The following is a 255,091-nucleotide window of genomic DNA, read 5'->3' as shown; positions in this document are numbered from 1 at the left end:
TGGTGTCAAATTTTGTTTGATAATTGCTCCTTTGAAGTGCCTTGGGACCTTTTACTATGTTAAAGGCGTTATACCAAATATCACTGTGTAAAGAAGTTCATGCTAATCTATATTAAATTTACATTTCATGAATTTAAATTCATAGAATCATACAAATTACAGTACAGAAGGCCATTCGGCCCATTGCACTTGTGCGAGTGCTAGCTGTTCAGGTGAAGTGGTCTAATCCCATTTCCCTGATCTTGTCCTTTTAGAATCTTTTCCAAATACTTAATCTAGTTTCCTTTTTACATGATGTTTCAGTCTGCCTCAATAGTCACTTGTGGTAAAGCATTCTATGTCTTAACATTCTGTTGGGGAAAAAAAGCTGATTTGTTACCCATTTGTTCAAGTGATAATCCTCAGTCTATGCGTCCTGGCTAATGATTTGTCAACCAGTGGAAACAATGTTGCAGTGTCCTTTCAAAATCTTTCATCAGATTTCAGTGGCCCTAGTCAAAAAGAAGAAGGAGGCATATGACATGCATAGGCAGCTGGGATCAAGTGGATCCCTTGGAGTATCGAGATTGCTGGAGTAGAGTTAAGAGAGAAATCAGGAGGGCAAAAAGGGGACATGAGATTGCTTTGGCAGATAAGGCAAAGGAGAATCCAAAGAGCTTCTGCAAATACATAAAGGGCAAAAGAGTAACTAGGGAGAGAGTAGGGCCTCTTAAGGATCAACAAGGTCATCTATGTGCGGAACTACAAGAGATGGGTGAGATCCTAAATGAATATTTCACATCGGTATTTACGGTTGAGAAAGGCATGGATGTTAGGGAACTTGGGGAAATAAATAGTGATGTCTTGAGGAGTGTACATATTACAGAGAGGGAGGCGCTGGAAGTCTTAATGCGCATCAAGGTAGATAAATCTCCGGGACCTGATGAAATGTATCCCAGGACATTATGGGAGGTTAGGGAGGAAATTGCGGGTTCCCTAGCAGAGATATTTGAATCATCGACAGCTACGGGTGAGGTGCCTGAAGATTGGAGGGTAGCAAATGTTGTGCCTTTGTTTAAGAAGGGCGGCAGGGAAAAGCCTGGGAACTACAGACCGGTGAGCCTGACATCTGTAGTGGGTAAGTTGTTAGAGGGTATTCTGAGAGACAGGATCTACAGGCATTTGGAGAGGCAGGGACTGATTAGGAACAGTCAGCATGGTTTTGTGAGAGGAAAATCATGTCTCACGAATTTGATTGAGTTTTTTGAAGGGGTAACCAAGAAGATAGATGAGGGCTGTGCAGTAGACGTGGTCTACATGGACTTTAGCAAAGCCTTTGACAAGGTACCGCATGGTAGGTTGTTACATAAGGTTAAATCTCATGGGATCCAAGGTGAGGTAGCCAATTGGATACAAAATTGGATTGACGACAGAAGACAGAGGGTGGTTGTCGAGGGTTGTTTTTCAAACTGGAGGCCTGTGACCAGCGGTGTGCCTCAGGGATCGGTGCTGGGTCCGCTGTTATTTGTTATTTATATTAATGATTTGGATGAGAATTTAGGAGGCATGGTTAGTAAGTTTGCAGATGACACCAAGATTGGTGGCATTGTGGACAGTGAAGAAGGTTATCTAGGATTGCAACGGGATCTTGATAAATTGGGCCAGTGGGCCAATGAATGGCAGATGGAGTTTAATTTAGATAAATGTGAGGTGATGCATTTTGGTAGATCGAATCGGGCCAGGACCTACTCCGTTAATGGTAGGGCGTTGGGGAGAGTTATAGAACAAAGAGATCTAGGAGTACAGGTTCATAGCTCCTTGAAAGTGGAGTCACAGGTGGATAGGGTGGTGAAGAAGGCATTCAGCATGCTTGGTTTCATTGGTCAGAACATTGACTACAGGAGTTGGGATGTCTTGTTGAAGTTGTACAAGACATTAGTAAGGCCACACTTGGAATACTGTGTACAGTTCTGGTCACCCTATTATAGAAAGGATATTATTAAACTAGAAAGAGTGCAGAAAAGATTTACTAGGATGCTACCGGGACTTGATGGTTTGACTTATAGGGAGAGGTTGGATAGACTGAGACTTTTTTCCCTGGAGAGTAGGAGGTTTAGGGGTGATCTTATAGAAGTCTATAAAATAATGATGTGGAGATGCCGGTGATGGACTGGGGTTAACAATTGTAAACAATTTTACAACACCAAGTTATAGTCCAACGATTTTATTTTTAATCCCACAAGCTTTCGGGGGCTTTCCCCTTCCTCAGGCGGTGTGGAAGTGACAATTTCGAATCCTTTGTTATGTGATCTTAAAATGCGAAGGATTCGAAATTGTCACTTCCACACCGCCTGAGGAAGGGGAAAGCCCCCGAAAGCTTGTGGGATTAAAAATAAAATCGTTGGACTATAACTTGGTGTTGTAAAATTGTTTACAATTATAAAATAATGAGGGGCATAGGTAAGGTAGATAGTCAAAATCTTTTCCCAAAGGTAGGGGAGTCTATAACGAGGGGGCATAGATTTAAGGTGAGAGGGGAGAGATACAAAAGGGTCCAGAGGGGCAATTTTTTCACTCAAAGGGTGGTGAGTGTCTGGAACGAGCTGCCAGAGGCAGTAGTAGAGGCGGGTACAATTTTGTCTTTTAAAAAGCATTTGGACAGTTACATGGGTAAGATGGGTATAGAGGGATATGGGCCAAGTGCAGGCAATTGGGACTAGCTTAGTGGTATAAACTGGGCGACATGGACATGTTGGGCCGAAGGGCCTGTTTCCATGTTGTAAACTTCTATGATTCTATCATTTTGAATATCTCTAAGATTGCCAAAGAAGCATTTTTGAGCCCCTTACAGCTAACCATTCATTCCTGGTATGACTCTTCTGAGCCTTCACTATACCCTTTCCATGGCTTTAATATCCTTCTGATGATGGTGAGTCCAGAACTGCATGCAGTTCCTAATGCATACCCTCTAATTGGGGTCTAACAGGAATTGACTGTTGAAAAAAGACCAAGGTCCATCTAGTTCGCCTTCTGCCATCTTGGTAGCTGTATGATACAACAATAATGGAGTTGTTGACTAATCACGGTAATCAATCTCTATCAATTAGTCTACAACAGACCCAGACATAAGGTGCAGAAAACCCCAGTGGTGGTGAGCTCTGGGAACCATAGATCCGAAGTCACCTGTTCCTCCCAAGCATATTACACTTACATGTCATGTCTCAAATTACTCATATACTGTATCCCAAAATTTATTTTCTGAACAAAATCTATCTAATTTGCATTTAAATGAATCAATACCATCAGCAAAAACTTACCCCATCACCTAGCCATCTCTTATTCATGAAAATATATCCCTTTTAACACCATGTGCCTAAATTTTCACAATAATGGGATAAAATTGGCCTTCGCCAGTCACGGAAAACAAGCTCAGTGAATCAGCAGCCTGTTTTAAACCGCACCCGATTTTCTTTTCCATTGAAATCAAGTCTCTCATATGGCAACTTATCTTACGCCTTCTGAATATACATTACTGTATTAAGATACACTTTGACTAATTTAATTAAATTTTTTAAGGAACCAATCATGACCTGCCTTTTATAAATCCAAACTGACTGTCTCGGATTAGCCCAAGGCTTTTTAAGTATTTGCTAATTTCATATTAGACAAGAGTTTGGATATTCTGTCCCACACTTGCCTGAAAATTGGCATGATTGGTGAGCATAGGTGGAAACAAACTCAGAATGGCACTCCACTGAGTCTCCACTCACTACTGGCTTTTTTGTACTTCCCAACCAGAACTCAGCACTAGGCTGCCACCATGAGAGGGCACAATAAATCCCAGGATCCCATATGCTTTTTTAACAGCCTTTTCAACGTGCCTGCCACCTTCAAAGATTTGTGTATGTTCACCCCCAGGTCTCTCTGTTCCAGCACCCCCTTTAAAATTGTACCATTTAAATTGCCTCTCCTCATTCATCCTACCAAAATGCATCACTTCACACTTCTCTGCATTAAATTTCATCTGCCATGTTGTCTTCCTGTTGTTCATGTCTGCTCATGTGAAGGCAGGACTGATGAGATCATAATCCCTAAATGCTACAGCCAAGGTCTGAGACTCCTCTGGACCCTCCTATTCAGAGATATCAGCCTCCCCCCATGGCCCCTTCCTCCTAGCACTTGAGTTATGTTTCACCCAGTATCTTAATCTCTCTAACACTAGCCTCATGCCCTCAGGTGCTAGTAGCTTGACTGACAAGGGAAGTGAGGGAACAAATGACAGTGTGGGCAAAGGTGTTCTGACAGCATAGCAGCTGGAGTGAAATGGTTCCTCTTCCTCCATTTCATAACCCACTTCTGGAGGCATCTCATCCACATGTACGACAGAATTAATATGAGGCTTCTCTCTGGTTAGCTCTTCTTCATACTTAATGGTGCATTTATATCATTGTAGTGTCTGTTCTTATTATGGCCATTAAAGACTCAGGAAGCAAATGTAATTAATCCATGTAAACCTGGTTGTGCCATTCCCCAATAATCTCTCCATCTACACTTTTGGCCACTGGATGCCCATTATGCTTAGTTTTCTTCCTCATGGGGGTCAACTCCCATATATTGGCCACTGCCTCTCCATCACCCCACCCCCCCTTCCCCCCCAACATGGTCTTTCTCTTTTCGCATTATGGGCCATCTCCCCTGCAGAGTATATGACAGAACTGAATCACTCAGCTTATCAGAGTATTGGGAATGGTGCCCAGTAACTGCATGCACATACCAAAACTAATAACTGTGATACTCAGAGGGTTGACAGATGCAGTTTAAGTGAGATACACATGCCATGTCTGTGATCATGCATTATCCAGCTGGGATACCAGCTATGCGCAGTAGCATAGGAGTGTGGACACCACCATTGAAGCGTTCAATTCCACTGTGAGAGGTATCATTGCTCCAAGATGGCAATATACCATAAGAAAGACAGAAAGACTTGCATTTATATAGCGCCTTTCATCACCTCAAAACGTCCCTAAGTCAATGAAGTACTTTTTTGAAGTGTAGTCACTGTTGTAATGTAGGAAACTATGCTGGTTATATGACATTTACTGGGGTGGGTGAGACACTTACCTTGTTCATACTGGTCAAATCATTAAGTTTTTCTTGCATTGTGTTGCTGATGTTGTGATTATAGAGCTGGCACTAATAGCTTCAGCCACCTCTCCTCACTGTGGCCTGAGATGGTCTCTTTCCCGACATGCCAAACAGTCCTGCCTTTGCTGCCCTCATAGCTTCCAGTAATAATTTATTTACTTTGCTTTCATATTTAACTATACAAGACGTTAGGAAGTACTAAACTAAAACATATATATAATATAAGAGGCCAGGGGAAAACTAAACTTCAGGTAAACAAGACAGTAACTCTAAATAAAATGGACGGACAGCTAAGACCCATTGCCTGCAATTCCTGTGCCATGTAGGATCTCCAGAATGCTTCATGTGCCCTGGATAACCAGGTGTGCAAGAGGTGCCTCTGGCTGTTTGAACTCGAGCTCAGGGTTTCTGAACCTGAGAAGCAGCAGCAGTCATTGCAGGGCATATGGGAGGCTGAGAATTTCCTGGATTGCACGTTCCAGGAGATGGTCACCCCACAGCCACAGAGAGCTCAGGACAGTAAGTGGGTGGCCATCCGGCAGGGTAGGAAGAAGAGGCAGGCAGTGCAAGAATCCCCAGGAGTGTGGTACTCACCAACCTGTGAGCATGACGACACCTTGAAGGATCGCAATCTAGAACAAATCCATGGCACATTGGGGCAAATAACTGCAGAGGGGGACACAGTTATGTGTAGAAGTGCAGTGCTCATGGGTGATTCGATAGGGGGATAGACAGGCATTTCTGCAACCATCAACATGAGTCTCGCAAGGCAGACTAGGATGGGTTTGGAGTGCATGTGCATTAATGCACGGAGGGTGGCAAATAAGGTTGGTGAGCTGCAGGTGCAAGTTGCCACATGGGATCATGATATAGTGGCAATAATGGAGACCTGGCTCAAACAAGGGGAGGAATGGGAACTTAATATTCCTGGCTACAGTGTATTCAAGAAAAATAGGGAAGGAAAAAAAAGGAGGGGGGCGGGGTTAACAGTATTGATCAAAGATACCGTTACAGCTCTGGAAAGGGATGATATGCTTGAGGGTTCAAAGACAAAATCTATTTGTGCAGAATTAAGGAACAGAAGAGGAGCTGTTTCACTGCTGGGTGTATAATATAGGCCACCAAATAGTGGGAAGGAGACAGAGGAGCAAATTTGCAAGCAAATTTTAGAAATATGCAAGAACAATAGGGCAGTAATAATGCGGGACTTCAATTATCCTAATAAAGACTGGGACAGTAACAGTGTAAAGGGCAAAGAGGGGGAGGAATTCCTGAAATGTGTACAAGAGAACTTTCTTCATCAGTGTGTTTCTAGCCAATCCAGGAAGGAAACAGTGTTGGATCTAGGTCTGGGGAATGAAGTGGGGCAAATGGAGAATGTTTCATTGACAAGCATTTGGGAAATGGTGATCACAATATCATGAGGTTTAGAATAGTTATGGAAAAGGACAAGGAACAATCAAAGGTGAAAATACTCAACTGGAGGAGGGGTAATTTCAGTGAGTTAAAAAAGAATCTAGCCCAGGTGGATTGAAAGCAAGGATTGGCAGGTAAAACAGTAAATGAGCAATGGGAGGCCTTCAAATAAGAGATAGTTCATGTACAGAGTAGACACATTCCCACGAGGGGGAAAGGAAGGACATCCAAAGCCAGAACTCCCTGGATGACTAAAGGTATAGAGATTAAAATGAAACAGAAAAATGAAACATGATAAATGTCAGGTTCATAATTCAGTAGAGAACCAAGCTGAATACAAAAAGTGCAGAGGAGAACTGAAAAAGGAAATAAGAGGGGCAAAGAGAGTGTATGAGAATAGATTAGCAGGTAACATAATAGGCAACAGTAAAGTCTTTTATAGACATATAAATAGTAAAAGGATAGTCAAAGGAAGGGTGGGGCCGATTAGGGACCAAAAACGAGATCTCCTTGTGGAGGCAGAGGGCATGACTGAGGTACTGAATCAATATTTTGCATCTGCCGTCACTAAACAAGAGGATGCTGCCAATGTCACAGTAAAGGAAAAGGTAGTAGAGAAATTGGATAGGATAAAAATAGATAAAGAGGAGGTACTTAAAAGTTTGGCGGCGTTCAAAGTCACCTGGTCTGGATGGGATGCTTCCTAGGTTGTTGAAGGAAGTAAGAGTAGAAATTGCGGAGGCTCTGACCACAATCTTCCAATCCTCCTTAGATATGGGGATGGTGCTGGAGGACTGGAGGATTGCAAATGTTACAGCCCTGTTCAAAAAAGGGGAGAGGGATAAACCCACAAACTACAGGCCAGTCAGCCTAACGTCAGTGGTGGGGAAACTTTTAGAGACAATAATCTGGGACAAAATTAATTGGCACTTGGAAAAATATGGGTTAATAAATGACAGCCAGCATGGATTTGTTAAAGGCAAATTGTATTTGGCTAACATGATTGAGTTCTTTGATGAAGTAACGGAGAGGGTTGATGAGGGTAGTGTGGTTTATCTTGTGTATATGGACTTTCTAAAAGCGTTTGATAAAATAATGCACAATAGACTTGTTAGCAAAATTGAAGCCCATAGGATTAAAGGGACAGTGGAAGCATGGATACGAAATTAGCTAAGGGACATGAAGCAGAGAGTAGTGGTGAACGGTTGTTTTTCAGATTGGAGGGAAGTATACAGTGGTCGATATTAGGACCATTGCTCTTTTTGATATATATTAATGACCTGGACTTGGATATAGAAGGTATAATTTAAAAGTTTGCAGATGACATGAAACTTGGAAAAGTAGTCAACAGTGAGGAGGATAGTAACAGATTTCAGGAGGACATAAACAGAGTGGTGAAATTGGCAGACGAAATTTAATGCAGAGAAGTGTGAAGTGATGCATTTTGGAAGGAAGAATGAGGAGAGGCAATATAAATTAAATGGTACAATTTTAAAGGGGGTGCAGGAACAGAGAGACTTGGGGGTTTGCGTACAGAAATCTTTGAAGGTGGCAGAACAAGTTGTAAGGCTGTTAAAAAAGCATAATGTGGAGATGCCGGTGATGGACTGGGGTTGACAATTGTAAACAATTTTACAACACCAAGTTATAGTCCAGCAATTTTATTTTAAATTCACAAGCTTTCGGAGATTTTCTCCTTCCTCAGGCAAATGTTTCAAGATCTCCTTGAAGCCTACGCATTTATACATATTGAACAATAATACATGGTGTTTACAGACTGCCCCTGCAACTGCCCGTTGCCAAGGCAATCACCGTGTTCAGACAGAGAGGTGTTACCTGCAGAACCTCCGAATACACATTCAACAAAAAAACAAACAGGGAAAAAAAACAGAGAAAAAAAAACACAGAGAGAGGCAGAAACATCCGGAAGGCAGAGAGAGCCAGCAAATGACCCATTATATTAAAAACAGATAACATTTGTTCGCTGGTGGGGTAACGTGTAGCGTGACATGAACCCAAGATCCCGGTTGAGGCCGTCCTCATGGGTGCGGAACTTGGCTATCAATTTCTGCTCGACGATTTTGCGTTGTCGTGTGTCTCGAAGGCCGCCTTGGAGTACGCTTACCCGAAGGTCGGTGGATGAATGTCCATGACTGCTGAAGTGTTCCCCGACTGGGAGGGAACCCTCCTGTTTGGCGATTGTTGCGCGGTGTCCGTTCATCCGTTGTCGCAGCGTCTGCATGGTCTCGCCAATGTACCATGCTCTGGGGCATCCTTTCCTGCAACGTATGAGGTAGACAACGTTGGCTGAGTCACAGGAGTATGAACCATGCACCTGGTGGGTGGTGTCATCTCGTGTGATGGTGGTATCTGTGTCGATGATCTGGCATGTCTTGCAGAGGTTACCGTGGCAGGGTTGTGTGGCGTCGTGGACGCTGTTCTCTTGAAAGCTAGGTAGTTTGCTGCGAACGATGGTCTGTTTGAGGTTGGGTGGCTGTTTAAAGGCGAGTAGTGGAGGTGTGGGGATGGCCATAGCGAGGTGTTTGTCCTCATTGATGACATGTTGAAGGCTGCGGAGAACATGGCGTAGTTTCTCCGCTCCGGGGAAGTACTGGACGACAAAGGGTACTCTGTTGGTTGCGTCCCGTGTTAGTCTCCTGAGGAGGTCTATGCGATTTTTTGCTGTGGCCCGTCGGAACTGTCGATCGATGAGTCGAGCGTCATATCCCGTTCTTACTAGGGCGTCTTTCAGCGTCTGTAGGTGTCCATCGCGTTCCTCCTCGTCTGAGCAGACCCTGTGTATTCGCAGGGCCTGTCCATAGGGGATGGCCTCTTTGACGTGGTTAGGGTGGAAGCTGGAAAAGTGGAGCATCGTGAGGTTGTCCGTGGGCTTGCGGTAGAGTGAGGTGCTGAGGTGCCCGTCTTTGATGGAGATTCGTGTGTCCAAGAAAGAAACTGATTCTGAGGAGTAGTCCATGGTGAGCTTGATGGTGGGATGGAACTTGTTGATGTTATCGTGTAGTCTCTTTAGTGATTCCTTGCCGTGGGTCCATAGAAAGAAAATGTCGTCGATGTATCTGGTGTATAGTGTTGGTTGGAGGTCTTGTGCAGTGAAGAAGTCCTGCTCGAACTTGTGCATGAAAATGTTGGCGTATTGGGGTGCGAATTTGGTCCCCATGGCTGTTCCGTGTGTTTGGGTAAAGAACTGGTTATCGAAGGTGAAGACATTGTGATCCAGGATGAAGCGGATGAGTTGTAGGATGGCTTCCGGAGATTGGCTGTTGTTGGTGTTGAGTATTGATGCTGTCGCAGCGATGCCGTCATCGTGGGGGATACTGGTGTATAGTGCCGGGATCTTGGGTTCATGTCACGCTACACGTTACCCCACCAGCGAACAAATGTTATCTGTTTTTAATATAATGGGTCATTTGCTGGCTCTCTCTGCCTTCCGGATGTTTCTGCCTCTCTCTGTGTTTTTTTTTCTCTGTTTTTTTTCCCTGTTTGTTTTTTTGTTGAATGTGTATTCGGAGGTTCTGCAGGTAACACCTCTCTGTCTGAACACGGTGATTGCCTTGGCAACGGGCAGTTGCAGGGGCAGTCTGTAAACACCATGTATTATTGTTCAATATGTATAAATGCGTAGGCTTCAAGGAGATCTTGAAACATTTGCCTGAGGAAGGAGAAAATCTCCGAAAGCTTGTGAATTTAAAATAAAATTGCTGGACTATAACTTGGTGTTGTAAAATTGTTTACAAAAAAGCATATGGGATCCTTCGCTTTATAAATAGAGGCATAGAGTGCAAAAGTAAGGAAGTTATGCTAAACCTTTGTAAATAACAGGTTAGGCCTCAGCTGGAGTATTGTGTCCAATTCTGGGCATCACACTTTAGGAAGGATGTCACAGCCTTGGAGAGGGTGCAGAGGAGATTTACTAGAATGGTACCAGGGATGAGGGACTTCAGTTACGTTGAGAGAGTAGAGAAGCCGGGGTTGTTCTCAGAGCAGAGAAGGTTGTGGGCAGAATTAATAAGGTATTCAAAATCATGAAGGGTTTTGGTAGAGTAAATATGGAGAAACTCTTTCCACTGGCAGAAAGGTCGGTAACCGGAGGACACAAATTTAAGGTAATTGGCAAAAGAACCAGGGGTGAGATGATGAGAAATTTTTTTATGCAGCGAGTCTGGAATGCATTGCCTAAAAGGGTGGTGGAAACAGATTCAATAATAACTTTCAAACAGGAATTGGATAAATACTTGAAGGGGAAAAATTTGCAGGGCTATGGGAAAAAGGACTATTTGAATAGCTCTTTCAAAGAGCCAGCACAGCACGATGGGCCGAATGGTCTCTTTCTGTGCTGTATCAGGCTATGATTCTATTGTTGGTAAACTTTCAGCCAGGAATATACAAGCTATTCCACTATCCTCTTAGAAAGTCAGTCTATCACTTTGTCTGTTTAGCAGATTGGATGTTTAACATTATCTAATATGCTTGGAATGTATGAGCCAATCGCCATCCATAGTCATTGTCTTCCTTCTTCGGTTGTCTTAGTTTAACTAACTTTGCATATACAGTATCTCTCTGTATTCTTGCCTATCTGTGTGTTCTCAGAGAATTGAACTGCTAGGAAGGAAGGAGGAAATTGCATTTATATGGCACCTTTCACGACCTCAGGAGGTCCTAAAGCGCTTTACAGCCAATTAAGTCCTTTTGAAGTGTAGTCACTGTTGTAATGTAGGAAACACAGCAGTCAATTTGTGCACAGCAAGGTCCCACAAACAGCAATGCTATAATGATTAGTTAATTTGTTTTTGGTGATGTTGGTTAGCAGGGACATCGGGGAGAACACCCCTGCTCTTCTTTGAAATAGCGCTGTGGGATCTTTTACGTCCACCTGAGAAAGCAAGCCTTGGTTTATCATCTCCTCTGAAAGACAACACCTCCAACAATGCAGCACTCCCTCAGTACTGCACTGGGAGTGTCAGCCTGGATTATTTTCTCAAGTCTCTGGAGTGGGGTCTGAACCCACAATCTTCTGACTCAGTGAGAGTGCTACCAATTGAGCAATGGCTATCTGTTAGATAATAATATGAGACACATTACATGTCTACTTATGTCTAATTAAATATTTAACCTTTCAACAGAAGCACTGGAGAAAATGCAAAAAAGATTTAAAAGGATGGTACCAGAACATAGAGGGTACAATTATCAGGAAAGACTGATCAGGCTGGGGCTCATTTTTCTAGAAAAGAAAAGTGAGAGGTGACCTGATAGGAGTCTTTAAGATTATGAAAGGGTTTGATAGGGTAGATGTAGAGAAGATGTTTCCACTTGTGGGGGAGTCCAAAGCTTGGGGCCATAAATATATGATAGTCACTTATAAATCCAATAAGTAACTCCTTTACTCAGAGAGTGGTGAGAATGTGGAACTTGCTACCACATGAGGCGAATAGCATAGATGCCTTTAAGAGGAAGCTAGATAAGCACATGAGGGAGAAAGGAATAGAAGGACATGCTGATGGGGTGAGATTAAGTAAGATGGGAAGGAGGCTCGTGTGGAGCATAAACACAGGTATAGATCTGTTGGGCCAAATGGCCTGTTTCTGTGCTGTAAAATTCTATGCAACTTCCGAGTTCAATACTTTTTGTCCAAAGGCCTTTCTTGATTGCAAAAAAGTGGAAAAGGTTGTGAGCCTATGTTCTCAATATAGGGAAACCCACCAGCATTAGTGTCACGGGTCCACTAAAGGCGACCATAGCCAGGAATTAATAATGCTTCCTTTAAAAGTGATTCACAAAACAGCTAGTAGGCCAGACTGGTATAGATGATAAGTTGATCTGAAAACCATAAGCTTTTTGTAATCTAAATTTACAATCCAGAAATAAAATGAAAAAAAGTGTAAATACTGACTGGAATGAAGTGAAAAACTAAGCAGTCCTGATTTGAAAACTTCAGACTTTAGCTGCATCCTTCATTTTCTTGTCTGTTTCTCCCAACCCCACTTTTCACTTAATTCCCCTCCATTTTGGAGCATTTTATGTGTGTGTCTGTCCCATGTCTTTTGACTGCCTCACTGACATGATCTTTGTATATCATTCATCAGTTTTTCCACTCTTGCCAGTTTTCCGAACCAGCTGTTCACAGGCTATTAAACCCATTGCTTGCCTCTCAGTGACAGGAGTCAGCATGTCTGACTTTGATCTGTTTTTACTCACAGCCATTTTGTTCAGTTCCATTTAGGAGCTTGCTTATCTTCCTGTTCTGATGAAGATTTTATATCCAAAGCGTTAACCTGTCTTTTGCCTTTTGGCATACTGACAGATCTTATTTCCAGCATTTTCTAAATTTACAATTCATGTTTTATTTTCCATTTTAGTATTTTCTGTTGTGATGATTTGATTTAGTTCCTGTTTTTTAAAATAATTCTTCGGGATGTAGGCATCGCTGGCAAGGCTGGCATTTAGTGCCCATCTCTAGTTGTCCTAGAGAAGGTGGTGGTGGGCCTTCTTCTTGAATTGCTGTGAGATGAAGTGGTGTTAGGTTGGGAGTTCCAGGATTTTGACCCAGCGATTATAAAGGAACGGCGGTATATGTCCAAGTTGTTTGATGATGGTGTGTGACTTGGAGGGGAATTTGGGGGTGGCGGTGTTCCCATGCTCCTGCTGCCCTTGTTCTTCTAGGTGATGGAGGTCACGGGTTTGGGAGGTGCTGTCGAAGAAGCCTTTGTGAGTTGCTGCAGTGCATCCTGTAGGTAGTGCACACTGCAGTCACGGTGCGCTGGTGGTGGAGGGAGTGGATGTTTTTAAAGCTGATTTTACCTATTTCTCCCTTTTATCCTTTTCTTCTCGTACTTCATATTTTGTGGTAATTTTTTGTTGTTTCCCTGATAGTTTGCTTGTTCAGTATTAGTGGAACTTTTAGTTCAGTCTTTCATATCTATCCGGTTTTATTTCTCAATTTGCCATTTAGATTATATACATCGAGTTACATCAAGTCTACAGCAAAGAAACAGGCCATTCGGCCTAACTGGTCTATACCGGCTTTAATGCTCCACACGAGCCTCCTCTCTCCCTACTTCATCTAAGCCTATCAGCATATCCTTCTATTCCTTTCTCCCTCATGTGCTTATCCAGCTTCTCCTTAAATACATCTATGCTATTTGTCTCAACTACTCCTTGTGATAGCGCGTCCCACATTCTTACCACTTTCTGGGTAAAGAAGTTTCTCCTGAATTCCCTATTGGATTTATTAGTGACTATCTTATAAGATACCCTCTAGTTTTGGACTCCCCCACAAGTGGAAACAATTTCACTACTTCTACCCTATCAAATCCTTTCATTATCTTAAAGACCTCTAACAGGTCACCCCTCAGTCTTCTCTTTTCTAGAGAAAAGAGCCCCAGCCTGTTTAGTCTTTCCTGATAAGTATATCCTCTCAGTTCTGATATCATCCTTGTGAATCTTTTTTTCACCTTCTCCAATGCCTCTATATCCTTTCTATATTATGGAGACCAGAACTGGGCCCAGTAATCCAAGTGTGGTCTAACCAAGGTTCGATACAAGTTTAACATAACTTCTCTGCTTTTCAATTCCAGAAATGAACCCCTGTGCTTGGTTTGCCTTTTTTATGGCTTTATTAACTTGCATTGCTACTTTTAGTGATTGGTGTATCTGTACCCTGAGATCCCTTTGCTCCTCCACCCCATTTAGATTCTTATTATCCGAGCAATATGTGGCCTACTTATTCTTTCCACCAAAATGCACCACTTCATACTTACCTATATTGAAATTAATTTGCCAATTACATGCCCATTCTGCAAGTTTATTAATATCTTGCATTTTGACGCATTCTTCCTTTGTATTAATTACACTCCCCAATTTGGTGTCGTCCGCAAATTTTGAAATTGTACTTCCGATTTCCAAATCCAAATCGTTAATGTAAATTGTGAACAACAGTGGCTCTGATACCGATACCTGAGGAACATCACTTCCCACTTTTTGCTAGTCTGAGTAGCTACCCTTAACCCCTATTCTCTGTTTTCTGTTTTGTAGCCAGCTTGTTATCCATTCTGCTACCTGTCCCCTGACTCCACATGCTCTGACCTTAGTCATGAGTCTACTATGCGATATCTTATCAAAGGCCTTTTGAAAATCCAAATACATTACATTTACTGCATTACACTGTCTACTCTTTCTGTTGTTTCTTCAAAGAATTCAATAAGGTTGGTCAAGCATGACTTTCCCTTCTCAAATCCGTGCTGACTGTTCTTTATTATATTTTCATTTTCTAGACCTTTTTCTATTACATCTTTGAGTAAAGATTCCATTATCTTTTCTACCATCAACATTAAGCTAACTGGTCCGTAGTTCCCTGGTCTTGTTCTATCTCCCTTTTTAAATATAGGACTAACATTAGCTGTCTGCCAGTCCTCTGGCATTATTTCATTTTCTAATTCATTTTCATATATATGTAATATTGCCTCTGCTATCTCTTCCCTCACTTATTTTAATATGCACGGATGCAATCCATCTCCGGACCAGGGGTTTTATCCTCTCTAAGTTTGATTAATTTTCTCAATTATCTCCCCCCTTCTATCTTATATGTCTTTATATCTTTTAATGTCATGCCCATCTTGTTAGTCTCCCTTGGAAATACTGAGGCAAAGTAACTATTCACTATTTCTGCCATTTCGCTGTTATTACCTGTGAGTTTATCTTGTGTATCCCTTAATGGCCCTATCCCCACATTAATTTTTCTTTTGTTATTTATCTGTCTGTAGAATACTTTACTATTTCTTCTTATATTCCTTGATAATTTAATTTCCTAGTTCCTCTTTGCCTTTCAAATTGTTTTTATGACTTCTTTCCTAACCTCTCCTTTATTGTCTATGTACTTAGCTTATGCCTTTTTCTTTAGTTTCAATTTTACCTGTATCTCTTTATTCATCCATGGTGTTTCATTATTGGCTAGTTCTTGCTTTTCAGAGGAATATATTTCTCCTGAACTCTATTGATTACCGTTTTAAATATTTCCCACATCTGTTCTATCTCTTTGTCAACATTTTTTCCAGTTTACCTTCCCTAGTTCCACTCTCATCCCCTCAAAATTAACTTTTTTCTAATTTATTACTTTGGTCTTTGTCTTAGTTTTGTCTTACTCAATCCTTATTTTAAACGTTATTATGTTATGATCACTATTGCCTAGATGTTCCCCTACGCTTACTTCTCTTATCTGCTCCGGCTCATTTTCCATTACAAGATCCAGCAGTGATTCCTCTCTTGTTGGGCTTCTCACAAACTGGGTAAGACATTGTCCTGTACACACCGTAAAAACTCTATTCCCCTTTCCCTTTTCCCTACCTCTTCTTGCCAGTTTATTTGGGGATAGTTGAAATATCCTTCGCTTATTACTCGATGTTTATTACTCATTTCATAGATTTGTCCACATATTTCATCCTCCACTTCCCTTCCACTATTAGGTGGTCTGTAGAATTTACCTATTAACATGATCGCTCCCTTCTTATCCTTTGTCTCAATCCATATGGATTCTGTTTCTATCTTAATATTACTTATGTCCCTTTTTTCTTCTGCCATTATGTTGTCTCTAATTAGTACAGCTACTCCACCCTCCCCGCTTCTTCTTTCCCTATCCTTTCCAAATATGTTTTATCCTGCAATATTTAACTGTCAGTCCCTGTTCTTTATGTAGCCATGTTTCAGTTATCCCTACCACATCTGACTCCTTGCTATGAATTATTGCCTCCAGTTCCCCCGTTTTGTTTCGGATGCTGTGCACATTGCTGTACAGGCAATTTCATTTGTTTTTAATAATTGTTCCCCTCACTTTATTTTTAACAGCCATTTTGTACATATGTTCTATAACTGTATTTGTTCCCTGACCTTTAATGTTACCCTTATTCCTTACCTTGGTCTGACCTTTACTCTCATCTCCTATTTCTTGGATCTTCAGATTTATGTTATTTTCATCCGATGCCTGCCTGATTTTTTTTTTATCCTTTGCTACTGATGACCTCCGTGCCTCTGTGATTTTCCTGTGTATCATTTCCTTCCCCCCACCCCTCTGCACCAACTCACTGGGAGCTGGCTCGCCCTCGCGGGAGGCGGGGTTTACCCACAATCCTCGCCGAGCTGAAAGCGCTCTATCTCCGCTGCAGACGGCAGGTGTGCGCAGGCGCCGATGGTTGGTTGGTTGGTTGGTTTGCGCAGGCGCCGTTGGTTGGATTGCGCAGTGTGTGTGAGATGGCGGTTGACTGGCTGGGTTTCGGGTATGCGGCGCTGGTGGCGTCAGGCGGGGTCCTCGGCTATGTCAAAGCGGGTAAGAGTCTAAGGTGCTAGTGACCAGCTCCGCGGGAATGCCGTTAAATCCGCAATTTAAACTAACCGTGTTCTGTACTTGACGCTGTTCACCTCTGCCCGGTGGGTGGCCGTGCCCTCGGTGCTGCACTGAGCCCAATGGAGCAAGAAGGTTCCCCCCGCCCCCGCCCCCGGCCTGGGGCGACTAATCCAAACACAGCGTGGGCCAGCACTGGGAGCGCTTCAGGACAGCCTCCGAGTCTGTGCTCCAAGAAGGGCAAAAGTGAACAGGGTTCCAGCTCCTGATCACTCAGCAATCACCCCTGTCGGAGGTGCATGTTTGTAGATGTTGGGGCTCAGTTGTAAATTTGAAAATCAATTCATTAACCAACACTGAGTTGTGAGAAATGGCCATTTAGGGCGATGCGGTGGAAGGGAGCTGGTGCCTGAGGTGCAGGGCGATGTGGTGGAAGGGAGCTGGTGCCTGAGGTGCCGGGCGATGCGGTGGAAGGGCGCTGGTGCCTGAGGTGCCGGGCGATGCGGTGGAAGGGCGCTGGTGCCTGAGGTGCCGGGCGATGCGGTGGAAGGGAGCTGGTGCCTGAGGTGCCGGGCGATGCGGTGGAAGGGCGCTGGTGCCTGAGGTGCCGGGTGATGCGGTGGAAGGGCGCTGGTGCCTGAGGTGCCGGGCGATGCGGTGGAAGGGTGTGAATACCACTACCAGTTCTCACATGGGGAGAGGACATAGAAGAGTGAGCCAATCTTTAAGGATTGCTTTTAGGAAATTGTGTCGCACAGCATAAAGCAATTGTTCATTTTTTTGTTCATTTGTAAAAGCTATGAAAAATAACAAACTTACATTATTTAACATCCTTCATTTTCTCTGCTCCAAAGAACTAAAGGTGTGATGGCCCTCTATTGTTGGGGACAACCCAATTATATTTCCAATCTAAACTGATCTGACAAATCTCTTTGTTCTATTCCTCTCAATAATGGTGGGAAAACCCTTTATTTTAAATGAAGCATTTTCTTCCAGTGGGCTTATTGAATGTTATTTCACCCCAGCAGCACCTGCACCATTTCTTCTACATTGTTCTTATGACGTGAATAGAAGATGCCACATTTTAAGCTCTATGTCCCAGCTTCACATGTCAAAGAAGCTAAAACAGTGTCTGTGCCTAAAAATAACTTTACATTCAAAACCTTTTCAGGAGAAGTGGCTTAAAAAATGTTTCACATAACTCGTGACTCTGGGTTGTGTATTAACTTTTGACAAAATTATGGAGTTACATGGTTATTGGGTTATTAATTTGCTGTGCAATATAACCTATTGCCATTTTTTTTGTGTACTAGGATGGCTACTGCAAAATTAGGTTCAAGACTTGTAACTGAACATTTTAAAGGTTGAATTTGTTCTTATTGTACTGGGTTTTGTAGTTAACATTTGAAAGCAGCTTTACAGACTACTAACCTGAACCTTTACAGAGGGTGTGTAACAGTCACTGTCCCTTTCTGTTATCTGATGAGTACAGAACAATCATTGTATATCAGAGTACAAAAATTTGCAACATAGCAGTTTGCCAATGGCTTTGTAAAAGGCTGTTTGACTGAAGATAACAGAGCGGAGCCAGATGTACTATAGCAAAATACAGTCTGTTTCTCCAACAACTGAAGTAAAATAAATCAATAGTGTCAGTAATCCGTTAAATTTATTTTAGATTGCGTATTTCAAGGACCGCAGTGTAAATTCATGATGAGTTGGGTTTCCACATCATAAGAGAGGTCAACGTGGCTTGGTTTCACAATGAAAGGAGCCAGCTGACTGCAGGATTTGTTTTCTCAATTATGAAAGTTTTAATTTGAGGACTCTCCTGATGGCTTAGTGGGTTTATCTAGTCAGGAGCTGAGCCATACAAACAAGGAAGGCCCCAGCTCAGTCTCTGGTTTGAGCTGAGTTAACTGATTTCAGTCAGGGCAGCAGTAGGGGCACTTGCCATCCCTGGCTTAGGGAGGGGATATCGATCAAAGTTCCCACTCATGTGGATTGTGTCCTCATCAAACATTGGGTGAAGACAGAATTGGATTTGCATGTGATGCACCTCAACCTGCAGGCAGATTGCTTGCCAGCATTCACAGTCTACGCTCGTACATCAATACTACTTAGGTGGAGTATTGGGGTACCCATGGAATCATACCCGAATAAGAAGGTTCAACATAACTTCCTTGCTTTTGTGCTCTATGCCTCTATTTATAAAGCCCAGGATTCCCGTATCCTTTTATAACCGCTTTCTCAACCTGCCCTGCCACCTTCAAAGATTTCTACACATCCAGGTCTCCCTGTTCCTGCACCCGCTTTAGAATTGTACCATTTAGTTTATATTTCCTTTCCTCATTCTTCCTGCCAAAATGTTTCACTTCGCACTTCTGTGCATTAAATTTCATCTGCCATGTGTCCGCCCAATCCACCAGCCTGTCTATGTCCTCTTGAAGTCTCCTCAGTCCTCCTCACTGTTCACTACACTTCCTAGTTTTGTGTCATCTGCAAATTTTGAAATTGTGCCCGGTACACCCAAGTCCAAGTCATTAACATATATCAAAAAAAGTACTAAAGTTACAAGTATTGATTTTGTGGTATCATGAATGATGAGCACAGTATTCTAAAGATGTGTAACTTCACTTTTTATAGTGTTCTCCAAACTAAGAAATACTGAGAAATTACAGCAAAGTCTCTGCCTCATTTAGGGAGATAAGTTTCAATGTGTGCAGTCCCAAGCACATGGCCTCTTGTTTTACCCAGCTGTCTTTGCATGCTCATGAATGAGAAGGGAACCTTGTGTTTGAAATTCCAGTATTAGAGTCATTGTCTTTCTCTGTGGGAGCATATTTTCAACATGTGTATGGAAAATGTGTTTATGGGCTTTGGTGATTCCTGTGTGGCATGGTTCAACGAGGCTGTGGGATTAAATATAAACGGCAAAGAAACTGATGGGCAGAGAGGTTTTTTTTTATTCGTTCTTGGGATTTGGGCGTCGCTGGCGAGGCCGGCATTTATTGCCCATCCCTAATTGCCCTTGAGAAGGTGGTGGTGAGCCGCCTTCTTGAACCGCTGCAGTCTGTGTGGTGAAGGTTCTCCCACAGTGCTGTTAGGAAGGGAGTTCCAGGATTTTGACCCAGCGACGGTGAAGGAACAGCGATATATTTCCAAGTCGGCATGGTGTGTGACTTGGAGGGGGACGTGCAGGTGGTGGTGTTCCCATGTGCCTTTGTCCTTTTAGGTGGTAGAGGTCGCGGGTTTGGGAGGTGCTGTCGAAGAAGCCTTAGTGAGTTGCTGCAGTGCATCCCGTGGATGGTACACACTGCAGCCACAGTGCGCCGGTGGTGAAGGGAGTGAATGTTTAGGGTGGTGGATGGGGTACCAATCAAGCGGGCTGCTTTGTCCTGGATGGTGTCGAGCTTCTTGAGTGTTGTTGGAGCTGCACTCATCCAGGCAAGTGGAGAGTATTCCATCACACTCCTGACTTGTGCCTTGTAGATGGTGGAAAGGCTTTGGGGAGTCAGGAGGTGAGTCACTCGCTGCAGAATACCCAGCCTCTGACCTGCTCTTGTAGCCACAGTATTTATGTAGCTGGTCCAGTTAAGTTTCTGGTCAATGGTGACCCCCAGGATGTTGATGGTGGGGGATTCAGCGATGGTAATGCCGTTCAATGTCAAGGGGAGGTGGTTAGACTCTCTCTTGTTGGAGATGGTCATTGCCTGGCACTTGTCTGGCGCGAATGTTGCTTGCCACTTATCAGTTACTGACTGACCCTATCTTGAAGATTAAAGAAAGATCTTGCACTTATATAGTGCATTATCATGTTCTCAGGACATCCCAAAGTGCTTCACAACCAGTGGATTATCTTTAAACGTGCATCTGCTATTGTTCTATAGGCTGCACAAAGCCACAATGTTTTGCAGAGAATTGCATTGTTATCTTGATTGCTCAGTAATTAATAAAATGTTTCTTTTGCAACCAGGTAGTGTCCCTTCTTTAGCAGCTGGCCTGTTATTTGGGAGTGCAGCAGGGTTTGGTGCCTACCAGATCACTCAAAACCCCAAAAACATATGGTTGTCTCTGAGTGAGTATTCTGACCACATTTCTTGTGAATTTGTTCATGTATTGTATATTGGACTTTCATATACCTGCAAGAAAAAGTAAGGAAGGTGCTTTCTGCTGTTTGTAGGGACTGTTATCTTCAGAGTGTGCACCTGTAATTAAAAGCATGTTTGAAAGGTCCGCTTGCTGCTATGGCTACCATTCTTTGAACAGTTATATGTATTTCGGTTCTCCTGGAAATGGTGGTGTAAACCAAGGGTGTAAAATGTGGCCCTCGAACCCCCAAAAGCCAGGCACCTCAATATTGTGCTTACGTCCCTTTGTTGGTTTGTCCTGTTTCAATGTGGTGGACCTGGTAGTTAGGGAAGGGCTGTTTTTGGTTCTGTTTTCTCATTGGTGAATAAATCCTCAATCAGAACAAGACCTGATGTGGAGATGCCGGTGATGGACTGGGGTTGACAATTGTAAACAATTTTACAACACCAAGTTATAGTCCAGCAATTTTATTTTAAATTCACAAGCTTTCGGAGGCTTCCTCCTTCCTCACCTGAGGAAGGAGGAAGCCTCCGAAAGCTTGTGAATTTAAAATAAAATTGCTGGACTATAACTTGGTGTTGTAAAATTGTTTACAAAGAACAAGACCTGTTACTATCAGGAACTTGAGATATATGCAAATTAATGGGAAAGTGGATATAAACTTCATATATGGTCCTCAATAAGACAGGCCAATTGTGATTTCAAATTTGAGAAATAAAAATTACTTGCAGAATTTTCATTTTACCAATTTTCCTTTTTTAAACGCCACAATATAGCTGCTGTAACTTATATTGTATCATTGACTACTGATGACACTTTTAATTTCTATTCAATTTTAAATTGGTGCAGAATGAGTGGAAAAACCATTCTCAAGTTGGTAGCACAAGTGAAGGTTGGGAAAACTTTAAATATCCGTGTGTGTTTATGCCCATATCCTCAATGATGAGCTGCAGCCAATCTTTGACTCGTACAGGACTGAAGAGGCTTTAAGTGAATGATCCCCTAGAACTAAGCTACTTCCTCGTGTATTTGGGCTGCTACCAATGTAATATTTGCTCTTTTTTGATTCCCAGCTGTTTTATTGGTGTACCTGTTGCCACTATCCACAATTTATTTAAATTGTCTTCCAATGAATGGGTAACACAAGAGCAGAGATTGAGACATATCTGGTCAATTTTATACTTCTCACTCAGTTATTTTGTGTCTTTTTATTTAAAAGTTGCTTCAGGAGCACTGACTGGAATAATGGGAATGAGATTCTACAATTCAAGAAAGTTCATGCCTGCTGGTTTAGTCGCGGGAGCAAGGTAATGATCTAGATCACCCTGTGTACCCAACAGGGGAGAGTTGTGTTACTGAGGAGATTAAAAAATTGATTAAGATTCACTGTAATTGCATTTAAATATGGGCTGAAAAATCTTTGATGAAAGTACGAATTGCAAAAGCCTGCCCCTTTTTGATAGATGAACTACAAACAGCTACCTTCTCACCATATCCCTGAATCTCTTCCATCTCCATCTGATTGTCTCTTCAGCCCATTTACACCATCTGTTTCAATGCCCTTCCCTAGTAACTTATTCCATAACTCTTTCACCCTCTGGGTGAAAAAGTTCCCCTGACTTCCCTTATTATACAGTGTCAGCTGTGGCTCAGTGGTAACATTCTCGCCTCTGAGTCAGAAGGCTGTGGGTTCAGGTAGCACAAGTTCAAGGTTCAAGTCCAGGGACTTGAGCACATAATCTAGGCTGACACTCCAATTCAGTACTGAAGGAGTACTGCACTTTTGGAGGTGCTGTCTTTTGGGTGAGAGGTTAAACTGAGGCCCTGCCTGCCCTCTCTGGAGGTAAAAGATCCCATGGCACTATTTCTAAGAAGAGCAGGGGAGTTCTTCCAATGTCCTGGCCAACATTTATCCCTCAACCAACAACACTAAAAACAGATTATCTGGTCATTTATCATATTGCTGCTTGTGGGACCTTGCTATGCACAAATTGGTTGCTGTGTTTCCTACATTACAACAGTGACTACACTTCAAAAGTACTTCCTTGGCTGTAAAGTGCTTTGGGATAGTCTGAGGTCGTGTAAAGTGCTATATAAATGCAAGTTTTTCTTTACTCCTAACTCATTTTTAGTTTGTGTCCCCTGGGCTATGAACTCTTCATCACTGTGAATAGTTTGCCTGGATCAGCATTGTCAGTTCCTTTCATAATCTTGAAAAAGTCAGTTAGACCACCTCAAAGTCTCTTTTCCAGGAGAACATGACCAACTTTCTCAACCTTTTCTCAGAACTGAAATTCCCCAAATTCATTCTGCTGAGCCTTTGTGGAATGCTATGTCACAGGCTAGGGTGTGGAACTCCTTTTCACTGGGTAGGGCATAGAGCTAAGGGGCCACGTTCAAGCAGAGATAAAAATGCAAATGAATCCCAACTACTGACTAAGTGAATTTTGTGCTCTGAAATATGAATAAAGTATTGATGCAGATTATAAGACACTTGACTATAGTTTCTTGAGGCTTACATTCAGAAAGCTTTGTTTATTATAAGTACAATTCCTACTGTTTTGACCCTGTATTCCTTTACAAAGTCATCCTAGGTGAGAGGCTTCAATGATTGAGTGATTTGTTGGGCTACTCCATGGCTGGCCTGTGCAGTTGAATCACTTTTCCTGATTCCTGAAACAAAAAGGCCTCTTTTAGTACATAAAGGTTGTCATGCAGTTTTCCTTCCAGCTGGCTATATTTTTAATGTGCGTTGCAATGTTGCCAAGAATACTTCTAACTTGTATAATGTTTTTTTCTGATAAACGAGATGTAGTGGGATACATTAGATGCCTAGACAAATCCTTTGGTTTCCATTCAGTTAAAAAGATGAGGCTGTCCAATTTTTGCTGGATGCCATTTTGGAAGCATGCTTCATGTAGTTATGACTGCTGCAAACTTGCAGGTGCTTTCTGTGCCTGGCTTGTGAGGTTGATCCTGTGCTGGTGTTTCATTTTTTTAAAACTGCCGGTAGACTCCATTCTATTTTCTAACATTTAGTGGACCTGTTAGAATCTCAGTAGGTACTGTGGGGGTGATTTCCAGCTTCACCACCTGGACACTAACCTAGTGGAGCGATCGGCCACCTGTTTGGCCGATTTTCATCCCGTTGAAATGAATGAAATAAAAATCATGAGGGCTGTACAATGGGTGAGCAAGCTGCTCCACCTGGTCGGTGAAGCTGAAAATTGCCCCTGATGTATTTACATTCCATTACAGCCTGTAATTGGGGAAAAAATTAACTGGGATCACTAAGTATACAAAACTCCATAATCCAATGTGTTCTGGACCCAATTATTGCATATACCATCAATTAATAACCTACACTGAAACCACATGATATTGACTAAGACGTTTCCAGGTAGTCTTGGTCACAGCTTATTTTTGCCAAATTGTAACAGTTGCGGTTGAAAGAAGCCCCCTATTTATTCAATAACAAACTATTTTACAGTGTTTTTAGGATGTATGTTGAGTTTCATGCTTCAACAAGTTGTGTATGTTTTCCTTTATTTAATAATAATTCTTGTGTGTTCCTCCCACAGCATTCTAATGCTTGGAAGACTTGGTCTAAAAATGTTCACAAAACCCCATGAATCATGAACCTGTATCTTTTTAACAAAGGAGTTTTGTATAAATGTGTCCTGAATCACTGATTATTTTTGACATTTATCATGTGAACCTACAAACTTTAAAATTTACTGAACTGACTCTGTGCCTGTAAGAAATGCAGAACTTGCTCCAATAAACCACCTGATTCAAAGATGTTTTGGTTGTTTACAAGCTTGGTTTGTTATTGTGAAATTTTCTACTGAACCTGTGAAAAACATCCCCTCTACAACGGTACTAAAAATCTCTAGCACCTGGAAACAGCACCATGTTTTGTGCAAGGTTTTTTGAAAAACAGATCTCTGTTGAATTGTGAAAGGAGATATGACACTTAGAAATGTTTATGAATTGTTCACAAATTGGGCTATGGATTGAATAGGTGAAGTGTTCAGTACTATAAGAGGAAAAGCCCTCCCCTCTCCCCCCAATAAGTACAATTGATGGTACATGTGTGTATAACTATCAAATCTTACTCCAAGCTGTGGAAATTACTCAATAAATTCTTGAGGGGATGTTGTCTGTTTGACAACCATAATAACTATCCTGGAGCTTCAGCCAGACCCAGGATGGGCTTATTGTAAAAGCTTTTTTTTCAAGTATATGCACACTTGTAGGTTTGACTGTCTTATTTGTATTTTGATGATACAGTATCATAGCTTCTTAGTGATGTATTTTCCTTCCAGTTGTCCTAAGCAGGTGATCAGCAGAGGGCCTCTCAGCTCCAATAATGGAACTGTAAGGTGGGTACATCATTTATATACATCATATTTTTCCCTTCAGTTTTGTTTTTGACAATCACATCGATTTCAGATGGGTTATAGTACCAGCGGTTTGGGAGTGAGCAGTGGCGATTTTGGGTTTCCGAGTGAGCACTTTTAGTGAACAGCAGCGAGGACAGTTGATGATCTACACTGTGCATGCGTGGCAAGATCGCCATCCCTGGCAGCAATCACAGCAAAGAAACAAAGCTCTTTTGGCTATGATGGTTTATGTTGGGCTTCTGGTCACGGTACATGCAACATTAAAAACCCAGGTTCACTTCCACAAAATGGCCAGCCCATTTGGTACAGAAGAGCTCTGGATATAGATGACCTGTCTGTAAGGGCATTGGTGGGTTATGCATATATAATTGCTATTTCTGTGGCTTGCAAATTGTTGTAAATAGAAAACAATTGTATTATTAAAGCAGTCTCAGATGGCAGAAGGTGGTCAAGCCATTCAGTCCAAAGATGTGTCCTGGAGACCTTTTTCAATATGTACTCAGTTGTATTTGTATGGGCAAACACAGTTTTGAAACCTGCCAATGGCTGAGCACCTAATATAGTTATGAGACATACAATTAGAAGCTATTGGAGATCAGGATAAATCAGAGACTGTTGTAGCAAACTGCCATGTAACACTGATCAGGGAATATGTTTCACAGTTCAGTTTTATATTCAGGATTTGCATAAGAGACGCACCTTTGTTGGTTTTCCATATCCCAAGAAGGTTAGTTAAGTTTATAATTATTGTAAACCTGTTGCTAGTATTTAACACTGTTCATTTATCTGCTTACTGGTCATTACATCTGTTTTTTTATATTCGTTCATGGGATGTGGGTGTCGCTGACGAGGCCGGCATTTATTGCCCATCCCTAATTGCCCCTGAGAAGGTGGTGGTGAGCCGCCTTCTTGAACCGCTGCAGTCCGTGTGGTGACGGTTCTCCCACTGTGCTGTTAGGAAAGGAGTTCCAGGATTTTGACCCAGTAACGATGAAGGAACGGCGATATATTTCCAAGTCAGGATGGTGTGTGACTTGGAGGGGAACGTGCAGGTGGTGTTTTTCCCATGTGCCTGCTGCTCTTGTCCTTCTAGGTGGTAGAGGTCGTGGGTTTGGGAGGTGCTATCAAAGAAGCCTTGGCGAGTTGCTGCAGTGCATCCTGTGGATGGTACACACTGCAGCCACTGTGCGCCGGTGGTGAAGGGAGTGAATGTTTCGGGTGGTGGATGGGGTGCCAATCAAGCGGGCTGCTTTATCTTGGATGGTGTCGAGCTTCTTGAGTGTTGTTGGAGCTGCACTCATCCAAGCAAATGGAGAGTATTCCATCACACTCCTGACTTGTGCCTTGTAGATGGTGGAAAGGCTTTGGGGAGTCAGGAGGTGAGTCACTCGCCACAGAATACCCAGCCTCTGACCTGCTCTCGTAGCCACAGTATTTATATGGCTGGTCCAGTTAAGTTTCTGGTCAATGGTGACGCCCAGGATGTTGATGGTGGGGGATTCGGTGATGGTAATGCCGTTGAATGTCAAGGGGAGGTGGTTAGACTCTCTCTTGTTGGAGATGGTCATTGCCTGGCACTTATCTGGCACGAATGTTACTTGCCACTTATGAGCCCAAGCCTGGATGTTGTCCCGGTCTTGCTGCACGTGGGCTCGGACTGCTTCATTATTTGAGGGGTTGCGAATGGAACTGAACACTGTGCAATCATCGGCGAACATCCCCATTTCTGACCTTATGATGGAGGGAAGGTCATTGATGAAGCAGCTGAAGATGGTTGGGCCTCGGACACTGCCCTGAGGAACTCCTGCAGCAATGTCCTGGGGCTGAGATTGGCCTCCAACAACCACTACCATCTTCCTTTGTGCTAGGTATGACTCCAGCCACTGGAGAGTTTTCCCCCTGATTCCCATTGACTTCAATTTTACTAGGGCTCCTTGGTGCCACACTCGGTCAAATGCTGCCTTGATGTCAAGGGCAGTCACTCTCACCTCACCTCTGGAATTCAGCTCTTTTGTCCATGTTTGGACCAAGGCTGTAATGAGGTCTGGAGCCGAGTGGTCCTGGCGGAACCCAAACTGAGCATCGGTGAGCAGGTTATTGGTGAGTAAGTGCCGTTTGATAGCACTGTCGACGACACTTTCCATCACTTTGATGATTGAGAGTAGACTGATGGGGCGGTAATTGGCCGGATTGGATTTGTCCTGCTTTTTGTGGACAGGACATACCTGGGCAATTTTCCACATTGTCGGGTAGATGCCAGTGTTGTAGCTGTACTGGAACAGCTTGGCTAGAGGCCCAGCTAGTTCTGGAGCACAAGTCTTCAGCACCACAGCTGGGATGTTGTCGGGGCCCATAGCCTTTGCTGTATCCAGTGCACTCAGCCGTTTCTTGATATCACGTGGAGTGAATCGAATTGGCTGAAGACTGGCTTCTGTGTTGGTGGGGATATCGGGAGGATGCCGAGATGGATCATCCACTCGGCACTTCTGGCTGAAGATGGTTGCAAACGCTTCAGCCTTGTCTTTTGCACTCACGTGCTGGACTCTGCCATCATTGAGGATGGGGATGTTTGCAGAGCCTCCTCCTCCCGTTAGTTGTTTAATTGTCCACCACCATTCACGACTGGATGTGGCAGGACTGCAGAGCTTTGATCTGATCCGTTGGTTATGGAATCGCTTTGCTCTGGCTATAGCATGTTGCTTCCGCTGTTTAGCATGCATGTAGTCCTGAGTTGTAGCTTCACCAGGTTGGCACCTCATTTTTCGGTATGCCTGATGCTGCTCCTGGCATGCTCTTCTACACTCCTCATTGAACCAGGGTTGATCGCCTGGCTTGTTGGTAATGGTAGAGTGAGGAATATGCCGGGCCATGAGGTTACAGATTGTGCTGGAATACAATTCTGCTGCTGCTGATGGCCCACAGCGCCTCATGGATGCCCAGTTTTGAGCTGCTCGATCTGTTCTGAATCTATCCCATTTAGCACGGTGGTAGTGCCACACAACACGTTGGATGGTGTCCTCAGTGCGAAGACGGGACTTCGTCTCCACGAGGACTGCGCGGTGGTCACTCCGACCAATACTGTCATGGACAGATGCATTTGCGACAGGTAGATTGGTGAGGACGAGGTCAAGTAAGTTTTTCCCTCGTGTTCGTTCGCTCACCACCTGTCGCAGGCCCAGTCTGGCAGCTATGTCCTTCAGGACTCGGCCAGCTCAGGCAGTAGTGGTGCTACCGAGCCACTCTTGGTGATGGACATTGAAGTCCCCCACCCAGAGTACATTTTGTGCCCTTGCTACTCTCAGTGCTTCATCAGCTGAGGGAGGACAGTAGGTGGTAATCAGCAGGAGGTTTCCTTGCCCATGTTTGACCTGATGCCATGAGATTTCATGGGGTCCAGAGTCAATGTTGAGGACTCCCAGGGCCACTCCCTCCTGACTATCTCACTACCGCCACCTCTGGTGGGTCTGTCCTGCCGGTGGGACAGGACATACCCAGGGATGGTGATGGAAGAGTCTGGGACGTTGGCTGAAAGGTATGATTCTGTGCGTATGGCTATGTCACGCTGTTGCTTGACTAGTCTGTGGGACAGCTCTCCCAATTTTGGCACAAGTCCCCAGATGTTAGTGAGGAGGACTTTGCAGGGTCGACTGGGCTTGGTTTGCCGTCGTCGTGTCCGGTGCCTAGTGGTCCGTCCAGTTTTATTCTTATGACTTTTCATGGCGAGATTTTACAACTGAGTGGCTTGCTCGGCCATTTCAGAGGGCAATTAAGAATCGGCCAGACCGGGTAAGGACGGCAGATTTCCTTCCCTGAAGGACATCAGTAAACCAGATGGGTTTTTACGACAATCCGGTAGTTTCATGGCCACCATTATTGATACTAGTATTTTAATTCCAGATTTTTATTTAATTAATTGAATTTAATTAATTAATTGAATTTAAATTCACCAGCTGCTGTGGTGGGATTTGAACTCATGACTCTGGATTACTAGTCCAGTAACATAACCACTGTGCTACCATACCCGGTTTAGTGGTTTATAGCCTGAGCCACGGGCTTAGGGTTTATTCTTCCACCTTTGATGATGTTGAAGAAACGACATGGTGCCATATGCTCTAGTCTGCAAGCTGAAATATAAGAATCTTGTGCTCGCTACATTTGCCTAGATAATGGGCAAGTAAAGGCATACCAGGTTGTGAGCACAGAGACTTGTTTACGGGAGTGGTATATAAAGCTGAACTGGAGGAAAATACCTAGTGTAAAAACCCCAAAATGTAACACATGGAAATACTACAAATCTATTCTGCAGTTCAGCAGACATGGGCATCAGATCCATATTGGAAATATCAGATCCACAACTGATCAGTTATTTTTTTCATATGAATTGTAGCCTGAAGCTCACTATAGATCCCTTAGGACTCTGAGTTGATTAATTGGCCCTTCATGATTGTTATAGATGTATCCCAGAGGGGTAGCAACTGGCAGGGCTCCCATTGCAATCCAGTTAGATCCAGAGTGTTATATATAAATCACAGTCTGAGATCACATTGCTATATATGAATCATGTGCAGCTTATGTAACAACTCCCTTCCTGGAGTGCTAAGATGGCAGGAGTTTGGTAACTCCAATGAGTATCCTAGATATCCTGAGGAAAGTTTGCTCTCCTTTTTGTGGACTGAGCAAATTCCTGATCCTTACCTGCCAGTTGAATTTTTGCCCTTCAAGATCCTAAATACGACAACCATTTATTACAGTTCTAGTGCTCCTATTCCTAGTTTATCAACCCCACTTGTCTCCAACAGATTTAATGACTCAGTAATCCTTCCCAATCAGCTGGTGGGTTTTCAACACCTCTACAATTCTGGAAATTGCTCTCCCTTGTGGCTATCTATTTGATTTTATTATAATAATGTAGAAGCAATTCTGCTGATTCCTGTGCTAGATCTATATTAAAGATTTTTTTAAAACACCATGTTTAATATTGTGCATTATTACTGCTTATTTTGTTGCATGGTTCTAAAATTAACAGCTTAAAAATACTCCAAGTGACCTTCAATTAAAGGAAGAGAGGAGTTTTTTTTAGTAGATAAGATGTTGAGGAGGAAAGGAATAGAGCTTTCTTTTTAAGGAAAATACAAGAATGATTTCACATTTAGTACCACTGAAAAACTGGCTGTAGGTAAAGGAAATAGGTGGTCCTGAGGCATTGCATCATTTGACTATGGGTGACTCATCCCTCATATTTTCCTGAGGTAGGTCAACTGAGGCAATGCATAACAGCCTCAAAACTCAGTTCAGCATGTTTCTACAGGACTCTCATACCAAAAGAATGACACCAGCTAACATGAGATGGTCTACTTCCTAACTGCTTGAGAGAATCTGTGCATAGCTAGACCCCCACAAGCATATCCTTTTTCCATAGATGATGAGCAGCAGTTAAAACTCAAAATCAGTTCAAAGTGCCTCAACATCAATAGTGTGCAGCACATGAAACCTTCCTGATATGGAGGTGCTGGTAGAGATCAGGCCAAGGCATAGGAAGTAAACAATTTCATCATGCTGCCAAAAATATCATGTGGGGATACTGGGTATTGAATTTATTTCCCACTTTCTCCCCTTCAAACCATACATGACTGCTATATGGGGATCAGCAAATATTGGACATTGAGTATAGGGAGAAGAATTGGCTGAAACAAGAATCAAACAAAAAACAAACATTGCATATTCTTTTATAGTGTCTATGTAATCATTTTCGGGGGGGGAGGGAGAACTACAGGGAACAGTATCACTAAGATCTTTAGAATGCAAAATGTTCTTTCCCTTGTTTCTTGTGGTTTGGCTAATCCTTTCCCCTCCCCTTCCCTCCCTATTTTGTCAACAGCAGCAGTTTTATGTGTAGTGTACACCTGCCAGTGACTGTTCTACAAAATTTGAAAACCTATCAAAATAGTTAAAGAAAGACTGCCTGGTTAATATTTTGAAATCCAAGCCATCTTATCCAGTTACTGGTACACATCATAGATGGCATCATGTTTGCTGTGAAATTCTATCACCTACAGATTACAGTTTAACCACTGCATGTTGATAACCTTGTACACATTATTGTTTGGAATTTTTAAATAAACAATATTACTGATGATTCAAACTCCACAAACATTTGTGAAGCAAAAACTGGAGACAATTTGAAATGAGATGCTGGCTACCACTTGTTTCCCCTCCCCCCATACCTACCAGCAATGTGAATGATTAAATCAATCTGAACATTTCTCCCAGAATGGTGTAACATTAAAATGTCACATTAATACTGAAGTTCAGTCCCAGAGTTGCTCCTCATACAATAGGCACTCATGCTCATCACTGTACCGCCACAACTGGCACACTATTACTACAGAACACCACATACATGCAGAAGAGTTTCATTTACAAGTTAATTTTAAACTGCATTTACTAGTTTCCTTTCTGCATTAATAGTAAAAAAACAAAATTGGACTCCAGTAAAATCAACAGACTTTACTAAAAACAAGTTGTATGTTAACATCTATGAAAATTAATGCACTCCAAACAAATTAAAGAAACATGGGATTTTCTATGCAAAGAAACATGTTAAATACAGAATAGAATTTTACAAAGCTGATCCTGTAGCCATTAACATGTGTTTTCAAAATAATTGAGTTATGGGATGTTTTATAAACATTTTGCTAATGAGGATCAGTAGCTCTTCCTCTAGTGCCCATAATTACTGTCAAATCTAGGCAAGAAATACTGATCCCTAATGTAAAATAATGAAACAAGAAATAAAATGTTACGTTCCATTCAATACCAGCTACTAAGCCAAGAAAAGTTGTAATTGTATCTACAAGACACACGCAAATAAATAAAACTAACTCACTATTATAAAAAATGATTTAAATATTAAAATTTATATTAAATTCTATCAGAAACATTGCATAGATAAAGTCTAGAGCTCCAGTTGCTGTCCATATAATTAAAGTGTAAACAGACTATTACATCTTGAACCTTGACAAGACCCACTTGATTCCAAATTAGAAAACAATCTGATTAGCAATCAAACAGAAATAAGGTCACCTTAAATAAAATATTTTCATACTGGATATGGACTATCTTTGAGGTTTCAGATAGTTTTGGTGCTGCTCCTGGTTCAGAATGATGGTACAGGATGTTGACAGTAGCAGCTATCTATGGCCACCGTATTTAGTTGCCCAATCAGTCCTTCCGTGCACTGACTGAATGGGTGGTGGACGGGCTAAGAGTCCTGCAGAATTTTTTGTAGCTGAATTATAGTTGGGGCCAGGGAGCTGGGATCGGGTTGGTTTGGTTTTCCATGCATCATAGTCTTTAAAAAAAGTTATAATAGTGAATTCTCAGCTTTTCAAGACAGATCATCAGTTTGTACTTTTACATCCATTTAGCAAGTCATGCATTTCATTTCTAGAAATTTATAAAGAACAATCAAAATTAAATAATTGAAATTAATATCAATGCAGCATTTGGCTATCACAAACAACAGTAACAACTTGAATTTATATAGCATCTTTAACACACAAAAATATACCAGAGCACTTCAAAAAAATGGACGCTGAGCCAACAAAGGAGATATTATGAGGGATAACTAAAAGCTTGGTCAAAGAGATGGATTTTAAGGAGGAGAGGGAGGTGGAGCGGCAGAGGGGTTTAGGGAGGGAATTCCAGATTGTGGGGGCTGAATATAGAACATCATGGGGAACCTGTAACAGCCTAGGTAAACAGGACCTACTGAGTAGATAAAGGAGCTGCACAGTTCATCGGGTCTGGGTGGCACCAAGAAAAAGCAATACTCCCAGACTGGGCTATTGGAAATCTACATAATTGGTGGGAGAAGAAAGCTGGAACATTTTGGGGTGCAGGAAGATCCAGTAAATTCAGGATACAATTTCTACTAGGGTCAGGTTGCTGAAAGATATACAAGCCCAACTGAACTAATCAAAATGAACTAGATGAAACAGGTACTAAAGTAGGAAAACACTTTGGAGGATGGAAAAAGAAAGGTGTGGTTCAGAACAAGAGTCCTGCATACAGCAAGGTAGGGGAGACCACTAATACCTCCTTTAAGAGTGAATCATAGGGACAATGTGTCCAGTGCATTTGATGGTGCAGTATTCATTTGTATGTGGAGGGTGAATGAATGAAGAAGGCTATATAAACATACTCTACTTTTATCTGCTTGTTGTCATTATTTGATTTGCCTTCTGTCTTACTAAAAAGTTAATAGTATCAGAGATAAAAGATTTTACTGGAGAGGAAAATGTAAAAACAAGAACATTGAAACTACAGCACTGAAACAAGCCATTCAGCTCAACTGGTCTATGCCAGCATTTATGCTCCACACAAGCCTCCTCCTTCCCTACTTCATCTAACTCTATCAGGATACCCTTCTATTCCTTTCTCTCTCATGTGCTTATCTAGCTTCCCCTTAATTGCATCTATGCTATTTGCCTCAACTACTCCTCGTGGTAATCCACTCTTTGGGTAAAGAAGTTTCTCCCGAATTCCCTATTGAATTTATTAGTGACTATTTTATATTTATGACCTCTAGTTTTCAACTACCGCACAAGTGGAATCATTTTCTCGATGTCTACCCTATCAAAGCCTATCATTATCTTAAAGACCTCTATCAAGTCACCCCTGGGCCTTCTCTTTTTAGAGAAAAGAGCCCCAGCTTGTTCAGGCTTTACTGATAAGTATATCCTCTCAGTTCTGGTATCATCCTTGTGAATCTTTCTTGCACCCTCTCCAATGCCTCTATATCCTTTCAATAATATGGAGACCAGAACTGTGCACAATACTTCAAATGTGGTTTAACCAAGTTTCTACACAAGTTTAGCATAATTTCTTTGCTTTTCAATTCTATCCCTTTAGAAATGAACCCTAGTGCTTGATTTGCCTTTTTTATGGCCTTATTAACCTGCATCGCTACTTTTAGTGATTTGTGTACCAGAAATATATTGTGAAGTGTTTAAAAAAGATAGATTGTAGGACTGTAGGACAGTTTTGTGATCCTTCACCTAAAACAGCTGAATAAAAGTTAAAACCAGTGAATCACAACATATAAGAGGGCAACAAATGTGTATGGAAAGAAATTACATGAAGTCAGAGCACTGCTTAATATCAAATGTCCAGTTCATTATTCTGCATGTTTTCACTATGATGTATTCTATAATTGTGATTTTGTTAAAAGACAAGCTTATAAAATAAATTGAAGAACTTTCTAATTTCATGCAAAATCTGGAAAACAAGATGGTTAAATTCAACAATTTAAACTTTCTAACAGGGAGGAGCCCCATTATCAGAATTTTGGCTCATTTCTTTTCAACACGACAAATCAGCCATAATCTAATAATTGAATGGCAGAACAGGCTAGAGGGGCTGAATGGCCTACTCTTGCTCCTATGTTCTTAACAAGGAAATTGTTTTAATTATAGATTTTAGATGGACATTGTTCAGATATAAAGGAAAAAAACTTTCAATTTATTGTGTACAGGACATTCCAGCGAATGAATTATTTTAAAACTGCAGTCACCGTTGTTACGCAGGCAAATGCAGCAAGATCCCACAAACAGCAAATGAGATTAATGACCAGTTGATCATTTTTTTCATGGTGTTGGTTGAGGGATGAATGTTGACCAGGATATCGGAAGAATTTCCCTACTCTTCTGAAAGATGACTCCTCTAACACTGCAGCGCTCCCTTAGTACTGCACTGAAGCATCATCCCAGATTATGTGTTCAGGCCCTGGAGTGAACCCAAAACCAGATAATGTTTTGTTTTGTTCTTTTTCATCTCCAAACATTTAGTTGAGATTGAGTGCAGCTGATTTTTTAAAAAAAACTTGAAATTATTTAAACAATTACTTTGAGATTAAAGGGCATACTGGAGGCTGAAAGTTTCTTGGATCACATGTTCCAGGTGGTGGTCACCCCGCAGCCACAGAGAGCTCAGGAGGACAGTAAATGGGTGGCCATCTGGCATGGTAGGAAGCATAGGCAGACAGTGTAATAATCCTCTGGGAGTGTGGCACTCACTAACCGATTTTCTGTTCTGTGAGGGTGACGACACCTCAGGGGAGTGCAGTCTAGAGCAAATCCACGGAACTTTGGGGCAAATGATTGCACGGGGTGGGGGGTGGGGGGGTGGGGGAGGGGCACAGGAAAGTGTAGAAATGCAGTTGTCATAGGGGATTCGATATTCATGGGGACAGATAGGCGTTTCTGCAACCGCCAACATGAGTCTTGCATGGTGTGTTGCCTCCCTGGTGCCAGGGTAAAGAATGTCAAGGAACTGGTGTAGAACATTCTGTGGGGGGGGGGGGGGGGGGGTGGGACAGCCAGAAGTCGTGGTCCATGTAGGAACCAATGAAGGAAAAGGGTGATAATTCTGGGTCTTTGTTCCCTTGCTACCGATTTACCACTAGTGGAAGCAATCTTTCACTATTTACCCTCTCAAAACTGTCCATAATTTTGAATATATATTGTGTCCTCCTTAACTTTCTTCATTTCAGTGAAAAAAACCTTAACTTTTCTAGCCTAAAATAAAATCGTTTCTAATTAATGCACAGGGGTGGGGTGGAAGATAGGAAAAGATTAGATACTTACTGCCTGATGGTACTCCAATAGGTGCAAATTGAAGTCTTTGTCCTGCTGACCCAACTTCCTTCTTAAGAAAGGATGGAATATAACCTCCAGACGGGTTACAGTCTGAACCAAACACTCCCAGGTTTCCTGTAACAACAGCACATTGCTTCATGTTGAATTATTAAAGAGCAGTAGTCCAAAATGGTTAAGACAATGGAAACTTTCCAGAGAGATTTCTTTGAGTGATGTTAAATTTTGTCGCCAATCTCAATAGTGACAGTATAGCGAATCCAACAGCATAGCAGCAATATATGCAAAAACTTTCCCTTTTAATTGCCCAAAACTGCAGCTCTTTCTTAAACTATTATGTTAATAGTAGAAGGGTTACGGCCATGGAATAGGCTGTTGAAAGTAGATTTCCTGTCAAACCTTATTCGAAAAAAGGTTCTAAAATTCATGCGGTAACTTGCTTTGAAATCATTTGGAAAAACAAGCTCCAAAATACTGTTATCACCTGAGGAAAGACATGCTTCAAGTTGTTGCACTGAGAGAACCATACTAGGAGATTCTCCACACTGCACATGCTAATACTGCAGTATCTTACAACTTACAGGCACAGATGTATTGTTAACTCTCTTCAGCTGACAAGTGGCCGGTGACATTTGTGCCATATAACTGCCAGAAAATCACCATCTCAAGTATGAGAAACTTTAGGCATCTCCCCTTGACATTCGGCAGCACCACCATAGCCGAGTCCTCCACCATCAACATCTTGGGGGTCACAATTGAACAAAAGCCAAACTAGATCAGTCATATCAACATAAGGTTACGAGAGCAGGTCAAAAACTGGGCATTTTGCGACAAGTGGCTCACCCCCTGACCCCCTCAATGCTTCTCCATCATCTACAAGGCTCAAGTCAGGAGTGTGATGGAATACTCACCACTCTCCTTGATGGGTGCAACTGCAATAACATTCAAGAAGTTTGACACCATCCAGGACAGAGCAGTTAGCTTGAATGGTGCACCTCCTACTGGACTTTATGCACCTCCTCAATCATCAGCGCACTGTGGCTGCAGTATGTACAATCTACAGGATACACTGCAGCAACTGACCAAGGTTACTTCAACAGCACCTCGTTCGCCTGCAACCTCTACCATTAAGACAGACACAAGTGCAATGTCGTGTGAACATCATCACTGACTGAACATATATGCCTAGCAATTAGTCTAAGCTCATTTTCAGTGCTACCAGTGTGCACCCAAACTAAGAAGCCCGAGGATCAATGGAAATTGTTCCTCGGGCCTCATCAATGTACTCGGCACCTCTTGGGTGTGTCTGCACAGGCATCTCATCCGAGCAAAGACATTAATGCCTGCCTCGCCCTCAGGTACATTCTGGGAGGGGGCATTGGAGCATGCTTTGCCGGGGTGGGTGGGGGGGGGTTGTGGGGAGGCGATCACGACTCTTGTGCAGTCGGTGGAGCACACTCATGCTCCACAGGATGGTTTTTAAAAAAAAATAACTTTAAAAAAAAAACTTATCTGCAGATGGTGGCCGCGGAGGCCGCTGAAGAATCCTGAGCAGGGCAGGCCCAATGCCTTTCCCGCTCATTGCTGACTAATCTTCCTAAAGGGGTCCGACGCCTTAAAAAAGGCCCCAATGCCTGAGCAGATTGGGCGCATGCTGCCTCACTATTAATTTGTGCCAGTTTTACTTCCAAAAAATCTAAGGCAGACTCGAAATTTGTAACATGCACTCCAGAATACTGCACTAATGGACTCTAGTTAAATCTATTTTAAGCAGAACCTTTGAACAAATGGATAATTTTAGCACCAGAATGTAACAAAAAAGTCTGTCAAAGCTAATTAGAATCACAGAAAAATTACAGCACGGAAAGTGGCCATTCGGCCCATCGAATAGGTGCCAGCTCCATGCAAGAGCAATCTAGCTAGTCCCACTCCCCTGCCCTAATCCTGTAGCCCTGCAAATTTTTTCCTTTCAAGTACTTATCCAGTTCCGTTTTGAAAGCCACGATTGAATCTGCCTCCACCATTCCCCCTGGCAGTGCATTCCAGATCCTAACCACTCGCTGCGTAAAAAAGTTTTTCCTCATGTTACCTTTGGTTCTTTTGCCAATCACCTTAAATCTATGTCCTTTGGTTCTTGACCCTTCCACTAATGGGAACAGTTTCTGTCTATCTATTCTGTCTAGACCCTTCATGATTTTAAATACCTCTATCAAATCTCCTCTCAACCTTCTCTGTTCCAAGGAGAACAACCCCAGCTTCTCCAGACTATCCATGTAACTAAAGTCCCTCATCCCTGGAATCATTCCAGTAAATCTTTTCTGCACCCTCTCTAAGACCTTCACATCCTTCCTAAAGTGCGGTGGCTCAGAACTGGACACAACACTCCAGCTGTGGTCGAACCAGTGTTTTATAAAGGTTCATCATGACTTCCTTACTTTGGTACTCTATGCCTTGGAGCATGTTTAAGTGGGAGAGCAATTGGGAAACAGTGGTCACAACATCATTAGGTTTAGAGCAGTTATGGAAAGGGACAAGGAACAATCAAATGTGAAGATAGTTAATTGGAAGAGGACTAATTTCAGGGAGCTGAAAAGGGATCTGGCCCAGGTGGATTGGAAACAAAAACTGGCAAGTAAAACAGTAAACGAGCAACGGGAGGCCTTCAAAAAGGAGATAGTTCGGGTACAGACTAAACACATTCCTATGAGGGGGAAAGGAAGGGCATCCAAAGCTACAGCTCCCTGGATGAGCAAAGATGTAGAGATTAAAATGAAACAAAAAAATGAAGCTTATGATAAATGTCAGATTCATAATAGAGTAGAGAATCAAGCAGAATACAGAAAGTGCAGAGAACTGAAAAAGGAAATAAGGGCAAAGAGTGTTTCAGAATAGATTAGTGGGTAACAAAAAAGGGAACCCATAAGTCTTTTATAAACATATAAATGGTAAATGGGTAGTCAAATGAAGGATGGGGTGATTAGGGACAAAAAAATCTTCTTGTTTCTGAGGGAACGACGGGTGGAAATAACGGAGGCTGTGGTCTCCTTGGATATGAGAGTGGTGCCAGGGGACTGGAGGGTTGCAAATGTTATACCCCTGTTCAAAAAGGGGAGAGGGATAAACCCGGTAACTACAGGTCAGTCAACCAAATGTCGATGGTGGAGAAATTTTTAGAGACAGTAGTCAGGGACAAAATTAATTGTCACTTGGAAAGACATGGGTTAATAAATGACAGTCTGCACAGATTTGTTAAAGGCAAATCGTGTCTGACAAATTTGATTGAGTTCTTTGATGAAGTAATGGAGTGGATTGGTGAGGGTAGTGCAGTTGATGTGTATCTGGACTTTCAAAAGGCATTTGATAAAGTACCACATAATAGACTTGTTAGCAAAATTGAAGCCCATGGGATTAAAGAGACAGTGGCAGCTTGGATACAAAATTGGCTAAGGGACAGAAAGCAGAGAGTAGTGGTGAATGGTTGTTTGTCAGACTGGAGGGAGGTGTTGTCCCCCAGGGGTCGGTATTAGAACCATTGCTCGTTTTGATACAAACATACGAACTAAGCGCAGGAGTAGGCCATTCGGTCCTGCGAGCCTGTTCTGCCATTTGATAAGATCATGGCTGATCTGATTGTGACCTCAACCTTACTTTCCTGTCTATCTACTATAACCTTTGACGCCCTTGTTAATCAGGAATCTATCGAACTCCACCTTAAAAATATTCAATGACCCTGCCTCCACCGCTCTCTGGGGAATGGAGTTCCACAGACTCACGACCCTCAGAGAAAAAATTTCTCCTCATCTCTGTCTTAAATGGGAGACCCCTTATTTTTAAACTGTGGCCCCTAGTTCCAGTCTCTCCCACAAGGGGAAACATTCTCTCAGCATCTACCCCTTCAAAACTCCTCAGGATCTTATACGTTTCAATAAGATCGCCTTTCATTCTTCTAAACTCCAATGTATACAGGCCAAACTTGTCCAACCTTTCCTCATAAGATAACCCCCTCATCCCAGGAATCAGTTGAGTGAACCTTCTCTGAACCGCCTCTAAAGCAATTATGACCTTTCTTAAATAAGACCAAAACTGCACACAGTATTCTAGATGTGGTCTCACCAATGCCCTAAACAACTGTAGCAAAACATCTCTACTTTTGTATTCCATTCCCCTTGCAATAAATGACAACATTCCATTTGCCTTCCTAATCACTTGATGTAACTGCATACTAACTTGTTGTGATTCATGTACTAGGACACCCAGATCCCTCTGTACCTCAAAGTTCTGCAATCTCTATTTGAATAATATTTTTGATGTATTTTAATGACCTGGACTTGAGTATAAAGGGCATAATTTCAAAGTTTGCAGATGACTCGAAACTCAAAGGTAATAAACAGTGAGGAGGATAGTAACAGACTTCAGGAGGACATAGACAGACAGACTGGGGAAATGGGTGGACCTATCGATGAAATTTAATGCAGAGAAATGTGAAGCGATGCATTTTGGAAGAAAGAATGAGGAGAGGCAATATAAACCAAATGGTACAATTTTAAAGGGGGTGCAGGAACAGAGAGATCTGGGGGTTTACGTACTGAAATCTTTGAAGGTGGCAGGACAAGTTGATAAGGCTGTTAAAAAAGCATACGGGAACCTTGGCTTTATAAATAGAGGCATAGAGTACAAAAGCAAGGAAATTATGCTAAATTATAAATCACTGGTGACCCCAGCTGGAATTGTGTTCAATTCTGGGCACCACTTTAGGAAGGATGTCAAGGCTTTGGAGAGGGTGCAGAAGAGATTTACTAGAATGGTACCAGGGATGAGGAACTTCAGTTATGAGGAGAAACTAGGAAAGCTGGAACTGTTCTCCTTAGAGCAGAGAAGGTTAAGGGGAAATTTAATAAAGATGTTCAAAAGTATGAGGGTTTTTGATCAAGTAAATAGGGAGAAACTGTTTCCACTGGCAGGTAACCAGAGAACACAGATTTAAGGTAACTGGAAAAAGAATCAGAGGTGGGATGAGGAGACTTTTTTTTAATGTAGCGAGTAGTTATAATCTGGAATGCGCTGCCTGAACGGGTGGTGGAAGCAGATTCAATTGTACTTTCAAAACGGAACTCGGTAAATACTTGAAGGGAAAAAATTGCAGGACTATGGGGAAAGAGCAAGGGAGTGGGACTAATTGGATAGCTCTTTCAAAGAGCCGAAACAGGCACAATTGGCCTCCTTCTGTGCTGTATGATTCTATGATTGCCAATATTGATACCAATAAGACAACCAAGGTGCTGCCCTCCTACTTACCTGCATTAACTCTGCCCATAGAAATCCCTCCACCAATAATTCCCAGTGCTTTGCTAGGGTCTTTGTTGCTTCCTACAACTGATGTGTTCATGGGATGCACTCCTGAAAAAAGACAATTGTGAATGAGTTTTGAAATCAATTTTTTTTTTTGGAATTCTGTGAAACATATAATAGTATTCCTGCTTCAAAGTGAGAAGCTTTAAGGATATTTTTTCCACTTTTGGTGGAAACAATTACAAGCAGATAGTGCATATTAGAATATTGGCTGTGGAGAACAGCATGCCCATTGTGCAGCTCGTCCAATTTTCCATCCTTTAATTTGAATGGGGGGGTTCGATAAGGACATATTTTTGATGTCATTATAAAAGAGTGTTTCAGAAGCTCCTAAAAACATTCAGTAGACAAAGGTTTTATTGTGAATACAAATATGATAGAAAACTGCAAAACTTTAACAGCATCTCATTTATAAACACAATACAGTAGTTCAATATATGTTGGAAACATAGTACCAGCAATAATTTATGAAACACAGTTAAACTTTTTACTCCCACCCTCTCCAAGAAAAAGGCACTGAAGCAAAATATAATAGTGCTGGAGTAAATATTGAGGGATAAATGAGCAGTTCATCTGTTTTGGTGGTCTTGGTTGAGGGATGAATGTTGGCCAGGGCACTGGGAGAACTCCTGTTATAGAATATTTTACATCCATTTGAACAGGCAAACAAAGCTTTAAGATGGTATCTAGTGCACTAACTCCCCCGCAAAGTCCATCTCAGCTCTTTGTTACATTAAGGGGGAAAAATTCGATAGGGGCCATTTTCAGGCGGGGGTTGCATGATGTGCTATTACCCCGTGCCCAATGACCCCTGCGCAGGCAGGACGTGAGTTTCGGCTGACCCGAGGACTCACCTGCAATCAGCGTTCCATTCCGGGCCTTGCACGTGGAATCAATGCAATTCACACTTTCGCTCAATCTCTTAAAGGGAGGATATTTCTTAGAAATCTCTTAAAGGTAGCTGGTACCAGTTATTTGCTGAAAATAACAGTCTACTGTCTGCATGGAGTCTGAACAGAGATCAGACATCGCACACATAAAACACAGATGCAGGTCCCATCCCTATGTTTACACACTGATGAGTTATGTTAAAACATTGAATAAAGGTTGCGCACTACTAAATCCCATATCCTCCAATCTGCACGCCAGACCTCACCAATCTGCTGATCTGAGTTGGTACCAGGCCTGCGAGAGTGCGTGTACCAAGGTTCTCTGCTAATGCACTAGAGACCTTGGTGCAAGAGGTGGACAGAAGGAGGGACATCCTACATCCGCAGTGGGGGGGGGGGGGGCAGGGGGGCGCAGAAACAAGAGGCCCTCCAGACATATATCCAAAAGGCAGTGGGAGGCAGTGGGGGATGAAGTCAGTGCCAGGCGCACAGCATCATGAACACGGATGCAGTGCAGGAAGAAGTTCAATGCTTTGACATGAGTGGTCAAGGTGAGTGAGGTCAACTGTCAAGTGGTGTCTCCTACCAACTGCACCACGCATTACAACCCCTATCACCCACATACCAACAAACTCACTCTTTCTATCAGTACTCAACTCTTCCAACCAAATGCTTCCTCTCCCTTTCACATTACCACTGTTTCAAGCCGCCCACCCACAACACACACTGGCAGCTATTCAACTATGACAGGCACATCACCCAGACACATGTCCGGCTTTCTTGCGGGAGAAGGTGGCGCGTATCAAGAGGCAGCAAGTGGCAGTGGCATTTAACCCCTCAAGCATGTTCCACCATTCAATGAGATCATGGTGGACCTGTGACCTAACTCCATATACCCGCCGTAGCCCCATGTCCTTTAATACCCTTGGTTCACAGAAATCTATCAATCTCAGATTTAACATTCACAAGTGAGCTAGCATCAACTGCCATCTGCAGAAGAGTGTTCCAAACGTCTTCCACCCTTTCCGTGTAGAAGCATTTCCTAACTTCACTCCTGCACGTCCTGGCTCTAAATGTTAGGCCAAGTCCCCGTGTCCTAGTATTCAAGTCTAGCAAACCTCCAAAAACAGTTACAAATGTCTCAGCAGCCGGAAGCAATAATCCAGCCACTAACCTGTATCCTGCACGATCCCTTTACATAGCGCTGGTGGGGGTGGGGGGTCCTCCAGGCACTCTAAGACACGTTCAGATGGTCGGGATTAAGACTGTGCGTTGAGTTGAGCGTCAGGCACATTTTGGGACATATCACTTTAAATCAGCGTTGCACTGATTGAAGCCATTTTCTCCCTACTTTTCATGATTCCAGCATTCGTTATCCGCGCCTGCGCTAACTCCTATACCAAGACGGCGTCTGGCGCACGTCACACTGGAAATGTGCGCGCGCATCCAAGACGCCATCATGGATGTCAGAGAGGCCATGTAGTGCCCAAACAACGGGGCGCGATACGGCCCAATTTAGTGTCCTAATTCTCTTAATGAAGCCTATTCTCCTTGTACATTAATTCTTCCATCAAGGCTTATTCGGCTAGTACCTTAAGTATTCCATTGAAACCCATACCTCTCATACTTTAACTCTCCCATTATGGTGTCTAATTGTATTTTGAATAAGCCTAGTGTATTTGTCTCCATTACATTGTTTGATATTATTCCAAACATTTCTTATTCTCTAAGCAAAGATGTTCCTGAGATCTGTTCTCACTTAGCATTTCTACTTAGCACTTATTTCCATTTTTGTCCTCTGGTCCTTTTTCAATGAACTTTACGGTAATAATCTGGGTTTAATTTATCTACCATTTAATATTACATACAATTCGATAGGTTCCCCACTTAACCACCTCCTTTCTAGCCTGTAAAAGTTAATCCATTCTAACCTTCCCTCATAGTTCACCTCCTTTACACTTGGGATCAGTTTCACTGCCCTTCTTTCTTCCCTTTTTAAACACAAATGTGACTTGATGACCAAAATTGAACACAATATTTGAAGTTAAAATAAAAAGATTTAAAAAAAGAAAAAATGCAAAATGCTGGAAATCTGTAATAAAAACAGAAAGTGCTTCAAATGCACAGCAGGTCAGTCAGCATCTATATAGAGAAAAGTCAGGTTGTGATGTTTCCAGTGTGTACCCTTCATCAGAACTAAAGACTGAAAGATGAACAGGAATTTTAGCAGTTTGAAATTTTGAGTGAGAGAAAGGGGAGGCAGGAGAGAGAATGAACAGATATACCAATCACTGAGAGGGAGGGCAAGGATCCCTGCAAGTATACTTCTTTCTGTTTGGTCTCCCTGCAGCCACAGCTGTTTGCTCCTTTCTTGTGTTGCTGCTCCTCCTTGTCCTCTAGCTAGAGTGGAATTGGCAGAAGCACCCCCATCAAGAGAAAAATGCATTGCCAGAAGCTCTTTAAGAATTCAGAATATTCTACAGCCACTATAAGCACTTTAAAATCATCTTAGTAGCAAAAAAATACTATCTACTACAAATATAATGTCCCTCAAAGTTTTGCAGCATTTTAGCTGAAAGCAGGTGAGGATTCTTTTAAATACCATTAAAGATGGCTGCCTCCCAACTTGTCACACCCACGGTTTGTGGGCAGGTTGAGGAACAAGTGCGGGTAAAGACAAAATTAGCATCGGAGTCTTGATTCCGTCATTTGACCCCGAATTGCATAAAGTAATAAGGGTCCTGCCTGTTTCCGGCAGGAGCTCTAAATCGAGGCCCACCTGAAAATCGGAATGAGTGGATCTCCAGCAGTTTAGTTAGGAATTCATTTTTTTCTGCAATTTCTCTCCTACTGCCACCCCATTTTTAGGTGTAAACAGGAGACGAAAATTAACCCCCATGTGTCCGTCAGTCCAGAGAAGAGAGGAAAAACAACCATGGGCTCACACCTGATAAACTGTCTCCACTCCAAATGTTGACCCACCCCACATCAGAAAGCACTGTAACAAATGTTGGGTTTGTGCCAGATATTCTCTTGGGTTCAGTGTCACCGATCATTCATATAAGTGAATCCTATGTTCACTAAGATCAGGAGTTTACCTTTGCTGCCCAATATATGGCTAAACGATAGTGTGACCCTAAAATCACAACAGTAAGACCAATTTTTTTGTATACAAGCTTTTATGATTTCACACCCGCAACACATACGTTCTCCTGTATATTCAGAAAGAGTACTAAAAAGCACATGATGAACCAGGGCCAATTGTAAACCAACGAACGTTTATTTTACATGAAATATCTGAATAACAGAAAACAGTTTTGACAGTGAGATTCACCTATCTGCACTCGCTCCCTGTATCATAAAAATAATAGAACTTGCAACTTCGCACTGGCATGGGTTGAATCATTTTACAAGTTAGCAGTCCCTGAACTAACTTTTACAGGCTCCATGCATTCATGCCTTGACCTAGTGTCTCAAAGCTTCTGACTGCTCCAGAATAAACCCCCACATGGGCTGGGGCCCCATGGAAACTACACCATCTGTGTAGCTAAGCCCCACACTGGGCACATAAATGAAAATCATTCTAGCGTTAAAGGTGTGTACTGTTCTAGGATGTGCTGGATGACACCCATTGTCTCAGAACTCTATGGAAGATTGGAACATAGGAACAGGAGTAGGCCATTCAGCTTCTCGAGCCTGCTCTGCCATTCCATTAGATCATGGCTGATCTGTACCTCAACAACATTTACCGGCCTTAGCTCCATATTCCTTGATATCCTTACCTAACAAAAATCTATCGATCTCAGTCCTGAAAGCTCCAATTGACCCAACATCCACAGCCTCTTGGAGTAGAGAATTCCAGGTTTCTACTACCCTTTGTGTGCAAAAATGTTTCCTGATTTCACTGCTAAATGGCCTAGCTCTAATTTTAAGATAATGTCCCCTTGTTCTTGATTCCCTCATTAGAGGAAATAGTTTATATGTATCTAACCTATCAAATCCTTTTAACATTCTAAACACCTTGATCAGATCACCCCTCAATCTTCTATATTCAAGGGAATACAAGCCAGGTTTAGGCAACCTGTCCTCATAATTTAACTCTCTAAGCCCAGGTACCATTCTGGTGAATCTGCGCTGCACTCCCTCCAAGGCCAATATATCCTTCCTGAGTTGTGGTGCCCAAAACTGACGACCGTTTTACTATTTATATGTTTACAAAAGACTTTTGGGTTACCCGCTAATCTTTTCCCATACACTATCTTTGCCCCTCTTATTTTGTTTTTCAGTTCACCTCTGCATTTTCTGCAATCTGCTTGATTCTCTACTGTATTATGAACCTGATACTTACCATAAGCCTCTTTTTACTGTTTCATATGAATCACTATATCTTTAGTCATCTAGGGTGCTCTCCTCCTCATAGGAATGTGCCTAGTCTGTACCAGATTTATCTCCTCTTTGAAGGCCTCCCATTGTCCAATTACTGTTTTACCTGCTATTCTTTGTTTTCAATCCACCTGGGCCAGATCTCATTTCAGCTCACTGAAGCTAGCCCTCTTCCATTTGAGTATCTTCACCTTTGATTGTTCCTTGTCCCTTTCCATAACTGCTCTAAATCTAATGATATTGTGATCACTGTTTCCCAAATGCTCCCCACCAAAACATGTTCCACTTGCCCCACTTCATTCCCCAGAACTAGATCTAGCACTGCTTCCTTCCTCATAGGGCTGAAAACATACTGATCAAGAAAGTTTTCCTGTACACATTTCAGGAATTCCTACCCCTCCTTGCCTTTTACACTGTTTTTATCCCAGTCTATATTAGGATAATTAAAGTCCCCTATTATCACTACTCTATTGTTTTTACATTGTTCTGAAATCTGCTGGAAGAATTGCTCCTCCATCTCTTTCCCACTATTTGGTGGTCCACAGTAAACACCCAACAGCATAACAGCTCCTATTCTGCTCCTTAACTCTAACCAAATAGATTCTATCTTTGAATGCTCAAGCACATAATTTCATACCAGCGCTTTAACAGTATCTTTGATCAATACTGCCACCTCCCTCCTTTTTTGCCTTTCCTATTCCTCCAGAATACATTGTGGCCAGGAATATTAAGTTCCCATTCCTGCCCTTGTTTGAGCCTGGTCTCCTTTATAACCACTATATCATAATCCCAAGTGGCAACTTGTGCCTGCAGCTCACCAACATTATTTATAGCACTCCGTGCATTTACGCACATCCACTCCAAACCAGCCTGAGTCTGTTTTCTCAATGCAAAGACCACTCCTTATTCTAATGCTGTTTGTCCCTACCAATCCTTTATGCACCTTGTTTCCCCTCCCCCTGCCAAATTAAACCCTCTCCCACAGCACTAGTTAACCTCCCCGTGAGGACATTGGTCCCAGCCCTGATCAGGTGCAACCCATCCATCTTGTACAGGTCCATCCTGTCCCAGGAATCTGAAGATGGCCTTCCTGCACCATTTCTCCAGCCATGCATTAACTGCTGTATCTTGCTGTTCCTATACACACTAGCGTGTAACACTGAGAGTAATCCAGAGATTACCACCTTTGAGGTCCTGCTCTTTAGTATCCTCCCTAGCTCCTGAAACTCTATCTGTAGGACCTTAACCCTTTTCCTTCCTATGTCATGGTTCCAACATGAACCACGACTTCTGGCTGCTCCCCTTCACCCTGTAGAATGTTCTGAGCCTCTTCCATGGCACCAGGAGGCAACACACCATGTGGGACTCATGCCGGCAGTTGCAGAAACGCCTGTCTATCCCCCTGACTTATCAAATCCCATATAACTGCATTTCTACACTTTCCTGTACTCCCCATGCAGTCCTTTGCCCCACGGTGCCATGGATTTGCTCTAGACTGCATTCCCCAAGGTGCCATCACCCTCACTGCACTGCAGCGCATTTTTAGCACTGAAAATCGGTTTGTGAGTGCCACACTTCGGGAGGATTCCTGCACTACTTGCTACCATGCCAGATAGCCACCCACTTACTGTCCTCCTGAACTCTCTGTGGCTGTGGGGTGACCACCTCCTGGAACATGCAATCCAAGAAACTTTCAGTCTCCCGTATGTGAAGATCTGTAGCTACTAATATTCAGACCAGAGTGCTGTAGAATGCCCAGCAGAAAAGTGATAATTTTCCTGAAACTTGCGTTGAGTTGCATTGGAACAAAGGAGGAGAGTAAAGACCAAGAGGTCAGAGTGGGAATGAGAGAGGAAGTTAAAAGTAGGAGGTCAGGGTCACCCTTGTGGACAGAACATTTCAGCAAAGTGGTCACTTAATCTGCAGCAGAATCTCCCCAATGTAGAACAGACGAGTGTGGTCTGACTAGTGTATTGTAAAATCTTAGCTTAACTTCTAAAGGAAGGAAGCTTTACTCAATATTTATCTGTGCTATTCACGACCTGAGAGCTGACACAAGGTGCCTATTCCTCAGGACTAATATCTTTTACTTTCATGAGCACATAAAAATTATTTTTCAAAAAAATAAACATTACTTTAAAATAAGAAAGTTAGCAAAGATTTAAAGATTAGCAAAAAAAAAACACAATATTGCTATACATACGAAAAGAGATTACTTTCTTTTTCGTACTGTCCAAACCATTCTTTGCATATCATTTGCCTCCACCCATCTTCCTTAATATTCCCCACTGTGATTTGAAGTGTTGAAATGTATTTGATTTTGCTAAAATTTTCCTTCGCTGTTTAATCACAAGCCTATACTGCAATCTATCCTTCGCTGTTTAATCACAGCCTGTACTGTAGACTAGCTCTGTTAAAACGAGTTAAAGACTGGTCTGTGGGAAGTACTTTTGTGATTCAGGAACATTAAGGGAATAGATTGCTAGAACCCTGAGGTTTTACAAAAAATTGTGGAACGAGGGGGTGATATGAGCTCAGGCTTAGATGCAAGCTGCACAGAGTTTACTACTTTACACAATGGGTATTGAATGTGTGGAGTGACTGTCCAGGAAGGCAGATAGTGTGAAAAAATTTAAGGGAGGATTGAATAGAGTGGATGATTGGAGAGGTTTCAGCTTTTGGGACTGGCCAGATGGACTACTAGATTGATTTCTGGGATGAGAGGGTTGTCTGATGAGGAGAGATTGAGTAGAATGGGCCTATATTCTCTGGAGTTTAGAAGAATGAGAGGTGATCTCATTGAAACGTATAAAATTCCATAGAGGGCTTGACAGGGTAGATGCTGAGAGGCTGTTTCCCCTGGCTGGAGAGTCTAGAACTAGGGGTCATAGTCTCAAGGTAAGGGGTCAGCCATTTAGAAACGAGATGAGGAAAAAATCTTTCACGCAGAGGGTTGTGAATCTTTGGAATTCTCTATCCCAGAGGGTTGTGGATGCTCATTGAGTGTATTCAAGTTGGATCCAAAATCAGCTCAGTGGCAGGAAGCAAAGGGTAATGGTCGACGGGTGTTTTTGTGACTGGAAGGCTGTTTCCAGTGGGATTCCGCAGGGCTCAGTACTAGGTCCCTTGCTTTTTGTGGTATATATTAATGATTTGGACTTAAATGTAGGGGGCATAATTAAGAACTTTGCAGATGATACAAAAATTGGCCGTGTGGTTGACAGTGAGGAGGAAAGCTGTAGACCTGCAGGAAGATATTAATAGACTGGTCAGGTGGGCAGAAAAGTGGCAAATGGAATTCAATCCAGAGAAGTGTGAGGTAATGCATTTGGGGAGGGCAAACAAGGCAAGGGAGTACACAATAAATAGGAGGATACTGAGAGGTGTAGAGGAAGTGAGGGACCTTGGAGTGCATGTCCACAGATCCCTGAAGGTAGCAGGACAGGTAGATAAGTTGGTTAAAAAGGTAGATGGGCTACTTTCCTTTATCAGACAAGGCACTGAATATAACAGCAGAGAGGTTATGCTAGAACTATATAAAACACTAGTTAGGCCACAGCTTGAGTACTGCGTAAAGTTCTGGTCACCACATTACAGGAAGGATGTAATTGCACTGGAGAGGGTACAGAGGAGATTTACAAGGATGTTGCCAGGACTGGAGAATTTTAGCTATGAGGTGAGATTGGATAAGCTGGGGTTGTTTTCTTTGGAACAGAGGAGGCTGAGAGGTGATTTAATTGAGGTGTACAAAATTATGAAGGGTCTAGAAAGAGTGGATAGGAAGGACCTATTTCCCTTAGCAGAGAGGTCAATAACCAGGGGGCATAGATTTAAAGTGATTAGTAGAAGGGCTGAGGAAAAACTTTTCACCCAGAGGGTGGTGGGGGTCTGGAACTCACTGCCTGAAAGGGTGGTAGAGGCAGAAACCCTCATCACATTTAAAAAGTACTTGGATACACACTTGAAGTGCCATAACCTACAAGGCTAAGGACCAAGTGCTAGAAAGTGTGATTAGGCTGGGTGGCTCATTTATGGCTGGTGCGGACATGATGGGCCGAATGGCCTCCTTCTGTGCCGTAAATTTTCTATGATTCTATGACTGAGATCGATGGATATTTGGACTCAAGGGGATTCAAGGGATATGGGGATTGGGCGGGAAAGTGGGGTTAAGGTAGAAGATCAGCCATGATCTTATTGAACAATGGAGCAGGCTTGAGGGGCTGTATGGATTACTCCTGCTCCTATTTCTTATGTATCTTATCCAGTCATGTTCTTTCCTATGTTCCTGTGCAGTATGGCTGCATTGTTCCATTTGGTCAGCCGTAAACCAGGGAAGTAGCTGCTGTGCTATTTCCCTGCGTGATCACAGAACCAGTTTTGTGCCTTCTCACTGAGTTCTCTTAGTATATCCGTGCATGACACCATCGCTTACCACCCACCCCCCGGTGGGTAAGGGCCGAAATTCTGTGAGAATTTACAATGGTAGTATTCAACTTTCAACAAGGTGCAAGGAAATCACTGAGACGCTGAAGGGCGACACAATCAAAGTCTTGCTGTGAGTGGTGAGACAACACACCCACACCAGCATGTCTGCATCCCTGCAAAGCATGTGTGCGTTTGACAGGCTCAGCTGTATCAACGCACTCTGGCCCATTTTCCCCAAGCTGCAGCACACCACTTCTGATGTTCAGCTGCTAAGGTCATATTTCTGCACACTGCCAGTCTGGCTGTGCGCTTTTTGATGGCTCCTCACTAATCACTGCCAGCAGCTTCTGCTGATCCCTGTACATTCATGTTTAAACCTTTTCCTCTTCAGCGTGCACAGACGCTTAAGCATTATAGGTCTCCAGACCACTGCACGTGCTAAATGTGGAAATGCCATGGTAGCCCCACGTCCTCGGGCTTTCTTCACTTCTATAGAGTTTGCAAACTCAGTCAAGTACATGAATGACAATTGTATGCTGCACAATCAGCTTTGCTAACCTGTCACGTCTCTGCAATCTGTTGCAGTTCTTTCCACTGATCCCATGTTTAGGAATTCTTGCAACTGTCTGTCCTCATTCTACAGTCCTTGTCTCATTAAATTTCCCCATACTCACTATGAGGTAGGTCTGGTCGGTTAAGCCTCCTGTGAGGGACCTTCGTCAGCTCCCTTAGAGAATCGGTACAAACTAGATTGTTCAAGATTCCCTTTATCTGGCCAGTCAAACAGATTGTAAATCACCACTGAATGAATCAAACATGATTTGCCTTTACAAAGGCCAACTGCCAACTTGACTTTCTTTTCTGTGCTCTGGGGGAGTGGAAGTTATGAATAGAACAGAGTGTTATGGAATCAACAGCGGGCACCCTCACTCATGACCTTAAGTCAGAGGGAAGGTCGTTGATGAGGTAGCTGTTGGGCTCGGCACCTTCCCCGAGGAACTCCTGCAGTAATTTCCGGGGGCTGTGAAGGCTGGCAGATAGCCACTTTCCTCTGCGCCTAGTATGCCTCCAGCCACTAGAGGTTTTTCCCATAGACTTCCCATGACATAGGATTTGCTGGAGCTCCTTTGTGCCTTGCTTGGTTGAATGCTGCCTTGTTGTCGAGGGCAGCCACTCCTTCCTCTCCTGTGGCATTCACCTCTTGTGTTCATGATTGGATCAAGACTGTGCTGAGCTCTGGAGCCAAGTTGTCCTGGGCGAACGCAAACTTAGCATCGGAGAACAGGTTGGCGGTGTGCAGGTGTTGCTTGATGGCACTATTACTGATTCCTACCGTCACTCTACTGATGATTGGGAGGAGGTTAACAGGATGGTATGTAGCCGGGTTAAAGTTATCCTGTTTATCTGTGGATAGGGCATACCTGGGTGACCCTCCACATTAACAGGTAGATGCCGTTGTCTGGAGCAGCTTGGCTAGAGGAGCAGCAAGCTCTGGTGTTGGTGTCTTCTGCAATTCAGCTGGGATGTTTTCACAATCCATGGCCTTCGCTCTGCCCAGAGCACTGAGCCACTTCCTAATGTCATGTAGAATGAGCTGAATAGGTTGCACACTGGTACCCATGATGGTAGGGACCTCGGGAAGAGGCCAAGCGGGAATGTACACTCAGCATCTCTGGCTGAAGACGCTTGTATACATTTTAACTGTAGTCTTCAGTACCCCAATGTAGGGCTTCACCACCTTTTAGGATGTGGGAGATTCATGGAGCCACCTCCTCCTGTTAGTTGCCAGGTTGTCTGCCACCTTTCTTGATTGGATGAGGTGGAACCACAGAGCTTTGCTCTGATCCATTGATTGTGGGATAGCTTAGCTCTGCTTATTGTGTGCTGCCTTTCCTGTTTAGCGTGCAGGCAACTCTTTACAGTAGCTTCACTAGGTTCTTAGCCTATTAAAAGGCAAACCTTTTGTGGCTCCCGAGATGCTCTTCTAGACCGCGTATTACACCAGACATAATCCCCTGGCATGATGAGCGACAACTGCAAGCCATGAGGCTGAAGAGGACGGAAAGGGATGCAGATGCTGCTGACAACATGACTCACCTCCACACTGTCCTGCCGGCATACTAACAAGGTAATGTCTGCAGACACCTGGGTGGAATCACATTGCAAATTAAGCTATACCATGTGTGCAGCCAAAGGAGAAACATGTGCACAACCAGAGGTAGGGAACAACCAAGGGTGGAGAAATAGCCAGCATCAGGTCCCTTGGCAGACAAAGGAGGAATCAAGGTCTGCCACTCCTGGACACACACCAGGGTGTCTTGGGGGGGGAGGGGGAGGGGGGGGGGCGGGGCGGGGGGGGAAATGGAGGAGGCTGATACTGGGATGGAGGAGTGTTTCTAGAGGTCTGAATTTTTGAGGTCAGCTGATATTTTGATGAGTCAGTTGTTAACGAATTCTGGTTCGTTTCACGTCACTAAATCTGGTTTGGCCTGTTCCCTCGTCCGCTCTAAAACTATTGTTCAAGAAAACTATCCTGCATACTTTCTAGAAATTTACATTACATAGAATTTACAGAACATTCGGACCAACTAGTCTATGCCGGTGCATATGCTTCACATGAGCCTTCTCCCACCTTACTTCATCTCACCCTATCAACATATCTTTCTATTCCTTTCTCCCTCATGTACCTACCTAGCTTCCCCTTAAATGCATCTATGCTATTCGCCTCAACCACTCCATGTGGTAGCGAGTTCCACATTCTCACCTCTCGGAGTAAAGATCCTGCTCCTAATTTCCTTATTGGATTTATTAGTGACTATCTCATGTTTACGTCCCCTAGTTTTGGACTCCCCCACAAGTGGAAACACCTTCTCTATGTCGACCTTATCGAACCTCTTCATAATTTTAAATGTCACTACGTCTATAATTATGATGGGGTTCAATAGGTAAAGACCTCTAATCAGACCACTTTTTAATATTCTCTTTTCTGGAGAAAAGAGCCCCAACCTGTTCACTCTTTCCTGATAGCTGTACCCTGAGTTCTGGCATCATCTTTTTTACACCTCCTCCAGTGCTTCTACATCTTTTTTGTAATATGGAGACCAGAACTGTGCACAGTATTCTAAGTGTGATCTAACCAAGGTTCTATATAAGTTTAACCATAACTTCTTTGCTGTTGAATTCTATTTCTCTAGAAACGTACCCCAGTGCTTTGTTTGCATTTTTTATGGTTTTGTTAACCTGCGTTGCAACTTTTAATGATTTGTGAATCTGTACCCCAGATCCCTTTGTGCCACTACCTCATTTACACTCTTATTTTACAAGTGGGTCGCCTCCTTATTCCTCCGACCAAAATGTACCATCTCATTTATCTGTATTGAAATTTATTTGCCATTTACATGCCCATTCTGCAAGAGTGTTAATGTCTTCTTGTACTTTGTCGCAGTCTTCCTCAGTATTAACTATGTCCCCAAATTTGGCGTCATCCGCAAATTTTGATATACTACTTCCAATTCCAGAGTCCAAATCATTTATGAAAATGGTGAATACAAGTGGTCCTAGCTCCGATCCTTGTGAAACACCACTTCCCACCTTCTGCCAGTCTGAGTAAATACCTTTAACCCCTACACTCTGTTTTCGGTTTTATAGTCAGTGTGCTATCCATTCTGCTACTTGTGCCCTGACTGCATATGGTCTGAGCTTAGTCATGAGTCTACTATGCGGTACCTTATCGAAAGCCTTTTGAAAGTCCATGTATATTATATCCATTGCATTAACCTGGTCTACTTTTTTTTTATTCGTTCATGGGATGTGGGCGTCGCTAGCGAGGCCGGCATTTATTGTCCATCCCTAATTGCCCTTGAGAAGGTGGTGGTGAGCCGCCTGCTTGAATCGCTGCAGTCCATGTGGTGAAGGTTCTCCCACAGTGCTGTTAGGAAGGGAGTTCCAGGAATTTGACCCAGCGACGATGAAGGAATGGCGATATATTTCCAAGTCGGGATGGTGTGTGACTTGGAGGGCAACGTGCAGGTGGTGTTGTTCCCATGTGCCTGCTGCCCTTGTCCTTCTAGGTGGTACAGGTCGCGGGTTTGGGAGGTGCTGTCGAAGAAGCCTTGGCGAGTTGCTGCAGTGAATCCTGTGGATGGTATACACTGCAGCCACTGTGCGCCGGTGGTGAAGGGAGTGAATGTTTAGGGTGGTGGATGGGGTGTCAATCAAGCGGGCTGCTTTGTCCTGGATGGTGTCGAGCTTCTTGAGTGTTGTTGGAGCTGCACTCATCCAGGCAAGTGGAGAGTATTCCATCACACTCCTGACTTGTGCCTTGTAGATGGTGGAAAGGCTTTGGGGAGTCAGGAGGTGAGTCACTTGCCGCAGAATACCCAGCCTCTGACCTGCTCTTGTAGCCACAGTATTTATATGGCTGGTCCAGTTAAGTTTCTGATCAATGATGACCCCCAGGATGTTGATGATGGGGGATTCGGTGATGGTAATGCCGTTGAATGTCAAGGGGAGGTGGTCATTGCCTGGCACTTGTCTGGCGTGAATGTTACTTGCCACTTATGAGCCCAAGCCTGGATGTTGTCCAGGTCTTGCTGCATGCGGGCTGCTTCATTATTTGAGGGGTTGCGAATGGAACTGAACATTGTGCAATCATCAACGAACATCCCCATTTCTGACCTTATGATGGAGGGAAGGTCATTGATGAAGCAGCTGAAGATGGTTGGGCCAAGGACACTGCTCTGAGGAACCGCTGCAGCAATGTCCTGGGGCTGAGATGATTGGCCTCCAACAACTACCACCATCTTCCTTTGTGCTAGGTATTACTCCAGCCATTGGAGAGTTTTCCCCGATTCCCATGGACTTCAATTTTACTAGGGCTCCTTGGTGCCACACTCGGTCAAATGCTGCCTTGATGTCAAGGGCAGTCACTCTCACCTCACCTCTGGAATTCAGCTCTTTTGTCCATGTTTGGACCAAGGCTGTAATGATGTCTGGAGCCGAATGGTCCTGGCGGAACCCAAACTGAGCATGAAAATGTTGGCGTATTGGAGTGCAAATTTGGTCCCCATGGCTGTTCCGTGTGTTTGGGTAAAGAACTGGTTATCGAAGGTTATTTTCATGCACAAGTTCGAGCAGGACTTCTTCACTGCACAGGACCTCCAACCAACGCTATACACCAGATACATCGACGACATTTTCTTTCTATGGACCCACGGCGAAGAATCACTGAAGAGACTACACGATAACATCAACAAGTTCCATCCCACCATCAAGCTCACCATGGACTACTCCTGAGAATCGGTTTCTTTCTTGGACACACGAATCTCCATCAAAGACGGGCACCTCAGCACTTCACTCTACCGCAAGCCCACGGACAACCTCACGATGCTCCACTTTTCCAGCTTCCACCCTAACCACGTCAAAGAGGCCATCCCCTATGGACAGGCCCTGCGAATACACAGGATCTGCTCAGACGAGGAGGAACACGATGGACACCTACAGACGCTGAAAAACGCCCTCGTAAGAACGGGATATGACGCTCGACTCGTCGATTGACAGTTCCGACGGGCCGCAGCGAAAAATCGCACAGACCTCCTCAGAAGACTAACACGGGACGCAACCAACAGAGTACCCTTCGTCGTCCAGTACTTCCCCGGAGCGGAGAAACTACGCCATGTTCTCCGCAGCCTTCAACATGTCATCGATGACGACGAGCACCTCGCTAAGGCCATCCCCACACCTCCACTACTCGCCTTCAAACAGCCACCCAACCTTAAACAGACCATCGTTCGCAGCAAATTACCCAGCTTTCAGGAGAACAGCATCCACGACACCACACAACCCTGCCACGGCAACCTCTGCAAGACATGCCAGATCATCGACACAGATACCACCATCACACGAGAGGACACCACCCACCAGGTACATGGTTCATACTCCTGTGAGAATTGTCTACCTCATACGTTGCAGGAAAGGATGCCCCGGAGCATGGTATATTGGCGAGACCATGCAGACACTGCGACAACGGATGAAAGGACACCGCGCAACAATCGCCAGACAGGAGGGTTCCCTCCCAGTCGGGGAACACTTCAGCAGTCAAGGACATTCAGCCACCGATCTTCGGGTAAGCGTTCTCCAAGGCAGCCTTCGAGACACACGACAACGCAAAATCGTCGAGCAGAAATTGATAGCCAAGTTCCGCACCCATGAGGACGGCCTCAACCGGGATCTTGGGTTCATGTCACGCTACACGTAACCCCACCAGCGAATAAAGGTTATCTATTTTTAATACAACGGGTCATTCTCTGTCTTTCTCTTCCTTTCGGATGTTTCTCCCTCTCTCTCTCCGTCTTGTGTTCCGGCCGTTTGTATATTCGGTGGTCCTGTAGGTAACACCTCTCTGTCTGAACACTTTGATTGCCTTGACAACGGGCAGTTGGAAAGATTATCTGCAATCACCAGGTATTGTTCTCTGGTTATAAATGCGAAACGTTCAAGGAGTCCCACGCTCACCTGACGAAGGAGATAATCTCCGAAAGCTTGTGATTTTCAAATAAAATTGTTGGACTATAACCTGGTGTTGTAAGATTCTTTACATAAGGTGAAGCACTCCTTGTTAAGCTGGTCTCAGAGCTCTGGCAGCTCTGCAGGTCGATGCCTCATGTCCTCCTCCTCTTGCACTTGTTGCTTCCCAGGTGGTGGTAAAGGCTAGTCCCTCATGATGACGAAGTTATGGAGCATGCAGCCAGACTTGTGGGAGAAGCCGAGTGGGCTCTTAACCAGCTTTGCTCTATCTATAGGGAAGGAGATATAGATGTTCCTCATGGTGTGGAGAGCCTCGGTGGCCTCCCTGATGCAGCGTTGAACAGTAAACTGGGATATGTCGCTGATGTCACCTGTCGCTCCCTGGAAAGAGTCCGTGCCATAAAAGTTAAAGGCCATGGTGATCTTGACAGTTACAGGAAGTGCTGTCCATGCCCTGGTGCGACGCTCGAGTGGTGGCTGTAGCAGGCCTCATAGCTCGGTGACAGACTCCTTAGTGAAGCAAAGGTGCCTCAGACATTGCTCCTCAGTAAAGTTAATATAGAAGTGCTCCCTGAATACCCACTGTGGATGTGGCCTCCTGCGCAGTGCCCATCTCCTCCTCCCACATGTGGCAGCTGCTCCTGCTCTCTTCCTTGCTGCTCCCCCTCGTCCTTCAGGCCCGAAGGCAGCCCTACGATACCACCCATGACTGCAGCCAAACTATCTCTGAGCGATCCAACAACAGTACAATACCAGCAAAATCTTGCTGTCTTTCGACAGTGAACTTTCCAGAGCGATAAAACTGACTGAGTATGAGCGCTACATAACTTGGAGTAATTTTATTTTAAATCTGTAATTTGTATTAAAAATAACCATTTAAGAAAGAAAAAGAATTGTTACTCAGGATTAGTTCTTTGATTTACTACCCTCTGTGGTGGGGAAATAAAAGTAGTACCTATATCTGATCTAGCATGCACTTAATGAAGACAAAATTGACTTTTTTGTAATATCAGTTTAAGGGATTATAATTTTTAAAGCATTCCATATATTTATTTTAATACTGATTCAATCTTAATTTAAATTCAGATTTAGTATGTGATGTACTGTATTAATGGGATTATGCATGCAAAACCTTCCTAATAATCAGATTAACTGTTTACTCAGGAAATATATCTTTAATATTTAGTTTTTGGGTTGTATGTACAAAGTATTTTTCACAGATCTAACTATGTACAGTACTAGGTTACCAAAGCTATTTTTGTTTAACTGATTTATTTCTAGAATTCTGGAAACCATTTTGTGACTGTAGAGACATTCTATTACTTTATGGAGCTAGTCACATGCTAGTCTTCATTCTTGGGTTTAAACAATCAGGAGTCTTGCATCTTAAAGCTTTGTGACTGTAGAGAAGGGTTCAGATATTTATAGGACCATTAACATAGGTTAAAAATTGTTTTTTTTCCTCCATACTGTTGTCAATTTAATGCTTTCAACAAAATTTACCATGTGATCTTGTTGGAATCTTGTTTTGAAAAATGGTATTGTAAACCAGGCAGTATTCATAGTTGTTTGTATTTAGAAAGATCGACTCAGGCAGGAATATGATAACTACGAGAAATTATATTTAAAGGCAAAATAGTAGCGCCAAAGGAAATTATAATAGTTCTGCATAAGCATAAAATTATTAAAAAGGCAGCATTGACAGTCTTTGGGTTTAATTGTATTGCAGTCTACAGTTACAAGCAACCAACAACCAATTGAAATGTGCAAGAAACAACAGTCTGAGTAACTTCCCAAATGTGACTTTGTATTACATTTTCACTTTATATATTTTTAAAAGGTTCTCGTATGGAATGATAGGGTTAGATGAAGTAGGGAGTGAGGAGGCTCGTGTGGAGCATAAACATTGGCATGGACCTGTTCAGCTGAATGGTCTATTTCTGAGCCGTATATTCTATGTAATTCAATGCAAAAAATATACCTAAAAACTGTAAGAAGTTAACCAGCATCCTGAAATGTCAAACCAGCCACTAACTTATGAATTCTGCATGATTCCTTTAAATATCGCTGGTGAGGGGTTCTTCCTGCCGGTTAGTGCCAAGTGTTGCTGGGCAAGTTCAGCACGTGGCGAGTCATGCGCTGTGACAAACCAAAATCATGAATGGGTCCTGCAAGAGTCGCAGGACCCTAAATTAAATATCCTCTTCAGCTCTTTATATAACTCTGATGCACACTCCTGACGCCAACTGAGTTGTCTATGCCAATATGGCGCGGGACACATTTCCGGCTCCTAATGAGCACGCGCTTCCTGCCCGCCATTTTTGAATCTTAGGAGGCCGTTTCTCAACTGAGAAACAGGCGGCGCGTGGTCAAAACTCTAGGCTGATATCATAGCGCAAGTAATGCTTGTGTTTTTCTTCCAATTTTCTCATCTGTTCTCGACTCCATTCCTTATACTAGGGTACAGTTCTACAGACACCAGCAACCCTCTGGTACTTTATCTAAGTGGCCACTTTTTATGTGGATTTAGACAGCAAGTGACAGCAGGCTATGCAATGATAAAAGGCATCATTTGAGTCTGTTCTTGTCCTCACCCAATGTCCACTTTCCAGCAAGGGGTTGTGGATAGCAAGCTGGGGTTCATTAGGAAGCCTGGCTGATTTCCCCCTCCTCAACTTTCCTAGCCCTGAGGTGCTGAGGCCAATGGTAGCAATCTACTGTACTCTTAACTCTGTATAGATCATAAATCAAACCAGGAACATTTCAGGCGTGTACATCTCAGTACCACACTAGGTGGTAGACAGAGCCATCTAGTGAACTGTGATCTACTGTTTCTGCTTACCTGGAAGGTATCTCGACTGCCTCAAATAGTGCTGCCTTGCTGAAGATGTAGATAATCCAGAATCCAATCTTGCCACAGTGGTATTTGGAACAGTTTTATTTCCTCTGCTGTTATGGTTTTGTTGTTTGTGCTCGGCTGTACTGTAAATCATAATAGTGCAGTTGGACACAAGTTGACATTGCACATGAATCCCAGAATAATAAATGCAGTACATAAATTTACTTATCCGCCACCTGTCAACTTCTTCTTGTTTACTAGATTGAAGTACAGGCATATCTATCGGATTAATGTACAGAAATTCGTATCGTTCAACTCAGACTTGCTTTGGTTTGCCAAAGGCGTTACTGAAACCATCCCTGCCTTGCAACAGCTCATGTTTTATTAGTAAGTGAAAAAGCGGGTAAATTGGCTACAAATTTTGGGAGGTCTATGCATTAAGTTGATTTTAATCAGTTAATTATAAATTTATTACAAATTAATTTCAGACAGAAAATAGATATAAGTTTCAAAACTGCCAAATTTAAAACTTTTCAGTGGTGTTCTAACTGACCAGTCTCGGGGGAGAGGGAGGAAAAGGGGATGGCATTTTCAGATGTTTACATGCAATGCCATAAATAGAACAGAAAATTTCAAAAGGAGCCAAAGGAATAATAAAAAAATGACTATTTATAGACCAGGAAGGAGTAAATATGGGAGAGTGAGGAAGTTCAGTAACATTGATACCTAGGAGAAATTCACTCAGAGGGTAGTAGGCCTGTGGAATTTGCTGCCCCAGGAAGCTGTGGAAGCTACATCATTGAATAAATTTAAAACAGAAATAGACAGTTTCCTAGAAGGGAATTAGGGGTTACGGGGAGCGGGCAGGAAATTGGACATGAATTTAGATTTGAGGTTAGGATCAGATCAGCCATGATCTTATTAAATGGCGGAGCAGGCTCGAAGGGCCGATTGGCCTACTCCTGCTCCTATTTCTTATGTTCTTATGTTCTTAAATTGAAGTAGAGAATGTGGGATGTTTACATTCAAATTTATGCAGACATGGACTAGGATGTTGATGCAGAAGGGAGTATTTTGTATGCCAAATAAAAGGGGGTGGGGGGTTGAGCAGCTCAAGCTGTAACAGCTTGTATTGATATAATGACTTTACAATAGTAAAATGTCCCAAGGTGCTTCACAGAGGTGAAAACAGATGTCAAGCAGTGATGGGAGAGGAATTATGGGAAAAAGAAAACACTTGCATTTATACAGCACTTTTCATGACTTCAGGATGTCCTAAAGCACTTTACAACCTGAGAAGTGCTTTTGAAATGCAATCACTGTTGTAATGTAGGAAACACGGCAGCCAATTTGCACACAGCAGGAAGTGACCAAAGCCATAGTTGAAGGTAGGTTTTAAGGAAGTGTTGAGAGTGGAGAGAGAAGTAGCAAGGTAGACAGGTTTAGGGAGTGTGTTCCAATGCATGGGGCCAAGAGAGTGGAGATGGCCAAAGGAGAAGACACATGCACAAGGGGTCAGATTTGGAGGAGTGGAGGGTGCATGGCAGGAGAAAGGAGAAGGGGTAAGACATGATGGCAGAGCACTACAGTTGGAAGAACAGACGTTCCACAGGCCCTTGGGTTGGAGGAGACTGCAGTATAAGGGAGTGTGAGGCATTTGTAGGTGAGGTTGAGAATTTTGACTTCAGTGTGGTGGCAGATGAGCAGCCAATGGAGGTTGGCAAGGCTAGTGGTAATAGGGGATGGTGACTTAATGTGGGACAGATGCAAGAGGTGGAGATTTGGTTGAGCTGGAGCTTATGTAGAGTGGAACTCAGGAACCCAACAAGGACAATGTTGAACAAATGAGTATGGAGATGACAAAGGTGTGGATGAGGGTTGGAGTAATGATGGAGAAGAGGTACGGGTAGAGGTTGACAATGATGCAGAAGTGGAAATAGACAGTATTGGCGATGGATAGGATAAGAGGTTTCAAGCTCAGCTTAGGCTCTAACAAAACACCAAAGTTGTACACTATAGGATTCAGTGAGCAGTTGGAGGGGGTGGCCTCCAGTGTAGGAAAGTCATGGACACTACCAGTGTCCCTGCCGACCATGTGTGCAGGAAGTGTGTCCACCTGCAGCTACTGACCGATCGTATCTCGGAGCTGGAGCTGCGGGTGGATTCACTGTGGAGCATCCGCGATGCAGAGAAAATCATGGATAGCACGTTTAGCGAGTTGGTCACACCGCAGGTAAAGGGAGTACAGGCAGGAAGTGAATGGGTGACCACCAGGCAGAGTAAGAGGTGCAGGCAGGTAGTGCAGGGGTCTCCTGTGGCCATCCCCCTCTCAAACAGGTATACCGTTTTGGATACTGTTGTGGGAGATGGCTCACCAGGGGAAGGTGGCAGCGGCCAGGTTCATGGCACCATGGCTGGCTCTGCTGCACAGGAGGGCAGGAAAAAGAGTGGCAGAGCTATAGTGATAGGGGACTCGATTGTAAGGGGAATAGACAGGCGTTTCTGCGGACGCAACCGAGACTCCAGGATGGTATGTTGCCTCCCTGGTGCAAGGGTCAGGGATGTCTCGGAGCGGCTGCAGGGCATTCTGGAGGGGGAGGGTGAACAGCCAGTTGTCGTGGTGCATATAGGTACCAACGATATAGGTAAAAAACGGGATGAGGTCCTACAAGCTGAATTTAGGGAGTTAAGAGTTAAACTAAAAAGTAGGACCTCAAAGGTAGTAATCTCAGGATTGCTACCAGTGCCACGGGCTAGTCAGAGTAGGAATGACAGGATAGCTAGGATGAATACGTGGCTTGAGAGATGGTGCAAGAGGGAGGGATTCAAATTCCTGGGACATTGGAACCGGTTCTGGGGGAGGTGGGACCAGTACAAATTGGACGGTCTGCATCTGGGCAGGACTGGAACCAATGTCCTAGGGGGAGTGTTTGCTAGTGCTGTTGGGGAGGGTTTAAACTAAAGTGGCAGGGGGATGGGAACCGATGCAGGAAGTCAGTGGGAAGTAAAGTGGTGACAGAAACAAAAGGCAGTAAGGGAGAGTGTACAAAACATGACCGGACAGATGGTCTGACCAAGGGAAGTCTAGATTAAACTGCATTTATTTCAATGCAAGAAGTCTGATGGGCAAGGTAGATGAACTCAGGGCATGGATGGGTACATGGGACTGGGATGTTATAGCTATTACTGAAACATGGCTAAGGGAGGGGCAGGACTGGCAGCTCAATGTTCCAGGGTACAGGTGCTATAGGAAAGATAGAGCAGGAGGTAAGAGAGGAGGGGGGAGTTGCGTTCTTGATTAGGGAGAACATCACGGCAGTAGTGAGAGAGGATATATCCGAGGGTTCGCCCACTGAGTCTACATGGGTAGAACTGAAAAATAAGAAGGGAGAGATCACTTTGATAGGATTGTACTACAGACCCCAAATAGTCAACGGGAAATTGAGGAGCAAATATGTAAGGAGATTACAGACAGCTGCAAGAAAAATAGGGTGGTAATAGTAAGGGACTTTAACTTTCCCAACATTGACTGGGACAGCCATAGCATTAGGGGCTTGGATGGAGAGAAATTTGTTGAGTGTGTTCAGGAGGAATTTCTCATTCAGTATGTGGATGGCCCGACTAGAGAGGGGGCAAAACTTGACCTCCTCTTGGGAAATAAGGAAGGGCAGGTGACAGAAGTGTTAGTGAGGGATCACTTTGGGACCAGTGATCATAATTCCATTAGTTTTAAGATAGCTATGGAGAATGATAGGTCTGGCCCAAAAGTTAAAATTCTAAATTGGGGAAAGGCCAATTTTGATGGTATTAGACAGGAACTTTCAGAAGTTGATTGGGAGAGTCTGTTGGCAGGCAAAGGGACGTCTGGTAAGTGGGAGGCCTTCAAAAGTGTGTTAACCAGGGTTCAGGGTAAGCACATTCCTTATAAAGTGAAGGGCAAGGCTGGTAGAAGTAGGGAACCTTGGATGACTCGGGAGATTGAGGCCCTAGTCAAAAAGAAGGAGGAGGCATATGACATGCATAGGCAGCTGGGATCAAGTGGATCCCTTGAAGAGTATAGTGATTGCTGGAGTAGGGTCAAGAGAGAAATCAGGAGGGCAAAAAGGGGACATGAGATTGCTTTGGCAGATAAGGCAAAGGTGAATCCAAAGAGCTTCTACAAATACATAAAGGGCAAAAGAGTAACTGGGGAGAGAGTAGGGCCTCTTAAGGATCAACAAGGTCATCTATGTGCGGAACCACAAGAGATGGGTGAGATCCTAAATGAATATTTCACATCGGTATTTACGGTTGAGAAAGGCATGGATGTTAGGGAACTTGGGGAAATAAACAGTGATGTCTTGAGGAGTGTACATATTACAGAGAGGGAGGTGCTGGAAGTCTTAACGCGCATCAAGGTAGATAAATCTCCGGGACCTGATGAAATGTATCCCAGGACATTATGGGAGGTTAGGGAGGAAATTGCGGGTCCCCTAGCAGAGATATTTGAATCATCGACAGCTACAGGTGAGGTGCCTGAAGATTGGAGGGTAGCAAATGTTGTGCCTTTGTTTAAGAAGGGCGGCAGGGAAAAGCCTGGGAACTACAGGCCGGTGAGCCTGACATCTGTAGTGGGTAAGTTGTTAGAGGGTATTCTGAGAGACAGGATCTACGGGCATTTGGAGAGGCAGGGACTGATTAGGAACAGTCAGCATGGTTTTGTGAGAGGAAAATCATGTATCACAAAGTTGATTGAGTTTTTTGAAGGGGTAACCAAGAAGATAAGTGAGGGCTGTGCAGTAGACGTGGTCTACATGGACTTTAGCAAAGCCTTTGACAAGGTATCACATGGTAGGTTGTTACATAAGGTTAAATCTCACGGGATCCAAGGTGAGGTAGCCAATTGGATACAAAATTGGATTGACGACAGAAGACAGAGGGTGGTTGTAGAGGGTTGTTTTTCAAACTGGAGGCCTGTGACCAGCGGTGTGCCTCAGGGATTGGTGCTTGGTCCGCTGTTATTTGTTATTTATATTAATGATTTGGATGAGAATTTAGGAGGCATGGTTAGTAAGTTTGCAGATGACACCAAGATTGGTGGCATTGTGGACAGTGAAGAAGGTTATCTAGGATTGCAACGCGATCTTGATAAATTGGGCCAGTGGGCCGATGAATGGCAGATGGAGTTTAATTTAGATAAATGTGAGGTGATGCATTTTGGTAGATCGAATCGGGCCAGGACCTACTCCATTAATGGTAGAGCGTTGCAGAGAGTTATAGAACAAAGAGATCTGGGAGTACAGGTTCAGAGCTCCTTGAAAGTGGAGTCACAGGTGGATAGGGTGGTGAAGAAGGCATTCAGCATGCTTGGTTTCATTGGTCAGAACATTGAATACAGGAGTTGGGATGTCTTGTTGAAGTTGTACAAGACATTAGTAAGGCCACACTTGGAATACTGTGTACAGTTCTGGTCACCCTATTATAGAAAGGATATTATTAAACTAGAAAGAGTGCAGAAAAGATTTACTAGGATGCTACCGGGACTTGATGGTTTGACTTATAGGGAGAGGTTGGATAGACTGAGACTTTTTTCCCTGGAGAGTAGGAGGTTTAGGGGTGATCTTATAGAAGTCTATAAAATAACGAGGGGCATAGATAAGGTCGATGGTCAAAATCTTTTCCCAAAGGTAGGGGAGTCTATAACGAGGGGGCACAGATTTCAGGTGAGAGGGGAGAGATACAAAAGGGTCCAGAGGGGCAATTTTTTCACTCAAAGGGTGGTGAGTGTCTGGAACGAGCTGCCAGAGGCAGTAGTAGAGGCGGGTACAATTTTGTCTTTTAAAAAGCATTTGGACAGTTACATGGGTAAGATGGGTATTGAGGGATATGGGCCATGTGCAGGCAATTGGGACTAGTTTAGTGGTATAAACTGGGCGACATGGACATGTTGGGCCGAAGGGCCTGTTTCCATGTTGTAAACTTCTATGATTCTATAACTCAACAGTGAGTTGTGTGTCACTGTAGGAACATTACAGAATTGGGTCTTTTTTGCTGTCTGTGAGCGGGAAAAGGGATACAAACATCAGCACTGACTAACTAACAAAGCAAAGAGATTTAAATCCTTCATAGTATTTATTACACGTTTAATATAATGGATAGAAAGCCAGAGGAATTAAATAACTTTGGTTCAGTGATAGCAGTTTTGTCACTGAGACAGAAGGTTGTGGTTTCAAGTCCCATTCCAGGACTTGAACACATAATGTAGGCTGACACTTCAGTGCAGTACTGAGAGAGTGCTGCATTAGGAAAACTGTAGACCCATTACAATTATTATGTTAGCAAACGTGGTAGCCAAATTGTGCACAAGGTCCCACAAGCAACAAATGAATGCAGACCAGTCAATCAGTTTTTATGGTGTTGGCTGAGAGAAGAATGTTATACAGGACAATGGAAGAACTCCCTGTTCTTCAAGTGATTCCATGAAATCTTTTACATCTACAGATACACAGAGCAGATACACAGGACCTTGGTTTATAGTCTAAACTGAAAGACATCTGACAATGCAGCATTCAAAATAATTCATTACCTGTAAAGCACTTTGAAACGTTCTTATGATGTGGAACGCGCTGTATAAATACAAGTCTAAGGGGAAGTTTTAAGCATCTCCCTTCTTGTGAATAGAAAAAGAACTTACATTTACATAGCACCCTTCATGTCCTCAGGATGTCACCGAAGTGTTTCACAGCCAACGAAGTACTTTTGAAGTGCAATCATTGTTATAATGTAGGCAAACACAGCATCCAACTTGCACACAGCAAGGTCTCACAAACAGAAATGAGATAATGACCAGATGGTTGAGGGTTAAATATTGGCCAGGACACTGGGAGAACTCCCCTGCTCTTGTTCGAATCTTGCTATGGGATCCTTCACATCCACCTGAGGGGGCCTCAGTTTAACGTCTCATCTGATAGACGGCACCTCCGACAGTGCAGCAAACCCTCAGTACTGAACTGGAGCATCAGCCCGGATTATGTGCTCAAACTTCTGGAGTGAGATGAGGATGAAGATTTTAAATTTGTAGCCAGTGTAGGTCAGTGAGGATGCAGTGATGGGTGAATGGGGCTTAATACGGGTCAGGATGCAGATCGTTGAGTTCACCGAAATCAACTGATGAAAAATTGAGGAGCTAGGAATCAAGTGCACTCGTGAATTCCTGATATGTGTTCCAGGAACACAAAGCTCTGTGCCAAGTGCACCAAAACCTAAAATTTCCCCCACAGAGGTCAGTTAACCAGGCGTTCCTTGGAATTATAGGCGATCTGGACCAGATCGTATCCTGGAAACCTCAAGAGTGAAGGCTCTGATTAATATGTCCATAAATATACTGTGTGTGTGTGTGTGTGTGTGTGTGTGTGTGTGTTTGTTCATGTAATCAAGACATTCAAAAAGAACTGAGATAAGTTGGAGAACTGTAAACTCATTACAGTCAGTCTAACAACAACAACTTGCATTTATATAGCGCCTTTAATGTCGTAAAATGTCCCAAAGCACTTCTCAAGAGCGTTATCAAACAAAATTTGACACCGAGCCACATAAGGAGATATTAGAACAGGTGACCAAAAGCTTGGTCAAAGAGGTAGGTTTTAAGGAGCTTCTTAAAGGAGGATAGAGAGGCAGAGAAGTTTAGGGAGGGAATTCTAGAGCTTAGGGCCTAGACAGCTGAAGGCTGGATGCACAAGAGGCCAGAATTGGAGGAGCACAGAGATCTTATAGGGTTGTAGGGCTGGAGGAGGTAACAGAGATAGGGAAGGGCGAGGCCATGGAGGGATTTGAAAACAAGGATGAGAATTTTAAAATCGAGGCATTGCCGGACCAGGAGCTAATGTAGGTCAGCGAGCACAGGAATGATGGGTGAACGGGGCTTAGTGCAAGTTAGGATACGAGCAGCAGAGTTTTGGATGAGCTCAAGTTTACAGAGGGTTCAAGGTGGGAGGCTGGCCAGGAGAGCATTGGAATAGTCGTGTCTAGGAGGTAATAAAGGCATGCATGGGGATTTCAGCAGATGATGAGCTGAGGCAGGGGCGTAGACGGGTGACAGAGGAAGTAGGCGGTCTTGGTGATGGAGAGGATATAGGGTCGGAAGCTCAGCTCAGGGTCAAATAGGATGTCAACACTGCGAACGGTCTGGTTCAGCCTCCGACTGTGGCGAGGGAGAGGAATGGAGTTGGTGGCTAGGGAACAGAGTTTGTGGCAGGGACCGAAGACAATGATAAAGAAATGCAGTATTTTACAGGGGAGATTAATAGCATTCAAAGGGATCCACAGAAATTAAATAGATGATGGAGTTAGCAGTGGCAAACGGTAATGTTTTGGGCAGGAGAAGACCGTTGCTCCATCTGGCTTATCCTTCCAAACCATCTAGCAGTATTCTTACTGTGATTGTGGAACTAATAGCCCTATAGACCATTTCCTGACAGGAATTCCTTCATTTCTCGTTTTCTTTCCACCAGACCTGCTCCACAATTCTATTAACCTCTTACTGAAAATAAGTTGTCTACATTTTCTAGTTTCTTTTGACACCCTTAACATTAAACATCATGTTTTCAAATCCGGTGCCCGACAGAAAATATTTCCTAGATCCAAACTCTCCATATCTTTGAAAATCTTAAACACTTCTATTGAGTCTGTACTTACCCTCCTCTTCTCCGAAGGGTAAAGTAGGGTGGACAAACTTTCCTTATACCTCATAAATGTGATATAATGTGGAAAGTGTGAGTAAGGACATTGGTACAGGAAACATGTACGCAATGGATGAGCATTTCTTGTCAAAGCAAAAAAAGATTTGGTGCGAATACTATTTCATATTGTTTCATTCCATGGAATCAGAATTTAGGTTGAGCCCATATCAGCCCAGTTGCAAAATAGTGCCAACACTCTTAAGTGTACTAGTTTGATTGGGACCGTTGGAATCTTATAGAATCATAGAAGGTTACAGCACGGAAGGAGGCCATTCGGCCCATCGAGTCCGCGCCGGCTCTTTGCATGAGCAATCCAGCTAGTCCGACTCCCCCGCCCTATCCCCGTAGCGCTGCACATTTTTTTGTTTCAAGTACTTATACAGTTCCCTTTTGAAGGCCATGATTGAATCTGCCTCCACCACTCCCTCATGCAGTGCATTCCAGATCCTAACCACTCGCTGTGTGAATCTTATCCTTGGAATGCAAGAATTAGCTTTGAATAATGTAGAATGTAAGCTTAGGTTGATGCCATACTTCTAAAAGTCAGGGTGAATTTTGGAAGTTTTACCTCAGGTTCTTTACTTTCCTAAGGGAGCTTTTGTCAAAGAGATTCCATCGCAGCCCAAATTGTACACATGCCGGGAACTTCCTTCAGGCTTCTCCAGCTCCATCACCGTAACTTTGGCAGAAACCCCACTGACGCATGTAATTTGGGTTTCCGCTGATCTTCCGCCAAAATAATGGCAGAATGGGAGAAACTCCAAGGAAATTCCCGGCAATGGTCTTTTGCAAGACACAGGTTGAGCTTATTACTGTGACGAAGTTAGCATTCAAGCACCAAAACTGGTGGGGATATTCCACTTTATGAAAAATGTAGCTCCAACTTACTACCAGAAAATGGCAGTCTCGTCTTTAAGCTGTATTTTGGTGGCAGTTAAAACCATCTGCAAATTCTGACATGGTATATCATGCTGGTGGATTGAAAACATAACTGAACCAAATATTGGGGTGAAATTAAACAGATGTGTAACTGCTGGAGTTAGAAATCGTACTTAGACCAGGCTTTAATCTACACTGGTGCACAAAAGCCAATATAATTGCAGTCAGCTTGTTAATAATAACTAATCAGGAAAGACTGAACAGGCTGGGCTATATTCTCTAGAAAAAGAGAAGGCTGAGGGGTGACCTGACAGAGGTCTTTAAAATAATGAAGAAGTTCGATACGGTAGACGTAGAGAAGGTGTTTCCACTTGTGGGGGAGTCCAAAACTAGGGCCATTAATATAAGAGAGTCACTAATAAATCCAATAAGGAAATTAGGAGAAAGTTCTTTACTCCGAGATAGGTGAGAATGTGGAACGTGCTACCACATGGAGTGCTTGAGGTGAACAGCATAGCTGCATTTAAGGGGAAGCTAGATAAATATATGAGGGAGAAAGGAATAGAAGGATATGTTGATAGGGCAAGATGGGAGGAGGCTTGTGTGGAGCATTAACACAGACACAGACGTGTTGGGCCGAATGGCCTGTTTCTGTGCTGTAAATTCTATGTAATATATTAAAAATCTTAATCTGCTTGCACTGCTGGTCAACTTTTCCACTATAAAATTCCGAGGTTCACATTTATAATGCAAACTTTCTATGTAAACTTATCATACTATAATTACACTCTCCTTCTAGTGGAGGTGCTACAGGTAGCTAGGCTACCGAAGAAGGCTCATGGACATACACTGGGAAATGCTTGGTGTACTGAGTAACCTGCCAGAGAGCTTGCACACAATGTCATGGAGCATGGCGGAGTCCAGCCCCAAACTGTCTCAAAATTTTGCGTAGAGCATGGACATCATTCTGTCCAACATGGACCGAGTGGTCAGCTCATCAACACAGTGGAACCCACCATGATGGAGCCTCTTATGACATACTGCTGCCATGGAAGTTCATAGGGCTGCAATCTTGGCTTTACTGAAAGGGGCTTCCAGGGTATCACATCACTCCTGCACTCCATTCTCCAGCACAGCCCCAGGAGCATTGAAGTGCCACCCCAGGAGAATGGCCTTGGCTCCAAGGGAGAGGTATCTGCTGTCCTCCTTAAGGATAACAGTGTGCTTGCTCCCCTGCCATATAGTCCATCCTTGCTGGTGCTGCTCAGCCAGCTGGCCCAGACTGCTCTGGCCCACGCCAAGATGCTGCAGTCTGCAGCCGGGCCCTCTAGGCCATCCGTCAAGGCCATCTGAAGAGTCCTTAATGGAAGCTCAGCAGCCTTCCACCACCCAAGCTGTAGCCACAGGGGACGCACCATGTAGGAGCACCAAGATAGGTAAACGAGTACACGAGACAGGCACTAAAGGCTTGCACAAGGGTGATTAGTCATTTTGTTTGTTTACGCTGACATAATTTGTTTGATAAATTTATTTTTTTGATCTGAATTTGGTGTTTAATGAAGTGACGGCAAGACCAATAAGTTTGGAGTGAAGGAAGGCAATCGGATGGTTGTAAGAAGATTGGTAGAAATTGTGGGATTGTTAGTGAATGGGGAAGGGAGAGTTGACTTAGTTGAAGCGCTCCTCGATAAGCTTGTCTCAAAGAGCTTGGGCAGATAGGGGTTCTAGTGGTCGTTGTCTCTCCTCCTCCTGTACTTATTGCTTGGTGGTAAGGGCTGGTCGCTCATGATGGTGAAGTTGTGCAGTATGCAGCAGACAATGACAAATCTGGATATCTCAGGGTTGTATTGTAAAACTTCTCTGGAATGGTCCAGACAGCTGGAGCACGCCGATTGTCTGCTCAATGATGTTCCTTGTGGCAGCATGGCTCTCATCGTAGTTGTGCTGTGCTGATGTGCCCGGGTTCCTGACTGGAGTCATGAGCCATGTCCGGAGGGGATAATCTTTGACACCCAATAGCCAACCTGTAACTTGGCGGCCTGGTTGGAATAAAGGCGGCACAGAGGACTGGCGCAGGATGAAAGAGTCATGACTGCTGACGGGATAGTGGGCACAGACCTGCATGATATGCTGCCTGTAGTTGCAAATAAACAGTACTTTGACGGAGTGCAATCACTTTCAATTGATAAAGATGCCGGGCTGGTGATGGGGAGCACGCAAGGCAACATGTGCGCAGTCTATGGCACCCTGCACCACGGGGAAGCCTGCCATCTGTGCGAAACCTAGTGCTCTCTCGTCCTGCTTCACTCTGTCAATAGGGAAGGAGATGCAGGTGTTTCTCCTGGTGTGCAGAGCCTTGGAGACCTCCCTGATACATCAGTCTACTGCAAACTGTGAGATGTTGCTGATGTAACCTGTTGCAGCTTGAAAGGAGCCCATGGCATAAAGGTTAAGGGCGATGGTAACCTGGGCAGCCACAGGGAATGCAGACCATACCCTGGTTTGAGGCTGGAGTTGTGGCTGCAGCAGGCGACATAGCTTGGTGACAACCTCCTTGGTGAAGCGAAGGCATCTCATACATTGCTCCTCAGTAAAGTTGATGTCGGAGAAGCGCTCCCTGAAGACAACTCTGTGGATATGACATCCTGTTCAGTGCCCTCCTCCTCCCTCTTCTGGCAGCTCTCCTGCTCTGTGGTGTCTTCCTTGCTGCTCCTCCTTGTCCTTCAGCCCCAAAGGCAGCCCTACCAGACCACCCATGACTGCAGCCAGTCTATTTGTAAGGTAAAGAGCAACAACAGAACATGAGCAGCAAAACCTCTCTGTGCAGACAAAGTGAACTTTCCAAAGTGATATAACACAACAAAAAATGCCTAGAAGTCAAGCAGTAGCCAGCCAGAGATATTAAACCAACAACTAACCTGTAAGTACCGCATGATGCCTTTAGTGTTGGTGAGGGGGCCTTCCTGCCAGTTAGCGCCACATTGTGCTGTGCGAAAACAGCATGTGTCGAGTGATGTGCTGGGGCATCCAAAATGAAAAACAGGTCCTGCAAGTAGTGCTGGACCCTAATTTAAATATATTATTCTTCATTTAGAATGCTGCCAGTGTTCGCTCCTGCTGCCAGCGCGACCTCCTGTACCAATATGGCAGGCGCTACACATGTGCGTGCGCTTCCTGCCCGCCATATTAGAGACATAGTAGGCCGCTTAGGGCCCAAGAAATGGGCGCTACGTGGCCGAATTTCTAGATCAGTATGTTTTAGAACTGACGAGGGATAAGGCCATGCTAGATTTAGTGTTGAGATAACAGTAAAGGAACATCTTGCAAATAGTGACCATAATAAGATTGAATTTGATGTTAGGTTTGAGATGGAGAAGCAAGAGTCACAAATCAAGATTTTAAATTTAAGTAAAGCAAACTTCGAAGGAATGAGAATTAATTTGGCCAAATAAACTGGGCTGAGCTGTTAATGGGCAAACCTACAGATAAACAGTGGACAGTATTCAAAGAAGTATTTGGTTAACTACAAAACCAGTATATACCCCTAAAAGGCAAAAGCTGCAATGGTCGACTAACAAGGTAAGAGACAATATTAGGCTAAAAGAAAAGGCTTACACAAATGCAAGGAAAAGTGGAAATCCAGCACACTGAATTAGCTTTACATAGAATTTTCCAAACAGAAACAGGCCCTTCGGCCCAACAGGTCTACCGGTATTTATGCTCCTTCCACTTTACTTCATCTCACCCTATCAACATATCCTTCTATTCCTTTCTCCCTCATGTACTTATCTAGCTTCCTCTTAAATGCATCCAAACTATTCGCCTCAACCACTCCATGTGGTAACGAGTTGCATTCTGACCACTCTCTGGGTAAAGAAGTTTAAAAAACAATGGGATACAAAGAAAGTAAAAGTTGCAAATAGGGATCATGAACAAAAATTTGCAAGATATCAAAGCAAACAGTAAAAGATTTTATAAATATCTTAAGAGAAAGAGTGATAAGGGGGAATGTAGGCCCATTAATGACAGATGCAGGTGAGGCTAAAATGGATAATAAGGAAATAGCAGACGTGTTAATTTTTTATCCAGTAGAGTGGATGGGTGCAGCTGCAAGAACACTCAAGAAGCTCAACACCATCCAGGACAAAGCAGCCTGCTTGAACAGTAGCCCATCCACCACCTCCGCCACCGGCATACTGTGACTGCAGCATGTACTGCAACAACTCGCCAAGGCTTCTTCGACTGCACCTCCCAAACCCGTGACCTCCACCACCTAGAAGAACAAGGGCAACAGGAGCAAGTTCCCCTCCAAGTCACACACCATCACGGCTTGGACATCTGCCTCCTTCTCTCTTGCAATTTCTATAATTCTGTGACTATGAGGCAGTAGAATGAAATGACTAGATTTTAGGTACAAAAATAAATGGATCTGTCATGCTAGCAATGCTGCCACTATTGTGCACAACACTCCAACAACAAGTGCCCAAGATAAATAGTGCTGACACAATTATATTCATTCTAATGTTTACCATAGACCACTGCTCTTTTTGCTATATATTAATGACCTGGGTGTAAATGTCAAAGTTTGCAGATGACACGAAACTCTGAATTGTAGTAAACAATGTGGAGGATAGTAACAGACTTCAGGAGGAAATAGACAGACTGATGAAATAGGTAGACACATAGCAGATGCAATTTAACGCAGAGCAGTGTGAAGTGATACATTTTGGTAGGAGGAAAGAGGAGAGGCAATAAATGGTACAATTTTAAAGGAGGTACAGGAACAGAGAGACCTGGGGGTGCACATACACAAATGTTTGAAGGTGCAGGACAAGTTGATAAGGCTGTTAAAAAAGCATATGGGATCCTGGGCTTTATTAATAGAGGCACAGAATACAAAAGCAAGTTATGCTAAACCTTTATAAAACATGGGTTAGGCCTCAGCTGGAGTACTGTGTTCAATTCTGGGCACCACACTTTAGGAAGGATGTCAAGGCCTTAGGAAGGTTGCAGAAGAGATTTACTAGAATGGTGCCAGGGATGAGGGATTTCAGTTATGTGGAGAGACTGGAGAAGCTGGGTTATTCTCATTAGAACAAAGAAGGTTAAGGGGAGATTTAATGGAGGTGTTCAAAATCGTGAAGGGTTTTGATATGGTAAATAAGGAGCAACTGTTTCCAGTGGCAGAAGGGTCGGTAACCAGAGGACACAGACTTAAGGTGACTGGCAAAGAGCCAGAGGCGACATGAGGAAACATTTTTTTATGCAGCGAGTTGTTATGATCTGGAATACACTGCCTGAAAAGGTGATGGAAGCAGATTCAATAGTAACTTCCAAACGGGAACGAGATAAATACTTGAAGGGAAAAAATTTACAGGGCTATGGGGAAAGAGCAGGGGAATGGGATTAATTGGACAGCTCTTTCAAAGAGCCGGCACAGGCACAATGGCCGAATGGCCTCCTCCTGTACTGTACCTCATATGATACTATGATAGATTGCATGACCCATTTCTATCTGCAGATTTTAGACAATTGTCTGAAGACCTGTCCATTGAAGAGGCTTAACAAAATAGGTCTCTAGATCAGGAGCTATCTCATCCGGATGAGAAGTGGATGCTGGCACCACAATCCTGCAAAAAGGCCTTCAGGTGACTGAAGAAAGTTCTGAATGGCTACATCCAAATACAAGGCAGAGGAGGAATGCTGATTTCTCACTACATTGGAGAGTAGGCTGACTAGGGAGCCAATCTGTTTCAATTGTGCCCAGTCAATTATAGAATATTAAATAGTCTCATTATGTCAGTGTGCACCTGAGTGGGTATTCCTAGTAAACCCCATAAAGAGCTTTGTGGTTCAAAACCAAATAAAATATACAATGTTAGTAATATTAGAGCTCAACTGCTAGTCAACTCAAATACCGTAGCCCAACCGTGAGACTGGAACCTGAATCCGCAAATTTGAATTGTTCCTGTTTGTTAAATATGTAGATGCTGGGTTTCAGGACCAGATATGTCTCTTCACCAGAACTACGTGATCCTTAAAGTTAATGACACCTTGTCATATAACATTATCATTTATATAAAAAAAATCAGTATCCATCACTGCCTTAAAACAAAGTCATAGTGAAACATTGAAAAATGGCCTCTTTTTCTACATTGTTGTAACACATTTTAGAAAATAACCCTGCTGATCACTCAAAATGAAAAAACAGGATATGTTAATTGACTTACCTCTGAAGAGAATCTACATTGGAATTCTCCTTCATTGCTACCATACTGGGCTTTTTTGAGTAGGACACTCCAAAGTCAGAATTATCAAAATCATCCCAACTGTCCATAGTTTTCAGTGCAGTTTGACCCCAGCGTCGTCTGCTACTTTTGAAACCCATAGCATTATTTTCACTTCCTCTTGCTGGCTTCTGCATTTTATTTTTTGGAAGGAGAAAAAGTAAGTTATCTTCAATACATACAAGAAAAAAAAAGTTACTTTAATACCCAGAAGCAATTATTCACTACTTCCACCTCATAACATTGGATAATTAGTCATTTTTGTTGCGTTGAGAGAAACAAGAGAGGAAATATTATTGGCAGCCACTCCTGTGCTAGTTTTTAAAATTGATTTTTAAGTGACTCAAGATCCAAAACAAGCAGCAGGGTCTTTATTGATGCTGAATTAAATCTTATAGCATATAATGTATCAGTTAACCCAAGTTACCAATGGAGAGAATCAGTATGGACAATAAGGTTCTGAAATTCAGGGAAGTGCTGCTCTGGTCAACGAAAGTGCAGTGGAAGGGACTCCTGTCCATCTGCAACCTGAGCCATAGATCCATCCCAATTTGTGAGGATGGAGTCATTACCATAATAGGAGTGGGCAGCTTACACTAGGATATAACAAGAGTTGCCCACCTGACTGCGGCACTCTGTGGGGTGAGGGGTCTGGGAACTGCTCAAAGATAAAAGCCTGTCAAATTTTTTAAAACATTCCTCAGGGGCAAATGGGCATTTTCAGAAAGATAATCAATCCCCTCTGCAGGTTTAGGACCTTTATTAGGCCCACAACGGAACTCATAGCAACTCTCAGCTGGCCTGGGCTTAGGGAAAGTGTAATAGACCGTGCTCCCTAATCTTTGCCATGCCTATGTAACCTGAATTCCCTTCTTTTCCTTTCTCCAAAGTCCTTAAATGTGTTTTCGTCGCCCAAATCCATGCCCATTTTTGCTGTAGGTCTATGTTTGAACCTATCCAATCAGGTTTCCAACCCTGCCAGTTTTCCGCCATCCTAAAACCAGCGAGCTGCAGTGGAGTAACCATTTGGTACCTGCAGCTCTTTGGTGGCAGGTTAATGAGGTCCATGCCTCAAACTGTCTTGGGCCTCATGTTGGCACCAATGGGTGGGCAGAGTTGTTGCTCAGCTGATGTCGTGCCCCTTTTGGGCGCTACTTGAAAGTTTCCTCCTGATGAATTAGTTTAGTTACTTACAAGTTAGTTTAGTTCTATGCGTTAGCACAGATATCTCAAGAAGTAGTACAAATTAAGTCTGTGTTTATAGTGTAGCCTAGTTTCCGGTTGAACTCTGCCTGCATGCTAATACACATGTGCAGATCTCTGGTCCTGATCGGCATTGTGAGATCACGGGTAGGACCATCTGTGCTTTAATTATATCTAAGACAAAAAATGCAAGCTTATAATTTGCCCTGGTGGTCCAATAGAGTTATACTCTATGTAGTGTATGCATCCTCTCTACTCCAGACTCAGATCGAAATCCGACCCTGGAGTCATACTGCCACTTTTCCACCCAAGTGGCATCATAGTTACACCTTAACATATAATCATCTAGTATCTACACTGTTCCATTTTTGATTCCTATGGAGCTGTATGAAAAGAAGAAATGGTAATTCTCTAATCATTCTGAAATTCTGATGCTATTTTAGGAAGAAACTTCAGGCAGGATTTTACCTCGTGTCACATGAAATATGATTAACCAGCAACCAGTGGCTGCAGTACGCCAACTCTCCTGGCTGAAACCAATACAACAAGGTGCCCTATTTGAGAACGTTTTAATGTATAGGAATGCATGGCTCAAGTGATGTACACCGTGAGAATACTCCAGAACCTCATACAATTTCACATCATAGAGGTTATCTTACACCATCCAGCAAATCTTTTCTGTTTTGCACTGGAAGCTTCATTGGTAAAAGGTTTCCAGGATACATTAAGGTACACAACTGAGGGTAAAAGACCCCTAGGAAATTACTTTTCCCCAGTTAATAAGCAGTTTGCAGCCCATTTCTGTGACAAGGCACTCTGAAGGAGGCTTCCCATCAGTGGTATCAGGGCCCGGTAAAGTTGGAAAGACAGGATGAAAATTTTCACTCTGGACAGCTATAAGTTTGGGCAACTTCAACGGAGTTCCTCGTTGCATGAGCAGAAACCAGAAAACTGTCCATAATTCAGTAATAAATTAGCTAACTCACTGAGAAGCCTTCTAAGGATGGCTGGTCTACACTGGGGAAATGGGAAAAAAATACTGATGCAAGGGTTTTTGAGGTAGTGGTTTAGTCTAGGCTTATTACCCAGTCAGGTTGTGCCTTATTCATACCTCATACAAGACAACTTAATGTGAAAACTGGCTGCCAAAAAATGCACCATTCTTCAGTTCTGACATCTGCAAAATGTAAAAATTCAAGGGCCAGATTGATGTCAATAATCAAGTGAGAAAGGTATCTTGTCTTCTTCAAATTCCTGATTAGAATCAGAGACCTAAATATCTTCCAGATGTAAGGAATCTTACAACACCAGGTTACAGTCCAACTATTTTATTTGAAAATCACAAGCTTTCGGAAGCTTTCTCCTTCGTCAGGTGAGTGTGGGATTCTCCACATCGTATCTTCCAGATGACAGAACATGAGACATCCCAAGTATCTAATGGACAATGGTAGGAGTACATTGGGAGAAGAAGGCTGGCCATTAAGAACAAATTTAAGTAGCTGACCAATTAATTATGTAATGGTGGTATTAATGGAGGAGGTAGCATCTGACAGACTTCCAGGTCGTCTGGAGAGAGACAGAATGACAAGGGAGACCAAAGTCCCATTTTGCTGCTCATCTACCAGACATGCTTACGTGTTAGCTCTCTGTGACATCTTTCATAGGCATGGACTTAGTTTCCATATTATGCTCACCACACTCAGTTCTAACTATCCACCACCACGTTTGACTTCGCAACCACCTTGCTATTGTCAGACAAGCGGATTGACAACGAACCAAGGATGATCTGGACCTTCCACTAACTGAACATTTGGAAGATCAAAACCATCTTATTTGGCTCCCACCAAAAACTTGATCCCCCTCCCTCACTGCTCGTTCAGGCTGAATTAGATGGTATGCAATCTTGGTGTCCTGTTATATCCTAAGCTGAGTTTCAAACCCTATATCCTATCCATCAAGATTGCTCACTTCTGTAATATTGACAACTTCCACCCCTACCTCAGGCCAACGCCACTAAAACTCTAATCCATTCTTGCGTCATCTTCAGACTTAACTACTCAAAAAACCTCATCGGCCTCTCAACCACCACTCTACAGAAATTCCAACTCGTCCGAAACTCTGCCACGTGTATCCGGTGCTGCACTAAGTCCTGCTAACTTACCACCCCAACACGAGGGACCTTCACTGGCTCTCTGTCCCGCAATATATCAAATTCAAAATCCTTATCCTAACTTTCAAATCACTCTAAGACCTTGCCCACTCTAAGTCTGCAACCTCCTCTAGCCCTACATCCCAGCCCGTACCCTTTGCTACTTCAACTGCGCACCCTCCCTCTGCTCAACCAATGTTGGTACAGCCTTCAGGTTTTCCCGACCTTTAAGAGCCTCCTCAAAGCCTTCCAAGCCTTCCTTTTGGTCATCTGTCCTACTAATGCTTCGTGTTCATTCCTCTTCTGTGAACAGCCGTGGGACATTTTATACATTAAAGGTGCGATACAAATGATAGTTGTTGCTGTAGACTGGGAAGAGCAAATAACTAGTAGAATCATAGAAAGGTTACAGCATGGAAGGAGGCCATTCGGCCCATCGAGTCCATGCCGGCTCTATGCAAGAGCATTCCAGCTAGTCCCACCACCACCCACCCCACCCCCAATCCCCGTAGCCCTGCAAACTTTTTCCTTTCAAGTACCATCCAGTTCCATTTTGAAAGCCACAATTGAATCTGCTTCCAACAAACCCCCGGCAGTGCATTCCAGATCCTAACCACTCGCTGCGTAAAAAAGTTTTTCCTCATGTCAACTTTGGTTCTTTTGCCAATCACCTTAAATCTATGTCCTCTGGTTCTTGACCCTTCCACTAATGGGTACTGTTTCTCTCTATCTACTCTGTCTAGACCCTTCATGATTTTAAATACTTCTATCAAATCTCCTCTCAACCTTCTCTGTTCCAAGGAGAACAACCCTAGCTTCTCCAGACTATCCACGTAGCTAAAGTCCCTCATCCCTGGAATCATTCTAGTAAATCTTTTCTGCACCCTCTCTAAGACCTTCACATCCTTCCTAAAGTGCGGTGGCTCAGAACTGGACACAATACTCCAGTTGTGGTCGAACCAGTGTTTCATAAAGGTTCATCATGACTTCCTTGCTTTTGTACTCTATGCCTCTATTTATAAAGCCCAATATCCCGTATGCTTTTTTAACCGGTTTCTCAATCTGCACTGCCAATTTCAATGATTTGTGCACATATACCCCCAGATCTCTCTGTTCCTGTACCCCTTTTAGAATTGTGCCCTTTAGTTTATATTGCCTCTTCTCGTTCTTCCTACCTAAATGTATCACTTCGCATTTTTCTGCGTTAAATTTCATCTGCCACGTGTCCGCCCGTTCCACCAGCCTATCTATATCCTCTTGAAGTCTATCACTATCCTCCTCACTGTTCACCACACTTCCAAGTTTTGTGCCATCTGCAAATTTGGAAATTGTGCCCTGTACACCTAAGTCCAGGTCATTAATATATATCAAGAAAAGCTGTGGTCCCAGTACCAACCCCTGGGGAGCACCACTGTACACCTCCCTCCAATCCGAAAAACAACCATTCATCACTACTCTCTGCTTCCTGTTAGAACCATAGAAAAGATACAGCGCAGAAGGGGGCCATTCGGCCCATCGTGTCTGCGCCGGCTCGAAGAACAACCAGGTGCCCATTCTAATCCCACCCGGTCCGTAGCCCTGCAGCTCACAGCACTTTAGGTGAAGGTCCAGGTACTTTTTTTTTTATAAAGAAGAGTTGAGGGTCCCTGCCTCTACCACCAATTCGGGCAGCGAATTCCATACTCCCACAACCCTCTGGGTAAAAAAGTTTTTCCTCATGTCCCCTCTAATCCTTCCACCAATCAGCTTAAGTCTATGTCCTCTAGTTTTTTTTTATTCGTTCACGGGATGTGGGCATCGCTGGCGAGGCCGGCATTTATTGCCCATCCCTAATTGCCCTCGAGAAAGTGGTGGTGAGCCGCCTTCTTGAACCGCTGCAGTCCGTGTGGTGACGGTTCTCCCACAGTGCTGTTAGGAAGGGAGTTCCAGGATTTTGACCCAGCGACAATGAAGGAACGGCGATATATTTCCAAGTCGGGATGGTGTGTGACTTGGAGGGGAACGTGCAGGTGGTGTTGTTCCCATGTGCCTGCTGCTCTTGTCCTTCTAGGTGGTAGAGGTCGCGGGTTTGGAGGTGCTGTCGAAGAAGCCTTGGCGAATTGCTGCAGTGCATCCTGTGGATGGTGCACACTGTAGCCACAGTGCGCCGGTGGTGAAGGGAGTGCCAATCAAGCGGGCTGCTTTATCTTGGATGGTGTCGAGCTTCTTGAGTGTTGTTGGAGCTGCACTCATCCAAGCAAGTGGGGAGTATTCCATCACACTCCTGACTTGTGCCTTGTAGATGGTGGAAAGGCTTTGGGAGTCCGGAGGTGAGTCACTCGCCGCAGAATACCCAGCCTCTGACCTGCTCCCGTAGCCACAGTATTTATATGGCTGGTCCAGTTAAGTTTCTGGTCAATGGTGACCCCCAGGATGTTGATGGTGGGGGATTCGGCGATGGTAATGCCGTTGAATGTCAAGGGGAGGTGGTTAGACTCTCTCTTGTTGGAGATGGTCATTGCCTGGCACTTATCTGGCGCGAATGTTACTTGCCACTTATCAGCCCAAGCCTGGATGTTGTCCAGGTCTTGCTGCATGTGGGCTCGGGCTGCTTCATTATTTGAGGGGTTGCGAATGGAACTGAACACTGTGCAGTCATCAGCAAACATCCCCATTTCTGACCTTATGATGGAGGGAAGATCATTGATGAAGCAGCTGAAGATGGTTGGGCCTAGGACACTGCTCTGAGGAACTGCTGCAGCAATGTCCTGGGGCTGAGATGATTGGTCTCCAACAACTACTACCATCTTCCTTTGTGCTAGTTATGACTCCAGCCTGATTCCCATTGACTTCAATTTTACTAGGGCTCCTTGGTGCCACTCACTGTCAAATACTGCCTTGATGTCAAGGGCAGTCACTCTCACCTCACCTCTGGAATTCAGCTCTTTTGTCCATGTTTGGACCAAGGCTGTAATGATGTCTGGAGCCGAGTGGTCCTGGCAGAATCCAAACTGAGCATCGCGAGCAGGTTATTGGTGAGTAAGTGCCACTTGATAGCACTGTCGACGACACCTTCCATCTCTTTGCTGATGATTGAGAGTTGACTGATGGGGCGGTAATTGGCCGGATTGGATTTGTCCTGCTTTTTGTGGACAGGACATCATATTCCCATGTGGCTATTTGCACCTGCAGCTCACCAACCTTCTTTAACACGCTTCGTGCCTTTACGCACATGCACTGTAAACCTATCTTAGACTTTCTTGTACTCTCTCTTAGTCTGGTCCCATCTACTACCATACTATTTCGTGCTCTAGTGCTATTGTTCTCTCCCAATCCTTTGTGCACCTTGTTTCTCCTGTCCAATGCTACATCCAAGTGCCCACCACCCTGCCAAATTAGTTTAAACCACATCTCCACAGCACCAGCGAGCCTCCCAGCAAGGACATCGTTCCTAGCTCTGTTGAGGTGCAACCCGTCCAGCCTGTACAGGTCCCACCTCCCCCAGAACTGGTTCTAATGCCCCAGGAATCTAAAGCCCTCCTGCACCATCTCTCCAGCCACGCACTTATCTGCTCTATCCTCCTCTTTCTTTACTCGCTAGCACGTGGCACCAGGAGTAATCCGGAGATTACTACCTTTGAGGTCCTGCTTCTTAATCTCTTTCCTAACTTCTTAAAATCTGACTGCAGGACCTCATCCCTCTTTCTACCTATGTCATTGGTAATGATATGGACCACGATCTCTGACTGTTCACCCTCCCCTTCCAGAATGTTCTGCACCCGCTCAGTGACATCCTTGACCCTGGCACCAGGGAAGCAACATACCATCCTGGAATCATGTCTGCGGCCGCAGAAACACCTGTCTGTTCCCCTAACCATGGAATCCCCTATCACTATCGCTCTCTTGACCTTTCTCCTCCCCCCCTGCCCCTGCCCCCGCCCCCCCCCCACCCCATTCAACTGAGCCATCTATGGTGCTATAGTCTTGGCTACACTCCCCAGAGGAACCCTCTCCCCTACCAGTATCCGGTTAGAGAGCGAGATGCCCTCAGGGGACTCCTGCACTACCTGCCTGCTCCTCCTTGAATGTCCGGCGGTCACCCAGTCCCTCTCTGCCTGCACTTTCTTAAATTGTGGGGTGTCCACCTCCTGAAACGTGCTATCCACGTGGATCTCAGTTTCGCAGATGCACTGCAGTGATGCCAGCTGCTGCTCACGCTCTGAAACCCGGAGCTCGAGCTCCTCCAATAAGGAAACAAGGTGGCAAAGGAACAAACAGGGATTAAAAGTTTGATTTTTCAATAAAAGTGTAGAGGCATCAGTTACGGTATGACAGTGTAGTGGTTATGGTATTGGATTAGCAACCCAGAAGCCATGAGTTGAAATATCATAGAAAGTTTTGAATTCAATAAATCTGATAATTTGTGGGCTGGCAAGAAAAAAAATGACCATGAAAACTGCCAGAATGTCATAAAAACCCAAATGATTCACTAATGTCCTTCAGGGAAGGGACCCATCAGCTCTACCCAGTTGGGCATACCTGTGACTCCACACTATAAGGTTGACTCTGAAGTTATGTAGCACTTGCTAGAACCATCTAGGTGTAAACCATCACCACCTTCTCAGGGCAGGATCGCCCACAAAAGGAACAAATTTTTAAAAATAACATTGTTTTGTGGGCATGACCTCGTAACATCAAGCCGTTGAGTATGTTCAAAGGGGCCTCACTGAAAATCAATGAAATGGAATGCATATGGAGGAGGTAGGGGAGTGGGAACGCAGAGGCCTAAAATTCGATAGCTCGTGCCCGTTTTTCAGGTGCAAAATGGGCATCTAAACATCCAATAGAGAGGGTGGGGTTACATGCGTTCATTACGAGCTGGAAGTGTACTGCCCACCAAATTGGATCTGGCTTCTCCATAGGCGGCCAGGGCTCACGTGACAACTATTTAAAGCAAGGAATAAAATATTCAAATCGGGGTCCTACGCTTGTTGTAGGACCCTTTTCTGATATTGGGTTGCCCCAACGCCTGACTCGCAGTGTGATAAACTCGCCCAGAAACTCGTGGCACTGACAGACAGGTAACATAAGAACATAAGAAATAGGAGCAGGAGTAGGCCATATGGCCCCTCGAGCCTGCTCTGCTGTTCAATAAGATAATGGCTGATCTTCTACCTCAACTCCACTTTCCCATCCGATCCCCATATCCCTTGATTCCATTAGTGTCCAAAAATCTATTACTCTCAGTCTTGAATATACTCACGACTGAGCATCCACAGCCCTCTGGGGTAGAGAATTCCAAAGGTTCAAAACCCTCAGTGAAGAAATTTTCCCTCATCACAGTCCTAAATAGCTGACCCCTTACCTTGAGACTATGACCCCTAGTTTTAGGCTCTAGGATGGGACCCATGAGCAGTTCTATTTAAAGTAATCATCCATTACTTACAGATTAGTTGCTGCTTAGTCATTTCAGGCGGCTGGTGAACTTTTGGGAGTTTTTTTGCTGCCTTCAAAACAGTTTGATTACAGTCATGGGTGGTCTAGTATGGCTGCCTTTGGTGCTGGACGACGAGGGGGAGCAGCAAGGAAGACAGCAGGGGGCAGGAACAGCTGTGTCAAGAGGGAGCAGGAGGAGAAGGGCATTGCGCAGGAGGCCATATCCACACCAGGTATTCAGGGAGCATTTCACATATATGAACATCACTGAGGAGCAATGTATGAGGGCAGCATCACTTCACAAAGGAGGCTGTCAGAAAATAATGTCAACTGTTGCAGCCACAACTCGAGCCTTGCACCAGGGCATGGACAGCGCTACTTGTGGTTGTCCAGGTTACCAAGGTTAGCTTTTTTGCCACAGTCTCCATTCAGGCTGCAGCAGTGACATCAGCTACATCTTACAGTTTACAGTTCACCGTTGCATGAAGGAGGTCACCGAGGCTCAGGAGGAACAACTACGTCTCTTTCCCTACGGACGGAGCGAAGCAGGATGAGAGCGTACTAGGCTTCAATTACATGGTGGGCTTCCCCAGGATGGAAGATGTCATAGACCGTACCCACATTGTCCTGCGTGCTTCCTTTCACCAGTCTTTTATCAACTGAAAAGGGATTCCATTCCCTCAATGCCAAACTGGTTTGCGACCATGGGCAATGCATCATGCAGGTCTGTACCCGATTTCCTGGCAGCAGTCATGACTCATTTATCCTGCGCCAGTGTTCTGTGCTGCTTTTATTCCAGCCATCCCGTCAGGTTACAGGATGGCTATTGGGAGACAAGGGCAATGCCCTCCAGACTCGGCTCATGAACCGGTCAGGAACCTGGCCACAGCTGCAGAATTGGCCTACAACGAGAGCCATGCCAATACCAGAAACGTCATTGAGCAGACAGTCAGCATGCTCAAGCAACACTTCCACTGCCTGGACTGTTGAGGAGGAGCTTTGCAGTACAGCCCTGAGCGGGTATCCAGATTTGTGGTCATCTGCTGCATGCTCCACAACACTGCCATCGTGAGGGATTAGCCCTTACCAACCCCTGGGCAGCAACAGTGCAGCAGGAGGAGGGGCATGGAGAGGAGGAAGAGCTCCTATGATGTGTTTCCCCAATGGCTACAGCTTGGGAGGTGAGAGGTGGCTGAGCTTTCATTGAGGGCACTTCAGATTGCCGTGGTGGATGACCTGGAATAACTCTGGGCCTGGGGGGCTGGGCTGCAGACTGCAGCATCTCGGCGTGTGCTGAGGCAATCTGGCCCAGCTGGTTGTGTGGCATCAACAAGAGTACTGGCGGAGAGTGGTGGGGGAGCAGGCATGCTGTCATACTGAGAGGCGCCTTTCCCCTGGTGCCAAGGCAACTCTCTTGGGCCTGCACCTCAGCACTCCTCCAGTTCTGCATGAGAACAGAGTGCAGGAGTGAGGTGACACTATGGAAGCCCTTATCAACAGTGGCCCCCAAAGCCAAGATGGCAGCGGTCTGAGCTTCCATGGCAGCTGTGAGAGCTGTCAGGAGAGGCACCATGACGGTAAGTGCCACTGTTGCGTTCATGGAGTTGACCACTCGGTCTATGTTGGACAGAACGGTCTCCAGGCTCTGTATGAAGCCTTGACACATGTTGGAGCTGGACTCCTCCTGCTCTGTGACATTGTGTGCAAGCTCGCTGGCAGGCTTTCCAGTGCACCTAGTATTTCATGCTATATGCCAATCAGCCTTCTTCGGTCGGCTGGGTCCTCAAAGTCAGCATCTGAATCCTCTGTAGCAGAGCTAGTACGACATCTCACCCTCCGGTGAGCTGGCACCTGTGGCATCCTATCCCCTTGCCTTAGCTCCTGCACAATTGTGCCTGGTGTTTCATCACCTGAAGACACGTCCTGTAGCCTAGCTTCTAAATTTCACGTGGTGCCAGTATCTGAGCTGGTGCTTGAGGGGGTCAGATCGAGTGATATTGCATCTTCAGGAAGGATTGCCTTCTCTTCCTCAACTGGCAGAGGTATCTCCACATCTTCAGCACCTGAAATGAAAGAGAAGGATAAGGGTTAGCTTTTAGTATGGAGGAGAGCAGAGGGAGAAGTGGCTGGTGTAAGCATCTGCAGTTTCTGATGCAGAGTGTATAGGGTGAAATAGAAGTAAGAAAGGAAAAAGATGATAAAGTGTGAAGAAACCTTGCGCGATGACTCATCCAGCATTGCCAGTTGTTACGGACATGACTCTGCCACTGCCCGTGATGGCCAGCACACTTTCTTCGAGGGGGGGAAGAGGATGTGCAGGCAGGCTCAGCTTTCTCCATTGGCAGCCTCTTGTCTGGATTTGTGCATGACCTACTGCAAGAAAGAAGGGAGTGTGTTAGTGATAGTCTTGTGAGGTGTTAAGAGAATGTGCAATATGCAGCATGTAAGATGTAAGGTATGGGGAAGTGAGGGTTGCAAAAACGTGAGAGTGAAAGGAGGACGTGTAGTGAAGTGTGGTGCAGTGATTGTAGGAGAGTGTAAGCTGGAGGTGATGGAGGTATGAACAGAAAGTAAGAGATCAGTATTCTTACCTTGATAACTCTGGTGAGGTAATTGAACTTTTTTTGGCATTGCAGCTATATCCTGAGAGCTAAGCTCCTGGCACTGACCTCCTCTGCAATGTCCACTGGTGGCAGAGGTGTTGCCTGGATGGCTTTCTGCTCCCTGTGGGGAGCAGGATCTCCTGCCTCCTGTCCACTGCCTGGACCAGGACCTCCAAAGCAGCTTCTGAAAACCTGGGGGCCCGATCTGCAGATCCTGCAGCCATTTCTATTTTCAGAAGTGTTTCCTTCCTTCTGCAGCTTTAAGAGGTGCTGGTTGCCTTTAAGTAGAGTCTGAGATGCCTGAATTCTGGCCCCCCAAACAGGTGCTGGCTGCCGCCTGACTCATTATAATAAAAGGACCCAACACGTATTTAACATGCTTCCTAGGATCATATCAACAGGCGGGTGCAGCGTGTGAGCCTGCCACGTGAGCTTGTTTTGGGCGCGATCGCATTTCTAGGCCAGGCACTCCTCTGCAAGTTCAAGGTTAGTACCATGTCACACAGCAGTTTGCCACGTAAACAATACATGGAGTGGCATCATAGAATCAGCATTCTCTGGGCGTCTCACAAGAACCAGCCACAGGTCCCAAGAAGTCAGGGTCTTACACTGTAGCGTCTTGCTCCTGTGCCACTAACACCACTCATCACAAACACAAAGACAGGTACATCCAACCAGGGTATTTAGAGAATGAGTTTGAAATTGGTGCATGTACTGGATAAATTAGGGGCCACAAGTGAGCGGAAGGAGGTGGTGGTGACCACGGAGGAGCCAGAGACTGTTAGACAGTTCCATTTGCAACCCCTCAGATAATGAAGCAGTCCGTGCCCGCATACAGCAACATCCAAGATTGGGCTGATAAGTGGCAAGTAACATTCGCGCCAGACAAGAGCCAGGCAATGACCATCTCCAATAAGAGAGAGTCTAACCTCCTCGCCTTGACATTCAATGGCATTACCATCGCCAAATTCCCCCACCATCAACATCCTGGGGGTCACCATTGACCAGAAACTTAACTGGACCAGCCACATAAATACTGTGGCTATAAGAGCAGGTCAGAGGCTGGGTATTCTGTGGCAAGCGACTCACCTCCTGACTCCCCAAAGCCTTTCCACCATCTACAAGGCACAAGTAAGGAGTGTGATGGAATACTCTCCACTTGCCTGGATGAGTGCAGCTCCAACATTCAAGAAGCTTGACATCATCCAGGACAATGCAGCCCGCTTGATTGGCACACCATCCACCACCCTAAACATTCACTCTCTTCACCACCGGCGCACCATGGCTGCAGTGTGTACCATCCACAGGATGCACTGCAGCAGCTCGCCAAGGCTTCTTCGACAGCACCTCCCAAACCCACGGCCTCTACCACCTATAAGGACAAGGGCAGCAGGCACATGGGAACACCACCACCTGCACGTTGCCCTCCAAGTCACACACCATCCCAACTTGGAAATATATCGCCGTTCCTTCATTGTTGCTGGGTCAAAATCCTGGAACTCCCTACCTAAAAGCACTGTGGGAGAACCTTCACCACACGGAATGCAGCGGTTCAAGAAGGCAGCTCACCACCACCTTCTCAAGGGCAATTAGGGATGGGCAATAAATGCTGGCCTTTCCAGCGACGTCCACATCCCATGAACGAATAAAAAAAAAAGACAGAGAGCCAACAGTATCCTTTCTCGGCTGCAGAGCCCAAGAATTTGCACATCATGGGTCCTGCATTTAAAAAGAAAGCTGCATTTGACCACAAAAGTTTTATGCAGTTATCTGAGATAGTGTGTAAAGCTTCCTGCAAGGACTGGCAGCAACTGTGGAGAAGTCCACAGACCACATGTGTGCAATCATATGTGACCACTTAACTGGAACTGCAGTCCACCATACAGCATATGGCAACTCCAGGGGATCTGCAGCAGAGCCAGTGATAGAAGTCCTAAGAGTAGTTGGATCAGGGTTAAAAAAACTCAGCTTAAATGCAATGATCATTTATAGGTCAATAAGCCAGCTTTACTTTATTACCAGTTTTTTTTTCTGTCTCTGTGCAGAATACGGTGCTGGCAGAACAGGCTTGAGGGACTGAATGACCTACTCCTCTTCCTACGTTCCTAAATGCTTTCTTTCATCTTGTACCATATTAAGCATGAAACATGGTGACTGGGGCACTTTCAATGCAACTCCTGCATTAACTTCATGTTGGCTTGCCAAATGCATTGGACTCTGTAGATTCTCGTTAAATGCTCCAGCACTCTCCAAGGTGGAGTAGCAGTTGATATTGAAGGAGCCACTTTAAAGATCCCCCCGAGTCTTCTGAACCCTTGGAGAAGAATGCTTTAAAGTTGATTTCCCTAATATTGGAAACAATGTTTCAGCTACTTATCCAGTGACAAACATTTCCTCCAAGTGAAACACCAACAACACCACCTAACTAAAATAACCTAACCTGCTGGATACAGTTTACTTTTAATGCCCTGAATGGGTGGACGTGATGCCGGAAGATGCATGTGAAATGAAAGTCTCCCAAAAAACGTGACAGCAAAATTACACAGGTGTAAAACTCAAATTGGAAAATCGTGCTGACCAAGTGAGACAAGGGATGCCCAATTTCCTGGTTGCTGCGTACCCAAATCCCAGTCAGAAAAACTACCTTTATAGCTCAAGGATAGCTGAGATGCTATTGAACCACAAAAGAACATAGCATAAAGAACTGTAACTGTGCCTCTTCTCTAATACTAGGTACAGATGCAGCGGCAGTGGGACTGAAGAATAGAACATGTCAATAAATGTCTTAAGGGACTGTGCCCACAGTGACAAACACAAGTTACCCAAACTGAGATAAGATGTTTTGTCTGCTGCTCTACCTTCTTTCCACAGTCATGATTGAACAATTGTAAACAATTTTACAACACCAAGTTATAGTCCAGCAATTTTATTTTAAATTCACAAGCTTTCGGAGATTTTCTCCTTCCTCAGGCAAATGTTTCAAGATCTCCTTGAAGCCTACGCATTTATACATATTGAACAATAATAAATGGTGTTTACAGACTGCCCCTGCAACTGCCCGTTGCCAAGGCAATCACCGTGTTCAGACAGAGAGGTGTTACCTGCAGAACCTCCGAATACACATTCAATAAAAAAACAAACAGGGAAAAAAAACAGAGAAAAAAAAACAGAGAGAGAGGCAGAAACATCCGGAAGGCAGAGAGAGCCAGCAAATGACCCATTATATTAAAAACAGATAACATTTGTTCGCTGGTGGGGTAACGTGTAGCGTGACATGAACCCAAGATCCCGGTTGAGGCCGTCCTCATGGGTGCGGAACTTGGCTATCAATTTCTGCTCGACGATTTTGCGTTGTCGTGTGTCTCGAAGGCCGCCTTGGAGTACGCTTACCCGAAGGTCGGTGGATGAATGTCCATGACTGCTGAAGTGTTCCCCGACTGGGAGGGAACCCTCCTGTTTGGCGATTGTTGCGCGGTGTCCGTTCATCCGTTGTCGCAGCGTCTGCATGGTCTCGCCAATGTACCATGCTCTGGGGCATCCTTTCCTGCAACGTATGAGGTAGACAACGTTGGCTGAGTCACAGGAGTATGAACCATGCACCTGGTGGGTGGTGTCATCTCGTGTGATGGTGGTATCTGTGTCGATGATCTGGCATGTCTTGCAGAGGTTACCGTGGCAGGGTTGTGTGGCGTCGTGGACGCTGTTCTCTTGAAAGCTAGGTAGTTTGCTGCGAACGATGGTCTGTTTGAGGTTGGGTGGCTGTTTAAAGGCGAGTAGTGGAGGTGTGGGGATGGCCATAGCGAGGTGTTTGTCCTCATTGATGACATGTTGAAGGCTGCGGAGAACATGGCGTAGTTTCTCCGCTCCGGGGAAGTACTGGACGACAAAGGGTACTCTGTTGGTTGCGTCCCGTGTTAGTCTCCTGAGGAGGTCTATGCGATTTTTTGCTGTGGCCCGTCGGAACTGTCGATCGATGAGTCGAGCGTCATATCCCGTTCTTACTAGGGCGTCTTTCAGCGTCTGTAGGTGTCCATCGCGTTCCTCCTCGTCTGAGCAGACCCTGTGTATTCGCAGGGCCTGTCCATAGGGGATGGCCTCTTTGACGTGGTTAGGGTGGAAGCTGGAAAAGTGGAGCATCGTGAGGTTGTCCGTGGGCTTGCGGTAGAGTGAGGTGCTGAGGTGCCCGTCTTTGATGGAGATTCGTGTGTCCAAGAAAGAAACTGATTCTGAGGAGTAGTCCATGGTGAGCTTGATGGTGGGATGGAACTTGTTGATGTTATCGTGTAGTCTCTTTAGTGATTCCTTGCCGTGGGTCCATAGAAAGAAAATGTCGTCGATGTATCTGGTGTATAGTGTTGGTTGGAGGTCTTGTGCAGTGAAGAAGTCCTGCTCGAACTTGTGCATGAAAATGTTGGCGTATTGGGGTGCGAATTTGGTCCCCATGGCTGTTCCGTGTGTTTGGGTAAAGAACTGGTTATCGAAGGTGAAGACATTGTGATCCAGGATGAAGCGGATGAGTTGTAGGATGGCTTCCGGAGATTGGCTGTTGTTGGTGTTGAGTATTGATGCTGTCGCAGCGATGCCGTCATCGTGGGGGATACTGGTGTATAGTGCCGAGACGTCCATCGTGGTGAGAAGTGTTCCTGGTTCAACTGGTCCGTGGGTACTGAGTTTTTGTAGGAAGTCTGTAGTGTCACGACAGAAGCTGGGGGTTCCCTGTACGATGGGTTTCAGGATGCCCTCGATGTATCCAGAGAGGTTCTCACACAGGGTTCCGTTGCCTGATACGATGGGACGTCCGGGTGTGTTGGCTTTGTGTATCTTTGGGAGGCAGTAGAAGTCTCCCACGCGGGGATTACGTGGGATGAGAATGCGTAGGATGCTTTGAAGGTCTGGATCGAAGGTCTTGATCAGTTTGTTGAGCTGGTGGGTGTGTTCTTTGGTCGGATCTGCGGGTAACCGTCTGTAGTGTTCCTGGTTGTCCAGTTGTCGGTATGCTTCTTTGCAATAGTCTGTTCTGTTCTGTATGACTATGGCTCCAACCAACACTATACACCAGATACATCGACGACATTTTCTTTCTATGGACCCACGGCAAGGAATCACTAAAGAGACTACACGATAACATCAACAAGTTCCATCCCACCATCAAGCTCACCATGGACTACTCCTCAGAATCAGTTTCTTTCTTGGACACACGAATCTCCATCAAAGACGGGCACCTCAGCACCTCACTCTACCGCAAGCCCACGGACAACCTCACGATGCTCCACTTTTCCAGCTTCCACCCTAACCACGTCAAAGAGGCCATCCCCTATGGACAGGCCCTGCGAATACACAGGGTCTGCTCAGACGAGGAGGAACGCGATGGACACCTACAGACGCTGAAAGACGCCCTAGTAAGAACGGGATATGACGCTCGACTCATCGATCGACAGTTCCGACGGGCCACAGCAAAAAATCGCATAGACCTCCTCAGGAGACTAACACGGGACGCAACCAACAGAGTACCCTTTGTCGTCCAGTACTTCCCCGGAGCGGAGAAACTACGCCATGTTCTCCGCAGCCTTCAACATGTCATCAATGAGGACAAACACCTCGCTATGGCCATCCCCACACCTCCACTACTCGCCTTTAAACAGCCACCCAACCTCAAACAGACCATCGTTCGCAGCAAACTACCTAGCTTTCAAGAGAACAGCGTCCACGACGCCACACAACCCTGCCACGGTAACCTCTGCAAGACATGCCAGATCATCGACACAGATACCACCATCACACGAGATGACACCACCCACCAGGTGCATGGTTCATACTCCTGTGACTCAGCCAACGTTGTCTACCTCATACGTTGCAGGAAAGGATGCCCCAGAGCATGGTACATTGGCGAGACCATGCAGACGCTGCGACAACGGATGAACGGACACCGCGCAACAATCGCCAAACAGGAGGGTTCCCTCCCAGTCGGGGAACACTTCAGCAGTCATGGACATTCATCCACCGACCTTCGGGTAAGCGTACTCCAAGGCGGCCTTCGAGACACACGACAACGCAAAATCGTCGAGCAGAAATTGATAGCCAAGTTCCGCACCCATGAGGACGGCCTCAACCGGGATCTTGGGTTCATGTCACGCTACACGTTACCCCACCAGCGAACAAATGTTATCTGTTTTTAATATAATGGGTCATTTGCTGGCTCTCTCTGCCTTCCGGATGTTTCTGCCTCTCTCTCTGTTTTTTTTTCTCTGTTTTTTTTCCCTGTTTGTTTTTTTATTGAATGTGTATTCGGAGGTTCTGCAGGTAACACCTCTCTGTCTGAACACGGTGATTGCCTTGGCAACGGGCAGTTGCAGGGGCAGTCTGTAAACACCATTTATTATTGTTCAATATGTATAAATGCGTAGGCTTCAAGGAGATCTTGAAACATTTGCCTGAGGAAGGAGAAAATCTCCGAAAGCTTGTGAATTTAAAATAAAATTGCTGGACTATAACTTGGTGTTGTAAAATTGTTTACAATTGTCAACCCCAGTCCATCACCGGCATCTCCACATCATGATTGAACAATGTGACTTATGCCCACAACTCAGGGCAGAAATCAGTTATGGAAGCAAGTGCCTTTGTTACCTCATCGCTGATTACAGCTCTCTACTACTGACAATTCGACTAATCCCAATGCATTCAGTAAATGGGTTAATGTACTTTTTATTAACACGATTGCTCTTCCACCATAGTCATGACGATAATGAGATCACAGCTTACCTGATAGGTGGTGTTAGTGATGGAGGGAAGAATGGTTTGCTTGAATTTCAATGTTTCATTTTGGGATTCTTGGAGGTTAGAAGTCTGCTGTGGCAGTTGTACCTGTTGAAGTGGTTGATGGGTACTTTTCAGCTGAGGTTGAGATGGAGGCTGAGGCTGGGACTGAAGTTCATACTTCGGCTGAGTTACTTGCTTGAGCTCTGTTGGCTGAACTACTTTTTTCTGTAACTGTGGCTGTTGTACATATTGCGTAGGAACACCTAAAGCTTGGCCCACTTGAAAATATGGATAGCGAAGTGCCTAAAATTGCAAAAACTTACAACTTAGAATTAATTTTTAAATTATTAGTAGCATAACAAACTAAAGATCAGAAAGATAAATAGAAATGAGGAAGGCCTTTTGGCCCATCTAGCTCATTCTCCCATGGAAATCTACCACACCCCACTATGACAACATCTAACTGCCTCTTGAAATACTGCAAGAGTATGTTCATTTATGTTCTCTTAAATCAGTTGTTTTAAAACTTTTCTTTGTGAAGAATCCCTATAAATAGTGGCATATTCCCTGTCTCAACTTCTGAAAGATGATATCAGCTCTCCAAAGGAAAACAGTGCTATCATTATAGAAACCATTCTCCCATTGCTGTATTCTAGAGAAAATTATGTTAAAAAAATATAGAAACAAAAAAAAATTAGAAATCTCATATTCTGGACCTCAGTTTGAAAATCTATGTCCTAAAAGTAGGAATGCTCCAATTAAGTATTATTAATGGAATGTAGTTACTCATTGATCATGAGGAGAAGAAAAAAAATGCCATTAGAGTAGCTATGGAAAAATATATATGGAGTGAACCTGCTGGTGAGTACATATCATCTTATTTAAGTTAATGAATAATAACAGCATTAAAGTAAATGAGTTATAGGGATTGATTAGAAAAAGTCAAGCTCTACTGTTAAGAAAAAAGGTGGTAGGGGCCTTCATTATTAAAATAGAGAAGGTAAATCCTGAATATTACTGAATACAGTGTAAGATGGGAAAGCAGGACAACATGGCATAAATATAAATTAGTAGAAAGTATACTTAAAAATAGATATTAGGAAGAGCTTTTTTCCCTTAAAAAGTGATAAATATTTGGAACAATCTGCCAGGTGAGGTAGTAGAGAGGCAAAATGCAGTTTGGTGCTAAAATGGGAGAGTCCCAGAATGGAGGTTGGAGTGGCCTCTGGGGCGGGGGGGCGATCGCCTGTGGTTTTAAAAAAATAAATTTAAACTTACTTTTGGTTGGCGGCCTGGCGCCGGCCCTGCTCATCACAGACTAATTTCTCGATGGGGTCCTTCAACAGGCGTTAGGCCCTCAATGTACATATTTAAGTGGCCTTACGCCTGTTCTCAGCATCAGCCTGGTACGCCTGAAAAAGGGACCCACAAATTTAGCAGTGGAACCAATGCCTGCACAGATTGAGCAAAGGGCGGCCCACTGCTAAATTGGAATACTTTGCGACCATTTTATAGGCGTAAACCGGGCGCAACGAATACTAATTTTCACTCCTATAAATACAAGCTTTTTTTCTCTTACTGTCTTTTAAATTTAATCTACATCACTTTACTATGCTTTATTACTTTTGAAATATATAACTTTATGTAGGAGTGCCTCTAACCGAATAAAGATTACAGGTGCAACATCAGAACTATTTGTCAACGGTGTTCTTTTCTTATTGTTTGTGTATACTGTAAGAAAACAGCCAGGCAGAGTAAAAGGACTAGGCAGGTAGAGCAGGAGTCCCCTGGGGCCATCTCCCTCTCAAACAGATATTCTGCTTTGGATGCTGTTGGGGGAGATGGCTTATCAGGGGAAAGCAGCAAGAGCCAGGTTCGGGGCACCACGGGTGGCTCTGCTGCACAGGAGGGGAGGAAGAAGAGTGGCAGGGCTATAGTGATAGGGGATTCCATTGTAAGGGGAACAGATAGGCGTTTCTGCGGCCGCAAACGTGACTCCAGGATGGTATGTTGCCTCCCTGGTGCTAGGGTCAAGGATGTCACGGAGCGGCTGCAGGGCATTCTGGAGGGGGAGGGTGAACAGCCAGTAGTCGTGGTCCATATTGGTACCAACGACATAGGTAAAAAAAGGGATGAGGTCCTGCAAGGTGAATTTAAGGAGTTAGGAGATAAATTAAAAAGCAGGACTTCAAAGGTAGTGATCTCAGGATTACTACCGGTGCCACGTGCTAGTGAGTATAGGAACAGGAGAATAGACAGGATTAATGCGTGGCTGCAGGGATGGTGTAGGAGGGAGGGATTTAGATTCCTGGGACATTGGGACCGGTTCTGGGGAAGGTGGGACCTGTACAAGCGTGACGGGTTACACCCGAGCAGGACTGGGACAAATGTCCTCGCGGGGGTGTTTGCTAGTGCTGTTGGGGAAGGTTTAAACTAGAGTGGCAGGGGGATGGGAACCTGAGCGGGGAGTCAGAAGGGAATAAAGTTGAGAGCAGCAAGAGAGGGGAAGACCCAGGGGAAATCTACAATACAAATAGTACAAACAGTTGTTCAAGAACAAGTGAAAGGGAAAAGCATAGAGCAGCGGAAAGAAAGTGTACTTTAGGCACTTTAGATAAAATGAAAACTAGAAGGTGTAAGGCGATTAACCCAGCATCAAAGCTGTGGCAGGGGGTTGGGAACCTGAGCAGGGAGACAGAGGAAAGCATATCAGGAAGGGATAGAAGGTATGGAGTAAAAGGTAAAGTGTTAAAAAAGGAAAAAGCAGGAACTAAGTGTCACAAAACATATTTGAAAGTTCTTTATCTGAATGCACGTAGCATTCGTAACAAAATGGACGCGTTAACGGCACAAATAACGACGTATGGGTATGATCTTGTGGCCATTACAGAAACATGGCTGCAGGGTGACAACGACTGGGAATTAAATATGCCAGGGTATTTAACAATCAGGAAGGACAGGCAGGAAGGAAGGGGAGGTGGGGTGGCTATGTTAATAAGGGAAGGAATCACTGTAATACAGACAAAAGATATTGGGACAAAGGATCAGGATAATGAAACAGTTTGGGTAGAGATAAGGAATAATAAGGGGCAAAAACACTCGTGGGCGTAGTATATAGGCCTCCTAATAGTTGCAACTCTGCTGGAAGAAGTATTAATCAGGAAATAGTCGGGGCATGTAATAAGGGAACAGCTATAATTATGGGGGATTTTAACTATCATATTAACTGGACAAATCAAATTGGGCAGAGTAGCCTTGAGGAAGAGTTTATTGAGTGTATTAGGGATGGATTTCTTGAGCAGTATGTAACTGAACCAACAAGGGGGCAAGCAACCTTGGACCTGGTTCTGTGTAATGAGCCAGGATTAATTAATAATGTCCTAGTTAAGGATCCCCTTGGAATGAGTGACCATAACATGGTTACATTCCATATCCAATTAGAGGGTGAGAAGGTTGGTTCTCAAACAAGCGTACTGAGCTTGAATAAAGGAGACTATGATGGTATGAGAGCGGAATTGATTAAAGTGGACTGGGAAAATAGATTAAAGGGTAAGACGGTACATGAGCAGTGGTGTTCATTTAAGGAGTTATTTTACAACTTTCAAAACAAATATATTCCACTGAGGAAAAAAGGGTGTAAAAGAAATGACAGCCATCCGTGGCTAAGTAAAGAAATTAAGGATAGTATCCGACTAAAAACAAGGACATATAAGGTAGCCAAACTTAGTGGGAGGATAGAAGATTGGGAAGTCTTCAAAAGACAGCAAAAAGTAACAAAAGGATTGATTAAGAAAGGGAAGATAGATTATGAAAATAAATTAGCAAAAAATATAAAAACAGATAGCAAGAGTTTCTACAGTTATATAAAAAGAAAAAGGGTGGCTACGGCAAACGTAGGTCCTTTAGAGGATGAGACCGGGAAATTAATGGTGGGAAACATGGAGATGGCAAAAATGCTGAACAAATATTTTGTTTCAGTCTTTACGGTAGAGGACACTAAGAATATCCCAACACTGGACAAACAGGGGACTCTAGGAGGGGAGGAGCTAAATACGATTAAAATCACGAAGGAATTGGTACTCAGTAAATTAATGGGACTCAAGGCGGATAAATCCCCTGGACCTGATGGCTTACATCCTAGGGTCTTGAGGGAAGTGGCAGTAGGGATTGTGGATGCTTTGGTAATAATTTTCCAAAATTCTCTGGACTCGGCAAAGGTCCCGGCAGATTGGAAAACTGCCAATGTAACACCCTTATTTAAAAAGGGTAGTAGGCAGAAGGCTGGAAATTATAGACCAGTTAGCTTAACATCTGTGGTGGGTAAAATTTTGGAGTCTATTATTAAGGAGACAGTAGCAGAACATTTGGATAAACATAATTTAATAGGACAAAGTCAGCATGGCTTTACAAAGGGGAAGTCATGTCTGACAAATTTGCTTGAGTTCTTTGAGGATATAACGTACAGGGTGGATAAAGGGGAACCAGTGGACGTAGTGTATTTGGACTTCCAGAAGGCATTCGACAAGGTGCCACATAAAAGATTATTGCTCAAGATAAAGAATCACTTGATTGGGGGTAATATTCTGGCATGGGTGGAGGATTGGTTATCTAACAGGAAGCAGAGAGTTGGGATAAATGGTACATTCTCGGACTGGCAACCTGTAGCCAGTGGTGTTCCGCAGGGGTCGGTGCTGGGTCCCCAACTGTTTACAATCTATATTAACGATTTGGAGGAGGGGACCGAGTGTAACATATCAAAGTTTGCAGATGATACAAAGATGGGAGGGAAAGTAGAGAGTGAGGAGGACATAAAAAACCTACAAGGGGATATAGATAGGCTGGGTGAGTGGGCGGAGATTTGGCAGATGCAATACAATATTGGAAAATGTGAGGTTATGCACTTTGGCAGGAAAAATCGGAGAGCAAGTTATTATCTTAATGGCGAGAAACTGGAAAGTACTGCAGTACAAAGGGATCTGGGGGTCCTAGTGCAAGAAAATCAAAAGGTTAGTTTGCAGGTGCAGCAGGTGATCAAGAAGGCCAACGGAATGTTGGCTTTTATTGCTAGGGGGATAGAATATAAAAACAGGGAAGTATTGCTGCAGTTATATAAGATATTGGTGAGACCGCACCTGGAATACTGCATACAGTTTTGGTGTCCATACTTAAGAAAAGACATACTTGCTCTCGAGGCAGTACAAAGAAGGTTCACTCGGTTAATCCCGGGGATGAGGGGGTGGACATATGAGGAGAGGTTGAGTAGATTGGGACTCTACTCATTGGAGTTCAGAAGAATGAGAGGCGATCTTATTGAAACATATAAGATTGTGAAGGGGCTTGATCGGGTGGATGCGGTAAGGATGTTCCCAAGGATGGGTGAAACTAGAACTAGGGGGCATAATCTTAGAATAAGGGGCTGCTCTTTCAAAACTGAGATGAGGAGAAACTTCTTCACTCAGAGGGTGGTAGGTCTGTGGAATTTGCTGCCCCAGCAAGCTGTGGAAGCTACATCATTAAATAAATTTAAAACAGAAATCGACAGTTTCCTTGAAGTAAAGGGAATTAGGGGTTACGGGGAGCGAGCAGGAAATTGGACATGATTTTAGATTTGAGGTTAGGATCAGATCAGCCATGATCTTATTGAATGGCGGAGCAGGCTCGAGGGGCCGATTGGCCTACTCCTGCTCCTATTTCTTATGTTCTTATGTAAAACAGCAACTTGTAAAATAATGCCTCAGTCTGCTATTCTTTATTCATAGAATATTTGGATAAAGGAAAAAGAACAACCATGAAGCTTTCTAGTGTCAGATGATTCTACAATCAGTAAAGTGTTGACTTTAATTTGTATGTGTTCTGTAATCAGAATTGTCTTGAATGTTATTTAGAAGTTCACTGACCTTGACGTTTTCCTTATTACATTTATGTAAACCAATTCAGTAACAAATTGACAAGCATATGGAATCATACAGGGTGATTCTGCAGAACTGGTGGGGAAGCCAGAGAGATAGGGCTACAGTATTGTAGCCCCAATTCTCCAAACTATGTTAGGAGTGCAGAATCACAGAATATTCCCTCATCTGTTAGAATCATACAACACAGAAGGAGGCCACTCAGCCCATCATGCCTGCTCTTTGAAAGAACTGTCCAATTAGTCCCACTCTCCTGATCTTTCCCCATAGCTTCGCAAATGTTTCCACTTCAAGGGGGTGATTTTAAACCCCAAGAACGGGTAGATTGAGGGCGGGTGGGAGTTGAAAATAGTTGTTTTCTGGGTCGTGATCGCAACCCGGCTTTATTTCCAGGTTTAATATCAGCGCATAAAAGTACAGGCTTCCCACTGGGAATGCAAAGTCCGAAAATTTTGCGGTTGCGACCCAAAAAAAACTATATTCAACTCCCACCCGCCCCCAACCCACCCGTTATAGGGGTTTAAAATCACCCCCCAAGTATTTATCCAATTCCCTTTTAAAAGTTATTATTGAATCCGTTTCCACCACCCTTGCAGGCAGTGCATTCCAGAACATAACTTGCTGCATAAAAATTTTTTCCTCATGTCACCTCTGGTTCTTTTGCCTTAAATCTATGTCCTCTGGTTACCGATCCTTCTGCCACTGGAAACAGTTTCTCCTTATTTACTCTATCAAAACCCTTCATGATTTTGAACATCTCTATCAAATCTCCCCTTTTGGTAACTCCTGTTTATCTATTTTTATCCTATCCAATTTCTCTACTACCTCCTCCTTTATGGCGACATTGGCAGCATCTTCTTCTTTACTAAAGACAGATATAAAGTACTCATTTAGCACCTCAGCCATGCCCTCGGCCTCGAGATGATCTCCTTTTTGATCCCAAATCAGTCCCACCCTTCCTTAGACTACAGTTTTACTATTTGTATGTTTATAAAAGACTCTTGGGTTCCCTTTTATGTTACATGCTATTCTCATACACTCTCTTTGCCCCTCTATTTCATTTTTCAGTTCTCCCCTGTACTTTTTGTATTCAGCTTGGTTCTCTATTGAATTATGAACCTGACATTTATCATAAGCCTCCTTTTTCTGTTTCATTTTAATATCTATATCTTTAGTCATCCAGGGAGCTCTAGCTTTGGATGCCCTTCCTTTGCCCCTCGTGGGAATATGACTAGTCTTTACCCGAACTATCTCCTCTTTGAGGCCTCCTCTTGCTCATTTACTGTTTTAGAAACATAGAAAATGGGAGCAAGAGTAGGCCATTCGGCCCTTCTCTGCCACTTTTACCTGCCAATCTTTGATTCCAATCCACCTGGGCTAGTTACCTTTTCAACTCACTGAAATTAGCCCTCCTCCAGTTGAGTATTTTCACATTTGACTATTCCATGTCCTTTTCCATAACTATTCTAAACCTAAAAGATATGGTGATCTCTGTTTGCCAAATGCTTTCCCACTGATACTTGCTCCATTTGCCCCACTTCATTCCCCAGAACTAGATCCAACACTGCTTCCTTGCTCGTTGAGCTGGAAACATACTGATCAAGAATGTTCTCTTGTATACATTTCATGAATTCCTCTCCCTCTTCGCCATTTACACTGCTATTTTACCAGCCTATATTAGGATAACTGAAGTCCCCCATTATCACTACTCTGTAGTTCCTGCATCTTTCAGCAATCTGCCTGCAAATTAGCACCTCCATCTCCTTCCCACCATTTGATGGCCTATAATATACACCCAGAGCATAATGGCTCCTCTATTGTTCCTTAATTCTAACCGAATAGATTCTATCTTTAAACAACAATAACTACTTGCATTTATATAGCATATTTATCGTAGTAAAACATCCAAAGGCACTGCACAGGTGTGTGTTACCAAACAAAATGTGACACCAAGCCACATAAGGAGATATTAGGACAGATGACCAAAAGCTTGTTCCAAGAGGTAGATTTTAAGGAGCGTCTTAAAAGAAGGTAGAGAGGCACAGAGGTTTAGGGAGGGAATTCCAGAGCTTAGAGCCTAGGCAGCTGAAGGCATGGCAGCCAATGGTGGAGCGATTAAAATTGGGGACGCGCAAGAGGCAGAATTGGAGGAAAGTAGAGATCTCGGGGGGTTGTAGGGCTGGAAGATGTTACAGAGATAGGGAGGGGTAAGGCCACGGAGGGATTTGAGAACAAGTATGAGAATTTTAAAATTGAGGCGTTGCCGGATCGGGAGCCAATATAGATCACCGGACACAGGGGTGATGGGTGAAAGGGACTTGGTGTGAATTAGGATACGGGCAACAGAGTTTTGGATGAGGTCAAGCCTATGGAAGATGGGAGGCTAGCAGAGGTTGAGGGAGGAAAGCAGTGAAGATAACGCGGTGAGAAACTTAGTGTTGTACTTGGATGGGTGCTGGAGAACGAGGATTTGAAAGGAGAGGTAAGAGCGGTGGGACAAGGTGAGATGCTCAAAAGAGAAGGTGCCAGAGCAGTAAGGGGAACAGACCAAGGTGTGATTTGATAAAGGCCGCATTGCCACCTCAAGCTTTATCTTGCTGTTCCTATACTATACTATAATTCAGAGATTATTGCCTTCATGGTCCTGCTCCTGAAATTCTATCAGTAGGGCCTCAACCTTTTCCCTACTTACGCCATTGGTTCCAAACATGGACCACAACTTCTGGTTGTTCCTCTTGCAAAACGTTCTGCACCCCTTTAGTGATGTCCTTTACCTTGGCGCCAGGGAGGCAACACACCGTGCGAGACTCACATCGGCGGTTGCAGAAACGCCTGTTTATCCCCGACTATCGAATCCCTTATGACCACTACATTTCTACACTTTGCCCAGCTCCCTGTGCTGTCCTTTGCCCCACAGATGTGCTCTAGACCACACTCCCCCAAGGTGTCATCACCCTCACCAGTATTCAGCACTGAAAACCAGTTTGAGAGTGTCACACTCCCAGAGGATTCCTGCAATGCCTGCCTCTTCCTACCCTGTTGGATGGCCACCCACTTACTATCCTCCTGAGCTCTCTGTGGCTGCGGAGTAACCACCCCCTGGAATGTGCAATCCAGGAAATTGTCAGCCTCCCGTCTGCCCTGCAGTGACTCAAGCCACTCAAGCTCAGAAACCCTGAGCTCAAGCTCAAGCAACAGGAGGCACTTCCTGCGCACATGGTTATCCAGGACACATGAAGCATCCTGGAGTTCCCTATGGCACTGGAATTACAGGCAATGGGTCTCTGCTATCCCATCATTTTGCTTAAAAGTCTATCTACATTATATATCTTAAGTTTTATATATATATAAAAATATATGTTTTTAAGTTTAGTATGCCTTTATTCTTATTTATTATTTATGTATACCAGATTTTTATTTAATACAATTTGGATCCCTTTAATGTTGGTATCCTCTACTTAGTTAATTTTAATTTTATCCCCTTAGATCTAATTAATTACTGATTATTTATATATTTACTTATTTACTGTTGCACCATGGCTTAAATTACTTAGCACCTCCTTCCCACTCTCACCAAATTCCCATTGTCACTGTTTAGCAAGCCACTCTGTTTAGCAGACTCTCACCAAGCTCTGTGCTTTTTCAAATATCCCTCTAATATGTACCCTTCAGAATTTTTTACTTTTCAAAATATACTTTATTTCATAAAATTTAAGGATACACACAGTTCAATGTAAACGTGCAATTACAATTCAAAAACAATACAATACGGATCGTACACACTCCGATCCCGTCGTTACAATTCAAAACACAATACATATCTTCTAATACGTTCTGTACAATACAAAGTGGGATGGCCTTACATGGTGGCCTTTCCCCACACAGCCTTTCCATAGACCACACCTCGCTTCAGTGCGTCCTGCAGCACGTACTCCTGGACCTTGGAATGTGCCAGTTGGCAACACTCGGTTGTGGACAGCTCATTCAGCTGGAAGACCAGTAGGTTTGGGGCGGACCAAAGGGCCTCCTTCACCGAGTTGATGGTCTTCCAGCAGCAGTTGATATCTGTCTCGATGTACGTCCCGGGGAACAGCCCATAGAGCACAATGTCCTGTTACCGAGCTGTTGGTGCTGAACCAGAACAGATACCGATGCATCTCTCTCCACACCTTCTACGCGAAGGAGCAGTCCGCCAGGAGATGGACGATGGTGTCGTCCCTGCCACAGCCTCGGGGGCAGCTCGCGGTGGCGCTGAGATTCCGTGCATGTCGGAAAGACCACACTGGAAGGGTCCTTCTCACCACCATCCATGCTACATCCTGGTGCCTGTTGGTCAGTTCTGGCAATGAGACGATCTGCCAAATGGCATCGACCGTCTGGTCGGGGACCTGCCCGATCAGATCCACCCTCTCTCTTCAGAAACACACAAGCTGCAACTAGTCAGTTAACTTCCAGCCACAATAATTAACACCTAGTCAGGGACTCACTTATAGCTGATTGACTTAACTGCCACTGACTTGCAGTGTTTTAAAGTAAGAAATTTAGGTTAACTGTTAACTTACCTGACTGGCATTTGGCCTTTTCTTAGGATCCCAATGAAGCATGTCTTTCATAAGCTGTATTGCTTCATTACTAGCATTGGGAATCAATGTCTTTAGATGAGTGGGTACACACTGTGGAAAACGGAAATTCATGGCAGCTGAAAGCTGATAACCTTCTGGCCAATCATTCTGTAGGGCAAATAGCAGTAGGTAATGGTTATAAGAAGAAACTATTATAAGGAGAAACTACAATGATAATGTGACACTTGTAATAACTGTGTCTAAATTATATTCCATTAGTGATTGTGTCTCAGTAGACTATGCATATCGATTATAATTCCAATATTTCAACACTTTTTTTTAACAAGACAATGCTATATTATCAACTGTCATTGATAGATAGCCTTTCCCATTCTTTGAATGTATTTCAACTTTCACATATAACCAAATACTTTACAGTCATGCTGGGAGCAGGAGAGAGGGGACAAGGATTCGTTGGGACACTGTCCCTTTAAAAAAACTGGCCTCATAATAGCTATCTTGGACTAATGGTCTTCTGCACCTCCACTGTATACAAAGGCCTCATTCTGAGTCATACCTCAGTTCTTGACTGCACAGAGATTGGGGCAGAAATTACTCACTTGTGAACACCGTTTCTCAATGGCGTCCTCTGTCTTCGACAGTGAATTGATGGATTAAGTTCACGCATTTGCACATGCGCACTAAAACCCGTAAATCGTGAACTTGCTCCTATTGGTTCGCCGGCGATTTGACAGTTGCGAATTAAAGGGAACTCACACGCCATAATCATTGAAGTCACAGAAAAATCGTAAACTTACTCATCTGCTCAGCTAGAACGGAACTACTTACGCCACCAAAAGGTATGCTGAACAATACCAGCTCTACACTACTTTTTAAAAGCGCGATGACTCTTAATGACCGTGAAGTCTCATATTACTCCTCATTATCATAATTTTTGGTCATTAAAACATTTTATAAAAATTTTAAAAAGTTTTAAATGTTTTTTAAAACTTTTCACTTGTCTCTAATTTAATTAAATTACTACTTTGGCAATTTATTAAAAAAATTAAAATCTTTATTTACAATGACTTGCAGAATATTACTTTAAATGAATGAACTTTGCATGCCAGCTTGTGGGTGTGACTTCTCCATGACAGATTTTGTGGGCATGTCTTCCATTCCCACATACATTTCCTATGAGAATCAACCCACGTTGTTCAAAGGCTGGGTTGAAAACTTCCAAATCACACAAGTCTACGCCACGGAGTCCGCAGTGAGTAAATTCGTACATTTAATTTGCAGGAGCTGCTGCAAACATTGCAATGACGCTCTGAGCAAGTTCCAGCTCATTAAGTTAAACGATGAGGAAGTTTGAACACACAACAAAACAAGTTCCAAGTTACAACACGTCAGAAAAAAGAATTGGGGTGGGGTAGACTCTGTACTTGGAGGTCGAATTACATTCAGAGAATGAGGTAACCCATCGCTACTGTGAGTAATGTACCATTCTTTAAATGAATGGTCCCATATTAGTGGAGGTGAGAAAGACTATCTGGTCAAGAGCCTATTGTATGGTTCCAGGCTTTTAAAGAACTCTGTAACCCCCACCCCCCAACCTTCTAACATTAATGTATTAGGCTATATGTAAAGATTGAGCTATATTCAAAGAATGGTGAAAGCCGTTCCTCAATGGTGTCTTCTGTCTCCAACGGTGAATCGATGGATCAAGTTCACGCATTTGTACATGCGCACTCAAACCAGTAAATCATGAACTAGAACTAGTGTGCATATTACCAAGTAACAGAGGTTAGTGGGAAACTCTACGATGAGCAAGTAAATCTGGAACCACTGATCTCTGGTTAGTGATGGGTTAGCCCAAGGGTTTTGTTACCAAAACAATTACCTAAATTGGTGATTTAAATAGAACTTTAAGGTTCTGAGTTACATTTTAGGATTTCTGACTATTATCACCATGGGGAGGATCTTGGTGTAACTTACATTAATGCTAGCATTAAGTTAAATGTAACTCTCATGGAGGTTAAATGCACAGAATGACAGAGCTGGGAAATGTAGATTAGGTTTCAAATGAAGAGTCAGAACCAGAGTGCTTTAGTCAATGAAAGTTAGTTTAGAGATTTCAGTGAGCAGTCAGACCTATTGAGGCAAGGATGTTTTTATTCATGTGAACCCAGCATGAGGTGCCTTCTGAGAATATACTCTTGGGAGAGTGGGAGGAGGCCATCAGTTTGGTTGACAAGCCTACTGGCAAGTCACTGAATGGGATAGAAGTCAGAAGGACAGCCCTACCACTTGCTGAGAACACAGAGAAAAGGAAGGAGGAAAAAGGAACAATAGGGACTGTTTAGAGAGGAAGGCTGGCCTAACGAGGGAACATATCTCAAATCCACAGTGGGTCAGAATCAGAAGGCTGACCAGGACAAGTTAAGCATGCTTTCTAATAAAGATATATGAGGTATTTTTAGTATTTTTCTTGTTTGAGGGGATTCTGTAGATAGTTGAATCAAGAAAGATTTGATTGCATCTGTTGTGTGTGTTTGTTCACTTGTTATCTGTAAAATAAAGCAGCTTAACCATTTGTATCTGGCCTTGTGTTTCAGTCCACCTTCAGAAAGATTGGAGAAGTGCATGTGCGAAAGACCGGATATCAGTTCAGATTGTTGCGGGTGAATGCAGTCTAGTTTCCTCTTTCCAAATGCAATTTTGTTGACTGTACATCTAAGCAGTCAGTTTAAGAGCTAACAAGCAGAATCTAACATGGAATGGAACTGTCCTACTTCACTGGACACTCGATTAATAGGGAGTAGCTTGTTCTATAAACACAATAAGTGCTTACTTTTCCACCAGTAGATACTACATATGGCTGACATGGGTTTGAATGATGAGATCACTTGATCCTCCTTCTTCCAGAATACTATCCCCACTGTTGCAAATGAATGGGGCTGCATTCTTAATTGGCCATTTCCACTTGGAACTGATAACTGTTTGACCACAATGGGGCCTCTACGTAGAATTACCCAGGTGCTATGGAAGTGATGCTAAATAAAACTAGGGTTCCCAACTCTCATGGTTGCGGCTGGAGTCTCCCGAAATTGGCGATTCCTCTCCCAATGCTGCTGCTAGCACATATCACAGGAGTAAAGTTTGTGGTATCGCCAATTCGCGCATGCGCGTTGGCGCTGCAGTCTATCCCTTTGCAGGGGGAATGAACTCTGGGAGACCCCTCTACATTCCCTTCAGTTTTCATTCAGGTGCCAGTTGCACTGGACTCCGCTGTCTAGTGTAATTTCCTGCCTCAGGCCTGGAGACGGCACCCCCACTGCCGCAGAGAACTAGGACCAGCTGTTGTCGACAACAATCGAGGGTTGGGAGTCAGGGGAGCTCAGGAGTTGGGGGATTGAGGCCTTCGGTAGTCGGGGGGGGGGGGGGGCCCTCGGGAGTCATGATTTGGGGAGAAAGTGACCCGGGAGAGCAGAGAAAGAGATAAGAAAAATAAGGAATATTCTCAGAGAAAAAGCTCCCTGTCCCGCAGCAAACAGTCAAGGCCCAGGACCACGAGAGACTCACCTCATAGCTCAGGTACAATAGTGACCCAAACCCTGGGGGGGGGGGGGGGGGGGTGGGGGGAGAAAGGGACATCCACAAAACTGTCCAAACCAGAGCGAGTCATGAAGGATTCTTGAGGAATCAACCCAAAGGGGATCCCACGGGCTGGTTAAAACAAATGGAAGTGCAGTCCTTAGTTATAGGAAATGGAGATCCTCTGGTACTTCAGAGTGCAGTAAGATCCAAATGCTCCCCATAATTAATGAAAAACGTCCCAGACAATTGCAGAACCTTACGAGAACTGGCTTGTGCCTTGAGAAGAATTATTGAATGTAAAAAAGAACCTCCCAACAAGGTATGTGCAGGCACAGAAAGTTGCAAAGGACTGCCCAGAGGGACTCTTTTCATACATTTATAGAAAGTGGGGAAAGAATCATTATGCGGAATTGGCAAAAGATTGCATCCCAGAGGATCTCAAATACCAGATTCACGGGCCAATTCTAGATAAACTATCCCCCAAGGACACCCTTACCCATATCAGCCACCTAATTGGTGAAATACCACAAGCTAGGTAAAGAGGAAAAGGCCCCCATTAAAGGAAAAGGGAAGAATGGCAGAGAAGTAAATTCTCAGCTAAATGACAAGAAGAAGATAGCAATAGCTCTGATGAGGAGGAACACCCCAAGCTCGTGCGTTACAGGGAGGACATCCGCTTGAAAAAGCAGACTCCTGAGTCAGGATATAAGCTAAGGACACCCCTATTTGGACCTACCAGAGGTCAGACAGAAAGAGAGAAAGGCAGTACCAACGGGGAAGTCCTTTTCCCCTGTCAAGACCCAATAGACCATCTCCAGCACCTCAAAATCGGCACGATATTTGGGTGCTTGGACAAACGTCATAACATTCCTATTATCCACAAAATCAGGGACAACAGAGACAGGAAAGAACTCAGGAAGGCCAGAGACCTAAAAATCACCCACAGCCATGTCAGGGGCCCCCATGTAACTCTGAGCTAAATGGAGCCAGAGGAGGATGAGCGGACATTCAACCTGGCACATCTAAGCCAAATCGATATCCAGATATAGCAGGATCCCCAAGAGGGGGATGCCATCATCTGAGGTCTAAAGCTTTCAGGACTATGCTAGAATGCATTGGGGAGGACAATGAAAACCATCCATGGCGAGCCTCGGATCCCTATTATGATAAATGGAAGAGAGCATTTTGCTCTAGTAGATACAGGGGTATCTGGTAAAGGAAGAAATCATCAGGGAACAGCTACCAAAATATCAGCCTATTGATACCATTGAGTTCCGAGGTATTGCAAGATCCATAAACTACCCCCTTGCAAAAATAAGATGGGTAAGTAAATCTAGGAAATAAAAAGTATGAACTTCTGGTGATTGTCTTGACCGATGGATCAGTAGTTGAAGATATAATAATTGGCAGAGACAACCTGAACAAAACAAGGATAATTAGGATCCGAATAGCCCAGACAGTAAATATTCCCAGACTGTAAATTGAAGCAAGGGTTGAAGAGACAGAATTAGACCTCATTTATTGAGAGCAATACTACTCAAACACCAAGCAGGATTTGCTAAGTCTAAGATGCATGCTGGAAGGATGAGTCATTTCATTGCGGATACAGAAGGCGACGTGCACCCTGCAGCAAGACAATATCTTATTTTGAAAGCTGCAAGGAACACCGTAAAAAGTATCTTGCAGGATCTCCTTGAACAAACGTAATTGAACCTGGCAGAAGTCAAAGTTCCCAGTAAGGAAGCCAGATGGCTCCTGTAGGTTGGTAGTAGATTTTAGAGAACTTAATAAAGTAACTAGACAACATAAGGCACGATCTTTGAGAGGGATAATTGAGAATTTGCGTAGATCCAAATATAAAAAAACACACTTGATCTGAAATTGGAGGTTCGCTATAAAACCGCCTTCACATTTGAGGGTTGGCAGTACTAATGGATGTGTCTCCCCCAAGGACATTTGAATTCCCCAGCAGTATTTAACGAGGCCGTATACACTGCTGTGTCAGGAATTAGGGAGTTAACATGTTAGGCAGATGACACCTACTTTACAGATAATGATCCCGAGGATCATTTACGAAAATAGATCGTGGCTTTGTTATTAATATCTACAGCAGAGAAACAGGCCATTCAACTCAACTGGTCTATGCCCGTGTTTATACTTACATGAGCTTCCTCCCACTCTAATTACCTCTTACAACTTGCTCCCTCTATTCCTATCTACCTCATATACATTAAGTCTCCCCTTAAATGCATCATTGCTATCCTGCTTCAACCACTCCATGTGGCAGCGAGTTCCATATTCTCCCCACACTCTGTGTAAAGAAATTCCTCCTAAATTTTTTATTTGATCTGTTAGTGGCTGCCTTATTTTTATGCCCTGTTGTTCTGGACTCACCAAGTTTTAAAAAAAAATTAATTCTCAGAACGTGGGCATTGCTGGCAAGGCCGGTATTTATCGTCCATCCCTAGTTCCCCCGAGAAGGTAGTAAAACAACTGAGTGGCTTGCCCATCCACCCTGTCAAAATCCTTTATAATCTTAAAGACCTCTATCAGGTCTCCTCTTAGTCTTTTTGACAGAAAATGAAGCCCATCCTGCTCAATCTGTCCTGATAGTCACGTCTTCTCAATTCTGGTAACTTCCTTGTAAATCTTTTCTGCATTTGCTTCAGTCCTTTTTGTAGTATGGAGACCAGAACTGCACACAATACTCCAAGTGTGGTCTAACCAGGGACTATATAAATTTAACATTACCTCCCTGCTTTTGTCTAGAAATGAACCCTAGTACTTTGTTTGCACTCTTTATGGTCTTACCAACTTGTGTTGCTACTTTTAGCGGTTCGTTTATCTGTAAGCCCAGATCTCTTTGCTCCTCTACCCTATTTACTCTCTTACCTTCCAAGGAATAAGTGGCCTCCTTATTCCTCCTACTAAAATGAACCACCTCACACTTCACTTTATTGAATTTAATTTGCCAACTCTGCAAGCCTGTTTATTTCTTCCTATATTTTGGTGCCGTCCTCCACATTATTAGTTGTACCCTCAATTTGATATCAGCTGTAAATTCAATACCATACCTCCAAGTTCTTGGGTCCAAATCATTTACGTATATGGTGATCAACAGTGGTCCCAACACGAATCCCTGCGGGACACCACTTCTCACTTTCTGCCAGTCTGAGAAATTTCCTTTAATTCCTACCCTCTGTTTTCTGTTTTGTAGCCATCTTTCAATCCATTCTGCTATCTGACCCCTGACTCCATACGCCCTGACCTTTGACAAGAGTCTTTATATGGCATCTTATCGAAGGCCTTCTCAAAGTCCACGTATGCCACATCTATTCATTTGTCTACTCTTTGTATGCCACATCTATTCATTTGTTTCTTTCTTCAAAGAATTCAATAAAGTTGTTTAAACATAACCTTCCTTTTTGAAATCCAGATTTTTTTTATTATTATATTTGCTGTCTCTAGATGTTTTGTTATCTGATCTTTTAGAAAAGATTTTAGTATCTGTCCTACCACTGGCATTAAGCTAACTGGTCTACGGTTCCCTGGATTAGTTCTAACTCCCTTTTGCAGACAGGAATTACAATTGCTGTTCGCCAGTCCTCTGGCACTATTCCTTTTTCTATTGAATTTTTAAAATCGATGGATACTAGTGCCTCTGCTATCCCTGCCCTGGTTTCATTGAGTATCCACAGGTGCAATCCATTTGGACCTAAAGTTTTTTTATCCTCCTTAGTTGTGGCTAGTTTGTTTAGTATCTCCTTTCTTTTTATCTTAACTGTTGTAGTATCCCTCTTCTTCTACTGTTGTCATTTCTTCTTCATTGACCTCTTCAGTGAAAATTGAGGCAAGTATCTATTCAGTTTCACTGCCATTTCAGTATCATCTCCTGTGAGTTTATCTTGCTCATCCCTCTGTGGCACTATTCTCATCTTAATTCTGATTTTGTTACTTATATGCCTGTTGAATACTTTACTATTTCTTTTCATATTCTTTGATATTTTCATTTTATATTTCCTCTTTGCTTTTCTAACCGTTTTCCTAAGCTCCTCATACTCCCTTTTGTCATCCTTTCCTTTATCATTTAAGTACTTCGTATTTGCCTTTTCCTTCAGATTTAATGTTGTCTGCACCTCTTTATTTAACCATGTCATCTCAGTCTTGGCTAGTGTATTCTTATTTTTAGTGAAATATAGTTCTCTTAAGCTCTTATTAATCTCTCCTTTAAATATTGCCCACTGTTGTTCTACCTCTTGGTCTGTCAATATTTTTGTCCAGTTTATCGTCCTTAGTTCCATCATCATAGTTGGCTTTTTTCTAATCTATAACTTTGGTATTTGTACTAGTATCATAGTCATAGTATGGTACAGCATAGAAGGAGGACATTGTGTCTGTGCCGGCTCTTTGAAAGAGCTATCCAATTAGTCCCACTCCCCTGCTCTTTCCCCATAGCCCTATAAATTTTTTCCTTCAAGTATTTATCCAATTCTCTTTTGAAAAGTTAATATTGAATCTGCTTCCACCACCCTTTCAAGCAGTGCATTCCAGATCGTTACAACTCGCTGTGTTAAAAAAAGTTTCCTCATGTTGCCTCTGGCTCTTTCACCAATCACCTTAAACCTGAGTCCTCTGGTTACAGACGTTTCTGCCACTGGAAACAGTTTTTCTATATTTACTCTATCAAAACCGTTCAGGATTCTGAACACCTATGTCAAATCTCCTCTTAACCTTCTCTGCTCGAAGGAGAACAACCCCAAATTCTCCAGTCTCTCCATGTAACTGAAGTCCATTCCTGGTACCATTCTAGTAAATCTCTTCTGCACCCTCTTCATGGCCTTGACATCCTTCCTAAAGTGTGATGCCCAGAATTGAACACAATACTCCAGCTGAGGCCTAAACAGTGTTTTGTAAAGGTTTAGCATAACTTTCTTACTTTTGTACTCTATGCCTCTATTTATACAGAACGGGATCCCATATACATTTTTTTAATATAAAATGGCCTTCTCAACTTGTCCTGCCTTCTTCAAAGATTTGTGTACATACACCCCCAGGTCTCTCTGTTCCTGCAGTCCCTTTAAAATTGTACCATGTAGTTTATATTGCCTCTCCTCGTTCTTCCTACCAAAATGTATCACTTAATACTTCTCTGCATTAAATTTCATCTGCTACGTGTCTGCCCATTTCACCAATCTGTCTACGTCCTCCTGAAGTCTGTTACTATCCGCCACATTGTTTTGCGTCATCTGCAGACTTTGAAATTATACCCTGTATACCCAAGTCCATGTCATTAATATACATCAAAAAGAGCAATGGTCCTAATAACGACCCCTGGATATACTTCCCTCCAGTCTGAAAAACAACCATTCATCACTACTCTCTGCTTTCTGTCCCTCAGACAATTTTGTATCCATACTGCCACTGTCCCTTTAATCCCATGGGCTTTCATTTTGCTAACAAGTCTATTATGTGGCACTTTATCAATTGTCTTTTGAAAGTCCATATACACATCAACCGCACTACCCTCACCAACCCTCTCCGTTACTTCATCAAAGAACTCAATCAAGTTAGTCAAACACGATTTTCCTTTAACAAATCCATGCTGACTTTCATTTATTAGTCCATACTTTTCCAAGTGCCAATTAATTTTGTCCCGGATTATTGTGTCTCAAAATTTTCCCACCACCGAGGTTAGGCTAACTGGCCTGTAGTTACCAGGTTTATCCCTCTCCCTTTTTTTGAACTGGGGTGTAACATTTGCAATCCTCCAGTCATCTGGCACCACTCCCATATCTAAGGAGGATTGGAAGATGGTGGCCAGATCCTCCGCAATTTCCACCCTTACTTCCCTCAGCAACCTAGGATGCATCCCATCTGGACCGGGTGACTTTTCTACTTTCTTATACAATCTTTATCTCTCAAGAATGATCTTAAACATTATTATATAGTGACCACTGCACCCTACATGTTCTCCCATGCTTACTTCTCTTATCTGCTCTGATTACTTGATCTAGCAGTGCTTTCTCTTTTACTGTGCTTCTTACATATTGGGTGAGAAAGAAATCTTATATACACTGTTAAAAGCTCCATCTCCTTCTCCCCTTTCACTCCCTCTTCTTGCCAGTTTATTTGGGGGTCATTGAAATCGCTCATGATGACTACTCTTTTTTTATTCATTTCATTTATTTGCCTACATATTTCTCCCTGTACTTCCTTTCCACTATTTGGTGGTCTATAGTATACCCCTAATAGTGCAACCGATCCCTTCCCATCCTTTATCTCAATCCATATACATTATGTTTCTATCTCTTTGTTAGTTATGTCCTTTCTTTCTACTGACAATATTATTTCTGATTAACACAGCTATCCCAACACCCCTTCTTCCTTCCCTATCATTTCTAAATACATGGTAGCAGCTAATCCACGTTTGCAGTCATGTTTCCGTTACCCCATTGCATCTATTTCCACACTTCTAATTACTACCTCCAATTCCCCCATTTTTTTGCTGATGCTCTATACATTGCTATACAGGCAATTGAATATCTTCCTATTTTTCATTACTCCTACTGTATTTATATCAAGTATTTTATTATTACTTGCTATACCCTTTTCTGTTCCCTGAGTATTTGTTATTTTTTAATCACTTTTTGTACTCTGATCTTTGCTGTCAACACTTCTTTGTCTTATCTTTAGGTTACTATTATATCCACCCTCACCCCCACCCCCTTTACTCAGTGTGTAAGTTCTGTAGCCTGTGGAAACCTACCACTACACAGAAGCACTTTGTGAATATTTAGGCCCCAGTATTCAAGTGGTTAAATCTTGTATTGGTAGCTGACTCGCACTATATGGAGTCTTTCTGCAGGACACTTTGACTTTATATGAGTGTACACATTGAGGTTCACAGCTCTCAACTGGTGAGTTATGGTACTTTCAAATATGGGACTGGGGGAGTGCTTTAAAGTCTTTTTCAGTGGTGGCCTTACTATTGGAACCTTGGGGCTTGAAGGCTTCAGAGGTGATTCCACAGGCTGCTTTCAACTGCACTTGATTCCTGAACCCTCCTCAGTGCAGCCCAAACACTGCAAAGGCTGACTTGGAGTTTTAGCTGGGGTCAGATTCCGTCCCTTCTCTCTAGCCCTCACTCCCACATGTTGACCAGAAGGTGCCACGTGTTCACACTCAGCCTGAGCTGTTTAAATCCCAGCTTCAAACTGCTGTCCTCTCTTGGCTTCACTCACCCTGCTGTCAGGTTATTCTTTCTATGGGGGAAATCAGAGCACTTGGGTAAGGTGGCAGAGCATAAGATGGGCAAACATTCTCCTTCCTGCCAGTTGATGACGACCCTTCGGGGGCCTCTGCTCACCATGTAAGTGAGCAGAGGTTGAGGAGGGCAGCAGAGGCCAGGAAGATGACAGAAATCTGAGCCCTTGCAGAGAAGGGCTTTAGATAGCTGCTACATCTATTCTCATTGGTTGGGTCTTGCCACATTGGTCACTTGATTAGTCCAAAACCTCGTCTCTCACACTTTCATTATTTTTAATAATGCAGATACATTCCAATTACAAAGTGTACAGTTTCGGTTTTCAAATGGGTAAAGAAAAAGCTTGCCGCTAAAGTACCGCTCCCATATTCACAAATGTCACTCACTTTCTTTGGCGTGCCTAACACTTGGCAAATTTTAAAGATTTCATCCACTTCGCTGGTTCCTGGAAACAGTGGCCTCAGTGTGTACAGCTCAGCCATGATGCAGCCCACTGCCCACATATCAATAGGAGAACTATAGATTGAGGATCGCAACAGTACTTCAGGAGCACGATACCTGAGAAAATATGGAAAAGATTTTAAGAAAGAATTTGCTTTACATTGTGTCAGGTCTCCCAAAATGCCTGAAAGGACTTCATTTTCAAGAATTACTTCAAAATGTAGTCACTGTTGTTATGTAAATGCTACAGCCATTTTGCATACAGCAAGATCTCACAAATTACAATGAGATGACCAGTTAATCTGTTTTTTGGTGGTGTTGGTTATATTAGCAAGTTTTCACAAAGGAAGTGATGTCATCAAGTTAGGCGGCACAGTAAATAGTGTAGATGAGCTGCAAAAGGACATTGGTAAATTAAGTGAGTGGGCAAAACTGTGGCAGATGGAGTTTAATGTGGGGAAGTGTGAGGTCATCCACTTTGGACCCAAGAAAGACCTCAGATCAAAGTATTTTCTAAATGGTGAGAAGGTAGGAACTGTGGATGAGCAGAGAGATTTTGGGGTCAAAGTACAGAAATCACTATAAGCTAGTGGACAGGTACAAAAAATAATTTAAAAGGCTAATGAAATGTTGACCTTTATCTCAAGGGAGCTAGAATACAAAGGGGTGAAACCTATGGCATACTTATATAATGCTCTGGCTAGACCCCATCTGGAGAACTGCGTTCATTTCTGGGCACTGCACCTCAGGAAGGATATACTGGCTTTGGAGGGGGTGCAGTGCAGATTCACCAGAATGATACCTGGGCTAAAAGGGTTATATTATGAGGCTAGGTTGCATAGGCTAGGCTTGTATTCCCAGGAGTATAGAAGATTAAGGGGTGATCTAATTGAGGTGTTTAAGATGATTAAAGGATTTGATACGGTAGATAGATACTATTTCCTCAGGTGGGGGAATCCAGAACAAGAGGGCATAACTTTAAAATTAGAGCTAGGCCATTCAGGGGTGATGTCGGGAAATGCTTCTTCACACAAACGGTATTTGGAACTCTCTCTCCCAAAAACCTGTTGAGGTTAGGCCAATTGAACATTTCAAAACTGAAATTGATAGATTTTTGTTAGGCAAGGGTATTAGTGGAACCAAGGCAGGTAGATGGAGTTAAGGTACAGATCAGCCATGATCTAATTGATTGGCGGAACAGGCACGAGAGGCTGATTGGCCTACTCCTGTTCCTACATTCCTAAAAGTCCTTTTACTCTGCAATTCTGATTAAAATAAACCAGGATTGGGTACTAAATATTTCTGGATACAAGATGTTCAGGAAAGATAAGGAAGGAAAGAAAGTGGGGGGGGGTGGCAAAATTGATTAAGGAGAATATTGCAGTGCTGGAGAGAAAGGATGTACTGGAGGGGTCAAGGACAGAATCTTTTTAGTTAGAGTTAAGGAACAATATTCTACTGGGTGTATTCTATAGGCCACCAGCTAGTGAGGAGGATATAGATGAGCAAATTTGAAGGGAAATTACAGAGAGTACAAAGCCATACAGTAGTGATAACGGGGGATTTCAACTATCCTAATATAGACTGGGATAACAATAATAAGGGGCAAAGAAGGGGAGGAATTTTTGAAATGTGTTCAGGATAACTTTCTCGACCAGTACGTTTCCAGCCCAACGAGGAAGGAGGCATTGCTGGACTTGGTTCTAGGGAATGAGATGGGCCAAGTGGAGCAAGTGTCAATGGGGGAACATTTAGGGAGCAGCAACCATAGTATCATAAGGTTTAGATTAGCTATGTAAAAGGACTCTGACCACTCTAAAGTAAAAATACTCAATTGGAAGAGGGCCAATTTCAGTGGGATGAGAACAGATCTGGCCCCAGTAAATTGGAATCAAAGATTGGCAGGCAAAACTATAATTGAACAGTGGGCAGCCGTTAAAGAGGCGATGATTCGGGTACAGACAAGGTACATTCCAATGAGGGAGAAAGATAGGGCAAGTAAAACCACAGCTCCCTGGATGACAAAGGAGATAGAGAGTAAGATGAAGCAGAAAAAAGTGGCATATGGCAGGTGTCAGGTTGATAACACAAGTGCCAACCAGAGAGAATATAGAAAGTTCAGACGGGGAAGTGAAAAAGGAATTAAGACGGGAAAAGCGAGAGTATGAAAATAGACTAGCAGACAACATAATAAGGAATCCAAAAGTCTTCTACAGACATGTCAACCGTAAACAGATAGTAAGAGGAGGGGGAGCCGATTATGAACCATAAAGGAGATCTGCTCATGGAGGCAGTGGGCATGGCTGAGGTACTAAATGAATGCTTTGCATCGGTCTTTACCAAGGCAGAAGATGCTGCCAGAGTCTCGGTAAAGGAAGATATAGTTAAGATATTGGTTGGGCTAAAAATTAAGAGGTACTAGAAAGGCTAGCTGTACTTAAAATAGATAAGTCACCTGGTCCGGATGAGATACACCCTGAGATGCTCAGGAAAGTAAGGAGGGAAATTGCAGAGGTACTGGCCATAATCTTCCAGACATTCTTAGATACGGGGATGGTGCCAGAGGACCTGGAGAATTGCAAATGTTACACCCTTGTTCAAAAAAGGGTGTAAAGGTAATCGCAGCAACTATAGGCCAATCAGTTTAACCTCGGTGGTGAGGAAACTTTTGGAAACGATAATCCGGGACAGAATTAACAGTCACTTGGACAAATGTGGATTGATTAGGGAAAGCCAGCACAGATTTGTTAAAGGCAAATCGTGTTTAACCAACTTGATAAGAGTTTTTTGATGAGGTAAGAGAGGGTAGATGGGGGCAATGCAGTTGATGTGTAAATGGATTTTCAAAAAGCGTTTGATAAACTGCCACACGGTAGGCTTGTTATTAAGATTGCGGCCCTTGGAATAAAGGGGGCAATAGCAATATGGATACAGAATTGGCTAAATGACAGGAAACAGAGAGTAGTGGTGAATGGTTGTTTTTCGGACTGGAGGGAGGTGTTCCCCGGGGTCGATGCTGGGACCAATGCTTTTCTTGATATATATTAATGACTTGAACTTGGGAGTACAGGGCACTATTTCAAAATTTGCAGATAACACAAAACTTGGAAGGGTAGTTAACAGTGAGGAGGATAGTGACAGACTTCAAGAGGATATAGATACGCTGGAGGCATGGGTGGACAGGTGGCAAATGAAATTTAACGTGGAAAAATGCGAGGTGATGCATTTCAGTAGGAATAATGAGGAGAGGCAATATAAACTAGAGGGCACAATTCTAAAAGGGGCAGAGGAACAGAGGGATCTGGGGGTATATGTGCACAAATCGTTGAAGGTGGCAGGGCAGGTTGAGAAAGCGGTTATAAAAGCATACGGGGTCCTGGGCTTTATAAATAGAGGCATAGAGAACAAAAGCAAGGAAATCATGATGAACATTTATAAAACACTGGTTCAACCACAAGTGGAGTATTGTGTCCAGTTCTGGGCACCGCACGTTAGGAAGGATGTGAAGGCCTTAGAGAGGGTGCAGAGGAGATTTACTAGAATGATTCGAGGGATGAGGGACTTAAATTATGTGGATAGACTGGAGAAGCTGGGATTGTTCTCCTTGGAACAGAGAAGATTGAGGGGAGATTTGATAGAGGTATTCAAAATCATGAAGGGTCTAGGCAGAGTAGAGAGAGAGAGAAACTGTTCCCATTGGCGGAAGGGTCAAGAACCAGAGGGCACAGATTTAAAGTGATTGGCAAAAGAACCAAAGGTGACATGAGGAAAAACTTTTTTTTAAACGCAGTGAGTGGTTGGGATCTGGAATGCACTGCCCGAGGGAGTGGTGGAGGCAGATTCAATCATGGCCTTCAAAAGGGAACTGGATAAGTACTTGAAACGAAAAAATGCGCAGGTCTCCGGGGATGGGGTGGGGGAGCGGGACTAGCTGGATTGCTCGTGCATAGAGCCGGCGCGGACTCGATGGGCCGAATGGCCTCCTTCCGTGCTGTAACCTTTCTAAGATTCTATTCCATGTTTCTAAACCTTATATGTGGGTTACTAATAGCTCTCTGTTTGAGCCTTTACTTATCTCAACCCTTGAAGATTTAGTTCAACAATCAAGTATGTGGTTATTCAAATAATCCCTTATATACATGGTTCAAGAATAATGCATACCTTTTCATTCAAGGTTTTGGTTTCTTATATAAAATTGCACTTACCATCGTGTAGATACATAGTCTGTATAGGGTGGGCGTGATCTAATCTCTCTGGCTAATCCAAAATCTCCTATTTTGACAAGTTCTGGACCCATGCAGAGCAAGTTTTCTGGCTTCATATCACGATGAAAAAATCCTAACAAAGACATCCAGAATTTCATAAAACAGCAACTAAAATCCACCTTGATCGTGTTATGATATAGTATTAGTAAATAAAAGATCTACAAATAAAATTTATAATTGCTACTAATGATATGATTGAAATTAAATTTAAGAACGCATGATTTTCAGAAAGACTCTTACCATGTTTGTGCACAAAAACTAAGCCAGAAAGCACTTGGAACACAATGTTCCTTATTTCATTCTCAGTAAAAGGTTTATTTTCTCTTGTAATGAGAATAAGTGGCAGCAGAGAGAGAAAAGGAAAACAAAAAGGGAAAAAAATGAGATTTTTATAAGTTTTAACAATACAAGATTTACCCTCTGAACAGGAACTCAGAAAACATGCAGCAGATAATATGGCAGTACTAAGCATATGAAATTGACAAAAACCTACTGTTTTCAGTGGGACGAGAGAGCTCAGAAGCATCCAGGAAAATTAAGCACAAAATCTAGGCTGACACTCCAGCGCAGTACTGAGGGAATGCTGCACCGTTGGAGGTGCCATCTTTCGGCTGAGACGTTAAACCGAGGCCCCGTCTGCCCTCTCAGGTGGATGTGAAAGATCCCATGGCACTATTTTGAAGAACAGAGGTATTTCCCCCGGTGTCCTGGCCAACATTTATGCCTCAACCAATATTGTTAAAACAGATTATCTGGTCATTTATCTCATTGCTGTTTATGGGTCGCTGCTGTGCGCAAATTGACTACCATGTTTCCCACTTTACAACAGTGACTACACTTCAAAAATACTTCACTGGCTGTAAAGCACTTTGGGATGTCCTGAGGTCGTGAAAGGTGCTATAGAAATGCACGTTCTTTTCTTCTTTAACAATGACAATATTAGAACCATAGACGTTTACAGCAGAGAAGAAGGCCTCTTAACTCATCTTTTCTGTGCTGGCTCTCTGCTAGAGCAATCCAAAACCCCAAATCCACTGCCCTGCTCTCTGACCATAGTCCTGTACCACCTTCTGCCTCAAATATTTATCCAATTTTCCCTTAAAAGGTGCAACGGTCTCTGCCTCACCCATTCCTTGTGGCAAAGCATTCATGCTCCAACAGCTCTGAGTAAAGAAAGGACTCCTAACTTCTCTCCTTAATCTATTGTGACAATTCTAAATTGATGATCCCTCGTCACCAAGTATCCAACCAGAGGAAATTGCCTTTCCCTATTCACTTCAAATCCCTTCATAATTTTAAAAACTTTACTATTAAATTGTCTATTAGATATTTGGCAGCATACTTGACCATTCTGCTCCACTGTAGTTCTAACAACAGTGGCTTTGATGTTCATCTATTTCAGGAATTGCATTACTGCATGGCATTTGGCATTCCACCCTGCCCCCCCCCCACCCCTCACCCCCACCAACTCGCTAAAAATAATTAAAATATGTGGTTGGATTTTAAGCCAAATTTGGATCTTAAAGTTTACGGCAAAATAAAACACAGGTAGCCAATGTAGCTTTATGGTTTGTATAAGAGCCTATTTTAAATAGAGCTTCTTGTTTTCAATAGGGTATGAGATCTCAGAAACATTCACCAGATACCATAACAATGACAACTGTACTATAATTAAAATCAGAGAGAATGGCCCAGTGTTGAATAGGTGGCTGTTTACGCAAATTCATATGAATCTTTCAGATTAGTAACTTGGAAGTTACAAAAAGAGGATTATAGTCCTAGAGACTAAAATTATAGTCTATCATTCTATTGAAATCTAATTATTTAATACAACCTTTGAGGACGATGTAGGTTAATATACTATCTAATGGAAAACACTGACAAAAGGTACCAGTTTTACACACAGAATGAGGTGAATGAATGGGATAGTTTGAATATTTTAGCTCTACTTCTAATAGGCAGCATAAAAAATGTTGCAAACACACTATAAACTTTCTGAAGTCGCAATGGAATTTCAGTATTTATGTTTTTTTTATGTTTTTGTCTCTAGGGATGACAGCTGCTGTTGCTTTCCCAGTTCTTGTTACAAGAGGGATGGACCATACTGGCCCCTGGAAGGAACCTACCGTGCTTATGGATAAAAGCTAGCCCTTGTATTATTTGATACATTATGTTCCTAATGATTGATTCAGGAAACAACTTGTTTCTGTGGACAGACAATTCAAACAAGAAGGTATAATTGCAATATAACAAAGCAAATCAGTCATTTCAGCAAAACAGTTAACATTTTTAGAGCCTTCTGAACAAAACTAGTACCTTGCAAGGATTGTTTATATGTAACTCAAAGCGATACCATGCTATAATATTCACCACCTTATATTGGAAAATGGGCCTGAAACCCAAGGGAGTGTTTTAAACAAATTTGGTGTGATATTAGTGTTGGGGAACAGGACTCTTTCCATTTCAGACACCCAGCGCCAGAGTAAAGCTCCCTCTACGCTGACCCTAAGGATATGCCTCAGCACCAACCTCAGATGAGCAAACCTTACTACACCAGTTTGGCATTTTCCTATTTCCATACCAACCTCCTTAGGCCTGTCTGAGTGAGAGTGACAATTAAGATCAAAGTAGGGGCAAACTCATTTCACATAGGATCTTTACAGGCAGCAAACAGGGGTGACTTCCAGCTCTCTGACTGATTTGAACTCAGAATCCAGTTGCCCCTTAGGTGAATTTCCTTTTAGAGATAAAGTAAAGGGTGTAATAAAATTACCATAAGCACTTATGATTTCTTGAAACCAATGTTATCTTTATTTGGGAATAAATGCAATTTAAAAGAAAATCAAAAATAATTTCTAGACCAACACTGCCATATTCTGCAGAAGACTGAAATTTAAATGGACATATTACATTACATAGAACGTACAGCACAGAAACAGGCCATTCGGCCCAACAGGTCCATGCCTGTATTTATGCTCCACACAAGCTTCTTCCCTTGCTCCCTACTTCATCTAACCCTATCATAATCTTGGTAATAGATTGACATGGTATTGTCCAACGTTTAAAATCAGAGAAGCACAATGAGGCAATAGTGACAACAATGCCATCTTATTACCAATCATGAGCTGCCCCAGTGAAGTACTACGTCACACAAGACAGAAAATCTCATTTGGTTCTGGGTCTGTGCTGAGTTAGCTGATTTCAGCCTTGCAGAAATTCAGAGTAAATGCCTCAAAGTGTCAACATTTGCAGTGTCCATCACACTTACCTGATGAACCTAAACTACTTGGGGTAGAGTTACTGCTTTGGGCTCAATCGGGATATTGCACCCAAAGTTGCGCTGGTTAGGTTACACTGCAAGTTTCTGCTAAAATTCATTTGCATAATCACAAACATAAAATCTTCCATGAACCAGCGCAATCGGGCAGCGTAACAGAATGAAATAGTTTCTTTATTTACTTCCTATTTTGATATCATCTGAAAATGTTGACACCACTCCATCTAGGCCTGGGGTCCAAATCATTGATACACACACAGGCCACAAGTGGCCCGAGAACTGAACCCTCTGGCACTCCACTATCCACTCTGAAAAACTGCCCTTAACTTTTACTGTCTATTAGGAATGTAGGAATGGTGTAGGCCATTCAGCCCCTTGAGCCTATTCTGTCATTTAATTAGAGTATTGTGCGCAGTTCTGCTCACCACATTACAGGAAGGACGTAATTGCTCTGGAGAGAGTGCAGAGAAGATTTACAAGAATGTTGCCAGGGCTTGAAAATTGCAGCTACGAGGAGAGATTGGATAGGCTGGGGTTGTTTTCCTTGGAGCAGAGGAGGCTGAGGGGAGACTTGATTGAGGTGTACAAAATTATGAGGGGCCTAGATAGAGTAGACAGGAAGTACCTGTTTCCCCTAGCGGAGAGTTCAAGACCTAGAGGACATAGATTTAAGCTGACTGGCGGAAGGATTAGAGGGGACATGAGGAAAAACTTTTTTACCCAGAGGGCGGTGGGTGAATGGAATTTGCTGTCCAAATTGGTGGTAGAGGTAGGGACGCTCAACTCTTCTAAAAAGTACCTGGACCTTCACCTAAAGTGCTGTAAGCTGCAGGGCTACGGACCGGGTGCTGGAAGGTGGGATTAGAATGGGCACCTGGTTGTTCTTTGAGCCAGCGCGGACATGATGGGCCAAATGGCCCCCTTCTGTGCTGTATCTTTTCTATGGTTCTAGATCATGGCTGATCTGTACTTCAATTCCATTCACCTAATTTTGTCCCTTATCTCTTGGTACCCTTACCTAAGAAAAATCTATTTCAATTTGACCCAGTATCCACAGCCTTTTATAGAGTCATAGAGTTATACAGCACGGATAAAGGCCCTTCGGCCCATCGTGTCCGCGCCGGCCATCAAGCCCTGTCTAATCTAATCCCATATTCCAGCATTTGGTCCGTAGCCTTGTATGCTATGGCATTTCAAGTGCTCATCCAAATGCTCTTGAATGTTGTGAGGGTTCCTGCCTCCACAACCCTTTCAGGCAGTGAGTTCCAGACTCCAACCACCCTCTGGGTGAAAAAGTTCTTTCTAAAATCCCCTCTAAACCTCCCGCCTTTTACCTTGAATCTATGCCCCCTTGTTATAGAACCCTCAACGAAGGGAAAAAGCTCCTTAGTATCCATCCTATCTGCGCCCCTCATAATTTTGTACACCTCAATCATGTCCCCCCTCAGCCTCCTCTGCTCCAAGGAAAACAAACCCAATCTTCCCAGTCTCTCATCATAGCTGAAGCGCTCCAGCCCTGGTAACATCCTGGTGAATCTCCTCTGCACCTTCTCCAAAGCGATCACATCCTTCCTGTAGTGTGGCGACCAGAACTGCACACAGTACTCCAGCTGTGGCCTAACCAGTGTTTTATACAGCTCCATCATAACCTCCTTGCTCTTATATTCTATGCCTCGGCTAATAAAGGCAAGTATCCCATATGCCTTCTTTACCACCTTATCTACCTGTTCTGCCGCCTTCAGGGATCTGTGAACTTGCACACCAAGATCCCTCTGACCCTCTGTCTTGCCTAGGGTCCTCCCATTCATTGTGTATTCCCTTGCCTTGTTAGTCCCTCCAAAGTGCATCACCTCGCACTTTTCCGGGTTAAATTCCATTTGTCACTGTTCCGCCCATCTGACCAACCCATCTATATCGTCCTGCAGACTGAGGCTATCCTCCTCGCTATTTACCACCCTACCAATTTTTGTATCATCAGCGAACTTACTGATCATACCTTTTACATTCATATCCAAGTCGTTAATGTAGACCACAAACAGCAAGGGACCCAGCACCGATCCCTGTGGTACCCCACTGGCCACAGGCTTCCAGTCACAAAAACAACCTTCGACCATCACCCTCTGCCTTCTGCGAGTATGGGGAAGCGAGTTTCAGATTCCCACTACCCTTTGTGTAAAAAGGTGATTCCTGATTTCATTTCTAAATGGCCTAGCTCTTATTTTAAGATTATGCCCTCTTCTTCTGGATTTCCTCATCAGAGGAAATAGTTTCTCTGTATCTACTCCAACTAATCCTTTAATCAATTTAAATAACTTGATTAGATCAACCCTCAACCATCTAAACTCAAGGGAATACAAGCCAAGCTTATGCAATCTGTCCTCATAATTTAACCCTTTAAGTCCTGGTATCATTGTGGTGAAGCTGAACTGTACCCCTTCCAAGGCCAATATATCTTTTCTGCGCTAATAAAAAAGCACAATACTGCGGATACTGGAAATCTGAAAAAAAAACAGAAATTGCTGGGAACACTAGGCAGATCAGGCAGCATCTGTGGAGAGAAACAGAGTTAACGTTTCAGGTTGATGACTGTTCAGATTTCCAGCATCCGCAGTATTTTGCTTTTGTTCCAGATCTGGTGAAAGGTCTTTGAAGGCCTTCGGTGGATATGGGCTCCTGTTCAGTGCCCTCCTTCTCTTCCATCTTCTGGCAACTTCTCCCGGTGTCTTCCTTGCGACTCCCCCTCATCCTCCAGCCCCAAGGCAGCCCTACAAGATCACCCATGACAGCAACCAGACTATTTTTGAGGCAAAGTGTAACAGCAGTGCAAAAGCAGCAAAATTTCCCTTTGTGCAGATGAAGTGAACTTTCCAGAGTGATAAAATACAGCAAAAAACACCTAAAAGTCAAACAGTAGCCAGATATGCTAGGCAACTAATCTGGACGTACTGCATGATGACTTTAGCACTGGTGAGAGGGTTTCCTGGTGGGTAGCAACACGTTGTGCTGTGCAAGGTCAGCACGTGTCAAATGAAGTACTACGGAGGCCCAAAATGGAAAACGGGCCCTGCAAGTAGCGCTGGACCCTAATTTAAATATATTATTCTTCACTTAAAATGCTGCCAGTGTGCGCTCCTGAACCAATATGGCAGGTGACGCACTTAGCGCCTGATAAATGGGCGCTATGCAGCCAAATTTCTGGGCCCACATCTTTAGCCATGCACCCTGTCCTTACCTATTCTACATAAGAACATAAGAAATAGGAGCAGAAGTAGGCCAATCGGCCCTTCGAGCCTGCTCCACCATTTAATAAGATCATGGCTGATCTGATCCTAACCTCAAATCTAAATTCATGTCCACTTTCCGGCCCGCTCCCCGTAACGTATTCTAGTGCATGGCTGGGGAAGTAATCCTGAGATTACCACTCACGACATCCTGCTCTTAAACTTTTCCTAATCTAAATTAATCTTTCAGAACACCAGGGGCAAGATTTTGACCCCAAGCCCGGAATGGGGCGGGGGTCAAATTGTGGACAGGAAATCTGGAAGTACAGCAAACTGTGGGAAAATGGAGGCCCAAAGCCTCCTTGAAAGGTTTTAAGGCCCGGCTCGCCTCCTGGGAGCAGGTTGGTCGCCCACCCCTCATCCCGCCCCTGTGACAACTGGAAATGGGCAGGTCTGAAATGGTTGCAATTTTGAATGACCCCCACCCCCAACCCACCCATTTTTCACTGTTAAAATCGTGCCCCAGGTCTTTCTTTATCTACATGACTGACCACAATAATTGGTTACTCACCCTCTCCTTGCACAATATTTTATAGTCTATTGGATATGTCCCTTACCCTAACCCCTGGGAGACATCAAAACATTCAGGACTGTACTATACAATAACACCCATTGCATGTTACATGGTATAACACTCCTGTATATTATAAGACACTGTTTCACAGTGAAGACCACTGTATAATATATAATATATTGTGTGTTGCATTGTATAATACTTTTCATTATACAAAAGCATTTTTAGCAAAATAGCATAAAATCCAATTTACCACAAATAGCATAGTCAGAAATCTGCTAGTAGAAAGTAAAAATTCATTGCTTTTAAATGTGAAACACAATGAAATTTTCAAGATGCAGTATTGCATGAATTGTTGAACCTACCTGTCTTTCATTAGCTGATACAGGTTTTCTTTCATGTATTCAAAAACAAAGTAAAGATGGTCATTTTCCCTTATAACTTCTTTCAGCTTGATAACATTTGCATGGTTTAACTTTTTCAGTGACTGTGAAACATAATTTAAAAGTGCATTATTAATCTCACATTTAAAGCATTTGGACAACATTTTATGTAGTTGTGATATTCAGGTTGATGTACCAACATGTTCCTTCATCGTCGCTGCGTCAAAATCCTGGAACTCCCTTCCTAACAGTACTGTGGGAGAACCTTCACCACACGGACTGCAGCAGTTCAAGAAGGCGGCTCACCACCACCTTCTCAAGGGCAATTAGGGATGGGCAATAAATGCCGGCCTTGCCAGCGACGCCCACATCCCATGAATGAATTAAAAAAAACATATTCCCAATAAGTGATTAATTTCTATGATATCAGACATGGCAAGTTCTTTAAATGGGACAAACTTCTCAGGAGAAACATTTTTCCAAGAATCCAGGAACTAAATTATCCACAGTCAAAGCACCCTTTCATCTAGAAACTGTTCAACAAGAAATTCTCAATCTTGCCAACAGCTGCCTTATCAGAGTTAGATGGTGTTTTCATTTGTCACCTAGGGGAAATTAATGCTATAAAATGTATCAAAACTGTGTTCAAAGTGCAGTACTTAATCAGATATTGTCACTACAGAATGTTTTTGGAGTCACTATACAGAATACAAAGCATGGGATTACATTTGAGTAAACTATTCAAACCTATTTTAAACAAGGTTCAGTTTCTCTTCAAAACCAATGGGGGAAAAAACCTCCAATACAATACTTTGGCCTATCACCACTTTGTTACACAATAAAGTCTGGATCTTATGTAACACACATTTCCCATACAGATACTATTCATTCTCATTACATCCAGTTAACTAGTTATCAGATCAGCATTGTAGCACTAAGATAGGAAGTAACAAAAGAAGGAAAAACATACATTTGTAAAGCAACTGTCACTTACTCAGATCTTGAGACTCCTTTTCGTGGTTCAGTGAGCTAATGCACCACCTGGCATGTTACTGGGCTATACAAACAAGATCTTAGGTTTGATTGCCAAACTGTGCTGAGTCAGCTTATCTCAGCTGAATCATTACTAAGGGCACTACAAATTAGCAACAAGCAACCCTGGGGTAGTGGGGGATAAGGGGGTCAAAAATATTCTGCCCAGATTCCACTCCCAATTGTTTCCAGTGACTCCTGCTGAAAACATGTGAATGTTAGGAAAGGATGGGATTTGGCTCAAATATGATCTCCCCCCTCCCTAATGCTAATACTCAATGAATACACAGAAAGAACTTCCACTTTGAAACAAATCACCACCTTCAAGAGAGGAGGGAAAAAAAAAGGGAGAAAAAGTTACAGTTCTTGGAGAATCACAGAATGATACAGCACAGGAGGCGGCAATTTGGCCCATTGTGCCTATGCTGGCTCTTTGAAAGAGCAATCCAATTAAGTCCCACACCCTGGCTCTTCCCCCATAGCTCTGCAAATTTTATCCAATTCCTTTTGAAAGTTGCTATTGAATCTGCTTCCACCACTCTTTAAGGCAGTGCATACCAGATCATAACAACTTGCAGCTTAAATTTTTTTCCCTCATGTCACCTCTGGTTCTTTTGCCAATTACCGTAAATCTGTGTCCTCTGGTTACCGACCCTTCTGCCACTGGAAACAGATGCTCTTTATTTACTCTATCAAAACCGTTCATGATTTCGGATACCTCTATCAAATCTACCCTTAACCTTCTCTGCTCTAAGGAGAACAACCACAGATTCTCTAGTCTCTCCACGTAACTGAAGTCTTTCATCCCTGGTACCATTCTAGCCTTCAAGGCCTTGACATCCTTCCTAAAGTGTGGTGCCCAGAATTGGATACAATACTTCAGCTGGGCCTAACCAGTGTTTTCTAAAGGTTGAGCTTATTTTCCTTGCATTTGTATTCTATGCCTCTATTTATGAAGCCAATGATCCCGTATGCCTTTTTAACAGCCTTCTCAACTTGTCCTACCACCTTCAAAGACTTGCGTACATACACCCCCAGGTCTCCCTGTTCCTGCACCCACTTTAAAATTGTATCATTTAGTTTATATTGCCACTCCTCATTCTTCCTACCAAAATGAATCATTTCACACTTCTTTGCGTTAAATTTCATCTGCCATGCGTCTGCCCATTTCACCAATCTATGTCTTCCTGAAGTTGGTTACTATCCTCCTCACTGATACTACATTTCCGAGTTTCGTGTCATCTGCAAACTTTGAAATTATGCCCTGTATACACAAGTCCAGATCATTAATATTTATCAAAATGACCAGTGGTTCCAACACCGACCCATGGGGGACACTACTACACACTTCCCTCCAGTCTGAAAAACAACCATTCAACAGTACCTTCTGCTTTCTATCCCTTAGCCAATTTCACATCCATGCAGCAACTACCCCATTAATTCCATGGGCCTCAATTTTGCTAGTAAGTCTATTATGTGGTACTTTATCAAACGCCTTTTGAAAGTCCATATACACAACATCAACCGCACTACCCTCATCAACCCTCTCCTTTACTTCATCAAAAGAACGCAATCAAGCTGGTCAAATACGATTTGCCTTTAAATTCATGCTGGCTTTCATTTATTAACCCATATTTTTGCAAATGCCAATTAACTTGATCACAGATTATTGTCTCTAAAAGTTTCCCCACCACAGATGTTAGGCTGATTGGCCTGTACTTGCAAGGTTTATAGCTCTCTCCTTTTTTGAATAGGGGAGTAACATTTGCAATCCTCCAGTCGTCAGGCACCATTCTCATATCGAAGGAGGATTAAAGATTGTGGCCAGAGCCTCCGCAATTTCCACTCTTACTTCTCACAGCAACCTAGGAGGCATTCCATCTGGACTGGGTGACTTTTCTACTTTGAGCAATGCCAACCTTTTAAGTACCTCCTCTTTATCTATTTTTATCCTATCCAATTTCTCTTCTACCTCCTCCTTTACTGTGACATTGGCAGCATCCTCTTCTTTAGTGAAGACAGATGCAAAGTACTCATTTAGTACCTCAGCCATGCCCTCTGCCTCCATAAGATCTCCTTTTTGGTCCCTAATCGGCCCATGCTTCCTTTGACTACCCTTTTACTATTTATATGTTTATAGAAGACTTTTTGGTTCCCTTTTATGTTACCGGCTAATCAATTCTCATACACTCTCTTTGCCCCTCATTTCCTTTTTTAGTTCTCCCCTGTACTTTTTTTAAAAATTCAGCTTGGTTCTCTACTGAATTATGAACCTGACATTTATCATAAGCTTCCTTTTTCTGTTTTATTTTAATTTAATTTCTGTATCTTTAGTCATCCAGGGAGCTCTAGCTTTGGATGTCCTTCTTTTCCCCCTCATGGAAATGTGTATAGTCTGTACACAAACTATTTCCTCTTTGAAGGCCTCCCATTGCTCATTAACTGTTTTACCTGCCAATCTTTGATTCCAATCCACCTGGGTCAGATCCTTTTTCAACTCACTGAAATTAGCCCTCTTCCAGTTGACTATTTTCACATTTGATTTTTCCTTGTCCTTTTTCAGAAATACTCTAAACCTAATGATATTGTGATGTTTCCCAAATCCTCACCCACTGAAACATGCTCCACTTCATTCCCCAGAACTAGATCTAGCACTGCTTCCTTCTTCGTTGGGCTGGAAACATACTGATCAAGAAAGTTCTCTTGTACATATTTCAGGAATTCCACCTCCTCTTTGCCCTTAACACTGTTATTTTCCCAGTCTACATTAGGATAATTGAAGTCCCCCATTATCACTACTCTATAGTTCTTGCATCTTTCTGAAATTTGCCTGCAAATTTGCTTCTTTATCTCCTTCCCACTATTTGGTGGCCTATGGAATACACCCAGCAGTGTAATAGCTCCTCTATCGTTCCTTAATTCTAACCAAATAGATTCCGTCTTTGAACCCTCAAGTATATCGTCCCTTTCTAATGCTGTTAACAGTGTCTTTGATCAATACTGCCATCCACCCCTCCTTTTTTTCCTTCCCTATCATTTCTCTCCTTGTTTGAGCCAGGTCTCCATTTTGCCACTATATCATAATCCCATGCGGCTATATATGCCTGCAGTTCACCAACCTGATTTACCATGCGTCGTGCATTTACATACATGTACTCTAAACCCATCTTAGTCTGCCTCATATTTCCCCTGTCTGATCCCTCCTATTTCTGAACTGCTCTTTATTCTAATGCTGTTTGTCTCTCCCAGTCCTCTGTGCACCTTGTATCTTCTCTCTAATGCTTTATCTTGGTGCCCCTCCTCTGCCAAATTAGTTTAAACCCTCCTCCACAGCATTAGTTAACCTTCCCGCAAGGACATTGGTATCAGCTCTGTTGAGGTACAACCCTTCCATCTTGTACAGATCCCTCCTGCCCCAGGAATCTGAAGCCCTCCTTCCTGCACCATTTCTCCAGCCATGCATTAACCTGTCTTATCTTACTGCTCCCTATACTCACTAGCATGTGGCACTGGAAGTAATCCAGAGATTATCACCTTTGAGGTCCTGCTCTTTAACTTCCTCCCTAGCTCCTGAAACTGTCTGTAGGAGGTCAACCCTTTTCCTACCTATGCCATTGATTGCAACATGGACCACGACTTCTGGCTGTTCCCCTTCCCCCTGCAAAATGTTCAGCGATTTCCTTACCCTGGCACCAGGGAGGCAACACCATGCAAGACTCATGTCAGCAGTTGCAGAAACGCCTGTCTATCCCCTTGACTATCGAATCCCCTATAATAAACTGCATTTCTATACTTTGCTGTGCCCCCCTGTACAGTCAAAGGTGAGAATGTTACCGCCGAGCCAAGGCTGACATACCATTTCATAACGCAGTGCACTGGAGCAGCAGTTTGTTGCACAATTGTACCACTTCCCCAAAAATACTGCAGTTCTTTTGAAAAATCTGAATATTTTGCCCCTTTATATATAAGATATTTAAAATGACTTTTTAGAGTTTTTACTCAAGTTATAAAAGAGCTATTTTTAATTACAGGATTTCCAGTCGCTGCCTGAAATACCTCTCGCACTACACAAATCATTGCTTTAGTTTCTTAAATACACTGAAAATACTGACCACTGTGCCACTGGCAATAATACAGAAAAACTGAAGTTCCACATAGTGTACAAAATCAGGTTGAATTTATACAGCATGCTAAGTGAATTCAAACTGCAGTGAGATGGTGTCTTGGGGTTGGGGGGGGCGGTGGGGGTGGAGGTGGAATCTCGCATTTCTGGGCTTTAAGTGTGCTCAGTAGTCTTTTGAGTTATATGGTCACTCTGTAATGTTGTGGACACAAAATCACTTTGTATCAATACAAAAGTGACAGGATAACTGCTGTATTGAAGAACTATAGCTTTTTTGTGGATAAGCAAGTATTCTCTTACTATAAATCTTTACAGGTCTCACTGAAACACTAGGGTTCATCACTCATCTTCAATGCTTTTGCTAATTTAAAAAAAACCTTGAAAGATATTGACTGACTGTTGCAGCCTCAAAGACTTACAGGAACTACTGAACAGAAACAGTAGCATTACAATGGAGTGAACAGACAACTTTCATTACCTTAACTTCCCTGAGATTCATGCATTCTTCCCAGGAGTAGAATTTCCTTTTCATCCTGTACAATTAAACACATGGATTGAAACAAACGACCTTAAATGCAGCGTAAATATTGACACTAAATAAATGCTTAAAAAGTTACAGGGAAGTTAAATGGAGTTATAAGCTAAACTGATCACATACTCTCTGGACATGATGATTGAGTAGGGCATTCTCTCGGGCGTACAGTAGGCCAGGGTTGAATAATGCAAATGTAGAGATGGATAAATATTCTGGAAATTTACTTAAATATCTTTGGGGATCTGGGATTATTTATACAGAACCTTCTGGAGTAGGATACTTTGTACAAGGTTGAATGGCTCTCCCTCGTTTCATGTTTCTTAGGTTTTATAAAGGTTTCCAATCAGCATTCAGTCTGCAATTATAAGATGCTTATAATGCTAACCTTGCACAGAAATCAGAACTCATCTGACTTCAATTTGAAAGAAAGACTTGAATTTATATATCACCTTTCATGAACTCAGGATTTCCCAAAGCCCTTTATAACCAATGAAGAACTTTTGAAATGCAGTCACTGTTGTAATGTAGACAATGTGGCAGCCAATTTGGCTAGTCTCACAACTAGCAATGTGATAATGACCTGATAATTTGTTTTAGAGATGTTGGATGAGGGATAAATATTGGCCAGGACATCGGGGGAACTCCAATGTTCTTCTTCTAAACAGTACCTTGGGATTTTTTTTTTACGTCCATCTGAGAGGGCACACGGATCCTCAGTTTAATGTCTCATGCAAAAGACGGCACCTCAGTACTACACTGGAGTATCAGCCTAGATTATGGGCTCAAGTATCTGGAGTGGGATTTGAACCCACAACCTTCTGACTCAAAGGCAAGAATGCTACCACTGAGTGAAGGCCAATATTCTAAATAAGACCTAACTGTCTCATGAGGGAGGTGACCAGAGATATAATATCTAAGAGCATAAAACTCTGAAACTTCTCCCTAGTCCCATAAATTGATCTAACCAAATTCTCAAATATCAGCCTAAACTTACGTTATTCAACTTGGAATACATTCTACAAATGATATTTTCACAGTCCCAATAGCACATACATGCAGTTACGTTCTTGAGGCGTGTTATTCTTGTACTCAGGAGTCCAGGAATCTATCTATCTCAGCCTTGAATATACTCAACGACTGAGCATCCACAGCCCTCTTGGGTAGAGAATTCCAAAGATTCACAACCCTCAGTAAAGAAATTCCTCCTCATCTCAGTCTTAAATGGCTGCTCCCTTATCCTGCGACTATGCCCCCTAGCTCTAGACTCTACAGCCATGGGAAACAGTCTCTACCCTATCAAGCCTCCTCAGAATCCTATATGTTTCAATGATATCACCTCTCATTCTTCTAAACTCCAGAGAGTACAGGCCCATTCTACTCAACCTCTCTTCATAGGACAACCCTCTCATCCCAGGAATCAATCTAGTGTACCTTCGTTGCATTACCTCTAAGGCAAGTATATCCTTCCTTAGATAAGGAGACCAAAACTGTACACAGTACTCCAGGTGAGGTCTCACCAAAGCCCTGTACAATTGTAGTAAGACTTCCTTACTCTTGTACTCCAACCCCCTTGGAATAAAGGCCAACATGCCATTTGCATTCCTAATTGCTGCTGTACCTACATGCTAACTTTGTGTTTCTTATACGATTGTAAACAATTTTACAACACCAAGTTATAGTCCAGCAATTTTATTTTAAATTCACAAGCTTTCGGAGGCTTCCTCCTTCGTCAGGTAAATGTTTCTTATACGAGGACACCCAAGTCTCTCTGAAACCAACATCTAATAATTTCTCACCATTTAAAAATGTTCTGTTTTTCTATTCTTCCTACCAAAGTGAATAATCTCACATTTCCCCCTTTATACCCACCTTCTTGCCCACTCGCTTAATCTGTCCCTATCCCTTTGCAGACTCTGTGTCAATCCTTTGATAGCTAGGAATATCAGTATACTCCAGGACACTGTTGATGAATAAGTGAATCTCTTACTAGGGACTTGGATTGATCAAATATATAAATGGGTACAGTAGTGGCAGATAAAATATAATGCAGACAAGTGTAGGAAGGAAAAATAAGTGACACTCCATAAATGGTGTTGAAATAGCTAAGGAGGAAGCCAAAAGAAACCAAGGAGCCTACTAATAGTAGAGTCGCCATTCAACATGTTTAACCAATGCAAAGCAATCATCAACAAAGCCAATATAATGTTAGAATACAAGTCAGACGAACTTGTGACCAAACTGAGTACTGTTCTGATCACTGAGACACAGAGACATTCAAGCACTGGAGGCAGTGCAGAGAAGAACCACAAGGCCGATCGCTGGTGTAGGGGTCTTCCTTTGTTTGATTCTGATTTTTTTGTTCATCCAGTTAGGATCAAATTCATTTAGTCAGTATTTATTCTGAATTCTCAGCATTACTCCTTTAAGTGGTGTTGAACAATCAATCTACTTAAATCATTCCCTCATTTCTTTGAAGTTGGCCCTTTTATAATTATATATCTGGCTCCTGGTCCTTAGTGTTTTTTGAACCTCATATTATCTTGAGCATCTCTGTGGTGACTATTCCCAAGGATGTCATAACTTAATTTCCTGTATGTTATCTGTGTTACCCACTATTACCAAGTCAAGAAGTGCCCTGCCTCTCATATCTTCTTTGACACACCAGGACACTGGGCCATAAAGCAGTCATGCATCACATTTAGCAATTTACAATCTGAACCACTTGGGTAGTCCCAATTTCTATTTGTTAATCAACACCTTTTGCTTTTCAGAACCAGTCCAGCAGCGAATTTGCGATAGTATATGTGCCTTAATTTTCTTTTAAAGCCTCATATGTCGAACTTTATCAAGTGTCTTCTGATAGTATAGATGCTTCATACGCACTGCTAAATTTAGTACCTTGTCAAAGAATTCCAGCAGATTCATAACACTTCTGACTCCTCCTTATGTCATCACTTTAGATGAACATTGATGGTGGTCTGTAAAATGCTCGAGCGTTTTCCGTTGCTAGTCTTAGACTAATTGTTCTATAATTCTCAAATTCACATCTCATCCTTTTCTTCACTAATATTCACTGATCTCCAGTCCATTTCAAACTGGGATCCCTGAACTCCAGGGGATGATTGAGGAAACCCCAGAAATTATCAGATGTCTGTCCGATCAGAATTTTCTATATTATTCTGTATTAATTAATTAATTATTAAAATGTTAATTCTCTTATTGTTTACTAATCAAAATGTTTTCTGCAAAGATAGCCCTGTTTCCCTTTGGACAGTTGATACTTTTTCATTTTAGAAATTAGGAGTCTGTCAATATTTGAAGAGATTGTGCATCAATATTTGAAAAAGGTCCCCAAACAGAAATGTTTGAAATTCACAGCTCCAGTCCACAGGTACAATCCTCATTATTTAGGGAGCTCTTAAAACATTACCTAGTTCCTCAATGATTCTGAGCTGTACTGAATCTGTTCCTGTGCCCTTTACATGTTTAATGCTTTTAAGTTTCTTTGTAACAGATAAGGATAGGTTTTATGATTCCTGGCGCAAAAATTTGCAAGATGGATACGTAATGGGAATTCAGGAGTGGAAAATCCCGCGGGTTGTGAATTGGGCATGCTGGCCTCCGCACCAAATTCGGGCTTTCCATTACTTTCATATGAAGCTCTGTGTTGGGAGCGCAAATTTGTAAAATCTACTCTATCTTTTATTGACATCGGGGGCAGTGGAGACATTGGAGCCTCGGGGGCTGGGGGCATCACGATCGGTGGTCGGGGGGGGGGGGGGGTGGTGGGGGGATGTCAGAGGTCGGGACCAGGGCCTGGAGGTTGGGGGTCTCGGGACCGGTGGCGATCGGGATGGTGATTGCGGTAAGTACCTTTTTCGTGTAGGCAATTTTAGGGTTGGTTTTCCATGAGACGGCCAGCGCTGCCAATGTTGCAGCAGGGACCTGAAGCAGGAGTTAGGCCCCTTATATGCATATGCAAAGGTCAGAATGCCTGCTGCAGGTGTGGGTAAAGGACAGCTCTTGTTTGTGCTTACCCAATATGGCGGGCGGCGTACTTCCTGCCCACTATTTTGGGGTCTCAGGAGGCTGCGTAGCGCCTACAAAAAAAGGGTGCTGCGCAACCCAATTTAACCCTCATTATATTTCTAGTTCTTTATTTTGAACATTATTTCCTTTTAATCCAATGGCGGCTTATGAAATAAATCACTAACCAATGTATATCCTCCATGAACACCACTGCAATGTATTAACTAAGCTTAGGGTTATATGTGTCATTCTTATAGTTTTGCTGTACTGCTACTTGGTATCCCTCTATTTTGCAGAAACAAGACCCAGTTGCTATTGCATTCCACATCTGAGGATATGATTAAAAATTAAATATACATACCTTTTGATGGCCACGAATTCTCCAGACTCATTGCTCTTTCCCATAAGGACACTGCCATATGTGCCATCTCCCAACTGTTTCAGAGTTGTGTATCGATTCATATTTTAAAAAATTAATCTACACAGTTCAGCACTTAAAACTCATGTAAAATATGCCTTCATCTGCTTGATTCACCTTGTTTGAAAAAAAAAACGTATAACTCCAAGACTGATTTCAACAGTCATCAGATATTGTTCTTAGTTATGAAAGAAATCATCTTCCTTGGGCATATGGTTGTTTCACATTTCCTTAATGTGCAGTCATAATATATTGGAAGACTATCACTCGTAACTGGTCCTCTGCCATCCTGTTGTGAAAACAAAATAAAATGAGCTACATTAGATTTCATTTTATACTAAACTATATTACATTACAAAAAATACATTTTTTAATACTTTCCACAGGAATTATATTCTATCACACAGGCCTAGACTTTCTGCCCATCCCCTACCGATTGTTCGATTGATCTGGGTGGGTGGAACGGGAAAGTGTTTGAGAACATGGTCTGCTACATCTCCACCTTCTTGCAGTCCCCCCTCCCCCCAATTTTCCTATGGCTGGGCCAGCTAGCAGAGGATATGTCCACCCATACATGAAATGCAAATCAGAGGATTATGTCTTGAAATGTATTTTGTGCAATGTGTGATCTTTGAACACGAGTCAATAGGAGCCCAGGCGTCCCACGTTCTCCTGACGGCGGTGGGGGCCCAGGCGTCCAACGTTCGCCTGACGGCGGTGGGGGCCCAGGAGCCCAACGTTCTCCTGACGGCGGTGGGGGCCCAGGAGCCCAACGTTCGCCTGACGGCGGTGGGGGCCCAGGAGCCCAACGTTCGCCTGACGGCGGTGGGGGCCCAGGAGCCCAACCTTCGCCTGATGGCGGTGGGGGCCCAGGAGCCCAACCTTCGCCTGATGGCGGTGGGGGCCCAGGAGCCCAACGTTCTCCTGACAGTTGTAGGGTCCTGAAATTGTTTTCAGCACCAGGACCTATACAAGTGCTTAGGCCCCAGATTTCTTTTTTTTAAATTTGATTGTGCAGGCAGCACAGACACTGCCTGCATCCCCACTCTGTGGCAGGCTTCTTAGGCTTGCTGCAGCTAAACTTCACCCCCATGCAATGTATGTAAATAGCCCTAGAAAGGTTGACTTGGGACAGGGGTGCAACTCCATGGCGGAATTCCTGACCACCTTCCAGAAATGCGTGCCAATCAACCGTGGTTTGGGGGAGGATTGCATAATTTCCACATGTATCCTACACTTGTCAATTTATATCTGCCACAGCAATATGGTCTTCAACTACAGGTAAAGTTGTCAGTTTTGTGTGGTTCTGGGACCAGGATGGATGGAGTGAAATCAAACCTTTAGGTTTTGAGATAATAACAATATTTGGAAAACAAAGCAATGTATTTTATTAGGGTTTGATTCTAATTACATATAGTGCCAGACTCTGAACAAAATTTATGATTGGAATTCTAGAACAAAAATGGCCACCCACTTATTACCGTGTTTCTGAAGTTAGTCCAATGCTTATCACTTTCAAGTACACTGATGTTTTTGAAAACAATATTACGAAACCAGAACAGATGTAAACAACAAACAGGAAAACTGTTCAAGTCTTAAAATGAGGCACTAGCATCACCAGAATATTAACCAAAGAAGTAACATGAAAATGTATTAAAAAGCTAGAAGTCAGCACTGATGACTGTGTAGAAAGATGAAAATTCACCTTTTTAAAAAAAATTACAAAACGAACGTAAGCTATCATGGACACAAATTAACCACAAAAGGACCAATTTAGATAATACTGAAAGAACTTTTTCCTGGCATCTCATGAACTACCAACGATGAGAAAAAATTCAAGTTTGATACGAGAATGAACCCATACAAGCACACAACAGTCACTGTTGTAGAAATATTAGGAGCAAAGATTTCAGTAATACTCAGCTACACATTGCTGGCACAGCCACATCCTGAAGACCTGATGGTATTCTCTCAACTAAAAAGACCCAAATCTCAGAATTATCCTTCTCCATTTTTTATGCACCCTCTCTAAAGCATTATCTTTTTGAAGATAGGGTATCATAGAATCATACAGCACAGGAGGCCATTCGGCCCATCGTGTTTGCGCTGGCTCTTTGAAAGAGCTATCCAATTAGTCCCACTCCCCTGCTCTTTCCCCACAGCCCTACAAATGTTTCCTTTTCAAGTATATATCCAATTGCATTTTGAAAGTTACTATTGAATCTGCTTCCATAAGAACATAAGAAATAGGAGCAGGAGTAGGCCATGCAGCCCCTCGAGCCTGCTCCAGTCAATAAAATCATGGCTGATCTTCGACCTCAACTCCACTTTCCTGCCCGATCCCCATATCCCTTGGAGTCCAAAAATCTCAGTCTTGAATATACTCAACGACTGAGCATCTACAGCCCTCTTGGGTAGAGAATTCCAAAGATTCACAACCCTCCGAGTGAAGAAATTCCTCCTCATCTCAGTCCTAAATGGCTGGCCCCTTATCCTGAGACTAAGGCCCCTAGTTCTAGACTCTCCAGCCAGGGGAAACAACCTCTCAGCCTCTACCCTGTCAAGCCCCCTCATAATCTTGTATGTTTCAATGTGATCACCTCTCATTCTTCTTACCTTGAGAGTACTGGCCCCACCACCCTTTCAGGCAGTACATTCCAGATCATAACTTGCTGTGTAAAAAAAAATTCTCATTGTCTGCCTTCTAATTCTTTTGCCAATTGTTTTAAATCTGTGTCCCTGGTTACCGACCCTCCTGCCAGTAGAAACAGTTGCTCCTTATTTACTCTATCAAAACCGTTCATAATTTTGAACACCGCTATTAAATCATCCCGTAACCTTCTAGGAAGGAACATAGGAACAGGAGTAGGCCATTCAGCACCTCAAGCCTGTTCCACCAGTCAATTAGATCATGGCTGATCTGTATCTCAACTCCATCTACCTGCCTTGGTTCCATAACCCTTAACACCCTTGCCTAACAAAAATCTATCAATCTCAATTTTGAAATTTTCAATTGACCTAACCTCAACAGCTTTTTGGGAGAACAGAGTTCCAGATTTCCACTATTCTTTGTGTGAAGAAGTGTTTCTGAACGGCCCAGCTCTAATTTTAAGGTTATGCCTTTTTGTTCTAGACTCCCCAACCAGAGGAAATCGTTTCGTTCTATCTACCCTATCAACTCCATTAGTCATCTTAAACATCTCAATTAGATCACCCCTTAATTTTCTATACTCAAAAGGAATACAAGCCTAGTCTATGCAACCTGTCTTCATAATTTAATCCTTTTAACCCAGGTATCATTCTGGTGAATCTACACTGCAACCCCTCAAAGGCCAATATATCCTTCCTGAGGTGCAGTGCCCAGAATTGAACGCAATACTCCAAATGCGGTCTAACCAGCGCTTTATATAACTCTAGTTATATAAGAATATAACCTTATATATAAAGGTTTGTATTCCAGGCCTCTTGAGATAAAGGCCAACATTCCATTAGCCTTTTTAATTACTTTTTATATCTGTACACTAGCTTTTAGTGATTTCTGTACTTGGACCCCTAAATCTTTCTGCTAATCATCAGTTCCTACCTTCTCACCATTTAAAAAACACTCCAATCTATCTTCCTTAGGCTCAAAGTGGATGATCTCACACTTTCCCCACATTGAACTCCATCTGCCACAGTTTTGCCCTGTTAGCGGATTTCTCCCATTACTATCGCTTGTACTAGGGTTGTTAATCCATCAACAATAACCTCCACTTGATTCTAGCCTGAGTGATTATAAAATAGCAAGTTTAATAGACTGACTTACAACAGAGTTGCACTACAGCTGTTTTCAACATTACATTCAACAGTTATTATAGTTATAATACAACTACCTATAGATTACATTAATGACAAGCAATCAATACAACAACCTGATCTGTCCGTTCTTCAGGTAGATCAGACCTGGCCTGTAGCAATGGACTTCCGACCATCCCCTGTTGAGAGTTCTAACTTTTGGGAGGGAGCATGCCCTATCGTTATACTATTCGGCTGTGTTGTTCTGTACGTAAGCACCGTTGGTCTTCTCATCCTACCGTGCTGACTCTCCAAAAACCACCAGGGATTGTTTAATGTCTTAGTGTTTACGTAGTCTTTAACCATGATCAGGTATGTTTATACTCGGTTATGATATCCTGTTTCTTGAATCTTACTGTTTTTCACTATTCTAATGCCTCAGCACTCTTTCAATGACCTCTTGGGTTTCTGCAAGTTATTTTCCTCAGTGATGTGGGCCTTTGCCGTCCTATTTTCTATGCTTGTTTTAAACCATATTCTTACATGCCCACTCCTTCGTCTAAGTCATTTATAAACATAGTGAAAAGCTGAGGCCCCAGTAATGATGCCTGGAGGACACCACTAGAAACATCGAAAATTTACAACACAGGAGGCAATTTGGCCCATCGTGTCTGTGCCGGTCAAAATAGAGCTACCCAGCCTAATCCCATTTTCCAGCTCTTGGTCCGTAGCCTTGTAGGTTACGGCACTTCAAGTGCATATCGAAGTACTTTTTAAATGAGATGAGGGTTTCTGCCTCTACCACCCTTTAAGGCAGTGAGTTCCAAACCCCCCCACCATCCTCTGGGTGAAAAAAAATTTCCTCAGCTCCCCTCTAATCCTTCTACCAATTACTTTAAATCTATGCCCCCTGGTTATTGACCTCTTTGCTAAGGGAACTAGGTCCTTGCTATCCACTCTATCTAGGCCCTTCATAATTTTATACACCTCAATTAAATCACCCCTCAGTCTCCTCTGTTCCAAAGAAAACAACCCCAGCCTATCCAATCTTTCCTCATAGCTAAAATTCTCTAGTCCTGGCAACATCCTCGTAAATCTCCTCTGTACCCTCTCTAGTGCAATTACATCTTTCCTATAATGTGGTGACCAGAACTGTACGCAGTACTCAAGCTGCGGCCTAACTAATGTTTTATACAATTCTGGCATAGCCTCCCTGCTCTTATATTCTATGCCTTGGCTAATAAAGGAAAGTATTCCATATGCCTTCTTAACCACCTTGTCTACCTGTCCTGCTACCTTCAGGGATCTGTGCACATGAACTCCAAGGTCCCTCTCTTCCTCTACTCCTCTCAGTATCCTCCCATTTATTGTGTATTCCCTTGCCTTGTTTGACCTCCCCAAATGCATTACCTCACACTTCTCTGGACTGAATTCCATTTGCCACTTTTCTGCCCACCTGACCAGTCCATCGATATCTTCCTGCAGTCTACAGCTTTCCTCCTCACTATCAACCACAGGGCACAGTCACTAGTCATATCCTCCCAATTTGAGTATATACCCATTATCCCTACTTTCGGTCTCCTACCTCCTAAACAATTCCCTACCCATATCAATAGGTTGTCATCAATTCCATGTGCTCTCATTTTTGTTAACAGTCTCTTATGTGGAACCTTATCGAATGCCTTCTGGAAGTCCATATAAATAACATCCATAGACACTCCCTTATCTACCACATTAGTTACCTTCTCAAAATTTCAACTAGGTTCGTTAGACATGGCTTACCATTTACAATTCCATGCTAGCTCTCTCTGATGATCAGTTCATATTTGTCCAAGTGCTCAATCACTCAGTCCCTAATAACAGATTCTAGTAACTTCCCCGCAACAGAAGTTTGACTAATAGGCCTATAATTTCCTAGTTTATCTCTCCTACCCTTCTTAAATAACAGAGTGATTATTTGCTCTTTGGAGAACAATCCCAGATTCTCTAGTCTCCCCACATAACTGAAGTTCCTCATCCCTGGTATCATTCAAAGTAAATGTCCTCTGCACCCTCTCCAAGGCCTGCACATCCTTCCAAAAGTGTGCTGTTCAGAATTGGACACAATAGGGATAATTTTAACCCAGAGCTGGGAAGGGGACGGGGGTCGAATCGCGGACAGGAAACCCGGAAGTACAGGTTTCCCGTCGTACTTACGATTTTGATGCAAGGACGTCTTTTATTTATTTTTTGACGGTTTGCCGTCCGAATGGCCAGTCTGATCGACAGGCTGGCCTCAGTCGGTCAGGAACAGAGCAAGGAAGAGGATGTGAAAAGGTAAGTCTTCAGGTAAGTCTTTCATTGTATGGATGGGGGGGGGGGGTGCATGGGTGGGAGGGGGAGAAAGTCGGTCATTGGGGGAGGGAAATCGGGGGTCATCGTGGGGGGTCCCCCCCCATCCCCAACCCATCCATTTTTCAAAGTTAAAATTCTGCCCAATATTTCAGCTGAGGCTGAACCAGTGATTTATAAAGGTTTAGCATAACTTACTTACTTTTGTACTCTTTGCCTTTGTTTATAAAGCACAGGATCCCATATGCTTTTTTTATATATAAAACAGCCTTATTGTATAGAATGGGCCTGTTCTCTCTGGAGTTTAGAAGAATGAGAGGTGATCTCAATGAAAGATGTCAGATTCTGAGCGGGCTTCACAGGGTAGATGCTGAGAGGTTGTTTCCCCTGGCTGGAGAGTCTAAAACCAGGGGGTATAGTCTCAGGATAAGGGGTCGGCCATTTAAGATTGAGAAGAGGAGGAATTTCTTCACTCAGAGGGTTGTGTACCTTTGGAATTCTCTACCCTAAAGGGCTGCGGATGCTGAGCCGTTAAGTATATTCAAGGCTGAGATAGATAGATTTTTGGACTCTAGGGGAATCAAGGGATATGGGGATTGGGCGGGAAAGTGGAGTTGAGGTCGAAGATCAGCCATGATCTTTTGAATGGCGGAGCAGGTTCGAGGGGCAGTATAGCCTACTCCAGCCCCTATTTCTTATGTTCTTATCGACTTGTCCTGCCACCTTCAAAGATTTGTGTATGTTAAACCCCAGGACTCTGTTCCTACAGTCCCTTTAAAATTCTACCGTTTAGGTTATAGTGCCTCTCCTCGTTCTTCCTTCCAAAATGCATCATTCAACGGATTCAGGTACACAGAACTACACAAAATATACTGAATGTGGTCTTCACCAATGATCTATACTAGGTTACACTGCCTTTTCTCAAACTTATAATCAAGTACTAAGTCTCAAAAAGGGAGACAGAACAAACCTGGGTAATTACAGCCAGTTGGTTTAACATATGTGGTAGGAAAAATGTTGCAATCGTTAATTAAAAGATGCAATAACTAAATATCTAGATGAAGGAAAAATGATTAGATGCAGCCAACATGCATTTCAGAAAAGAAAATCAATTCCACGAGGAGGTGACACGTAAGGGAATGGGGAAATGCAGTGTATGCGGTTTCAGAAAGTCTTTGACAAGGTACCACACAGGAGGCTACTGGAGAAGGTAAAGGAGTATGAAATTAAAGGAAAAGTAGCTAACCTGATTAAAAACTGTCTCAAAAGGAAGGAGAGAGAGAGTAGGAATCAAGTGTCTCAGTGGTTGGAAGTAGGTAGTAGTGTCCCACAGGCTTCTGTTCATAATTACATCAATGATTTGGATATAGGGCTAGAGGGAGTGGTCTTCCAATTTGTAGATTACATTAAAATAGGAGGACTAAAGGAAGCTACAAGGAGATATTGATAAAATGCTGAAATGGGCAAAAAAGTGGCAGATAGAATTCAATGTCAGTAAGTGTAATGTGGTACCTTATGGTTAAAAAAAATTATACTTTGAATGGGGTAAAATCATGTGATCTGGAAGAGCATTGATTTGGGGGTTAAGGTTCACAAGAAATTAAAAGCAGCACCTCACGTAGATAATGCATTTTAAAAAAAATCTAATGGCAGACTGGGTTTTCTGGAGAAAGAGAGAAAAGGAAAGAAAGAAAAAGAAGGAAAAAAAGAGAAAAAAAAAAGAGAAAGAAAAGAAAGACTTGCATTTATGTGCTACCTTTCATAACCTCAGGATGTCTCAAAGCGCTTTACAGCCATTTAAGTATTTTTTTGAGGGCAGAGGTTTAACATCTCATCCGAAAGATGACAACTCCGACTGCACAGCACTGCCTACCAATTGAGCAAAGGCGGACAACCTCAGAGGGTAAAATTCAACTTTAGCGGGGATGGAAAACAGGTGGTAGATCGGTTTTCCTTCAATGAAGTTAATAGGAATCAAGGCAAATAATGAGGAACAATACAACCAGATTCAGCAGAATTATGACCTTTTAGTTAACTGGACCAATAAGTGGCAGATGCAGTTCAATGTGGATAGTTAGTATGGGAACAAGCAACCAACAGAAGGAGTATGTGTTAGTTGGAATAGTGATACAGTGTGTTAATCACAAAAAAGAGCTGGGGCTTATAGTGGATAAATCTATGAAACCAGCACAGTGCTTGGCAGCAGTAAACAGGGTATTGGATAGCATTTGCAGAGGGATAGAACAGAAATATGAAGTAAATGTTTCCTATACAAGGCACTGGTCACATTTGCGTGGAATACTGTGTTCTGGTCACCTATTCATAGGAAGGATAATCCTGCTGCTGAGAGGATATAGTGGCGAGCAACCAAGATGATTCCACAAATTAGGAATTTAATTCATAAGAAAAGGCTAAGGAAGATGGGCTTGTGACCTTTGGAAAAAAGATTTCAGTGATCTGATTGAACTTTTCAATATTTTGAAGGGAATTGACAAAGTTGGTCTGGGCATTTTGTTCAGAATGCTGAAAGATTCAAATACAAGGGACACAATTTTTTTTTAAAAAGGAAGTTAAGAGTAAGAAAAGTTAGATGGAATATATTCATCGAAAGGGTAGCAGAGGTGTATAATTAGGTTATCTGTAAAGGCCACTGATACAGACAGTATAAGTAGGTTCAAGAAGTAATTGGATGTGTTTCTGGAGAGAGAAATAATTGCAAGAAGGCAGTTAGATAGGGTTGATCTCTGAAAAAGGCATTGGCTTCTTGGAGAATAGCATAAAAGTTCTGACGTTCTTATGTTCTAGAATGAAGCTTCCTTTTGGTGGCTATAAAGGCTTGTAGTTGATGTGTTTGAGTAGATTGGACAGTTTCCAAAACTACCTATAAATCAGTATCAGTTAGTAACATTGTACAATCTCTCATTCCACCTCCCATGCCAGTAATCTTTTCCACATACTTACCACCTATTTAGCAAAAAAGTTCCTCCTGCAATTCCGATTTTCTTTTATTGTCCTTAATTTATAAATATGATCCCTTGTGCTTAAATTCTGTACACAACAGAAAAGCTTATTTAGATCCAATTTGTCCAAACCCTTTGTAATCTTAAACACTCTTATCATATCCCACCACAGTCTTCTCCTTACAAGAGAGAAAAGACCTAGGGTAGTCAATCTTTCTCTCACATTATTCTCTTAAGTTCTGGGATCAACTGTGTAGCCCTTGTTTGTACCCCCTCCAATAACTGAATATCCTTTTTGAAATAGGGAGACCAAAGCTGCACACAGTACTCCAAATGTGGTCTCACCAAGACCAAATACTATTTTAAAATGACCTCTCTGGATTTACATGTTATACTCCATATTATGTATCCCAACATCCTGTTTGTTTTTTTTTTAAAGTCTGGGAACACTGTGACTTGGCCACTAAAACCCCAAAATCACTTTACTTATCAGCTATCTCAAGTACATTCCCATTGAGCACATAATCAACATCAATGTTCCCTTCTGCCAAATCTCAAACGTACAATTTTCTGTATTAAATTGCATCTGCCATTTCTCCACCCACTGATCACATTTGTCAAAATCCTTTTGAATTTGTGTGCACCGATATTCGTCATTTGCCACTGCTTATAATTTGGGATCATCTGTTAAATTGGACACTTGAGATAATTCCTTCCTCTAAATCATTTATAAAAATTATTAACTGTGGCCTCAATACTGAACCTTGTGTCACTCCACAGGTAATTGGCTGCCAACCAGATACCTGCCTATGCACTACTACCCATTGTTGTCTACCAACCAAACATTTGCAAATTCATTTTAATATATTCCCATCTATTCCATGGGCTTGGACCTTATGTAGTAGCCTATAACATAGGACAATATCAAATGCCTTTGTGAAATCCAGGTAGATATCATTCACTGTTTCTCCCCTATTTACGAGGTCTATCATCTCCTCAAAGAAATCCAATAATTTAGTCAAGTATGAATTCCTATTCCTAGGACCATGTTGACTGTCTCAAAATAGCTCATGCCCCTCAAGAGGCTCCATGATACTTTCAAACACTTTCCAAACTGTGGAAGTAAGATAAATAATTTGATGCTTCAACCCTCACTCTTTTTTTGAAGAGGGGAGTCACATTTGCTATTTTCCAATCTTCTGGGATTTGACCCGAGTCCAGTGAACTCTGAAAAATATTCACAAGAGGACACAATCATATGAGCCAATTCCTTCAGAATCCTGGGTTGAAAGTTGGCAGAGCCAGGAGCCTTACCTACCTTAAACTTCAACAACCACCCCAATACAAAGGCAGCAGGTGCATGAGGACACCATCAACTCCAAGTTCCCCTCCAAGTCACACACCATTCTGACTTGGACATTTATTTATCGCCATCCCTTCATTGTCACTGGGTCAAAATCCTGGAACTCCCTACCCAACAGCCTTGTGGGAGTACCTTCTACACATGGACTGCAGCAGTTCAAGCCCACTACCACCTTCTCAGGGGCAACAGGATGGTAAATAAATGCTGGCCTTGCCTGTGACGCCCACATCCCGAGAATGAATACATTTTTTTAAAAAATCCTTTCTTGTAATTTTAAAATTTTTTACCTTTTCAACTGCATCCTCAATTCTGGCATCTCGCCAACCGCCCTTCCCCGCCCTTCCCCCCCCCTCCCCCCCTCCCCCTCTCCCCCTCTCCCCCTCCACCCTCCCCAACTTCTTTGGTGAACACTTTTGAAAAATAACAGTTAAATAATTCCGCAATTTCTCTATCTTCAGACACCACTTCCCCATTCTCATTTTTTAGTGGGTCAACCCCTCTTTGCGCCCTTTGTTTGCTTGAAGAATGCTTTACTGTTTCTAGCTATGTTCTCCTTGTGACCCCTCTTTGCAGACCTTGTCAGTTTCTTGCTATTCCTCAGCCAATCTTTATAGATCTCCATATCCCGTTTCTTTCCTGAACATTTAAACATTTTGTATGCTTTCTCTTTCTCCCATAATGCCTTTCACAACTTTGTCAGTAAGCCAAACGGGTCTTACTCTTTTAATCTATCCGTGACCTATCCCTGAGATAAATTGCTTTTACATCTTAAAAACTATCCCTTTAAACAATTCCACTTTCCTTCCAGTACCTTCCCATTTTACCATTTCCGTGCATTCTCTCATAACCTTAAAATCAACTTGTTTAAAAATTAGTTTTTTTTATTGGCTTCATTTTATTTTCTATCCTCATGTCTACCCTGAATGTCAGAACATTATGGTCACCAGAACCCAAATGTTCCCTTACTTCCACTTTGCTTATTGTTTCCTCCTTATATATTAGAACTAAGTCCAATATTGAATTATCCCCTGTGGTGGCATTGGTTGAAGCAGGAATGGTGGTCAGGATACGGGGAAAACTTTCGAAGAAGGGCAGACAAGTACTGAGAAATCTTTTACATCCACCCCGGGTAAGCAGACCGGGCAAGTTTAATATCCCCTCTGAAAGACGGCACCTCCAACAATGCAGCACTTCCTCAGTACTGCACTGAAGTGTCAACCTAGATTATGTGCTCAAGTCTTGGAGTGGGGCTTCAATTCCCAACCTCCTGACTCAGAAATGACAGTGCTTCTAACTGAACCAAGCTGACACTTACTTTATGAACAATGTTCTCTGAAATTTTTGTGAATATAAAAAGGTTGCATTCCACTTTCGCAGTCACTCCTTAAGGCATTTTTTTTAACTTCCTTTCCCTACTAGGATAATTTAATTAGAAGTTCTGTTCATTTTACTGAGATAGTGAAGATAAAATGCAACAACCTCAACTCAAATCTCTGTTTTAATGCTGAAACTCCAAGAGCAGATCAAAAGGAACAGCAAAAGAACTTAAAAAAAGAACGAACTTGCATTTCTATAGCACCTTTCACAACCTCAGGGTGCAACCAAAGTTAATTAAAGGACGTGTTATCTTCACTGTCTCAGTAAAACAAACAGAACTTCTTCATACAATTTTTTTCTCCATTCTCTTAAGTTGTTAACGTTATTTTTGTTTGCCATTCCTTCCCCACAAGGTTCAGCGCTTTTAAAACTCTTCATCCTATCTTTTTCCATAATGAATAAAGCACACATTGCTCGCTTTTTTGGTAGGCCATGGACCACCCCATTTGAAATGCCCACACTATTATGTTGTCACTAGACAACATAAACAAGATTTTTCAATCTCACTTTAATTGTTGTGGAACCTGTTGTGACAATGTAAAGTAAACCCATTTAACAATGTGTTTTATACAATTGGCTGCTACTAGGTTTCACCTCAGTGTTTTAGAAAATAACCTCACACCAAAGAACATTAAAATTACTACCCACAAGTAGAGTTTTCTTGATTCTTTGAGCCTAGATCAAATTTTACATACAATTGAAATTGAATACTTCTACATGATACACCATCTTAGACACTTTTCCCTTTGGAGGTTTAGCAACATCTTGGATATCTCATCAGGAGATCTTTCCCCACCTCCACTGAACAGAAAGATTTCTTTCTGCAACACATCGCTGTTGCCTGTCTGAAGGATGCAGCAAAAAGGCTAAGTTGAACAATAAGGTACACTCCAAGATACAACAGATTTAAAAAACAAACAAACATAGAAGCTAGAGCAAAAGAGGGGGGGAAAGCGGGGAAAGGTTTGAATATAGTTCAACGCTCACATAGAAAGAGAGATTACTTATTGTAGGTATGGCCGTCAACACGGTTTCCTATTTGTTCAATCTCTTCATACAACTTAATCTTATCAAATTAGCACACGAATTGAGGTGGGCAACTCTACTACCAAACAATAAGGCTTATTTGAAGCAAGGCAATAACAAAGATTTCATCATCCTGAAATGTCCAATGAAGGTAGCAATGCTTGGTAAATCCACAATACTCCATCTAGCTGCTTTGCAGATAGTGGTAATTGAAACCCTTAAACCAAATTGTGGCCATATGTGTAAAATTGGCTGGTGGGCTTTCCACGATGTGCCTGACCAACAAAGGAACAGCATTCAGCAGGGGGGTCAAACGCAATTTACACGTGTGCCTGATCCGACAACCTGCACTTGGCGTGGGCCACATTCAGCAAAGATTATTTGGAACGACTGGGGTAGAAACTGCTTTGTGTTTCGCCTGTTTTTTGTGTAAAACGGGCGCAATGTATACTAATACTGGACACGAGGTCCTACACCTAATCTGCTCTGGCAGTATGGCCGCCGCCACATTGGTCCTCTCTGTTTTTAGGCATCCCTGGTGGCCGCCTAAAATCAACGTTGATCAATTTAAATGTGCTGCACCTGTTTCAGGACCCTTCGGCAAATGCATAAAATAAGAAGTGGAACATGTGCCGATTAGTTTTTCCTGCAAAGTTGTCCTTCAAGGAACCGCCGGAGACAATTCAAGAAACAGTAAAGAGCGCTTCTCTGGCTCCACAGCACTGCTGCAGGCCTGCAGTCGGCACTCTTGCATTTTCCTCCACCCACCAAGCCGCCCCGCCCCCCCACCGAGTCCCACTCTCGCCAAGCCGCCCCGCCCCCCCACCGAGTCCCACTCTCGCCAAGCCGCCCCGCCCCCCCACCGAGTCCCACTCTCGCCAAGCCGCCCCGCCCCCCCACCGAGTCCCACTCTCGCCAAGCCGCCCCGCCCCCCCACCGAGTCCCACTCTCGCCAAGCCGCCCCGCCCCCCCACCGAGTCCCACTCTCGCCAAGCCGCCCCGCCCCCCCCACCGAGTCCCACTCTCGCCAAGCCGCCCCGCCCCCCCACCGAGTCCCACTCTCGCCAAGCCGCCCCGCCCCCCCACCGAGTCCCACTCTCGCCAAGCCGCCCCGCCCCCCCCACCGAGTCCCACTCTCGCCAAGCCGCCCCGCCCCCCCCACCGAGTCCCACTCTCGCCAAGCCGCCCCGCCCCCCCACCGAGTCCCACTCTCGCCAAGCCGCCCCGCCCCCCCACCGAGTCCCACTCTCGCCAAGCCGCCCCGCCCCCCCACCGAGTCCCACTCTCGCCAAGCCGCCCCGCCCCCCCACCGAGTCCCACTCTCGCCAAGCCGCCCCGCCCCCCCACCGAGTCCCACTCTCGCCAAGCCGCCCCGCCCCCCCACCGAGTCCCACTCTCGCCAAGCCGCCCCGCCCCCCCCACCGAGTCCCACTCTCGCCAAGCCGCCCCGCCCCCCCACCGAGTCCCACTCTCGCCAAGCCGCCCCGCCCCCCCCACCGAGTCCCACTCTCGCCAGCCGCCCCCCACCGAGTCCCACTCTCGCCAAGCCGCCCCGCCCACCGAGTCCCACTCTCGCCAAGCCGCCCCGCCCACCGAGTCCCACTCTCGCCAAGCCGCCCCCCCACCGAGTCCCACTCTCGCCAAGCCGCCCCCCCACCGAGTCCCACTCTCGCCAAGCCGCCCCCCCACCGAGTCCCACTCTCGCCAAGCCGCCCCCCACCGAGTCCCACTCTCGCCAAGCCGCCCCCAACTCCCCTCCGAGTCCCAAGCTCACCAACCATCCGCCCTCCCGAGTGAGTCCCAATATCACAAACCCATCCTCCCTGATTCGCAATCTCAGCATTCACCACTTCCCCCCCTCCCCATGTCCCAAACTCACCGAACCCCCATTGGAGTCCCAGTCTCTCAATCCCTCCCTAGTCCCTGTTCACTCTCTTCCAGTCCAACCACACACCTCTACCCTCCACAAGCTGGTCCCATTTCCAGTCATCTGAGCAGGGGCCGGCTCTCTGTCTCTGTTTGGGTGGTGATGTCACGGAGTGTGGGGGGAGGGGGGGGGGCGCTGCAGCGGCACGAAATGTAAAAGTCGTAGTTCTCCTGGCTGTTACAAGTTACGCCAGAAAGACTCGTATCCTATTGCGGTAGATTCAGCAACCTTCCGTGCAGGACACCACAGGGTCGGATTAAATTTTTGATGCGGAACGCATGTTTGACACCCCTGGCATAGAGACATATATCATAATAAAAACAGCTAGCTTCTGTTTAATAATCGGTTTGCCTCAAGCTTTGTTACCAAACAAAACAATTATCCAGAACGTCCCTTATCCTTAAAATACAAACCCCTCTGAACGGCAACAAAATACTTTTTTTCAAGGGATTGATGGGTAAAAAGTCAGGTCAGCATCATAACTGCTGCAAAAAATGAAACTCTTAACATTTAAGGCAGAAGTGATAGATATGCACTTATGACTACTGTAGATAAGCTACCTAGTCTAATCCACTATCCTGTTCACTCCCCATATTCTTTCACTATTCCTTTATGTCAAGCACCAAGGTTGCTATCTCTTGGCTCAACTGTAGCACGCTCACCTTTGAGTCAGGAGGTCATGGGTTCCGAATGCCACTCTTGGACTGGCGCACATAATTGAGGCTGACACTTTAATATAGTACTGAGAGAGTGCTGCACTGTCGGGGGGTGCCACCTTTCAGATGAGACGTTAAACCGAATTAACTGTTTACAATGCAGTGATTGTTTCAACACAAAGCAGGAAACTGCAGAAACCACTGATATACCACATAGGAATTGGAGTAGGCCATTTAGCCCTTCAAGCCTGTTCCGCCATTCAATGACATCATGTCTGATCAGTGACCTAACTTTATATACCCGCCTTAGCCCCATATCCCTTAATACCTTTGGTTAACAAAAATCTATCAATCTCAGATTTAAAATTAACAATTGAGCTAGCATCAACTGCCGTTTGCGGAAGAGAGTTCCAAACTTCTACCACCCTTTGCGTGTAGAAGTGTTTCCTCACTTCACTTCTGAAAGTCCTGGCTCTAATTTTTAGCCCATGTCCCCTAGTCCTAGACTCCGCAACCAGCAGAAATAGTTTCTCTCTATCTACTCTATCAGTTCCCCTTAATATCTTGAAAACTTCGATCAAATCACCCCTTAATCTTCTAAATTCCTGGGAATACAACCCTAGTTTGTGTAATCTCGCCTCGTAATTTAACCCTTGGAGTCCAGGTATCATTCTAGTAAATCTACGCTGCACTTATTCCAAGACCATATTCTCCCTAAGGTGCAGTGCCCAGAACTGAACACAGTACTCCAGGTGTGGTCTCAGCAGGGCTTTGTATAGCTGTAGCATAAATTCTACTCCCTTGTATTCTAGTCTTCTAGATATGAAGGCCAACATTCCATTAGCCTTTCTGATTATTTTCTGTACCTGCCAATGACATTTTAATGATCTATGTACACGGACTCCTAAGTCTCTTTGGACTTCCACTGTTTCGAGCTTTTCATCATTTAGAAAGTACTCTGATCTATCATTTTTTAGGTCCAAAGTGGGTGACCTCACACTTGCCTACATTGAAATCCATTTGCCACAGTTTTGCCCATTCACTTAATCTATTAATATCTCTCTGTAATTTTATGCTTCCCCCTACACTGCTTACAATGCTTCCTGAATCGAGAGAACTTTAGAAGATTATAGATAGGGCATTTGCAATGTTCTCATCTGCTTACTTTAAAACCCTGGGATGGAAGCCATCTGATCCTGGGGATTTGTCACTCTTTAGTACTTTTATTTTCTTCATTACTGTTAATTTGCTTACATTAATTATGGTGAGTCCCCATTCCTGATACAAAATTAGTTTCCTTGGGGTGTCTGGTATGCTATCCTCTTCCTCCACTGTAAATACTGATGCAAAGTAATTATTTAACATGTCCGCCATTTCCTTATTTTCATTTACAATATCACCATTATCAGTTTTTAAGGAGCCCACATTGCTCTTGACCACCCTCTTTTTCCTAAATACAATAGTAAAAAATGTGTTAATTTTGGTACCCCTTGCAAGTTTCTTTTCATACTCCCTTTTTGTAGCTCTTACTATCGGTTATGTCACCCTTTGCTATGCTTTGTATCTCTCCCAGTCACAGGACCTGTGTTATTTTTTGCACGTTTGTACTTTTATTCATGACTCATTGTTCCTTCTACAAAGTATACATTTTGTAAACCTTCGAGATTGCTACAAGCACTAGAATTAGGGACAAAAGTTCAAGATTAGAAGAGAGACGGTGGGGAAGCACTTTAGATTTAACTACTTTACGCTGGGGGTGGTGAACACGTAGAAGGGATTGTCCAGGGAAGTAGTAGGCGATGATGGTGTGGAAAAATTTAAAGGTGCATTGAATAGCTATTTGAGGGAGCAGGCGATTGAGAGGTATTGGTTTTTGTGACTAGTCGGACTGCAGAACTTTTTCTGGTCTTATACCGGTCCGGTATGTTCTTCTAAAGCCTCATAATAAAAGTATCTGAGTTTTCAAATCTACTAAATATATGCTAGAAGTATCCAACTGCTTTGCCTTCATGAGCTACTTAGGTCTATACTATGGAGCCGTACAGTCTCATATACAGTTTAAATCCAGTTTCAATTAATTTGCATATATCTCAAGTTGCTGATACTAAAATAAAAATTGATATTCTGCTTTCGAAATTATCCGCCAATGAAGCAAGAACAGCCTGTTCCAAATCTCCAGGCCCCAGCAATTCAAACAGGACAATCCAGTGAATAGGAAATGAAAGTATAATTAGAATAGAGTTTAGTGACTGCCAGTGGCCCACAAGCCATATCTTGGACATCCCTGACAGATACAAAGACCTGTTATTATTTCTCACTTCAATGCTGCATTTTGCAGTCTATAGTAATCACTGGGCAGATCTGTGTAATCTCAAGGAATTAGTATGAGCAGTGGCTGATCTTCATAGTAATCCTATTGCATTCTCATTTAATTGCAATTAACAAACAGTGAAAAAGTTGAAAACGGCATAAGCAGTTTCTTCAGTTAACTAAATTGGACCTATAGTATTCTTGCAATAAAAGACTGTCTTATTAAGGTTGTATGTAAATTAAAATGCACATTCACGCCCAGCAAAATGAACAGACAGACTTTGCTGCCATGTTATTACCCAGCCAAAGCTAATCTCGGGTTTTAGGATCAAGAGAACTAGGACAAATAGAGGGCGATTGGTGTCACAACTGTAAATAGCACTGGGAAAAGGCATCAGGTCTGCGAGCTCTGAGACAGTTCTGGGATTACAGCCACAGGGTTATGAGAACTGAAAGGGATCTGGGGATGGAGCAAAAGTTTGGGGAGGGCAATGCTAAGATCCAGCAGGACTCAGGAGTGGATTTTGGATGATTTGGAGGTGGGGGGGGGGGTTGAATATAGTCTGCTGGTAATAGGATTTGATGGTATCTGGGTGTAGTGTGGCGACCAGGATCCAAGAACAGAATGGGACCCAAAGTACCACTGGCCCGTTTCAAACTATTAGGTTCCAACTCTCAACTATGTCCCTGCCCATCCACCTCCTTTCCCGATCCAACTACTGTCCATTTTGCATTCTCAGGTACCCCACCACCACTGATTTCCTCATCATAAACTGGTTCCTGTCTATATGTTCTTGCCTTAAAGCATTTAAGTATAAATTTCCTGCTTCTTAAAATTAATGGGTGGATCATCACAGGCTGAGGGTGTGTAACTTCCTGATATGGAAAAGGGAGAAGTGGAAAATTCAGTACTCTACTAGTGAGTTTGCTGACTTATGCAGACTTTAATAAATATAAATCATTGACAAAAAATTACCCCAAAGTTCATTGCTTATGCAGTTTCCAGGTTTTTACATATAAAAAAATTCCATAAGTCTCAAAAACAGTACAGAAGATAGATTTTTTAGCTATTTTCTACCGCAATAAACAACAACTCCATTTTCTATTTAAAAAACCTCTCTTTTCTAACCATCAACAAAGAAATCACAATCACAGCCATTGCTATTCACAGGTGTTGCCTGTCACAACTGAACAGTTCATGGCAGAAAAAAGCACTTCTTCATAAATGTCATCACTTGTGGGAAATAAAGCTTTGAGAATTTCCAGTTTCTTTCATAGTTTTTTTTTTAGAAAAAGCAAAGGAGCTCTCAAATCTTCACACAATGAGGATGTACTCTTCTACTCTCCAATTTCTGTTGATGCACTGTTACATACTGGGAAATACTGAAAACTGCATATGCTCAGAATCCACAGGTGTGTTGTACGGTAAAAATATCCAGTCAAATTCCAAGCTTTTGAGGCAGGCTGAAAATTTTAATGGGAGTATTAAAATGCATGAAAGTCAATTCAATTGGTAAATGCAATTATCTTATTGTGAAATGAAAAAAAAAGATTTTCTAATTCCATTTAAAACCCTATTTTGGACATTGGAAAAGTTCAGTTTCCGAGAAAAATGGCAGGTGAAAATGTTTTCAAGAAGCATTTTCAATATAGCAGGGGAAAATTCTAGGTTTGATAATAGAGAGGGAGAGCAGGATTAATAAAGCCATTGGAATTGAAGCAGAAGGCTTAGCTGAAATAGAATGGAAATATCACAGCAGAAAGGGAAAGAGGCTTTGTGGTAGTGAGATAAAAACATCACTGTAATCAAAAAATTAAATGAGATAACCAGGAAAAAAGAATACGAGTCAATATTCCAAACAAACTGGAATGGATTGGGTGGTATGTACGTGAGTGCACAAAGCATTCAAAATAAAATTGGAGAGTTACAAGCATTAATAACTATAGAGACATGATACAGAATCCATATCAGGGACATTGCTTAGATCTGGAAAGGTTTGGGAACTCAATATCCCTGATTATAACATTTTCAGGAGATATAGGGAGGGACAAAAAAAAGGGTGGTTGGCAATGTTAGCAAAGGATTCTATCATCGTTCTAGAAAGTAAGGATATCCAAGGGAGTTGTGTTTGTCAGGACAGAATCTATATGGACAGAGTTAAGAAACAGGAAGGGAAATAGTACAATTCTTGGTGTGCATTACAGGCCACCAAACAGCAGAGATGAGACAGAGAGGGAGATCTGCAGACAGTTCAGAGATCTGTAAGAACAACAGGGCAATAATATTGGATGATTTTAACTCTCAATGGTAGGCTGGAAAGTAAGTATGTGATCGAAGTAGGGAACACTTTTTAGAATGCTCCCAGAACAGTTTCTTCAATTAGTTTGCTTCAAGTCCAACAAAAAAGAAGCATTGTTTGATTTAATTCTAGGAAATGAGGTGGGGTAAATAACTGATGAAAGTAGGAGAACATATGAAAAATAACAACTACAACATAGTTGAGGAAGCCGAGCCATCTCCCCTTGATTTTCAATGGCAGCACCATAGCTGAATACCCCATTGCATCAGGGATGTACCCCGAGCCCTACCAATTCGTTCTGAGCGCTGAAGCTCATATGTGACTTTGCTTACATTTATTTGTTTGTCCCATTGATATTCTTTGGGCCTGGAAAGGGCTGTTTTTGATGCTGCTGGTGATGGGGATGCTGATGGTGATGGGGATGCTGATGGTGACGCTGATGGTGACTGCATCTTAAATCAGGACACCAAGATCTGTTAGTATCAGCAACTTGAGATAATTAATGGGAACATGGACACTTCTGCTGTATATGGACAGTGTGACATTTCCACGCCGGTCATATTTATGATCTCTCTGAGCGACTACAGAGCCGAATTTTGGATGCTTTGCTGTGATTTGGTATTCACAGGGTTAAAATACTCAAATCCCATTTTATTTAGGACCCTTGCGGTCAGTTAATTTTGGCAGTCTGGATTGGATTTAAAATCCGGTCCCAGTAAAAAAAAAGGTGCTCCGCTGCCCCAGCCAGTCTTCAGCAGCAATCTTATCAACTTAATTGTGATATTAACTCTGCTCTCTCCTGCTGCTTGGCTCAATCACTCTTTGCCAACGATAGTATCCGTTTCTATCGAAGGAGCGTCCGACTCCAACAGCAGGTGTCAAAGGAGAAAAATGTTCCAGTCCTGAGCACCGATGGACGCGAATAAAAAAGGGATTAGAAGCTCAAAGCTTGTTTTTAACTCGCTCGCAATGCGCGCCTCGATAACTGCTCGCCAGGCCCATTCCCTTCAAACCCGCCACAGACCTCAGTTGCACCAGTAGCCCCGTCACATCTTGACAATCAGGACGGCTGTCTGTGGGCAGCTGCAGACCCAAGCCCCGCGGTCAGGTCTCATACTCACAACCCGGTGTCAATCAATCAATCAATCAATCAAATCAATGAAGCCTACCCAGTGTCAGCTGCTCGCAGCGATCACCTCACTTGTGCCGGTTGCTACAGGAGACGCGGCCGTTATCCCGGTGCAGCTGCTCTGTTTATTTTCACATCCCGGCTCTCCTCCCCCGCCGCTCGGCCGCTTTCTCCTTGGTAACGCGGTACTACGCCACGCCACGCCCTCGAGCCACACTGCGCATACTCACCAGCGCCCCGCCCCGCCCCGCGCCGAGCCGCTCTGGTGCTTGGACCCCATCATCGGCCGGAGGCTGAGGCCGCACTGCGCAGATTCACTCGCGCCTCAATTCGGAGCTCCACTGCGCAAACTCGCGATCTCACACCCTCCTCTCTCCCCTCCAGCTGATCTGCGCAGACTCGTCATTTCCCGGACTACTGGATCACACTGCGCAGACTTATCGCCAGGTGACCTGAGAGCGGGAGTTGACACATTCGCTACTGCGCAGACTCGTCGCCAGGTGACCTGGGAGCGGGAGTTGACACATTCGCTACTGCGCAGACTCGTCGCCAGGTGACCTGAGAGCGGGAGTTGACACATTCGCTACTGCGCAGACTCGTCGCCAGGTGACCTGGGAGCGGGAGTTGACACATTCGCTACTGCGCAGACTCGTCGCCAGGTGACCTGAGAGCGGGCGTTGACATCCTTGTGCAGAGACGTTCAACTTGTGACTTTTTATTGAGTGTTTAGGCCCCCCTTTTATAAGAAGGGGGGGGGGGGTTAGGGTGTGTTTTTATGTGCAGTAAATCAATAAACCCAAAATAAGTGTCAAATTATAATTTTATTATATCGATCCAGGATGCACTCCAGTCCCTGCGGTGCCCACCAGTCGCGGAAATTCAGCTTGTGACTATTGTGGCGAATCCAAAAGTTTCGCAACCTTACTGAAAGAGGCCTAACCTCAGGAGAGGCTTGATGGTTCTTCTCCAGGGATCAGTCTCCACGCATATACTCCATGCTTGAGTACATGGCCACTAGGAACACACTCAAGACAAATTGCCTCACTACAAGACCAGTGGCATGATGGCATCATTAATCAAAGGTGAACCTTCTTGCCCTCCCCCCCACCCCCCCCATGACAATTTGAAGGTTCTCATGGAAGAAGAGACACTCCTGCCATTAGCACAGATTTGCAAAGTGAATGAGTCCCCAGGTAATCCAGACAATCGTGCTTGGCAAAAAGTAAGTGAAGTACTCCATGGCGCTATATCATCAATGGATGCCTATTTGAGCACTGTTCCAGAAGGAGATATGGAATAGTTGGAGAGGGCCTTCATCAGGGAGGCTTCCTGCCATCAAGTTACCAACAATAGCTTACTCACTCAACAAGCCAAGTCTTCAGGCCATAAGGAACAAAGAATTACCTAGAATTACTCAGTAACAATGCATTCAGTGTAACACACCACAGCCCAATAAATGCAATAAAGATGACCATCAGAATCTGAAGAGAAATTTGCAGCAACAATTTCTTGGTTCCTATGGAAATAAGATACCATCTCACAGATGAATTTGGGATTAGTATACAGATGATCATGATGCCAGATAAGTATTATCAATGATCAGTTCCTCGATTTCACTAACCCCTTGTGCTGAAACCAAAATTAAAAGAACTGTCAACCAGGTGAGGAATTTCAGGTCATACATTGTGATGGCTTCAAAGATAGCATTTGTCAATTTTTGTAAAATTAAATTTATGCCACAGGAAGGGGGCTATTCAGAGATAACTTTTGAAAATTTCACATGATACAAGATAGTAACTGATGCTCTCCCAGTGAGCCTGGAGCAAGTAGATTTTGAAATGTGCAAATAGTCACGGCATGGATCAGAATCGAGCTAGAAAGAAATACTTGCATTTATATTGCGCTTTTCACAACCTCAGGACGTCCCAAAGTGCTTCACAGCTAATGAAATACTTTTGAAGTCTAATGTAAGAAACATGGCAGCCAATTTGCGCACAGAAAGGTCCCGCAAACCATGTGATAATGACTAGATAATCTGTTTTAGTAATGTTTGAAGGATAAATATTGGCCCGGACACCAGGGATAATTCCCTTCTCCCCCCTCCTCTTCTTCGAAATAGTGCCATGGGATCTTTTACATCCATCGAAGAGAGCAGACTCGGCTTCATTTTAACGTCTCATCCGAAAGACACCACCTCCGACAGTGCAGCCCTCCCTCAGTACTGCACTGGAGTGTCAGCCTAGATTTTGTGCTTGAGCCTCTGGAGTGGGGCTTGAACGTACAACGCACTCAATTTGACCCTGAACTCTGCAAGTCTGATTAGCTTCAGCTCTAGACCCCATCACTGCTTTATCTAATGAGGCTTTCATGCATGGATTGAAGAAACAACATCCTTGTAGATTTGCATGTTGGTTTGATGTTTAGGACAAAAAAAAATGCCTAAGTAGATACACAGAGAAGTGATTACATTTGAAAGATATGGTGTATTAACAGTGGTGTATCCATCTTGGCTGATGCTCATTAGAACACAGGCCACACAGCTGAAATGTACTTGGCAGTATTACAGGAGCAGATTACTTCATGATAGGCGGGTACAGTACTGTAGTGATTGTGTTACTGGGCTAGTAATCTGGAGGCCTGGACTAATAATCCAGAAAAAGTGAGTTCAAATCGCACTATGGCAGTTTGAGAATTTGAATTCAGTTCATAAAAATCAGAAAATAAAAGGAAACTGTCAAATTGTCATATAAATCTAACTGGTTCACTAATGCCCTTTAGGTACAAAGATGTTGTTTCTTCAATCCATGTATGAAAGCCTCATTAGATAAAAGAGTGAGAGGGTCTAGAGCTTAAGACCGTAATAAGACCATAGGAGCAGGAGTAGGCCGTTCGGCCCCTTGAGCCTGCTCCGCCATTTAATGAGATCATGGCTGATCTGATCTTTACCTCAACTCCGCTTTCCCGCCCTTTCCCCGTATCCTTTGACTCCCTTGCTGTTCAAAAATTTGTCTAACTCAGTCTTGAATGTATTCAATGACTCAGCCTCCACAGCTTTTTGGGGTAAAGAATTCCAAAGATTCACGACCCTCTGGGAGAAGAAATTCCTCCCCATTTCCATCTTAAACGGGCAACCCCTTATTCTGAAACTATGCCCCCTAGTTTTAGATTCCCCCATGAGGGGTAACATCTTCTCAGCATCTACCCTATCGAATCCCCTCAGAATCTTGTGTGTTTCAATAAGATCTCCTCTCATTCTTCTAAACTCCGATGAGTATAGACCCAACCTGTTCAATCTTTCCTCATGAGACAAACCTTCCATACCTGGAATCAACCTAATGAACCTTCTCTGAACTGCTTCCAATGCAAGTATGTCCTTCCTTAAATAAGGGCACCTGGACTGTACGCAGGACTCCAGGTGTTGTCTCACCAGCACCCTGTACAGTTGTAGCATGACTTCCCTGCTTTTATACTCCATCCCCCTAGAAATAAAGGCTAATATTCAGTTTGCCTTCCGGATTACCTGCTGCACCTGTATGTTGACTTTTTGTGTTTCATGTACGAGGAAGCTAATCAGACTTGCAAACCTCAGGGCTAAATTGAGTGCTTGGCTCAGACCTAGGCCTGTGCTGTGTGGGTCTACTTCTGTGAGGACATGCAGGTTTTCAAGCTGATAGAGTAAGGTTATGTTGTAATAAGAACTGCTCCACAACCTTCATGGCATGGCTGACTCTTAACTGCCCTCTGAAGTGGCTTAGAAAGGCCTAGCACTACCTTCTCAGGACAGCTAGGGATGGACAATAATGCCAGCCTTGCCAGCATCCCAAAAATGAAACGGTTAGTGTGGGACCCATGTTACTGCTGTCTACATCTCCTTCTGTGAGGAGGACATGTTGGCTTCCATTTTGAAAAAGTTATATTAAAAATTATATCCAATTCCCTTTTGAAAGTTACTATTGAATCTGCTTCCGCCAGCCTTTCGGGCCGTGCATTTCAGATTATAACAACTCGCTGTAAAACAATTTCTCCTCATCTCCCCTGTGGTTCTTTTGCAAATTATCTTAAATCTGTATCTTCTGGCTACCGACCCACTTTAAAATTACATATAGAATGAATTGTATGTATAGAAATTCTGTGTAAATTGAAATGAAATGAAAGAATGGAAGAATTAAATTAGATTGTACCTGAAAAAGTTTTTATAAAATGAAAGAGGGATATCCAGTGGCATTGCTCACTGTGAGTTGGAGGATATGGTTTCTCTTTTACCTGTCATTGTTATGCATGTTTTGCTGTTTTTTTCTGTCTGCCTCTTCTAATTCTATTAAGCCAAGCACTTAATTATGAAATTAAGGTTTGTAAAATAAAGACGTGTATATATTACAAAATTTACAGTAAAATTATTACACTAATCTATAAAATCACATTTTTTGTTTTGAAGTACCTATAATAATTTCTGTTGGATAGCAGTGCCCTTCTGAGAAACATGATGCTGTTAGACTATTCCATTGTGTACTACAAATGTAACAAGTATAAAAGAATTGTTCAATGCAATGTATGTAATCATGAAATGTATTTAATATGTAACCACACATATTGTATTAATCATACGTTTATATTAACCACATTTATTTTAGTTAACCACATTTATTCAGTATATTAAGATAGTTAGCTTGGACAATGTGTATTTAAACCCCACAAGAAGAATCTAGAATGTCTGGCAAAAAGGCAAGCTCCATTCCCCAAAAGACATGAGGGGAACATTAAGTGTCTTGCCATTGTCTAGAACATGTTAGTTTACCAGCCTAATCTCCTCATCAAAGTTGATGAGGTTAAGTCTGTCCTCCTCAGCAAGTTGATAACGTTAAGGCAGCACCTTCAGCCAGGATCTTTTCAACAAATGGATGAGGTTCAGTCTGGCCTCTTCAGCAAATTTTTTTTTTATTCGTTCATGGGATGTGGGCGTCGCTGGCGAGGCCGGCATTTATTGCCCATCCCGAATTGCCCTTGAGGAGGTGGTGGTGAGCCGCCTCTTGAACCGCTGCAGTCCGTGTGGTGAAGGTTCTCCCACAGTGTTGTTAGGTAGGGAGTTCCAGGAATTTGACCCAGTGATGATGAAGGAACAGCAATATATTCCCAAGTCGGGATGGTGTGTGACTTGGAGGGGAATGTGCAGGTGGTGTTGTTCCCATGTGCTTGCTGCCCTTGTCCTTCTAGGTGGTAGAGGTCGCGGGTTTTGGAGGTGCTGTCGAAGAAGCCTTGACGAGTTGCTGCAGTGCATCCTGTGGATGGTACACACTGCAGCCACGGGGGTGCCGGTGGTGAAGGGAGTGAATGTTTAGGGTGGTGGTGGATGGGGTGCCAATCAAGCGGGCTGCTTTGTCCTGGATGGTGTTGAGCTTCTTGAGTGTTGTTGGAGCTGCACTCAGGCAAGTGGAGAGTATTCCATCACACTCCTGACTTGTGCCTTGTAGATGGTGGAAAGGGTTTGGGGAGTCAGGAGGTGAGTCACTCGCCGCAGAATACCCAGCCTCTGACCTGCTGTTGTAGCCACAGGATGTTGATGGTGGGGGATTCGGCGATGGTAATGCCGTTGAATGTCAAGGGGAGGTGGTTAGACTCTCTCTTGTTGGAGATGGTCATTGCCTGGCACTTGTGTGGTGCAAATGTTACTTGCCACTTATGAGCCCATGCCTGGAAGTTGTCCAGGTCTTGCTGTATGTGGGCACGGATTACTTCATTATCTGAGGGGTTGCGAATGGAACTGAACACTGATGATGTTAAGTCAGCATGCCACATGATCCTCAGCAACAGTGTATAAAGATACAGTTCAAACAAAAGTTCAGGGTAGAGGAACCCTGATGGTGCAGACTAGATTTGTCCAGGCAGATGTCAATGCTAGCAGGAGCCTAACGCCTGTGTAGTCTGATGAAGTCTTCAGAAAGTAGGATCCGCGGGATTAAAGGTTTGCGGGATTCAAGGTTTGGGGGCTGAGAGGATCGCGAGAGGCAAGAGGCCAACACATGAGCTCTACCCAGCATGGTAGCAGGTAATATATCTCCAATTTCCATTCTGTAAACCGTTACTTAAATATTAAGTGTATTAAACTGTTCTTTGCAATAAAGTACTTGCCACTGAAACCAATTGGTGTCAACTTGAATCTTTCAGAACTGGGAAGTAAGTAGCAGAGCAGAGGCTCCCTAAGCAATCCTAGACCCTATTCTCAATAATGCTTATGTTCATATTCTTCGCTGGGCCATCACAAACAGCTAAGCGAGCAACTCCTACAATTCTGAACATGCGCCTTTGCCTGTATTTCCCAATGTTCTACTGTGTGAGCATACGCACTGAAGAAAACATGCAGCCTGCATCAGTATTATTCTCTGCAGGCAGCCTGTGCATATTCAAAGTCTCACATTCCTCAGCTTATTACAGTAATTATGAGTTTCCATTTTCTAAAAGGTATGGGTCCCAAAAATCCTTCCAATACCTCTCCATTGATCAGTTCAGTGGGACTGACCTCGCTTGGTTCCATTCTTATCTCTAAACCAGAGCATGTCTAGCAATAGCTTCTCTTTCCAACTCTGCACTGTTACTCCCAAAGTCCCCCAAGGATCCATCATTCCCCCCGCCCCACCCCCACCCCCTCCCCCCACCTTGCTCTTTCTCATCTGCATGCTTCCCCCATGGCATCATCATCCACAGACATGGGGCCACTTGGGGTCATTCCCCTTGACCCCTCCCTTTCTTACTTCAGAGGCTTGGATCCACCCAGCCCAAGTTCCTGTGCCAATTGACTGCGGCTGGGATTCTGTGCGGAGGCCCTTTATCCATGTGTCTTGCCAGAAATTGTGCCTTCTGCACCCAACTTCCAACTCAAGACCATTGTTGAGGCTGAGGATTGTCCCACCTGGCATCTGTTTAGCATGTGTGGTAATGAACTGCAGGGCAGATATATATAAAAGCGTTTTTAACCATGCTAATGATTGTTTTGGGATGACACAAACCTTTATAATCATGCCAGTGATAACTTTCTTCGAGCACAAGACAAAGCTGGGTATTAAAATAGTTAGTTACATGTGTAGTTGGGCTACTGATTATTTACCATTGAAACTAACATAAATATATAGCAATGCCGTAAGCTTTCACAGTTCAAGTCTATACAGGAAGGCTAAGTATTCTGATTGTTTGCAAACTGCTATATAATTGCAGAGTAAGTGAAGGGGGTGAGTGTAAGAAGTGGAAATGCCAAAGGACAATAAATGGAACAGAGAACTGGCAAAACTGAGTGTCCTCTCAATTTCTGCTCCCACACACCCCTATCCACCCCAAATAAGGCATTATTACGCAGAAATGGACATGGATTTTTCAGGCATTTATCAATGTCTATATAAAATAGTTCTGCACAAGACACCTCTTCCCATCAACTGGTTTTCCGATCTCTGTGTAGCTGTTTGTCATTCACTGTTTCTGTGCTATATTCTGTTGTTTGGGGCAATAATAAAGGTGTAAAGAGAGTCAGTAGTTGCACGTCAGTGTTGTGATGGATAGCCAATGTAAGAGTGATCCTCATAAACCTTTACAGATTAAAATGTTTTGGATGCTCTGCAGTCCCAGCTCCTCTAGATGGCGGTTCAAACATTAGTTTGCCAAAGACATCAGTTATAAACATTAATGGCATTATACCACTGCCGGCAGAGTCCTGTTATGGAATTAAATACAATGGCTCCATTGTTCATTTTGAACTACACGTGGCAAATTAACAAGATCAACCAGCTGTGTTTGTCTGTGTCTGTGTTTTCAATGTACCGTAACATTATCTCTTTGATCCACAAAAGAAAAAGCAGATGTTTATTTGCCCTCACGCAGAACACTTTGTAAACAGTCATTCTTTGAGATGAAATTGCCAGTAAAATTACTTGCTTCACTAGAATTTGTAAGAAATATGTATAATTTTTTTAAAAAATCAACATTTCTATTGGCAATGTAAACAGAAATTCTGATCATCTTTTATAAATAACCCTTTTCACTGTGTCTTAAAATCTTAGAAATTATAGCACAGAAGGTGGTCATTTAGCACATCTCCTTTGCCAGTACTAGGTCTTCAACTGGAGCTATTTATTCAAGTCCCATTCACCTGCTGGAATTTTTTTTAATTCGTTCATGGGATGTGGGCATTGCTGGCGAAGCCGGCTTTTATTGCCCATCCTTAATTGTCCTTGAGAAGGTGGTGGTGCCTTCTTGAACCGCTGCATTCCGTGTGGTGAAGGTTCTCCCACAGTGCTGTTAGGAAAGGCGTTCCAGGATTTTGACCCAGCGATGATGAAGGAATGGCGATATATTTCCAAGTCGAGATGGTGTGTGACTTGGAGGGGAGCGTGCAGGTGGTGTTGTTCCCATGTGCCTGCTGCTCTTGTCCTTCTAGGTGGTAGAGGTCGCGGGTTTGGGAGGTGCTGTCGAAGAAGCCTTGGCGAGTTGCTGCAGTGCATCCTGTGGATGGTACACTCTGCAGCCACTGTATGCCGGTGATGAAGGGAGTGAATGTTTAGGGTGCCAATCGAGTGGGCTGCTTTGTCCTGGATGGTTTCGAGCTTCTTGAGTGTTGTTGGAGTTGCACTCATCCAGGCAAGTGGAGTGTATTCCATCACACTCCTGACTTGTGCCTTGTAGATGGTGGAAAGGCTTTGGGGAGTCAGGAGGTGAGTCACTTGCTGCAGAATACCCAGCCTCTGACCTGCTCTTGTAGCCACAGTATTTATATGGCTGGTCCAGTTAAGTTTCTGGTCAATGGTGTCCCTCAGGATGTTGATGCCAGTGTTGTAGCTGTACTGGAACAGCTTGGCTAGAGGCACGGCTAGTTCAGGAGCACAAGTCTTCAGCGCTACAGCCGGGATCTTGTCGGGGCCCATAGCCTTTGCTGTATCCAGTGCACTCAGCTGTTTCTTGATGTCACGTGGAGTGAATCGAATTGGCTGAATACTGGCTTCTGTGATGGTGGGGATATCGGGAGGAGGCCGAAATGGATCATCCACTCGGCACTTCTGGCTGGAATCCTTTTATATTCTTCATTTTCAAATATTTATCCAACTCTCTTTTAAATAGTTATAGTCTGCCTCAACAACCACTTGTTGTAAAACATTCTCTGTTCTAATAATCCTTTGTTGAAAATTTCTTCTAACACCCCCCCCATTCATTCTTCTAAAATGATCAGTCTATACCTTGTGTCCTTGACCTGTTGTTTCACAAGTGCAAGGTAACTTGTATTTTTAGACTGAAGCTAGCAAGCAGCCTGATAGCCCAACTGATAACTACAGTCCTCGGAGTAGATTGTAAGAATTGATGAGGTATTTAAGAGATATGTCTATGTTTTGAGGGGTGGGGTGGGGTGGGGCAAAAAAGAGAAGTCAGGTAGGGAATTCCATATTTTGTGATTCTTGGATACTGGACGAATAGTCAAGCAAAGAAAGTTATCCTCACTCAGGGTAGTTTCGTTAATCAAAAGTAATTATTTAATGATGTTATCATTTATACGAGCATTCATGAAGCAAAATCAAACCTTACAAATGACTTTCCTCTATAAAATCCCACTATTACACTTAATAATTCACAACGTTATTATGTAATGACTTAACAATTCATGCACACATCAGGCAAATTGTTAACACATATACAACCTTTAAACCAAGGATTTTGCTCATCAGGCCTGAAGATTGATCAGCTCTTCAGAACTCAAGATCTTTTTCTTCTTGCGTGATGTTCAACTGCAGTGTGCGTTCCTTGTGACTGCCGGGTGGTAAAGAAGAGAGAGCGTTCTGCTCTCAAAGTCTTTTTATATTGTTTGCTACCAATAGGACGTAGGATTGGGGAGGGTCATTCTTTTTGTCCAATCGCTCCCTGTTGCTATGCCTCAATCATTAACATACTTCAATGATTGACAGTTTAGACTTTGATCATGTGACTGGAGACCCTTTGATGTAGAAAAGACCATGTGCTCGAACGATGGGTTGTGAAAGGCCCCTTTACTGTCTCTGTTTATGGCCTTTCATGTAGAGATAGCCCCCTTAAATTTCTATACACAGACATTTTTAATGGTCCTTACGTCTTTAATTTTGATTGCTTCAGTGGCTTCAAATCTATTCCTTATACCATTTGACCATATGTTGGATGCAATACTATTTGATGTTTTACAAATCCCAGTTCTTTTGAACAGATTACCAGATAGGAATGAGAGGCCCATGCTTTTTTCACACCTATCATTGCTTTCCTGATCCGAAGCCTTTGCTGCATGTCCTTGTTGCCTTTTCTTACATTACTCCCTGCTGTGTTGAAAAGCTTGTGCTTCCAAAAGCCTATGTGTTTTGAAAGCCTGACAACACTTCAAGCTCAATATTATCCATTTGGCTTATTTATTTAATAATCTAGATATCTATCTGCAGTACAATGTCTTCAATCCTGAAACTCATACTTCTCCAATGCCATCAATGTCAGTGAGGGAAAAACAGGATTTGTAAGAATGCAGTTTACCACTTCACTGTGTTTGCAGGTTTTCAAATGTCTTTGTTTAAAAGGGGTACATTTAACCCTTTCCTTCAAATATCTTTTGTTAAAGGGGTTTTGAATCCCACAGTCAATGGTGAAACATATCTTTGCCTAAAGTGCACTGGAAAATACATAGCTGCTCAATGAAAGGGACATTTTATTTGTTCAACAGGGACTGTTAATCAATCATTCAATGGTAAACAATTTTACAACACCAAGTTATAGTCCAGCAATTTTATTTTAAATTCACAAGCTTTCGGAGATTTTCTCCTTCCTCAGGTAAATGTTTCAAGATCTCCTTGAAGCCTACGCATTTATACATATTGAATAATACATGGTGTTTACAGACTGCCCCTGCAACTGCCCGTTGCCAAGGCAATCACCGTGTTCAGACAGAGAGGTGTCATCTGCAGAAATCATTCAATGGGTAGCTTTAAAATAGCATATTTATCACTTTACTCATGGGATGAAGCTGCAAGTTATAGTTACTCCATTAAAGGAGTTCTGTGCTCTAAATCCTGCCTAAGGGTTTTTTAGTTAAAGTAATTGCTGTTTGGTAAGTATTTTGCAACAGCAGGCTTCATATTTAACTCTTTTAACACCTTCCAGTTCTGACGAAAGGTCTTCGACCTGAAACGTTAACCCTGTTTCTTTCTCCACAGATGCTGCCTGACTTGCTGAACTCCAGCATTTTCTGTTTTTATTTCATCCACTTTAGAATTTTAAAAGATATATACTAATTGATTTCCTGTGGCATACGGGGAGTCGAGACTAAATTTAGACTTCAAGTGAGATGGAGTTAGAGGCCAGGGATAATTGGACCGGAACATGTAGACATAATTCAATCCCCATTTTAAAGGTACATATTCTGTCCTTATTTTTATATTGCTATTATAAATTCCTTTGTAAACTAGTCATGCTGTAATTACACCCTTCTGTCAATGGTGGTGCAATAGGTTTTTTTTGTCCCAAGTTTCCTTTATTGGTATCAGGGGTTTTGCAAATAGGGATCCTCCAAGCTGACGTGTTTGGAGGAAAAGGAGGAGCTGTGAAGGGATGCCATGTCAAGCTGCCTGACAGATGCTTTATGCCCTCCCACCAGTACTCTCACCCCTACATCTGCAGTGAGAAGTAGCATACCTTGCTTTGGCAGACATATTGGTGGAGACTCCTCTTCCCAAAGATGGTTGTGCCAGCAGACATCGCAATGAGATGTGAATGCCTAACTAACCATTCTTTAGAAGAACCCCAATCACATCGTGAACTGACTTATACCCAAAGATAGAAATCAGCCCTCAGAGATATTCATTGCAGTCATGGCTAATGACTCCTATAAAGCATCTGCATTCAGAAGGTAACAACAGATATAGTAAGGTCCACGGAACAACTAGAATTGTTATCAAGCAGCATATAGGAGTAATGATTCTCATTTCAAGTGCCTTTACTAATCTGATGATAACCTGCAATACAGCCTTGGAAGGGTCTTGTGAATTATTGTAGCATGCAGTGAGCTGAGGATGAAGAAGAGGAAAAGGAAACTGCCCACCCATTACTATATCATGAAGAGAAGGCTAAAGATAACATTCTGCCTACAGGCTTCGAGGATGCAGCAACTCATTGACCTGTAATATATTGGGCCGGATTTTCCTGTGAACGGCGAACGAACGAACGTTTGTTAGACTTGCACTTGCCCATAGACTTTTCATGGGCTTTTTCACGGCAAGTTCCTCTCATCGGACTCTCAATCCAACACAGTGTCCTCTGTAGGACATCTGGGACCTGTGTGAACGGGGCAAGCGACTGTAAGGGCTTGATGTTACTAGGGCTGTGGGTTCGCGGCGGGGGGGCTATCGGGCGCGTGGGTAACGTGCCCGGTGAAATTAGTCAGCCACCCGCGCGATCGCAGCTCAATTGGATCCACTTACCTGTTCTTCCGGGTTCCCCACTGCTGATCTGCGAGTCGGGTGGGCTGCGCATACGCAGTAAGATCTGTCAGCTGGAGGAGCTCTATTTAAAGGGGCAGTCCTCCACTGACAGATGCTGCAACAAATAGAAAAAATTACAGCATGGAGCAGCCCAGGGGGAAGGCTGCTCCCAGTTTAATGATGCCTCACTCCAGGTATCAATACACGGGGTGAGGAGGAGGGGGAGGACAGAGATCTTCCCCCCGGCGGGCAGGAGGAAGCGGCCTGCCTCTGCCACCAAGAAGGCCTGGCTCGAGGTGGCAGAGGAGGTCTTCTGCACCACCAACATATCGCACACCTGCATACAGTGCAGGAGGCGGTCCAATGACCTCAGTAGGTCAGCCAAAGTGAGTACACTTACTCATTCCCCGACACTCCATCTGCCACATCACCGCCCTCACCTCACACCTCCTTCTGCACTGCCAACACTACTCTGTCACATCACCCCTCATACCCACTCAAACCTCATCCTCATCTTACCTGCACTTACTCACCTCGCCAGTACTCATCCCGCCACTACCACTCAACCCAACCCTCATACAATCTCATGGCTCTATCTCATACTCACCCTCTCGTGCATCTCTTTCACGGTCAGCCTCACTCAACCTGCCACTACCTGTGCTGCAGCCACAGGGCATGCATCACATTTGTGCAGTAGGCAGCGTAAGGCAAACGTGTCGTGAGCATGAAGGGGATGCACAAGGGTGTTTGAGGGTTTGTCATGGTTTTTACTTATATTGAATTTCTGACCAACTCACATTACATATTATATTGGCACCACTACTGCCATGTCTTTGCGAATCTTGTCTGGTTTGTGCAATAATGCCCTTTCCTGAGGATCACTATGAAGACCCACAACTGATGCCACCCATTGTGTCACTGCAGAGTGGGTGTAGGTGTATTTGCAGGGCTCTTTTGTGCAGACGGCTGAGAGACGTCGGCGATGTCCCCGGTTGCACCCTGGAAGGATGCGGAGGAGAAGTTGTTGAGGGCAGTTGTGACTTTGACAGCGACAGGTAAGAAGATGGTGCTCGGGCCAGCCAGGAGCAGCTTGGCATGAAGGAGGCTGCAGATGTCCATGACTACATGTCGAGTGACTCTGAGCCTCCGTGTGCACTGCTGCTCAGAGAGGTCCAGGAAGCTGAGCCTCGGTCTGTGGACCCTGTTGCGAGGGTAGTGCCCTCTGCGACGCATCTCTCTCTGCGGTAGCCCTCCCTCCTGCTGTGCAGGTGGATGTGTCACAGCACTCTGTTGTGGAGATCCACGTGTCAGAGGTGGATGGCGTGGATGGCGAGGCTGGTGAGGCTGGTGATGCTGTTCGCCCTCCGAGGAGGTCATGACTGCAGCTACGGCGGCCCCCATCCGGAAGATGTACATCTGAGGGGGTCTGCAAGGTAGGTACATGTCTCTGGACCCTGGGGTAAGTGTGCAAGTTGGTGACTTTGATTGTCAGGAGGAGGGTGGTGGAGGCCAAACTTTGTCCCAAGTGAGAGTGGCCTCCTGCAATGAGTGAGGGTCTCCCCGTCCCCCAACCTGTCAAATGGATCTTTGCAGCCTCCACAGGCTGACAGCTGCAACAGGTCCATTTGAACTGGGAGTGTTTCCCCCAGTATGGGAAACAGTTCCAGTTTGCTATAAAATCCCACCCTTCCTCACATAATCCCTTAATCAGGTCAGTTAATGACCTGAACAAGCAAAATAAATAGCTTCAAGTGGAAACCCGCTGGCTTTAATTGCCTGCGGGATTCCCACCAGCGGGGGCTGCGCGCACACGCCGGCGCGTCAGTGGGGAACCCGGAAGTGGGCGGGTTGGAGCCGGGCTCCCGACCCACTCCGGGATTCTCCGATTTTCGGTGCCCCCCCGCCAGGAACGCACCCGATAGCGGGTGCTAAAATGATGCCCTATATCCCTATAACCAATCAGATTGAAGCATTGAAGCGTAAGTCATGCAGAGATTAAACCGGGAAGTGTCAGTTAGAATAGTGAATTCAAAGTCAAATTCGGTACAGGAAGCAAAATAAAGAAAGGGTAAGAAGTATTGAATTAAGAGATGGAGATAAAAGAGACAGAAAGAGAAAGTAAAAAAATAAAAATTATTTTTTTGGAATGTCCAAAACAATTAAAATCTTAAGGAATGAGACTCCACACTTGTAACAATTAATTTTCAGTGCCAGAGAGGTTGTTTGACAGCCATTAAGACTTACTATGCTGTTAACAGGGTGCTTAGACTTAAAATGACTTGACGTACCTTTTTTTGGCGAGATTAGTTCATATGCATCAGGTCAGTGCAGGAACTTCACGCCATTCCATTCATTTGAATGGGGAGCCAGATGGTGAGATGCTGTTTTCGTGCAGCGCATGGAAGAGGGTCGCATCTGATATGGCAACTTCTGGATTTCTGCATTTGACTGAGCATGTGCGATTGCCGGAAGTTGCTCTATCAGATGCACAGAAATAACAGCGAGCCCCATTAGCCTCGCCGTTATTTTCACAGGACAATCCGGCCCAATAGGATTTGCATCACACACCAGCTGGACATTAATGGAATGGAAACCGTTTCGATTGATTAAATTCAAAGAGTTGTGTGGGGTTTTCAGCATCACGAGTGCAGTCAATGGCACCCTGTACCTTTAGGAACCTAGCTAGCCTGTAAAAGTTTACTGCTCAATCTGTTAATTTAGTAGGAGCCATAGAAAGCAAAAAAGTTGAGAAGCCTGCCTGAACGGAGGATCAGTGCCCTTTATGCAGTGATGGACAGCTGCATGACATAGAAACATAGAAAATAGGAGCAGGAGTAGGCCATTTGGCCCTTCGAGCCTGCTCCGCCATTCAATATGATCATGGCTGATCTTCTATCTCAATACCATATTCCCGCTCTCTCCCCATACACCTTGATGCCTTTTGTGTCTAAGAATCTATCTATCTCCTTCTTAAATATATTCAGTGACTCGGCCTCCACAGCCTTCTGTAGTAGAGAATTCCACAGGTACACCACCCTCTGAGTGAAGAAATTTCTCCTTATCTCAGTCCTAAATGTCCTACCCCGTATCCTGAGAATGTGACCCCTCATTCTAGACCCCCCCCCCAGCCAGGGGAAACATCCTCCCTGCATCCAGTCTGTCTAGCCCTGTCAGAATTTTGTATGTTTCAATGAGATCCCCTCTCATTCTTCTAAACTCGAGTGAATACAGGCCTAGTTAACCCAATCTCTCCTCATATGACAGTTCTGCCATCCCAGAAATCAGTCTGGTGAACCTTCGCTGCACTCCCTCTATGGCAAGTATATCCTTTCTTAGGTAAGGAGACCAAAACAGCACACAATACTCCAGGTGTGGTCTTACCAAGGCCCTGTATAACTTCAGTAAGACATCCTTGCTCCTGTACTCAAATCCTCTTGCAATGAAGGCCAACATACCATTTGCCTTCCTAACTGCTTGCTGCACCTGCACGTTTGCTTTCAGTGACTGGTGTACAAGGACACCCAGGTCCCTTTGTACATCAACATTCCCCAATCTATCACCATTTAAATAATACTCTGCCTTTCTGTTTTTCCTTCCGAAGTGGATAACTTCACATTTATCCACGTTATATTGCATCTGCCATGAATTTACCCACTCACTCAACTTGTCTAAATCGCTGTGAAGCCTCTTTGCATCCTCCTCGCAACTCACAATCCTACCTAGTTTTGTGTCATCAGCAAACTTGGAAATATTACATTTGGTTCCCTCATCCAAATCGTTGATATATAATGTGAATAGCTGGGGCCCAAGCACTGATCCCTGGGGTACCCCACTAGTCACCGCCTGCCACCCTGAAAAAGACCCATTTATTCCTACTCTCTGTTTCCTGCCTGTTAACCAATTTTCAATCCATGCCAGTATATTAACCCCAATCTCATGTGCTTTAATTTTGCAAACTAACCTCTTATATGGGACTTTATCAAAGGCCTTCTGAAAATCCAAATAAACCCACATCCACTGATTCTCCCTTATCTATTCTACCAGTTACATCCTCAAAAAACTCCAGTAGGTTTGTCAAACATGATTTCCCTTCCATAAATCCATGTTGACTTTGTCCATTGACATTTTCTAAGTGTCCTGTTATTACATCCTTTATAATAGACTCTAGCATTTTCTCTACTACTGATGTTAGGCTAACAGGTCTGTAGTTCCCTGTTTTCTCTCTCCCTCCTTTTTTAAATAGTGGGGTTACATTTGCCACCGTCCAATCTGCAGGAAGAGATCTATAGAATTTTGGAAGATGATAACCAATGCATCCGCTACCTCTTTTAGTACTCTGGGATGCAGATTATCAGGCCCTAGGGATTTATCAGCTTTCAGTCCCATTAATTTCTCCAGCACTATTTTCTTTACTAATACTAATTTCCTTTAATTCCTCCTTCTCACTAGTCCCTTGTTTCCCTAGCATTTCTGGGAAGTTATTTGGGTTCTCTTCCGTGAAGACAGAACCAAAGTATTTGTTTAATTGCACTGTCATTTCCTTGTTTCCCATGATAAATGTTCCTATTTCTGACTGTAAGGGACCTACATTTGTCTTTTTCTACTAATCTTTTTCTTTTTACATATTTGTAGAAGCTTTTACAGTCCACTTTTATGTTCCTTGCAAGTTTACTCTCATACTCTGTTTTTCCCCTCTTAATCAATCCCTTGGTCCTTTTTTGCTGAATTCTAAACTGCTCCCAATCCTCAGGCTTGCTACTTTTTTCTGGCAACTTTATATGACTCCTCTTTGGATCTGATACGATCCTTAATTTCTTTTGTTAGCCATGGTTGGGCCGCTTCTCCTTTTCTGTTTTTGCGCCAGAAAGGAATGTATAACTGTTGCAATTCGTGCATTCATTCCTTAAGTGTTAGCCATTGCCTATCCAGCATCATGCCTTTTAATGAAGCTTCTCAATCTATCATAGCCGACTCACTCCTCATACCTTCGTAGTTTCCATTGTTTCCTTTGTTTAGGTTTAGGACCCTAGTTTCGGATTGAACTACTTCTTAATGAAGAATTCTATCATGTTATGATGTGACACAGGTCACCCAAGGCTGTCTGGAAGGAACCAGTAACAAAAAATTCAATGCAGTGATCACTTCAACAGCTACTTGATAATGCGGTGTTTGTTGTGGATGTGGGCTGAAGGCTTCGGCTAGCAGCATAATTTCCCAATAACCTCCAGGAGGAATAGCAGCCTTCTACAAATCTAGGTAAGATCCTGTGGCATGGGTATCTGTCGGATACAGGCATCTTCAATAGAGTCTCACTCTCATTTCTTCCATTCTTGCCTCCTCCATATCCTCATCATCCCACTCATCAAAATAAAGAAATAGAAGGGTTCCAAATGGGAAATGAATATTTTTGCCCAAAATTTAATGGGGTTCGAAAATCCATGGCCCTCCCAGCGCACTACTGCCAAAGGGTTGGAAATTGAGCCATGACCTGGATGCATCTTTGTCAGGAGTTATTGCATTCCCAGTCCTCAGTGGTTCAGTCCCATGTTGTGTTTTGCTCTCACTGTTTAGTGATATTGCAGTGGACAAAGTCCAAAAATCACTGTCCTAGTTATTTCTGAGACAGCTAGCTGCAAGTACTGCTGCAGCTATGGCCTCTACTTTGTGGTGCCACCTCCAGGACACCATTTTCATCCTCTTGCAGTGGAATGCCAGACTGCCTATTTTCCTTTCTTACTGCCGTGAAAATGAGTGGTTTCTTCCAGCTGATAACCTCCAGCAATTGGGTTGAGACCAAATTCATTTCACATAGGACCCTGTACAGCCAACAGGAAACTTTCTTCTCATCAGTCTGGGCTAGATATAAACCGAGATCCCGGAGGTAAATACATTAACCCACTGTGCCTCCAGATTTCATTTCAATAGTTTTAACTTTCTCACAAAATGTATATTAATTGCAAAATTTTTATTTTAGATTGAACTTTTTTATTACTATAGTTGTATAGTTTTAAAATTTTATTTCAATTAGTATTATTCTTTCAACTTTATTTGTTTGACATTCAATTATGATTTTTTATTTTTGTGTTCCGTTTTGCTGAAAAAATAAATCTGTTTATGAATTGGAGATCCATCCTGTGAAGGACATAAGTGCATGGCATAAAACTATCATGTTAATCTAGAAAATATAAATAGCAACCCAACCATAGACCTTTTATATTGTATCAGAAATGAAAGAGGATTATTTCCTCAGTACTCAGACAATAGTGTAACAAAGTCCAGTGAAAGGATCTAAAAAGGCAAATGCTGGAAATCTGACATTAAAAACAGAAAATGCTGGAAATATGCAACAAGGCACTCAGCATCTGTAAAGGGAAAAGCCAAGTTACCCTAGGGTATGGTAGCATTGTGGTTATGTTACTGGACTAGTAATCTAGTAGAGCATGAGTTCAAATCCCACCAGTAATTGAGAATTTAAGTTTCAGTTTAAAAGGAATCTGAAAATAAAAAAAGAGGCTGGTAAAAGTGACCATTAAACTGTTGGATTGTCATAAAAATCCAATTGATTTACTAATGTCCTTTAGGGAAGGCATCCTGCTGTCCTTACCTAGTCTAGCCTATATGTGACTCCAGTCCCACAGCTTGACTCTTAACTACCCTCTGAAGTGGCCCAGCAAGCCATTCAGTTATATCAAACTACCAATGACTACAACCACCACCTTCTCAGGACAACTGGAGATGGATAATAAATCCCAGCCTTGCCAGTGATGTCCACATCAGGAGAACTGTTAAATTCTGATGAAGGGGATACACCTGAAATGGTGTTTATCTTTACAGGTACTGAACGACCTGCTGTGTACTTCAAGCATTTTTTGTTTTATCTTCCATAAAAGTTTATTCCATATCAGATGTAGTTAACCTGACTAGAGCATTTCAATTTAGCATATACAAAAATATTCTGTTACAAATATGTCAACAGACAGGAACTTTTTAATATGTTTGTTCTTGGATGTGAGTAACACTGGCAAGGCTGTATCTATTGTTAAGAATATGGATTTTGTAATATTACAGACAAAGGCTATAGGCTAAGAACTAATTCACATGCATTCAAACACTTGAAAGTTTATTAAGGGTTAAATTAACATACTCATAGCCAACTCTGAGATCACATTGGTTGCGGAAGATACACAAATTACAGCTGAGCCCTCCAGATGTCTTTCTTCTTTATCTCCCACTTCACAGTATAGTGGTTTAGCTGTTAAACTTAGCTAAAAGGCCAGTACATCACCTCCTCTACGACCTTCACTCTTGGTTTTATATCAGGTATTATTAGCTCAACATACCATAGACTCATAGAAAGATATAGCACAGAAGGAGGCCATTCGGCCCATCGTCCCTGTGTCGGCTCTTTGAAAGAGCTATCCAATTAGTCCCACTCCCCTGCTCTTTCCACATAGCCCTGCAAATGTTCCTCCTTCAAGTGTTTATCCAATTCCCTTTTGAAAATTACTATTGAATTTGCTTCCACCACCCTTTAAGGCAGTGCATTCCAGATCATAACAACTCGCTGCGTAAAATTGTTTTATCTCATGTCGCCTCTGGTTCTTTTGCCAATTACCTGAAATCTGTGTCCTCTGGTTACCGACCCTTATGCCAACAGAAACAGTTGGAAACAGTTTCTCTTTATTTACTCTTAACAAAACCTTTCACGATTTTAAACACCTCTATTAAATCTCTCCTTAACCTTCTCTGCTCTAAGAAGAACAACTCCAGATTCTTCAGTCCCTCCACGTAACTAAAGTCTTTCATCACTGGTACCATCCTAGTAAATCTCCTCTGCACCCTCTCTAAGGCCTTGACATCCTTCCTAAAGTGTGGTGCCCAGAATTGGCCATAATACTCCATCTGGGGCCTAACCAGTGTTTTATAAAGGTTTAACATAACTTCCTTGCTTTTGTACTCTATGCCTCTTTTTATAAAGCTAAGGACCCTATATGCCTTTTTAACAGCCTTCTCAACTTGTCCTGCCACCTTCAAAGACTTGAGTACATACACCCCCAGGTCTCACTGTTCCTGCACTCCCTTTAAAAGTGTATCACTTAGTTTATATTGCCTCTCCTCATTCTTCCTACCAAAATCAATCACTTCATACTTCTCTGCGATAAATTTCATCCCTCATTTCACCAGTCTGTCTATGTCCTCCTGAAATCTGTTATTATCCTCCTCATTGTTTACTACATTTCCGACTTTCGTGTCATCTGCAAACTTTGAAATTATGCCACCTATACCCAATAATTAAAATATATCAAAAAGAGCAGTGGTCCCAACACAGACCCCTGGGGGACACGACTGCACACTTCCCTCCTGTCTGAAAATCAACCGTTCACCAATACTCGCTGCTTTCTGTCCCTTAGCTAATTTCATATCCAACCAGCCATTGCCCCTTTAATCCCATGGGCTTCAATTTTACTAGTAAGTCTATTATGTGGTACTTTATCAAACACCTTTTGAAAGTCCATATACACAATATCAACCGCACTACCTTCATTAACCCTCTCCGTTATTTCATCAAAGAATTCAATCAAGTTAATCAAAAACGATTTGCCTTTAACAAATCCATGCTGGCTGTCATTTATTAACCCATATTTTTCCAAGTGCAAATTAATTTTGTCCTAGATTATTGTCTCTAAAAGTTTCCCCACCACCGACATTAGGTTGACTGGCCTGTAAGTTGCTGGGTTTATCCCTTTCTCCTTTTTTGAACAGGGGTGTAACATATGCAATCCTCCAGTCCTCTGACACCACTCCCATATCTAAGGAGGAGTGGAAGATTGTGGCCAGAGCCTCTGCAATTTCCATCCTTACTTCTCTCAGCAACCTAGGATGCATCCCATTGGGACCAGGTGACTTTTCTACTTTGAACGCTGCCAACCTTTTGAGTACCTCCTCAAGACTACCAAGACTCAGAAAGGCTCCATAGCATGATTTCAGGACAGAATTTAAACTACAGTATCTATTTACTTGTACAGAAAAGAATAAACATGTAGATGTATCCATGAGAAGATTAGAACTATCCGAGGCTATTTTATTATATGACAACTGTTACAGCATAAGAGATTTGTTAACATTCTACAGATATTGCCTGTTTCAGCAAATCGCTGAAGAAAATGAACAAAATGGAGTCTAATCAGAAACCAAATTTGAATACAACTTCATCTAGCATAGCTTCTCCAACACTATTACTTTGAGAAGATGATAGTGGGCTGCCTGTCTGCACTGCTGCAGTCCTTGTGGCGTTGGTGCTCCCACAATGGGAATGCCAGGATTTTGACTTGGCAACATTGAAGGAACAGTGATGCATAATCATAGAATTACATAGAATTACAGCACAGAAACAGGCCATTCGGCCCAACTGGTCTATGCCACTGTTTATGCTCTCTCCTCTCACCCTATTTCATCTGAGCTTATCAACATATCTTTCTATTCCTTTCTCCCTCATGTGTCTATCTAGCTTCCCCTTAAATATATCTATGCTAGTCGCCGCAACTACTTCATGTGGTAGTTCTATACTCTAACCACACTCTGGGTAAAGAAGTTTCTCCTGAATTCCATATTGAATTTATTAGTGACTATCTTATATTTATGACATATCTTACATATATATCCCAGTCAGGATGTTGTGTGACTTGGAGGTGATGGTGTTCTCATGATCTTCCTGCTCATCCGTTTCAGTGTTAGAGGTCACAGGGCTAGGAAATGCTGTTGAAGTAAGCTTGATGAGTTGCTGCAGTGTGTCTGTAAATAGTGCAATCTGTAGCCACAGCGCACCAAAAATGGAGGTGGATAATGAATCCAATAGCAGGAGCATCAAATAAGCAGATTGCTTTGTCCTGGCTGGTGTTGGGCTTCTTGAGTGTTGCCACTGCATCCATTCAAGCAAGTGGCAAGTAACAGGAGTAGGCCCTGCAGCCCCTTGGGTCTGCTCTGCCATTCAATTAGATCATGGCTAATCTGCACCTCAACTCCATTTTCCTGCCTTTGATCCATATCCTTTGATACCCTTACCTAATGTAAATCTATCTATCTCATCTCAGTCTTGAAAGCTCCAATTATCCTAGCATCCACAGCTTTTTGTGGAGGGGGCAAAAAAGTGTGAAAAAGTGCTGCCCGATTTTGTTCCTGAATGGCCTAGCTCTGATTCTAAGATTATGTCCCATGTTCTTTATTTCCCCACCAGAGAAAATAGTTTTTCCGTATCTCCCCTATCAAATCTTTGTAACATTTTAAACACCTTGATCAGATCACTCCTCAACCTCCAAAACTCAAGGGAATACAAGCCAAATTTACGCAGCATGTCCTCATATTTTTACTGTCTAAGCCCTGGTATCGTTCTGGTGAATCTGCGCTGTACCCCCTCCAAGGCCAAGATATCCTTCCTGAGATGCAGCACCCAAAACTAAACGCAGTACTCCAGATGTGGTCTGGCCTAGGCTCTATACAACTAAAGCATAACATCCTCCTCTTTGTATTCCAGCCCCCTTGAGATAAAGGACAACCTTCCAATAGCCTTTTTGATTGCTTTTTGTACCTGTCTACTGGCTTTCAATGATTTGTGTACTTGGACTCCCAAATCTCTGCTTCTCTACAGTCCGTAGTTCCTCAACATTTAGAAAATACTCCAATTTATCTTTCTTTGGTCCTAAGTGGAATACATCACAGTGCCCACATTGAACTCCATTTGCCATAGTTTTGCCCTCCCACTTAATCTGTCTATTTCACTTTGCAACTTCCTGCTCCCATCTGTACTATTTACTGTCCCTCCTAACTTAGTGTCATCTGCATAGATGCATTTAAGGGGAAACTAGATAAACACATGAGGGAGAAAGGAATAGATAGTTAGGCTGATAGGGTTAGACGAATTAGGGAGGGATGAGGCTCGTGTGGAGCATAAACACTGCCATGGACCTGTTGTTCTGAATGGCCTGTTTCTGTGCTGTACAATCTATGTAATTCTATGTAAAACTCTCTATTCCATCATCCAAGTCATTAATAAATATGGTGAAAAGTTGAGGCCCCAGAACAGATGCTTGGGAAACACCATTTGTCACATACTGCCAATCACAGTACCTACCCATTATCCCTCTCTCTGTTTCCTACCCCCCTACTAATTTCGAACCCCAAGTCAAAAGGCTAGCTCCAATTCCGTGCTTTCTCATTTTTGCTAATAATCTCTACCTCTGCCCTAGTCTTGTAGCCATGATGTTGATAGGGCTGGTTTACTTAAGCTTTTGGGCAGTGGTGACCCTCAGGATGTTTATGGTGGAGACTCAGTGATGGTGGTGCCATTGAAGATTAGGGGGGAGATGGCTGGGCCTTTTCTTGTTGAAGATGGTCATTCCTGGCATGTAAGTAGTTCAAATGTTCCCTGCCATTTGTCTACAGTGTGCTGGGACAGATGTATCGTATCATCTCTCCTACAGTGTGCTGGGACAGATGTATCGTATCATCTCTCCCACAGTGTGCTGGGACAGATGTATTGTATCATCTCTCCCACAGTGTGCTGGGTCAGATGTATCGTATCATCTCTCCTACAGTGTGCTGGGACAGATGTATCATATCATCTCTCCCACAGTGTGCTGGGACAGATGTATCGTATCATCTCTCCTACAGTGTGCTGGGACAGATGTATCGTATCATCTCTCCCACAGTGTGCTGGGACAGATGTATCGTATCATCTCTCCTACAGTGTGTTGGGTCAGATGTATCGTATCATCTCTCCCACGGTGTGCTGGGTCAGATGTATCGTATCATCTCTCCCACGGTGTGCTGAGACAGATGTATCGTATCATCTCTCCCACAGTGTGCTGGGACAGATGTATCGTATCATCTCTCCCACGGTGTGCTGGGACAGATGTATCGTATCATCTCTCCCACAGTGTGCTGAGACAGATGTATCGTATCATCTCTCCTACAGTGTGCTGGGACAGATGTATCGTATCATCTCTCCCACGGTGTGCTGAGACAGATGTATCGTATCATCTCTCCTACAGTGTGCTGGGACAGATGTATCGTATCATCTCTCCCACAGTGTGCTGAGACAGATGTATCGTATCATCTCTCCTACAGTGTGCTGGGACAGATGTATCGTATCATCTCTCCCACGGTGTGCTGGGACAGATGTATCGTATCATCTCTCCCACGGTGTGCTGGGACAGATGTATCGTATCATCTCTCCCACAGTGTGCTGGGTCAGATGTATCGTATCATCTCTCCCACAGTGTGCTGGGACAGATGTATTGTATCATCTCTCCCACAGTGTGCTGGGACAGATGTATCGTATCATCTCTCCCACAGTGTGCTGGGACAGATGTATCGTATCATCTCTCCTACAGTGTGCTGGGACAGATGTATCGTATCATCTCTCCCACGGTGTGCTGGGACAGATGTATCGTATCATCTCTCCTACAGTGTGTTGGGTCAGATGTATCGTATCATCTCTCCCACAGTGTGCTGGGACAGATGTATCGTATCATCTCTCCTACAGTGTGCTGGGACAGATGTATCGTATCATCTCTCCTACAGTGTGCTGGGACAGATGTATCGTATCATCTCTCCCACAGTGTGCTGGGTCAGATGTATCGTATCATCTCTCCCACAGTGTGCTGGGACAGATGTATCGTATCATCTCTCCCACAGTGTGCTGGGACAGATGTATCGTATCATCTCTCCTACAGTGTGCTGGGACAGATGTATCGTATCATCTCTCCCACGGTGTGCTGGGACAGATGTATCGTATCATCTCTCCCACGGTGTGCTGGGACAGATGTATCGTATCATCTCTCCCACGGTGTGCTGGGACAGATGTATCGTATCATCTCTCCCACAGTGTGCTGGGACAGATGTATCGTATCATCTCTCCTACAGTGTGCTGGGACAGATGTATCGTATCATCTCTCCTACAGTGTGCTGGGACAGATGTATCGTATCATCTCTCCCACGGTGTGCTGGGACAGATTTATCATATCATCTCTCCCACGGTGTGTTGGGACAGATTTATCGTATCATCTTTTCTACGGTGTGCTGGGACAGATGTATCATTTTATTTCTTCAAACGTGTGTTGGGACAGTGCTAGCCTAGAATTTCATAAAGCAACCTGGTGTGGCTACAGTTACATTTTATGTCAACATGTCAGCACTAATGGGTTTGGGAAGTTTATTTGCGCAACAGTAATTATACAACTGTGGGCAAAGTCAACTTCCAAAATTAATTACAAATGATTCCCAGTAAATATGAAAACCATATAATGGTAAGACAAAACAATTTAATGTTTGAAAAGGCTGCTGTTTCATTACTTTTTGTCAGTTATTCCCAAAAGGGTTGTGCAGTTTTTGAGAAATTGTCGACTTCCTTGAGTCATTAATTTAATTGTGCTAATTCATTTCTTAAAATAAGCAAACACATGGAACAGCCATGGGGACCAAATTCGCACCCCAATACGCCAACATTTTCATGCACAAGTTCGAGCACGACTTCTTCACTGCACAGGACCTCCAACCAACGCTATACACCAGATACATCGACGACATTTTTTTCCTATGGACTCACGGTGAAGAATCACTGAAGAGACTACATGATAACATCAACAAGTTCCATCCCACCATCAAACTCACCATGGACTACTCCTCAGAATCAGTTTCTTTCTTGGACACACAAATCTCCATCAAAGACAGGCACCTCAGCACCTCACTCTACCGCAAGCCCACGGACAACCTCACGATGCTCCACTTTTCCAGCTTCCACTCTAACCACGTCAAAGAAGCCATCCCCTATGGACAGGCCCTACGAATACACAGGATCTGCTCAGACGAGGAGGAACGCGATGGACACCTACAGACGCTGAAAGACGCCCTCGTAAGAACGGGATATGACGCTCGACTTGTCGATCGACAGCTCCGACGGGCCACAGCGAAGAATCGCATAGACCTCCTCAGAATCTTGGGTTCATGTCACGCTACACGTAACCCCACCAGCAAGGGAAAAAAAAGTTATCTGTTTTTAATACAACTGAAAATTCTCTCTCTCTCTCTCTGCCTTTCGGGTCTCTTTCTCTCTGTCTGTGTAATTTGACACATTGTGTATTCAGCATACTGGGACCTACTGTTTTCCGTGGCTAACCTGTCTGAACACCAACAACACCTTTGATTGGTGTGATGGTGTCCCAGCCTAATATAAGATATGCGATTTCAGAAGCTCTCATTCACTACTCACCTGACGAAGGAGATAATCTCCGAAAGCTTGTGATTTTAAAATAAAATTGTTGGACTATAACCTGGTGTTGTAAGATTCCTTACATTTGTCCACCCCAGTCCATCACCGGCATCTCCACAACATTAAAATAAGCAGGTAAGGACGATAGAAAGGCCATTGTTATGCATGTAGACATGGGTGACCAAGTTGTTTGTCTTCATGAGGCACATAGCATGGAGCCTCAGGGGCCACATATAAAGATTAAATCCATGTTCCCATTAATTTCCATGTTGTTGATTGAGGTGTTTTGATTGAGACATCTGATTAACCCTGAAACCAAAATGATGAAAAAATGCAAATGCTGGAAATAGGAAACAAAAACAGAAAATGCTGAAAATACACAGCAGGTCAGTCAGCATCTGTAAAGAGAAGGGTCGACACCCAAAATGTTGCCCTATCCTTTATAGATGCTGACTGATCTCATGTATTTCCAACATTTTCTGTTTCTGTTTCAGTCCTGAAAGCAGCCCTCTCCAAACCTACAAGATTCAAACAGAAGAAAACAGTGAATACAAAATATAAACACAAAGAAAGGGAGTTGCCAGGGCTTCAATAGCTGGATTGCCAGGGCTGGGGGACTGGATCTGGCCCTAGGGCCGTAGGTTGGACTCCCCGATATAGACTATTATCCCTAACGATGGACAATGAAAAGACTTGAGAAAAGGTGAGGTGAAAGAAACTGACACTCTCGTTTTTTTTATCAGACTCCGAAAAGATTTTGTTTCAACAATATTTTTTCAATGTTTGAAATGGTGCCGATTCAGAATGATTAAACAATGTAAAACAAGCTCCAACTTGAATCAACAAAAAGAGCTACGTTATCATTGCTATGTGCTAAATGCCCATTGTGTGGCAGCCAAGCCCTCTTTGAACACCCTTATTGTTCACATAGTCTGACTTGACAGTGTTTTCCTTACCTGTCAGTTACAATGTTGTTAAGCTGGGTTTGCAGGAGTGCTGCTGTTTGGAGGTGATGAACTACTCAGTTCCTCTTCGCTTGTCATATTGTGACCTCTCTTCGACTTGGAGGGCTGGTTGTGCTAAATGATATCGTTCCAAGTTTAGACACAGTTGTGACGTTGACAGATGCGCAGATAACTAAGTGTTACAGACCAACATTGTACATGACCTTTCTTTGACCTACTGCATTTTTGTAATTGAGATTTTAAAAAATTGCATAATAAATATGGAATAACATTCCTAGTAATTTACAGCCAAAATGAATTTAATGAGACTACCTTCAGAAAGCTGTAAAATTACACAACAGTGCAAATTCCTCACTCTGGCCTGAGTGATATTTGCATGAAGAGATTATATCAGATCCACCTTTTCTTTCCCACATCAAATCTTCTGCAGATATTCTTTTACCAATGCCCTTCCAGTCAGATATTTTCTGCTATTTCTCTCATGGAATATTTAATTGTACATTACATAGAATTACATAGAATGTACAGCACAGAAACAGGCCATTTGGCCCAACATGTCCATGCTGTTGTTTATGCTCCACACAAGCCTCCTCCCTCCCTACTTCATCTAACCCTTCATCTAGCTGACAGGTACAAACCTTACTTGATTTACATATCTCTGATAAACAAACAATAATAACAACTTGTATTACATATCTCTGATTACGTTAATTTACTTATAAAATTTGTAAAACCCAAACTGAGCTGGACTTTTTCAGAATGTTGTTTACCCTCACTTCACAGTCTCTCCAATCCTTCATTTTTTTAATAGAGCAGGCGAGGGAAAAATTGAACGTCAAGATTACGGAACGGAATGACCTCTTTCTATATCAGTCTGAGAACAGTCAATCGCAGTTACAGTGGTGAATTTTGGAGATATATACTTGAAGATTAAAGCCCTTTCGGAGCCTGTATCTGGAATACTGATGTAATCTTAAGGTTCTGCAAATTGGTTGTTCATTCCACATCTGGGGTTTCAACATCAAAATTTTTAAAAAGATACATTTTCAGTTTTATTTTGAAATGACTACTCTAACATTTCATAAGTTCTTGTTGTATACCGATCATCATTGTATGATATAAAATGCACATTTTAAAAGTTGCAGGTTGCTCTATGTAGTGGATGAGCTGAGGGTGTTCTTATAAAGTGCAAAGACATATCCTGATTATATCACAAAATGTGCAGCTACAGACTATTGTTATTTAACACTTTTTCATTTATTCGGGTATGCAGACTTTGAATGTTTCCCAGTATTTCAATCATTCCTTGGAATGACCTCTTCAAATGATTCACAATGGTAAAACAGTGATTTAATTGTTTGTCATGGAGCTTACCAGTCTTTCTGACTTGTTGGAACAGTAAATATAAATATATTTTAAAAGTTCATTGTCAGTAAGGGACAGAAGTGAGGATCGTGTCCCAATCAGTGGTGGTTAGTGCTAAGGCTGCAGGTCAGAACTCATAAATATTACATTGTAATATGTAGAATCAAAAAGTTACAGGGCTAGAAATTTAATAATAGCTCCCAGTTGAAAATTAGGTATTCATATCTTGCCATTGAGTACGTTTGATTAACAGTCCCTCTATAAAATACCATTCTCACTAGGCACAATTACAAGTGAAATGATCTAATATATCTATATTAAAAATCTTATATATATGCCCACTTCCTATCCTCAAACTGTACTTCCTGCTGTAACATTTTTATCACACTTTTGTGTCAACTTTTTCCATTATAAATTCATATTGTTCACATTTATAATGGAGACTGTTTATGTAAATTTGTGCTGTAATTATAGGCTCTGTAGCACCTCATTTTTGCATCACTCGATTTCTAGCCTGTACTGCAGAGAAACTACTGTGCTTCAAGCAAACTCTATTTCTCTGATTCCCAAATTTCCATAGGTTTTCCTATTTAACTACAAATCCCTTTATATCTTATTAACAACCTTGTATCTGGAAACACATTCTGCCTAGAAAACTGTACTTCCTGTTACCATGTTTCTTGTGTCAACTTTTTAACCATTGTAGATGGAGCGAGCCTTTGGTGGGTAGCATTCTGCCCCTGAGTCAGAAGTGCAGGGTTCAAAGTCTGCTCCAGACGGTCCCGGCAGTTGGAGACTGGAGCTCTAACTCTAAGTTCTGGGTTGACATCCAGTGAGATACTCGTGTCTGGTGGGTGCAGGTGGCTCCCCCTCATCATATAGGTTGTGGGAGCCCATAAAATCCTCCTGCTGCATATGACTCACCCTACCAGCTGGTATAAAGATGGTTAGGGTAACGAAAGAAGTGTTCATGTTGTGGCCAGTCAGATTGTTAATCAACCTGCGAATCCTTCCATTATTTCACACTATTCTTCAAGGGAAGTATGCATTTAAGGGGAAGCTAGATAAACACATGAGGGAGAAAGGAATAGAAGGATATGCTGATAGGGTTAGATGAAGCAGGGAGGGAGGAGGCTCGTGTGGAGTATAAACACCGGCATGGACCCATTGGGCCGAATGGCCTTTTTCTGTGCTGCACTTTATTTAATTTGAAGATATGCAAACAACAACCATTCCTTTGTCCTCATTTATAATGAGATTTATTTATGCAAATTCGGTACATTCTGGCCACTAGGTAGTTTTTCCCCTCAAATCGCTCAAAATGTGTTCTGAAAAATTTTCATCTGAATACTTTTGATCTGCTATTTTTCCCTTAGTAACTGCAATTTCCAAAATAAGGGTTTAAACAAAATTTAAAAAGAGACAGGTAAGAGACTAAAATTCTCCAACTTGCCATGTGCAACGCCATGGGAAATAAACTAGTAATACACTAAAAATCTTAGGCCTGCGTGCATCCGTTATGAATTTGTGTGTCAATAGTTATAATGGAAACTGCCTGTATAAACGTGTTATGCTGTAATTACGCCCTTCTGCCAGTTGCAGCACCGTACAGCTATCACACTTTATGAATTTTTGACCATTTTCCCACAAGAAGCAGCTGAAAATGAATTACATTTAAGCAGTGTGTTTTAAATTAAAGTGGGTTAACACATAAGGACAGAATATATGACATCACATTGGGAACTGAACTATGCCTGCATGACTTGATCCAATTTCCCTAGCCCTCTTACCCCTGATCTTGACTCTCCACGTGCAACATCATGGGACATCAAATATTATATATTAAAAAGGTCAGAATATTCCGTCTCAAAATACATTGAAAAAATTCCCACGTCAGGCTTTGTCAACATGAAAACCCATTCTAAAAGTGTCAACATTTACCTGGAATACCTGTTATGCCTCTATGCAGTGCTGTGGTTATCATTTATAATGTTAGAAGATCTGTCACAGAGCGTTAGCTCTAAACTCAGCACTGCAACTGTATTCTCGTGCTTAAAGTTAGCATTGCACCCATTCTTCTGCTTCTAAAGGTATCGGGTCATCCTGCACCCTCTGCCAAAGGACTTTTGAGACTAAAATACTGGCCTTCTCCCCACTGAATGGCTTTTTTGAGTCTGCCAACCTCCCACTAAAATGACCGAGGAGGTTGAGGTATGGAAGCCCACTGAAGGACACTATATGACAGGAAAACACCCTGCTGAAGCACTTTTCATGACAAACGACTCCCAGCCCCCACTACCACTTAAGGACTTTTTGAGCCTCCCAACCCAGTACCCACTGTTTGGGTAGTGTTTGAGATCTCCCTGTTGACGACCATCTTCTTGGGTTTGCTCTCCTGCCAGCATTTCTGGGCCTGGAACCTGCTGCTGGTGTACCTTCCTGGACTGTAATCCCTCTCCCCCGTGACAGACTTTTTGGGCTGGTCATCCCCCTGCCGTGCCCCCCACCCACTCTTCTCAATCTACCACTGAGCCAAAGTGTCAGCTGTGGCTCAATGGTAGCGCTCTCACCTCAGAAGATCTTGGGTTCAAGCTGCACTCCGGAGTCTTGAGTATATAATCTAGGCTGACACTCCAGTGCAGTACTGAAGGAGTGCTGCACTGTCAGCGCTGCCTTCGTTCAGATGAGATGTTAAACTGAAGTCCTGTCTGCCCTCTCAGGTGGACATAATAGATCCCATGGCACTATTTGAAGAAGAGCAGGGGAGTTTACCTTGTGTCCTAGCCAACATTCACCCCTCAACAACACTAAAACAGATGGGGCGCTAAATTGGGCCTTGTAGCACCCATTGTTTTGGCGCTGCGCGGCCTCTCCGACATCCAAGATGGCGTCTTGGATGTGCACGCACGTTTCCAACGTGATGTGCACCAGACGCCATCTTGGTATAGGAGTTAGCGCAGGCCCAGATAGCGAATGCGAAAATCATGTAAAGTAGGAAGAAAATGGCTTCAATCAGTGTGCAACGCTGATTTAAAGTGATAGATACCATTTTGGGACTTTATGCTCAACTCAACGCACAGTCTTTAGCCCGACCATCTGAACATGTCTTAGAGTGCATGGAGGACCCCCCCAGCAGCGTTATTTAAAGGGACCATGCAGGATTTACAGGTTAGTGGCTGGACTATTGCTTCTGGCTGCCGAGACATTTGTAACTGTTTTTGGAGGTCTCCTATACTTGAATACTAGGACGCGGGGACATAGCTTAACATTTAGAGCCAGGACGTGCAGGAGTGAAGTTCGGAAATGCTTCTACTCGCAAAAGGTGGGAGACGTTTGGAACACTCTTCTACAGATGGCAGTTGATGCTGGCTCACTTGTGAAAGTTAAATCTGAGATCGATAGATTTCTGTGAACCAAGGATATTAAGGGATATAGGGCTAAAGCGGGTATATGGAGTTAGGTCACAGGTCCACCATGATCTCACTGAATGGCAGAACTGGCTCGAGGGGTTAAATGCCACTGCCACTTGCTGCCTCTTGATATGCGCCGCCTTCTCCTGCAAGAAAGCGGGACATGTGTCTGGGTGATGTGCCTGTCATGGTTGAATAGCTGCCAGTGTGTGTGGCCTGTGAGTTGTGGGTGGGCAGCTTGAAACAGTGGTAATGTGTAAGGGTGAGAGGAAGCATCTGGTTGGAAGAGTTGAGTACTGATGGAAAGAGTTTGTTGGTATATGGGGGATGGGGGTGTAGTGCGTGGTGCAGTTGGTAGGAGACGCCACTTGACAGTTGACCTCACTCACTTTGATCACTCATGTCAGAGCATTGAACTTCTTCCTGCACTGCATCCATGTTCATGAGGCTGTGCGCCTGGAATTGACTTCGTCCCCCACTGCCTCCCACTGCCTTTTGGCTATATGTCTGGAGGTCATCTGGCTCCTTCCCATCACGGATATAGGATGTCCCTCCTTCTGTCCACCTCTTGCACCAAGGTCTCTTTTGCATCAGCAGAGAACCTTGGTACATACACTCTCGCAGGCCTGGTACCAACTCAAATCGGCAGATTGGTGAGGTCTGGCGTGCAGATTGGAGGATGTGGGATTTAGTAGTGCGCAACCTTTATTCAATGTTTTAACATAACTCATCAGAGTGTAAACATAGGGATAGGACCTGCATCTGTGTTTTATGTGTGCAATGTCTGATCTCTATTCAGACTCCGTGCAGACAGTAGACTGTTATTTTCAGCAAATAACAAGTACCAGCTACCTTTAAGAGATTTCTAAGAAACATCCTCCCTTTAAGAGATTGAGCTCCCTCTGGTGGTGGAAAGTGCAAATTGCATTGATTCCACGTGCAAGGCCCGGAATGGAATGCTGATTGCAGGTGAGTCCTGGGCTGAAACTTGTGTCCTGCCTGCGCAGGGGCCATTGGGCACGGGGTAATAGTACATCACCCTACCCACGCCCAAAAATGGCCCCTATCCAATTTTGATCCCCCCATGGTCTGGTCATTTATCTCATTGCTGTTTGTGGGAATTTGTTGTTTACAAATTAGGTGTCACGTTTCCCTACGTTAAAACAGTGATTACAATACAAAACTAATTAATTGGCTGTGAAGCGCTTTGGGACGTTCGAAGGTTGTGAAAGGTGCTATGTAAATGCACGTTCTTTCTTTCTACCCTCCTTTGACAGACTTTTCCCACATTTCTCCCCACCTTCCACCCCCTGCCTTCACTTTTCCATCCCCACCTCTTCTCCCCTTTTTCACTCTAACCCTTCCCATCCTTTTGCGCATCCTCCTCCTTTCCCCCCTCACCCTTTGCCCAATTTCTTCCACTTACCCCTTCCTTTCTCTTTCCCCTCTTTTCCCCCTCTTCCTCTCTTCACTCTCTTCTAACTCTTTTTCTCTCCTCCCCTTCTTTCCCCCTCCCATCCCTTCCCTTCTCCCTTTGCTTCTTTCTCTCTCTCCTCCTATCAGTTTACTCGCTCTCTTCTCACTCATCTTATTCTCCTCCTTCCCTGCTCCCCCTTGTCTCTTCCCTTTCCTCTCTTCTCACTTTCCTCCCTTCTCCCCTCTCCCTCATCCCTGCCTCCCCATCTCTGCATTTCCCCAACCCTTTCACCTCCCCTTCCTACCCCCTTCACTCCCTCCCTCCTACCCTCCAGATCTGTGTCCAATCTCCTCTGGCTTCTGACCCCACTTTAATTGAAAACCTGACTTCTCATGTTCAATGCCACAGAGATCAACAACTTAAATATTAAAAAATGATGAGTGGGTCAAAATATGTTGAAGAATCCTATGGAAAGCTTTGTCAAGGAGAAAACTTCAATTAAAAGTGTCACCGTGAGTAACTGTAGGTGGCACTGATTAGTACTCAGAGTGTTAATTGCCTGTCATATAACATCCGGTGCAAAGCCGATCATTGATGTAGTCTTCAGTCCCTTCTAGCTTGCATTTCCAGCAGAAAGACACTAGTGCCAGGGCAGAAATGTTGCAGCCCCTATAATAGGGCCCCAATAAGGGGGCCTTAGCACTCTCCTTCCCCCTCCCGCTCCCCAGCTGATGCTCCCGCTCCTCGGCACTCCTTTCTATCTGAACCACTGTGGGCCCACCCCCACAACTGGCTGAATTTTCCTGAACAATTCCAAACCCCCACATCCACCCCATTGAGATGATTTCCCTGTCCACTGAACGGCACTCCCCTTGCCCTATATCTTCTCACTGCCCTTCTGTCTCCCAGTGCCACCCTTCCCTCCTCTCTCCACTCAGGCACTCTCTCGCCTCCTCTCCCCTCCCCATTCTACCTCTTTTTCCCCTCCTCCCTTCCTTGCCCCTTCCCTCCTCCACACTCCTCCCTATCTCTCCCTTTTTCTGCCTCCCCTTCCTTGCCTTGCCTTGGTCCAATTAACCTGTGCCCTATAACCCTGTTTGATATGTGTACTGCCCTTTGCAACCCACAAGAGATTGGCTATTAGTCTATTCAATTTATAATCCATGTCACACACTCTTTATTTGGACATCGCCATTCTGTGACCCAGTCCCGTTTGCAGCTGTAAACTTCTACCACTTGATGGAGCTCCAGAAACTAAAAATCCCCAACTATGCCGACAGCATCACTAATGCACTTTGAGGAAAATTTGCTTTATTTTCCTTTTCCACTGGCAATGCCATGGGAGATCCAGTAGTGTATTAAAAATTTTGTATAGGGTGTGCACTTTCTGTCCAAGAAGCTGATTTCCTATTGTCACAATTTTTGATCACATTTTTCTGTTAAAATTTACCATTATAAATTAGTATGTCAACATTTCCCAATCAATTTTCTTTAGTGAACTGTCATAATGCGGTTGCAGACTTTGGCTACTAGATGACTCTGTCGACCGAGTTTCTGAAGACTCTCCCAATTCTGTCTTGTATATATAAATTTTTTAAACTTGTATTAATTATTTGACCATGGGCAAAGCATCAGGCAATTTACTAGTGCCTTTTCAAATGCTGAAAGATTAATGTTAAACTCAACTGAATTTCATCTCATTGTCTTTGGTACCTAATTATATGTACACATTTTTGTTCCTGAAGTGATAATTCCATATCATTTTAGATCTTAAATTTAAATCACTAGACTTCAAAGACAGTGTCCTATTGTAAAAACCTCTTACAATCAGAGATACTTTGATAACATATTTTCTGCAGCACTAATGTTAGATGTTGAAAAACATTGGGGCTTCCTTTATAATATTTGAAGAGTACAGTAGTGTTCCACAACTATATTTATTTTCAGTATAATTCTTTGTAGTAGAACAGAGGATTATGTGTTCTTTCTATCTCATTAACAATGAAGATACAAAGGGAAGCAGAAGCTACAAAGAATGAATTAAGGATGTCTATGAAGCTCTGATTGCTTGTACACAGGTGCACACTGCATTTCTGAAGTGCATCCTTTTAGTACCGATGCAATATCTTGTATACATATACACTTGTAGGTCCTGCCCTTTTCAGGAGTTGGTTTTCTAGAATGTTATATTAACCACTTTGAAATTCAGTGGGAAGCAATAAATTATTTTGCTGTTTGTGAACATTACGACAAGATAGTGGTGGAAAAGATAAACAGAATTTTTTTACCCCTTCAATTCCTCCCTCCGATTTTCTCCCCATCTGTCCTTTCCTGGAAGTGATTTATGCGGGGGTATTGGGGTAATTTTTTGAGTGTGTTCCGGTGGTAAGAAAACTCACCCGCCCCGTAGTGCACCCACTATTTTGCAATATGTACGGGTCCAGGCAAGGTTCGTAAATACTCAGAAAATGTAGGCAATGGGCAGTGGCAGCTCACTGATACTGCATGTGGATGGTTGTTCTTCATATGTGAGTGTTAGCAGGCTATTTGTCTTTGGGTGCCATCCTGTTCTCATGTGCCCAGTCCTGTTCTCACTTGGCACCCAAACAGGCATACTTCCAAAATGAGAAATTGCCCAATATTATAAGTCCAACATTATAAGTAATCTCTTTATTGTGGATGATATTTCATGGGACATCCATCCTTTCATTAAAGGAGAAGAGTTTTAAACCACAGCCAAATATAAATACAATAATGACTGTTTGATGGGACAACTCCATGATCAGAGTGTCAGCTTTGGCTCAGCAGTAGTATTATCAACTCTGAGTTAGAAGGTCATGGGTTCAAGCTCCCTTTCAGGACTTGAGCACATAATTTAGCTGGTACAGTACTGCATTATTGTCAGTGCTGCCTTTTGAATGTAATGTAAAATCAAAGCCCGGTATTACTGCTTAGACAGATGTACAATATCTGGTTCCATTTTTTGGAGAAGAGCAGGGGAGTTCTCTTGGTGTCCTGGTCAACTTTTATCTCTCAATTAGCACCACCAAAAGCAGTGAAATAAAGACCAGGTTAACTGATCATTCATCTCATAAAGGCCAGATTAACTGATCATTCATCTCAATGCTGTTTGTGGGACTTTGCTGTGTGCAAATTGGCTGCTGCATTTGTCTATAAAACAACAGTGACCACATTTCAAAGGTAAATAATTGGCTGTAAAATTTTTCAGGACATCCTGAGGACACGGAAGGCACTATATAAATGGAAGTTCCTTTTATTCAAGAGCACCATTTCATTAGATCCTATTGTAAACTAGCTGTTTGAAGTTAACTGCTCATTGTGGAATCATAGAAATTGCAGCACAGAAGCAGGCCATTGGAAATGTGCTGGTACCAGCTCTTCAACTGCAGCTATCCACCCCTAACACAAACTAATAAAGAACAGCTGCATTTAGTACCCTCCCCAATGCCCTTTCCTTTACTGGCCACTGACTGTTGTCCAATCTCACCCCAACTGACAATTTCATGTGGAGCTTCCACCATTGGCATGAGACAATCTCAATTTATTAAAGCTCCATTGTTGACATGCAACCTGTATCCACAGAAGACCCAGTGCAAATAAACTATGCAGAAAATGTAATCTGGCAAAAGAAATCATATCACATATATCCAGCAACTGTAGCTCGGTTAAAAATGTCAGAATTAAAAGACACAACAAAATTCTGGACAAGCTGAAAGATAAAGTGAGCAAATATAGATGGACAGCACATATAGAACTGACATTAAAATCACCAAATGGTTCCCTTTGGAAAACAGGTACCATATTCAAGAAAGGAGAAATATATTTAAGAAGGACTAAATATATTTAAGTCGGAGCTAGATAGATTTCTGGATACAAAAGGCATCAAGGGGTATGGGGAGAGAGCAGGAATATGCTATTGAGATAGAGGATCAGCCATGATCATATTGAATGGCGGAGCAGGCTCGAAGGGCCGAATGGCCTACTCCTGCTCCTATTTTCTATATTTCTATGAAAAGGTGGCAGTTATGGTAAGATTCGAAGATGACAATTAACTAGTTGAAAAAGCTTGATCTGAGCAACAGAACAAATATCTTGAAACAGAATTGAAGAATCTGACTGGAGGCAAAAATGTCAATTTTTTTGGTTTTGTCATTGGTGTCAGAGGTAATGGATAGAAAGAAACAACCACTTAATGTCTTTCCTAAAGATTGATCGTTACAAAGCATTTGCTAATCAGATGTCAAGAATGGCTATTTTATTAACTCTGAAAATCCTTTTTGGATAGTTAAACAATATTAAAATGTTATTTTAACAATAATATTAAATACTACTCTTATACTACTCATGCTAAATTTGTTGCTGTTTATGTTTTAAATTAGTTAATACTGATTAATCTGTTTCATATTAGTCTTTATTTGTCATATTGATAGTTTTATGAATGCATCCAAACAAAATTAACAAAACATAACAGGGCAAAAGAGTAACTAGGGAGAGAGTAGGGCCTCTTAAGGATCAACAAGGTCATCTATGTGCGGAACCACAAGAGATGGGTGAGATTCTAAATGAATATTTCACATCGGTATTTACGGTTGAGAAAGGCATGGATGTTAGGGAACTTGGGGAAATAAATAGTGATGTCTTGAGGAGTGTACATATTACAGAGAGGGAGGTGCTGGAAGTCTTAACGCGCATCAAGGTAGATAAATCTCCGGGACCTGATGAAATGTATCCCAGGACGTTATGGGAGGTTAGGGAGGAAATTGCGGGTCCCCTAGCAGAGATATTTGAATCATCCACCGCTACAGGTGAGGTGCCTGAAGATTGGAGGGTAGCAAATGTTGTGCCTTTTTTTAAGAAGGGCGGCAGGGAAAAGCCTGGGAACTACAGACCGGTGAGCCTGACACCTGTAGTGGGTAAGTTGTTAGAGGGTATTCTGAGAGACAGGATCGACAGGCATTTGGAGAGGCAGGGACTGATTAGGAACAGTCAGCATGGTTTTGTGAGTGGAAAATCATGTCTCACGAATTTGATTGAGTTTTTTGAAGGGGTAACCAAGAAGATAGATGAGGGCTGTGCAGTAGACATGGTCTACATGGACTTTAGCAAAGCCTTTGACAAGGTACCGCATGGTAGGTTATTACATAAGGTTAAATCTCACGGGATCCAAGGTGAGGTAGCCAATTGGATACAAAATTGGATTGACGACAGGAGACAGAGGGTGGTTGTGGAGGGTTGTTTTTCGGACTGGAGGCCTGTGACCAGCGGTGTGCCTCAGGGATCGGTGCTGGGTCTGCTGTTATTTGTTATTTATATTAATGATTTGGATGAGAATTTAGGAGGCATGGTTAGTAAGTTTGCAGATGACACCAAGATTGGTGGCATTGTGGACAGTGAAGAAGGTTATCTAGGATTGCAATGGGATCTTGATAAATTGGGCCAGTGGGCTGATGAATGGCAGATGGAGTTTAATTTAGATAAATGTGAGGTGATGCATTTTGGTAGATCGAATCAGGCCAGGACCTACTCCGTTAATGGTAGGGCGTTGGGGAGAGTTATAGAACAAAGAGATCTAGGAGTACAGGTTCATAGCTCCATGAAAGTGGAGTCACAGGTGGCCAGGGTGGTGAAGAAGGCATTCAGCATGCTTGGTTTCATTGGTCAGAACATTGAATACAGGAGTTGGGATGTCTTGTTGAAGTTGTACAAGACATTAGTAAGGCCACACTTGGAATACTGTGTACAGTTCTGGTCACCCTATTATAGAAAGGATATTATTAAACTAGAAAGAGTGCAGAAAAGATTTACTAGGATGCTACCGGGACTTGATGGTTTGACTTATAGGGAGAGGTTGGATAGACTGAGACTTTTTTCCCTGGAGAGTAGGAGGTTTAGGGGTGATCTTATAGAAGTCTATAAAATAATGAGGGGCATAGATAAGGTAGATCGTCAAAATCTTTTCCCAAAGGTAGGGGAGTCTATAACGACGGGGCATAGATTTAAGGTGAGAGGGGGGAGATACAAAAGGGTCCAGAGGGGCAATTTTTTCACTCAAAGGGCGGTGAGTGTCTGGAACGAGCTGCCAGAGGCAGTAGTAGAGGCAGGTACAATTTTGTCATTTAAAAAGCATTTGGACAGTTACATGGGTAAGATGGGTATAGAGGGATATGGGCCAAGTGCAGGCAATTGGGACTAGCTTAGTGGTATAAACTGGGCGACATGGACATGTTGGGCTGACGGGCCTGTTTCCATGTTGTAAACATCTCTATGATTCTATAACAAACGATGATTTAGGTAATATGGCATAAGTGCTAATAATTCTCTCCGACTCTATTCTGTGTGTGAACTCCAATGACTGGTGGTACGTAAGTCCCTTTCAATCCTTCCCCGGCCCTGATTTGATTTCATTGACTTAACCTCATGGATGAGCCACTCAAATACTCGAAAAGAGCACTCATTTAATGGATTTTTTTTCCAGATGGTATCTTTAAAAGGCCTCTTATGTATGTTTTTCTTAAAACTACTAGCATGCTTAATTGAGTACCGAGACTACAGGGTGGAATGGGTCTGTTGGTGCATTAAAGGAAGCAAGACTAGAGGCTTATTCTGGTTTCTGCCTCTATAAAGACAGTGCAATTAAAAGATACATTTTAGGAACCAGTAAAAGCCCCTCAAAATCCTTGGGTGGCATTACCCACTTGGTTGCAACCCTAACCCTGTCACATTTTCTGGGGTCAGGGGTGCTCAGTTGTACAATTAATGGTGCAAACAACAGCCTTGGGAAACTCACTGCGGGGTCATGCTGCAACTTGGTGCTGGCCTGAAGAAACTCAGGGAAAAAATTAGCCCTTTTTTGAGAGATTGACTACCCTACTAGAATCTCTTGCGCTCACATTTATAAGGGCGCAAATACAGGAAATGTGTCATATGATGCTGGAGAGCATCCCCTGGCTGAAGAGTCTAGGATAGTCTCAGGATAAGGGGTCGGCCATTTAGGACTGAGATGAGGAAAAATTTCTTCACTCAGAGGGTTGTGAATCTTTGGAATTCTGAACCCTAGAGGGCTGTGGATGCTCAGTCCTTTAGTATATTCAAGACTGAGATCGATAGATTTTTGGACACTAAAGGAACCAAGGGATATGGTGTTCGGGCAGGAAAGTGGAGTTGAGGTAAAAGATCAGCCATGATCTTATTGAAGGGTGGAGCAGGCTTGAGGGGCCATATGGCCTACTCCTTCTCCTATTTCTTTTGTTCCCTCATTTACATGCCCCCACTTCAAAATCTATGGAATTTTGATGAGGCAAAGAGGAGTGGCGACTCGGCCCAAACAGTGGCTTTTAGCTCACAGGGCTGAGGGATTTTGCTTCACGGGTGCCTAAGCAGACAAAAATTGACATTGAGCCAAAGGAGGGAATGTCTGCTCATCCAGTACTCGATGTGGGACAAGCAGCGTGACAAATCAGAGGCAGTGGAGGGGTTGAGAGAGTTGGTGGTGAGGTAGAGCTGGGTGTCGTCAGCGTGCACGTAGAACCTGACGTCATGTTTTCGGATGATGTTGCCAAGGGGCAGCTTGTAGATGAGAAATAGGAGGGGGCCAAGGATAGATCCTTGGGGGATTCCAGAGGTAACGGTACGGGAATGGGAAGAGAAGCCATTGCAGGAGATTCTCTGAGTGAATAGATAAGAATGGAACCAGGCAAGGGCAGTCCTACCTGCTGAATAACGAAGGAGAAGCGTTGGAGGAGGATGGCGTGATCAATCGTGTGAAAGGATGCAGACAGGTCGAGAAGGATGAGAAGGGATAGTGCGCCACGGTCACAGTCACATAAGATGTCATTTGTGACTTTGATTAGTACTATTTCAGTGCTGCGGCAGGGACGGAAACCTGATTTCATGTTCTAGTAACTTGATGTGAAAAAAAGTTCTAACTTCCCCCTTTGTTCTAGTGATAGTCCTCAGTCTGTGCCCTCTTCTTACTGAGTTGCCAAACACTGGAAACAATTTTTTACTATTTGCCTTCTCAAATCCTTTCATAATTTAACCTCTTTGTTCCAGTGAAAAAAGTTCCATTTATTCAAGCATTTCTTCATAACTATAACCTTTCATTCGTGGAATAATTCTAGTGAATCTTCACTGTACCCTTTCCATCCTTCCTGTAAGGGGGTATCCAGACTCCACCAATTCTTCAACTGTGGCCTAACTGGTTGTGATGCAGGTCCACACCTGAAATATTACTTTGTCTTTTCTATTTACAGATGCTGGCTGACTTATTGTATATTCTCATCATTTTCTGGTTTTGTTTCCAATTGGCAATTTTTTCCTGTTTTTCTTTTTTTTTCCTCTTTTTTTATTTGTGACCTAATTACAAATTCAACATAAGTTCCTGACTTGTATATTCAATATCCCTATATATAAAACCTAGAATCTCACTTGCCATTCCTACCTTTAAAAATATATGAATCTGCAGCCCCAGATCTCTCTGTTCCTCCCATTCTGTTAAGGATTTTACCATTCAAAATATACTTCTTTTCAGGATTCTTTTATCAAAATGTTCTACTTTATATTTTTCTGCATTGAATTGCATCTACCACCTACCTGCCTCCTCTGGTAACTTACCTATGTGCTCCTGCAATATCATTCCTCTTGTGTCCATGTTCAAATCATTTATATAAACTAGTCAACTTTGTGCAGCGTTGCACATGGAGAGTCAAAACCAAGTGTGCTCTTCAGGTGAAGCAAGATTAGAGGGTGGGGATAATTGGATCTGGGGACACGTACTTAATTCCATCACATATTCTTTACTAGTTTTTATGTAATACTTTCATTTTATATTATTTACTGCTAAATGACAAAACTAACAACAATTTGAGAAGCAGAGAAATAACATTGATTGAAGCAAAGGGGTTTCTCTGCAGTATACACCGAGGAGCTGAGAGGTGAAAACCCCGGGCACTACAATACCACCACTGGTGCAGGGTGTAAAAAGAGAGTGATAAGTCTTCATAGTTGGTTTCTATTATAAATATGGACATAGGAATTTATAATGGAAAACTTAACAAGAGTCGCACACATACATAAGATTTATAATATATTATAGATGGAAAAGAATCAAGGTCCCAGTGCAGATGCCTGAGGCAAATCATGAACCCACCTACCAATCTGAAAAACATGCATTACATCTACACTCTGCTTTCTGTCCCCTAGCCACTCCATTATCCATGCAACTACATTTCCATTAGTACCAAGTGTAACGTGCCTCTTACACGAACCCGTCTGAAAATCTATATATACAACCAGTGCATTTCCTCTAGTGATAAGCACTCGTGATAGCCTCAAAAAACTTCAGTTAATTTAAATTAGTGCTTAACGACATCAGGAAGTATCTTTTTACACATGAAACAGGTTGTCAGGAAGAGTAGTTGATACGAGGATAAGAAACAGCTGGATGTGGTAAATTGATACACATTTACTTCTATTGTTTCTGATAGATGCAGATATTTCTGACAATAGATGTCTGGACAAGTTAGCACAAATACTCCTGTTCTTTGCAAAGTCATCATCTGATAGAGGCTGCTAAGAGTTGCTTGAGTACTATGATGATAGCATTCTCATTTCTGGAATATGTAACTTTTTTCTTATCAGTGTCCATTTTATGTGGCTTTCAACACAACAAAAATATTTACCTAGGTTTAGGTTGGAGTTGAGCTGTATATAAAAAAAATAACAAATGCATTAACCCATTCATATAAAATTCTTTCATGCACTATTTAAAAAAATATATAATCCTATTTTATATTAAACAGCAGTCACAAATGTGTTAATGCATTTGTTATTAATATTGCATGAGATGATTTCAATGCCATTTATAGGCTGTATGCAGGATACTTGCAAACACTTGAATCATTGCCTCATCATTTCAAATGATGATGGGTCTGGTGGTTTGTATCAGTGTTCTGAAAATGTCGACGGATGATACAGCCATAGTTTGTGACCTCCTATATTATCTTTTACTAAAGGATATTCAATTTGCCAGAAGAGAAAGTGTTTAAGATGTTCAGGATTTGATTGCTGTTACCAGATTCACTGTCCACACTGAACAGAAGAGCAAAGTAAACATGCTGTCTGTTTTGACTGGTTTCAGGTAATCTATCATTACTACAAATGTTAAGACTGATGTCAGAAAAAATTGAAGGAAGAGTCAGGTTTCATTAACACACTCATATTTAGAAATGGCTCCGACTCCTGTTTCACAGTTGGAGGTAGTGTTTCATAGGGGTGTGTTTTCCTTCAGTTGTTCAACAATACACTTGGTTCTTGTCTCTCCATACAGACTGTTCCAGGCCAAAAATAAAGTAAAAGATTCAATGTCATTTTCAAATTAGTAGGAAAAGAACAAATGTCAAATGTATGTGCTGTATTTAAGATTTAATTCTAACAGCAATTATGCTGGCCTCAGAACTTAAATACCCGCAAGCCTGCACCAGAGAATTGTAGCTTATAGTGCTATAGTCCTATCTCTGACCTGCACTGGCATCCATTGAGGTGCTGTCCTTGTAGCAAAACCCCACAAACTTAGCCTCTAAAATATTAACTTCATTAGTATAAGGCCATATCAGAAATCAGGAGCCTCACACGGTGCAGTCAGGTTGAATGAAACACTGGAAATTCACAATTTGTGATAAATAACTTGTTTTTATAGTAAAACATATTCTCAGACAGGTACGTTTGCTCTGTGCTGTGACACCAAAAAAATTCAAAGCCCAGTGTCCATTTCTATGTTCAAAATAGGAACAGGAGTAGGCCATTTAGCCCCTCAAGCCTGTTGCACCATTCAATTAGATCATGGCTGATCTGTATCTTAACTCCATCTACCCACCTTGGTTTTGTAACCTTTCTTACTCTTGCCTAACAAAAATCTCAGTTCTGAAATTTTCAGTTGATCCCCACTCTTTTTGGAGGAAGAGAGTTCCAGATTTCCACTATCCTTTGTGTGATGAAGTGCTTTCTGACATCACCCCTCAATGGTCTAGCTCTAATTTTAAGGTTATGCCCCCCTTGTTCTGGACTCTCCCAGCAGAGGAAATAGTTTCTCTCTATCTACCCCATCAAATCCTTAAATCATCTTAAACAATTAGATCACCCCTTAATCTTCTATACTCAAGCGAGTACAAGCCAAGTTTATGCAACCTGTCCTCATAATTTAACCCTTTTAGCCCAGGTATCATTCTGGTGAATCTGCACTGCACCCCTTCAGGGTCGATATATCCTTCCTGAGGTGCGGTGCTCAAAACTGAATGCAGGACTCCAGGCAGGGTCTCACCAGAGCTCTGTACAGCTGTAACATCACTTCCACCCCTTTGTATTCCAGCCTTCTTGAGATAAAGGCCAACATTCCATTAGCCTTTGAAATTATTTTTTGGACCTGTCCACTAGCTTTTAGTTCCTAGCTTCTTGCCATTTAGAAATTACTCTGATCTATCTTTCTTAGGTGCAAAGTGGATGACCTCACACTTTCCCACATTAAACTCCATCTACCATAGTTTTACCCACTCACTTAATCTGTCTATGTCCCTTTCCAACTTCCTACTCCAATCAGCACTACTTTCTGTTCCTCCTAACTCAGTGTCATCTGCAAGCTTGGATATACAGCTCTCTATTCCTTCATCTAAATTTATAAATATAGTGAAAAGCTGAGGCCCCAGTACAAATCCCTGGGGGACACCACTAGTTACATCCTGCCAATTTGAGTACATACCCATTAACCTACTCTCTGTCCTCCTGCTTCCTAATCAATTTCCCATCCAAGCTAATAGGTTGCCTCCAATTCCATGCGCTCTCATTTTTGTTAACAGTCTCTTATGTGGAACCTTGTCGAATGCCTTCTGGAAGCCCATATAAATAACATCCATGGACACTCCCTTATCCATGTGAGTTGCTTCCTCAAAAAAATCAACTAGGCTCATTAGACATGACAATAAATTAAACCTGTTTTCAGGTTATGTAATTTTGCTTTATATTCATATATTGTAGGACAACAAATTTGTCAAATACACAACAAATTTAGATTGCATTTTACACAAATCAGAGATAAAGTGAAAAAGGGAGGAAAGAGGGACACTTGTGTCTTGGTAAATGGCAGTGGATAATGTGGTGTGAGACCATTGCAAGCTTGGTGGCAAGACAGTCAGATTCATAAATTAATTAGTGAGCAGGGACAAACCCTAACCACCTATAATAAGGTGGCCAAATCAGAAAGTTCATTTAGGTACATATAGCTTATCAGAACAGATTTCATCTAAAGTATACATGCTGCCCAACAATATGAGTGCTGCCTGCATTAATTTAATCATTGAAGAGAATCTCCTCAGTTAATATTTGACAAATAAGATTTTCAATGTCAACAAAATTTGTAACTTTTTTAACAACAATATTGTTAGAGAGTTTTTGGGCATTAACTTACACCTGACATTCAAGTTCATATTTGTTGTGTTATCTGTTTGCATTTTTCATTATGGGTTTAATGCTGCAGTAAACACCTAACCAGTGGTAGGCTCAAAATACCAATTTAACCAATTACTAAGGGCAGATCCAATCCAGTCCATATCTGCATCGTTTCCAGAAATTAGAAAAGCTGCAAGACACCTGTGATAAATTTCATGCTTTGGCATGCCCAGTGCAGACCTATGGGCCAGGGAAGAACATGTCAAGAATTTGGGTATAGAGGTCAGTGCACCCTGCATGATCTGCCATCTTACTAGTATTATCTAAGTAACCACAGGTGTTGCATGCAGTTCTCTGCAATCATATTCAGGTGCTTGGCTCTGAAGTAGACGCGTTCCTATAGGTGTCTGATGCCAGGTGTGGTCAGGTTCTTTGCAGTCTGTGCTTCTTTCAGCCCTCTGCTTTCTACACCTAGGCACTAAATACAAACATTGATGATGCACCTCACTGTAAACTGTGCAGCACTCCCATTATTTGAACTCCAGTTAAAAGCAGGGAGAAATGACAACTGGAGTATTTAAGTAGAGACCAGCAGAGGGCAGCACTGGTGCAACCACTACAAACAGTCCTTAATTGATTTTAACAAGATGGATACCAGCACAAAAAAAATTCTGCTAAAGATTGCGGGGTTGAATTTCCACTCGTTTCTGCTAGTTATATCAGCACAATCCGAACCAGTGCAAAAAATCGGGGAATTTTAAACGTAAGCGAGTTACTCCCAAAACCACTTACGTTTGTGTTTTCTGCAATCTTTTACAGTGGTTGAAGATTCAATTCGCCCGAATCAAACCCCACCCACAAAATTGGTCACACCCCCGCAGGTCAAAATTATGAGATTCTGTTGATTGCGTTGATTCGGGAAAGCTTTTCAAATTGCTCTCATTTTCTTAGGTGCACAGGCACGTTTTAAAAGTTTTTTCATATCAAAAAATATTTAATTTACTAAGAAACTGACTAGTGTACACCAGTGAAACTATTAAATGGTTCAGTATAGTTTTTTTTAAGCCATTTTCAGTGATTTTAAATCGGGTTACTCACAGGTGGAGAACTGGACATCCTTATTAAAATGTTTATTTTTGCTGATAAACCTATTTTCAGCTTTATTAATAAAGCTGCAGCAGGTTACCACTCTTAAATAAGCCAATGAATACTTTTTAATGGAAAGAGAGAAAAAAATAAATTATTACATTCGATTACACTGCGCGATTGCACTGGTTCGTGGAAGATTTTATGTTTGTGATTATGCAAACAAATTTTAGCGGAAACTTGAACTGTAACCTAACCAGCGCAATTTCAAGCGCATTTTGGGTGCTATTTCCTGATTGCACCCAAAGTGGAAACTCTACCCCTGCAGCTTCAATTTGCCACAAGTAACTCAATTGTCCCTGTTCTTTGCTGGGTTAAATGCTTATGGCAGTGGACATTGAAAATGTAGTTCAGAATTCAGCCACAGAGCTGTAAGTCTGGTGGAAACAAGTTTCGGTACTAACAAAGGACTAAGAACTCCCTGCTTATAGAAAGAAAATGAGTTGAAGAAAAATGTAGCTCCATCTATGCTGTCATAAGAAGAGTAGGGTTATGTGTAATGTCAAGGTCTTACAAGGTATCCAAGGCCAATATATTCTTTGTAAATTTTGGCTAACTTGGAGGTGCTAAATTGCTGTACCAATTCAAGGTACCTGATCTAGAGGGGCCTATCATCTTGACTAGCGATGGTTAGGTCATGGTAACCATCAACTTATTTGTTCATGGCTTCTTTTGAGCTGCTGGGAGATGATTTTCTGGCATTAGCTGGATAACCATGAAGTGACAGATGGACTTTACACACATGGTGGTGGAGGCACCATTAAGGTCTATTCCATCAATACACAGGTGACATACAATACACAGAAGATAATCCCTTGGTGACTGCCAATTTTGTGTTTATCCTGAATTGATGGTATTTCCTCAATTTATTTGAATGGGACAGCTAATTTCAAGACTCCTGGACCGTTATATTATATTGAAACAATGGCTCACCAAACATTAGAGTATCAACAGCTACATACCTACTAATTTTGTAATATAGCAAACCTTAGATCTACTGAAGCAGAGATTGGGAAGAGACGGGGAGGATATAGGAAATTAGGAATAAAGAGAGTAAGGGGGTCTTTTTCATCCAGTGTAGTAGAGTTGTGGAATAAATTACCAGGGAAGGACATTAAAGTGTACAATATAAATAGATCTAATAGACAACTAAATACATTGAATAATTAAAGAGTAAGAATATAAAAAGATATGAGGTGGAAGCAGGAAAATGGCATTACTTTGTGAGAAAACAGAAAAATGGAACTATGTAAACTCAGTCCCCACGTATCCACTAGCTTTTAGTAATCTCTGCACTTGGACCTCTAAATCTATCTGCTCATACACAGTTCCTAGCTTCTCATCATTTAAAAATATTTTGATTTGTCTTTCTTCGGTCCAAAGTGGATGACCTCACACTTTCCCACATTGAACTCCATCTGCCACAGTTTTGCCCACTCATTTAATCTAACATTGTCTCTTTGCAATTTTCTGCTCCCATCTACACTATTTACTGCTCCACCCAACTTGGTATCATCAGCAAACATAGATATATGGCTCTATTCCTTCATCCAAGTCATTTATATAGTGAAAAGCCAAGGCCCCAGTACAGATCTCTGAGGGACACCACTAGTCACATCCTGCCAATTTGAGTATATACTCATTATCCTTACTCTCTGTCTCCTACCTCCTAACCAATTCCCTATCCAAGCCAATAGGCTGCCTCCAATTCCATGTGCTCTCATTTTTGTTAACAGTCTCTTATGTGGAACCTTGTCAAATGTCTTCTGAAAGTCCATATAAATAACATCCATAGACATTCCCATATCCACCATGTTTGTTACCTTCTCCAAAAATTCAACGAAGTTCATGAGACATCACTTACCCTTTATCAATCCATGCTGGCTCTCTCTGATCCGCTCATATTTGTCCAAACCATTTGATCCATCGTCTGAATTCTGGTTGTTATTTTGCGTGGTTTGTGAATGAACTGCACTTCCTCATTCCCATGGCGTGGCTTGCTTCAAGCTGATTGGTTGAGGGGCCTTAGAGATCCTTTCACCACTTACACAGCCCGGGAAAGAACACTGATATTTTTTGAACTCAGATTATGAGGAAGTTGCCGCCAAAAAGAACGCAACGACTTTAAATCTAATGCGTGGCAAGCACTGCTGTTTGCCGCTTGGAGCAATTACCGTCCCATTGTCTTGCAACTATTAGAATCATAGAATGGTTACAGCACAAAGTTAGGACATTCGGCCCATCGAGCCCATGCTGGCTCTTTGTAAGAGCAATCCAGTTAGTCCCATTCCCCCGCTCTTTCCCCATAGCCCTGCAAATTTTTTCCCTTCAAGTATTTATTCAATTCGTTTTTGAAAGCCATGATTGAATCTGCTTCCATCACCCTTTTAGGCAGCACATTCCAGATCATAACTACACGCCTTTGGTTCTTTTGCCAATCACCTGAAATCTGTGTCCTCTGGTTCTTGACCCTTCTGCCAATGGAAACAGTTTCTCATTATTTACTTTATCTAAACCCTTCATGATTTTGAACATTTCTATCAAATCTCCTCTTAACCTTCTCTGCTCTAAGAAGAACAACCCCAGCTTCTCCAGTCTATCCATGTAACTGAAGTCCCTGATCCCTGGAATCATTCTAGTAAATCTTTTCTGCACCCTCTCTAAGGCCTTCACATCCTTCCTAAAGTGCAGTGCCCAGAATTGGACACAATGCTCCAGCTGCGGCTGAACCAGTGTTTTATAAAGGTTCAACATAACTTCCTTGCTTTTGCACTCTATGCTTCTATTTATAACGCCCAGGATACCGTATGTTTTTTTAACCGCTTTCTCAACCTGTCCGGCCACCTTCAAAGATTTGTGCACATAGACCCCCAAGTCTCCCTATTCCTGCATTCCCTTTAGAATTGTACCATTTAGTTTATATTGCCTCTCCTCATTCTTCCTGCACTTCTCTGCGTTAAATTTCATCTGCCATGTGTCCGCACAGTCCACCAGCCTGTCTATATCCTTTTGATGTCTATCACTATCCTCCTCACTGTTTACTGCACTTCCAAGTTTTGTGTCCTCTGCAAATTTTGAAATTGTGCCCTGTACACCCAAGTCCAAGTCATTAATATATATCAAAAAAGCAGTGGTCCTAGTACTGACTCCTGGGGAACATCACTGTATACCTTCCTCCAGTCCAAAAAACAAACTGTTCACCACTACTGTTTGTTTCCTGTCACTTAGCCAATTTTGTATCCATGCTGCCACTGCTCCATTTATTCCATGGGCTTCAATTTTGCTAATGTAAGGAATCTTACAACACCAGGTTATAGTCCAACAGTTTTATTTGAAAATCACAAGCTTTCGGAGGCTTTCTCCTTCGTCAGGTGAGTTTTGCTGACAAGCCTATTATGTGGCACTTTATCAAACACCTTTTGAAAGTCGATACACACAACATCAACCGCATTGCCCTCATCGACCCTCCCTGTTACTTCATCAAAAAAACTCAATCAAGTTAGTTAAACACGATTTGCCTTTAACAAATCCATGCTGGCTTTCCTTTACTAATCCACACTTGTCCAAGTGACTATTAATTTTGTCTTGATGCTTACAATTGTACTTTATCATAGGTTGTTTCTTTTCACATCAGTTGACATTGCCTTCGGTTGTGTATCTGTGAATGTGAAGATATTGGGGAACATGCTGGGGAATTGTGGGTGTAATGTAGTTATCACAGGATTCTGTTATCTTTATATCTTAGTCCTTATCCATTGAGTAAATGGAATTAGGTCATAACATCTTGCCTCTATTCTCCATGGGGATGTAGATTAGCAGCTTTATCCATTTACCTCCTGGACTGCAAATTGTAACAGTATAGAAATATCTATATATAAAAAAATCAAAACTCAAAACCATCAAACCTATGACACTTCTAAATATGATTAAGTCATGGCCTGCATTCGACCTAAGAATAGCAGACAATAGATAGTTTATGTGGACAATATTCTGGAGAAACACAAATTACTATATTCTACAATGTTTAAATTGGAAACATGAATCACAGAAATTACAGCATAGAAGGAGACCATTCAGCCCACCAGGCCTGTGCTGGTGCTAGATCTTCAACTGAACCTATCAGGAGAGATTCTCCAATTTACCCAGTCCAAAATTTTCCACCAATTAAACTGAAAGAACAGAAATTGCAGGCTTGGGGTTGTCGAACTTGGAAGTACAAACCTCTTGATAGTAGTGTTTAGTGGAGGGACATATAAATACAGAGATCAGGGAAGCATGTAGCAAAATCAATGTAGTTATAATGGGAGTTTTAATTTTCGTATAGACTAGGAGACGCACAACAGCTCAAGTAGTAAAGCCAATGAATTTCTAGAATTTATTCAGGACAGCTTTCTAGAACAAAATGTTTTAAAAGCGACAAAAAACAGGCCATACTAGATATGGTGATAAGTAACAATCTGACAGTAAGGGACATTGTGAAAATAGTGATCATAATATGAATTTGATATTAGGTTTGAGAGGGAAAAGGGAGAGGCATAAACCACGGTTTTAAATTTAAGTAAGAGAAACTTCGAAGTGATGAGAAATAAATTGACCACAGTAAACTGGGCTGAACTGTTAATGGGTAAACCTATAGACAAACGGTGGGTAGTATTCAAAGAAGTACTTGCTATGATACAAAACCAGCACATACACCTAAAAGGTAAAGGCTCTACTTGTGTTGACCTCATAGTTAACAAATGAGGTAAGAGACAATATCAAGCTAAAAGAAAAGGGTTACACAAATGCAAGGAAAGGTGGAAATCCAGTAGACTGGGAGAACTATAAAACACAAGAAAGGGATACAAAGAAAGTAATAAGAGAATAAAGGGAATATGAAAACAATGTGCAAGGGATATCAAAGCTAAAGGTTTTTATTAATATATTAAGAGAAAGAGAGCAGTAAAGGGGAATATGGACCCATTAAAGTTGGATGCAGGCAAGAATATAATGGATAATAAAGAAATGGCCACCTTGCTAAATTAATACTTTGCATCCATTTTCACAGTGGAGGAAGAAGACTAAATATCATCAGAAGAAGGGAAGCTAAAAATAAGTCAAAGGGAGGAACTTAGCGAATTTTATAAAAGTAAAAACATGGTAATGGAGAAAATAATGGGACTTAAAATAGACAAATTTCCAAGAGCTGATGGTTTCCACCCCAGGGTATTAAAAGAAATAGCTGAGGAAATTGTAGATGCATTAAACATAATTTTCTAAAGCTCTCTAAATTCAGGAATTGTGCCTTTAGATTGGAAAATTGCAAAAATCACTCCATTTTTTAAGAAGGGAGGGAATAACCAGGTAACTACAGAAGTGTCTGTTTAACATCAATTATAGGGAAGTTACTGGAATCTGTCAACATAGACAGAGTGGCTGAACGCTTGGACAAGTAGGAGCAGACCAAAAAGAGTCAGCATGGATTTGTGAAGGTCAGGTAATGTCTGAGTAATCTAGTTGATTTTTTTGAAGAGATCACTAGCATGGTGGTTAGGGGAGTGTCTGTGGATTTTGTCTATATGGGCTTCCAGAAGGCATTTAACAAGGTTCTGCACAAGAGGTTATTAGCAAAAATGAAAGTGCACGGAAATGAAGGTAACTTTGTGGCATGGGTTGGTAATTGGTTGGGAGGTAGGTGACGGAGAATAGAGATAAAGGAAACATTCTCTGATTGGTGATGTGACGAGTGGTTTTCCTCAGGTATCTGGGGCCTCAGCTTTTCACCATATATATCAGTGACTTGGATAAAGGAATAGAGAATTATATATCGAAGTTTACAGATGACACTAGGTTCAGAGGCACAGTAAGTTGTGTGGATGGGAGCAGGAAGTTACAAAGGGACATAGACAGACAAAGTAGGCAAAACTGTGGCAGATGGAGATCAATGTGGAGAAGTGCGAGGTCATCAACTTTGGATTCAAGAAAGACAAATTTTCTTAATGGAGCTGTGGAGAAGCATGTCCATGTACACAAATCACTAAAAGCTATTGCACAGGTACAAAAAGTAATCAAGAAGACTAAAGGCCTTTTTCTCAAGTGGGTTGGAATACAAAAGTGAGGAAATGATGCTTCAGTTGTACAGAGCTTTGGTCAGATCCTAACTGCATTTAGTTTTGGGATTCAAACCGTAGGAAAGATGTACTGGCCTTGGAGGGGGTCCAGTATAATTTCCTAGAATTATACCAGGGTTTAAAGGATTAAATTATGAGGACAGGTTGTATAAATTTGGTTTGCATTCCCTTGAGGATAGAAATTTAAGGGGTGATCTCATTCGAGGTGTTTAAAATGATAAAGGGATTCGAAAGGGTAGTTACAGAGAAACAATTTCCTCTGATGGGGGAATCAAGAACAAGAGGGCATTCTCTTAAAATTAGAGCTAGGCCATTTAGGAGGGAAATCAGGAAGCACTTTTTCACACAAAGGGTAGTGGAATTCTGGAACTTTCTCCCTCAAAATGCTGTGGAAGCTGGGTCAATTGAAATTTTCAACACTGAGATTGATAGATTTCTGTTGGGTAAGGGTATCAAGGATATGAATCAAAGGAGGTTAAATGGAATTGAGGTAGATATCAGTCATGATCAAATTGAATGAGCAGAACAGGTTTGAGAGGCTGAATGTCCTACTCATAGGAACAAAGGAACAGGAGTAGGCCATTCAGCCCCTCGAGCCTGTTCCACCATGTCAAGCCCCCTAATAATCTTATATGTTTCAATGAGATCACCTCTCATTCTTCTAAACTCCAGAGAGAATAGGCCCATTCTACTCACCCTCTCCTCAAAGGACAACCCTTTCATCCCAGGAATTAATCTAGTGAATCTTCATTGTATCGCCTCCAAGGCAGGTATATCCTTCCTTAGATAAGGAGACCAAAATTGTATGCAGTATTCCAGGTGAGGTCTCGCTAAAGCCCTGTACAGCTGTAGTAAGACTTCCTTATTCTTGTACTCCAACCCCCTTGGAATAAAGGCCAACATGCCATTTGCTTTCCTAATTGCCTGCTGTACCTGCATACTAACTTTTTATGTTTCTTGTACGAGGACACCCACGTCTCTCTAAACACCAACATTTAATAGTTTATCACCATTTAAAAAATGTTCTGTTTTTCTATTCTCCCGACCAAAGTGAATAACCTCATATTTCCCCACATTATACTCCATCTGCCACCTTCTTGCCCACTTACTTAATCTGTCTATATCCCTTTGCAGACACTTTGGGCTCGATTTTCGCACCGGCGATCGGGTGCGTTGGTGGCGGGGGGGCTGCGAAAATCAGGGATTCCCGGGGCGGGTCGGGAGCCCGGCTCCAACCCGCCCACTTCCGGGTTTCCCACTGACGCGCTCACATGTGCGTGCAGCCCCTGCATGTGGGACTCCCGCTGGCAATTAAAGCCGGCAGGATGCCACTTAAAGTAATTGAACAGGTACTTCAGGTTGTTTACAGACCTGATTGACCTGTTATTTTAGCAGGGATGGGATTTTGCAACTGACTGGGACTGTTTCCCATACTGGGGGAAACACTCCCAATTCAAATGGACCTGTTGCAGCCATCAGCCTGTGGCAGCTGCAAAGGTCCATTTGACAGCTGGTGGGGGGGAGACCCTCACTCATTGCAGGAGGCCACTCTGTCACTTTGGACAAAGTTTGGCCTCCACCACCCTCCTCCTAACAATAAAATTCACCAACTTGCACACTTACCCTGGTGTCCAGAGACATGTACCTACCTTGCGGACCCCCTCAGATGTACATCTTCCGGATGGGGGCCGCCGTAGCTGCAGTCATGACCTCCTCGGAGAGCGAACAGCATCACCAGCCTCGCCAGCCACGCCGTCCACCTCTGACACGTGGAGCTCCACAACACAGTGCTGTGACACATCCACCTGCTCAGCAGGAGGGAGGGCAACCGCAGAGAGATGCGTCGCAGAAGGCACTACCCTCGCCACAGGGTCCACAGACCGAGACTCAGCTTCCTGGACCTCTCTGAGCAGCAGTGCACACGGAGGCTCAGAGTCACTCGACATGTAGTCGTGGACATCTGCAGCCTCCTTCATGCCGAGCTGCTCCCGGCTGGCCCGAGCACCATCTTCTTACCTGTCACTGTCAAAGTCAACACTGCCCTCAACAACTTCTCCTTCGCATCCTTCCAGGGTGCCACCGGGGACATCGCCGACGTCTCTCGGTCGTCTGCACAAAAGAGCCCTGCAAGTACACCTACACCCACTCTGCAGTGATACAATGGGTGGCATCAGTTGTGGGTCTTCATTGTGATCCTCAGGAAAGGGCATTATTGCACAAACCAGACAAGATTCGCAAAGACGTGGCAGTAGTGGTGATAATATAATATGTAATGTGAGTTGATCAGAAATTAAATATAAGTAAAAACCATGACAAACCCACAAACACCCTTGTGCATCCCCTTCATGCTCACGACACGTTTGCTTTACGCTGCCTACTACACATATGTGATGCATGCCCTGTGGCTGCAGCACAGGTAGTGGCAGGTTGAGTGAGGCTGACTGTGAAAGAGATGCATGAGAGGGTGAGTATGAGATAGAGCCATGAGATTGTATGAGGATTGGTTTGAGTGGTAGTGATGGGATGAGTACTGGCGAGGTGAGTAGGTGCAGGTAAGATGAGGATGAGGTTTGAGTGGGTGTGATGAGTGATGTGACAGAGTAGTGTTGGCAGTGCAGAAGGAAATGTGGGGTGGGGGTGGTGATGTGGCAGATGGAGTGTAGGGGAATGAGTAAGTGTACTCACTTTGGCTGACCTACTTAGGTCATTGCAGCGCTTCCTGCACTGTATGCAGGTGGGCGATATGTTGGTGGTGCAGGTGACCTCCTCTGCCACCTCGAGCCAGGCCTTCTTGGTGGCGGAGGCAGGCCACTTCCTCCTGCCTGCTGGGGAGAAGATCTCTGTCCTCCCCCTCCTCCCCATCCAGTAAGACCTGGAGAGAGGCATCATTAAACCTGGGAGCAGCCTTCCCCCTGGGCTGCTCCATGCTGTAATTTTTCCTATTTCTTGCAGCATCAGTCAGTGGAGGACTGCCCCTTTAAATAGAGCTCCTCCAGCAGACAGACATTACTGCGCATGCGCAGTCCGCCTGCCGCGCAGCTTAGCAGCGGGGAACCCGGAACAAGAGGTAAGTGGATCCAATCAGCCTGCAATTGCGCGCGGGGCAGACTGATTTCACCGGGCGTGTTACCCCCGCGCCCAATCGCCCCCCCCCCCACCCGCCTCGAACTCGCCACCCTGGTAACATTGGGCCTATTGTGTCCTCCTCACAGCTTACTTTCCCACTAAGCTTTGTATCATCAGCAAACTTGGATACATTACACTCGGTCCCTTCATCTAAGTCATTAATATAGATTGTAAATAGCTGAGGCCCAAGCACCGATCCTTCAGGCACCCCACTAGTTACAGCCTGCCAACCTGAGAATGGGTCGTTTATTCCTAAACTCTGTTTTCTGTCCTTTAACCAATCCTCTATCCATGCTAATATATTACCCCCAACCCCATGAGCCCTAACCTTGTGCAACAACCTTTTTATGTGGCACCTTATCAAATGCCTTTTGAAAATCCAAATATACTACATCCACTGATTCCCCTTTATCTACCCTGCTCGTTACATTCTCAAAAAACTCTAAATATATTTGTCAAACATGATTTCCCTTTCATAAAACCATTGACTCTGCCTAATCATATTATGATTTTCTAAGTGCCCTGTTACCACTTCCTTAGTAATGGATTCCAGCATTTTCCGGATGACCAATGTCAGGCTAATTGTAGTTCCCTGTTTTCTCTCTCCGTGTTTTAACATAACTCATCAGTTTGTAAACATAGGGACAGAAACTGCATCTGTGTTTTACGTGTGCGATGCCTGATCTCCATTCAGACTGTGCAAATAACAGGTACCAGGGGCTCGATATTACCACCCGCTATCGGGTGCGTTCCCGGCGGGGGGGCCCCGAAAATCGGGGAATCCCGGCGCGGGACCGGAGCCCGCCTCGATCCCGCCCACTTCCGGGTTCCCCACAGACGCGCTGGCGTGCGCGCGCAGCCCCGGCTGGTGGGAATCCCGCAGGCAATTAAAGCCAGCGGGATGCCACTTGACAGTATTTATTTAGCTATTTCAGGTCATTAACTGGCCTGATTGAGCTGTTTTATTAGGAAGGGTGGGATTTTACCTTGAACTGAGACTTTTTCCCATACTGGGGGAAACACTCTCACTTCAAACGGACGTGTTGCAGCCAGCAGCCTGTGGCAGCTGGCAAGGTGCATTCCACAGGTTGGGGGGGGAGACCCTTCACCAATGCAGGAGGCCACTCCGTCACATTGGGCAACGCTTGCCCTCCACCACCCTCCTCCAAGCAAGAAGATTCACCGACGTGGAACCGCAACCCCGGTGCGAGGACACTCTTACCTACCTTGCAGAACCCCTCAGACCTACACCTTCCAGATGGGGGCCGCCTTGACCTCCTCAGAGGACGAACAGCATCACCAGCCTCAGCAGCCTCGCAGGCCACGCCGTCCACCTCAGACACGTGGAGCCCCACAACACGGTGCTGTGGCACATCCACCTGCACAGCAGGAGGGAGGGCAACCGCAGAGAGAGATGCGTCGCAGGAGGCACTACCCTCCGCACAGGGTCCACAGAGCAAGTCTCAGCTTCCTGGACCTCTCTGAGGAGCAGTGCATACGGAGGCTCAGAGTCACTCGCCAGGTAGTCGCCGACATCTGCAGCCTCCTTAATGACGAGCTGCTCCCGGATGGACCAAGCAGCATCTCCTTACCATTCGCCGTCAAAGTCACTACTGCCCTCAACTTCTTCGCCTCCGGATCCTTCCAGGGTGCCACCGGGGACATCACCGGGGTCTGTCAGTCGTCTGCACACAAGTGCATAAGGCAGGTTACCGATGGGTTGTTCCACAGGGCCTCGCACTACATCAACTTCACCATGGATGAGCGCAGCCAGATGGAGAGGGCGGTTGGATTCCACGCTGTGGTTGGCTTCCCACGGGTGCAGGGTGTAATCGATTGCACCCACATAGCAATACGGGCACCTCCACATGAGCCAGGACTGTTCATCAACAGGAAGGGGTATCACTCCATGAACGCCCAGCTCATCTGTGACCACCGCCAGAGATTCCTACACGTGTGCGCCAGATACCCTGGCAGCTGCCACGATGCCTTCGTCCTCAGGGAGTCCACCGTCCCGCCCCTCTTCCACTCACCCAACACCGGCAACGGCTGGCTCCTCGGCGACAAGGGATATCCCCTGCACACGTGGCTTATGACACCTCTGAGGAACCCCATCACCGAGCCGCAGCGTCGATATAATGACAGCCACATTGCTACCAGGTCTGCAATTGAGCAGGCTATAGTGCTGCTCAAGATGTGCTTCAGGCGCCTTGATCGTTCTGGGGGAGCGCTCCAATACACGCCACTCAGAGTGGGACGGATTATAGTTGTCTGCTGTGCCCTGCACAACATGGCATAACAGAGAGGGTTGCCGCTGGAGGAGGCCCCATGCACATCCGCCACCCATATTGAGGACGACGATGAGGAGGAGGAGAAGGAGGAGGAGGAGCAAGAGGAGGAGGAACGACCCATGGGCCGAACACCGGCTCACCTGGATGCTCGTCAGGCCAGGGAGGCACTCATATGTCAACGGTTCTCCTAACATCAGACTGTCTGAGGCGTTCACACCTCAACACGTGCACAGATGAGGGGCCATACCAGCCCCCTCCACAGAAGAGTGGTACCATTACTCCTGCACCCACTGTAGTGTGACCCAATGGGTGGGACCAGGTGTTCGTCGTCATGATGAGCCCCACGAAAGGGACCTATTGCACAAGCCGCTCAAGAATGGACAAGAGGTGGCAGTAGTGGTGAGAACTATTGTGTTTATTGTGTATGTGGAGTAAACGACTATAAATAAAAACATAACAAATTGTCATACACCCTGGTGCATTCCCTTTGTGTTCATAACACCCTAGCCTTACGTTTGTGGGAACCCCTACGTGGTGCTACCCCTGTGGTTCCAGCAGAGGTGGTGGCAGGTTGCTCTTGTTCGTGCCCTGACCGGGTAGATGCTTTGGGCCGACGCCCCCTGGGTTTCGGTGCCCGTGAGGGTACCTCCACAGACTGCTCCTCCTGCACCTGTGCAGGGGCAGACTCGGCCACCTGGAGTGGAGGCACCATTGCGGGAACTGGTTGAGAGGGGGGCAACGGGTGAGACGTGGGGGCACTTTGAGTAGCGGCCCCACTTCCATGTCCCCGTTCACCATCTTCCCTCTCATGGCCTAGGCCCACATCACCCCTTCCACCCTGCTGGACGGCAGTTTGGATGACCTGTGTGAGACCTTGCAAGGCCACCTCTAATGTATCTGACAGCCTGTTTATGGCGGCAGAATGTTGCTCACCCTGAATCCGAACAGCCGTTGTCAGGGCCTGGATGGACTCAATGTTGAGCTGTGCGTGACGCTCGAGGGAGGCTAGCCTTTCCTCCACCGCAGACGTTCCCGCACCTACCTGCGACACTATGTCGCCGATACCCTCCTGTACTTGTGCCACCATTGCCCTCATGCAGGAGTTGGACTCCTCCATCCTCTGTGCGATTGTGGAGAGTGCGCGTGGCACCTCTTCCAGTACCTCGGCAATGTGCTGGTGCCCCTCGACGACTCTCCTTTTGACTGGTAGCCCCCTGGGTTCAGCATCTGGGTCCGGCTGAGCAGAGCCTGGAGATGAGTGCTCCCACCGACGTGGACCCTCCGCGGCTGCCCCTGCCACCAGGGTCTGCTCATGCTCACATGTGCGCGGTGACTCACCATGTGCAATTCCAACTAATTGAGGAGGGGGACCCACCGAGGTGTGTGTATCTGCGCTGGTGGATGCTTGGCTCATATGTGACGATGGACCCTCAGAGACCGGCATGTCCTCTGAGGAATCGCCCTCCACAGACACGGCACTCGCAGACGGCCCTGCAAGAGAACAAAGGGCAATATCAGGCATGTGGCAAATGTTGAGGTGCGGCAGATGCCAAGTGATGCTAAGATCATTCGCGATCATGAGTGCTGAGTGTCAGCTTTCCATTACCGGACGTTTCTGCAGCCCCAGCCTCGCCATCCGCCACGGACAGGCAATGTAGCGTGTGGCTGATCTCCAAGGCGTCCAGCTCTGCGTCCGTTAGAACCACCTGGTGTGGCAGGCCCCCTCCGGTGGCGTGCCCTTTCCCGGGCGTTCTTGCATCTCTTCTCCTGTCAAGGCAAAACACAGATGCGTGATTAAGTGATGATTGCATTGTGAGACACTTCAAGCATTGGTGTGGGTGGGTTGAGCGTGTGGGAGATGGATGGGAGGATGCGTGTGCCACATGCCCATCCCATTGTATGGGGATTGGGGTGTGTGGTAGTGTTCGAATGGGGACAGGGACGGTGGTTACGTGCAGGCATGGTGAGGATGATAGTTGAGTGGCTGTGAGGATGGATGCGGGAGCACTGTGGTGGCAGTGCAGAAGGGGTTGTGAGGTCTTTGAGGTGATGTGGAAGACGGAGTGTGGGAGAATGCATTAGTGTATTCACTTTGCCGGACCTAGTGAGATCATTGAATCTCTTGCGACACTGCATCCATGTTCTTGTGGTGTTGCCCCTGCTGCTAACCTCCGCGGCCACCTCCGCCCATGCCTTCCTGGTGGCGGAGCCAGGGCACTTCCTTCCGTCGCTGGGGAACAACGTCTCCCTCCTCCTCCTTACCCCGTCCAGCAGCAGCTGGAGTGAGTGGTCAGAAAATCGTGGGGCAGCCTTACCCCTGGGGTGCTCCATGGTGTGCTACTTCTTGTTTGCAGCAGGAGGAGCATTGGTGGACTGCCCCTTTAAATAGAGCTCCACCATCACTCAGACGTCACTGCGCATGCGCAGGCCGCCGGCGCGCAGCTGAGAAGCGGAAAACCCGTAACCACAGCTTAATGACTTCAATTATCCTGTGATCATGCGGGGGACGCACTCAATTCACCGGCCGCGTTACCCACGCGCTCGATAGCAACCCTGCCGAGAACCCGCAGGCCTGCTAACATCGGGCCCCAGCTATTTTTAAGAGACAGCCTGCCTTTAAGTGATTGGGGCTCCCCCTGCTAGTGGAAAGTGCAAATTGCATTGATTCCTTGAGTCACCGCTGATTCAGAATGCTGCTTGAAGGTAAGCCCTCAGGCCTCATGAAAGTCTCATCCTGCCTGCGCAGGGGCCATTGGTAATGGGGTAATAGCGGATCATGCTACCCGCGCCCAATAATAGGCCCTATCCAATAATTTCCCCCCCCCCCCCCCCCCATTGTTCCAGAAAACTGTCCTGGATATACAAGAAATTCGCTGCCTTTGGGACTTGAGCTGTTTGGCTTCTCCCAGTCTGTGTGAAAATTAGTCTCTCGTTATAACCACTCAATTTTTGCAACAAGCTTTTCTGATCTCTGTGTTTATGCATTCCGCTACTTTATTACTGATATCAGGTGGTCTGTAGACAACTCCCACCAAATCCTTTCATTTTCTACATAATTCTGTCCTACGTTCCTATGTAGAAATGGAAAATCTCAATCATCTACTCTAATTCCATCTACTTTCTGGAAGGAAATGCAGAGTCTGTTGATCCACCAGCAGAGTCCAGGGGGTGTTGGTGGGTGGAGTGAGGAGGACAGGAAGGCATTGGGCCGGAAAGTCAGTGAGAAAAGATGGGGTAGCAAGATTACTGCTCTTAAGGAGGCAGTGATAAGTGCCATGATGGGCCTGTCAGAAAATGCTGAGAGAGGCACAGAGGGTAGCTGTGACCTAGTTCATGGGAGGGCAGCAGCAGGAGAGAAGGAAGGCAGAGGTGTGGTGATGGGTTGGGTAAGGATCGGGGGAGGTAAATATTTTTTCTTGGTGAAGGATTTCATGTTGTTAAATACTTATTTTTAGTCAGCAGATGTTGTCAGGGGTGTTTTTTTAAAACTCATTAAAAAGGATAAATCTATACATGAAACCACTAAAACCTGGGAGACAGAAGCATTTTATTTGTCAAAGTTATCTGCATGTTGGAACTTCAAGAGGCTGCTCTTGTCTGAAGTATCTAGCTTTCAAGTCAAAGCAAAGCAATTAATGCCTGCCACCAGCACCAGGAGAATTGAAAACATTCACTTTGAAACTTGATTTTGTGCAGATAAAATGATTAAAACAAACTGGTGCTCAGCATTAGATATTGGAGGAGTGTGTCTATACATTATATGCAAGTGATTTGGAGTTTGGCATTAAAGACAGTTTTTAAAAAGGAAGAAGAAAAACAAATGATGGATATCTGAAATGAACAGCAGGTCTGTCAGCATCTGGAAAAAAAAAGACAGATTGGGGGTAATATTAATTTTTATCACCGGGCAAAAAATGTGTGATCGCGAATCCACAGCCCTTTTTACACCTGGACCGATTTTCTTTTCTATTAAAGTTACAATTACCAGTAATGTTTTGACTGTAGATCCTTCTTCAGAAATCACTGCACACCCCAAACATTAACCTGTCTTTTCTCTTATCAGAATACAATAGATCTATTGTAATTTATTCAGACTGGGAGTTTATAACTACCTGTCTTGCCTAATCTCTGTGACTCAAATTCCCTTTGTGCCCATTTGTGTGTGCATTTTGGCTCCAGCTCTGGACCCGAGCCCATTATTTCTATCTCTCTTTTTTATTTTCGGCCAATCTTGAGCCTTTCTCTCCTCTCTCCCTCCCTTCCCCTCACCCGGCCATCTCACCTTTCATCTCTTGGGTACTTGGCCCCCACCTCCCTCGATCCTTACCCAACCCATCACCACACCTCTGCCTTCCTTCTCTCCTGCTGCTGCTCTCCCATGAACTAGGTCACAGCCACCCTCTGTGCCTCTCTCAGCATTTTCTGACAGGCCCATCATGGCACTTATCACTGCCTCCTTAAGAGCAGTAATCTTGCTACCCCATCTTTTCTCACTGACTTTCCAGCCCAATGCCTTCCTGTCCTCCTCACTCCACCCACCAACACCCCCTGGACTCTGCTGGTGGATCAACAGACTCTGCATTTCCTTCCAGAATATCTGCTCTGGCTCTTGCCATCCCTATCTCTATAATCTCCTCCAGCACTATAACCCTCTGCCAAACTCTCTGTTCCTCTGACTCAAGGCTTCTGTGCAGATATTTAGGGCTAATTCTGTGCTTCCAATGGGGATCCACACTTGCAGGGAGCGTACATCGGAGATTCGGGATTGCAGTGCTATACCTTAATTTCCAACTCATGCTCCCTTCCAGCACAGCTTTCTCACTGGGAGTGGGGAATTAGCATTTTTAAACTATATTGCAAATAGGTTGAACTACCCCCTTGTTCTTCTTAAATGTTTAAAATTTACAACTGTTTGAGTGGAGTTTAATTTCACATTAAAAGATTTGGCTACAGAGTTCATGTTGCACCCTGAGCAAGAGATTAAATTACATGTTGTCATCACAATATTAAGAAACTGTGTGACAAGTTAGCTCTGAGTTTTTCCTACTTTCCCTAACAGATTCTGTTAGTTGTTCATGAGGAAAAATGAAGAAGAAAGGACATCTTCCAGTTAAATAATCATTGTAAAGAGAAGGTTTTTAATCTGTTCCTTGCATGTAAAAGTTTAATTTGCAAAACAATACAATGAGAGCACCTAGATGAACTTTTGCCTTACTTGTGTCCAATTTACACTGATCACTTACAGTGTGTACTAAACACAAAGCTCACACTGAACAGAGTGTACCTTTGAACCATCTGGTTCATAATTTTTACAGCTCGTTTAGTGAGTATACTAAACAGTTTCCCTTGTGTTTAGGATAAATACATTTCAAAAAGAGTCACTCCTTCAGTTATGAAGGACTGCAATATCTGCTAATAGTTTTTCATAATCCCAAATACAAATATCAGATATAAATTTTGGTTTTTTTGCTCATTTTTAAAATGAAGGATGTTATATTTCAGGAATTAAACACTTTCTGATACCCAGGGGGTAATTTTAACCTAACTTGCTGGACGGGAAACCCACACGACCGGTGGAATGCCAGTTTTACACCCTGCCCAATATTGAGTTCAATGAAGAATTAAATTGGGCGGGGTGTAAAACCACTGTTGCACCTGATCTCATCAATTTCCCAACAAGCAGGTTAGGTTAAAATTGACCCCTCCAGTATCAGCATCAAGCTCTCTGAGGTCAGGTTCAGCACAGGTTAGATGCAGCATAAAGCTTCCTCTACACTTCCCCAACAACGTGCTTTATCCCCAACTGTAATTTTCCATTTCCCACATCAGCCATCCTGTGGTCTTCTGAAGGAGATTGCAGACTTAGTGCCAATTTGGGGACAGTTTTGTATTGTTAGACCATGCCCACAGAGAACCTCATTAAGACGACCCAACACCCATTTCATTTAGCTTAAAGCCACGCAACAGGGGTAACTTTCAACCCATTATTTTGGACTGAATTTCTGTTCAGTGAAATGCCAGCGTCTAACCCATTACATCCTATTAAGTTACTTTAAAGCCACCAGATTATACATTATTTTTAATATTCTGAAAGTTACACTGAATGCTCAGGAGAATTACATTCTCTCCTCGTTTGAAGGCAGTAACTGGGGGATAGTTTCATTGTCCTCCAGTTACTCACCTAACTGATGATTTTTTATGGGTTTCTCCAGACAATAACTCTGCAGTTGTAAGATGTGCTGTTGTATCTTAGGCCAGAAACATTATAATCTGTAGAATGTAGGTGTGTGTTCCTTTAAGGGTCCCCATTATTGAAATGAATGGTGGGGGACATAGAGGTCATGCTGGAGATGAGAACCAAGACTTTGATTCATTGACAGTCAACTAAGAATTTGTAGATGTTGTGGAACTGGTATATTGTTGGAGGGGCAGCTGAAGCATGCTGCATTTTAACATTGTTTTGCATCTTTAAGAAAGGGAGTCCAGTGCAGGAGTTAGAGAGTGTAAATTATCCTAGGTGCAAGAATCATTGGTTAAAAACTTTAAACTTTCCTACACTTACACCTAGCTTGGAGCCTTTCAATTATTTTTAGCTTAACTTCTCCATGGTCCGCTGGAGCTCTTGAAAAAATGGAAGTGAGGGCTAGGAGGAATCAGAGCTGGGAGTCAATAGCTGGAAAAAATGATCCGATAAGGTGTGGAAGAAAACTTTACCTAGGTTAAAATCAATTTGCCTATGAATGGGATTAGAAGGCCAGTGGCAGCGTGGATATGAAATTGGCCAAGGGACAGAAAGCAGAGAACGGTTGTTTTTCAGACTGGAAGGAAGTATACAGTGGTGTCCCCCAGGGGTCAGTGTTGGGACCACTGCTCTTTTTGATATATATTAATGACCTGGACTTGGGTATAGTGGGCATAATTTCAAAGTTTGCAGATGACACGAAACTTGGAAATTTAGTAAACAGCGAGGAGATAATAACAGACTTCAGGAGGACATAGACAGATTGGCGAAATGGGCAGACACATGGCAGATTAAATTTAATGCAGAGAAGTGTGAAATGATTCATTTTGGAAGGAAGAATAAGGAGAGGCAATATAAACTAAATGGTACAATTTTAAAGGGGGTGCAGGAACATAGAGACCTGGGGGTGCATATATCCAATTCTTTGAAGGAAGCAGGACAAGCTGATAAGGCCATTAAAATGGCATACGGGATCCTTGGCTTTATAAATAGAGGCATAGGGGCCGATTTTCGGGGGATGGAGCGGGTGTGTTGGGGGCGAGGGGGCTCGGAAAATCGCTGAAATGCCGAGCAGGTTTGGAGCCTGGGTGCGCGCGCACGCCTCCCGAATGCGGGAGTCCCACCGGCAATTAAAGCCGGCGGGATGATAATTTGCATAGTTTGTCAGATAGTTGAGGTACTTGAATTACTTGATTGACTCCACATTTTGGCAGGGGTGCGATCTTGAAGCATTCTCAGCGTGTTTCCCGTGAAACACTCCCTTTTGCAACAGACATGTTTCAGCCAGCAGCCAGTGAAAGATGCAAATGCTTATTGTGGGGAGAAAACGTCATTTATTGCAGCAGGGCACTCTGTCACTGAAGACAAAGTTTTGGCTGCAAGATCTTTGTGTTTTCACTCAAAATCCTTACTTTCCACCCAAACTCTGCTGTGCAAACATATTTAACTACTTTGCGGACCCCCTCAAACTGACACCATCAGGATGGGGGGGTGCCATGGCTGCATTCACCACTACATCCAAGGACGAGCAACATCACCAGCCTTGCCAGGCACAGCATCCACCTCCGCCACACTATCTCAGAGATGCCCTCACGTCCCTGTGACAGTATCTCAGAGATTCCCTCCCGTACCTGTGCCACCATTCCACTCATGCAGGAGTTGGACTCCTCCATCCTCTGTGTGATTGTGGAGAGTGCGCGTGGCACCTGTTCCAGCACCTCCCAAATGTGCTGCTGCCCCTCGATCATTCTCCTTTTAAAGGATGGCTCCCAGGGTTCAGCATCTATGTCCAGCTGAGCAGAGCCTGGAGAAGAGTGCTCCCTCCGACGCGGACTCTCCACAGCTGCCCCTGCCACCAGTGTCTGCTCCAGCTTACGTGTGTGGTAACTCACCATGTGCGACCCCAACTAACTGCGGACTGGGACCCACCAAGGTGTGTATATCTGTGCTGGTGAATGGCTCACTCAGATGTGACTGTGCACCCTCAGAGGCTGGCAGGTCCTCTGAGGAATTGGTCTCTGCCGTCACAGCGGTCGCTGAAGGCCCTGTAAGAGAACAGAAGGCAATATTAAGCATGATGTCGGATGTGTCATGTTGCGATGAGCATGCTGAGGTGCTGAAGATGGCAAGGCATGTTAACATCAATTCATATTGTGTGTGCTGCATGTTAAAGTTGTGTCACCAGACGTTTGTGAGGTGCCAGTCTCAGCGTCCCCGACAGACAGGCACTCGAGGGTGCGGCTCAGCTTCAGCACCGCCTGCTCCACGTCTGTGAGGACGACTATCTTTTGTGGCCCCGCTCCGGTTCTCGCCCTCTCCCGTGCATTCTGGGCTCTCTACTCCTATAAGGGGAGAAAGTACAGATGCGTGGGTGAGTGATGGTGACATGGCCAACCGATGAATGCATTGGTTTCGGTGCGACTGACCATGAAAGAGGTGTATCAGAGGGTGAGTATGAGACAGAGACATGACATTTTATGAGGATTGGGTTGAGTGGTAGTGGTGGGGTGACTAATGGGGAGGTGAGGAAGTGCTGAGGAAGTGCAGGTAAGTTGAGGATGAGCCTTAAGTGGGTGTGAGGAATGGTGTTAGCAGTGCAGAATGAGCTGGGGGTGGGGGCGGTGATGTGGAAGACAGAATGTAGGAGAATGAGTAAGTGTACTCACTTTGGCTGACCTAGTTAGGTCATTGAAGAGCTTCCTGCACTGGATCCAGGTGAGGGAGATGTTGCTGCTGCTGGTGACCTCCTCTGCCACCTCGAGCCGGGCCTTCTTGGTGGCAGAGACAGGCCACTTCCTCCCATCCGCGGGTAGAAGACATCCCTCCTCCTCCTCACCCCATCCAGTAGCACCTGGAGTGAGGCTTCACTAAATCTAGGAGCAACCTTTCCCCTCTGCTGCTCCATTGTGCTGTGTGGGTGTTTGCTCCAGGAGCAGCCATTGGAGGACTGCCCCCTTAAATAGAGCTCCTCCAGCTGACAGCCTGTAATGCGGGAGCGCAGACCGCCTGCTGCGCAGCTTTCGGACGGCAAACCCAGAAGCCACGTTAAGTGGCTCCAATTGACCCATGATCGCGTGGGAAACGGACAGATTTTATTGGGCAGATTACCCATGCGCCCAATCGCCCCCCCCGCTGCCACCCCGCCTCCCCACCATAGAGTACAAGAGGAAGGAAGTTATGATAAACCTTTATAAATAACTGGTTAGGCCTCAGCTGGAGTATTGTGCCCATTAGTAGGGAACAAAACCTCCTTCCTCGCCCTTACTGCAATACTTCGAGGGACGCCTCATTTAATCGGGGAGCAGTCTTTGCCCTCCCTGATTCCAGTTCTACTTCTCAATCACAAATTCAATTCACTGAACTCTTCCAAATTCCAGCTGTGCATGGCCCTTTAAATAGTCGAGGTTAAATCGCGTCATGCGGGTCTGCATCACGCCCGCTCACGCGTATTGGAGACGCGAAACTCAGAAGTAAAATGATAATGAGGCAGTCGTGTTGAAATCGGACATTCCCAGCAACATGCCTTTTCCCCAAGGATGTCAAGGCCTTGGAGAGGGTGCAGAGGAGATTTACTAGAATGGTACCAGGGATGAAGGACTTCAGTTATGTGGAGAGACTGGAGAAGCTGGGATTGTTCTCCTTAGAGCCAAGCAAGTTAAGGGGAGATTTAATAGAGGTGATCAAAATTATGATGGGTTTTGATAGAGTAAATAAGGAGAAACTATTTCCAGTAGCCAGTAACCAGAGGACACAGATTTAAATTGTTTGGCAAAAGAACCAAAGGGGAGATGAGGAGAATTTCTTTTACGCAGCAAGTTGTAATAATCTGGAATGCACTGCCTGAAAGGGTGGTGGAAGCAGATTCAATAGTAATTTTCAAAAGGGAATTGGATAAATATTTGATAGGGAAAAATTTGCAGAGCTATGTGGAAAGAGCAGGAGAGTGGGACTAATTCAATAGTTCTTTCAAAGAGCCGGCATAGGCACGATGGGCCGAATGGCCTCCTTCTGTATTGTATGATTCCATGATCCCTATATCAATGCAAATCTGGGATCCGAGTGGGTGAGGGAGGGGGTGGGTTGATAGCGGGCATGAAACGTGGAAGATCATGGGATGTGTGGGAATGTCCGCTTTCAATAGGGATGCCTCATTTTCATTTTACTTCTGGATTTCGTGTCTCCAATGCACGTGAGCAGGCATGATACGGACCCACATGATGCAATTTCATGTCGACTATTTAAAGGACCAATGCACTGCTGGAATTTGGAGGAGCTGATTGAATTGAATTTGAAATTTAGAAGTAGAACTGGAATCAGGGTGGGCAAAGGCTGTGCCCCGATTTAACGAAGCGTCTCTTGACGTACTGCTGGGTGCAGTAATGGTGAGGAAGGAGGTTTTGTCCCTCAGTAATGGAAAGAAAAAACCTGCTGCCATGACGAGGAAGACATGGCTGGAGGTGCTGAAGAGGTGAGCAGCAGGAGTGTTGTGATTAGAACGTGATTCCACTGCAGGAATCAATTTAATGACCTAACCAGGTCAGGAAAGGTGAGCAAAGTTGCAGATTCACCTACATCCCATAGTACACCCCTCCCCCCAACCCCTTCCGCTTACTCTGTCGTGTCAAGCGTACCCCATCATATCACTCCTCACACCCACTTAAGTTTCAGCATCACCCATCATTCTGTTTCAATGCTCTTCCTCAGCACCCCCTTCTTCCATCCACCATTGCCATTCACCCCAATCCTCATGTAATGTGATCCCACCTCAGTCAGCTTCCTCGATTCTCAGCACTGTCAACATGTTCCTCACATGCATGCAAACTCATGATACACCTGCCTGATTGTCACTCTCACCGAATGCACTGCATCCATCGGATGCACACATGCCTTACAGACACTCATAGGTCTGTCGTGCCCCCTTGCAGGAGAAAAGGGAGCACAAAACACAAAGGTGAGGGAGGCGGACCACCACAGATTGTGGAATTAACAAATGCAGAGCAGGAAGCCCTAGAGATAAGCGGGATCTCAGTGCCCCTGAACATCGGAGATGGCGAGACTCAGATTTCACTGTTGCATGGTGACAGGATTAAATATCTCCGACCAACATCTCATACAAGACTGTCATGTTGAGTTGAATTCAGCACCAAATAAAATATGATCACCTTAATCATGTGCATTTCAACATTTGTACACTCACATGACTAAATCATATCCGTCTCTTGTCGCCTCAAGGGCCATCACACGAAGAACAGCAGCCCGTGCCCTTCGCAGTCGAGGATTCCTCAGAGGAGCTGATTCGTTCTGAGGGTGCACCGACACAGGACACATGCAAACCAGGTACCAGCACAGATATGAGCACATTGAAGGGTCCAGTTAGACGGTTAGGTGGGATGTCACTTGGTGAATCACAGTTCACAAGTGAGCATAAGTAGAGAGTGGGGGTAGGGACAGCTGTGGAGAGTCCACGTCGGAGGGCGCAGTCCTCTCCAAGCTCTGCTCAACTGGACAGAGATGCTGAACCTGAGGGGCCATCAATGAAAAGGAGAATGATAGAGGGTCAGCAGCAAATGTGCAAGGTACTACCAGTCCTGCCAGGCACACTCTCTATTATCTCTGAGGATGGAGGAATCCAGGTCAAACATTTGTGAATTGATGTTTCAGGCCATTGTGAGGATGTCTTCCATGGAGAGAATGGCCTTCTCTGTGGAACTTGAATCACGGAGCACCAATCAGTCCCTGCAGGCCCTGACAACGGCCATACAAACTATGGATGCCAACATGTTTGCCGCCTTAAACGGAATGATAGATACATTAGCGGTGGGCTTACAAGGCGTCACTGATCTGCTCCAAGCTGCTCTCCCACAGAGAGGTAGGAGTGATGTGCTACTGGCCCAGGAGAGGGATGATGGCGATTGGGGAGATGGAAGTGGGAACTCCACTCAAAACGTTTCCATGTCTCACCAGTTACCCCCCCATAACCAGTACCCGACATGCTGCTTCCTCTCCCGCTGGCCCAGTCTGTCTTTGCACAGGTGCAGGTGGAGCAGTCTTTGGCGGGGCCCTCAAGGGCTCCAACACCCAGAGGTCACGAGCACCTCAAAAGTTAAAGCAGGGATCAAAACAGCCTGTCTCCACCTCTGCTGAAGCCACAGGGATTGCACCGTGTAGGAGTGCTGGGGAAAGAAAGAGAAAAGCTTTGCAATTCACCAAGGGTTTGCGCATGGGTGATTATGAAAATGTTTTGTAAGTATCTTTAACTTCTTAAGTCACATAAAATGCATTCATTTGCACCACTTTCCCAGGTTCACCATTCTTGCATGGTGAGTACCAACTCAGGTTTTCAGTTGCTTGGTGATGAATGTGACGACATGAATTGACTGAGACCAATTGGTGCATGTGCAATGGGTGGATAATTGGTTCGAGGATTGCTTTGCGTAAGTGGGGGTGAAACGGGGCGGGGATATGATAGTTACTTTTGTCCAGTGTGTGTGACTAACTGAACCTTCGAGCTATCAGGGCATCCCTGGCATCTTGTGCAGCGATGTGGTCGGCTGGTCTGGCGTTGGGGGCCCCATCTTCCTGCTGCACCTCTTGCTCCTCCTCATTGTCCTCTTTCTCCTGCTCCTCGTCCTCCTCCTCTCCATTGGAAACCTCATCAGATGAAGAGTGCTGAGCAGCTTGTTCCTCCTGCACCGCTGGTCCTCGCTGCTGCATTATGTTGTGCAGAACGCAGCACACCAAGATTATCCTAGAGACCCTCGCTGGTGAGTACTGAAGGGCGCCTCCAGATCTGTCCAGGCACCTGAAGTGCAACTTGCATGGCGATGGTTTGCTCGATGACACATATGGCTCACGTTGTAGTGCTCTTGGTGTTCGTCGGTGGGGTTCCTCAGAGGTGTCATTAGCCAGGTTTGAAGGGGGTATCCATTGTCGTGTAGCAGCACCCCTTAAGGCTGGTTCCAGGTCTGAACAGGTCGGGGATGTTGGACTGCCGCAGGAGATCTGGCGCAGACCTGAATGAACCTTTTCTTGTGATTGCGCACCATTGATGGAATGAAATCCCTTGCGGTTGACGAATGCTCCTGGTTGATCTGGTGATGCTCAGATTACCACGTGTGTGCAGTCGATGGCACCCTGTACCTGTGGGAAGCCAGCTAGAGACGCGAATCCAAGTGCCCGCTGATTGTCTTCCTCATCTGAAGTCCAACCTAAAGCAGGAGTGTGATGGATTACTCTCCACTTGCCTGGATGAGTGCAGCTCCAACACTCAAGAAGCTCAACACCATCCAGGACAAAGCAGCCCACTTGATTGGCACCCCATCCACCACCCTAAACATTCACTCCCTTCACCACCGGCGCACTGTGGCTTCAGTGTGTACCATCCACAGGATGCACTGCAGCAACTCGCCAAGGCTTCTTCAACAGCAACTCTCAAACCCGCGACCTCTACCACCTAGAAGGACAAGAGCAGCAGGCACATGGGAACAACACCACCTGCACGTTCCCCTCCAAGTCACACACCATCCCGACTTGGAAATATATCACCGTTCCTTCATTATCGCTGGGTCAAAATCCTGGAACTCCCTTCCTAACAGCACTGTGGGAGAACCGTCACCACACGGACTGCAGCGGTTCAAGAAGGCGGCTCACCGCCACCTTCTCAAGGGCAACTAGGGATGGGCAATAAATGCCGGCCTTGCCAGCGTGCCCACATCCCATGAACGAATAAAAAAAAAGCTATGGCGCCACCCATCCTGATGTTCTCTGTGTGAACACCTCCAAACTATACAAATAAGTCTCTCACAACAAGTACTCTCATCAAACCGTTTCCCAGAGGGAACTGAGAAAGCAGCTGTGAGCACTGAACCTTTATTTATATCGGGACTCCTGATCTTTAACCAACCCCATAAAGTGCTGCTCAATCTCGCCTCCATTTCACTGACGAATTTCCTGGGAAACTCATGCAGGAGGCGTTAATTTCAAATTGCTGCCAAAATCTCATGAAAGGAGCCTCATTTAAATATTATAATGAGGGGCCCGCCTCTCCAGAGCAGGTTTTTTCGGACGTCCTGATATTCGCCGCAGTAAAAATGGAAACGGGTCAGGGTCGGGTTTTGCGAATTTGACGATTTAACCCCCAATCCTTTCTTGCCCATCGTGGGGGGATTAATATCGACCCCTATGATTCTATGATTAAGAATGACACAGAAGAGTTACAAGTGTTAGATGATGAGTGAACCTGCTGTACACAAGACTTTTAATATATTACTAGTGCATTCCTCATGGTATGGCTCATGGAAAATCACAGGATATACTCTAGGCTGGATTTTCCTCTGAATTACTGCCCATTTTGGGGTAGATTTGAGGCATAAAATGGAGTAGCATCGGTCCTTAAAGGCTACTGCCTCCAAACCACTGCTCCAAAACGGCACCAGAATTATTCTCCGAAAAATACCACCAGTCCGCTTTAAGCCCGCCCCCCCGCCCCCGGTCTGATCTGCCGTATGTAAATAGGGGCATGGAGGCATGACTAACCCTCTGACCTATTTTCCCGAACTTCCATTTCAAACCCACCCCGAATAATTACCGCTACTATAGAGTAATGGTATGAGCTGCAGTAAGGTACCCCTGAGACAGACGCCTCACTGTGATTAGGGCTTTCCCTGCAGACCTGGCTTATGAGGCTTGTGCAGTCAGACAGGGACCACAGATGTAATGAAGCCCATGCCACTGCAAGAAATTAAATAGAGCAGATTGTAGGCATTCTGAAGTCTCATTTTGAGTGTCTGCAATACAGCCCAGTGAGAGTCTCAAGAATCATTCTAGCACAACTTTATGATAAAGAAAGGCTTACTACTTCCAGAAATTGAAGGTGATGAGGATGAAGAGGAGGTGGAAGGACTTCCTTCTTCATAGCGTGAGGAGAGTGTACAGGTAGGAGAGGACATTGAACAGATCAGTCAGCAGCCAGCCAGAAAAAGGAGAACACAACTAACAGCCCGGTGCTTTCAATGAGAACAGCTGGGTTCCATGTCTGAAGCTTCCACATGAGCAGGCATTGGAACAGCCTTAAGAACCAAGGCTCATTCTCTGGAAACACAGCGACATAAAACACTGGTTAGGCCACAGCTGGAGTACTGTGTGCAGTTCTGGTCGCCGCACTACAGGAAGGATGTGATCGCTTTGGAGAGGGTGCAGAGGAGATTCACCAGGATGTTACCAGGGCTGGAGCGCTTCAGCTATGAAGAGAGACTGGGAAGATTGGGTTTGTTTTCCTTGGAGCAGAGGAGGCTGAGGGGGGACATGATTGAGGTGTACAAAATTATGAGGGGCATAGATAGGATGGATACTAAGGAGCTTTTTCCCTTCGTTGAGGGTTCTATAACAAGGGGGCATAGATTCAAGGTAAAAGGCGGGAGGTTTAGAGGGGATTTGAGAAAGAACTTTTTCACCCAGAGGGTGGTTGGAGTCTGGAACTCACTGCCTGAGAGGGTTGTGGAGGCAGGAACCCTCACAACATTCAAGAAGCATTTGGATGAGCACTTGAAATGCCATAGCATACAAGGCTACGGACCAAATGCTGGAATATGGGATTAGATTAGACAGGGCTTGATGGCCGGCGCGGACACGATGGGCCGAAGGGCCTCTATCCGTGCTGTATAACTCTATGACATCTGTGACCACTCCTTGCAGCCTACTAATGCAGTGCACAGGTTCAGAGGTATTACTGATCAATATTATCACTGATTGAATAATCTTGGGGAAAGCCTCTATTGAACCAGTGGTAGCTGTCAGTCTGTAAGCCACCACTATCCTTCGTAAATCCTTCTTTGCTGCAGAAATCTGCAGAACTGTCACTCTCCGAGGTATTAAGCATGTCGTGGGAAACTTCTTGCAATATTTTGAAGATGTAATTAGTGGACCCATCCCACTTCTCCATCATGTCAACCGTTTGCATGGAAACTATCTCCACTGCCTCCAGATGGAATCAATGCTCCCTCAGCATAGCTGTTTTGAAGACTGGGCCCCTGAAATATGGGTCCCTTGGCTCCTCAGCCGAGGGTGGTTGTTTCTGCACTCCCTGTAGAGGAATGGCACTCTCCCTCTCTTCCACTCCCGGTCCTCATTCTCACATGTTCTCAGTACGTCACTCAGTGACAGCCTTCTGCATTCTTGTTTAAGTAGGCACCATTTTTAAAAATAAAAGTGTTTCTTGCTTTGGACATGAATTTCACATGAAACATTGATCGAGTCGCGTTTATGTTATGACCATGCTAATCTTCACAATCATAAGCTGTTCATTGGAAAACCAATCTCCATACCCTTAAGAATGTCAAACAAAAATTGTACCCACCTTTGAAATGGACAGGGGAGCAGTAAGGCAGAAGTGTAAGATAAATATTAACACAGAAGTGTTAGCACAGGTGGAGGCTATTTGTCCCTTCCTGCTTGCAATGAATTTAGCAGCTCTTGAGGGCTGATTATACTTGGTCACATTTTCCTGCTTTCCCCCCTTTTATATTCCGTTTCTTTTAGTAATTATTCAGTCAGTCCAGATGGACAGGAGTTTCCTCGAGCTTGCAGCACTCGCTCATCTTGAGATGTCCAATAAGCCGCACAGACATAAGACCCACTTCTGACAACCCTTTCTGCAGGAGATTCCAGCTGCTTGAGGCAGGCATCGGAACTCTGCCCGCCTGTTCGATGCTAATTTGGTGCTCTCCCATTAATGCTGGAAACTCCAGCAGAGTCTGCACTGGAGGGCATCTGTGGGCACGATCCCAGCCTAACCACTAGGATCAGATCTTAAGGAATTCCAGCCCCTCTGTAGTAAGAAATTTGACAAAGACTAAACTGAGGACAACCATAAGAGATCTATTCAGATCTATTCAATATTGGCAGGGATGATTCTACCTTCGATAGCAGATCTCCTTCCTTAAAGCATCCTTCAGGATTTCCTTTTATAATATATGTGATGATAATACTACATGGATGTCATTAGACAATAGGCTGAAAAGCTAGAATAAAGCATGAACTCATATCTATATCCTACAATCACAAATGTATTAAGAGGATGTGCTGTATGCAGGAGTGGACAAATAACTTCACAAAAGTGCCTGGATGAGGCTGTTAGGTTTGTGATTCTGGAATTGTAAGTAGAATCTGGATATCCAGGTATTCCCAACAATCAGCCTTTGGGTACAGGAAAGCTGCTTATTGTTGACAATAATAGGTTTGATGGGGATACAATGGCCTGATACTGGTATTCAGTGCGCAGATCCTGCAACAGAAAGCTAGAAGTTGGGTATCCAAGAGCTTTTCTCTGACTTTAGTAATGTAGAGGTCTTCATGTTACATAACCATTCATTTTTTTCTGATGATATTTCCTGTACTGGGTAAGTCTGAAGGTGTGTAATTTATCCGTGGCAAAATTAATGGGTCTAGAGACACAACCAAAATTTCTAACCTGACATTGGAAGTGTTGATGAATTTGTCTACAGAATAATTGCCAGCTATAAAACAAACAATTGGTGGGGCCCAAAATATGCTTTCCATTGTAATCTGGGAAAACAGTTTGCACTGGCAGAAATCCCCATATTCAAAATTGGCTGTGTCTCTTACGAAATAGTGAGTTTAAATTCACAGATAGTGACATGTCCAATCATGTTCAGCATTTATAGAAAGAACTTAAGCATTGCCTGGGCAGAGAGAAAGATCACATGCCCCTTACAGAACCACCAGATTTTATTTCCATTCATTTCAATGGACGGAAAATTAGGCAGATAAGTTATGTGAGCATAAAACTAGGTTAGATGCTAGGAGGTACTTCTTTTCACAGAGAATCGTTGACCTCTGGAAAAAGTTGCCAGCATGTGCATTGAGTGTAGATTTATTGCAAGCTATTAAAAGGGAGTTGGACGAATTCCTGAGAGTGGCAAATAAATCTACATGCAGAAGGTGTGGGTATCATTAGGGATTGGGTCATCCAGTGTTTAATCGCCTTCAGGGATCAAAGAAGAATTTCCCAGAGTCTTTTCCTAAATTGGACAAAGGGTTCTTCTCTCTTTTTCTTTGCCTCTCCCTAGAGAGTGCATGGCTGCGTGTGTGGGTGGGAGGTGGGGATGATGTGCAGAAGTCAGACTGTGCTAGGATTGGATGGGCTTGATTTTTCAGCTGGTCTTTACCTGTCCTTTCTGTATGTTCATAGGAGTATATGGTATATTGTAAATGTGTGAAAGGAAAATGAAAGACTTGAATTTTTATAGCGCCTTTCACACCCTCAGGACATCCCAAAGCGCTTTGCTGCCAATGAAGTACTTTTGAAGTGTAGTCACTATTGTAGGGAACATGGCTGCCAATCTGCACACACCAAGGGTCCCACAAACAGCAATGCGATAATGACCAGATAATCTGTTTTTAGTGATGTTGGTTGAGGGATAAATATTGGCCTGGACACCAGGGAGAAGTGCCCTACTCTTCTTCGAAATAGTGCCACAAATTCTTTTATATCCACCTGAGAGGGTAGACGAGGTCTTGGTTTTAACGTCTCATCCGAAAGATGGCACCTCTGACAATGCAGCACTCCTTCAGTACCGCACTGGAGTGTCAGCCTAGATTATGCGCTCAAATCTCTAGAGTGAGATTTGAACCTACGACCTTGTGACTCAGAGGTGAGAGTGCTACTACTGAGTCACGGCTGACAGTTCTGTTTATCCATAGTTGATTGTCATCACACCAGAGAAACTTAAGCACTGAATTCTAATGTGCCAAAGCACTTCCTATTCATACAGTTTAGTAGGCTTTATAATCTATGATTCCGAGCATTTAACTTATCCACCTGTTCATCTGATAATGGTTTGTACAGGGCTGGAAATGAGAAGCTTTCTGCCCTACCTTCAGTGTATTGCAGAATGGGAAGTGGCTCTCAATATGTGCTATGTGAATAATGCTCACCGTGATTAACGGGCAAACTGAAGAGCAAGTTCCGGCGACCACACATGCACAGTCAAACGTGGAAATCCGGAAATTACTCTGCCTGATTCACCGGTGATGGGAAAGCTTCGCGTTAAAGGGACCTCGCCGGCTGCAATCAATGTGCCAGCGTGAACTTGATCTCCTGCCCAGCTGGAAACTAATCTCGCTATAAAAAAGGTACGCTGAGTTTTTTTTAGGTCTAAACTAACTTTTAATGGCGTGATAGATATTAATGACTGCCAAACAACCTCTCTGGCACTTAAAACTAACTTTTAAAAATGTGGAATCTCATTACTCCTGATTTTAATAGTTTTTGGACATTTAAAAAAAAGTTTAAAAATTAAATATTTAAAAAAAACTTTTTCTTTCTGTCTCTTTTATCTTAGTGTTTAAATCTTACCTTCTCTTTATTTCACTTTCTCTGTCTTATTTTATTGTACATTTGCTAACCAATTCTAAAGGGGATGCAGGAACAGAGAGACCTGGGGGTATATGTGCACAAATCTTTGAAGGTGGCAGGACAGTTTGAGAAAGGGGTTAAAAAAACATAAGGGATCCTGGACTTCATAAATAGAGGCATAGAGTACAAAAGCAAGGAGGTTATGATGAACCTTTACAAAACAGTGGTTCGTCCACAACTGGAGTATTGTGTCCAATTCTGGGCACCGCACTTTAGGAAAGATGTGATGGCCTTAGAGAGGGTGCAGAAAAGATTTACTAGAATGGTTCCGGAGATGAGGGACCTCAGTTACGTGGATAGACTGGAGAAACTGGGGTTGTTCTCCTTAGAGCAGAGAAGGTTAAGAGGAGATTTAATAGAAGTGTTAAAAATTATGAAGAGTTTAGATAAAGTAAATAAAGAGAAACTGTTCCCATTGGCAGAAGGGTCAAGAACCAGAAGACACAGATTTAAGGTAATTGGCAAAAGAACCAAAGGCGACATGAGGAAAAACTTTTTAACACAGCGAGTGGTTGTGATCTGGAATGCACTGCATGAAAGGGTGGTGGAAGCAGATTCAAAGGTGGCTTTCAAAAAAGAATTGGATAAATACGTGAAGGGAAAAAATTTGCAGGGCTATGGGGAAAGAGCAGGGGAATGGGACTAACTGGATTGCTCTTACAAAGAGCCAGCACAGGCTCAATGGGCCGAATGTCCTCCTTCTGTGCTTTAACCATTCTGTGATTCTATCGAGCACTTCCTGATTTTCAGTCTGCTCGGTTTGTCAATTGAGTTTCACTTCCTGGTTCTCACAGCGTGGCTTGCTTCAAGCTGATTGGTTGAGGGGACATAGAGATCCTATTGCCGTTCACACAACCCAGGAGAGAACACTGATATTTTTTGAACTCAGATTTTATGAAAGTTGCCGCCAAAAAGAACTCGGTAACTTAGTGTGTGAATTTAAATCTCATGAGCGGCAAGCACTGTTGGTTCGCTGCTCAGAGCAATTAAAGGGCCATTGATACACAGCTAATCATCCACCCTTGGAGCAGACACTCAGCTTTTCAAGTCCCCATTTGCTCTGTTTTTTTGGGGGCCTGAAAAACAGCTGATTGGGGACCACTTAAATCCTCAGTGGCTCACTTCCGCAGCATTGCTGGTTTGTTCTTGCTTCTGACTGGGCTGCCACCCCCCTGAGCTCATGTGTGTGAGAGCACGAGAAAGCCTCTCCTCCCTGCGCAGCAAGACTGAGAGTGGATCGTGTGTGGACGAGATGGCAGAGGGCTGCTCACAATGGTTCCTTGTTTAGGGTTTGGTCAGTAAACCCGGTGGCTGAAAATGTCAAGTTTTTTTTTACATTGTGGACATATGTCCCTTTACGCTGAAGGAACATGCCACTATGTGAAGTTTAGTGTGGGTGTGAAGTGGTTTCAGCTTTGCACTGACACTAAACTTGTGGACTCAGATTTTTCTCTTTAGTACTTCGGCATGAAGTATCTCCAGAGTGGAGTGCAAAGAGGAACCCTGGGCAGGGAGGATTGCTCACCTGTAACACAGCCTGTCCAATTTTTTCATCCATTTAAATTGGGTGTAAAAGTCCGAACTGCCTGCAAAGAATGTGGAGTGAGACTCCATCCTTTAGGGAGTCTTACTTCATTTTGTTCTGGTGTACAGATCCGGGAATCAGGGTGCATTTAAACTATAACTGCAGTGGCAGAGCAAAGCCAAACTACTTCACATAGATGTTACAGTTTTCCTGTGAATGCACATAAGAGCACAAATAAAGAAAAATAAAAAGGAAGCTGAAAGTCATTTACTTGCTCCCCTAGATAAACATGTGTGTGTCACTGTATCAAAATATGAGAATAAATCAGAGATTTGATTCAGATTGAACTGTGCTGCATCTTTAACAATGTCAGAAACTGCAGTTCAACCAGATAAGGTGCACTCAGAACTGTAGATCTTTTGTATGTTTCCTTAACATTCAACTTTGCAATCTATCAAACATTGTTTTTGACAGATGTCATTCTTGAGGCTCTTTTTCCTGTTGTAGATAAAAATGTGAAGATAAATGGCTGCCAGAGATACTTGGGGCGATCTCTCAGAGAAAAACCTTTGATGTTTTGCAGACTGAGGGGCTTTCAGACAAACTTTTGTAAATTGACATTTATCTAATGTATTGGGTTTAACACGTTAATTGCTTGACTTGATGGATTTTGACTGAAAAAAGGAGATTTTATAATTGATAATCTATACCAAACTGCTCTGAATTTTCACTTGAGATTACTTCAATTTGAATAATCAGACGTTTTAATTTGAAACTGATGTTTTTCTGCTGTCTCCTTCCACCAAAATAAAGCATAAATTCCAATAGAAAGGAGTGATATATTTTAAGGATGCATGTCAGAAAGATTAAAAAAATTAAATTCTGCACAATCTCCTCTATTGAACCATGCAAGTTTCTCACTGTTTATAAGTTAATTTTCTCAAAGATTAGAGTAGCTGCCATCTGCCTAGGTACAATGGGCTGAATGGCCTCCTTCTGTGTTGTAATTACTGCCAGATTCCATGTAATGTCCATGGTAAAAATAAATTGATGCAGATATGCATTTTATGACATGGCAGGAATTATACCCATTTAATGAATATATCAAAGCTATGGCCTATGTAGTCTGATAAGGAACGAGAACAGCCTCTGTAAAGAGTTAAATGCAGATTTCAAAGACAGTTCAGCTCATGGTTTGTCAGAGGCATTTCAGTTTGTGGAACAACACCCTATCTCTTTAAGCCATCTGCAGTGGATAAATTACAAAACATGGATTGTTTGACTTGTTTTATCTTTACCTCGGTGCTGCTGAAAGGAATCAGCTAATCGCTCAATCTACCTTCACAGCAGATTTCCTATATTTTCATATAGCAGTAATAGGATCTAATTTCAAATGTCTGCACTGCTTCGTTCATACCACTGCCTTGGCTTCTTTCAGAGATGCAAAGCCACAGGTTTCTGATGCTGCTTTCTCCAGAGCTAATGACTGTTTTTTCAGTAATGCCACTTGGAGATGATCAAATAAAAAACAGTAAGCAGGTTGGAATCTGCAGCAAAGCAGCTGGCAGATTGCTTATCGACAACAACGCACAATATCCTGGCTATAAGATCACTATCAAAGTGAGTGAGCAACAACTGAAGCAATGGCTGGACCAGCAGCTTCATGCTTATTTAAAAGATATATTATACTACATTTTTGGCTGGAGTTTCATGGTCAGATAAGGATTCTCACGAAAAGGTGTCTTCTTTAAAACCTTATCTACAGAAGTCATCAAAGCATATTGGGTCACATAATAGACCTCTTAATTGAAAGCCCAAACTCTGGGTTAATAGGGGTCATTTTAAGAGTAGCTGTAGCTAGAACCCATAACACAATGTGAAAATCAGACAGTGAAAACAGAGTAACAACTTGATTAGTTGCTTTGTACAAAGATTTAGCAGATCATGAAAAAATACAGGACCAATTGAAACAGCACAAATGTAAAGTTGAGTGCAAAGAAAGACATGTAGATATACACATATCAGCACACACATCCATAAACACACACATCCCTAAACATAGACACATCAACACACATCCATAAACACACACACATCAACACACATCCATAAACATACACGCATCCATAAACATACACGCATCCATAAACATACACACATCAACACACATCCTTTTCAAACTGTTGATGTCCATGGGGGCCTTCCTCTTCTGGGCCTCCAATGTTGAGGCTTCTTAGTAAGGGAAAATTGTGCAGCATCCAGCACAGAACCATAATCCTTAAGACTCTGATTGGACTATATTGCATGATGCCCCCAGATTAATCTTGACACCTGAAGCATGCCTGCAACATACTAATGGGATTGCTGCGAGCAGTTAATTTTTTGCACAAATGTCGGCTTTTCAGCTTCCGTTCATGCCATTCTTGTGGGAAACTCGAAATCAGCTGATTTGAAATGCAATGGAAGCCTGGCGAGGGTGTGCTTGACGATGAATTGCATAAAAGCAGGGGTTAAAGGGGGTGTTATTTTTTGGGTTACTGCAGTGGCGTCAGTCGGACCAGTAAACATTTCAGTCAATGTTGCAGTCAGCCCCAGCAGGGAATTTTTCCATTCCTAATGTTGGCGATGTGAAAAGATTTTGAACTGACCAGGAGCCGTCAGGTCAGCTGATCCTAATCCCAGTACTTCGGAGGTGAGTGTGAATGGAGCAGGGATTTCACACACGCATCTTTCCTGAATGCAGAGGGATCGAAGGGGCTGGAGAGGATGTCTTCAGTGGAGGCCTTGCGGTCGTCAGGTCTAGAGGTGAGGAGCAGTCCTTCCCGTCAGAAAGCAGGGAGTGGCATTTTTTAAGTCACTGCTCAGGATTTGAGGGAAGGCGTTTCCTACCTTTTTTGTCGCTTCCCTGGTGAGTGACAGTCTATAAATCTTAGATTGTTAATAGATGGGGAATCTGCCTATAAATGTGTTACTCCTTTGATTTGGTGATAAACAGCCAGCCCATCAGTGGCTAGGCGAGCAGGAGCAGTATAAGGAGTAATTTTTGTGGCTAGCAGGGGACGCAACTGGATCAGGGTCACGCTGATGGCCACTAATTTCTTTCATTACAAAGGACATTTGTACACTCATGCCAGCAAAATGTTGGGTCCACTTCTCATGTGAACAATGGGAATGTTATGGCTGATAGCGCAGCAGTGTTCCTTTTCGCCTGCCTGATGTTTCCGTGCTGGCCATATCCAATTGATAATGCCTTTGAGTCTTTTTAGTGGAGAAAATATTTGAGGAATCGTGCTTTGAGAATCCCATCCATGAGCTGTTAGAGCTCACGGTGAAGGCAACAATAAAAGTGCAACAGACCTCCTAAGGGGCCATGGGAGCCACCACAGAACGACTTTGGGAACTCACCATGTTTTTATTGCCGCATTCATGAAGAATGTTCCCCATTACGGTCACGAACTTCTGGAGTGGAGACAACAGCCACTGGGTTTTCAGTTTTCACAGAAAAACAAACTTAATTGTGGAATGTGATCCCTACAACTGATTTTTAAAAAATCCTAAAACCAAATGTAATAATAAAAAAATTGAATTTATCCAATCACCTTGAAGCAGTGACCTTTATTCTGGGCTGTTCTTTCGTTGTCCGTTGTTAGCTTTGTGAAGCTGTATGCAATGGTGTGCTGAATTATTACTCTGGTGCATGAATGGACCCGAATGTACCAGTGATCAGCTCGTGTCCTGGGAATCTGCACAGGTGTCATCAGCCATGGCTGCAGAGGACAGCCTTGATCTCAGTGAAGGCACCCAGTGACTTGCCCTTCTGGGTGAGAGTGTCCTGGCACAGTGAATTGTTTTAAAGTGAAGCTCCTAGGGAAGCAAGCATTCACTTGAAGGATGCAGTGCTGTGGGTCAGAGATTGGAATTTTCCCTGCTGACATAGAATCGTAGAATGATACAGCACATTCGGCCCCTCATGCCTGAGCTCAGTCTTTGAAAGAGCTATCCAATTAGTCCCACTCCCTGACTCTTTTCCCCCCCATAGCCCTGCAATTTTCTCCCCTTCAAGTATTTATACAATTTCCTTTTGAAAGTTACTATTGAATCTGCTTCCACTATCTGTTCAGGCAATGCATTCCAGATCATAACAACTCGCTGCATGAAAACATTTCTCCTCATCTTGCCTCTGGCTCTTTTGCAGCATTGGATAGCATTGATCAAGGGATGTAAAGCCGCATGGTGCAATCTATGACTCCTTGGACCTTCGTGAATCTGACTACTCTGTAAAAATGCAGTGCTCCATAATGCTGCATCCCCCCATTGCTGCACCTCTCATTTCAAAAAGCAAAGTCGTAATGTTCACTGTCTGAAAAATGGCAGCCCTACAGCAAATTGATGCAAAGGTAGATCGGAAGGTAGCTGCCAACAACAACAAAAAAAAAACAATTTAGAAATAAGCTTTAAACCAATGCTGTCAACCGATAATGAGCTCTTTAAATTCTTCTGCCTTCTCCCTAGCATATAGCAAACTGGGGCAACCATTTTATACAGACAAGAAGAGGAACCAGCACAAATGAGTTGGAAGTGATAGCGCACAATATCATTTGCATGGACCTACTCAAAAATGAGCAGAGTCTTCCTGCAGCCACTGAAAATGGAGGGGCACAAAAGTGGATGGAGATCTGTTGTTATGGACCTCTGCCCAATTTAACAAATCAGTTCCACTTGATTCATACCCATAAATAGGGTGGACTTAATCAGAAAATCCAGGCTGATGTGTTTCAGTGGTTCTTGTCATTCTGGAGCACAAATTCATTTGGATTCTTTCAAAGAATAGCCCTGCTTAAGAAAAGCTGCTACCTGACAGGAAGATGACATATTGAAGATGCATGTAGGATGTTACAGTGTACTTGGCATCACTGTATTGCTAATCCTCCATGAGATGAACACAAACGTTTGATAAAAACATGTGTCTGAATATAAAAATTAGGCTCCCATTTAATATGCTCTTATTACTAGACTTTATTGTCCATTTCCCTAACACTGGTGGAATTTTGGGATTGATCACCGTTGTTTGAAAGAGAGTTGAAGATATCATTCACATTTCTTCATGCCAAGACAGCTACTGCTTTCATCTTAAAAGTTATCAGCATTCCATCAAAATCAAATACCACAGGCTACTCATATGGTTATTTTCACACCGGAGACCAAATGAATGAGTGAATCTTTACATGATCTGTCATGTAATGTGCTGTATGTGTCAACAAATGGCTAAACTTTAGCCTGCTCTAATCCAAATCAACCTTGCTGCAAACTTCTGAGACATAAAGGAACGTATCAATGATTTGGTCCAAATTGTGCAAAAAATATACTTTGATATATATGTGAAGTTTGCTTGGACAGGTTTTTCCATTATTTAACAACTATTATAAGGAAAAGTTTTGAGCTTTGAGCCATGTAACTAGCAAGAAAGTAATATGCTGTGTAGAGCATTTGTGACGCAAGGAGTTTAATGTACTCTTCAAGTTTGTGTGTTATTGTTTACTAAATGTTATGTGTGATTGTTATATTTTGCAAAACTCACACTGTGGGATCTAAAGCGACGATAGAACACACGGAAAATAGATTTGACAAAAACCTGATTTTCATGTTTACTGCAAATAGCTGCAGGTAATTTCCAGTCAGAATTTCACAAGTGTCAAACACTGCAGTCACATTCAAACATCTCTGGGAAATTGAACAAAGCTTTCAGTGTTGGGAAAATTATTTATTTTTCATCAACAATGTTTTCTAAATAGATGGAAAATTTGAAGTGACGTATCTGTGACACAGTGACTGGGATCAAATGGAACTGCAGTAAATCAGTGAGTTGACAAAAAATGTTGGCTTCTAGCCAAAATATTTAGGGATAGATTTTATTGTCCCAATGCCTGTGGGGATTTGATCGCCTGAGCACAGTGAATAGAGAAGAATTGGGTGTGGGGACCGCTGACCCTACAGGAGTCCGTCTGAATTTCCATTCATCAATTTAAATGGATGGAAAATTAGGAGGGTACCTTAGGGTGTGCACTCCTCCCTGCCCATTTTCCTGTATTTGCTACATCCTGACAATCCAATGGCTTTAGGCACAGGAACAGGAAAATCTACCCCATAACTTATATTACAACTAACTTAAAAGAAACATAGGAAAGCACAGGACTGGAAAAGACTGTGTGTGTCTAACTGGTCCCAAAAATTAACACTTCTCAATCACCTACAAATATCTTTCTGATTGTCCCTTAAATTTTTCTATGCCATCTGTCTCCCTAGGCAGTCCGTTCCACATGTTCGCCACCCTCTGCTTAAACTAGTTGCATCAAAACTGTCTGTGCACCTTTGCTGTTCATAGTTTGAACCAATGCCTCCTGATTCTAGAGTTTTATGGCGATCTTGAATGTATTATCAGTGTATTGATTCCTTTAACAATCTTGAATATTTGAATAATATCTCCCGAGTCTTTTCTTCTCCAGAGTAAACAATATTTTAAAACAAATTTTGGACCTGAAACTTTGTTCAGATCCAGGGTGCAGGTTGGGTGGATTGTCCGGCAGGGGCCACAAATTGAAGAGGAACTAGGTTCCCCAGGAATTCTGTTCTTTTAAACCCCCTCCCCCCTGCCCCCCCCCCCCCCAAATAGGCCTCAGCTGGCATGAGTTTCCCTTGGACAGGCCTCAGGGATTGCACTAGAGAGAAGAAATCAATCCCCAAGACGATCAATTACATTCTGTACTTGGCCCTTTTAATCCCGGTAGGCAGAAGAGGATGAAACCTTTTTGCAATTCTTTGGCCCTTCATTGGCCCCTTGATGTCCTGTCAATGGTGCAGTGCTGCATAGATTTTCTGCACTACCTTTGGGGGGTGGGTGCCACTGATGCATCCTTAAAAGGATTTGGGACTGGGTCACTATGGTGAAGAGCATCTTGCTCCGCTGCACTTCTGACATTAAACTGAGGATCCGTCTGCTCTCTCAGGTGGATGTAAAAGATCCCATGGCACTATTTGAAGAAAAGAGGATTTCTCCCGATGTCCTAGCTAACATTTATCCCTCAACCACATCACTAAAACATATATTATCTGGTCATTTACCTCATTGCTGTTTGTGGGACCTTGTGCGTAAACTAGCTGCCACGTTTCCCTACATTACAACAGTAACTACACTTCAAAAGTACTTTAATGGCTGTGAAGCACTTTGGGACTGAGGTTGTGAAAGGTGCTAAATAAATGCAAGACTTTCTTTACACTGGTGGAGATGGGACTGTGGAATTTCAGGGTCTTTATCTTTCGAGAAATCAGACAATGGTGTGTTATTTGTGAAGTGCAAAGGACATGTCTGACGACTTCAACCACACTGAGCTATTCGTGATGGAAAACAAATTTATCTACTTCTTCATTTGATAATCATTATGTCAGCAACAAGGTCTTGGTTTTGACCTCAAACTGTAAACAAAAAATCTTACAGGGCTGAGGAATGAGGAAACAGAGACAAAATATAAAAATGCATTTATTAATAAGAAGGAACTTTACAACTATAAGAGAGAACCAAAAATCTTGTAAATTGCCAGTCACTAAAACCTCTCTATTCGTGAGAGATTAAGCATTTTGGATGTACTCATGGCATTATGTAATCAAATCCATCGGTGGGTGGATAATGTTTTGAGATTTATATTTCAGACTGGTATAATTGGTAAACAAATTAATTCTGCATTCAGCTAAGTGGCAATTAAGTTTCAGCCTGGCTCAGTTCTCATTCTCACCTCTGAGTCTGAATGTTGTGGATTCAACTCCAACTCCAGGATAGGCACCAGTGCATGCTCTTTGATGGCCAGGACTAAAGGATCCTTGGACCACACTTTGTCCAGGAATGACATGGGGATACAACTGCTTTTGCCCATCAGCCCATGTTGAGATGCTGGCATTGGCAGGGACTGATTAAGGCAGATCCGCCATGAGGTGCTCCCAGTGTTGTTGGCACCACGTTTGATTGCATCAGGTACCAAACCGAGTTTATGATGCTAGTTTACTTGGTGCCCTGAAGCCTGTAACTCCCGCCCCCTACTCCCCTGGTCTTTGGAGGGCTTGGATCTCCTTCTCTAGAAGTTTGTCCTTTTTGGGGTGGTTGCTCTTTCAACTGATGGGAGATGCCCAGGTACTGAGGAATGCCAGAGTTCTTCTGCAGTACACTCAGCTGATTGGGAAAGGATCATGACTAAAGGTTTTCACATAATCAATCCCTCTGTTCAAGGGCTCGTAGCTGGATTAACTGTCATAGTCTCTACTCTACAGCTGAGATTGCCCCTTGTTAGCATCTGTGACTGGTATGAAGCGATTTGATTGTGGGGCATCACAAGTGAGTATGATCCTGTCTTCACTCGATGTTCACACAGCAGTGAAGATAACCGAGGCCAAGAATAGTACTCCCGCTACTGCATCAGGTGAGATCAGTTAACTAAGCACAGTCCAAGCATCACTCCTAGGATGTTCCTCAGATGGATGGCTCAGTGTGTATAAGGTACTTCAAATTGTATGTAACTCTAGTCGTAAAAATTGATTCCCATTGACTTCAGTTTGGTGCCACACTTGGTCAAATGCTGCCTTGGTGTCAAGGGCAGTCACTCTCACCTCACCTCTTGAATTCAACTCGTGTCCATGTTATAAGGCTATAATGAGGTCCAGAGCCGAGTGGTTCTGGCGGAACCGAAACTGTGCATCGGTGATTAGGTGTGTAAGTGCCACTTATTGGTGAGTAAGTGCCGCTTGATAGCATTGTGGCTCTCTCATTCACCTGTGTATTGGGGAAGACAGGTTCAGGCTGCTCTACAAACCCAGTCAGATCAGGTCTATGATATTTGGCCATTCATCTGACCAGCAGAGCAGCATCCTTGTGTATGTGCATAGTTCCATCATCTGATCCCGGCCTCCCTGTTCTTTCATGAAATTTCCCACTTCTTTATGCTGTCCCTGAGTGTTTCATCAGTGTTTCCACAGAGTAAACGCAGATATATTTACTTTTGGATGGTCGAGTCTGGGCTGAGCTTTCTCTTTGCTTTGAACCATCACTGGGAAGAAAATTGTCAGGCTGAAGGAAAATAAGTAAGTTCAAATCTCTCTGTGGCAGTTTGACAATTTGAATTCAGTTTTAAAAAAATTGGAAATAAAAAGAAACTGGTATCAGTAAAAGTGACTATAAAGCTGTCAGATTGTCGTTAAAAACCTAACCGGTTCGCTAATGTCCTTTAGGGAAAGAAGCCTGCCTCTTTTACCTGCTTTGGCTAACTTGTGATTCCAGTCCCACACCAACATGGTTGACTCTTAACTGTCCTCTGAAGTGGCCTAGCAAGCCACTCAAGAGGGAGTAAATGACTGCTGCAACAGAAGGGAAGGTGCGAGCATCTAACTTCTTAGAGTTTGATGTGAAAGCACTGCTGTCCCAAATTAGAGAACAGTGGGATGCCATTGTTGGAGTAACAGGGAAGAAGCTATCACATAGAAGGTGTCATCGACAGTGCTATCAAGCGACACTTACTCACCAATAACCTGCTCACCGATGCTCAGTTTGGGTTCCGCCAGTACCACTCGGCTCCAGACCTCATTACAGCCTTGGTCCAAAAATGGACAAAAGAGCTGAATTCCAGAGGTGAGGTGAGAGCGACTGCCCTTGACATCAAGGCAGCATTTGACCGAGTGTGGCACCAAGGAGCCCGAGTAAAATTGAAGTCAATGGGAATGAGGGGGAAAACTCTCCAATGAGTGATACCTAGCACAAAGGAAGATGGTAGTGGTTGTTGGAGGCCAATCATCTCAGCCCCATGCATTTAAAGGCATAATGTAGGAGATTCAGACCCTGCAGCAAATATCCAGCCACTGGGGTGTATAAACCCAGATCTTATTTAAATATTTCCCTGGATTTTTGTGTAAGGAGGCTGCAGGCCACCTCAGAAACTCTGGAAGAGCTTTGCACTATCCTACAGGGAGATCTGCAAACTTCCTCACGAAGCAGGAAAGTGTATAATATGGCTCAAAGTCACTACAGGGCTTAATTTCTTGGTCACTGGCTCATTCCAAGGGGCAACAGCTGACGTCTGCCAGATCAGTCAGTTTGCTGACCATTTTTGCATAAGGCAAGTCATTAATATCCAGTTAGCCAGGACAGCCCAGTTCATTACATTTGACACAGCAAGACAATTGAGTGAGTTGGCCATTAATTTTTATCAGATCATTGGGTTTCCATTAGTAATTGGAGGTATAAGAACATAAGAAATAGGAACAGGAGTAGACCATATGACCCCTTGAGCCTGCTCCCCCATTCAATCAGATCATGGCTGATCTTCGACCTCAACTTCACTTTCCCGCCTGATCCCCATATCCTTTGATTCTCCCAAAAATCTATCCATCTCAACCTTCAATATATTCAATGACTCAGCAATCACAGCCCTCTGGGATAGAGAATTCCAAAGATTCACAACCCTCTGCATGAAGAAATTCCTCCTCATCTCAGTCTTGAATGGCTGATCCCTTAGCCTGCGACTATCCCCCTTGTTCTAGACTCTCCAGCCAGGGGAAACAATCTCTCAGCATCGACTCTGTCAAGCTCCCTCAGAATCTTGTATGTTTCAATGAGATCACCTCTCATCTAAACTCGAGAGTGTAGGTCCATTCTACTCAATCTCTCCTCATAGGACAACCCTCTCATCCCAGGAATTAATCTAGTGAATCATCGTTGCACCGCTTCCAAGGCAAGTATATCCTTCCTTAGATAAGGAGACCAAAACTGTACGCAGTACTCCAGGTGAACTAAAGCCCTGTAAAACCATAGTAAGACTTCCTTACTCGTGTTCTCCAACTCCCTTGCAATAAAGGCTAACATGCCATTTGCTTTCCTAATTGCCTGCTGTACCTGCATACTAACTTTTTGTGTTTCTTGTACGAGGACACCCAAATCTCTCTGAACACTAGCATTTAATAGTTTCTCACCATTTAAAAAATATTCTGTTTTTCTATTCTTCCTACCAAAGTGAATAACTTCACATTTCCCTACATTATAGATTGCACTCAAGTAGCTATGAGTCCTTACTATCAATCTGCACCATTATGTCAATTGAAAGGGATTTCACTCTCTTAATGTCCAATTAGTGTCCACATTTTTCTGCACATTAATACCCAGTATACAAGGAGCTACTATGATTCATTCATTCATTCTTCAGCAGTCCAGTGTTTTATTTTTATTCGTTCATGGGATGTGGGCATTGCTGGCAAGGCCTGCATTTATTGCCCATCCGTAATTGCCCTTGAGAAGGTGGTGGTGAACCGCTGCAGTCCGTGTGGTGAAGGTTCTCCCACAGTGCTGTTAGGAAGGGAGTTCCAGGATTTTGATCCAGCGACGATGAAGGAACGGCGATATATTTCCAAGTCGGGATGGTGTGTGGCTTGGAGGGGAACGTGCAGGTGGTGTTGTTCCCATGTGCCTGCTGCCCTTGTCCTTCCAGATGGTAGAGGTCGCGGATTTGGGAGGTGCTGTTGAAGAAGCCTTGGCGAGTTGCTGCGGTGTATCCTGTGGATGGTACACACTGCAACCACAGCGCGCCGGTGGTGAAGGGAGTGAATATTTAGGGTGGTGGATGGGGTGCCAATCAAGTGGGCTGCTTTGTCCTGGATGGTGTCGAGCTTCTTGAGTGTTGTTGGAGCTGCACTCATCGAAGCAAGTGGAGAGTATTCCATCACACTCGTGACTTGTGACTTGTAGATGGTGGAAAGGCTTTGGGGAGTCAGGAGGCGAGTCACTCGCCGCAGAATACCCAGCCTCTGACCTGCTCTCATAGCCACAGTATTTATATGGCTGGTCCAGTTAAGTTTCTGGTCAATGGTGACCACCAGGATGTTGATGGTGGGGGATTCGGTGATAGTAATGCCGTTGAATGTCAAGGGGAGGTGGTTAGACTCTGTCTTGTTGGAGATGGTCATTGCCTGGCACTTGTCTGGTGCAAATGTTACTTGCCACTTATGAGCCCAAGCCTGGATGTTGTCCAGGCCTTCCTGCATGCAGGCATGGACTGCTTCATTATCTGAGCGGTTGCGAATGGAACTGAACACTGTGCAACCATCAGTGAACATCCCCATTTCTGATCTTATGATGGAAGGAAGGTCATTGATGAAGAAGCTGAAGATGGTTGGGCCTAGATAGACTCCCTCATGGAGATGGCAGCCACCTGAGCTCCCAGCAAAGTTGTCAGAGCTGCCACCAGAGACTCCATTGCTGTGGGCCCCCTGCAGTGTTTACAGAGCTGACCACTTGCCCCATGATTGACTGCTGTTTTGCGATGGCCCATGTAAAGACCCCACACAAGTTGGAGTTGGACTTCTCCATAGTCTGTGCTATTGTTCAGGGGCCCACTGGCAGGCAACCCAGTGCACCTTGAAGTTCCTGGTGTACTGCCATCAGTCTTTTTCTATAGTCTAGGCTCTTGAAGTCCACATCTGTACTTCCATTGCGAGCTCTCCCTCTGGCTGGCTGTTTTCTGGGCCGTCCTACCCCCCTGCCCTTGCTCCCCCACACTAGTGCTCCGTGTGTCTCCCTGTGCAGACCTGTCTAGCCTACCCTCTAAACTAATGCAGGTTGCCAGTCTCTCAGCTGGTGCCTGCAAGTGTGAGGTTGAGTGATGCTTCCTGTTCAATTGTGTTGCCCTCCTCTTTCTCTGTTCCCCCAGAGCCCTGTAGAGCTTCTGGATCTGAAATGGAAGAGAGGGACAGTTGATGGCAAGGATAAGCGGAGACCGGGGAATAGCTGCTGAAAGCAGTTGCACTTTGTTATGCGGTAGGAAGGGGAAAAAAAGGGTAAAATGCACAGAAACCCTGCAGGATGTGTCCTTTAGCCTCGCCAGTCACCATGGGCATGACTTGCCTCCTGCCCACAATGTCCAAGACCTCCCCACCAGCCCCCCCCCCCCCCCCCCATATGGGGGCAGGTCATGGATGTATGCTCATCCTTCTCCTGTCCACACTTGCTCCTGGATATTGTGCGCCAGCTTGTCCTGTGAGAAAGTTACTGTGTTAGTGGTAGCCTAGTGAAATGTTATGGGTGAATAGTGTAGATGTTGTGTGAAAAGTGACCGAGGTGTGGTGAAGTGATAACAGTAATAGTAAGGAGAACTGCAGGTCCAGACTGTGGCAGTAGGAGCAGAAGTAGCTGGAGTGAAGTGTGTTGCAGTGATTGGAGGAGAGTGAAGGGAAGAGGGGGTGGATAGGCTTTTGAGTAGCCGGGCTATAGGTAGTGCACAGCTCAGGAGAGTATAATGCAAGATCTGAGTTAGAATTTTTACCTTAGCAACCCTGGTGAGGTCATTAAACTTCTTCCTGGGTGCTATGCTCCTGGCATTGACCTGCTCTGCCACTTTCGCCACTGTTTGGGCACTTGTCTTGAGACTCTTCGGCCCTCCGGCATGAACAGCACCTCACTCTTTAGTGAACTGCCTCCACCAGGACCCCCAGTGCAGCATCTGAGATTCTAGGGGCTTCACAGCAGCTGTTTCTGGCATTTTTCAAGTGGTGTACAGCAATTGACAGTATACAGCAGCCAAAGTGCACCTCCCCTTTTAAGAGATGCAGGTTGTCTTTAAATGGTATCAGGGACACATAATATTAAGCCACCCCTCCCAGGCATAATAATTTCTACCAATAAGTTTTTAATGACCTGGAAGACATGAATTCCTTGTGTAGCAACCTAATCTTCTAGTTAGTTGTGTTGATGACTAATATTGCAATGACACAGGCTTGATTGATCTCTTATTGTCATAATCTAATAATTTAGTGGCATTTGTTGACCTATTCTGAAAGCTAGATTATGAAAATGTGTTAACAAAAACCAACTGCTTAATTTACACGTTGCTGACATATCTTGGAAACTAGCTCGTCAATTAACCATGAGATCTGATGTGGCAGACATAGTTAAGTTTTCTGGTATCATGAGGACACTGGGGGTGAGGACAGAATTCTTCCATTTGTAAGGATTATTGTCCAACTAAAGTGAGGATTAATGCTGAGTAATTTCACGGGTTCATCTAATGAAATTCGTCCCTTGCTTACGTCTCTGTTATGAACAGTTTGGAGTTTGCCAGTGCAAGTCTTGTTTAGCTGGTTAATGGTTGTGAAAAGCTATTTTTTTGATGTGTAGAGGATACAGTGTTGTGCCAGTAGGTGAGTGGGGAGAGGGAGAGCAGCATCAGCTAATTTGTTGCCCACAGATGTATTAAACAAGTGACCGATGCATTGTTGAGCAGGACCAACATTTTCATCTTCTTTCCCACTGAATAACAACAGAAACATGACACGGCTGCCCAATTTCACAGCGCTGAACCATTCCCCAAAGTACGATGGGGTCACTGTCCATCTGGGCAATATTTCATCTAGCACCAGCACCTGCTACACAATACCTGTGCACAGTGGCTCACTTGGTACTATCTCCTCAAACTAGCTACATCATCTTGCAGGATATTCACATCTGTGGTGAGAGGGATGCAGGATGCTGTGAGGTGCTGTCCTATTCTGGGCCACTGACCCAGAATAACAGAGGAGTGATATTTTAGAATGCTGAATTCAGGAGACACCTTCAAAGAGAGCTTGCATTGCAGGATACTTTGTGGGAGAAAGAAGTGGAGCTATGACAAGATGCCGGGGAAAATTCAGTCTCCACTTATACCTACTCAATCCATGCACTAATTGGCAAGGATATTCAGGGCAGCTTCTTTCAATGGAGTTATGGATTTGTAATTTGAGTCCTCCTCCAGTTCAAGTCTGTATTATGGGGTTATTTTCTCACCACTGCTCCGGTGGGGAATCTCACCAACTAGATGCATGTGTCAGCAATGCAGGCAGACAACTGTGCATGATTTTCTGACTTAATTAATTAAAATGGGTGGAAAATCTTCTGATTAGCATTTGTGGTGCATTAAACTGCATGGCTGCGCACTAATTCATAATATCAGTCACATAGATTCTCTTTCCTCCAGAATGTAATTCTCTGCTTTTCCAAGGTTCTTTGATACATGATATTAAACTATAAAATCACTCAGCATTAAACTATAAGATGAGTAGTATTTTCAATAACTTATTAAAGATGTTTGATTTATTTGGCCTCATACAGCAGACGAGGTTCTTTTTCAAATATACTATAATTTTTAATTTAATTTTGCTTGTTTTTAGATGACTAGTATTTCTCTAAACAGACAATTGTGTAAAATAAATATTAAGATAATTGAATTCACACAGTTCTGTAAGTAATTTGCTCCTTGCACAATGTAACAAAATGGTGTTGCACAGCTTACACTACATTAAAACTTGCTTCAGGTTTCATTTGAGGATTGTTGTCCACGTTAGTTTCAGAATATTTTATAAGCTTTAAATGTCTTTTAGTAGTTTATGTAGTTTCTTCATATCTCACTTGACAGGGATGTTGTATAATCTTTGCATGCACATTCATGACTCTCCACTTTCCTCACAATTCATTGCTTCCATAATCAGGCTTTGAAACTCAAGCAGCTGAAACCCAGAAAACAAACACCTATTCATTCTCAAATTCTGTGAAGCCACAACAGATACCCTGACACT

General features: G+C 43.5%; 2 protein-coding genes and 1 long non-coding RNA gene across 9 annotated transcripts; 2 read left to right on the top strand and 1 right to left on the bottom strand.

Annotated features, from left to right (window-relative positions):
- Positions 1–16,766: 16,766 nt before the first annotated feature.
- On the top strand, positions 16,767–24,783 carry tmem14ca (transmembrane protein 14Ca). Its single transcript, XM_068001750.1, has 4 exons — positions 16,767–16,873; positions 20,865–20,966; positions 22,200–22,287; positions 24,562–24,783. The coding sequence occupies exons 1-4, from the start codon at positions 16,798–16,800 to the stop codon at positions 24,617–24,619; spliced, it is 324 nt and encodes a 107-aa protein (XP_067857851.1). The 5' UTR covers positions 16,767–16,797; the 3' UTR covers positions 24,620–24,783.
- Positions 23,480–159,693, bottom strand: mak (male germ cell-associated kinase). Of its 7 annotated transcripts, XR_010966607.1 has the most exons (15): positions 159,288–159,450; positions 138,038–138,383; positions 133,591–133,645; positions 127,940–128,061; positions 120,743–120,825; positions 120,443–120,575; positions 116,183–116,354; positions 104,933–105,100; positions 94,465–94,764; positions 76,279–76,466; positions 60,456–60,595; positions 41,337–41,438; positions 36,033–36,158; positions 32,470–32,737; positions 23,480–23,653 (listed from the first exon to the last, which is right to left on the bottom strand). XR_010966607.1 is itself a non-coding variant. In XM_068001747.1 (14 exons), exons 2-14 carry the CDS (start codon positions 138,136–138,138, stop codon positions 23,571–23,573), a joined length of 1,773 nt encoding a protein of 590 aa, XP_067857848.1. In that variant the 5' UTR covers positions 138,139–138,383; positions 159,288–159,451; the 3' UTR covers positions 23,480–23,570. The 7 variants fall into 7 exon arrangements, 6 of the variants coding, with proteins under 6 accessions (XP_067857848.1, XP_067857846.1, XP_067857847.1 ...); XM_068001747.1 differs by lacking the exon at positions 32,470–32,737 and having other exon boundaries at positions 159,288–159,451; XM_068001745.1 differs by lacking the exons at positions 23,480–23,653; positions 159,288–159,450 and adding an exon at positions 159,478–159,693 and having other exon boundaries at positions 31,879–32,737.
- On the top strand, positions 159,505–165,385 carry LOC137337607 (uncharacterized). The gene is made up of 2 exons (XR_010966608.1): positions 159,505–159,906; positions 160,086–165,385. It is a non-coding gene; the product is annotated as an uncharacterized lncRNA (long non-coding RNA).
- The last annotated feature ends 89,706 nt before the right edge of the window (positions 165,386–255,091 follow it).

The sequence above is a fragment of the Heptranchias perlo genome, chromosome 2 (genome assembly GCF_035084215.1).
Source record: "Heptranchias perlo isolate sHepPer1 chromosome 2, sHepPer1.hap1, whole genome shotgun sequence".
In the NCBI taxonomy this organism is placed as follows: domain Eukaryota; kingdom Metazoa; phylum Chordata; class Chondrichthyes; order Hexanchiformes; family Hexanchidae; genus Heptranchias; species Heptranchias perlo.
Note: the sequence above shows the minus strand (reverse complement) of the source record. Positions and strands in the feature narration are given on the sequence as shown.

Bases quoted from the DNA above. Each gene is read 5' to 3' on its own strand.
- tmem14ca (XM_068001750.1), top strand. From the start codon at position 16,798: ATGGCGGTTGACTGGCTGGGTTTCGGGTATGCGGCGCTGGTGGCGTCA. The intron at 16,874-20,864 runs GTAAGAGTCTAA...TTTTGCAACCAG, and splicing joins CCTCGGCTATGTCAAAGCGG to GTAGTGTCCCTTCTTTAGCA. The intron at 22,288-24,561 runs GTAATGATCTAG...TTCCTCCCACAG, and splicing joins GGTTTAGTCGCGGGAGCAAG to CATTCTAATGCTTGGAAGAC.
- mak (XM_068001745.1), bottom strand. From the start codon at position 138,138: ATGAATCGATACACAACTCTGAAACAGTTGGGAGATGGCACATATGGC. The intron at 128,062-133,590 runs GTAATGAAAGTT...TATGTTTCACAG, and splicing joins TGAATCTCAGGGAAGTTAAG to TCACTGAAAAAGTTAAACCA. The intron at 41,439-60,455 runs GTAAGCAGAAAC...GTCTTTTTTCAG, and splicing joins GCAGTCGAGATACCTTCCAG to GAGTGCATCCCATGAACACA.